We start from the raw sequence: 288,358 nt of genomic DNA, 5'->3' as shown, positions 1-288,358 counted from the left end.
CAAGTATGGACCGAATGGTTGCATGATATAGCTGTAGTGCTGACAAAGGGTCAGCACCCCATGCACGTTTCGTTACCGTTCGTAAAATGGTGATATAACGATCAGATTTCCTAATCAGGTGTCGAATATGAGGTTGCCATGTGAGTTTTTGATCGAAATATATTCCTAAATATAAGTGTTGTGAAACCAAGGGAATGCTATAGGTATCAAAGTTAATAGGGGTTTTATTAAAGGTCCGTTTATGTGTAAAGATCATTGCTGCACATTTAGGTATAGAAAGGGAAAGTCCATGGGCCGTTAGCTACTGAAAGACTAAACTTAGAACCTGAGATATTTTGTCTCTACAAAAGTCAATGTGGGAGTCAGCACAATAAATAACATAATCATCCGCGTAAGCTAGAATACGGGCGTGTGGTAGCACAAGAGATTCGAGCTCTTTCATGTAAAGGGCAAACAAAATTCCACTGAGTATTGATCCCTGTGGTAAACCTTGTGATGTGTAACGGCTATCAATGGTGTGTTGGGGAGATTTAATAGTTAACCGGCGGTTAGTAAATAGTTGATTTAAAATAGAAATGAATTGGAAGGGGATTCCAGCACTAAATAATTTCTCCCAGAGGATATGCAGTAATACAGCATCATAGGCACCTTTAATATCCAAAAACACTGCTACGAGAGATTGCTTCCGCCAATTTGCTAGTAAGATGTCGAGTAAGAAAATAATGATAGGGTCTTGTGTACTAATACCCCGTCTAAAGGCAAACTGGTACTTGGGTAATAACGAGTGATGTTCCAATACCCACGCCATGCGTTTCATAAGGATTTTACAAAAAACTTTGCGTATACACGATCCCAGAACTATGCCTCGGAAATTATCAGGTTCGGTAGGTCGTTTTGTTGGTTTCAGGATGGGGGTGATGAAGAACTCGTTCCAAGATGCTGGTACATGTAATGTCTCTAAAATGCTATTATAATATTTGAGTAAGTAAATTTGAACATGGGGGGGTAAGGCCTTGAGCATTTGATAAGTAATTGCATCAGGTCCTGGTGATGAGCTATTGACGGTACATAATACAGAGCGTAATTCATTATATGTAATTGGATTCAAAAGGGAAAGAAAAGAACAAGAGTTATTCTGTGAGGTGGGTAGAAAGAGGGGATTTACAGTAACAGGGGCAAGGGTGTATAAAAAATCTTCTAGTACTTGTCGCGGATAAGCAGAAGAAGTTTGGTATTGGAAAGTTCTCGTGATCATGCGGATCGCGTTCCAAAATTTCGTGGCTGGTAGCTGTGGAGTTAATTGAGAAATAAAAGATTGCCAAGCTTTTCGCTTTTTTGCATTAAAGACGAGTTTTGTTTTCGCGATATGGTTTCGCAATTGAAAATAATGCTGCTGCGTCATCGATTGGCGATAATGTTTGAATAATTGTTGGCGCTTATGAATAAGATCATGACATTCTTTATCCCACCATTTTAGTTCGTATTGCTGTGGATGGGTCGTCACTTTTAATGGTCGACACGGATGAAACATGTTTAAATATTGGGTTAAATAAGGGAGTAAAAGGGAAAAGGAAAGAGGGGACTTATGTTTCTGCTGCAAGATATAATTGAGGTATGATTGGTAAGTAGAGACATTGAAGTTTTTATAAGATCGGACGTTACTTATACAGGAGGGAGGAAGAAATTGGGAATGTGGTGTGTGAACACCATATGTGATGATAATGGGGAAATGGTCACTAGTGTACGTATCAGATAATGTATGCCAGGTGGTAACAGGGGCCATAGTGGTGCGGCAGAAAGTAAGGTCTACTGCGCTAGGTGGAGATCCAGGCGGAGTTAAACGGGTCGGGGAGCCGTCATTTAAGAGAAACAAATTCTGATGAGTTGAAATAGTAAGTAAGTTGGAACCTTTGATTGTATCTGTACCGGGCGGTACACCTCCACGCCGCTTATTTAAAATGTGCGCCAATTGAAACTCCTCTGCTGGAGGAAGTCTGAACTTTATTTACTCTATTAATTCTCTACATTCTCAGAAGATGTCACCACGTGGAAAACTTTGAGTTTTTGAACTGTGTCATTTTTGATGTGTTTTTGTTTCGCTTGAAGTAAGAAGTGTGAACTTTCTCTTCTAGAGGACACTACTGAAGATCAACAATAGTGCGACCTAGTGCGGAGTCAAAGAACTATTTTGTTGGAGAAATTTTTATTTCAAATGTTTGTTTCATGTTAAATTTCTTTCTGGTATTGTTTAAGTTGGCTGTATACCCCTCTTTTTCCCCTTGTTTTTGATTTATCCAATCCCGAATTTCTTTGAGTAATTTCCGACCAATCTCGTGTATCTTCCCCCTACTTGAATCTGTTGCTGGGTCCTACCCAATAAAGTATTTGCGGGCGGGTGTTTTCATTCCCCTAACGCCTAGAACCTTCCACGAGAGGATATAAACTGCTGATTTTTGGGTCTCTGAGCCACTTCTGTTCCATCTTTCAGTGTATTAAGTACATAGCAGGAGGCGGGAAGCGCCTCTTTCTCCGGCAGCGGTCAACAACAAGGTAATGGCCGATTAATAAATTCTTTCTTTGCTAGCTCAGCAGTTTAACTTTCGGGGCAGGTTCGAAGCGTTCCACGATGTAACCTTTTCCTAAGATGTAACTACTCCTTTCATCTATTCTCTTGTAAAGCTACATTCTGGGATAGAGAGTGCTAACCCTCTCGAGCTCCCACTCATATTGCTTCGAGGTGAACTTATTTTTCTCAACCTATTCTTCGTTAATGGAAAACTAATTGTTCTCTTCTTAAGTCACCTCTTTAGTATGGGATTAGCCCTTGTATTAACGGCCTAGCGCCAAGTAGGTCTTAATCAAAGTGTATTAGGAGCGCAAGTGCGCCTCCTCGCAAATTGTTATTTTTGAGGTCATGTAATCATCCTTCCTTTTATTTAACAGACCTCAGTAGGTTGGGTATTTTACCCCTGTATATATATATATATTCCTAGAGGACGGTTTGAAGGTAGAGTTTGGTGTAGCCTTTGAGAGGCTTAAATTTTGAGAGCGTGTGGCTCTTTTGAAAATCGAGTGTCATATGCCTCGTGGAGGCTTTTCAGTGTAATTTGGAGCCAGGGGCTCCTAGGTATGAATGGGGTTTTCTGCCCCTCTGTTAAAACTTGTGTTTAGGGTAAAACTGAGCTGATTGCTGAAGTCAGGGCGCGAAGCCCAAAACCTGTAAATATTGTAACTACCCTTTTTGCAACTTTGTACCTGCCATGTTTGTTATTGTTTTGTTTTGAAAAGAAAATATAACCTTGTTAAATTTTAAATTAATTTTACATTGCACTATAATTTCGTAGATTGAAACCCATTCACACCCGCACCTTCTTTCACCTCTACCTACCACGGATAACTCCGTAACAGTATCTACCATACATCCCCATTCAGTATGGTGGCAATTAAAATCTCCGAGAAGAAAAAGATGTGGAAATGTGTCAAATTGTTGAATAAAATGCGTCCATTGGTTCTGAGTAATGTAAATGTGGGGAGGGCAATAGATGTTGATGAAACAGGTGTTATGGTGTACGATTCCTACAGCATAAGTGTGCGGGATGATGTATTGTAAAGATAATTGTGTAACTGATAAGGAAATATGTACACATGTGGCAACTCCATCAAAGCCGTTACCATCATGTCGGAAAACTTGATAACCTCGTAAACGAAAAGGGATATGCGGTTGAAACCACGTTTCTTGTAAACAGATAAAATGAGCTCGTGTTTCATTCAACAAAATTTGTAACTCATGTCTTTTAGAGGCGGCACTTCGACAATTCCATTGGAGTAAAGGAATCATGCTAGGATATTGATGATAGAGTCTCGTAGCTTGTATAAGACATGGTGAAGTTGAGGCTCGTGACCCATACTTTGAATTAACATTACCAGCAATTGCTGGATTTCTTGTTGTAAGCGTTCCTTGGAAGGAGGATAGTGTGTATCTTGAGGGGTTGCAGAGGGTGGCTGCCTAGCAGATGAGGGCGCACTGGAGGGATATGCTATTGACAGGGGTTGTTGCATGGCACTCGTGGATGGAATCGAATGTACTGGAACTGACGGTTCGTTTCGCAGAATGGTCATGTATCCTTGACGATCGAAACCGGGTTCAGGTGTAGGAGGGGGAGATTGCATGATTACTTGGGTGAACTTGCGCTTACGCGGATTGGGAGTCGAAGGGGATGGGGTATTTGACGGTAGAGGAGGAAACTGAAGGTCTTGTTGCTCAGAATGATAAATGGGGAGAGCAATTCGGGCTTTGGCTTCGGGAAAGGATATGTGCTCAGTACTCATTAGTGGTGACCTGATATTTATGTTCTGGACAAATTGATGAACCTGTGACATGATTATTTTACAGTACGCACATTGCGTAAATTGCTCCGTACATGCTTGGGTTTCATGTTGTTGAGCACATTTCCCACAACGAGCAGTTTTCGCTTGACATTGTCGAATGGTATGGCCGTATCGCTGACATTTGCGGCAGCGAATGGGTGAAAAGATGTAGGGTTCTACTTCCATGTACACCTTATATAAGGCGACATGGGAGGGTAATGCTTGTGATCTGAAAACAATTTTTACTGAACCCGTAGGCAGGTATTGGGTTTCCCCATCTTGGACGGCACGGCGATTAAGTCGTTGCACACTTTTCACGGGTGCCTCGGATTCCAAGTACTGCAATATGTCGTCATTCGATAAACCCTTTTCAACGCCGCGAATAATGCCAACTCTTAACACTTGTGAGGATGGGATGTACGCTATAATTTTGAGGGTTTCAAGCATGGGATTACTCAGAAATGCGTTTGCTTGAGAAGCCGTATGAAAGGTAACTTGTAGTCGATTACGTCCTTTACGTTGAATCGACTTGACATTGAGTTTGGTTTCATAAAAACGGCGACCAAGTGCCATAGGATACAAATTGCCAATGTTTTGCTCGTTTAGGGATTCAACAAAGACAAAGAAAGGTCCATGATGAAATCGATTACAATATTCCGGGGTAGGAGCCACTTGGGGCGTCTCGGATTGGTTGTTAGATTGTTCAGAATTAGACCGGTCTACCACGTCGGTATTACTTCCCTGAACGTCAGACGCAGTGGACTGAGAATCTTGCTGTCTTGTCGTATTACTGGATGAATTGGTTATGGGTTCTTCTTCCATAGGTACTACCATTTCACGCTCCACTCGTAAGGAATTCCCATTTACCACCGACGTTCCTCCACTGTCGGTCTCCATTGCTTGGCACTCCCGCACCACACGCGAACGAACACACAAGTGATTACCACTACCGCGCACCTCTAACTTGCACAAGTAGAGTAGTGTACCGTACCACTGTCACTGCGTGACTGAGAACGTTCATGAGTCCAACAGCTTAAAAGCCCCTTTCACACACTGTCACTAGGCGCGACACAGTCTCAACTCCGCTACACGCTCTGGCGGAGACCGCTGAACCACAAGATAAGTTCCTAGCTACTCTCACAGATGGCGTAGGCGACCATGTATCGTTCCACTATGTAATATTACCAAGCACAAAACAGTGTTCCAAAAGGTCACAATAGCTACGTTTATACAGGAAATATGACCAATATTCCAATAGTTCACAGCGCTCATGTTTTAAAATCACCAAGTCTACCAGACTCAAGGTTTTAGTCTTTCCATAGAGTAGAATAATAGTTCCATATGAACGGGAAAATCACGGCTCAGTACAGTACTTAGCCCGTGAACATAATGTCCGTAGAGGAATTAGTTAATTTACCAGTTCCGATGAGAGACACCATATAAAAGTATGTCGCGTAGACAGTAGATAGTTCACACATTCTCTACCCTAGGTTAGCGATGTGTTGTTGTCTGTCAAAAAGTACGTGGCTGTCAAAAAACACGTGGCTTTGTTTACCTCGCGCTAGTTAGGTTAAGTTGGTACCACTGAGGTTTAGGCCCGTCGAGATGGCAGCAGTGAGGTTAGCGATGCGTTGTTGTCGATGACAGCTGTCAAAAAGCACGTGGCTTTGTTTACCAATTCAAATTTCCCGCGGGAGGCGGAGGAGGCCTCTGGGAAGGCCCCTCGGGAGGCGGATTCGGAGGAGGCCTCTGGGAGGGCCTCCCGTGAGGCGGAGGCGGACGGGCCCCTGGGAGCCCTGAGGCGGAGGCGGCGCCCGAACTGTCCTATTATACTACTTGTATTCACCATGTGAGGGTGCAGATAATTATGAAGTTGACAAGTTTTATGAAGTATTGAGTGACATCGTGGTCAGGGTCAACAGCAAGGATAGAATAGTGCTAATGGGCGATTTCAATGCGAGAGTTGGGAATAGAACTGAAGGATACGAAAAAAGGGTGATTGGTAAATGTGGTGAAGATAAGGAAGCTAATGGGAATGGGAAGCGTTTGCTGAACTTCTGTGCTAGTATGGGTTTAGCTGTTACGAATACATTCTTCAAGCATAAGGCTATTCACCGCTACACATGGGAGGCTAGGGGTACCAGATCCATAATATACTATATCTTAACTGACTTCGAATTCACGAAATCTGTTAGGAATCTACGAGTTTTCTGCGGATTTTTCGATGATACATATCACTATGTGATCTGTAGTGAACTAAGTATCTCTAGTCCTAGGGTAGAGAAGGTGAAATCTGTCCGCAAACGAATAAAGGTAGAAAATCTCCAGGACGAGGAAATTAGACAGAAGTACAGGGATATGATTAGTGAGAAGTTCCGAACAGTAGACAGTAAGCAGTTTCAGGATACACAAAGAGAATGGATGGCATACAGGGATGCTGTAATAGAAACAGCAAGGGAATGCCTAGGAACAACTGTGTGTAAAGATGGGAAAAGGCGAACATCTTGGTGGAATGATGAAGTGCGAGCAGCTTGTAAACGTAAAAAGAAGGCTTATCAGAAATGGCTCCAAACAAGGGCCGAGGCAGACAGGGATTTGTACGTAGATGAAAGAAACGGAGCGAAACAAATAGTTGTTGAATCCAAAAAGAAGTCATTGGAAGATTTTGGTAACAACCTGGAGAGGCTAGGTCAAGCAGCAGGGAAACCTTTCTGGACAGTAATAAAGAATCTTAGGAAAGGAGGGAAAAGGGAAATTAACAGTGTTTTGAGTAATTCAGGTGAACTCATAATAGATCCCAGGGAATCACTGGAGAGGTGGAGGGAATATTTTGAACATCTTCTCAAGGTAAAAGAAAATCATCCTGGTGGTGTTGCGAACAGCCAAGCTCATGGGAGGAGAAAAATGGTGTTGGTGAAATTATGCTTGAGGAAGTGGAAAGGATGGTAAATAAACTCAATTGTCATAAAGCAGCAGGAATAGCTGAAATTAGACCTGAAATGGTGAAGTATAGTGGGAAGGAAGGGATGAAATGGCTTCATACAGTAGTAAAATTAGCATGGAGTGTTGGTAAGGTACCTTCTGATTGGACAAAAGCAGTAATTGCATCTATCTATAAACAAGGGAACGGGAAGAATTGCAACAACTATCGAGGTATCTCATTTATTAGTATAGCAGGCAAAGTATTCACTGGCATTTTGGAAGGGAGGGTGCGATCAGTCGTTGAGAGGAAGTTGGATGAAACCCAGTGTGCTTTCAGACCACAGAGAGGCTGTCAGTATCAGATTTTCAGTATGCGCCGGGTAATTGAAAAATGCTACGAGAGGAATAGGCAGTTGTGTTTATGTTTCATAGATCTAGAGAAAGCATATGACAGGTGTAGGAACAGCAATGAAACAACCCGTTTCACTCCTTTCCGTATATTTAGAGATTCAGCCAATTTCACATCAATCACACAGTACAACAAAAGGATCATTCTTCTTTGTTTTTTAAAACTTAACTTACAAGTTCACCGCCTTCTTGATTCACAATGACATTGCTTGTCCAGACGCAACATCCTCCCACCTTTGATATTACACTGTCAAATCAAATTAATTTACACGTTAACAAGATATACCGGTACTAAACAAAATTTCAAACACAGTTTAAGTGTAGTGTTGAATGTTATCAATGGAATCGAGATCTGGCACTCCCGCCCTTTTGATATCTTGAATTTACATGGTTAGGTTGTACGAGCCCTCTTTGCATTCGTCCCATCCTAGTGAGCCCACAACGTCCGCTCCTCAATTGCTGGCTGTCCGTTTCCGACATAAGTTATTTTGATTCCTCGTTGCAAGCAAGCCGTAGACGAGAGTCGAGATATGGGCTGGTCTAGTACCACAACGTTGCTAGCGTATTTTCTTTCCAAGCTTTCTAAGCAGATGCTGTAACATCGGTGCTCCGTTTTCTTGGTTGAGCTCCCACCAAATAGGACGTGTTTTACCATCTCAGTATTTACATGTCGACACCTCATTTCTTCTGCAACCTTCTTCAGGATATACGATCGTTGTGAACCTGAGTCAATTAGTACCCTTACTTTTCGCTTTCTGCCATTTGCAACGAGATTTACCGTGAGTGTTTGAAGAAATACCTCTGAGGTACACTGACTAGATAAACACGTTTTGTCGTCTTCGTCATTTTTATCTTCTACAGATAAATTTTTCTGTGCATTTTCTAGATTTGGACACATGACTGTATAATGCCTTTTGGAGCAGATTATGCAACTTACTCTCTGCTTGCAGTCCTTTGCTCGATGACCTTGTTTTGAAGATGCGTAACAATATTTCCCTTTTCTCACCAAGTCTTACTTTTGGTTAAGGGATAATTTTTGGGAATGGAAACAATCCTTACTGTCATGAGTTTTATCACAGGACAGACACACAACAGGACTCTTCTTCTTCTTCCTCTCACCAGAAAATAAATCTGATGCAGTAGTCATAACATCATTGTCGTCAACTTCTTCTCCGTTGTTCTCCTGTTGCTTAATATCTCCACGAACTTTGAAACCAGCTTTTGCTAGTGCTATTCGTTCTTCACCCTCGGCTTCACACCGCAAGAATGCTAAAAGACGTTTCAATCGGTCTTCATAGATTCTACCTTCTTCGTTATCTTGTTCGACTGCAACAGGGTTCTTTAACCAGACGCGAAGTAGATCTTCTGGAATACAGGATTCCACAAGTGGAAATAGCATCGCTGCGTATTTATCTGATTTCATCCCGATTGATTCCAATGCTCTCAGGTGTGCTTCTAACTTATTGAAGAGATGAGCTATTTCAAGCCTGGTTTGGGACTCTGTTACATTTTTTATCACGAGTCCTAGTAGCTCTCTCACGTAATATTCGATCAACAATTCTTCCCTACCGAATCTATTTTTTAAGCTTTCAATCGCTTTTTTATAATTTTCAGCAGATGCGGGGAAACTCTCTACAATCTCTCTGGCTCGTGAACCTTCTACTGTAGCCTGAAGCAAATACTGACATTTATCTGCATCGTCCACATCCCTCTCCTCGTCAATTCTTTTAAACTGATTCAAAAAACCAAAATGCCTCTTATATTTCCACTAAATTGTTTCAGCTCTATAGTTTCAGTTTCCTCCTACTTGAGATTAGGGATGAACTAACCGACTGGGCATCATTGACTGGTCCTACTTGAGCGCATTTTGTAACAAAAGTTTCCATTTTCACCTTAACACGATCCATTTATTCTTTATATGCTTCTGCAGTGTTATATTCTGTTTCAAAGTCAGCATTTTCATCATCGAACAGCAAAGTGGCCATTCTATCGTCTAGTTCATTAAGATCGCGACATAACCTATCTAAAGTAGAAAACTTTGATTTCACTATTTCCTCATTCGGATTCTCAGAATCTATTTCTTGTGTAAAACTGTCATAAGTTTTAGTAAAACATGCTCTCACCACTTTACGTTACGATAATAGATCTATAATAACCAGATTGAGACTCACCAGTATCTGCGTTATTACAACACATCGGGGTAGGAACAGCAATGAAACAACCCGTTTCACTCCTTCCCGTATATTTAGAGATTCAGCCAATTTCACATCAATCACATAGTACAACAAAAGGATCATTCTTCTTTGTTTTTTAAAATTTAACTTACAAGTTCACCGCCTTCTTGATTCACAATAACATTGCTTGTCCAGACGCAACAACAGGGTACCGAGGGAAAAGATGTTCGCCGTACTGGGGGACTATGGAATTAAAGGTAGATTATTAAAATCAATCAAAGGTGTTTATGCTGACAATTGGGCTTCAGTGAGAATTGATGGTAGAATTAGTTCTTGGTTCAGGGTACTTACAGGGGTTAGACAAGGCTGTAATCTTTCACCTTTGCTGTTCGTACTTTACATGGATCATCTGCTGAAAGGTCTAAAATGGCAGGGAGGGATTCAGTTAGGTGAAAATGTTATAAGCAGTCTGGCCTATGCTGACGACTTGGTTTTAATGGCAGATTGTGTCGAAAGCCTGCAGTGTAATATCTTGGACGAAACTATCTTTACATCGGTCTGTTTTCAGACCATTTTTGCTTTACGCGAGCGAAAGCTGGGTGGACTCAGGATATCTTATTCATAAGTTAGAAGTAACAGACATGAAAGTAGCAAGAATGATTGCTGGTACAAACAGGTGGGAACAATGGCCGAATGGTACTCGGAATGAGGAGATAAAGGCTAATTTAGGAATGAACTCGACGGATGAAGCTGTACGCATAAACCGGCTTTAATCTTGCTTTCATTTAGTAGTAAGTAATGTTGACCTGGCAACACCTCAAGTAGCTAGTTATGATCCTGCCCTTTCTCCTTTATGTTTTGAGCCCTCCACGCTGTATATTTAATGCTGCTGCTCAATGGTAAGTTGTTTGATTCTTGTACTCATCTGGTGATATTTATGGGTTTTATTATCATTCCTGTTTATATCTTTGTCGGGTTTCAAATACCATGGACACTTCTCTATGCTAACGATGTCATTTTTGCTGCAGAGAATAATTTTGATCTGCAGCGCCAAACAGAAGACTGGTACAATCGACTAGCATTATATGTCCCGCGCCTCAACAAAAAAAGAAGACAGAATACATGATATTTCATCGTCGAGAAGTTGGAAGCATGCATGTCGACGGTGAAGATATAGCACGAGTAGTGAAATTTAATTATCTTGGCTCCCCAATCTCTGATGACGGACGACTTGCCGATGAAGTCAATTTAAGATTGTACAAAGCCTGGCTGATGTGGAGAATGATCGTCGGATGAAGAAAAATCTGAAATCAACTGTTATCTGTCGTGTCGTCTTCCACAGCTACAAAGCAGGTAGGAAGACATAACGAGAGTGGAACATATTGTAAGCAGTAAGAGGCGCAAGGAACGAACAAGACAGCGAACGACAGATACAGTGCACAGCGACCCGATTTAACTGGAGACAGGACTAACACTAAAGAAGCAGACTAAGAAAGAGCAGATCGACGAATATTCTATCGTAATCTGAATTATATTTATTGTCTCACTGTTTACAAATATCTTAACAACCATTGGAATGGTTTTAGCTTCAATCCTATCTAAAAAACTATTAATAATCTAGAAAAAATCCCCTTTTGAATGCGGACTTGACCCTAAAAGTTGAGCACGACTCCCCTTCACTGTACGATTTTTCTTAATCACTGTAATCTTTCTCATCTGTAATGTAGAAATTGTCCTACTTCTCCCACTTATTATTACTATATACTGATCAAATATTGTATCATGGTCAATTGTTAGTACATACTTTTTATTTATTTTATTACTAGGATTATATCATGAATGAAATGAAGGTGCCTTAGAATGAGCATACTCGGGTTATGTTTAATTATAACATTGGATTTGCATTCAAGAAATATTGATCCTCTATCTACCTTAATCAACAGAGCACCCTGCTGCCCTCTTTAGCTGAAATGTGGTGGCGGGTAATTTGAAAAATTCTTTTGACAGCGGTCATCTTTAAACAATGGCGACTATACATAGGCTGTTAAGGCCTTATCATTCTCCTCTTCCTCCTTGTTTACCTCCTCCTCCTCCTCCGCCTCTTATGTCAAGGCATAGCTTTATATCGAACAAGTTTAAACCTGCATCGCGAAGGTAAGCGTGTGCAGCGATAACATTATTGTGCATGTTTAGACTTTCGAAACATAAGAAGAGTAGAATCAAACGCTGTACTCGATACAACATGTGATCAGAACATTGATCGATGTGTTCAGAACACAAAATAAGTGATCAAGACTAGAATCGAACACTGTACTCAATACAACATGTGTTTAGACCATGTCAGGGGAAACCCTTGTTCTAAGAAGATCAGATTGAAACATAACAAGACTAGAATAGAACACTGTAATCGATGTTGTTAACTTCAAACATGTGATCAGAACATTGATTGATGTGTTCAGAACACAAAATAAGTGATCATGACTAGAATCGAACACTGTACTCGATACAACATGTGATCAGAACATTGATCGATGTGTTCAGAACACAAAAGAAGTGATCAAGACCAGAATCGAACACTGTACTCAATACAACATGTGTTTAGAACATGTTAGGGGGTACCCTTGTTCTAAGAAGATCAGAATGAAACATAACAAGACTAGAATCGAACACTGTATTCGATGATAACTTCAACATATGATCAGAACATTGTTTGATGTGTTCAGAGCAAAAGTACAATTTTGATGATTTGCTTAGTGTAAAATCAAAAACTACGGAAACACACTGTGCACATATCGCGTAGCTAACTCGCTCAGTAAGCAATATTGCAAAACTAAAACTTCAATGATTTGCCTAGTGTAAAAAAAACACTGTACACATACTGCGAAGCTAACTCGCTCGGTAAACATATAGCAAAACTATAACTTCAAATTATTTACCTTCCATCATTCGTCTTGTGTGAAAATCAGTCGACCAAGTTATCGCATAAACATGTAACATGAAATATCAGTCAATCTGTTGACATGGGATACAGGCATGTAGCTTATGCGGGAAGTAAAATTAAACAGAACGCGTGTGCTATAAGAAATACTCTGCTTACATTTAAGTCCCTAGCTGTTGAACAAGTTACTACATAAATATGTAACATGAAATATCGGTTCGGGAACATATTGTTTCAATCTGTTGACATAGATTACAAGCATGTAATTTGTGCAGGCGAGGTCTACTATGCAAAATGCTAAGCCGAAAAAAATCGTGATAGGGTATGGAACCCAGGGGTTACATCTTATCAGAAGGGCAAAAACGATGAAAGGACTCTTCCTCCTCCTTACCGCACATTCCTTGTAGGGTTAATTGGCTAAAGGGCAAAAGGGCTAATATGCAAAAGGGCTAATGGGCTAAAGGAGCAACAACCTCATCGATCGCTATCAGCAAGAACGCTTGTAATTTGTTAAGTGTAGAAAATTAATCTTTATTGGTAAATGGTTTTATGTTCAGAACAGGAATGGAACCTAGGGGTTACGTCTTACCTAATAAAATCCCGGAGGTGCGATGAGTTACGTTTTTTAATTAGTGTTTGGAACACTGAACTTTTCAAGATGGCACGAGTGAGGTTAGCAATGTTCTGTTGTTGGATTTTAAATTCTACGCTATAACATGCATAAGGTGGCAGCCTTGAGGTTTACCACCGTAAAGATGGCAGCAGTGAGGTTAGCGACGCTCTATTGTCCTCCAAAGTGAGGTTAGGGTTCGTCAAGGAGACAGCTGTCAAAAAAGCACGTAGCTATGTTTACCAAACAAGAGCACGTGGCTGTGACGTCACGGTCACGAAGTATGCTGCTTCAGCATGCAAAGTTCAATGTCTACACCTACGTAGTTAACACTCTGCTATGTTCACAAGATTTTTACACATAACTATTCTTTATGTTTGAAGTTCGTGCACATAGGTTATGTTAAGATAGCAGCACACGTACAAGCGATGGTCGCACGCTCGCGTAGAAGTTGTTTAGTGCGATATTTGATGTATGCATTATCAAAAGGTGATATGTACACGCTTTTAAACCTTGCTATTCTTACTGCTACTATGTTCGCAAGATTTTTAAACATCGCTATTCTTTGTGCTTTAAGTTCGTGCGCATAGGTCATGCTAAAGTGGCAGCACAAACACATGTGAACGTTGTACATTCTAGCGGAATGTGTTTAGTATAATAGCTGATGCATGCAATATCGATAGGTGATGTGTACACGCTTTGAAACTTAACTATTCTTAGTGCTTTATGTTCGTGCACATAGGTTATGCTATGATAGCAGCACACTCTAGCGGGAGAAGTTTAGTACTCTAGTTGATGCACGTATAATCGATAGGCAATGCGTACACGCTTTTAAAACATTGCTATTCTTACTGCTGCTGCTATGTTCACAAGATTTTTATACATCGCTATTCTTTATGCTTTAGGTTCATGCGTATAAGTTATACCAAGTTAGCAGCATAGTTATAAGGTTGTCGCAAGCTCTAGCGGAAGAAGTTTAATACGAAAGTCGATGCATGCAAAATCGATAGGTGATGTGTATACGCTTTGAACTTGGCTATTCTTTGTGCTTTAAGTTCGTGCACATAGGTTATGTTAAAATTGCAGCACACACAAGCGATGAATGCACGCTGTTGTAGAAGAAGTTTAATACGAAAGTCGATGCATGCAAAATCGATAGGTGATGATTACACGCTTTAGAACATAGCTCTTCCTTGTGCTTTAAGTTCGTGCACATGGGTTAGGGATACACAAAAGCAATTGCTACATGCTCTAGCGGAAGAAGCCTAGTACGATAGTCGGCGCATGCATCATCGATACGTGATGTGTACGCGCTATTCTTTATGCTTTAAATTCATGCACATAGGTAGCAGCACACAATTGTGATCGTTGTACACTCTAGCGGGAGAAGTTTAACTTTGTACACATACGTTAGTAATACACATATGCGATCGTTGTACGAAAGTCGATGCATGCAAAATCGATAGTTGATGTGTACACGCTTTGAAACATGACTATTCTTGGTACGTTAAGTTCACGCGTATAGGTTAGCTAAGATAGTGGTACAATCTAGCGGAAAGAGTGTGGTACGAGAGTCGGTGTATGCAAAATCGATAGATAATGTGTACACGCTTTGAAACATGGCTATTCTTTGTACTTTAAATTTATGGGTATAGGTTATGCTAAGATAGTGGTACAACCTAGCGGAAGAAGTGTGGTACGAGAGTCGGTGTATGCAAAATCGATAATGTGTACACGCTTTGAAACATGGCTATTCTTGGTACGTTAAGTTCATACGTATAGGTTATGCTAAGATAGCAGTACAATCTAGTGAAAAAAGTTTAGTATGACATTCGATTCTTGCAAAATCAATAGATAATGCGTACACGCTTTGAGACATGGCTATTTTTTGTACTTTAAATTTATGGGTATAGGTTATGCTAAGATAGTGGTACAACCTAGCGGAAGAAGTGTGGTACGAGAGTCGGTGTATGCAAAATCGATAGATAATGTGTACACGCTTTGAAACATGGCTATTCTTGGTACGTTAAGTTCATGCGTATAGGTTAGCTAAGATAGTGGTACAATCTAGCGGAAGAAGTGTGGTACGAGAGTCGGTGTATGCAAAATCGATAGATAATGTGTACACGCTTTGAAACATGGCTATTCTTTGTACTTTAAATTTATGGGTATAGGTTATGCTAAGATAGTGGTACAACCTAGCGGAAGAAGTGTGGTACGAGAGTCGGTGTATGCAAAATCGATAGATAATGTGTACACGCTTTGAAACATGGCTATTCTTGGTACGTTAAGTTCATGCGTATAGGTTAGCTAAGATAGTGGTACAATCTAGCGGAAGAAGTTTAGTACGATAGTCGATGCATGTAAAATCGGTAGGTGATGTGTACACGCTTTAAAACATGCCTATTCATACTGCTGCTCTGTTCCCAAGTTTTATAAACATAGCTAATCCTAACGCTGCTCTTAACGACGTAGAGTTAAGGATTGATTACGTGACCGTGACGTCACAGCCACGTGCTCTTGTTTGGTAAACATAGCTACGTGCTTTTTTGACAGCTGTCTCCTTGACGAACCCTAACCTCACTTTGGAGGACAATAGAGCGTCGCTAACCTCACTGCTGCCATCTTTACGGCGGTAAACCTCAAGGCTGCCACCTTATGCATGTTATAGCGTAGAATTTAAAATCCAAAAACAAAACATTGCTAACCTCACTCGTGCCATCTTGAAAAGTTCAGTGTTCCAAACACTAGTGAGAAAAACGTAACTCATCGAACCTCCGGGATTTTATTAGGTAACACGTAACCCCTAGGTTCCATTCCTTGTTCTGAACATAAAACCATTTACCAATAAAGATTAATTTTCTAAACTTAACAAATTACAAGCGTTCTTGCTGATAGCGATCGATGAGGTTGTTGCTCCTTTAGCCCTTTTGCCTATTAGCCCTTTAGCCCATTAGAGCTTTTGCCCATTAGCCCTTTAGCCAATTAGCCCTACAAGGTATGTGCGGTAAGGAGGAGGAAGAGTCCTTTCATCCTTGATAGGTTCCATACCCTATCACGATTTTTTTTCCGGCTTAGCATTTTGCATAGTAGCCCTCGCCTGCACAAGCTACACGCTTGTAATCTATGTCAACAGATTGAAACAATATGTTCCCGAACCGGTATTTCACGTTACATATTTATGTAATAACTTGTTCAACAGCTAGGGACTTAAATGTAAGCAGAGTATTTCTTATAGCACTAGCGTTGTGTTTAATTTTACTTCCCGCATAAGCTACATGCTTGTAACCCATGCCAACAGATTGACTGATATTTCATGTTACATGTTTATTCGACTGATTTTTACACAAGACGAATGATGGAAAGTAAATAATTTGAAGTTATACTTTTGCTATATGTTTACCGAGCGAGTTAGCTACGCGATATGTGCACAGTGTGTTTTTGATTTTTACACTAGGCAAATCATTGAAGTTGAAGTTTTGCAATATTGCTTACTGAGCGAGTTAGCTACGCGATATGTGCACAGTGTGTTTCCATAGTTTTTGATTTTACACTAAGCAAATCATCAAAATTGTACTTTTGCTGTAAACACATCAAGCAATGTTCTGATCATATGTTGAAGTTAACAACATCGATTATAGTGTTCGATTCTAGTCTTGTTATGTTTCATTCTGATCTTCTTAGAACAAGGGTACCCCCTAACATGTTCTAAACACATGTTGTATTGAGTACAGTGTTCGATTCTAGTCTTGATCACTTATTTTGTGTTCTGAACACATCGACCAATGTTCTGATCACATGTTGTATCGAGTACAGTGTTTGATTCTACTCTTCTTATGTTTCGAAAGTCTAAACATGCACAATAATTTTATCGCTGCACACGCTTTCCTTCGCGATGTAGGTTTAAACTTGTTCGATATAAAGCTATGCCTTGACATAAGAGGCGGAGGAGGAGGTAGAGAAGGAGGAGGAGGAGAATGATAAGGCCTTAACAGCCTATGTATAGTCGCCATTGTTTAAAGATGACAGCTGTCAAAAGAATTTTTCAAATTATCCCCCACCACATTTCAGCTAAAGAGGGCAGCAGGGTGCTCTGTTGATTAAGCACATAGAACTTCAAATTGCCCTCCACCGCATGCATAACAGCAGCTGTTACCTTGCGCAGTAGCATCTAAGCTAGCTTTCTTCATATGAGTAGCCGCCATCCTGTGCGAGCACCCCTAGGCTGTCTCATAAGGAGTTATGTATAATCACCATTTTGTGTCCGCCATCTTGCGTAAGCATCCCTAGGACGTCTCAAGCCATCTTGTGTCCCATAAGAGCAGCCACCATCTTGTAGAAATAGATAGCTGCCAATGCCAAAGGGCTTAAGTAGGAATCGAACCGTTGATCTCATCATTGGACTGTTTTTCTCTTGTTCCTGATACTACGAAACTACGTATTAGGCATAAAAATTTGTCCGTTTCGCTCTACGATGCACCGTTTTCGAGATATTTAACATTTTGCATTTAAGCCTCCAAATTTAATGAATCGAACCAGCACGGTACGTTATACTCTCTACCATAGCTAGACGTGATCATGTTACGAAGACTCGCTTCAATGCAAGCTAAAACAGAGCAAATGCCAAAGGGCATAAGTAGGAACCGAACCGTTGATCCCATCATTAGACTATGGTTTTCTTGTTCCTAATACCGCGAACCTACGTATTAGGCGGACATATTTTGTCCGTTTTGCTGTACGGTGCACCGTTTCCGAGATATTTAACATTTTGCATTTAAGCCCTAAATTTAATGAATCGAACTAGCACGACACGTTAGCCTCTAAGCTAGCTTTCTTCATAAGAGTGGCAGCGATCTTGCGCAAGCACCCTTAAAGCGTCTCATAAGGAGTTGTGTATAGCCGCCATCTTGTGTCTGCCATCTTGCGCAAGCATCCTTAGGGTGTCTCAAGCCATCTTGTGCAAGGACCCTTAAGCCGTCCTATAAGAGCAGCCACTATCTTGAGCAAGCATCCCTAGGGCATCTCATAAGGAGTCATGTAGAACTGCCACCTTGTGCAAGCATCCCAAGGGAGTCTCATAAGAACCTATGTATAGAAGCCATCTTGCGTAAGCACACTTAAGGAGTCATGAATAGCCACCATCTTATGCAATTAGCGTCGAGAGATGGCTGCTGTAGATTTTTCTTTTTAAATTATCCACCACCACATTTCAAAAGTATCTAGCTAAAGATGACAGCACGGTGCTCTCTTGATTAAAGATGGCGGATGACAGCTAACAGAACTTCTCAAATTGCCCGCTACTACAGAGGGCAGCACGGTGCTTTGTAGATTAAAGATGGCGTATGACAACTGACGAAATTACCCGCATGATAGCAGCACAGTGCTCTGTTGATTAAAGATGGCAGACGACAACTTTCAATAAAGCACATGGCTTTGTTTCCAAGCAAGAGCACGTGGAATTTGCCGCCACCACATTTCAAATGTATCTAACTAAAGAGGGCAGCACTATGCTCTGTTGATTAAAGATGGCGGATGACAGCTGACGAAATTGCCCGCATGATAGCAGCACAGTGCTCTATTCATTAAAGATGGTGGATGACAGCTGCCAAAAAAGCACGTGGCTTTGTTTCCAAACAAGAGCACGTGGAATTTGCCGTCACCACATTTCAAAGGTATCTAGCTAAAGAGGGCAGCACTATGCTCTGTTGATTAAAGATGGCGGATGGTAGCTGTCAAAAAAGCACGTGAGTTTGTTTCCAAAAAAGAGCACGTGGAATTTTTCAATTTGCCGCCACCACATTTCAAAGGTATCTAGCTCAAGATGGCAGCACGGTGCTCTCTTGATTAAAGATGGCGGATGATAGCTAACAGAACTTTGCAAATTGCCCGCTACTACGTGCTTAAGGTAGTAGCCATAAAGAGGGCAGCACGGTGTTCAGTGGATTAGAGATGGCGGATGACAGCTGTCAAAGAAGCACGTGGCTTTGTTTCCAAACAAGAGCACGTGGAATTTTTCAATTTGCCGCCACCACATTTCAAAGGTTTCTAGCTAAAGAGGGCAGCACTGTGCTCTGTTGATTAAAGATGGCGGATGACAGCTGTCAGAAAAAAGCACGAGAGTTTGTAAAGCACGTGGAATTTAGCACCGCCACAAAGAGGGCAGCACGTTGCTCTCTTGATTAAAGATGGCTGCTGACGCGTGGAATTGCCTGCCACCACAGGTATCTATCTGAAGAGGGCAGCACGGTGCTCTCTGGATGAAAGATGGCTGCTGTCAAAAAGCATTTTTCAAATTATCCGCCACCACATTTAAAAGCTAAGTAGCTAAAGAGGGCAGCACTTTGTTCTATAGATTAAAGATGGCGGATGACAGCTGTCAAGAAAGCACGTGGATTTGTTTATCTCGCGCTAGTGAGGTTAAGTTGGTAGCACTAAGGTTTAGGCCCGCCAAGATGGCAGCACTGCCGATGACAGGTGACGAATTTGCATCTACTACGATAAAGAGGGCAGCACGGTGCTCTCTGGATGAAAGATGGCGGATGACAGCTGCACGTGGCTTTGTTTACCGATTCAAATCCCGCGCTAGTCAGGTTAAGTTGGTAGCACTAATGTTTAGCCCCGTCAAGATGGCAGTACTGAGGTTTGCGATACGTTGTTGTCTGTCAAAAAGCACGTGGCTGTCAAAAAACACGTGGATTTGTTTATCTCGCGCTTGTGAGGTTAAGTTGGTACTACTGAGGTTTAGGCCCGTCAAGATGGCAGTACTGAGGTTAGCGATGCGTTGTTGTCTGTCAAAAAGCACGTGGCTGTCAAAACACACGTGGATTTGTTTACCTCGCGCTAGTTAGGTTAAGTTGGTACTACTGAGGTTTAGGCTCGTCAAGATGGCAGCAGTGAGGTTAGCGATGCGTTGTTGTCGATGACAGCTGTCAAAAAGCACGTGGCTTTGTTTACAAATTCAAATTTCCCGCGGGTGGTGGAGCGGGCCTCTGGGAAGGCCTCTGGCTGTGGTGGTGGTGGAGGAGGCCTCTGGGAGCCGGAGGAGGTGGTGGCGGCAGAACCATCCAATTATACTACTGCCGTGGTTCCGGGATTGGAGAATCAGCAACCGCTCGATGTGAGCACTGCACGTGGAACTATCAACAAAAATAGTAGAGCATCTCAACCGTGCTCCAGCATGAGTCAGAAGAGACGAGGGGATATCGAGTACAGAATGCCGTCAATATGGTGCCTGAGTTGAAGCCAGCGGACACGCGCGACCGCCATATTGTGTGTATCAAAGCATCGGAGGTTGTAAACAAATACAGGGTAATTTATAGAAACGGCCCCATTTCCGTCACATAACAGAGAGGAAGATGCGATTGCTTTCTTAATGTGAAGAAACTCTGCGAGATTCAGTTACCAATATTTAAAATCAATGCGCACCTTGTTAGGCGGCAATTGTTTCTTGCCTTTTGTTTGTACATTAATTGAAGATCCAGTGCACAAGACATCGGCACGTGTTCTTTGTGAAAAGTTATTGGATTACCAAGTCCATTGTATCCACGCAAAGGGCGTTCAGGAAAGAGACACGAAACTGGCTAAAGTGACAAAGTTGGAGGCTGGCAAGCATCACACATCTGATTTGGCAGGGAATGTTCACTCCTTTGCTTCCGTTTGCTACGAAATCATTACGACGTTTGTTTCAGGAGGCGGCATATTGGTATTCGAATTGTCAAAGAGGGACCGAGGTACAGGAACTGCGTCTATACACGATGACTCCATTCAAGAGTTGCAGGAACCTGATAAGTATGAGAGAGCCCGTTACTGCACCTAGTTCTTGCACGGCTACTGGAAATTCTGAACATCAAAAGTTTCACAGGTGACTCCTGGTTACCTGAACTATCCCATTCAATTTTTACCCTTCATCATTGCGCCTGTATAAACGACAGTAAGTTAAGAATTCACATAACAAACTGCAAAAGCTATATGACAATAAAATGAGATCATTAGCTGTTTATATTAATTTCCATTCTCCAAAGAAATACCAGTAGGGCCTATTCATTTGTGACAAACACTTTCGACAGTTTTATTTCGTTCTATTAGAAATTAACCAGTAAGATCATTAATTTATTTAATAACAGTTTCGTGTAGGTGCAACGCCTGAAAGCAGACCTTCCGTTTAGGGTGGGCGTTGTCTGCCATGTATAGGATACTGCGTGCAGGGGGTTGTGAGTCAGGGATGTTCAGTGGTGGTGGCCATGGTGATGATTGTTTTAAGAGGAAGTACAACTACGCAACCATCCTCATTATACACTAATCAGAGAGAAAAAAATGGAAGCAATCTGACATTTTTAAAAATGAATGTATTGGCCAAAGGAAGATGAGGGCGATGAAGGGCATGAAAATGAAAGACTCCCTATGACTCTAGTGCTCTAATACCGTCGGGGTTGGAAAAGAACAAGAGTTATCCAAGGGAGGTCAGATGTGATAGATGAAGGTGAGGAACCTTGCACAAGTGGAAGCAATGCCGTGAATCAGCTAAGGGCCCCGTGGTCGCCAACCCACGCTCCAAAGCACAGAGCCCTGGGGCCCCTTTTAGTTACCTCTTACAACAGGTAGGGAAAACCGTGGGTGTCATTCTACTGCCCCCACCAACAGGGGAAGCAGGGATGTTGAGTATAGCATAATATCGTTCCGTGAAGCAAGGAAATCAAACGTTAACCTCGACGCGGCCAGGATTCCATCCTGGAGCCCCAAGGACTGAAGGACAACCATTCAACCATGGGCCTGGGCAATGTGCTGATGTCTAAATATCTCCCGATTTTATATTTACTTGGAATATGCTTACAAGTTTCATAATAGTTATGTAGGGTTAGTGCGGTTATTTATTTATTTATTGACTTTAGCAGTGGCGAAGTTAGGTCTTGTGGCCCCCTCTTACACTTAACCACATAATTAATCTACAGATAATACATATAAAAATGAAATGTACTATTCTATCATAAAATCAAAGATAAGCTAAAAATTACAGATTTGGACAACATATAATGAGGAAAGAAGGCATAGTTCAACATATAAAATAGAATAAAATTCGGAGCATATAGATAATAAGAAAGAGACAAAGTCATAATGAGAAAGTAAGATACAAACTGGAAAAAATAAGCAATGCATAAAGAGAACACAATAAGTAATAAAGTAAATGGAAATATAAGTACTGCCATTAAAGTGATCTATGTACATGAGTAAGAAGCTAAATATTATGTACTTTACACTATAATAAAATAGTGATAATAATAACAATCACACAACACAACACAACACATGAAACAATCAGCGATATTCAACAGGTAATCTCTACATGCAGTCTTAAATTTCGATATTGAAATTGAGTTCCTGAGAGCAGCTGGGAGTGAATTCCAAAGTCGTGACCCAGCCACAATGAAGGATCTGTTATATTTGAAGAGTGGTTGACCGGGAAAGTAAGGGAAGGGCCAGATCTAGTGTTACAATTACATTGGCCATGTAATTTTCTTATTTATAAATAGTCCTATCATGTGTATTTTTGTTGTCTGTTATAATATATGTATACTAATATCAATATGTTCACAATGTGATTCTGTATGGCTTTGTGAATTTATTATGTTATTTTTAACTCTCTCAAGTGCGTATCTTTACAAATAAGTTGCCCTTCTATTCCGTCACTTTTGCAAAAACAACACTGAATTGGATGATCTTGTAGGAATTAAATGGCACTGGTGATCTCCCCAGTATGGCCACTCGCACAAAACTCAGCTTTGAAGTAAACATTGCCATTATATATTATTTATGTATGCGCTGCAATTGCAAAATCTTACAGGTACAATGAGGGATTTTCATTCAACATTTGTCTTTATCTAATAATAGTAATGGTGTATGGCTTTTAGTGCCGGTAGTATCCGAGGACAATTTCGGCTAGCTAGATGCAGGTCTTCTTGATTTGACCTGCATGTCATTATCTGGTAACCAGTGATAATTGAGTGGCTAAGATTTAATTTCTAAGCATTATTTTATGACTACCAATGCAGTTTCCTACATAATAAAAATATTATGAATGCAATGGTTGATATTTTGATTCAGCTGCAAGATGCCTTAAATAAAGATTATCTAGCCATAGGCTTACTCACAAAAACCTTGATACAGTGAACCAGGAGTTGCTAATGCCATAATTAATCAAAATTGGTATATGTGGAACACCTGTAAGATGGTTTTTAAAACATAGGGCACAATATGTACATCTATCAAACCTATAAAGCTAGGAGTGTCCCAGGAATCTCTTCTGGACCTATACTAATTTTATAGGATAATTTCATACCTGAAAAATAGTGCGGTATTTACAGAATATCATGGATGGTTTTGGGATTTTTCTTCTTCTATCCCTCCATCCTTCACTCCTGAGCTCACCTAGGGTCGGTTCATCCAACGCCATGGATTATTGTAATAATAATAGGCCCACTGTTTCTTAGAACTATTAGTTATCAAATTTCTGGAAACCAATCATTACATCTGGTATGAGGTGGTAGTGATTGTTGATGTAAGTGGAAGTACAACTAGGCAACCATCCTATATATAACACTAATCAGAGGGGAAATGTGGAAGGTATCCAACATAACAAAAACCAAGACATCAGCCAATGAAAGGCAAGGGCCATGAAGGGCATGAAAATGAAAGAATTCATAGGCCTCGAGTGCTCTAATATGTCAAACTTGTAGACGAACAAGAATTGACCAAGGGAGGTCGGATAAGATAAATGAAAGTGAGGAGCCTGGCACAAGTGAGTGGAAGCAATGCCAGGACTCAGATCAGGACACATGCTCCCAAGTTTAGAGCATCTGGGCCCCTTTTAATCGCTTTTTACAACAGGCAGGAGATATCGTGGGTGTTATTCTATCGCCCAATCGCACAGAGGTATGAAATCTGGTAATAAAATCCCTTCAAAGCTTGTGACTGAACAAAAGAAACAACGGTTTGTCAAAATATAGCCTAAGGATGTGCAATTACTTGCACTTGTATAAACAAGGGTGGTGGTGAACTGTGCCTGTCGTACAAGACCACTAAAAGGGTAGTTAGCTTGTGGCAGCTTTCCTACCCAACCTTCACTATGTTCGCCGAGATGTCAGTATTTTGTCCCACAGAGGATCCTTTCTCTCTGACGTATGGGACTGGTGGTGGGAGTACTGATCAACCACTTCTAAGAATGAAGATGTCGGCAAAACACCCTAGGTTTCACAAACCGGACACTGTGAGTAGGTTGCAGTCTCAGCTAACGGAAACGTGGTCGCTACCCACAATGCCTTCCAATGATGGTTGTGGACTCCTGGTATGTGATAACCCCTTTGCAACAGGACTTGTTTTACCTTCCGAGTAAGGCACCGCTGCGAAGTTAATCGTTGCCAGGCACAACGATCTCGTGAAAATTCAGTTCACTTCCACTCACGTGACCTTCATGAGAACCTACGAGCACTGAAATTGAACTTCAAATTTGCATTCAGAACAAGTCGACAGACAATATTCTCGTACAAAAGCCGAAGGCGAAGGTACAGTTTTCAGCTACTGGTCTACTTATAATTAACGGAACACACTAGTGAAATATACTAAGGGGGAGCACAGGTGTGTTAAGTCCTCAGCAACAATTTATTATGACTTAATTCAGCACTTATTTATTCCCTTGAATTGTTTATTCTAACGTTTAAATATCTTTCTACTGCGCTCCTAGTCTTATACCACTGACATTCAACTTTGTCGTATGATTCCTCTGTGTACATCCGGCTTACATTTTACCTTCGCATCTAGACGGCTGCTCAATGAGTGTTACTGACCACACTTCTACTGATGTCTGGAAGCAGAAAAGGGGTCGTCCCGGGCTGAGAAGAAGTGGATGTACATGATCTAGGATTGATCAGGAGAAAACTCAAGAAATGTCCTTTGCACTTTTCACAACACGGACCTCGCTTTTTTCTGTCTGAAGATTCTACCTCAGAGAAAATGCCTCATAGGGACCATTCTCAGCTGTACATCATGAGGTGTGACGAGAAGTTGCTGCTCTGTCTGAAAAAAGATATACTTCTACGCTGTGTGGGATCGCATGTACCTGGCTACATCTCCAGAATTTGAGGTCTTGTGGAATCAAAACCCTCGTATAGTAGTTAGTGGGATATAAAAGAAATATAACATTATTACATCGCGTGCGGCTTCAGCCTGGCATGGCGTGACGGTCGTGCGCACCGATAGCGTGGTGCTGCGGACAAACGATTTGCCACCAAACACGCAGCAGTGCGGCGTCCCTCCAGTGTGGTTCATACGTGCATGGTTAAGTTACATGATGTTCTGAACATTTTGTCACATTACTGAGCCCTCGTTTACCATCACGCGCATGTGCGTTCGGTAGTACTCTGTTAGACTAACTTTCTAGCTTTAGATTTGCCACAGATATTTCTGCAGTATGGCATCTCTTCTGCATGTGTTTCGAGAGTAGAATTCGCCCGCAGAAGTGCTTACTACAGATAATACAACACTGAGGGTAATTACCCGTGTGAGTCCACAAGTGAATTGCTAGGACGCCTTTCTTGTTGAAGGATTTGCCACAAATGTTGCATTATAGCAGCTTCGCGCCTGTGTGAATCCGCCTATGAACTTTGAGACTGACTGTATGGCTGAAGGATTTTCCACAGATATGGCAGATGTATTGCTTCGCTCCTGTGTGATTAAGCATGTGAACTGTAAGATGGCATTTTTCCCGAAGGACTTGCCACAGACGTTACACCATAGCGGCTTCTCGTCTGTGTGGTTGCGTGTATGAACTGAAAGACTGCCTGTACGGCTGAAGGATTTTCCACAGACATGGCACCTGTATGGCTTCTCTGCTGTGTGAATACGCATGTGAACTGTAAGACTGCCTTTTTGCCCGAAGGATTCGCCACAGACGTTGCATTATAAATGGTTAACGCCTGTGTGAATCAGCCTATGATATTTAAGACTGCCTGTATGGCTGAAGGATTTCCCACAGAGATCGCAGCCGTACGGCTTCTCTCCTGTGTGAGTGCGCATGTGAACAGTAAGACTGCCATTTAACCCAAAGGATTTGCCACAGACGTTGCACCATAGCGGCTTTACGCCAGTGTGAATCCGCATGTGAATTGTAAGACTGCGTGTACAGCTGAAAGACTTGCGACATACATTGCAAGAGTGTGCAATCTCGCCTGTGTGAGTAACCATGTGACCTTTAAGTGAGAGTCTATGTTTGTAAAGTTTTCCACAAACATTGCACCAGAATGGCTTAAAATCCGTGTGTGTACGCATGTGAACACCAAGATTGACTTTTTCGCTGAAGAATTTGCCACACTCAATGCAACAATATGGCTTCTCTCCCGTGTGAGTACGTATGTGAACACCAAGCTTGAATTTTTGACTGAAGGATTTGCCACATACATTGCAACAAAATGGCTTCTCGCCCGTGTGAGCACGCATGTGGCGTGCTAGACTGCCTTTCTCGCTGAAGTATTTGGCACAGACATCGCATCTGAAACAAGGTGCTCCGCCATCTGGAGGTCGATGATCCACGTAGCTCACGCCTGGTCTCGATCTACAGTAACAAATTAAAACGATGTAACCAATAGTTCAACTCCACTACAACTGTCACAGACTGGAAATGATACTGAACATTCCACTAACAGATATCCCATGCACAAAGCTCATTACACATCAACGTACTCATGGCCGTAAACAACACCTCATGTCAAATTCAGTGTAGTCATACATTTGAAATGCTGTCACTTGTTACGTGGATGTTGTCCTTTCCCACTGATCACGATATCACGTGCTAGAAACTGCTCACGATTTAGGAACGTGCGAGCTCACAGATAACTTCATTTAAATAATGCATGAGAAGTGGTCCAACCTAAAAGTTGAAATACAAGCTATTTAATCCGGCAAACATCTATTAAAACCTTATAGGTCTGTTCTGTTACGTAAAGGACGGCATATGATTTGGAGATCTGATCTTGTTCAACCACTCTGCAGTTTCTGTTAGACGAGTAATATTCTTTGTAAAAGCCCATGTTGTTGAGGTTGTTTTGAGAGAATCTCAGTGTAGTAGATATTAATAAAGTTGAGAACATTGCTTCCCGACAGTCAGCGAGATATGCTGAACAATGGGAACTCGTTTATAAAAATTCAATACAGTCTCGCAAACATACGTATTGTATTTGTAATTTGTTATCATTTCAGTGTGGAATTCTATTACGTCACAGTTTGGTTATTTGTAATTTCGTACGGTAGGTTCATACAAGGAAGTTGATCCATACTACCATGTAATATATCAGTCTACGTCTTAACTGCTGCGTTTAACAGAGGCCGTATGCAACACAGAAGCCACTAATCCTGATTATACCTTCGAAAAGCTGAAAGAGAGCATACAGATGACGGCACTTTCCATAACATAGACGCATTCATTTCACCTCCACATACTGATGTCATAGACATTATGATGGCGACAATAATATGGCTTGGTTTGAATCATGCTTATCGCATGTTCCAAGATTTGTCATTTAATTATGCAAATGTTTTCCTTCAGGTTTGTCTTTCAATGTTTACATGTGTCAGTCTAATGATGTCCAGTAAGGAACAGCACACGCTATGCTTTTATCTGTGAGGTCGTTCCTTTTGCTGGAGAGATAATTTTTACTCTGTGGAGTTCTTCTGTTCTACGTGTGGCGGATACTAACAATGGCTGCTGCTATGTTTGGTGTGGCATTTTTATGCTTTAAATATTCATTCAATGTGTTCAAGCCTGGACCTTTCACGCTAACTGCTATTCGATTTTACCATTGATAATCACAGGTATGTGATAGTTCGGTTTATACTTGGATTTGGTGACGAGTTATTCCCGTATGTTACGGTCCATGGCATACATCTTTCCGCTCCGTCGTACGATGTGCTTTGAATGAATGTGTTTGTGGTCTTGTTGTGATAATTGAAAAAGGGTCTCTCTGGTTATGATTTGGTGCACTGCGTGCTTTAATACTGCGTGATCCTCATGATGTGCCCCTTGTCTCGACCGCAGGAGAAACCAATCCAGGTTGTACAAGGCGCAACATGCCAGTGATGTGAATAAAGTAATGTTCAGTTCTGACCTTATGTGTAATTGCACGCCGCACGCAAACATTTGAGTACGTGAGACCCGCTGATAATGACCGTGGAGTCAAAATTTATGGTTTGTATTTCACTACGAAATCTGAACGGCCGTTCGTGTTTTATTTTCCTGATACCCTCAATGTGTGTGCGTGAATGTGGTATGCATGTGACTTTGGATGTGTGGGGGAGAAAAGAACAAGGTATGTCCACGAGTATTACGATTATATTTATTTTGTGTGATTTGCCTCTCTTGGTTTAAATTTTTTCTCTCATATTTATTTTATAAATCCCTGGTTTAAGCCATTTCTTTTATTTCAAATAGATGTAGTCTTGCCCTTGTTACCTGATTACAAAGGGGGTTTTCAGCTCAGGGTTATGTATGTGCCTTGCCCAGTCGACACGATTCGGGCCTCAAATATTGTTCCCCATGAATACTTCACTAAGGTATTGCTTGGATCACTGATTTATGTAGTGATAGATCGGGTGGGTGTGCCTCAGTAAATGGTTGCAGAAGCGTGCTCGACTGGGATACCTCCTCTGAAAGGAAATCGGACGAGGTAGAGCTGGAAACCCATTCGAAGTCAGACCTGGTCGCTTTAATTTAATCTCATGATGCAGTTAATCTCTGGCCCTAATTTTAAGTGTAATCTATAATTTATGTGCATTGCTGAATTCATATCCATTGTTGTTATATTATGTATGTCTCTCGTGTTCAATACCTTTGAAACTTGGGTTGCGATATGGATAATCGGAAGGCTGTAGAAATAAATGATCGTAACGATAGTGTTACTAGCGACATGCCTAACCCGGAAAGCGAAATGGAGCAAGGGACAAATGAACTCCATGCTTCGTCCGCGGGAAGCAACCGCTGCAATTCATGCCCTGATGATAACAATGTCATTACCTTTCGTAGTCGTATTCCTGACGAAAATCGTAAGCGATTAACTTCCCCTTCTCCTAGGCCCAGTTCAGACGGTTAGAAAATGGAGGTTAAATTTCTCTGGTGAAGGGAAAACCTCCAGTGTAATTGAATTTTTGGAGCGAGTTGAGGACATAGCTGAGTGTAGCTCGTTACCTCTCGATTTTTTTGTGCCCGTCATCCCTGGAATGCTAGAGGGGCCGGCTCTAAAATGGTATAGGCTTATTAAAGGGAGTATCATAACGTGGAGTGAATTCGCCAGCAGCATAAAGGAGCGATTCGGGGTATCTGATATGGACTACTGTCTGAAGCAGGAAATCTTTCGTAGAACGCAAGGAGTAGGTGAAAGCATCGACGACTATGCCACTGGAATTTTGACGTTATTTTACCGCATGAATGTTAAGGTGCCCGAAGACGAGATTTTCAACCAATTCTATAGAAATCTTGCCCCTGACTACAAGCTACATAATAAACGGTTTCTAGTTCAGAGCGTCGACGACATCATTAACCTGGGTCGCGAATTCGAGGGCGTAGTTAACCAAAACAAACAATGCCGTCCGCCTCCCATTCCATCCGAGTGCTCTTTTCCTGACGTCGCTTGTCGTACGCCCTTCAAATCTGTTAGTTTTGGTACCTCCCCTCCTCCATCTCGTCTCGTCCGTAACGCCAAACGCAGGTCCAGCCTTCAAACTCCGCCCCCGCTTTATGTCAATGCAACCCAACCATCCAACACGGCTTCTGTAAAGGGTGGTAGAGTCAAGTCGTGCTGGAATTGTGGTAAATCAGGTCACGTCTCAAAGAACTGTTGGTCCAGGCCCCCTGCAAAGTGTTCTCAGTGTGGTCTTGTTGGTGTCACAGCGCGCGTATGTCCTCGTTGTAACCCTCAGCAGGGAAACTAGAGGCGCACCGGCGTGATGGCCCGCCGTTGGCGCCTAAGGTCGGTCTCAATAAAAGGATCTGGGGCCTTCCGTCATCTACCCCATGGGCCAAAGTTTATATTGGGTCTCGTGTATTGTATGGCTCGTTGGATACCGGCTCGTGTATTTCTCTTGTAGACAAATCCCTGGTGCTTTCTATGAAATTAGAGTATCTCCCTGAAAGTGAGAGCCCGAGAAAGTACGTGTCTATCGATGGTCGTGAGGTGTGTCCCACTGGCAGAACCAAGTGCCATATCAAGATACATGGTTTGTCGTGGGATTGGACGTTTCATGTTGTGCCCAACCTGTCCGCGCCGATCATACTAGGCACCGACTTTATGTTGGCTACCGGCTTGTCCCTCGATTTCATTAATCGATCCTTTGCCTTTCGCTTTAAATCTGATGTCAGTTACCCTTTGAGACACCATTTCAGTGTCCCACTGTGTCCGCCCTGACGGAACCTCTTCTTGTCAGTGCCTCATGTGAGCTCAGCGAAAACCACAATCTCATGTTGAAATGCCTGTTAGAGGAGTTTTCCGACGTCTTGACCGATAAGCTTGGGTGTGCCAAGAATTTCTCTTACGCCATCGAACTCAAAGATGACACTCCTGTGAGGTCTCCTCCGTTCAGTTGTTCGCCCCCGAAGTTGTCCGCTATGGGGGAATATGTCAACTATCTGCTAGATAAGAAGGTCATCATTCACTCCAAGTCCCCTTTTAGTAGTCCCGCCTTCCTAATCCCTAAAAAGGACGGCAAACTGAGATCCGTGATAGACTACAGAAAGGTCAACAAGAACATTGTCTTCGACAGCTTCCCATTACCCACCATCGAAAGAGCCTTCCAGCATTTTCATGGCGCCAAGTACTTCACTGTATTTGACTTCAATTCCGCATATTTTGAGATCACCTTGGACCTTAAAAGTCGTCCCTGTACTGCCTTCGCCACTCCATTTGGATTGTTCGAATTTAATAAAGTCCCGATGGGCATATCTGTAGGAGGACAAGCGCTTAGCCGCGTGATGGACTGAATTTTCGGTGACCTCAAATTTTCCTGTGGATTTAATTTTTTGGACGATCTTCTGATCTTTTCGCCCAGCTTTGACGAGCACCTGGCCCATCTTCGCGAAGTTCTCAGTCGGTTGCGCAAGCACGTCTCTCTTTGTACCAAACGGCTAAATTTTCTAGGTCACGTTGTATCTGACTCCGGCATCGCTGTAAACCCTGACGGGTTAAGTGCATCAAAGATTTCCCCCTGCCCAAAAACGTTCGCGGTGTGCGAAGATCTCTTGGTATGGTACGATTTTACAGCCGGTTCATCAAAAATTTCTCTCAGATTTCGGCCCCTTTAAACCTGCTAAAAAGAAAAGGTTGTCGCTTTGTCTGGAACCATGATCAAACCCAGGCCTTTGAACAATTGAAACAGGCACTGCGAAGCCCCTGTATTGCATAGTCCGGATTTTTCCCCAGATATCATCTTGCAATGCGACTCCAGCGAGCTCGCTGTTTCCGCGGTGCTCAATCAAGCTGATGAGCAGGGTAAGCTAGTCCCCGTTGCGTACTTTAGTAAACTACTACATGGAGCTGAACTGAGGTATTTCATTTACGAAAAAGAATGCCTAGCAGTAGTTTTGGGCGTAGACAAGTTTCGCTCGTATCTTGAGCACCGCCATTTTTACATCCACACGGACAATCAAGCTCTCTCGTGGATGAGCGCTAATGTGAAAAGACTAGATCGAACCGCCAGATGGATTCTCCGATTATCTGCGTACAAATTTACTGTCGTACATGTCCGTGGAAAGGACAATCTGGTAGCCGACTGCTTGTCGCACATGTTCGAGGGAGTGAAGGAGAGTGAGGTCGAACCTGAGGAAGACCGTGTCCCAACCGAAGAAGATAACACCATTAATATTTTGCAAAATTTCCCATGGTCCTTCACGGATATCTCCGAACACCAGAAGGACGACTCCGAGTGTCGTGAGTTGTTGAAACGGATCGCGGATGGCTCTCTTGAAGACGAGTCGTATAGTGTTAAGAGAGGATTGTTGTCCCGTCGAAGTCGGAAAAATAGTAGTGACAAAATTTACATACCCTTGAAATTGAGGCCCATGCTACTCCAGTTTTATCACGACTCCTATCTGCGCGCGCATTTAGGTCAATATAAGACTTTAAATCAAATCTCTCGCGACTACTTCTGGCCTAACTTGAAATGAGATGTTTTGGAGTATGTAAGAAGTTGGGATGTTTGCCAAAGGGCTAAACCCGCACAGTCTTCTCTCGTTGGACCACATTCTGCTGACATAGCGACATGCCCCGGGGAAAGGTTATTCGTCGACTATTTTGGCCCCTTACCAAGTCTAAGAGTGGCAACTTTAGGATCTTGTCCGTCGTTGACGCATTTTCAAAATTTGTTTGGCTATTTCCCGTGCGCAAGATAAATTCGAACTACGTTGTGCACTTCCTATCCCGGCACATTTTTGGAATTTACGGACCCCCTAAGACGAAAGTGACCGACAATGCGTCCACCTTTAACTGTCGTAAGCTCCGACACTTATGCTTTGGGTGGGGAATCAAGCATGTGTTTTTAAGCCCTCACTATCCCAAACCCTCGCACGTTGAAAGGTTCCATCGAAATCTCGAAGCTTGTTTGACGGCCCTCCACAGCGCTGACCAGCGCAGCTGGAACTGTAATCTTGATTTCTTTGTTTTAGCATTCAACAGCAGTGTACATGAGTCGCACCGGCAAGCCCCGGCTGCTCTATTTCTAGGCGGGGATCTCGTCGACCCACTGCAATTGAAGTGGAATATTGGGTATCTGTCCAAACCTTCCCGGACAATGGACGTAGAGGCCAAATGGAAGGAAGCAGTGACACAGTTAACCAGGGCTCGAGACCGTGTGGCCAAGAGGTACAATCGAAACAGAAAGAAAGTAAAGCTGGAAGTTGGAGACTTGGTCGTAGTGAAAGTTTTTCCATTGAGCTCAGCGGCAAAAAGTCACGGCCAAATTATGTTATAAGTGGTCTCAGCCTAAAAAGGTAACCAGATTCCTGGGACCTGTGACAGTAGAACTGGAAGACGTAGTAAGTAAGAGGGTGAGCAAGGCTCACGTCTCGATGGTAAAGGCTTACCATCAACGTATCTGTAGTGGTGTATATTAACCTTCTTCTTAATGAATTCCCAATTTTCTAACATGCCTTTTCTTTCGGTAAAAATTGTGTTTCAAGAATGAGAACATATATGAAGGAAGGGAAAGAAAGGAAATAGAAAGAAAAGGGAAGTGGTTCGAATTGCTGGAGTTGAACTGAATTCACATCTAGATCCCTGAGTGCATGATAATATTATACCCAACCGCCTTGACTTTTTGAATGCCTAGATTTCAACCTGAGTGCGCGAATGAAACAGTGTAATAATGGACTGATGTAAGTCAGCAGCAGTATAATGGGAGAGTTCGGCGGCCACCTCCACCTCAGGCTCCCAGTGGCCACCTCCACCTCCACCTCAGCCAGTGGCCTCCCAGTGGCCACCTCCACCTCCACCTCAGCCAGTGGCCTCCCAGTGGCCTCCTCCACCTCAGCCAGAGGCCTCTTCCAGTGCTGCCAACTTAACCTAACTAGCGCGAGATAAACAAAGCCACGTGCTTTTTGACAGACAACAACGCACCGCTAACCTCAGTACTGCCATCTTGACGGGCCTAAACCTCAGTAGTGCCAACTTAACCTCACAAGCGCGAGGTAAACAAAGCCACGTGCTTTTTGACAGCCACGTGCTTTTTGACAGATTTGTAAACAAAGCCACGTGCTTTTTGACAGCTGTCATCGACAACAACGCATCGCAAACCTCAGTACTACCATCTCGACGGGCCTAAACCTCAGTAGTGCCAACTTAAACTAACTAGCATGAGGTAAACAAAGCCACGTGTTTTTTGACAGCCACGTGCTTTTTGACAGATTTGTAAACAAAGCCACGTGCTTTTTGACAGACAACAACGCATCGCTAACCTCAGTACTGCCATCTTGACGGGAATAAACCTCGGTGGTACCAACTTAACCTAACTAGCTCGAGATAAACAAAGCCACGTGCTTTTTGACAGCCACGTGCTTTTTGACAGCTGTCATCCGCCATCTTTAAACTGCAGAGCGCTGTGCTGCCCTCTTTCGTCACCTGTCATCGGCAGTGCTACCATCTTGGCGGGCCTAAACCTTAGTGCTACCAACTTAACCTCACTAGCTCGAGATAAACAAATCCACGTGCTTTTTGACAGCCACGTGCTTTTTTGACAGCTGTCATCCGCCATCTTTAATCCATAGAGCACAGTGCTGCCCTCTTTAGCTACTTACCTTTGAAATGTGGTGGCGGATAATTTGAAAAATGCTTTTTGACAGCAGCCATCTTGCATCGCAAACCTCAGTGCTGCCCTCTTTAGCTAGATACCTGTGGTAGCAGACAATTCCACGTGACAGCAGCCATCTTTAATCAAGAGAGCACCGTGCTGCCCTCTATGTGGTGGCGGCAAATTGAAAAATTCCACGTGCTCTTGTTTGGAAACAAACTCACGTGCTTTTTTGACAGCTACCATCCACCATCTTTAATCAACAGAGCACAGTGCTGTACTCTTTAGCTAGATACCTTTGAAATGTGGTGGCGGCAACTTGAAAAATTCTATGTGCTCTTGTTGGGAAACAAAGCCACGTGCTTTTTAGACAGCTGTCATCCGCTATCTTTAATCAATAGAGCACCGTGCTGCTATCATGCGGGCAATTTCGTCACCTATCACCCGCCATCTTTAATCTACAGAACACCGTGCTGCCCTCTTTATGGCTACTACCTTAAGCATGTAGTAGCGGGCAATTTGAAAAGTTCTGTTAGCTATCATCCGCCATCTTTAATCAAGAGAGCACCGTGCTGCCATCTTTAGCTAGATACCTTTGAAATGTGGTGGCGGCAAATTGGAAAATTCCACATGCTCTTGTTTGGAAACAAACTCACGTGCTTTTTGACAGCTACCATCCGCCATCTTTAATCAACAGAGCATAGTGCTGCCCTCTTTAGTTTGAAATGTGGTGGCGGCAAATTCCACATGGTCTTGTTTGGTAAACATAGCCACGTGCAGCTATCATCCGCCATCTTTAATCCAGAGAGCACCGTGCTGCCCTCTTTATCGCAGTAGATGTAAATTCGTCGCCTGTCATACGCAGTGCTGCTATCTTTAGCTAGATACCTTTGAAATGTGGTGGTGGATAATTTAAAAAGAAAAATTCTACAGCAGTCCCCTCTCGACGCTAATTGCATAAGATGGCGGCTATACATGACTCCTTAAGGGTGCTTACGCAAGACGGCTGCTATACAAAGGTTTTTATGAGACGCCCTTGGGATGCTTGCGCAAGATGGTGGTTATACAAGGCTCCTTATGAGACACCCTAGTGATGCTTGCGCAAGATGGCGGTTGCTCTTATGAGGCGGCTTAAGGGTCCTTGCACAAGATGGCTAGAGACGCCCTAAGGATGCTTGCGCAAGATGGCGGACACAAGATGGCGGCTATACACGTCTCCTTATGAGACGCCTTAAGGGCGTGGCGGTTGCTCTTATGAGGCGGCTTAAGGGTCCTTGCACAAGATGGCTAGAGACGCCCTAAGGATGCTTGCGCAAGATGGCGGACACAAGATGGCGGCTATACACATCTCCTTATGAGACGCCTTAAGGGTGCTTGCGCAAGATGGCTGCTGCTCTTAGCTTAGAGGCTAACGTGTCGTGCTAGTTCGATTCATTAAATTTAGGGCTTAAATGCAAAATGTTAAATATCTCGAAAGCAGTGCACCGTAGAGCAAAACGGACAAAATTTTTCTGCCTAATACCTAGGTTCGCAGTATGAGGAACAAGAAAATCATAGTCTAATGATGGGATCAACGGTTCGGTTCCTACTTAGGCCCTTTGGCATTTGCTCTGTTTTAGCTTGTATTGAAGCGAGTCTTCGTAACATGATCAGGTTTAGCTATGGTAGAGAGTATAACGTGCCGTGCAGGTTCGATTCATTAAATTTGGAGGCTTAAATGCAAAATGTTAAATATCTCGAAAACGATGCATCGTAGAGCAAAACGGACAAAATTTTTCCGCCTAATACGTAGGTTCGTAGTATCAGGAACAATAAAAAACATAGTCTAATGATGAGATCAACGGTTCGATTCCTACTTAAGCCCTTTGCCATTCGCAGCTATCTATTTCTACAAGATGGTGGCTGCTCTTATGAGAAACAAGATGCCTTGAGACGTCCTAGGGATGCTTACGCAAGATGGCAGACACAAAATGGTGACTATACATAGCTCCTTATGAGACGGCCTAGGGGTGCTCGCACAAGATGGCGGCTACTCTTATGAAGAAAGCTAGCTTAGAGGCTACTGCGCAAGATAACAGCTGCTGTTATGCATGTGGTGGAGGGCAATTTGAAATTCTATGTGCTTAAACAACAGAGCACCCTGCTGCCCTCTTTAGCTGAAATGTGGTGGTGGATAATTTGAAAAATTATTTTGACAGCTATCATCTTTAAACAATGGCGACTATACATAGGCTGTTAAGGCCTTATCATTCTCCTCCTCCTCCTCCTCCTCCTCCCCTCCTCCTTCTCTACCTCCTCCTCCGCCTCTTATGTCAAGGCATAGCTTTATATCGAACAAGTTTAAACCTGCATCGCGAAGGCAAGCGTGTGCAGCGATAACATTATTGTGCATGTTTAGAATTTCGAAACATAAGAAGAGTAGAATCAAACGCTGTACTCGATACGACATGTGATCAGAACATTGATTGATGCGTTCAGAAAACAAAATAAGTGATCAAGACTAGAATCGAACGATGTACTCAATACATCATGTGTTTAGAATATGTCAGGGGATACGCTTGTTCTAAGAAGATCAGATTGAAACATAACAAGACTAGAATCGAACACTGTAATCGATGTTGTTAACTTCAACATGTGATCAGAACATTGATTGATGTGTTCAGAACACAAAATAAGTGATCATGACTAGAATCGAACACTGTACTCGGTACAACATGTGCTCAGAACATTGATCGATGTGTTCAGAACACGAAATAAGTGATCAAGACTAGAATCGAACACTGTACTCAATACAACATGTGTTTAGAACATGTTAGGGGGTACCCTTGTTCTAAGAAGATCAGAATGAAACATAACAAGACTAGAATCGAACACTGTAATCGATGTTGTTAACCTCAACATATGATCAGAACATTTGTTTGATGTGTTCAGAGCAAAAGTACAATTTTGATGATTTGCGCAGCTAACTCGCTCGGTAAACGATGTGGCCAAAGTATAACTTCAAATTATTTACCTTCCATCATTCGTCTTGTGTGTAAAAATCAGTCGAACAAGCTATCGCATAAACATAGCTGAAAAAAAATCGTGATAGGGTATGGAACCCAGGGGTTACATCTTGTCAGAAGAGCAAAAAGGATGAAAGGACTCTTCCTCCTCCTTACCGCACATTCCTTGGCTAAAGGGCTAATGGGCTAAAGGGCTAATGGGCTAAAGGGCTAAAGGTGCAACAACCTCGTCGATCGCTATCAGCAAGAACGCTTGTACTTTGTAGAAAATTAATCTTTATTTGTAAATGGTTTCATGTTCAGAACAAGGAATGGAACCTAGGGGTTACGTCTTAACGTAATAAAATCCCCGAGGTGCGATGAGTTACGTTTTTCGAACTAGTGTTTGGAACACTGAACTTTTCAAGATGATAGCAGAGAGTTTAGCAATGTTCTGTTGTTGGATTTTAAATTCCGCGCTACAGCATGCATAAGGTGGCAGCCTTGAGGTTTACCGCCGTAAAGATGGCAAGAGTGAGGTTAACAATGTTCTGTTGTTGGATTTTAAATTCCGCGCTATAACATGCATAAGGTGGCAGCCTTGAGGTTTACCGCCGTAAAGATGGCAGCAGTGAGGTTAGCGACGCTCTATTGTCCTTCAAAGTGAGGTTAGGGTTCGTCAAGAAGACAGCTGTCAAAAAAGCACGTGGCTATGTTTACCAAAGAAGAGCACGTGGCTGTGACGTCACGGTCACGTAATCAATCCTTAGCTCGACGTCGTTAAGAGCAGTATTAGGGTTAGCTATGCTTAAAAGTCTTGGGAACAGAGCAGCAGTATGAATTGCTATGTTTCAAAGCGTGTACACATGACCTATCGATTTTACATGCATCGACCATCGAACTAAACTTCACCCGCTAGATCGTGCTGCTATCTTAGCATAACCTATACCCATTAAATTAAAGTACAATGAATAGCCATGTTTCAAAGCGTGTACACATCACCTATCGATTTTGCACACATCGACTCTTGTACTAAACTTCTTCCGCTAGATTGTGCTGCTATCTTAGCATAACCTATACGCGTGACCTTAAGGTACAAAGAATAGCCATGTTTCAAAGCGTGTACACATTACCTATCGACTTTGCATGCAACAAATGTCGTACTAAACTTCTTCCGCTAGGTTGTGCTGCTATCTTAGCGTAACTTATACACATGAACTTAAAGTACAAAGAATAGCCATGTTTCAAAGCGGGTACACATTACTTATTGATTTTGCATGCATCAAATATCGTACTAAATTTCTTCCGCTAGATTGTGCTGCTATCTTAGCATAACCTATACCCATGAACTTAAAGTACAATGAATAGTCATGTTTCAAAGCGTGTACACATGAACTATCGAATTTGCATGTATCGACTCTCGTACTAAACTTCTGCAGGTAGATTGTGCTGCTATCTCAGCATAACTAAGACGCATGAACTTAAAGAACAAAGAATAGCTATGTCTCAAAACGTGTACACATTACCTATCGATTTTGCAAGCATCGACTCTCGTACTAAACTTCTTCCGCTAGATTGTGCTGCTATCTTAGCGTAACTTATACGCATGACCTTAAGGTACAAAGAATAGCCATGTTTCAAAGCGTGTACACATTACCTATCGACTTTGCATGCAACAAATATCGTACTAAACTTCTTCCGCTAGGTTGTGCTGCTATCTTAGCATAACTTATACACATGAACTTAAAGTATAAAGAATAGCCATGTTTCAAAGCGTGTACACATTACTTATTGATTTTGCATTCATCGAATCTTGTACTAAATTTCTTCCGCTAGATTGTGCTGCTATCTTAGCATAACCTATAACCATGAACTTAAAGTACAATGAATAGTCATGTTTCAAAGCGTGTACGCATCAACTATCGATTTTGCATGTATCGAATCTCGTGCAAAACTTCTTCAGATAGATTGTGCTGCTATCTTAGCATAACTAAGACGCATGAACTTAAAGTACAAAGAATAGCCTTGTTTCAAAGCGTGTACACATTACCTATCGATAATGTATGTATCGAATACCATACTAAACTTCTTCCGCTAGATTGTGCTGCTATCTTAGCATAACCTATACGCATGACTTTAAAGTAAAAAGAATAGCCATGTTTCAAAGTGTGTACACATTACCTATCGACTTTACATGTATCGACTCTCGTACAAAACTTCTTCCGCTAGATCGTGCTGCTATCTTAGCATAACTCATACACATGAACTTAAAGTACAAAGAATAGCTATGTTTCAAAGTGTGTACACATCACCTATCGATTTTGCATGCATCGAATCTCGTACTAAACTTCTTCCGCTAGATTGTGCTGGTATCTTAGCATAACTTATACCCATGAACTTAAAGTACGAAGAATAGCCATGCTTCAAAGCGTGTACACGTCACCTATCGATTTTGCATATCTCGTACTAAACTTCTTGCGCTAGATTGTGCTGCTATCTTAGCATAACCTGTACGCATGAACTTAAAGTACGAAGAATAGCCTTGTTTCAAAGCGTTTACACATTACCTAATGATTTTGCACGAAACGACTATCATACTAAACTTTTTCCACTAGATTGTGCTAAAATCATGTAAGTGTGCTGCTATCTTAGCATAACCTATCGATTTTACATGCATCGACTATCGTACTAGACTTCTTCCGCTAGAACATATAGCAATCGCTTTTGTGTATCCCAAACCCATGTGCACGAACTTAAAGCATAAAGATGAGCTATGTTCTAAAGCGTGTACACATCACCTATCGATAATGTATGCATCGACTGTCGTACTAAACTTCTCCTGCCACAGCGTACGACTATCGCTTGTGTGTGCACGAACTTAAAGCATAAAGAATAGCAATGTATAAAAATCTTGTAAACAAAGCAGCAGCATTACGTATAGTCAAGTTTAAATGCGTACACACATCATGTATCCATGATGCACATAGTACTAAACTTATTCCATTAGAATGTACAAAGTTCGCATGTGTTTGTGCTGCTATCTTAGCATAGCCTATGTGAATGAACTTAAAGCATAAAGAATAGTTATGTGTAAAAAATCTTGTGAACATAGCAGAATGTTTACTACGTAGTTGTAGACATTAAACTTTGCATGCTGAGGCGGTATACTACGTGACCGTGACGTCACAGCCACGTGCTCTTGTTTGGTAAACATAGCCACGTGCTTTTTTGACAGCTGTCTTCTTGACGAACCCTAACCTCACTTTGAAGGACAATAGAGCGTCGCTAACCTCACTGCTGCCATCTTTACGGCGGTAAACCTCAAGGCTGCCACCTTATGCATGTTATAGCGCGGAATTTAAAATCCAACAACAGAACATTGTTAACCTCACTCTTGCCATCTTTACGGCGGTAAACCTCAAGGCTGCCACCTTATGCATGCTGTAGCGCGGAATTTAAAATCCAACAACAGAACATTGCTAAACTCTCTGCTATCATCTTGAAAAGTTCAGTGTTCCAAACACTAGTTCGAAAAACGTAACTCATCGCACCTCGGGGATTTTATTACGTTAAGACGTAACCCCTAGGTTCCATTCCTTGTTCTGAACATGAAACCATTTACAAATAAAGATTAATTTTGTACAAAGTACAAGCGTTCTTGCTGATAGCGATCGACGAGGTTGTTGCACCTTTAGCCCTTCAGCCCTTTAGCCCATTAGCCCTTTAGCCCATTAGCCCATTAGCCCTTTAGCCAAGGAATGTGCGGTAAGGAGGAGGAAGAGTCCTTTCATCCTTTTTGCTCTTCTGACAAGATGTAACCCCTGGGTTCCATACCCTATCACGATTTTTTTTCAGCTATGTTTATGCGATAGCTTGTTCGACTGATTTTTACACACAAGACGAATGATGGAAGGTAAATAATTTGAAGTTATACTTTGGCCACATCGTTTACCGAGCGAGTTAGCTGCGCAAATCATCAAAATTGTACTTTTGCTCTGAACACATCAAACAATGTTCTGATCATATGTTGAGGTTAACAACATCGATTACAGTGTTCGATTCTAGTCTTGTTATGTTTCATTCTGATCTTCTTAGAACAAGGGTACCCCCTAACATGTTCTAAACACATGTTGTATTGAGTACAGTGTTCGATTCTAGTCTTGATCACTTATTTCGTGTTCTGAACACATCGATCAATGTTCTGATCACATGTTGTACCGAGTACAGTGTTCGATTCTAGTCATGATCACTTATTTTGTGTTCTGAACACATCAATCAATGTTCTGATCACATGTTGAAGTTAACAACATCGATTACAGTGTTCTATTCTAGTCTTGTTATGTTTCAATCTGATCTTCTTAGAACAAGCGTATCCCCTGACATATTCTAAACACATGATGTATTGAGTACATCGTTCGATTCTAGTCTTGATCACTTATTTTGTTTTCTGAACGCATCAATCAATGTTCTGATCACATGTCGTATCGAGTACAGCGTTTGATTCTACTCTTCTTATGTTTCGAAAGTCTAAACATGCACAATAATGTTATCGCTGCACACGCTTGCCTTCGCGATGCAGGTTTAAACTTGTTCGATATAAAGCTATGCCTTGACATAAGAGGCGGAGGAGGAGGTAGAGAAGGAGGAGGAGGAGGGGAGGAGGAGGAGGAGGAGAATGATAAGGCCTTAACAGCCTATGTATAGTCGCCATTGTTTAAAGATGATAGCTGTCAAAATAATTTTTCAAATTATCCACCACCACATTTCAGCTAAAGAGGGCAGCAGGGTGCTCTGTTGTTTAAGCACATAGAATTTCAAATTGCCCTCCACCACATGCATAACAGCAGCTGTTATCTTGCGCAGTAGCCTCTAAGCTAGCTTTCTTCATAAGAGTAGCCGCCATCTTGTGCGAGCACCCCTAGGCCGTCTCATAAGGAGCTATGTATAGTCACCATTTTGTGTCTGCCATCTTGCGTAAGCATCCCTAGGACGTCTCAAGGCATCTTGTTTCTCATAAGAGCAGCCACCATCTTGTAGAAATAGATAGCTGCGAATGGCAAAGGGCTTAAGTAGGAATCGAACCGTTGATCTCATCATTAGACTATGTTTTTTATTGTTCCTGATACTACGAACCTACGTATTAGGCGGAAAAATTTTGTCCGTTTTGCTCTACGATGCATCGTTTTCGAGATATTTAACATTTTGCATTTAAGCCTCCAAATTTAATGAATCGAACCTGCACGGCACGTTATACTCTCTACCATAGCTAAACCTGATCATGTTACGAAGACTCGCTTCAATACAAGCTAAAACAGAGCAAATGCCAAAGGGCCTAAGTAGGAACCGAACCGTTGATCCCATCATTAGACTATGATTTTCTTGTTCCTCATACTGCGAACCTAGGTATTAGGCAGAAAAATTTTGTCCGTTTTGCTCTACGGTGCACTGCTTTCGAGATATTTAACATTTTGCATTTAAGCCCTAAATTTAATGAATCGAACTAGCACGACACGTTAGCCTCTAAGCTAAGAGCAGCAGCCATCTTGCGCAAGCACCCTTAAGGCGTCTCATAAGGAGATGTGTATAGCCGCCATCTTGTGTCCGCCATCTTGCGCAAGCATCCTTAGGGCGTCTCAGCCATCTTGTGCAAGGACCCTTAAGCCGCCTCATAAGAGCAACCGCCACGCCCTTAAGGCGTCTCATAAGGAGACGTGTATAGCCGCCATCTTGTGTCCGCCATCTTGCGCAAGCATCCTTAGGGCGTCTCTAGCCATCTTGTGCAAAGACCCTTAAGCCGCCTCATAAGAGCAACCGCCATCTTGCGCAAGCATCACTAGGGTGTCTCATAAGGAGCCTTGTATAACCACCATCTTGCGCAAGCATCCCAAGGGCGTCTCATAAGAACCTTTGTATAGCAGCCGTCTTGCGTAAGCACCCTTAAGGAGTCATGTATAGCCGCCATCTTATGCAATTAGCGTCGAGAGAGGACTGCTGTAGAATTTTTCTTTTTAAATTATCCACCACCACATTTCAAAGGTATCTAGCTAAAGATAGCAGCACTGCGTATGACAGGTGACGAATTTACATCTACTGCGATAAAGAGGGCAGCACGGTGCTCTCTGGATTAAAGATGGCGGATGATAGCTGCACGTGGCTATGTTTACCAAACAAGACCATGTGGAATTTGCCGCCACCACATTTCAAACTAAAGAGGGCAGCACTATGCTCTGTTGATTAAAGATGGCGGATGGTAGCTGTCAAAAAGCACGTGAGTTTGTTTCCAAACAAGAGCATGTGGAATTTTCCAATTTGCCGCCACCACATTTCAAAGGTATCTAGCTAAAGATGGCAGCACGGTGCTCTCTTGATTAAAGATGGCGGATGATAGCTAACAGAACTTTTCAAATTGCCCGCTACTACATGCTTAAGGTAGTAGCCATAAAGAGGGCAGCACGGTGTTCTGTAGATTAAAGATGGCGGGTGATAGGTGACGAAATTGCCCGCATGATAGCAGCACGGTGCTCTATTGATTAAAGATAGCGGATGACAGCTGTCAAAAAAGCACGTGGCTTTGTTTCCCAACAAGAGCACATAGAATTTTTCAAATTGCCGCCACCACATTTCAAAGGTATCTAGCTAAAGAGTACAGCACTGTGCTCTGTTGATTAAAGATGGTGGATGGTAGCTGTCAAAAAAGCACGTGAGTTTGTTTCCAAACAAGAGCACGTGGAATTTTTCAATTTGCCGCCACCACATAGAGGGCAGCACGGTGCTCTCTTGATTAAAGATGGCTGCTGTCACGTGGAATTGTCTGCTACCACAGGTATCTAGCTAAAGAGGGCAGCACTGAGGTTTGCGATGCAAGATGGCTGCTGTCAAAAAGCATTTTTCAAATTATCCGCCACCACATTTCAAAGGTAAGTAGCTAAAGAGGGCAGCACTGTGCTCTATGGATTAAAGATGGCGGATGACAGCTGTCAAAAAAGCACGTGGCTGTCAAAAAGCACGTGGATTTGTTTATCTCGAGCTAGTGAGGTTAAGTTGGTAGCACTAAGGTTTAGGCCCGCCAAGATGGCAGCACTGCCGATGACAGGTGACGAAAGAGGGCAGCACAGCGCTCTGCAGTTTAAAGATGGCGGATGACAGCTGTCAAAAAGCACGTGGCTGTCAAAAAGCACGTGGCTTTGTTTATCTCGAGCTAGTTAGGTTAAGTTGGTACCACCGAGGTTTATTCCCGTCAAGATGGCAGTACTGAGGTTAGCGATGCGTTGTTGTCTGTCAAAAAGCACGTGGCTTTGTTTACAAATCTGTCAAAAAGCACGTGGCTGTCAAAAAACACGTGGCTTTGTTTACCTCATGCTAGTTAGGTTAAGTTGGCACTACTGGGGTTTAGGCCCGTCAAGATGGTAGTACTGAGGTTTGCGATGCGTTGTTGTCGATGACAGCTGTCAAAAAGCACGTAGCTTTGTTTACAAATCTGTCAAAAAGCACGTGGCTGTCAAAAAGCACGTGGCTTTGTTTACCTCGCGCTTGTGAGGTTAAGTTGGCACTACTGAGGTTTAGGCCCGTCAAGATGGCAGTACTGAGGTTAGCGGTGCGTTGTTGTCTGTCAAAAAGCACGTGGCTTTGTTTATCTCGCGCTAGTTAGGTTAAGTTGGCAGCACTGGAAGAGGCCTCTGGCTGAGGTGGAGGAGGCCACTGGGAGGCCACTGGCTGAGGTGGAGGTGGAGGTGGCCACTGGGAGGCCACTGGCTGAGGTGGAGGTGGCCACTGGGAGCCTGAGGTGGAGGTGGCCGCCGAACTCTCCCATTATACTACTGTCAGCGTCGCACGTGACAAGCTAATACGGCCCTCCCGTGAGGCAAAGTGTCTTATTTAAAATGTATAATGTGGTGAGTGTTCTTGTAAATTTCATGTGTCTGTAAATAATTGTAGATATAAGTAGTTCATAAGTACCTAGGTTAAGTGGGCGCGCGCTCGTAGTTTTAAGTCATGGACCTCTTTTAAAATGCGTCCACTCGTCGGATCAACGAGTTTCGGAGCATTTTAAAAGGCGGTGCCGCTGGATATTTGAATCATGTTAATCGCATATTCCACGATTTGTCATTTAATTATGCAAATGGCCTCCTTTAGCTTTGTCTTTCAATCTTTGCATGTGTCAGTCTAATGACGTCCAGTAGGGAGCAGCACACGCTATGTTTTTATCTGTGAGGTCGTTCGTTTCGCTGGAGCGATAATTTGTACTCTGTGGAGTTCTTCTTCTGTTCTACGTGTGGCGGATACTAGCAATGGCTGCCGCTATGTTTGGTGTGGCATTTTTATGCTTTAAATATTCATTCAATGTGTTCAAGCCTGGACCTTTCACGCTAACTGCTATCCGATTTTACCACTGATAATCACAGGTACGTGATAGTTCGGTTTATATTTGGATTTGGTGACGAGTTATTCCCGTATGTTACGGTCGATGGCATACATCTTTCCGCTCCGTCGTACGATGTGCTTTGAATGAATGTGTTTGTGGTCTTGTTGTGATAATTGAGAAAGGGTCTCTGTGGTTATGATTTGGTGCACTGCGTGCTTTAATACTGCGTGATCCTCATGATGTGCCCCTTGTCTCGACCGCAGGAGATACCAATCCAGGTTGTACAAGGCGCAACATGCCAGTGATGTGAATAAAGTGATGTTCAGTTCTGACCTTATGTGTAATTGCACGCCGCACGCAAACATTTGAGTACATGAGACCCGCTGATAATGACCGTGGAGTCATAATTTATGGTTTGTATTTGACTACCAAATCTGAACGGCCGTTCGTGTTTTATTTTCCCGATACCGTCATTGTGTGTGCGTGAATGTGGTATGCATGTGACTTTGGATGTGAGGGGGAGAAAAGGATGATATGTCGATCGACCTGCTGTATTTATCCTTCTAATTCTGCGCCTTGTTTGTTCTCAGCGCACAGCTATATATTTTATTTATTATTCATGGCTGATGCTCAGCTTGAGTACCCGCCATGTTGGTTTTTTATATTTGCGCATGGGCGTACCTATTGTATTCTTTGATCTGTCTTGGCTTTGATTGGTCCATGGAGGCTGTGCTCAGTCTCATCTGTCGTTATTCTTATCTGCCTTTTGTTCTCCGGCGCGGCTTATTGTCGTGCTAACGTTTCACATTGTTAGTTGCCTGAGGTAATATGTGGTGCAGTGCCTTGGATATGTGAATCCTGGTAAAACGGGCGACCTGGTTGAATAGTTTATGATGAAAGGAAGCTGCTGGTAATGTAATAGCGATGTGTCGAGGGGCAGTGAGCATTTTAAATTACGTATCAAGGTATGTCCATGAGTATTACGATTAATTTCCTTATTTATTTTGTGTGATTTGCTTCTCTTGGTTTAAATTTTTTCTCTCATATTTATTTAATAAATACCCTGGTTTAAACCATTTCTTTTTTATTTAAAATAGATGTAGTCTTGTCCTTGTTACCTGATTACAAGGGGGGTTTTCAGCTCAGGGTTATGTATGTGCCTTGCCCAGTCGACACGATCCGGGCCTCAAATATTATTCCCCATGAATATTTCACTAAGGTATTGCTTGGATCACTGATTTATGTAGTGATAGATGGGGTGGGTGTGACTCAGGTTGTAATGTTTCATTACTATGTTTTGAAAACCTGCAATATCTGAACCCAAATGCAAGCTATCACGTTCTTGAATATTCGTACAAGTGTTCCTTTAACACTACAGCTAAAAGGACCATGAAAATCAAAGCTTGAGCGAAAATTCAACATAACAGGAGATTCAAACGCACTGTAGCGGAGTTTGCTGCTATATGAAGGAAGAAATGAGATAACGTTTATTACGAAACTTCAAGGAGCATGTGATATTGTTTAGGGATATGATAGCATTGTTGGATATCATCGAAGTCTGTGCCTGTCGTCCCACCGCAAAGTGATTCTAGATACTAGGAAAGTCGACCGAGAAATACAAATTTCATGGTTAAAGGTGAGATTCGCTTGCAATAGCAACATCCGAAAACTCGATCAAGTAGGGCAAAATACATCATAATATGATGTAATTTCCTATCGACGCTGTATGCACTGAATACACATGGCCCGGTGGAATGCATGACTTCCTCACAATTAAAGTAGTGGGTGGTTCGACACCGTGTTGTTACTGCACTCTTGGCACTAAATGAGTGGATAAAAAACGGAGATATTGATTCGAGATACGACAGGCTAGACCACTTGATCACCACACAAGATATTGATATTGCCACCACAAAACAACAGACGGCAGAAAATAGGACACTTGCTTGTATACCATCCGTTTCGTGGCATAATATGCTAAGCAAAGTTGCATTAGACTGTTGCAATTCTTCTTTATGGTATTACGTGATTTCTGTTAGAAGTGACTTAGCAGGTTCTCAATTAGTTTTCCAGTAAAATGGTATTTCGTTTTGTATTGATGAATATTCTCCAAGAACCAGGTACACTGCCGTAGTACGTGGCGTGTCCCAGGTGATGGATACGGGGTCCCCACCGCCGTGCCAGCAGACTTGAGCCGAATATAACTCTTGCGGACCAAACACGGCAACTTGGCGGAGATGGAGACGTCCGGTATGGAACAGTTGGTCTACCTTTCTGGAAGTTAATGCAGAAAAGAGCGTATCGTTCCTTCTCCAGAGGAGCGGTTACCAAATTCGTCTCTTCTCCGTGTCCGGAGCGTTGTAACTACCTGTTGTCACGAGCCCAGGCCGGCCGTAAAAGAACACCGTCACATACTTATGGAAATATGTGTCAAGGAATCGGAACCAACGTTACGGCATCCTCTTGAAGGGAAGTGCGTTGGCAGGGTCCAGTCAGCATCAACAGTATGCAAGCGTTACCGTCACACGAGGTTAGACGGCTAAGCAAACAAGTACCCCCATTCTCTATCGCATCACTGAAATACGTCTGGACGAAGTAGCGAAATAGGCATAGCACAGGAGAGAAAGCACATAGGTATCTGTAAGGTGCAGGAAAAAATGCGAGTGGAGAAAATCAGCCGTACTGGGGTGCGGATACTAACTGAAATACTGCGGAAACCTATGAAAAACTAAGTGCGTTGGCATTGTTATATCAGCAAAATTTTGACCGTTGAGTCTCCGAGGTGCAAATGAATGACAATCACTTGATGTAACTTAGTAGTAGGGCTAGGTGCGCTCTAAATACGCTGAGTCAGAATTTTTGCTGCGTCAGCAACTGAGGTCATTGACCCCAGTCACCTGACCGTGACGTCACGACCACGTGCTTTTGTTTGTAAACAAAGCCACGTGGTTTCTTGACAGCCACGTGCTTCTTGACAGCTGTCAGTGGCCATCTTTAAACAACACAGCATTGCTAACCTTAGTGATGCCATCTTTACTGCACTAAACCTCATAGTTGCCATAGTGGCAGGTCAATTTGAAATTCCACATGAATTTTGACAGCTGTCAGCTGTTGTAAACAAAGACACATGCATTTTGACAGCAGACGACTGCCATATTTAAGCAACAGAGCATCGTTAACCTCAGTGCTGCCATCTTTACCACACTAAACCTCATAGTTGCCTCCTAAGCTACGTGGTGGCGGGCAATTTGAAATCCCACATTGATTTTTGACGGCTGTCAGCGGCTATCTTTAAACAAGAGAGCATCATGCTGCTATAATGACCGGGCTAAATCCTCATGGGTGTCACCTTAGGCACATGGTGGCGGGCAATTTGAAACTGTACGTGCTCTTGTTTGTAAACAAAGCCAAGTGCTTTTTTACAGTTGCCATCTTTAAACAAGACTGTACCGTGCTGCTATCTTTACGCCACTAAACATCTACGTTAACATGTGCTTTATGACAGCGGTCAGCGACCATCGTTAAAGAAGACACGATGTTCACATGGCCTACTGCTATCTTAGTAAACTTTATAGCGCGGAATTTAACGGGACAAGCAAGCAAGCTGCAACTTGTAGACACTCCGCCATCTTACAGCAAGGTGTCCTTCTCAACATACTATTATCTCAGAGAACGACCGGATACCCTTCCTGACGGTCCCCATCCGACGGAAAAATTTCTGACCTAGTAGGGATTCGAACTCACAGTAAAAGTACGCACCGCACACGACGGGGGAGGCAAGCAGAAAACTAAACCTCTACAGCGACTGCTATTCTAGACTACTCGTATACTGGAACTCGAGGTGTCTGGGACAAGAAACAAACAACAAGTAGACACGCTTTAACTCAAAATATTCTTTCCTTCTTGTGCGGCAACTGTAAGGACGCATTTTTGGTCTGCAAACTTTCTGACCTGGTAAGGAAACAAACTCAGGAGTCAAAGCATGCACCCTAAACGACGGGAGATGCAAGTAAAAACTAAACTTCTACAGCCTTATACTTACATGTAAAAAGGAGTGGAGGAAAAAGAATAAATCATAATCATTTGCATGTAGTCCGCTACTAGTACTGCGAGTTTCTGCTACTGCTTGTGAAAACGTGAACGGAAGTACAATATCAAGTGAGCAAAATACACATTACTTTGTTCACACACACTCAAGTAAGACACTGGATACTGCGATTCCCAATCCAGTGACTTAATGTCCTGTTACTTGATTGACTTTAGGAAGGGCATCCGGCCGTAAACCAGATTCTTATGTTTCTAGTAATTACATCTTAGCGGTAAAACAGTATCTTTGATTTTGTTTTACGCTGCACCGACACAGATAGGTCTTACGGCGACGATAGGGCTAGGAGCGGGATGGAAGCCTTAATTAAGGTAGAGTCCCTGGAGCAGGAAAGGTCTAGGAGCGGGAAGGACAGCTCCAGCATTTGCCAGGTGTAAAATAGGAAACTGACGACAGTGTAGTTCGAACCAGCTATCTCCCGAATATTAGCCGCAGGTACAAACTAAAAGACTACTGTACGCTTCTCCTAGGCTAATATAAGAGAGCTTGTTGTTGATAGGAAAACTATCCAATGGTAAAACAGCATCTTTGGTGACTATGATCGTTAAGGCGCTGAAGTCTGACACCAAGGTTAGCCGGTTCGAGTCCCGCTAAATTTTCACCATCAGAATGTTAGCTGGCACGGTAGGCGAGGTGGAAGTATACAATTTCTAAAAGTGTGCATTAAATTCCAAACCTCTTCGCAGTGCTTGAGGCATGCGGATGTTAACGGTTTCGAGTCCCGTTTGGTCGTTCCAATCATCCCTGCACTGCTCGAGGGCATTTTACGCTACTGATTCATCGGATGGGGACGTCATGCTTTGAGCAGACCCCTTGATGCTGAAGTAGGCTACGTGCCGGACCGGGTGTTATCCTCAGAGTCCCGGGGATCCTCAGGCAGGAAATACTGTCGGTGTAGACCACCCACTTACAGGAGATGTGTGAGTCCCGGGGACCCTCAGGCAGGAAATACTGTCGGTGTAGACCACCCACTTACAGGAGATGTGTGAGTCCCGGGGACCCTCAGGCAGGAAATACTGTCGGTGTTATTCTACACCACCCACTTACAGGGGACGTGTGAGTCCCGGGGATCCTCAGGCAGGAAATACTGTCGGTGTAGACCACCCACTTACAGGAGATGTGTGAGTCCCGGGGACCCTCAGGCAGGAAATACTGTCGGTGTTATTCTACACCACCCACTTACAGGGGATGTGTGAGTCCCGGGGGATCCTCAGGCAGGAAATACTGTCGGTGTTATTCTACACCACCCACTTACAGGGGACGTGTGAGTCCCGGGGGATCCTCAGGCAGGAAATACTGTCGGTGTTATTCTACACCAGACACTTACAGGGGATGTGTGAGTCCCGGGGATCCTCAGGCAGGAAATACTGTCGGTGTTATTCTACACCAGACACTTACAGGGGACGTGTGAGTCCCGGGGGATCCTCAGGCAGGAAATACTGTCGGTGTTATTCTGCACCACCCACTTACAGGGGATGTGTGAGTCCCGGGGACCCTCAGGCAGGAAATACTGTCGGTGTAGACCACCCACTTACAGGGGATGTGTGAGTCCCGGGGGATCCTCAGGCAGGAAATACTGTCGGTGTTATTCTACACCAGACACTTACAGGGGACGTGTGAGTCCCGGGGGATCCTCAGGCAGGAAATACTGTCGGTGTTATTCTGCACCACCCACTTACAGGGGACGTGTGAGTCCCGCGGACCCTCAGGCAGGAAATACTGTCGGTGTAGACCACCCACTTACAGGAGATGTGTGAGTCCCGGGGATCCTCAGGCAGGAAATACTGTCGGTGTTATTCTACACCAGACACTTACAGGGGATGTGTGAGTCCCGGGGGATCCTCAGGCAGGAAATACTGTCGGTGTAGACCACCCACTTACAGGGGATGTGTGAGTCCCGGGGATCCTCAGGCAGGAAATACTGTCGGTGTTATTCTACACCAGACACTTACAGGGGATGTGTGAGTCCCGGGGACCCTCAGGCAGGAAATACTGTCGGTGTTATTCTGCACCACCCACTTACAGGGGACGTGTGAGTCCCGGGGACCCTCAGGCAGGAAATACTGTCGGTGTAGACCACCCACTTACAGGGGATGTGTGAGTCCCGGGGACCCTCAGGCAGGAAATACTGTCGGTGTTATTCTACACCAGACACTTACAGGAGATGTGTGAGTCCCGGGGGATCCTCAGGCAGGAAATACTGTCGGTGTTATTCTACACCACCCACTTACAGGGGATGTGTGAGTCCCGGGACGTGTTTGTAATCTCTCCCCTAGTTCGACAAAAACGTTGTTGGAGACGAAGTTAGCGAATATTTTTTAAAGCGAGCTTCAGGCAAACACAAGTTGCTGAAGTTGTGTGTGTATGCTCTAGCGAGAGTACATCCGCTTATCAATTGGAATGTCGCCATCAGCAACTTTCGAAGTGCATTTGCAAACTGTATCATAAGAAAAAACACAACAGTAGCTCAATCAGCTGTAACAAGTTCAGTCTAGTAATACGACAGCCCCGTATACTTGCTAACACAGAGCCCAAGAGATACATGGTAAGCGCCTAGGTCATAGCCCTAAAGTCGCTCCCAAGTTAACAGGCTACAGGACTTAGCATCCAAGCTCAAGGCCCGAGGGTCGCTCCTAAGTTAACAGGTTACAGGACTAAGCGATCAGCTCAAGGCCCGAAGGTCGCTCCCTACTTAACAGGCTACAGGACTAAGCGCTCAGCTCAAGGCCCCAGGGCCACTCATATGTTAACAGGGTATGGGACTAAGCGCTCAGCTCAAAGGCCCCGAGGGTCGCTCCCAAGTTAACAGGCAGGCAAAACCATAAGTGTTGTTAAGAGCCCCAAATCTTAAGTTCAGAACAGACCTGGGGACTCTAGGCAGGGGGATACCGTCAACCGCCTCTAAGCGCCTAGTTCAAGGCCCCAAGTGTCCATCCCAAGTTAACGGGCAGGGAACACGGTAGGCGTTGTTATACATGCTCTCTTAGAAGCCTCGTTTGATTCTACAAACCTAAGCGCTCAGCTCAAGGCCCCGAGGGTCGCTCCCAAGTTAACAGTGAGGTGTAGGCGTGGTTAAGAGACCCCAGATCCTCTATTATACCAGGCTGGGTGATACCGACACGGGAAGCTGTAGAAAGTAGTAGTAGTAGTAGTAGTAGTAGTAGTAGTAGTAGTAGTAGTAAAAAACCAAGGAAAAAATCAAGAACTTCAAACTATACACTGCGAGCACTGCAACACTAATGTACCATCTTCACATTTGCAGGGTCACTTACGGAGTAATGCGCATAAAAATATTGCCTGTAGAAGTGCTAGTAATAAAAACATCGAGAAAATTGATACTGCATTTAAAACTAGGATTTTTAGTTGCAGAATTCGTGCTAGTCAGAAGTTTCAAAGTAATGAAAACTTTGTAAATTGGGTTCAACCGGATGTGCAACAGCTTCTTTGTCTAATCTTAATTTATTTAAAGTTAATTTAGAACTTTTTGCTTTGCATATTAAGAGCACAGATCTATCCGAAATAACTGAAATTAAATCATTTAATACAAAGACTAATTTTGGTGATGTATTTAGGGATGTCTCGAACATTATTTCAACTAAGAGCGAGGAATTTCAAGAAAAGGAATCAGGATGGGCTTTAGTTGAATTTTTGTATCTAGAAGTTAACATCAATAAGTACAATCCCTTGCAAGGTTCATCGTACATTGAGCTGCCGACATGGATTCAGCGAAAAGAAGCTGTTGTAAACATCCAAAACTATGACGAGGCTGTTTTGCATGGGCTGTGGTGTCGGCTTTAAATCCTACGGAATCGAATGTAGCGAATAGAACATCATCGTATCCCCACTATTCAACACAACTAAATTTAGATAGTATAGAATTTCCTATGCATAAAGGACATTAAGCGCTTTGAACAACTACATAATATTAGCATTAATGTGTATGGTGTAGACAAAAATTCTGTATTAGGTCCTCGGATGTAATAAGAAGAGTAGTCAGGTTAACTTACTCTATATCGAAAACAGTGAGAATAAACACTGTTGTTGGATTAAAAATTTGAGTAGACTTGTTGGTAGTCAGTTGTCAAAACATGATGGTAAAAAGTGGCTATATGATGGATGCTTGCAATATTTTAGAACTGAAGATGAGTTAACAAACCATTCCCAGAATGACTGCAATCATGTATGTACAGAGATACCTACTACAGGCAATGACAAGCAGCTGTGGGTGCCTTTCATCATTTACGCAGACTTTGAAGCTAAAGTTTTCGATCATGATCATTTAACTGGCTTGTACAGATGTCCTGCTCATAATAGCTGTAATCTTAAGTATAGAGTTCAAAAATTTATTCCTGTAATTTTTCATAACATATCTGGTTACGACTCGCATTTCATCGTTTCACAATTTGGAGCATCAAATGAAAAAGTAGATATAATCCCTCAGAACAAAGAGCGGTACATTGCATTTACAAACTGCGTAAAAGTAGATCAGAAGCATACTATAAAACTGAGATTTCTTGACTCGTTTCGCTTTATGGCGAGTAGCCCTGATAAACTTTCTAGTAATTTGCAGCCAGAACAATTTACAGAAATTCGACGTGTTTTTCCTGAAGAAGCGCAGTTTAATTTACTTCAGCGTAAGGGTGTCTTTTGTTATGAATAATTTGACTGCTTAGAATGCCTCGAAGAACGTGCCTTACCATCAAAACAATCATTTTACAGCTCGCTGAATTCAGCGGATATTAGTGATGATGACTATTTACATGCGCAACATATCTGGGAGCAGTTCCACATTCAAACGCTAGGTGAATACTCTGACTTGTATTTAAAGACGGATGTACTTTTGTTAGCTGATGTTTTCGAAAATTATCGCTGTGTTTGCAACAAAACCTACAGCCTTGATCCATGTCAGTATTTTACAGCACCTGGGTTAAGTTGGGATGCCATGTTAAAATACACGCGGGTGAATTTGGAACTGCTAACCGATATTGATATGTTGCACTTTATAAAATCGCATATTCGAGGTGGACTAAGTCAGCGTAGCGGGCAGTATTCTACGGCAAATAATAAGTACATGCCGAGTTTTGACTCTAGTCAGGAATCTCAGTATATTGCCTATCTCGATGCTAACAATCAGTATGGATAGGCGATGAGTCAGCATCTACCAGTAAGTAGTTTCCACTGGCTAACGCAGTGCAAAATTGATGATTTACAACTGCACGCCCTAGACGATGAAGCTAATAAAGGCTATTTCCTCGAAGTTGACTTACAGTATCCTAAAGAGTTACACACTTCTCATAATGACTTACCGTTCTGCCCTGAAAATATGAAGACCCCGTACATCACATCAACAACAAAAATGCTAATTGCTAATCTGTGTGACAAATCTAAGTATGTCATTCATCATTGAAATTTAAAACAGTGTTTGCAGCATGGTTTGAAGTTAACCAAAATTCATCGCGTACTAGAAAATAATCAGTCACCGTGGCTAAAGCCATATATCGATCTCAACAATAATTTAAGAACAAATACAGTTAACGAGTTTGAGAAAGATTTCTACAAGCTCATGAATAACAGTGTGTTTGGTAAGACTATGGAAAATGTTGACAAACTTGTTAATGTAAAATTGATTACAAACTGGGAAAATATTAAGAAAAGGTATGGTGCTAACCATTTAATAAGTAAACCATATTTCCATAGCTGTTCTATCATACATGAAAATTTAATTATACAGATGAATCGTGTTAAGGTTAAGTACGACATACCTACCTACATCGTCTTTGTAGTACTCGAATTAGCTAAAACACTCATGTATGAATGCCATTACGATTATATGATGAAGAAGTACGCTCATAATGCGCAATTGCTCTACACAGATACCAATTTGTTTATTTACCAAATCAAAACTGATGACTATTACAATGATATAAAGCCAGACTTGGGTAGGATTGATACTAGTAAGTATCCCGAAAAGAATCAATATCATCGACCGCTAGTGAACAAAAAGGTTCTAGGTAAAATGAAAGACGAATGTGGTGGAAATATTATCGATTCATTTGTAGGTACTAAATCCAAGTCATATTGCATAATGCTCTTAAATCAACTACAAATAAAGAAATTGAAAGGGATTAAAAAGATTGTAGTTCAGTATCAGTTAAGTTTAGAAAATTATAAAAATTGTATTAAGAGTAATCCACCTATTTTACATACGCAAATGTCTGTTATTAGAAGCAAGAAGCATCAGTTGTACACTCATGTAATTAGTAAGGTAGCCCTTAATAATGATGACTGGGAACGGTTTGTCATCCCAAATTCCACCAACACTCTAGCCTGGGGGCATAGTAGAATTGATAGGTACTACTTCACATAAAGCAAATATGTGTGTGTGTAAACATTATGCTAGAGGTGTGTACTTGGTAATATATACGTTAAGCTGTCTTACATCACAATTTACTTTACATATTGTTTAAAGATAGAGTAGAAGGGAGAGATATGCTGCGAGCGTAGTACAGCAAATGATTCAAGTTTGAACTTGTAAGATAAAGCATCTACATACAAGAACTCTGTTGTGAAGGGAGAAGTACGCAAACATCACAACGGTAAAATAATTCGAAATAAAACTTGTACATACAAGATGTAAATAATGTAGAATTGGCATATTCTTTTATTTTAGATAAGGTATTACCTTCCCCCCTCCCACTCCCTTCTCTTGAAGATAAAGACGAGTAAGTATGTCAAGAAAGAAGGTGTTTAGCAGATTCGTACGTATGTTATCGTCTAGCTCAGTAAGTATGTTGATAAGAGATTTTTTTCTAAGCAGTGCTTGATTCTGGTCTTGCAATGCAGTGTTCTACAACATCGAACTATAGTACGTATATGTTTTTAAATGGTAGTATGTGTTCAAGTCTAATCATGCACACTCCTGCTTTTGCAATGCATATTCGAAAGAGATGTGCCTTGACAGAGAAGAGAGAGCAGCTTAGTAAGTATGTTGAGAAGGATTTTTTCATTCTAAACAGTGTTTGATTCTAGTCTTGCAATGCAGTGTTCTACACCATTGAACTATAGTATGCGATTCTAGTTGTAATAGGTTTTAACAGCAATATGTGTTCGAGTCTAAACATGCATCACTGCAGCTACGCGATATGTGCACTGCCTTATGAATAAAATCGCGTTGTATGTTCGATAAAGCTATGCCTTGGCAGAGTAAGTAAAGGTAAAGGAAGTTATAAGAGTTGCACAAGCTGTTCAGAATTCTAGTCTTATTTTTTCTCTTAGAACAAAGGTATACGCCATATATGTTGTTCTAATCACATGTTGTTTCGAGTACAGTGTTCAATTATATTCTTAATCTCTTCTTTTGTAATATAATCTTAGAACTAAGGTATTCCTTGAAATATTATTTTAAATTGTCCGCCACTACGATAAAGATAGCAGCACGGTGCTCTCTTCATTAAAGATAGCTGCTGTCAAAAGGGCACATTACTTACTACCACATGTCAAAGAAAAAAGTTTAGTGTCATAAAGATGGCAGCACAATGATCTGTTGATTAAAGATGGCAGATGACAGCTGACGAAATTGCTCGCAAGATAGCAGCACGGTGCTCTCTTGATTAAAGATGGCAGCTCGTCAAATGGAATGTTTCTAATTTTCCGCCACCACATTTCAAAGGTATGTAGGTAAAGAGGCCAGCACGGTGCTCTTTAGATTAAAGATAGCAGCTTGTCAAAAAGCATTTCTTAAATTGCCCAGAAGATAGCAGCACGGTGCTCTCTTGATTAAAGATGGCTGCTGTAGAATTTTTTCAAATTGTCTGCCACCACATTTCAAAGGTAAGTAGCTAAAGAGGGCAGCACTGAGGTTAGCGATGCAAGATGGCAGATGACAGCTGTGACGTAGAAATCGCCTACTAATACGATAAACATACCAACACGGTGCTCTCTTGATTAAAGATGGCGGATGACAGCTGTCAAAAAAGCACGTGGATTTACTTCCAAAGAAGAGCACGTAGAATTTTTCAAATTATCCGCCACCACATTTCAAAGGTATGTAGGTAAAGAGTGCAGCACGGTGCTCTCTTGATTAAAGATGGCTGCTGTAAAGAAATTTTCAAATTGTCCGCCACCACATTTCAAAGGTAAGTAGCCAAAGAGTGCAGCACTGAGGTTAGCGAAGCAAGATGGCTGATAAAAAAATCACGTGGCTTTGTTTACTGATTGAGCTACTAGCTAAAGAGTGCAGCACTGAGGTTTGTGATGCAAGATGGCGGATGACAGCTGTCAAAAAAGCACTTCGAATTTGCCGTCACCACATTTCCAAGGTAAGTACCTAAAGAGTCCAGCACTGTGCTCTTTTGATTAAAGATGGCGGATAACAGCTAACGGAACTTTTCAAATTGCTCGCTACTACGTGCTCAAGATAGTAGCCATAAAGTGGGCAGCTCAGTGTTCTGTTGATTAACCCTCTCGTGCGCACAAACCTCATATGAGGTCCCAAAATTATGTTTCGTTTAGTGCGCCGTTCATTTAATATTGTTATGAATTTGTGGAAAATTATGACTCTGTTCTTCACTTTAGACCTCATGTGAGGTGTGATATTACTTACAACTATATCTATGAGATAACAGCACTTCCTAGCAGCTGCAAATTTGTAGGCTGTTGTGGCACTCTTGTTATTTGTGTGTTTCATACGGAGACTAAATCATTGAAATTGATACGTCCTTTACAAACATATGCAACTGATAAGTAAAAATGTTTTATATAGCAGAAAAGCATGCTCTTTCCTATGGTATTAGTATTTTTATTGTACATGCAATTTACTACCATTATTTTGCGTAACAATATAGGGGCCTCATATGAGGTCTAAATGTACGAGATGTTATGGTTCACTGTCATAACCTCAATTAGAACTACACCATATTGTAGTGTTTTGGTGGAATATTTTATACAAACCAAAACAGACTACTGATGTTTCATGGCACATTTGTCATATATTCTCATTTCCATGCATTTAGAACAAAATGGATGAAGAACCAGGGCCGTCTGTAGAAAATGTAGTCTTCACAACAAATGTCACAATATACTCTGTGCTCTGTCAGTAATACCTGACAATATGATATACAATCGCTTTTGCATGATACGGAAGTATTTGCACTTCATTGACAATCAGAACATTCCAGCAGAGATCAATGATCGGCTTATACATTTACGTCCTATGATTGACCATTTCAAGCATATCTTTAGAAGTTCTTCCCAGCCAGAAGAATTTTCATCAGTTGATGAGGCCGATCAAAGCTGAAACAATGTATGAAGAGTAAACCCTAAAAATAGGGCTTAAAAATTTGGGTCTTAATCAGTTTCTCAGGATACATCCATAGTTTTGAGATCTATCGAGGAAAAGTTCAAAATGATCAAGGTCATTCTGAATTTGGAAGAGTTGGTGATGATGTTCTTAGGCTGCGTGAAGACGTGAAGTTCAAAAGCCATAAGCTTTTGATAATCTGTTTACGTCGATTAATCTTCTCTAGAAACTTTTTGAAGATGGCATTTATGCTTCCAGGACTATCAGAACTAACAGGCTTTGTGCTGCTGATCTCAAGCTGCGGTCTGTGCAAACCATGAAGAAGAAACCGAGAGGGTTGTACTCTGTTATGTCGCAGTCCAACATCACAATAACCTGCTGGCATGATAAATCATTTTTACACGTAGCATCTACATTTGCTGGAGCAGAACCTGTAGGTGTTGCTAAGAGATGGAGTCGAAAACTGCGTGCAATCATTGAAATTCCACGACCATATTCCATCAGCATTTACAATTCCCACATGGGTGGCGTACATCTAATTGACTCGCTCGTAGGTCTATATCGGCACACCATAAGGCATAAAAGGGAGTACTTCAGAGTTTTCCATTATCTACTGAATGCGACCATTGTAAACTGTTGGATCCTCTGGAGAATGAACCCAGATTGTGAGGAGCTGGATCTGTTAGCATTCAAGTCCTCAGTAATTACTTCTGTCATTTACATGGAAAGCAATCGTCAAACCAAGAAAGGAAGGCCCACTTCACAGATGCCATAAGAAACAAAAAAATGGTTGAAAGTGAAGGCTAACTATAAGCTGAGAAAGGATAGAAGTGCCACCTTCACGGTTGTTCAAGGAAAACCAGGCATGTCTGCCTTCGCTGCCAATATGCCCTTTGTTCACAGTGTTTTGAGGAATTCCATAGCAGGAAATAACAGCAGCCACTCCTTTTAATGCAAAATTTAGTTTGGTAAAACGTGCTTCTACAACTGACATCCAGCGCACAGTATCCCCCAAGAAAATTATTCCTCAGTTCAGTTGTGTTGTGGTGTGTGTGGACTCCCTTCATGCACATAGGCCTCATATGAGGTCCGTGAAATTTTCAAAGAAAATGAACTACTATTTCTTTTTATTTAACATGATTGTATTTTGTAACCTTCCAATAAATAAAAAAAATCAAGACAATATTTTTTTTCACTTCAAATTGAAAATGCATGTACGAAAGGGTTAAAGATGGCAGATGACAGCTGTCAAAAAGCACGTAGCTTTGTTTACTGATTCAAATCTCGCGCTAGTGAGGTTAAGTTGGCAGCAGTGAGGTTTAGGCCCGTTAAGAAGGCAGCACTGAGGTTAGCGATGCGTTGTTGTCGATGATAGCTGTCAAAAAGCACGTGGCTTTGTTTACCAATTCAAATTTCCCGCGGGAGGAGGAGAGGGCCCCTGGGAAAGCCCCCCGTGCGGAGGAGGCAGAACTGTCCATTATATCTAATCATTCTGAATGCCTAGAAAGCAGCCAGTAGTAAAGTGAAAGGGGTCAGTGCTATAACAAAACCAAACAGCTATGCAGCTCTACTATACATGAAACTTGAAATGGCGCAAACAGGAGCAGGATATTTAACGGCTTGTCAAATCGGGGCATTGCTACATGGAAGAAAGCCAACGTATTTACGGCATCAATGAGGAAACACGATTTGCTACTCGACTGGTGAGAAGCGCGAAAGCGCAGGCGGAACTGCTTTGACAATTTCAATCTTGGAATTTCCGTATCTACCGGTCCCTATCCCCTGCGCAGTGGTCCCGTTCCATGGCTAAATGGTTGGCGTGCTGGACTTTCGTCACAGGGGTCCTGGGTTCGATTCCTGGCAGGGTCTGGAATTTTAACCATAATTGGTTAATTTCGCTGGCATGAGGGTTGGGTGTACGTGTTCTCTTCATCATCATTTCATTCTCATCATGATGTGCAGGTCACCTACGGGAGTCAAATAAAAAAGACCTGCATCTGATGAACCGAACTTGTCCTTGGACACTCCTGGCACTAAAACCCATTACCTTCGTTGTTGAAGGTCTGACGGCACTGAAGTCCAGGCTCTGCTGAAGGAAATAAAACCAGGGAAAGCCATCGGTCCCGATGATTTCCAGCAAAGTTTTGTTTTGTGGAATGCACGAGTTGCGGCTAAAACAAGCTTTTCAAGCAGATCTGAAAGAAGGCCAAAAACCAACAGATTGCCAAGGGTATCCATTAAAAAATAAAAAATAAGGGAAGACCTGCCGATTTTTATAATTACCGCCCGATTAGAATTTTGAGGTATATGTTAATATTCGAGCAAATCCTCGAAAACAGGACGAGCGATTTAGCCAAACATACAACAAAGCTGGATTTGTGTAAAATTGAGGCACAACAGGAGCAATCCTCGCTGCATGGCTGTTAGTTAAGAGACACTGAAAAGAATAAGAGGCTTCATCTCAGACTTTCTGGACCTTGAGAAAGCCTACCACGTGACCTTATCTGGCCAGAGCAACTTGCTGAGGGGGTAAAATAGCTCTACGTAGAACCAAGGAGTCCTGTTCAACCTGCGGCAGGAGCGCCTGATGACTTTCACATAACTGTAGGAGTCCACCAAGGCCCTGCTGTTCATTTTTGTGTTGGACACCATTACATCAGACCTGCACATCTGACGACATTTTAGCTTCAAAGATCTGCACAATCTCTGATGATCTGCAGCGCCAAACAGAAAATTGGAACAATCGACTAGCGCAATATTCCCGGGCCTCAATGGAAAGAAGACAGAATGCATGACATTACATCGTTGAGAATTTGGAACCATGCATGTTGATGGTATGATATAGCATGAGTAGAGAAATTTAGGTATCTTGGTTCCACAATCTCTGGTGGTGGCCGACTTTCTGAAGATATCATTTTAAGGATATACAAAACCTGGCTGAAGTGGAGAATGACAAGGAGTGCCATTGCGATCGTCCAATGATGGACTATCCCAAATGTAAGATACCGAAATATTATTCATCCTGTAGTTTTCTACCTCAACGAATGCTGGCCAGCTACAGGTAAGGTAAAACACCAACTAAGCATCATGGATACGAAGATGCTTAGGTGGAAGGCTGGCATAACTAGACTGGATCACATTTCAAATTATGTTATTAGGAAATATTTAGGCGGTGCGACATTTCCAGAAAAAATTCAGGAAAGCCATGCTGGTTTGGGAAAATCTTGCGTGTAGAGGGCAATATATTGTGAAAGTCAGCGTATGCACAGGAAGTCAGAAGAAAGAGGCACAACGGACGAACAATACAGCAAAGGGCAGATACAGAGCAAACCGACACGAAGGCTGTGAGACTACATACAGACATGGCCAGAGACCAATATAACTGGAGACAACGTACCACAACACTGGACACTGCCACCAGGCAGAACTAACACTAAAGAAGCAGATTGATGAACATTCTACTGTAAAAATGAGGTAAAATTAATGTTTTACACATCCTAGCATTCAACTCAGTACGTTCGAATTCTCTTCCCTAAAGCCTACGTCCAAAATCTATGCATGAATTATTTTCATAAAATAATGTTTGAATGCCAGGACGCTTCTGGATTACGTGTTTAATTGACTGCATTAAATGTATTATATAGAAATATATATAACTCAATAAAAGAACAATTTCTGGATTATCTTTGTTATATATCATAGAAAAGGAAAGGAAACATCCATCTAACCAATACAAATTTTATTGTAACTCTTAGAACGACAGTACCGGTTTCGACTCTTTACGAAGTCATCCTCAGGTATACTACACCCTTACATTAGTTAGAGTTTGGTGTTATGCCTTGTTGAGTGATAATGTGTGACAAACGTTGACATATTACAAAGTGGCTAGTTATATGCTGCTAGTCTTGAGTATGTCTGATGACCTATAACTCGTGTTGAACACATATCATCATCGTATCCCCACTATTCAACACAACTAAATTTAGATAGTATAGAAGTTCCTATGCAGTTAAAAAACATTAAGCACTTTGAACAACTAAATAATATTAGCATTAATGTGTATGGTGTAGACAAAAAGTCTGTACTAGGTCCTCTGTATTATACATGTAATAAGAAGAGTAGTCATGTTAACTTACTCTATATCGAAAACAGTGAGAATAAACATTTTTGTTGGATTAAAAATTTGAGTAGACTTGTTGGTAGTCAGTTGTCAAAACATGATGGTAAAAAGTGGCTATATGATGGATGCTTGCAATATTTTAGAACTGAAGATCAGTTAACAAACCATTCCCAGAATGACTGCAATCATGTATGTACAGAGATACCTACTACAGGCAATGACGAGCAGCTGTGGGTGCCTTTCATCATTTACGCTATCCTCAAACCATGCAGCACATGCACGCCTAATCCTAACAAGTCTTTCACTAATACTACACACATGATGTCCCGTATAGCTTCGCGTATTATATCAAGTGTAGTTATGATAGTACGCTTAACAAGTTAGAGCTGTATCGAGGACGTGAAGCTGCTAAAGTATTTTTAGAAAGACTTGAAAGTGATGCAGTACGTCTTAGCAGTATTCTAAATACTAATATTCCTATGAAACCACTCACCGAAATTCAGTTACAAGAACATGAACGTGCTACAAAATGTAGTATTTGTGATGGGGAATTTTCCAAAAATGACCCTACAGTTTTCGATCATGATCATTTAACTGGCTTGTACAGATGTCCTGCTCATAATAGCTGTAATCTTAAGTATAGAGTTCAAAAATTTATTCCTGTAATTTTTCATAACATATCTGGTTACGACTCGCATTTCATCGTTTCACAATTTGGAGCATCAAATGAAAAAGTAGATATAATACCTCAGAACAAAGAGCGGTACATTGCATTTACAAACTGCGTAAAAGTAGATGAGGAGCATACTATAAAACTGAGATTTCTTGACTCGTTTCGCTTTATGGCGAGTAGCCCTGATAAACTTTCTAGTAATTTGCAGCCAGAACAATTTACAGAAATTCGACGTGTTTTTCCTGAAGAAGCGCAGTTTAATTTACTTCAGCGTAAGGGTGTCTTTTGTTATGAATAATTTGACTGCTTAGAATGCCTCGAAGAACGTGCCTTACCATCAAAACAATCATTTTACTGCTCGCTGAATTCAGCGCATATTAGTGATGATGACTATTTACATGCGCAACATATCTGGGAGCATTTCCACATTCAAACGCTAGGTGAATACTCTGACTTGTATTTAAAGACGGATGTACTTTTGTTAGCTGATGTTTTCGAAAATTATCGCTGTGTTTGCAGGAAAACCTACAGCCTTGATCCATGTCAGTATTTTACAGCACCTGGGTTAAGTTGCAATGCCATGTTAAAATACACGCGGGTGAATTTGGAACTGCTAACCGATATTGATATGTTGCACTTTATAAAATCGCATATTCGAGGTGGACTAAGTCAGCGTAGCGGGCAGTATTCTACGGCAAATAATAAGTACATGCCGAGTTTTGACTCTAGTCAGGAATCTCAGTATATTGCCTATCTCGATGCTAACAATCAGTATGGATAGGCGATGAGTCAGCATCTACCAGTAAGTAGTTTCCACTGGCTAACGCAGTGCAAAATTGATGATTTACAACTGCACGCCCTAGACGATGAAGCTAATAAAGCTAATAAAGGCTAGTATCCTAAAGAGTTACACACTTCTCATAATGACTTACCATTCTGCCCTGAAAATATGAAGTCCCCGTACATCACATCAACAACAAAAATGCTAATTGCTAATCTCTGTGACAAATCTAAGTATGTCATTCATCATTGAAATTTAAAAAAGTGTTTGCAGCATGGTTTGAAGTTAACCAAAATTCATCGCGTACTAGAAAATAATCAGTTACCGTGGCTAAAACCATATATCGATCTCAACAATAATTTAAGAACAAATACAGTTAACGAGTTTGAGAAAGATTTCTACAAGCTCATGAATAACAGTGTGTTTGGTAAGACTATGGAAAATGTTGACAAACGTGTTAATGTAAAATTGATTACAAACTGGGAAAATATTAAGAAAAGGTATGGTGCTAACCATTTAATAATTAAACCAAATTTCCATAGCTGTACTATCATACATGAAAATTTAGTTATTATACAGATGAATAGTGTTAAGGTTAAGTACAACATACCTACCTACGTCGTCTTTGTAGTACTCGAATTAGCTAAAACACTCATGTATGAATGCCATTACGATTATATGATGAAGAAGTACGCTCATAATGCGCAATTGCTCTACACAGATACCAATTTGTTTATTTACCAAATCAAAACTGATGACTATTACAATGATATAAAGCCAGACTTGGGTAGGATTGATACTAGTAAGTATCCCGAAAAGAATCAATATCATCGACCGCTAGTGAACAAAAAGGTTCTAGGTAAAATGAAAGATGAATGTGGTGGAAATATTATCGATTCATTTGTAGGTACTAAATCCAAGTCATATTGCATAATGCTCTTAAATCAACTACAAATAAAGAAATTGAAAGGGATTAAAAAGATTGTAGTTCAGTATCAGTTAAGTTTAGAAAATTATAAAAATTGTATTAAGAGTAATCCACCTATTTTACATACGCAAATGTCTGTTATTAGAAGCAAGAAGCATCAGTTGTACACTCATTTAATTAGTAAGGTAGCCCTTAATAATGATGACTGGGAACGGTTTGTCATCCCAAATTCCACCAACACTCTAGCCTGGGGGCATAGTAGAATTGATAGGTACTACTTCACATAAAGCAGATATGTGTGTGTGTAAACATTATGCTAGAGGTGTGTACTTGGTAATATATACGTTAAGCTGTCTTACATCACAATTTACTTTACATATTGTTTAAAGATAGAGTAGAAGGGAGAGATATGCTGCGAGCGTAGTACAGCAAATGATTCAAGTTTGAACTTGTAAGATAAAGCATCTACATACAAGAACTCTGTTGAGAAGGGAGAAGTACGCAAACATCACAACGGTAAAATGATTCCAGATAAAACTTGTACATACAAGATGTAAATAATGTAGAATTGGCATATTCTTTTATTTTAGATAAGGTATTACCTTCCCCCCTCCCCCTCCTTTCTCTTGAAGATAAAGACGAGTAAGTATGTCAAGAAAGAAGGTGTTTAGCAGATTCGTACGTATGTTATCGTCTAGCTCAGTAAGTATGTTGATAAGAGATTTTTTTCTAAGCAGTGCTTGATTCTGGTCTTGCAATGCAGTGTTCTACAACATCGAACTATAGTACGTATATGTTTTTAAATGGTAGTATGTGTTTGAGTCTAATCATGCACACTCTTGCTTTTGAAATGCATATTCAAAAGAGATGTGCCTTGAAAGAGAAGAGAGAGCAGCTTAGTAAGTATGTTGAGAAGGATTTTTTCTTTCTAAACAGTGTTTGATTCTAGTCTTGCAATGCAGTGTTCTACACCATTGAACTATAGTATGCAATTCTAGTTGTAATAGGTTTTAACAGCAATATGTGTTTGAGTCTAAACATGCATCACTGCAGCTACGCGATATGTGCACTGCCTTATGAATAAAATCGCGTTGTATGTTCGATAAAGCTATGCCTTGGCAGGGTAAGTAAAGGTAATGCTCTGTTGATTAAAGATGGCGGATGACAGCTGACGAAATTGCTCGCAAGATAGCAGCACGGTGCTCTCTTGATTAAAGATGGCAGCTCGTCAAATGGAATGTTTCTAATTTTCCGCCACCACATTTCAAAGGTATGTGGGTAAAGAGGCCAGCACAGTGCTCTTTAGATTAAAGATAGCAGCTTGTCAAAAAGCATTTCTTAAATTGCCCAGAAGATAGCAGCACGGTGCTCTCATGATTAAAGATGGCTGCTGTAAAATTTTTTCAAATTGTCTGCCACCACATTTCAAAGGTAAGTAGCTAAAGAGGGCAGCACTGAGGTTAGCGATGCAAGATGGCAGATGACAGCTGTGATGTAGAAATCGCCTACTAATACGATAAAGATACCAACACGGTGCTCTCTTGATTAAAGATGGCGGATGACAGCTGTCAAAAAAGCACGTGGATTTGCTTCCAAACAAGAGCACGTAGAATTTTTCAAATTATCCGCCACCACATTTCAAAGGTATGTAGGTAAAGAGTGCAGCACGGTGCTCTCTTGATTAAAGATGGCTGCTGTAAAGAAATTTTCAAATTGTCCGCCACCACATTTCAAAGGTAAGTAGCCAAAGAGTGCAGCACTGAGGTTAGCGAAGCAAGATGGCTGATAAAAAAATCACGTGGCTTTGTTTACTGATTGAGCTACTAGCTAAAGAGTGCAGCACTGAGGTTTGTGATGCAAGATGGCGGATGACAGCTGTCAAAGAAAGCACTTCGAATTTGCCGCCACCATATTTCCAAGGTAAGTAGCTAAAGAGTCCAGCACTGTGCTCTTTTGATTAAAGATGGCGGATAACAGCTAACGGAACTTTTCAAATTGCTCGCTACTACGTGCTTAAGATAGTAGCCATAAAGTGGGCAGCTCGGTGTTCTGTTGATTAACCCTCTCGTGCGCACAAACCTCATATGAGGTCCCAAAATTATGTTTCGTTTAGTGCGCCGTTCATTTAATATTGTTATGAATTTGTGGAAAATTATGACTCTGTTCTTCACTTTAGACCTCATGTGAGGTGTGATATTAGTTACAACTATATCTATGAGGTAACAGCACTTCCTAGCAGCTGCAAAGTTGTAGGCTGTTGTGGCACTCCTGTTATTTGTGTGTTTCATATGGAGACTAAATTATTGAAATTGATACGTCCTTTACAAACATATGCAAATGATAAGTAAAAATGTTTTATATAGCAGAAAAGCATGCTCTTTCCTATGGTATTAGTATTTTTATTGTACATGCAATTTACTACCATTATTTTGCGTAACAATATAGGGGCCTCATATGAGGTCTAAATGTACGAGAGGTTATGGTTCACTGTCATAACCTCAATTAGAACTACACCATATTGTAGTGTTTTGGTGGAATATTTTATACAAACCAAAACAGACTACTGATGTTTCATGGCACATTTGTCATATATTCTCATTTCTATGCATTTAGAACAAAATAGATGAAGAACCACAATATACTCTGTGCTCTGTCAGTAATACCTGACAATATGATATACAATCGCTTTTGCATGATACGGAAGTATTTGCACTTCATTGACAATCAGAACATTCCAGCAGACATCAATGATCGGCTTATACATTTATGTCCTATGATTGACCATTTCAAGCACATCTTTAGATGTTCTTCCCAGCCAGAAGAATTTTCATCAGTTGATGAGGCCGATCAAAGCTGAAACAATGTATGAAGAGTAAACCCTAAAAATAGGGCTTAAAAATTTGGGTCTTAATCAGTTTCTCAGGATACATCCATAGTTTTGAGATCTATCGAGGAAAAGTTCAAAATGATCAAGGTCATTCTGAATTTGGAGCAGTTGGTGATGATGTTCTTAGGCTGCGTGAAGACGTGAAGTTCAAAAGCCATAAGCTTTTGATAATCTGTTTACGTCGATTAATCTTCTCTAGAAACTTTTTGAAGATGGCATTTATGCTTCCAGGACTATCAGAACTAACAGGCATTGTGCTGCTGATCTCAAGCTGCGGTCTGTGCAAACCATGAAGAAGGAACCGAGAGGGTTGTACTCTGTTATGTCGCAGTCCAACATCACAATAACCTGCTGGCATGATAAATCATTTTTACACGTAGCATCTACATTTGCTGGAGCAGAACCTGTAGGTGTTGCTAAGAGATGGAGTTGAAAACTGCGCGCAATCATTGAAATTCCACGACCATATTCCATCAGCATTTACAATTCCCATATGGGTGGCGTACATCTAATTGACTCGCTCGTAGGTCCATATCGGCACACCATAAGGCATAAAAGGGAGTACTTCAGAGTTTTCCATTATCTACTGAATGCGACCATTGTAAACTGTTGGATCCTCTGGAGAATGAACCCAGATTGTGAGGAGCTGCATCTGTTAGCATTCAAGTCCTTAGTAACTACTTCTGTCATTTACATGGAAAGCAATCATCAACCCAAGAAAGGAAGACCCACTTCACAGATGCCATAAGAAACAAAAAAATGGTTGAAAGTGAAGGCTAACTATAAGCTGAGAAAGGATAGAAGTGCCACCTTCACGGTTGTTCAAGGAAAACCAGGCATGTCTGCCTTCGCTGCCAATATGCCCTTTGTTCACAGTGTTTTGAGGAATTCCATAGCAGGAAATAACAGCAGCCACTCCTTTTAATGCAAAATTTAGTTTGGTAAAACGTGCTTCTACAACTGACATCCAGCGCACAGTATCCCCCAAGAAAATTATTCCTCAGTTCAGTTGTGTTGTGGTGTGTGTGGACTCCCTTCATCCACATAGGCCTCATATGAGGTCCGTGGAATTTTCAAAGAAAATGAACTACTATTTCTTTTTATTTAACATGATTGTATTTTGTAACCTTCCAATAAATAAAAAAATCAAGACAATATTTTTTTTCACTTCAAATTGAAAATGCATGTACGAAAGGGTTAAAGATGGCAGATGACAGCTGTCAAAAAGCACGTAGCTTTGTTTACTGATTCAAATCTCGCGCTAGTGAGGTTAAGTTGGCAGCAGTGAGGTTTAGGCCCGTTAAGAAGGCAGCACTGAGGTTAGCGATGCGTTGTTGTCGATGATAGCTGTCAAAAAGCACGTGGCTTTGTTTACCAATTCAAATTTCCCGCGGGAGGAGGAGCGGGCCCCTGGGAAAGCCCCCCGTGCGGAGGAGGCAGAATTGTCCATTATATCTACTCATTGGAATGCCTAGAAAGCAGCCAGTAGTAAAGTGAAAGGGGTCAGTGTCAAACAGCTATGCAGCTCTACTATACATGAAACTTGAAATGGCGCAAACAGGAGCAGGATATTTAACGGCTTGTCAAATCGGGGCATTGCTACATGGAAGAAAGCCAACGTATTTACGGCATCAATGAGGAAACACGATTTGCTACTCGACTGGTGAGAAGCGCGAAAGCGCAGGCGGAACTGCTATGATAATTTCAATCTTGGAATTTCCGTATCTACCGGTCCCTATCCCCTGCGCAGTGGTCCCGTTCCATGGCTAAATGGTTGGCGTGCTGGACTTTCGTCACAGGGGTCCTGGGTTCGATTCCTGGCAGGGTCTGGAATTTTAACCATAATTGGTTAATTTCGCTGGCATGAGGGTTGGGTGTACGTGTTCTCTTCATCATCATTTCATTCTCATCATGATGTGCAGGTCACCTACGGGAGTCAAATAAAAAAGACCTGCATCTGATGAACCGAACTTGTCCTTGGACACTCCCGGCACTAAAACCCATTACCTTCGTTGTTGAAGGTCTGACGGCACTGAAGTCCAGGCTCTGCTGAAGGAAATAAAACCAGGGAAAGCCATCGGTCCCGATGATTTCCAGCAAAGTTTTGTTTTGTGGAATGCACGAGTTGCGGCTAAAACAAGCTTTTCAAGCAGATCTGAAAGAAGGCCAAAAACCAACAGATTGCCAAGGGTATCCATTAAAAAATAAAAAATAAGGGAAGACCTGCCGATTTTTATAATTACCGCCCGATTAGAATTTTGAGGTATATGTTAATATTCGAGCAAATCCTCGCAAACAGGACGAGCGATTTAGCCAAACATACAACAAAGCTGGATTTGTGTAAAATTGAGGCACAACAGGAGCAATCCTCGCTGCATGGCTGTTAGTTAAGAGACACTGAAAAGAATAAGAGGCTTCATCTCAGACTTTCTGGACCTTGAGAAAGCCTACCACGTGACCTCATCTGGCCAGAGCAACTTGCTGAGGGGGTAAAATTGCTCTACGTAGAACCAAGGAGTCATGTTCAAGCTACGGCCGGAGCGCCTGATGACTTTCACATAACTGTAGGAGTCCACCAAGGCCCTGCTGTTCATTTTTGTGTTGGACACCATTACATCAGACCTGCACATCTGACGACATTTTAGCTTCAAAGATCTGCACAATCTCTGATGATCTGCAGCGCCAAACAGAAAATTGAAACAATCGACTAGCGCAATATTCCCGGGCCTCAATGGAAAGAAGACAGAATGCATGACATTACATCGTTGAGAATTTGGAACCATGCAATGTCGTATGTGTAGGGGCGGAGTTGGGCGTGTCAGTCATCTACTCAAAAACACACACTTCTTACTCACAGAAACAGAAGCGACGAACCACACGATAATGAACCCCCAACTACTGACTGCAAAAGCTCTTCCGAAAATACATAAAGACAACACAACGATGAGACCTATAGTAAATTATAGGACAAGCCCCACATAGAAGCTTTCACAATTTATTCAAAAATTTCTTTAAAAATATTACTTTTTTCAAGCTTACGTAATTCAACAGACTTCTGTAATAAGACTAAAGAACTGCAGATAGAACAATACCATTCCATAGCTCCATATCATATAACTAATATGTATCCGAACATTCCCACTAGAAAGAACATAGACATAATTCTATCCAATCTATAAACTTACAGTAAATCAAGCAACTTAAAGATTGAAGAATTCATAGCATTACTTGAATTCGCCATTAATAATAATTTCTTCAGGTTCCATGATACAATTTACCAACAAAAAGGCCTACCAATGGGCTCCCCTGCTCCCGGTATACTAGCTGAAATATACATAGCCACCTCGAGTATACGTCGGTCAGTAAATTAGACTGAATATTTTTTTTGTGTGTAGATTTGTCGATGACATTTTTTTCATCATTGAAAACAGACAAACTAACGACAACACCATTATGGACAGAATAAACACCATAGACCCACACATACAGTTTACAAAAGAATCTGAGAATAATTGCAAATTCAATTATCTCGATCTGACTATTACCAGGTATGAAAATCATTTGACCTCCAAAATTTATCGTAAAGCCCCTCATACATTAAATACGATAAAAACAGACTCCATCTGCCCCAGTACCCATAAAAAAGCAGCATACCACAGTATGATCTACAGGGCCTTCAATATATGACTATCAAAAACCAACTTTAATGAAGAAATACGTTTGATTCAAGAAATAGCCAGGAAAAAACGGCTACAAGAAATAAATAATCAATTCAATCATGCATAAGATCAAGTCTCGACCAAAAACTAAACTGATGAAAATTTACAAACCCAAGAAGGACTATGCAACTTTCACCTTCAACAACACACACATATACCTTTTGACTAATATTTTCAAAAAGCAAAATCTTGAAATAGCCTTCAGGACCACGCATAATAGCAGCAGTATCTTTCATAATACCTAGACAATCAACAATACTAAAAAATACCATTGCTTTTTAAGTATACCGAATCAGCTGCAATAATTGCTCAACAAGTTATGTAGGACGTACCGGTAGGAATTTTGCTATCAGGTAGAATGAACACATTAATGCCGTAAAACACAACCATTTTTCTGCAATAGGTCTACATATGGACGAATACAAACATAATTTTACGAATATAGATAACGATATGAAAATACTAAGCACAAACCCCAAAGGCCCCTTGCTCAATATAACAGAAGAATTATAAATAACACTGGATCAATACACTAACCCTAATTACAATATTAATGAAATAACAAAAAAAACCAATATCATATTTAATAAAGTTATACCCATTGCAAAAAATTACTATCTGAAAATAGTCAACAAACAACGTCGGACGCAAACCACAGTGCAGATGACTGGCACGCCCAACTCCGCCCCTACACATACGACATTCCCCTTACAGCAACAGATACTAACACCAGTAGAACACGGTACAGTACACGTCAGGCAGCCAGGTTGTGCACATCTCATTCACTCAGCATCGGTAAGTAACTATTATGATACAAACACACAAGCAGGCACTTTCAGAATAATATTTTTAAAACTTCTAATTTTAATTTTACCTTTTGCTTTTTGGATATAATTATCAATAGTCATAGACAGGGAAAGAGCCACCACCAACAACTGATTTTACACACTAAAGTGAACTGCATTTTACGCTTTCAAGACCATCAAAAACTTTGGCAGGACATGTCACCTTCAAACGCACACGTATTTAACAATATTAGAATATTTGTAAGCTGATAAGTGGTTAAATTTCATACAAAGTATAATAGTACAAAAGTACCCCGTACAAACTCAAGCATAGCTCATGCTGGACGATTCAACAAACAACGCAAGATGACAAATTCATTCAAGAACGTGTTTTTGCCCGTTATCTTGGACTGTAACAATACATATTTATTTTAAAATGTTTTGATTATGTGTTGTGAGCATTTTAATGTGTTATATGATTAATATTTTAACAAGGTGTTCAACATGAGTTTTTGGTCATCAGACATACACAAGACTAGCTTATAACTAGCCACTTTGTAATATGTCAATGCCTGTCACACATTATCACTGAACAAGGCATAACACCAAACTCTAACTAATGTAAGGGTATAGAACAGCTGAGGATGACTTCATAAAGAGTTGAAACCGGTACTGTCATTCTAAGAGTTACAATAAAATTTGTACTGATTAGGTGGATCTTTTCTTTCCTTTTCTATGATATATAATAACTATCAATACGGAACATAATGAAACTAATAAATCAAGATTATCTTTGTTAATCAGGAGTGACAGTTGGAATATCCAGTGAAATTCTGTGGGTACTAACAAGTCAGTGTATTCTAGGCTGAATGGAATTTCACAATTCATATTCTGGCTTACATCCATCATAGGTAGCAGATCAGATCAATGAATTTATTTTTAGCCCGATCAAGTCTATGAATATGAAGACCATGGAGGAGTGGCACAAAGTAGTCAGCTCTGGGCCATGTGACACTCGACACTCTACAAGTGGAAGGAAAATGCAGCACTTAGTGGTTAGTTCAGGACCATGTGTCTCTACACAAACGGAAGTTAACCTCACCACTAATTGTTTAGCTCAGCAATACGTGTCTTTCCAAAAGTCAGCAATTAGGATATTTTATGAATCTTAAAACCTGTCCTTATGTCTTTCAGGACCAAATTGACACGGCATATCTCTTAGACATTTTGAAAGAAGTCATTTAAGTTGCTACAAGATATTTGTAGACGGCTGAATTGAGAGTCAGGATAACACAGCGCCAGATGTGGGGTAAAGTGGGAAGCAGTAGATACAGTAAGATCCGGTCAACTGAATCCTTCAGAAGCATCTAAAACCTCTGATATACAACGGACTAAGCTACATACACAATGGACTGTCCCCTGCCTTCTATACCCAGACAAAAGAATACACACAAAAGGCTTGTCACTTTGCTAGCTTGAGAGCACCTCTGCACATGATACGTTTAGGGAGAATAAAGCTAAATTAAACTCCAACCAAAAATAGTTATATGCATTTTGTGTTTGAAAAGTATTCAAAGAAACATTTTTATTGGTGGTCATATTATGTACCATTCTATTTAACCGCGAGAATGGATATTAAACGCGTTAAAAATTTTTCAGTAGGACGCCGCTTGTGAGGGCGTGATGCTATATGGAGCGCGGGAATCGAGAAGGTGGTTTCCCGAGGCAAGGCGTGGTCATGTGTGATGAAGAAAGAATATGTGAGGAAGAGAGAAAGAGAGATGGGATTTTGTCTGGGGGAGAGACCTGCCATCTTAACAGAGATTTTTAGCGGGAGCAGACAGGCCCACCACATTACAGAAATTGAGTCGTAATTCCCGTAATTGAAGGTTTCTCAGGAAAATAAAAAGATGGAAATGATTGCCAGAATTTCACAAAGCTATAGATACCTCTAGGTTTATTAACATAGAATTAGATCAATAAATATGTAGCAAGCAGAACCACCGTGGGAAGCTCTGTAGTGGCCACATTCCAGACTCAAGTTGTTTCTCGGGGCTTTCCCTGGCGTCCTTTGGTGTGTTGCCTCATATAAAAGCTGAGCGATATGGGGGGAGATCATCCAGTCGACGATCATATTGCTGCCAGTACGCGTCGCACGTCTGCCTAAATTGCGCCAGAAACCTTTTGTTCAGAACAAAGACAGTGTGTAATTATTGCTGTGCGATAACTTTGATCCAGTGGATCGGTGACTTACAGAGTTACAGGTGGTGGATTTATAGGTGGCGCGATGTTCAGATACCTATCAATGAGATCGCGTGTGGTTAATTGTATCAGCAACAAAAGAACGCCGTACTTATAGAATCTGATAAATAGCAGTAGGGCCGAAGCTCCCGAGGTGCCGAGGAAGTGTGGACAATAGGCTAAGGAGGTCTATATTTATCCTCTGATAGACTGTTGAATCCAAATTAAGCGGGCATAAAAACACAATAACCGAGTGGATAGTCTCTAGAGCAGAAAATAGTTTGTGGCATAGTGCACAAGTTAGCAAGTATGCAGTTATACGAGAATGGAGGACGAGGAATGTATATTGCAAAGTGTTAGCGCTGTGTGCTAGCTCAACCTAAATGAAGTCCAGAATGTTGTGTTGTGTTTAAAGTGAATATTTCATTGTAGTAAGAAGTCGAGATATTCCGAGGGAAGTGAGGTGCAAGAACTTCAGAACGTGGCATCCCTCAAGAAGAAGACAGCTCCATGGACCAGCGGGGCAGGAAGACCGGACTCCAAGAATCGACCCTGGCTGAGACCTCTACCGTGATGGGCTAAATCATGATAGCCTACCCGGAGGTAGAGAGGAGGAGATCATCATAATGAGATAAGTGGACCATGAGATACTAGACATGTGGTAGACTTAGGGTGTCACGCAGAGATAGTAGAATTAAACTTGTAAATATTAACATAGGATTTGATTGAGGCCCATCAGGCTGCATATTCAGATAGTTTGGATATATCTAAAGGGTAAGTGTAGATAGGTTTTCTTTTCTTTATGTAAAGCAGACAATGATGTAATTTTGTTAACGCGGCAAGAGGTAGTGTGCCTAGTTGATACATATTGTTTGAGTACGATAGACCGGACATTTTTCTTTTGGGTTGGTCAGTTGTATACATGTCCCTTGTAGGATTAGGATCACTATGTGTAATTCCCATTATATCCCTGGGGGAAGGGCAGACATACCTGTGTAATGTAAGGCATGCATGCTGATGGTATTTATTTAGTTAAGTGGCTCTATTTACGTGCCTTAGACGGGCGTAAACTATAGCGGAGGCGCAGGTTTTAACGCAATTCGACTCTGTGCTACTCTGCCAAACGTTGGGTCTGAACCTCTGACCCCCAAGGTTACTGTTGACGCGCCGCATATTGACGGTGATGGTTTGATGTGATAGTATGGTAGAACACTTTATGTGATTCAACTGCGACCCGTGTGGGTAGTTAACTGAAGTCAGGTGCGTAATGTGAGATGTGTCTTTCCTCACTTATTTTGTGGCCATTTGCTGCTATGAGCTTGAAAGTCCCTTTGTGAAAGAATGAAGGGTAAGACGTCTAGCGGTAGTTTGTTTACAAGTTTTTTTTTATGTAGGGGGAGGCTCCAGACCAGACTGTGAGTCAATGTTCGCCTGCTCTGTGTTGGGGTGAGCTCGGCCATTTTTAAATCGCCCTGGAGGTAGGTCATTCTCCTTTGGCAGAGAAGCATTTTGCAAACACAGTGCGTCATTTATTTTAACCATTTTACCACCTTTTCCTTTCTTGTTCGATTCGCATTCTTAGGGTTGCATATTTTACTAATGTGATCTTGGCACTATGCTACTGTTATGATTGCCCTGTTGACGCAAGGTTCTGCCTGGTGGACGTGGGTTCACGTCCGTGTAAATATGTCATTGAGAGCGCTAGAGTAGGTTATCTGAGATTATTTTTATCACTTATTGTGCTGCTATTTTCGTGTATATAAATATCCCGATATGGGAGGAAACTTTCATAATAGAGGTAATCTCTGCGGGTATCCTTAATTCTAACATCATATCATTTTATGTCGCAGGCATAGTGATGCTGTTTTCCATGTTGGGGACACATCCGTTTCGTTTCCTGGTTCACAGATCGAAAAACTTCAGCACAACGTCATAACCCAGATTATGTTTTCTTTTAAACTGTACACGTGAGCCTTTGGGGCATTTATTTTGGCACAACAGGTGCAATCCTTGTAAATAACTTGTGTTATGAATACAAACTTATGCTCAAAAATTCTGATCACAGCGAAAGTGTTCCTCATTTCGTAGTTTAATGTAATTGTACTAGCCCCCATGATCCTCTCGTCACAAGAACCCAACTATCGACTCTTTCTGCCGACTGCAGCTGAGCTGGTGCCCGTATGCAAGAACAGATAAGCAGGTAGGTATGATCCTGCAGTGTAGGGTACAATTACAAGATTGATCTCTATCGTAGCCTATTGTGTCCTGTTACATAAGAATTACAAAGAAACAACAAAATTTGAACCTTGAAGAGTTGATGTATTTGGGTGTTCTTCTGTTGTGTGCATGGTCCTACTCTGACTAATGAGAGAGTGTAAGCTGGTGCAGGCAGTTCTGAGGACTTAAATGAATATTTCTTCCCACTAGTTGTGAATATACAGTAGGAACAAGTCAATGTGTCACATAACAGATGAGAAGACTCTAACCACCCACAAAATCAAATAAACCATTCATAATTCGCCATTTCCATCAATAATCAGGTTTGAAGTCAATCCTTAGGCTATGAATAGCCATTGCAGAACCTTCCGATAAAAGGGCACGCTAAGAGCACAATGCCGAGCTTATACAATCATTTCCCAGGGACTATCAATGATCGTTCCACACAGTAACCAACAAAGGTGTGAAAGCAAAATATTAATTAGCAATTAATTCAAAAACACTACTGCTTTAAAAGTTTGAAAACAGGATACATCCTTGTATTACTCTGTTATGTCACAGATAAGAAGAACAATTCGGAAATGATATTCTAACATTACATCATTATTTACCTACTCCTATGAGATAATAAATTCACCTAATTGAAAAATTCTGGAAATTTTAAAGCAACCTGCACAAATTTTAAACTGATCTGATAGCTGCCATTTGATTAGTTTATAATTGTGTAAATGTGTTTGCAAACAACAAAGTACAAGCACTTGACTGACAATGAGCACTAAATTAAAAAGTAGGAAAAGGCAACAATCAGCAAGTGTGACCACAACACTGGAACAAGCATAAATTCAATACCATGATATGTTTATATGCTTATAACAATGTGGAAGTTTTATTTGAAAACTATGATATCTAAGATGTAGCACTAATGAACCGAACGTTTGCTTTCCATGACTCATTATCTGCTTTGGCGTTCACAAATAGAAAAATTCGACTTAACGCAATATAGGACTGCGGACCCAGTGGTTGCTTATAGTACTGTAAACAAATACACTTCAGAAATATGTAGATCTACCGGAGATTTTTTTTGTAGATATATATTCAATAAAACTACAAGAAGGAACAATGAATCTGATCTTAAAGTTTGTGAATATTTTATGTAATTTTAACCAATAGAAATTTAAAATATTAGTGTTTAAATGTAACCTTGTAAAGAAAGAATTAAACTGATAAAAACGGTCAGTTTCAGATGTAAAACAACCACTACTGAACACAACTGTATACAGGTACAAAATATTCCATATTGTACAGGCTTCGCAGTGTACATACTTTGTTTCTTCCTTGATGTATGCCAGCAGCTGATCATCAGTATGTTGTTCTATGAATATTTCCTTCTTATTGTCTTTGGAAGGCTGTAAGCAAGAAATAAGAGAAGTAGAATAGAGAAGTAAAGGAATAAAAATATTAGTATATTGACCTAAACAAGAAACAGCTGAGAAAATGAATTTCATATTGCCACAATAAGAGTATAATTATTTATCTCCCAATTTATAAAAGCAAACTTTTAACAATTGATAGTAACAATCAAATCAAACAGAATCAAATCAAAATCACTTTATTTACAAAAGAGGTGTCTACCTCGGTGGCAAATGGTACACAAAAATACATTATTATCAAGCACTAAATTTTAAATTGACAAGAGAAGAAGACATTTTGCTAAAATAGAGTGTTATACAATTTACACTAACAATTTAATCACACAGCCCATCCTTAATGAATTTAAATTATTTACAAAATTCTACTCATAACATCTTGTGTACTTACAAACATAATCAACTCATATACAGTGTGTGGAATGACTTTAAATAATTCCACACAAGTGCTACAAGATTAAACTTTACATTACATGTAAATTTTAGCATTGCATTTAAATTGCATTTATTTTCTTTTCTAACCCTTTTTGTAACCTAAGAATCATAACGACATGCTGCATATTAACCAGAGCCCTTTTGCCACCATTTTTCAGAGAGTGATAAGAGAGACAAGAACATGAAAGGATACATACAATAGGATGGCAGTAGACAAGGAAGTGATAGAAAAGGAGGAACATGAAAGGACAAATACTATCTCCAAATCCTCACCCAATACTATTCCTTGCTTCTCTTTCTCTATCTGTTGATCCCTATTTCCACACTGAATAGCTATTTTCCTTATCCTCTTTATTTCACATTCCCCTGTTCCCATCCTTCTATACATCACTTGAGTTCTTATCTCTTTGTTAAATTCCATGTTCCTATTGTCCCCTTCAAATTTGGCCCATACAATGCATTTTATTGTGTGTTCTTAACAGCTGATTACTTTCTTTCATTGGGAGAGCAGTCTAAAGTTTTATTCATGAATGGCTGTGTTCTCTCGCTCGGAGCCCAGTAATTTCTAGAAGAATTACAGCCCATCGCGGAACGCCAGTGCCACACGTCCACAACTGAGGGAATATAAGCTCGGAAAACGAATGAAATCTCTCTTTAACTCTGATTCCGTATTGCCACAGATTTTTGCGAGCTTCGCAGTTAAGTTTGTTCATCGAGCTATTTATTCGACGTGGTCATACTTGATAAATTTTCTAAAGCTGTCTACGTCCGTTTCAGCCACCATCGGAACTTCAAGAAAGAAGAGGACCTTTACAATTCACAATAACCAGCTACACCAGGATGCCTCGCCTATCCTCAAGAGGAGCTAATCATTCACATATGGAAATGGACTTTGCTGTCAGCATGCCATGCTAAATGTAGGCACATTCTAACATGAGTGAGAAAACGACCAGGACGACCTGCGACATGTGAGCAGATTCAACCACCTGGGAAGGGATCGAGTCTCATCGCAAATTTAAGTAAACTTTTGTAACATAGTTACTGTCCTTCTATGTGGAAGTAGTATGTGCCTCTTTATTTGCATTACTATTTCTATTAGCTCAGTGCAATTTTTCAATAATTTCATACTTCATTCTTCTGGTGTCATAGTAGTGTTGGTAGAGTGAGTGCGAACAGTGCGGACAGTGGGGATTATAAGCTAACTTTTCTGTAGGCCCTTGTGATGGATGTTATTTCAGGCAATTTTTTTCGCAAAGGGTTCATTGTTGGATGCGCTTGAGAACGGTTGGCTGTTGAGAGAGCTCTTGCATTATTGTAGTGATAAAGTAGTGAAAACCTATTGAAATAGCTTAATTTTGTGTATATCTGATTCATTTAGTGCTGTTTATATAGTGGTGTTTAGTGCTTGTTGGTAGAAATTGGGAGTAGTAATAATTTAAATTTTGTAACAAGTAATTCAGTTGGTCTTCAGTAAATTACGTTTTCTAGGTTAAGTAGGCTAGCTAGGTGCACCTTGTTTCGAATTTAGGAATAGTACCGTAACTTCTGCAGCAACTTCTCCGGTATTTCGTATAGATATACGCTCAAACTATCACAAAGGTAATAATTTACTACATTAAAAAACACGATACGCCTGTAAACTTCCATTTAAAAAGAAGTTAAAGAGATTACACTGTAATAGTTAACAGTCGTATTGTTATTGATTATTGTCGCTCGTCATATTCAAATATTGCACTGTTGGCTACAGTCGTGAACAAAGGGTGTAGTGTAGTCAAGTAAATATAAATAAAAATCAGCTGACCTTGTATTCCATTCATTTGTACTTCTGAGTAGGTAATTAGTATCTGTAATTTATATTTCGCTCCCTCGATCTTTCAGTATTTATGAGCGGTTAGCTAATAATAAAGTTCATAATATCCCAGTAATTGCAGTTCAAGTCCCTGGAGTAGTAGTAGTAGTAGTTTTGATAGAAATATTTGAGAAATTATTGTAGACAACCTCGTATTTTTCAGTAGGCCTAATTAAGAACACTTTTTTTTCTCCGTCCTGTGGAGTAGGGAAAATAATAGTAATCCATCAGCTGTAATAATCACATAACCACATTTCAGCAGAATTGTAGTGAAGATAAGGTATAATATATTAGATAGTATCTTGCCAGTCATATTCGTGTTTTTCTTCGTGTACGGCAATCCTTTTGATACTTAAGCATTTAACCAAACGCAGTGTAGTGTAGTGTAGATACATTGTAGTAGATATACAGTACATTTAGATAGTGCCGTATCTTGCCTGCTATATTCGTGTGTTATCTTTCGTGTGTATCTATTAGACCGTAATACTAATAATAATTTGTCTAAGCATTTAGGTTCGTTGGTAATCTTTGAGTACAGTAGTTCTTGCAAATTTCATTTCTGTTGTGCTTAGTAGTGACATACGGTACAGTACCGGTATCGTAATTAGGATACGTCTGAAAGTAGTTTAAAAATTACTGTAGTGTACTGTACAGTAGTATACGAGTAATATCCTATTAGAATTTAGTGTGCTTATTTTATTATTGTAAAATATTGTGTAGTACTGGTGTAGTAGAGGTATCCATAGAAACTCTTACTAAAATATTGGTGAAATTAGGATAGGCTTAATTGCAGTTTGGAATTGTGTAGTTCTTGTGTATTACTTTCGATATTCAGTAAATAACAGCAGCTTTTATCCTGTTAGGGGTTGTAGGATAAAAAAATAGAGCACGACTAAGTAGTATTGTAGTGTAGTCGTATATTAATTACCTTATTGTTGTGTACTATCCCAGACAATATATACCTCCGTTCATTTATTTATTTATTTATTTTGCAAATAAGTTATTTTATTTTTTAAATTTAAAAAATGTTCCCCCGTAAAGAATGGCTAAGGAGCGCGAGTGTACTTATTGTGGGTGTGGTGAGGCACTGAGGGGTATGAGGGAGGAGTTGGAAAGTTTGAGGGAGATAATTAGGATTCTCACAGAAGACAGGAAGGCAGATAGGACTCCCTCAAACAATGTACAGGTTACAGTAGGTGTACAAGAGGGAGGGGAAGGAAAGGGAGGAGTTGTAGAAGACAGGTTGTCTAATGTTCTAAGGGGAAGGAGATAGCAGGCCAAGGGCTCTATTCAGGATCAGAATTCAGGACAGGTGTCTGTGCGAAATCGGTACGAGTCACTCCAGGTAGAACAGAGGGAAGATGAGGGACAGGGAACTGTTGCCGAGATGCGTGGAAGTAGGAGGAAGGGAAAAGGTAGGAAAGGGAAATGTAGAGTAGAGGATAGGAAAAGACAGGTGGAACAGGGTCATGGGAAGGAGAAAAGGGAGGAGGAAGTAGCTTCTGCAGCTATCAGGAAAGATAGGGCTGACCAGGAGGGGAGGGGATTAAATGAGGTGGGTAGGGTTGAGGCTCTGGTCATGGGGGATTCCATCGTTAGACACGTGGGGAAGTGTGTGGAGGAAAGGGAACCAGGGTAGAATGTTATCCAGGAATTAGGTTGAGGCAGATGTTGAGGAAAGTAGAAGAGAGGGAGGAGGGGAAGGAGAAGGTGGTAGTGTTTCACGTTGGTACCAACAACGTAAGGCAAGCTGATATAAGTACCAACATAGTTGGAGATGTGTGGGATCTGGTAAATGCAGCACAGGTGAAGTTTAAGAAAGCGGAGATTGTTATTAGTGGAATACTGTGTAGGAGGGATACTGATTGGAGGGTGATTGGGGATTTAAATGAGAACATGGAGTGGGTATGTTGGAAACTGGGAGTGAAATTTCTAGATCCTAATGGGTGGGTAGGAGATAGGGATCTGCGCTCGGATGGCCTTCATTTAAACCGCAGTGGTACGTATAAGTTAGGAAATTTGTTTGGAAGGGTAATAGGGAGGTACATTCAGGGAAACGGGATGGCCTAGGGAGCGGTGATAAGGGAACAGGGAACTGGAAATCAAGTAGGGATGACATAAAATTGTTAGTGTTGAACTGTAGAAGTATTGTAAAGAAAGGAATAGAATTAAGTAATTTAATAGATATATATTTATCAGATATTGTAATAGGAGTTGAATCATGGCTGAGAAATGATATAATGGATGCAGAAATTTTCTCACGGCACTGGAGTATGTATCGTAGAGATAGGATAGGAAAGGTGGGAGGGGGAGTTTTCATTCTGGTGAAAGAAGAATTTGTAAGCTATGAAAAAGTTAAAGATGAGACACATGAAATTCTAGGTGTAAGGCTCATTTCTAAAGATAATAGGCAACTTGATATATTTGGAGTGTACAGATCGGGAAAGGGTAGCACTGATGCGGATTCGGAAATATTTGATAGGATAGTCAGCTATGTGGGAAACGACATGGAAAGAAATGTGATTGTAGCGGGAGATCTGAATTTGCCAGATGTCAATTGGGAAGGAAATGCGAACGACAGGAAGCATGACCAACAAATGGCAAATAAGTTAATATGGGAAGGACAGCTGATTCAGAAAGTGATGGAACCAACCAGAGGGGAAAATATTTTGGATGTGGTGCTGATAAAACCAGATGAGCTCTATAGGGAAACTGAAGTAATAGATGGTATTAGTGATCATGAAGCTGTTTTTGTGGTAGTTAAAAATAAATGTGATAGAAAGGAAGGTCTTAAAAGTAGGACTGTTAGGCAGTACCATATGGCTGATAAAGCAGGTATGAGGCAGTTTCTAAAAAGTAACTATGATCGGTGGAAAACGGTAAATAAAAATGTAAACAGACTCTGGGATGGGTTTAAAGAAATTGTTGAGGAATGCGAAAACAGGTTTGTACCTTTAAGGGTGGTAAGGAATGGTAAAGACCCACCTTATTATAACAGAGAAATAAAGAGACTAAGAAGGAGGTGCAGACTGGAAAGAAATAGAGTTAGAAATGGCTGTGGAAGTAAGGAGAAATTGAAGGAACTTATTAGAAAATTGAATCTAGCAAAGAAGGCAGCTAAGGATAACATGATGGCAAGCATTATTGGCAGTCATACAAATTTTAGTGAAAAATGGAAGGGCATGTATAGGTATTTTAAGGCAGAAACAGGTTCCAAGAAGGACATTCCAGGAATAATTAATGAACAAGGGGAGTGTGTATGTGAGGATCTTCAAAAGGCAGAAGTATTCAGTCAGCAGTATGTAAAGATTGTTGGTTACAAGGATAATGTCGAGATAGAGGAAGAGACTAAGGCCAAAGAAGTAATAAAATTTACATATGATAACAATGACATTTACAATAAGATACAAAAGTTGAAAACTAGAAAAGCGGCTGGAATTGATCAGATTTCTGGGGATATACTAAAGACAATGGGTTGGGATATAGTACCATATCTGAAGTACTTATTTGATTATTGTTTGGCCGAAGGAGCTATACCAGATGAATGGAGAGTTGCTATAGTAGCCCCTGTGTATAAAGGAAAGGGTGATAGACATAAAGCTGAAAATTACAGGCCAGTAAATTTGACATGCATTGTATGTAAGCTTTGGGAAGGCATTCTTTCTGATTATATTAGACATGTTTGTGAAATTAATAACTGGTTCGATAGAAGGCAATTCGGTTTTAGGAAAGGTTATTCCACTGAAGCTCAACTTGTAGGATTCCAGCAAGATATAGCAGATATCTTGGATTCAGGAGGTCAAATGGACTGTATCGCGATTGACCTGTCTAAAGCATTTGATAGGGTGGATCATGGGAGACTACTGGCAAAAATGAGTGCAATTGGACTAGACAAAAGAGTGACTGAATGGGTTGCTATATTTCTAGAAAATAGATCTCAGAGAGTCAGAGAAGGTGAAGCTTTGTCTGACCTGGTAATAGTTGAGAGGGGAGTTCTTCAGGGCAGTGTTATCGGACCTTTATGTTTTCTTATATATATAAATGATATGAGTAAAGGAGTGGAATCGGAGGTAAGGCTTTTTGCGGATGATGTTATTCTCTATAGAATGATAAATAAGTTACAGGATTGTGAGCAACTGCAACGTGACCTCGAAAATATTGTGGGATGGACAGCAGGCAATGGTATGTTGATAAACGGGGCTAAAAGTCAGGTTGTGAGTTTCACAAATAGGAAAAGTCCTCTCGGTTTTAATTACTGCGTTGATGGGGTGAAAGTTCGTTTTGGGGATCATTGTAAGTATCTAGGTGTTAATATAAGGAAAGATCTTCACTGGGGTAATCACATAAATGGGATTGTAAATAAAGGGTACCGATCTCTGCACATGGTTATGAGGGTGTTTAGGGGTTGTAGTAAGGATGTAAAGGAGAGTGCATATAAGTCTCTGGTAAGACCCCAACTAGAGTATGGTTCCAGTGTATGGGACCCTCACCAGGATTACCTGATTCAAGAACTGGAAAAAATCCAAAGGAAAGCAGCTCAATTTGTTCTGGGTGATTTCCGACAAAAGAGTAGCGTTACTAAAATGTTGCAATGTTTTGGTTGGGAAGAATTGAGAGAAAGAAGAAGAGCTGCTCGACTAAGTGGTATGTTCCGAGCTGTCAGCGGAGAGATGGCATGGATTGACATTAGTAGACGAATAGGTTTGAATGGCGTCTATAAAAGTAGGAAAGATCACAATATGAAGATAAAGTTGGAATTCAAGAGGACAAACTTGGGCAAATATTCATTTATAGGAAGGGGAGTTAGGGATTGGAATAACTCACCAAGGGAGATGTTCAATAAATTTCCAATTTCTTTGAAATCATTTCGGAAAAGGCAAGGAAAGCAACAGATAGGGAATCTGCCACCTGGGCGACTGCCCTAAATGCAGATCAGTATTGATTGATTGAATGTTATTTGGATTCTATTAGTGTAGTTGCCATTTAATGACTTCCGAGATTATTTCTAATTCCCTTCAAATCCTTAAACTTAATATTTAAAAGTAATGGAGCTCCCAGATAAAATATAATTTAATTAAACAATTCCAGATTTATGAACTTGTGTGCAAATAATTTTCGTTGTGCCTTATATGATAAATTTCATTGTGCATTTCATATTACGCATTTCTGTGGATTTGTGCAGGATAGTGTCATCGAATTCAGTATTATGTAGAATTAACAATCACCACTAATAATATTAATGATAATAGTCATAAATTTTAAGGCCGGGTTAAAATAAAGATTAATGGTCATGAGTGATAAATATTTGCTGGTCTTGTGAGATATTTGATGTGTGCTCTGTTGATGAATTATGAGCCTGGAATACGGAGATCCTGTGGGATTAATTCGTGGATTATTTGGAGAAGTGTGTGTCTTGCATTAAAATGCGTTCTGCGAATTTTGAGCATTTGTTAAGCGATATTTATGAGATTAAAAAATGAATAGGCCTGTACTATTTTAACCTCACCCGAACAAAGTTTTTAATAATATAATAACTTCATGTGGCTATTTCTAGCTGAGTACAGCCCTTGCGAGGCAGACCCTCCGATGAGGGTGGGCGGCATCTGCCATGTGTAGGTAACTGCATGTTATTGTGGTGGAGGATAGTGTTATATGTGGTGTGTGAGTTGCAGGGATGTTCGGGACAGCACAAACACCCAGTCCCCAGGCCATTGGAATTAACCAATGAAGGTTAAAATCCCCGACCCGGCCGGGAATCGAACCCGGGACCCTCTGAACCGAAGGCCAGTACGCTGACCATTCAGCCAATGAGTCGGACGTTTCTAATAATCATTTATCATGACTCAATGACCACATGTCCGGTGACATTGATGTTTAAGCTTAATAATGTGCATGATAATTGTTGTTCATTTTATTCTGACTATAAATTTGCTGAATATCTGTGATCGACGTCGTATTAATCCTGCTATTATCTCTTTAAATGTGATTACCAATATTCAATCACGTGCCACTGATTGTCGGACGTAATGGTTTACCAGGAACTGTCGTCTGACTATTCTATTTATAGGATTATGATAATCAGAATCTAAAATTAAATTCTAGAATTCGTTTGTAAATAATATAAATGAAATTTGTGTATCATATGTGTGAATGTGGAGAGAATTAATTAGTTAGGAATATTTTCTCTCGTGATTCATTAAAATGTGGTTTTGACCTGACCGCGTGTTCACCACGGTGGGCTCAGGTAATTCCGGCGTTGTTTGTGCTCATTTATCTTGTTGAAATAATTATGTTTAGTGAATCTCATTTTGTACTTGAGTAATGTTCTACAATGACGTGCCATTAAAAATGAATAGGCCCGTACTATTTTAACCTCGCCCGAACAAAGTTTATAAAATTTTAGATATTGTAAAAAGTCATAAATTAATTTCAATCACATTTTGAAGGATTTTCAGGAAAAGAATGCTTCTCTAAGGTCATAATAATGCTTGTGAAGTCTTAAATCAATATAATTATTTGAAATTATATTAATTAAAATAATTCTCGAGAATGCAATTTATTCAAGTTTTGGTCAGAAATTATTTCAATATCAGTGGAGTTTATCCATAATTAAGATAAAATTATGATGTAAAAATTCTCAGTGTTATTTTTGAGATTTTCATGACGCTATTATCATTTATTATTTTATTAATATAAAGTTTCTTCTTTTTCTAAGTTGAAAACATACTGTCGCGATAGCCAGTTTCTGATAAGTTCAAGGTTCAAAGAAGTTAAGAAGATTTTCACCCTCAACAATTTTGTTTTCTTCAAGCCAGATGAGGCTAATTTTTATTTACATTTCAGTGTAATTCAGGCTTCAATGAGGAAGGACCAGAGAGTCAGAATTGTATAAAACTGTCCTATGAGGCATAACTACCTCAAGATTTTGTTGTTAAATTATGTTTAATTTTTGTTTAAAAGAGTGCTATTAACAATAAATGTCAAACCTTCATTCCCAAAACACTTCACTGTAATATCAAGCAATCCTACATTATTCCTACCTTTTTACCAACAATTGGACAATACTTAAATCATAACTACAGAAATATCCATCATCCTTCTCTGTACATCACATTAAGACCAAAAATTCACTCAATGTTTCAATCAATCACCCATAAAACGCATCAACACCCACTGGTGAGCACTTTGATTGTTTATCAGATGTTTATGTAGAAAAAGATGGTGGAAATTTATGAAACAACTCACTTGGTAAATTATGTCTTCCTGTAAGTAAACATAGCCAAAATTTGTCCCCTTGAATTCCAACTTATCTTTCCTACATATAAAGATGATGACTTAAATTTATTCATCAACTAATGTCATTCCAAGCCATCCCTCGATGACATTTGAGAATATACTGCTTAGTCGAACAGCTTCTCATTTCTCCAAGCCTTTCCAGCCCAAACTTTGCAACATCTCTGTAACACAACTCTTTTGTCAGAAATCACCCACAAGAAATGGAGCTGTTTCTGTAGATTATTTCCTGTTCTCTAATCAAGTAATCCTGGTGACGTACCAATACTTTAATTGTGGCCTTGCTGGAGATTTACGTGCCCTCTCCTCTACAACCCCTCAATAACCTCAAAATCATATTAAGAGATATGTAAATTTTATTTTCAATCCTGTTTATCTGATTACCACAATGAAGATCTATCCTTATTATGAATGCCTAGGTACTCAGAGAGGAATTTTCACCCCTTCAACAGAATAATAAAACAGAGAAGACTATTTGTGAAACACACAACCTCACAATATTGTCAAGGTCTTTCTGCAGTCACACACAATTCATATCTCTGATTCCAGTTAATTATTCATATTGTGTACATATGAAAATAAAGGTCCCATCATACTACCCTATGGGACCCAATCCCATAGTTTTGTTTTAACTTGTGTTTGGAGTATTCACATCAAACATTTTAATCATGATATCAAAAATAACTTCTAATATCACAACATCTCATTCCAATTTTATATGACTAATAGTTGTAAACAGTCTTATTTGTAATTATTTGTTTTAAGGTTATTCATTGTGCTGATGATGCCCATTAAGAAGGGCGAAACATGTTCACGATCTGTCTAATTTTTTATAATTATTTAACCACAAAATGTGGTATTGTAAGTATTGACTAGGTTGACATTAAACGAATATTCTGGAAATTGTATGTATTCACTGCAGAAGATCTCGAGAAGCTGCTGAATGGTATGGACAAAGTCTTGGGTAAGGAGTACAAGATGAAAATAAATAAGTCCAAAACAAAAGTAATGGAGTGCAGTCGAACGAAGGCAGGTGATGCAGGAAATATTAGATTAGGAAATGAAGTCTTAAAGGAAGTAGATGAATATTGTTACTTGGGTAGTAAAATTACAAACGATGGCAGAAGTAAGGAGGACATAAAATGCAGACTAAAACAAGCAAGGAAGAGCTTTCTTAAGAGATTTGCTCACTTCAAACATTGATATAGAAATTAGAAAGATGTTTTTGAAGACTTTCGTATGGAGTGTGGCATTGTATGGAAGTGAAACATGGACGATGGTGTTACAGAAGAATGCTGAAGGTGAGATGGATAGATCGAATCACAAATGAAGAGATACTGAATCGAATTGGTGAGAGGAGATCGATTTAGGTAAATTTGACAAGAAGAAGAGATAGAATGATAGGACACATCTTAAGACACCCGGGACTTGTCCAGTTGGTTTTTGAAGGAAGTGTAGGTGGTAAGAACAGTAGGGGTAGACCAAGGTTTAAATATGACAAGCAGATTAGAGCAGATGTAGGATGCAATAGTTACATAGAAATGAAAAGGTTAGCACATGATAGGGTGACATGGAGGGCTACATCAAACCAGTCTATGGACTGATGACTCACACACATATCATTTCAAATTCCTGGAACAGTCTGGGCGTTTATAGGGAAACAAAATGGTGCTTTTACTTTGCCACAATATATACAAGACCAACCTGACCAGAAATTGAACAAACATGATGAAAATCCATTTCTAAAACATTTTCTTCTTGGACATTTTTTGGCAGGATGATTAATAAGTGAGATATCATGAACAGTCGCTTTTGCAGGCTAAGTTCAGTGGACAAAACCCAAAAGGCGTTGTACATGGAGCAGATTCCTCATATATATATAAATAAATCTGTAATGACCGTGTATCTGTACATTTACTATTTTGGTGATATTTCTGTACAGTTATCTATTCAAGGTGTAACAATAACCATCTACATATTTTTTAGCTTTGGTGTCTGTCTATAACTTAAAACTACTAGATATATTTCTACCAAATTTCATATTTAGTATCCACCTGTCCTTGAGTAGGTTTTAGGACCAATATTGTTTCTAAATCCCTGATTTGACTGGGGATTTCTATGAAACTGAAACCATAATTTTGCACCCTCACAAAATACACACAGCCTAACTGAAAATCTACCTGCCTTAATGGAAATCAATTTCTAAACCTTTTTTCTCATGTGCATTATTTCGATATGAGGATTATTAAGGCAGATATCATTAAAGGACTGTTTTTCGGTACAAGTCACACCGGACTTAACTCAAGAGTGGGTGCGTGTAAAGCGTTACTTCTTTGAAGTTGAAAACTTCTGCACATATTTCAAATATACTTTATATTTACCATCCACCTGTTCAATGTTCGGTTTTGACATCCGTACTATTTCAAATGACTGGAAAAGATTGGGGGTTTATAGGGAACCGAGACAGTGATTTTACTCCCACAATTTTTACAAGACCAGCCTGACTGGAAATTGAAAAACCTGGATGGAAATCCAATTATAAAATTTTCCTCATGTGCATTCTTTCAACAGGAGGATTACTAAATATCATGAACTGTTGGTTTTGCAGGCTAAGTCCAGCGGACAAAGCCCAAAAGGAGTTGTAGTATCAGGATCCCTAGTATTTCGGGTGGAAAAGGAAACAAGTAATGTCTGGGCAACGATTTTGGCCAACCCTGGGGATGAAGGAGAAATATCCCAGGCAACATCACATGTGTTCGTCTTCCAGGAGGTGGGGCTTGTGACATTGCACACCCAGAGGTCACTCTCAACTCCATGATTTTTGGTAACTGATTAAGATAAAGGAAAACTATTAATTAACTGTAATTTAATTGCAATGAACTGTTCCTGATGTAATCCCACCCCAACACATGGCATTTAATTGTTTGATAAGCGCTGAACGATTTTCCAAATGCCCTTGTGTCTCTGATAATCATAATTATTTAATACCAAGGTTATACTTACTTTGGTTTTTGAGGAAAACAATGATTATTATTATGATTATTATCATTATTATTATTAGTAGTAGTAGCAATAGTATTTGACAGGGCCCATATTGACAAAAATAAGGTCATTCCTTCTTGCAGTGGTTGAGCATGAAGCCATTTGATAATGAAGTCATAGTCGAGAACGCTTAAATTTCAGCCAGACTTCCTACACAAGAATTAAAAAGAAACTGGAGAATTTGACCCTCAATGAGTTGACATACACATCATGTCTGTTGCTTTGAAGGAGCCATGTGGTTCCTCTCCTCATCCCCTCTGCCTTCATTGTCGAGCGTGTGTTTCGTTCATACAAGATACCCTCATACTTCGTTTCCTCCACCTCCCCTCACTCTTCAGATGTGTGCATGTGTTAACGCATCTAGTGGATATGACCAATGAGAGAGAGAGTGTAAGAAGGTACCGGGTGGTTCTCAAGGCTGTACTGATTTCTTACCTGAAATGAATATTTCTGGCCATGAGATACTAAAGAATTTGAGTTTACGTACAGCAGATTCATTTACATAGAAATAAAATCATAATGACAGTGTGTCTGTACATTGACTATTTTGGCAAAATTTTCATACAGTTTCCATTTCAGGTGTAATAATAACTTTCTGCAAAATTATAGCTACAGTTTCCTGAAAGTCCCAAATATTACCCCCTCGGCCACAATCAAGACTGTGGCACAATATTCTAGATGAGCTAGAAAATTGAAATTAGGTGATATTATACATTTCAGCCCGTAACTGATGGAAAACTTCAAAGATCTTGAAACTTTTGACTTTTTATTACCAAAGAATATCGAAATATGGAGGCAATTTTAACAACGGAGTAGACAATCGTTTTGAGCCATTTCACGGCTAAACGGTAAGTTGTATCACCAAACGGTTGGCATAATCTCTGATCTATTTGGAGTGATCTACAACTTCGGTCCTATGATGTTTCATCGTTTCTCTATTCCTTATATGTTACAATTTTATGTATTTCTCGAATATACCTATATTTTCCTCTTTGTGCACGTAGTTTGAATGACTTAAACGAAAGATAAAATCACATAATTCAACACAAACATTGGCCCACCCAGTATCCACAACTGAGCCAATTTCTATATTTGTAGCTGTCACATTAGTACCCAAAGATGAGAAAACCTTATTAAATTTCACCTTATTCCATGTATCTAACTCAAATTTACAACTAAATAGATGAGACAGAAGAAAATGTCTTAAGACTACCATTTTGACCACTAAATGAGGCATCTTATTGTACAATCCCTTTGTCGATATGATGTATTGTATAGCAGCAGTTAATCTGTAAATGAAAGTTTGCAATATTGTTAACATGCAATCGATGTGTATACCGTATTTCACGGCATAATCGTCGCCACCGCGTAATCGTCGCATCCTTTATTTTCAATACAAAAATCGGACTTTAAACCTTTAATTACATAATCGTCGCAGTCCAAATTTTGTTCACTAATCTGGTTAAAAGGTAAATGGAACTGCAAAGTAAGTTGGACATGAATGCGCAATTTAAATACGTGTATGGTTTATGGGCAATTTGGCAACACAGTCACGTTTGCGACATGTTGCACAACATATAAATAAATAATACCGGTATATGTACGACGCATGGCTTAGCAGTTGGCTATCGGCAGTTTGACAACGTGGTCGCGAGACAGTGTACTATTTACTCACCACATACATATTATGAGTTTTAATTTGAAATACGTAAGGCTGTAAGTTATCGCTTATCGGCAACGTCGCCAGGAAATACCGGGTAGGTAGGTTGAGTGGACCTCGAACCAGCCCTCAGATACAGGTAAAATTCCCTGACCCGGCCGTGAATTGAACACGAGGCCTCCGTGTAAGAGGAAAGCACGCTACCCCTACACCATGGGGCCAGCTCCTGCGTTATTGCGCACGAAGTGAAATCCAAGACGATAACGCAGATTTCCACGGAATTATTCAGCTCACGGTCAGCTGAATTATTTATGATGTGTCAGTTGTCATCGCTAGACTCTTATCTTACTACTACGTCATAAGTGTCCGGGCATGGGATGAAAACTTTTATCCAAGCAGTCAAGACAAATATTATCCAATGATATTAAAGTTTTATTTTATAAACTTGTCAGTACTGTAATGTAAAATCATCAATAACTGGGAAGAAATATTAACCTAATTACCGTATGTTTAAAAGAAATTGAAAAAAATGAATGTTTGTTACTGACGTCTCGGAATACAGTCAAGTATACAGTAGAACTACACCGCGCTAGCTAGAGCTCCGGTTTGCGAGCTTTGCGCAAGCGCAGTAGTGTGTCGCAACCAGTGAGCTAAACTGGTAAATTGCTGCATGCTTCCTTGCTGCCTAACAGTATTGGCTGCTCTGGAATGGACAGATCACAGATGCATTTATTTGTTTCAGATTTACGTGATTACTGTAGACATGTGTGCGTGAGAATTTAAGTTTTTAATTTGTGTTTGGGGTGTTTGCAGAAACAATTTGTTTTAATAGTGAACAATTACGGAAAGTCATTTATATCGCAAAACATTAACGTGTGAAGCATTTATAAGCGATTATGGGTAAATATAGAAACTATTCCGTGGGCTTCAAGCTAAGCGTAATTGCCTTCGCTGAACAGCACGGGAACAGAGCTGCAGGAAGAAAATTTTCAGCAAGTGAAAAGTTGGTGCGTGACTGGCGGAAATTAAAAAACAAGCTAAAAAGCACAAACCCTTCTAGACGCGCGTTTAGAGGTCCTAAAACAGGGAAGTTTCCTATAATTGACGAAGAAGTGTTTAGGTACGTCAGTGAAATACGTAACAATGGCTGCAGTGTATCATATGAAATGTTACAAATTAAGGGACAGGAGGTAGCGAGCAAACACAACATACCGCTAACTCAGTTTAAGGCGACTCGTGGGTGGATTAAGGGGTTCATGCAACGACACAATCTGTCAGTGCGAAGGAGAACAACACTAAGCCAAAAGTTGCCTGCTGATTACACGGACAAGATTGTAAATTTTCACCGATTTGTCATACGTTTGCGCAAGGAAACTTCGTACTTGCTTTCTCAAATCGGTAATGCCGATCAGACTCCAATCTTTTTTGATATGCCTCGCAACAGCACTAATGCGCTAAAAGGATCACGGAGTGTATTAATGAAAACCAGCGGTAGTGAGAAGTTGCGATGCACGGCAATGCTAGCCATTACAGCTGACGGGAGAAAGTTGCCACCTTACATCATTTTCAAGAGGAAAACGATGCCTAAGAATATACAGTTTCCCCGTGGAATTCATGTACGAGTGCAACCAAAGGGTTGGATGGACGTAGAACTCATGCTGGACTGGGTTAAAACTGTGTGGAATAGAAGACCTGGTGCACTACTAAAACAACCAGCTCTGCTTGTTTTAGATAGTTTCCAAGGTCACCTCGTGAACGAAGTGAAGCAAATTCTCACTACAAATAAGACACGGCAGATAGTCATTCCTGGTGGCCTAACATCTGCTTTGCAGCCACTAGACGTATGTGTTAATAAACCTTTTATAGACCACTTACGTCGATTTTACAACGAGTGGATGATGAGCGGCGATCAGCAATTGACGCCCGCCGGAAATATCAGGCGTCCACACTTGGACTTGTTATGCTCATGGGTGAAGAAGAGTTGGGATCTTATACCACCTGAACTAGTCTCCAAGAGCTTCAAAAGGACTGGGATTTCCAATGCACTAGACGGATCCGAAGATGACGCAGTATGGCAGGGAGACGAAGAATCTGATACTGGTATTAACAGAGGCGAGGATGGCGCATCAGATAGCGAAACCTGCGATAGCGACACCAAAGATTTGGAATAAATTGCGTACCGGTAAGTCCGCATTTCACAACAAAGCGATAACTTTTTGCAAGTGTAATATTTTAACTTTAATACTCAAATTAATGACAATTAACTTAATACATTCATTTTTATATTCAGATTGGAAAAACGTTAGCCGAATTGTTGCGAAAAATTATGAATTTTGTTTTAGACTATTTTAATTATTTTTATGTATAAACGCGAGTATTACGTGCATCTTAAATTTGTATCAAATACAATTTAGTTATAAATACATTTTTTTGAGTAATACAAATACTGGTATTAAATATACATTGTATAATGGTCGCACCCTAAAATTTTTTCGAAAATTTTGGTATAAAAAGTGCGACGATTATGCCGTGAAATACGATATTCATTAACATCTGTTTTTACGGATGTAGAAAGGGTGTCTGTCATAATTAATTAATAGTAGCATCTGCTACTGTAATCATTACTCTCCATATAGACTTTAAATGGCAGTAGGAATGGAATCCTTTCCAACCCCTGTGTAACTGGCATTAGTAAGTAGGAACTACCATTCTAATGAATAATTCCCTTTTTTATTTGACTGGCAGAAGTCCAGGGACCATTCAATTTTGGTAAAAACTCCCTTAATTGATTGTGTTTGGGAGTAGGCAAGTGTGTCTGCCATTATAAAAAAATTTACCCATCTAAAATGGGACTGGCATTAGGCATAGTGGCCTTGCTATTACAAAGGAAATTCACAAACTCAGTGTGACTTTCATTAAGAAAAGGGTGCTGTCATTATGATAACAGTGCAACTCAATTCTGACAAGCAGTATGGAAGGTGCCTGCTATTATAATAAAAACTCCTCAAATGTAATGTGCCTGGAAGTAGGAACGGGCACCTGCCATTGTAATGAGAACTCATCAAATCTATTGTGACCACGCAGTACGTAGAGGTGCCAGCCTTCGAAGTGGATAATCATTAATCACTCTCTTCAGAAAATGTTTAAGTCCAAAGCATGTCCTCCATTCTCGATAATAATACCCCACATCTTCCTTCCCGATGCAACCTATTCTTAAGTATATCACATTACACAATAACGTTTGCACACTAACTGCTAATTCAATGATAAAACATTCTTTGTAACCTGTTTCGCATCCGGCAGATGATTTTCAGTGTAGTTATTCTTGAAACATCCTTCCCCGTGATGACATTTTCGTCTCTTAACCATAAACAATTCCAGTGTATATGTGCTTAATGTGGCCCTCAATTCTGTAAATACATTACTTAAGGATTTGTACCGGAAAACAGCAGATAAACTCCCCCATTAGCACAATGAATTTGACAATGCTTAAGACCGAATAAATACTGTTGCCAACTTGCAAACAATGAAACAAGGGGCATTTACATTGGAAACAATATATGGGAACCTCACCCTGCTGCTTCTGGATAAGCTGAGAGACATGCAATTTCTAAAACTCTTATTCACTGCACGTACAGTAATTTACTTCAATATCCGTATACAATGTAGAATGCCTTAGAGAGGCATGGGTACATTTGCTGATGATGATGATGCTTGTTGTTTTAAGGGGCCTAAAATCGAAGGTCATCGGCCCTGGTACATTTGCTAGTAATGAATGTAATCAATAATATAACAAGTTTATTTTTATATCACTTGCCAAAAAATAGTAAAATTTCCAGTAACAGCAACAAAAGAATGAATCTTATATCAACTCTGTGCTCAAAAACACTTACAAAGTCAAAAGAATTAGTAGGAATGACACCAGCACCCCAATGATATAACATAAAGGTCTTTGCACCAATCGTAACTGCTACACAATACTTCTACTTGAAAGAAAAGTGAAAATTAGGTACGTAAACAGGCAATCTCAGAAAAAAGTACATTTTCCATAGGACTATCAATCGTATGCATTGAAATGAAGGGTCAACCACTGATGTCTGTTCAGCCATTTTCTAACTGTTTTCATTACGTGATGATGGCTTATAAAATTATGTACATTACCTCAAGAGAGTTTTCCTGTGTTGACTCTGGTTCTGTTAACTCTGACTTGGCTTCTTTTTTCAGAGCTATCACTTCTGATACACGTTCAATATTTTCCTGAGGAAAATAATATATATTAGGTATGCACATAACACACATCTACAAATATAGTCGAAAACAAATTACCTGCCAGTATTACAGTTACTTATAAAATGTCCCTAATGTTTATGGAAGATTTCTACCGCAGACGATTCGGAAAACCACAGGCTCTACTAAGAAAGGTGCTATTATCCTTGCTTACTCCTTATATCAGAGAAAGGATGAGACTGAGAACCAAATACAAAATGAGAAACATTTTCTAGCCATATCAGAAGATATCCTACCAGGAATGGAATTGAGGCCATCTTGCCCAGAATTTGAAAGGAAGCTGTCATAGACATAAACACTGAATCTTATGAACTGTTTCATATGTCCAAACATATCAATCAAATCTTAGAGGTTGTTTGACCGATTTGAAGTGTTGAAACTGTTCTAAATCTTTTTTTATTCTCAGCATAGAGTTTGTTTACAGACATTAAAATACCTTGAAATATTTTGATCACATTCTCTACTCTGGTTTTGCCGAGCTCACAGGGACTACATACTGCATTGAGACAGTACTGTTTCAGGTAGCATATTTCAATGCTTCCAGATGTAAATATTAAAAACTATCATGAAAGAAGCAGGCTCATCACAGTCAGTTACCAGGGAAAGATGAGATGTAGTCCAAACCCAAAGCAACTACTGTACAAATGAGAATGTTTTACCACTACAAAGATGTTATGTAGTGTTCTGTAAAGAACTGTGGGGATAAGAACACCATCAGTGGAGAGTTGGAGTGTACATCCACAGTTTCAGAAGCTCTTTCATGATCTACTACAAGACCATCAAATTTCTCACTTAGATTCATAAAATCTTGTTGGCACTGAAGATGTGGGGGAGGGACTGTGATCAAAAGCTTACATTCTAATATAAGTTCATTTACTAATAAAAGTGAATTGAAGTATAAAAGTCTAGAATATACTGACGTGACCCATTCAATACAGAAGAAAGAGAACAGTAGCCATACAAAGGAAAGGATGAAAAAAGATGCACAAAACACAGAAGGAAATAATGATAAATAGGAATGAAAAATTTGTCTTTAACGTGCCTTAAGTTCCCAAGGTATCAGAGCCCACTAAGAAGGGGCAGATTTTCACAGAAATAATGAATTCTAGAGTCCTTAGACATGGTTCTCTATGTAACATAGACACTGACATGTATCTGAGGAATAAAATGAGCTTACCACAAATCTGCCTTTCTAAATGAATTCAACGTCTGAGCAAAATACTAATTTTGAGAAAAATTACATTTGAATTTTGAGCTATTTGATCTCTCATATGCCACACATCTCACACATCTCCCAGCAGATTGTGGATGTGAGAGTAACCCTGAGTAATCAATTTGTAAAATAATAGATAATTGATTTATTTAAGGATTTCCACTAAATGACAAGTAAATGTTAAATTTAGACAAGAAGAAATAGTTATTCTTTCAGATGTAAATAAGGACATAAATTAACATATAGCGATTAATTTAATAGATTACATTAGTTAGGAAATTTCCAGTAAAATCTGCAACAAATGACATAGTAAATAGGAAAGGTGAAACTAAGAGAAATTGTTCTAACAATTTTCAAAATTCATAGATACTTGTTATATTATACCATTGTACCACAGTCCAAGGATCAATTAATGTTTGGCACCGCTGAAGAAGAAACATGTACGGTAATTAAATAAAATAAAATGTATAAGTATTGACAAGGCGGTGAAAATATTTCACAGAAATTTGAGTACGCTCACATCTCGGATATGTTCAGAAACCGTTCTCTTCTGTAGCACCTGTAACTTAGAACTCAACAAGCACACATTAAGTCTGAGAATAGTGTGCATTTATTGCAGAATTTTAGCTTTAAGCAACTCTTGGGCAATATCTCATTCATAAATTAGCATTTCATACTATTTGCAATAGATTATTACTGTCAAGTCACAGTTATTCATTGAACATCCCTCTACCAACTTTCAAGTTTTTTAAAGATTCTCAGGTGCCATACTGAAGTGCAGGAATTCACGTTCATGCTGGTATCACTACAAATATATGCTGGGATAATTCATAATTCGCCGGTGTGAAATTAGCATGTCACCAGTTTACCCTCTGAGCTATCAAAAGGTCACTGAACTGAAAGATACACACTCAGAGGATTGCAACGGACTGTGTATACAGAATTTTATTACATGCTCACCCAACATTACTAACATTGTAAAAAAGTTTAAATGATGCAAATCATACCTGGAATTTCTTTCTGAGGAAAAATATATTGAGACCTATTGTCCATAACCTAAATCAATTTAGCACCCACCATTTTCTACCACCTCAGTAATTACTAGCACTGCATTTGGCTAACATATGATAGGAAATTATGTCAATCACACAAGGATTCCATTACCAAACCATGCAGAATAAATTCATAACCACGCAGCCTCCAGAAATCCATTTCAATAACCAACAGAGGTAATCAATTAAAAACAGCCAGTCAGTCAATCGGTACTTAATACAGGAAATGCCCTGAAGCCTCGAACTTGAGACACTGCCTTCACAACTTAGTCACAAGCTGGACCTAACCAAAGCTCCATCACTATCAAGCCCACAACATAATTTCAGCTTTTTGCCACTACAAAACATAGAATGCACTGCCATCTCCCTAGCAAAGGCTACAGGCCAATTGTCCACTAAGCGGCCCTTATCTGGGGGTTTATGCCATCAGAACCTCTTTCCTATTACCATGAACAATGCTCTATCACTAGCTGGACCCATAGATGTACATCAATAGTGTCGTTTATAGTTCCTAGCAGTTGGCAGCTTTGTTTAGCACAGTGTGGCATATGCACAGACAAAGAAACAAAAGACAAACCACGCCTAGAAGCCAATGCAGCAAATGGTGACTGCTGGTGTTAATATTGGGATAGCCCACAGTAAATTTTGCCCCTGCCAAACTTATTCAGCTACTAAGGATTAAATTCTGATCTCTATAAAGTTCACTGGATCAGACTTACAAGCGATGCATTTGTTGTTTCTTCAAGCCAGGCTGGTTCCTCCTTGATGTTCACTTCCAGGTCCATTTCACACTGCAACCAAAGTAGTTAGAAGGTACTGGAGTTGTTGGTTACTCCCGAAGTCTTTACACTGAAACACACGCGAGAAATATATATTACCTTATTGCAGTCATTGCTACTTAGGTTATTTGTCAATAGACTAAACAAGCTTGTAATTTAACATGACTGTCAATATTATGATAAGACAGAAAAGACAACAGAAATGGAAACCAAGGAGGCATAGTAAGATGACAAAGTAATATGGAGAGAAGGTGAAATAGAAGTACAAAAACTATTTACTGTATGGAATCAGGAAATAGAGGAATATGGAAACAAAATAAGTGTGCAAAAAAAGTCTACGATAACAGTGGGGCGCTGCAAGAGTACCGAAATGAGCACACACAAGTAATAACACAGAATGATAACAATAACAGAAATAAAACACCAGGCCAAAAAAAAAAAAAAAAACAAGGAAGGAAACTTAGCCTAAAACCCAGAGAGAGACCTGGAAGGAGTGGATCAGGATACATACCTATACGGTACCAGTCTAATACCCATTAAAACAAAAACACCTCTTAAAACTGAACAACTAAATTTAATTTAGGAAAAAGTAAGCTTTTAAACTGAATTAGCAAAGAGCAAAACTACGGTTTAAAATTAAATTAACAGAAACCAAAGTTTAAGGTCACCTTCAATTAAAATACCAAAAAGGTATAAACAATAACAAGTTTTAAATGAGAACAAGATTAACAACTAGGAGACTAACCCTACTTGAAACATGATCGGCCAATGCAAAAGGAAAGTAGCTGAAAGGAAATGGACATAGCTGAAATGGAAATCACATAACTTGTTAGCAAGCTTAAGTTTTAGATTTTAAATTACACCAGAAATAAATTTAAGAAAATATCTTCAAAGATTCGCAATATAGATGTAATATTCACAAGCTCTGCGACCTAGTTCAAAATGATGACAACGAGAAGCTGCCTTGGTCCAAAAGGATTTTTTAATTCATTGCCAAAACACACCAATATTTAATTCAAGGTATTACTTACAGCATATGGGTCAGCCATACCATGATACGCAAATCACTTCCACAAGATACAGACATGCAGGCGTGCATTCCCGCAAACACAAATTAATAGAAACATAAATTCAAATAAATTCAGGTACACTCTTATTTTCTTTCTTTTAACAAATTCTCAGCCTTAGTTAAGTTCTGCTGGTTTCTAGACATCCTACTGAGTTTCCGTAAGGAACATCACTAAAATAAACCACTAGTTTGAGTTTATATCAGTTACATTAAAATGTAAATAAAACAGAAACATATCTCCATGAAGAAGCAAAAGAAAGAGGGCAAGCATCACTTGGAGTTGAGTTAAATACACCACTAACACCGTGTATAACCACAGACAAAACTGCCACGCCGGCTGCCATCACCACAGCAACGACCAAACAAGGAGACAGAACAAAGAACCCCAAAACACTGCGCAACAATGGGAAGCACACACGATATGAAACAAAAGGAATAAGTTAGATAACATAACTCAAAGAATTACATGTTAATATAAAATTATAAAAGGCGAAAAGAAAATTAGTATTAAAAATGGGATCAGATGATAATTTAAAATTCTTGCAGAAACTCACATGGTAGTTAAACTGCCTTTAACATAAATATGACATGAATAATGCATTACATAATATTTTAAAAGGAGATTGCTTGTGATAATGATAATAATAATAATAATAATAATAATAATAATAATAATAATAATAATAATAATCATAATAATAATAATAATACGTGAACAAGCCTTCTCAGAGAGAATGAAAGCCCATTGGAAGAACAAGAAGAACCCAAAGAAAGCTTGATTGAGTTGTTTGCTTAACGTCTTCCATTATTGGGAGAATACGCTAATAATAATAATAATAATAATAATAATAGTTCAACTTCACATGAGTGAGACAGTTTAACTCGACCCGAATGGAAAACACATAACTTGTTACCAGGCTTAAATTTTAAATTTTAAGTTACACCAGAATTCACAAGCTCCGCGACATAGTTCAAAATCATGACAGTGAGAAGCTGGAGTCTTTTTCCAGAAGGATTTTTAATTCAATGCCGAAACACACTAATATTTAATACTAGGCACTACTTGCAGTTAATGGGACAGCCGTACCATAAAACGTAAATCACTCCCACAAGATACAGACATGCAGGCGTGCATTCCCAGAAACACAAATTTCCACTGCGGAATGCCATATCTAAAAATGTTAATGAAGGGAACAACAGTGTAACCTCTGTTACAGCGGTGACAAGATGTAATAGAGAAGGAAGAGGGAATATTGAAGTAAATGGAAGAAAATTTGAAGTTGTGGAAAGCTTCAAGTATTAGGGGAGAATAATTGCAGAAGATGGGAAAATAAAGTAAGAAAGTGGAAAGAAAATTGAACAAGCCAATGGGTTTTACCAATGTGATATAAGTATAGTCTGGAACTGGGACATCCCACAGGAATACAAGAAAATATTGCACCCACTGCATTTCACAACCATTATGACATATGCAGCGGGCACATGGACAACAACAAAACATGATGAAAGCCGAATCCAAGAGGGAAAGATAAAATTCCCTAGAGGAATAATAGGGAAGATATGAAGGGATAAAATCAGGAACATAGAAATGAGGTACAGAATTGGATTCCCTAAACTGCAAGACAGTATAGAGATCAGTAAGCTGAAATGGTATGGACACATGATGAGAATGGAAGAGGATAGAGTTTCAAAGTGAGTATTTACAGAGAAACTGATAAGAGAAAGATATCAGGGAATGCCCAGGAAGAGGTGGATGGATATGGTGTAGGAGAGTACAGAGAAGATGGGAGTATGTATAGAAAATACACTGGAAGAAGGAAGGGCGTGGTGGAGAGATGGAAAACTGAGGAGGTCCTTGAATCACAACTGTACCCAGAAGACTGGAATTGGAAAACGAAGAAGAAAAATCTGTTGAACTGGAGGCTAAAATCTATACAACACTGCCATTAGCCCATTTCATTGAATAAATGCCACCAAGCTTTATTTAAGTGTCCTATCTTTATTTGTCTGTGCATGTCATGACTAATGGCACAACCAAGGATTGCTTACCAGAGCGCAGCTTGAATGGAGTACCGTGTCAAACAATTGGTTTAACCCTACACTGCATAGTGTTAGTGTAGCGTTTTCCCTACATAATATTCTTCTTCTTGTAGTTCAGTAATGTGATAAAAGATGGCAAACCTAGCTATGTATTTAATATCTTTGAAATCTCTGCTTCCAGAAATTATGCTACAGAGGGCTAAGGGCAATGATTTTTTCCATCTGTGTGCTATGTTGTCTTAGCCTGAGACAGCTGGACATGTGTCATGGCGGCTGTACATGCATGAGTAGCACTGAAGTGTAATTCTAGGTGATTCACTGACGATTGAAGTTAAACAAAAATACTGCACTATCCACAATATACTTATCTTTTAGCATAAATGTCTAATAATGTTTAATTTACAATATTTGTTACTAAAAAGTCATGAAATATGATTGTAGCATTTTTGCTACATCATGCAGCTAAGGCATTTATTTTCAGATGCATGTTTTAAAATTATGGGCAGCAACGACTTGAAGTACTTATTGATAGTGTTCTATTTAATGATTATTTCATTAATGCTCCAAGAAATAAGTCCAAATAATAATAATAATAATAATAATAATAATAATAATAATAATAATAATAATAATAATAATAATAATTATAATGTATAATAATTTATATTGTGTTTTCTCAACATGGATTTGTTTACCTTTATCAAATATATTTGTAATTCCTTTTGACATAAATGTCTTATATCTGGGGATCAACTGAAAATATGCATTACGGAAGTTAGCTTGACAAAAGTGTAACACTAGCAACTCTGCAGGCTGTGGTATAAGGTATGATTGGATGACCAGACAGTGTCACCTAGCAACCGTGCAGGCTGTGATGTAAATTATAGATGGCTGGCCAGACATTGTTACCTAGCAACCGTGCAGGCTGTGAGGTGAAGTATGGATGGATGACCGAGCAATGTTACCCAACAACCATGCAATCTATGTCTAATGGCTGGTGGTCATCTGAAATTAGCAGCCGTTGATGGATGGCCATGACTGAGGAGCAGTGTGTTTGAAAAAGAAAGCAGATTGTTTCAAAGGCTATCACAACCGTTGAACTGCAGACATGACCTACCCATTTGAGCAAGCTATTATTTCCAATTCCTTCATTTATTTGTAATAAATCTCTTTTAATTGTTTAAAAATCATTTAATTAGTTTTCTATGTTATTATAAGTAATAAACAACAATTCTGCTCGTATACTGTACTGGGTAACATTTGTACATAAGTAGCCTTCAATGCATGATGTAGTGCTTTTGCACATTCCTGAATTTTTCCCTTTCTGCTCACCAGTATGATCAAATACATCAAAAATATATTGTTAATGTGATATTACATATCTAATCTCCTTCTAATAATATTTTCACGTCAGATTTGTGGGTGTAAATAAATTCATGCAGTGTAGGGTTAAATGTTTAGCAGTTTTTATTGTCCCCCAGGTGGTACGGAACTTGTGTTGAATACTATGAGTGGTGCCTCACTGAATTCATTTCATGGGGGCCGATGACCTTCGATGTTAGACCCCTTTAAACAACAAGCAAGCAAGAATTCATTTCAGCCAAGAGCAGTGTTTGTTAGTCACTTTGTGTTATTCTACTGTAAAAGTAAACTTACTGCACTAACAGTGAATACTACAATTTCTTACACGTGTAATACGAGCTTCGTTCCTGTGACCAATTGCATCGATTCTTACTCATTGCCAGGAAACAGATTACTAATTAAAAAGATATCTATTCAGGAAACTATGGTTAATTGTATTTTGTATATTTCAACATAGGGTACACTACTTAAGTGTTCTACGTTTACTTGTTCTGGCCATCACTTGTTAATCTATTGATATAGTATTGGTTTTACTTTCAAGTAACTGTATTTTACACTTTCCAGAGCCAGAATGCATTCTTGAAGACATTTCTTCCTTTGTTGCTAATAGTTTAATATCGCACTAACACTTCAAAGGGAAAGGGCTAGGATTACGAAGATTAAGATAAATTAATGAGAAAATGGGGTAACCACAGTAACGATTTGCAGGGCTGCCGATCGCGGAATTCGAACCTACGCCAACTCACCGCCAGTCGCCCCAAAAGAAGATCTTTGACACAAAATAATTATCAGGAAATATGGGAACAAGGCCAGAATTCGCCGGCACAGCTATGACGACATACGTGACCTCCTGGGTAGGAGGGGTTTCGGGTGGGGAGAACTTAAAAGATACTGAAGAACTTTCACCTTGTATTTCCTCTCCCTTCACTTTCTTTCAGCCCCCGCCTGTATTTCACCGGCATCCATTTAACCTATTTTATACGTAGTTATTTCACTTATATATTCGCATACTAATCTAATTTTACTTACGTGATATAAATTCCTGGCGACAGACCGTCTTGAACCAGCGATCTTCAACTCCGTAGTCCATCAGCTTATCCACTCAGCTAACATGTTACTTGATAATTTGAAGCGTAAACGATGTATATATAGCTACATATAGTACATATACCAGTAATAGAGATGGCATTGCAATGTAATTAATATTTACCCCAAAAGATGACTCTGTCGTCTCTCTCTGAACTGTCGCCAACTTAACTTTTACGAGGAACAAAAATACATCAAACTCAAATCACGGGTTTCATTACCAGCAGTGTGATTATTGTTTGAAGAGGGAGTACAACTAGACGAAAACAAACCAGTCGTGTGTCCAGCTATGTTATAGTCTTGATTGCTATCTTAAGAGGAAGTAGGCCTACAACTAGACGAAAACAATCGAGTTGTGTGTCCAGCTCTGTCATAGTCGTGATTATAGTTTTAAGAGGAAGTATAACTAGAGATAAACAGTCGAGTCGTATGTTCAGTTCTGTGATAGTCGTGATGATTGTTTTAAGACGAAGTACAACTAGCCAAAACAATTATAACTCCCGTTCAGTGCTGCATCCATACTGGTAATTATTATTTTAAGAGGGAGTACATTTACGCAAACACAAGAAGTCCATCTTCTGTCTACTCCTGTGCCAACTTTTTGTGAGTACTCATAAATTCATATCCTGTCTCAGTGGTTGCAATATACTCGTGTGTATAGTGTTGCTTTCCTATTGGTGATGTCATCACCAAAAGTGTACTTCCAACAACAGTCGCTCAATTAGCAATGCTGTCGCACCTAACCTAACGTGTCACTACCAGTGGTTTTCGGTGGATCACAACCTAACCTGTCACTAACAGTGGTTTTCGGTGGATCACAACCTAACCTGACACTACCAGTGGTTTTCGGTGGATCACCCCGCTAAATTAGTAATGCTGTCGCACCTAACCAAACCTAACCTAACGTGTCACTATCAGTGGTTTTCGGTGGATCACCCCACTAAATTAGTAATGCTGTCGCACCTAATCAAACCAAACCTAACCTGTCACTAGCTTTGGTTTTCGGTGGATCACAACCTAACCTGACACTACCAGTGGTTTTCAGTGGATCACCCCGCTAATTTAGTAATGGTGTCGCACCTAACCAAACCTAACCTAACACTAGCTTTGGTTTTCAGTGGATCACAACCTAACCTGTCACTATCAGTGGTTTTCGGTGGATCACCCCGCTAAATTATTAATGCTGTCATACCTAACCAAACCTAACCTAACGTGTCACTACCAGTGCTTTTCGGTGGATCACAACCTAACCTGTCACTATCAGTGGTTTTCGGTGGATCACAACCTAACCTGTCATTATCACTGGTTTTCGGCGGATCGCAACCTAACCTGTCACTATCAGTGGATTTCGGTGGATCACAACCTAACCTGTCACTATCAGTTTTTTCGGTGGGTCACAACCTAACCTGTCACTATCAGTGGTTTTCGGTGGATCACCCCGCTAAATTAGTAATGCTGTCGCACCTAACCAAAACTAACCTAACGTGTCACTACCAGTGGTTTTCGGTGCATCACAACCTAACCTGTCACTATCAGTGGTTTTCGGTGGATCGCAACCTAACCTGTCACTATCAGTGGTTTTCGGTGGATCACCCCGCTAAATTAGTAATGCTGTCGCACCTAACCAAACCTAACCTAACCTGTCACTATCAGTGGTTTTCGGTGGATCACAACCTAACCTGTCACTGTCAGTGGTTTTCGGTGGATCACAACCTAACCTGTCACTATCAGTGGATTTCGGTGGATCACCGCGCTAAATTAGTAATGCTGTCGCACCTAACCAAACCTAACCTAACGTGTCACTACCAGTGGTTTTCGGTGGATCACAACCTAACCTGTCACTGTCAGTGGTTTTCGGTGGATCACCGCGCTAAATTAGTAATGCTGTCGGCAGCCCTGAAGATGGTTTTCCGTGGTTTCCCATTTTCACACCAGGCAAATGCTGGGGCTGTACCTTAATTAAGGCCACGGCCACTTCCTTCCCATTCCCACCTATCTGTGTCAGTGCGACGTAAAGCAACTAGCAAATAAAAGTGGTTTTCGGTGAATCACAATTGCTTTCGTAAAGGATGCTAGAGGCTGTTGGCCGCGCCCACCGACCCCCTTTTGCTTGTCTCTAGACCAATGGTTTTGCCACTAGCCGGACTTAACCAAACCAGATCAGTGCTTTTCCTACTTGCCGGACGTACTTAATATTCGTAAAGTTTTCGCGAAATCAAGTCAGCCCCATCATATCGCGCCGTTAATATCTATTTCACGATCCAACTAGTCAATTTTTAACCCAATCTAGTGCCAATCTAGTGGCTGTGAATTGTGTTACGCAGTCTCAAACAGCTAAATACACCAGACCATTAATTCATACATTTAGCGGCTGCTACACGTTGCTTCGAATTATCCGCTATGTTTGCAAACATCAACTCGCTAAACACGTCATACATGACGTCATATAGACGCACGAGCAGCAGCCGCGGAGCCCGTGCTCGCCCGTGCCGGCGGATTCTGGACTTATACCGAAATATGTTACAAAAGAGAGGCAGCCTACTGTGAAGTAAAACATGAGGACTAAATACTGGATATAGCTGTTGTGGCGTAATGATGCGATACAGAAGAACCTCCATAACCACTGATATACCAAGAATTCTACATATTCAGATAATATTACAGATATTCTACACGGAACAACTCTCAACATTTCGAATCCTTCTTTTGCAGCCTACAGTGTAGAGAAAAACTCAACATTCACAGCATCACTTTCAATTCGCACTCACATATAAATAACATATCAACACAATAATTACAATTATACACTACATTTTGTAACTTCTTTCTGAAACTACCATCTAAAAATAAAATTTGAGACAATTAAAAATATTAAATATAAAAATATGTAGGCCAACTGAGAAATCTTCGTGTTAACTTTTACAGTTCCCAATTGAGATCTATAAGTTTGGCAAAAGTAAATTATTGAAACTTGAACATTACCGACAATATGCTAGAGGTTGTGAACACACTGTAAAATGATAAAAATCACAATTCCTCAATGAAGAAAATCTGTAACACATCAACGGTTAAGCTGTACAACTGGCTAAAACGCGCCTTGTATAACAACATACCTGCCACTTCGAAACAAAATCAGATATTTTAATGTAGTTTAATCACTTAAAAACAAACGCTTGAAGAACAAATTTGAATAGTATCATTCCGTAGTACAGGCTAAATTTAGAAAATGATTTATTACCACTTCTTCTTCTCTTCTTCTTTTGTGTTGTTGGGCGCTGCACACACGCAATTTACCCAGTCACCAAATGTACACTCGCTTGAACACTGTAGTCCAACGAGCTAGAATAACATAGAGGGGCTGTATGCCTGTCATCAGCGCTCCCTGCTTGAAGCAAGTAATTGACGAGGGGCAGCCATGTTAACGGTTGTCAAAACAAAGCGAATTGGCGCGAGAGCATATGTTGAGGTGACAGGGAGATCGTGCATGCCAATTTAATTCCCTAAGTTTTAAGAAGTGAAAACATAGATTCTCGCTTTCAAGAATGCCAGCCGTACAATGTGAGGGTAAACAGATTAAGAAAGGAACACAGTACTCATGAGGATGCAATAATTTTAAAAATATGAACAGAATGAGGTTGTAACCTATTGTAGATCCCTATGATTTTAAGGCTTCCTGTCATAAATATTTATGTCCATCGTTTTTATTCTAATTTACGTTTAACCACAACAGCCATGCAGGGTAACGCTCTTGTTCCAATTTCGAGGCCTATTCGTATGTCACTGTGCGATGATTTCGAACTACCCTACAATCAACTGATCGTGCTGTTGGCCTCGTGCCGCAATATGATGAAGTGGCGGTATTCGCTTTAATGCTTCAAGCTTTCGGCAACGGTCTTTAATTCTCCCCCAGTGATTCTAAAGTGCGTATTTTCTACACTTTTCGTCATTTAAAACCCATGCCCCCTTGCTTGTGTGACAACAGGAAACATGGCGGACTTTCGTTCTATTAGCTTCACCCAGGCAGCGCTTCCGCCTCTCTATGTTATTCTAGCTCGTTGCAAGAGACACATGTGGGAAAGGCAACCTGTTGTTCTAATAATCGTTGAAAGAGAATGTTTCGTTGTGAGTTAAATATTTTCATTGGAGAATAATGTGATTAGCATCCCCGATAGCGTTACCACAATTACATAGCGGTGAGTCATTTAACTGAAATCGAAATTTATAGGCTGGTGTGAGTGCATGGTTAAAACGTAGGCGAATGATAGTGGTAACATGCCAACGTGTGTATTTCCCTTTAGCAAACCATGGCCGTAAACAGATAGAAGGTTGCACATTAAAATAAAAACCACCCTTTAAAGTCGCAGATTCTTTCCAAGCGTCCTGCCACATCATTAGTCCAGCCCGGGGGCCACTCACGCGTAGCGACTGTCGTTTGTTTCCTCGCTCGCTGCCTACTCAGAAAGATGTTCTCTAGCAGTGGTCAGTGCTGCCAACCTCCGTACTTAGGAACTGTGCTTGCTTCGATACCTGGTGGTGGTGGTGGTGATTATTAGTTATATTCTTGCCGTGGACAAGACCATTGGTCTGGATAGTTAGGATTCTTGCCGTGGAGAAAACCATTGGTCTGGATAGTTAGGATTCTTGCCGTGGACAAGACCAGTGGTCTGGACGGTTAGAAGCCGCGAAGCGGCGTTAGGCCCCTAGTTTCGTGAGGAAAGACGATTGGTCTGGACAGTTAGGATTCTTGCCGTGGACAAGACTATTGGTCTGGACGGTTAGAAGCCGCGAAGCGGCGTTAGGCCCCTAGTTTCCAGGGGAAAGACGATTGGTCTGGACACGAATTCCTCAAGGCGGCAGCAACCCTCTACCCTCCTCTACATTAAGGTAAGTTTCACGTATCTTTGTTGCTGTTCTGTATAGTACATTGTTTTCTTCACATGTTACATTTACTTGCGCTTTTATTGTGCTGCGGTTGGTAACGCATTATGATGAAGTTCCTTCTCGCGGAGGAGATCACGTGACTCTTTACATTGCCCAATAGGAATACAAGAAGCTACTTGAGAAATGAATATGGCGTGAAATAATCTTCAATAGGTTATAAAAATAAATATACTTCTTGGGGCGGGACATCGCAATGAACACATCTCTCCTCTCAGATGCTCTCCAAGTAAGATTGCATTAATTTACACTCACTTATAACATTACGAATATAGTGGATTAATACCCCTGCCATTCTTGACAAAGTGCATGTTTTATGAGAGGTTGCATATCGGTAGCGGGAATAGCGATGTTACAGTTGAACCCATTTCCTAAAGCAGCGTCTTTGGCAAGTAAATCAGCTTTAAGATTGCCATTGATATTAGAATGGCCTGGAATCCAGACCAACGTTATATCCTGATGGTTTTGGTCTAGGTTAAATAATAGTTTTTTAATATTGAGGACATACCACGAACTTGGACTTTGAGTTGATTGAATGCATTTTAGAACACTCTGTGAATCAGAAAATATGGTGGCTTTGGGTATAGCATGAATTTTGACATATAATAGGGCCTGCCAAATGGCGAATGCTTCAGCAGTGAAGATAGAAGCATGTTTTGGTAGTGTGAATTTACCGGAGGTTTTAGATGAAGGTATATAGTAGGCTGCTCCGACACCTTGGTCATTTCGAGAACCATCCGTGTAAATACTTAATGTATCCTGATGAGGAGATGGGCATACTGGGAATGGAAAATAAATAATATGAGAAGATTGTATGCTTTGTTTGGTATTGAATCTGAATTGGGATATAATAAGTTGTGGTTTATACAATGATACAGAGTATGGGAAGGAATAATGAGGTAGAGAGGGACATTTAATGACTCGATTGTTATAATCTCTAATGTTTTCAAAGGCTGTTAAGAGGTCAGGCGGTTTTAATTTAGTATTAGGGTATTTTCGAAAATATTCCGAGAGAAGTTGTAATTTAGGAAATAACAAATAGGAGGTAAGCGAGATTTTTCTTAGTAAGAACTTGTTTGCTAGAAACTTTCTCCGTAAGAACAACGGCATTTCTCCAGTTTCAACCAGCAACGCATTAGTGGGGGTAGATTTCAATGCACCAATGCATAGTCGTATCGCTTTGTATTGAATAACGTCTAATTTATGGACAAGGGTGGCAGATGCCATGTTAAAAAAGAAGCATCCGTAATCTAACCGTGATCGTATGGTATTCTTATAGATTGTCAACGCCATGACTGGGTCCGCCCCTCAGTTCCTCCTTACGATAGCTTTGAGAATATTTGAAAAGTTATTTGTTTTATAGTGTAGGGATTCAAAATGATATTTCAAGGTTAACTTATTATCTAAATATATACCTAAATATTTATAGGTTGTACGAATCGGAATGACTAAAGTACTACTTTGTATTGGTGATTGATCATAACTTCGTTTATTGGTGAATACCATTGCAGCACACTTATTCTGCGAAACTTCGAATCCATGGTCTTTGAACCAATTATTTGCGTTGTCTAGTACTTGCGAGATGGTTTGCCTGGCTTCCAATACTGTACTTTTAGTAACGTATATTAGGACATCATCCGCGTACGTAATTATGCGAGCATCACGAGTAATGAGTGTTTCGGGATCCTTGAGGTACAATGCAAATAATGTACCACTTAGTACGTCACCTTGGGGTAAGCCCTTGGAACTATAACGAATGTTATGAGGCTGCCATGATGATTTAATGTGTAGGCATCGATAGTATAAAAGTTGCCGTATGATACTTATAAAATTGGGAGGAAATTGCATATCCGTTAATTTTTGGAGTAATACATGAATATTAATATTATCATATGCCTGTTTGATGTCGATGAAAATGGCAAGAGTATCTTGTTTTCGAAATCTAGCTAAAGTGAGATCCGTTAAGAAAATGTTTACAGCGTCAAAAGTACTTCTTCCTTTGATAAAAGCAAATTGGTATTTTGGCAATAAATTATAATATTCCAAGCACCATAGTAGGCGACTGACCAGTATACGTAGATAAACCTTCCTAATACAGGATCCCAAGATTATGCCTCGGTACCGTCGATATACATGTCCTTCAGTTGGTGGTTTCTCTAATGGCACGAGGAGAAATTGATTCCAATCCTGTGGAGTTGTGGCGGACGTTAAAACCGAATTGAAGTACGTGATTAAAATTTTTTGAGCTCTGTGTGGAAGATGTTGAATCATTTTGTAAGTAATGTAATCCGGACCCGGGGAAGTGGAAGTCTTACCTTCAACAGCGGTGAGGAATTCTATTAGTTCAATGGGTTGCATAAGTGTGTCAAATTGAACATTATGTACGGAAGAAGACAGCGGAAATTGGGGTGTCACGAAATCTGGAGTTAGTTCATTATAAAATGTCTGTAGATTATCAGGATGAATGGTAACAGTATTGTGTCGTCGTTGAATGCGACCTAGGGATCGAATAGCAGACCAAATAATTTGTGGATTAGTATTTCTATGAATAGTAGAGATGAATTTTTTCCAGGATTCCTTTCGTTTATGATTAAAAGTGCGTTTCATAAGTGCAGTATACTTCTGGTAAAGGATATAGTGTTAATATGTGAAGTTAGTTCGAAGTTGTCGAAAAAGAATTTTGCGGCGTTTGACCTTTGCATCACATTGTTTATCCCACCATCTTATTACAATTTGTTCAGGCTTGGACGTGAATGTTTTGGGATGAATAGGATGATACATATTGAGATATTCGGTAATTGCAGTAAGAAATGATGAATATTACATGATAGGGGAAGAACTGAGTTTGAGCTTGGCATGTAAATAGCTATGAAACATATCAAAATCAAAATCATGGAGTGACCTGTCGAGCCGGTGTTGGTTATTTGTAGAAGATTCGAAATTTATAGAGCCGATATTCCCACTAAGTGAGAGAAATATGGGGAAATGGTCACTGAGATGGGTACCTTTAATTGTTTGCCAAAAACTACGGTGACCCAATGAGATACTACAAATAGAAAGATCGACAGCGCTTTTAGCTTGCCCCGGTGCTGTGAGTCGTGTAGGAGATCCATCTTTTAATATTACTAGGTCTAGGGTCTGCGTTACATGTAGAATTTTCCTACCCTTAGCAGAAATGTGCTGAGATCCCCATGCGGTGTGATGGGCATTCATATCCCCGGAAATTATAAAATGAGGATAAGGAGTAAACTGAGAGAAAAAATTATACCACTGTGTAGCTGTACCCTGTATACGAGGGGGACAATAAAGATTCACAATCACCAGTTCATTAATTTTCACTGCTACAAGAAAGGTGCCTGTTATATGATGGGCAACCTCCAACCGATGATATGTTATTCCAGTGGCAATAAGCATTAGTACGCCGCCATATCCACCACCATCCATTCGTTCCGTTTTATAACCCGCAAGTCGAAAAGTATACATGGGTTTCAACCTGGATTCTTGAATTAATATTATACGGGGATGATATTCATTAATAAGTTTAACTAACTCATGTCTCTTACCTAGTATGCTTTTACAATTCCACTGGAGAATCGAAATTGCAATGTCCGATGAGACTATTGACTTTGTCATTTATACTCTTAACCAAATGACTCCATTGTGGGTTACCCCCTAATAATTCCATGAGTATTAAAAACTCAGCACGTAGTGCCGATTGTAGTTTACTTGGGTTAAAGGATAATGAATTATCCTTCTGGAAACTACTTCCTGGTTCATTATTAGAGGATGACACTGTAGACCGAATCCCTGAACCACACGGCGCGTGGGTAGTATTAGTTATGGGAGATGAAAGATGTTCTGTTCTGGTGGGTCCAAGTATTTGAAGGTAACCGTCCCTATCATAACCAGGGGGAGGTGTGACCCGAGGTTCACGATAGATAACTTCCGTAAATTTTCTTTTTTTAGGAAGCTCGACTGTTTGGTTTGATTCGGAAGAGTGTAGTGGGGGAAATTGCTGCGTTACTGAAAGTGGGTTATATGCCTGTGGCTGTACTTGATTTTGTGCCTCTTCAGAAGATATATTTTGAATGCACATAATTTTTTAATAGTAACTTGTTTGTTATGAACTTCGCATAAATGTGATCCCACTGAATGATTAAGATTGCAGTGTAGACATTTTAACATTGTTTGCTGACATTCCCGTGTTGAATGGGATAGAGAAAATCTCCCACAACGAGAATTGCTGGCCCTACAATTTTTAGCAATGTGTTCATATCGCTGACAATTTTGACATATAATAGGATTATAAATAAATACTTCAACCTCTAGGAGCACATTAAAAATAGATACATGATCCGGTAGGTTTTGAGATCTGAAGGTTACTTTCGTGGAACCAGTAGGCACGTAATCTATTTTATCACCAACACTAATCCTTCTGTTCATACGCTGCACTTGTTTAATGGGTTCGGTAGAGTCAATGAATTGCATTATGTCTTCGTTGGATCAATTTTTATCCACACCACGAATAATTCCGATACGATAAATACTGGATGATGGAATGTAGGCTTTTAGATTCTTTTCTGGTAAGATTGGATGGTGCAAAAAACTATTGGCGTGTTGACCAGACTTAAATACAATTTGAATCCGGCGAGCACCTTTGCGACTAACAGTTTTTATGCCACTGATTTTATTGTCATAAAAAAGTCGACCTAAGGCCATAGGATGCAAATTGCCTGTATTATTATTACCCACAGGTTCAACATTAATCAAATAAGGTACCCTATGAGTACGAGGATACAATTCTGTAGGTGATGAGCTATTGTCCCTTTTTGAGAGATTTTTGTCAGCTGGATGCCTTTCATCGTTAGAGTTCACTGCTACTTGTTCATTCTGTGCGGGAATTTCTTCTTCGTGGTCGACCTCCAAATCCATGTCCAGATTCGGGGGACGGTTGGTGCCACCGCCTCCAACTGCTTTCTCCATTTAACACACTCACTCCCTACTAACTATACTACACTGAAGCACACGTCAGCTGAGGAACGCAGGTACTGACAGTTATGATTTATTACCACTGACAACTCCGAAGTATACGACACTTATTGAAAAGAGCACTCTGTGCAATGTGGCGCTATGCCTGGCCGTTGCCTACGAGATATACAAGGCCGTGACATAGCTACTAATTTGTTGCTGAAAAAGCGGCCCGACCGTGTTCACGGTTTGGCCCCTAGATGTCAAGTTTCCGTTCTGTTCTTGGCGGACTTCAACATTGTGATATGCGGAGTAATTGTGATGCTATGTTGATTTTGTGCAATTTATTGTGGATATTGTTTCTGACGGTGAGTGTCTCTGAGGTTGAGAAGAAGGTGCACTGTTGTGTACCTCTCTGTATTTCGGATGACACTAAAAAGCATGAAAATTGACGTTCCATAGTTTCTCTTCCGAGTGCGTTTTAAGGGAGAAATGGATGGAAACTATGTTTAGGCAAAGTGATATAGTAGGATCTCTTTAGGTACCTAGCAATTCTTCTCATAAAACAGATTTCAGTTTAAGCACATCAATCAAATTCCTTCTGGTTTCAAACAGGAAAATGTCACACGCAGCAAGAGTCCAGCTCCCAAATATGATGTATTGCCATCAAAGTTTAGTAAAAGTTCCGATTCGGATAACGATAAATATACCATATCTTCATACGTCAGCCACAAACGAAAAAGGAGTACAAGTCTCGTTTCTATATCAAGGAAATTCTACGAGTATCTCTGTTAAATCTAAAAAGTATACGGATGAGAAAATTAAATACCAGATTACATAAAACAATCTGTAAATTGAGAAGTAGGATACGGGTAATGAAATCAGAAAATAAGTTTTACGGTATCTGAACTTGACCAAAAAGCAAACCAAATTGAAAAGCATGTTAAAATTGTTCATTTAGGAGCTTTATTCCTGTTAGAACGAATTTAATTTTATTCTTCTTTCTTCATCCCTTTACCCTCCAGGTTCGGTTCCTCCCTCGGACTCAGCGATGGATCCCACCTCTACCGCCTCAAGAGTAGTGTCCTGGAGCTTCAGATTCTGGGTCTGGGATACAACTGGGGAGGATGTCCAGTACCTCGCCCAGGCAGCCTCACCTGCTATGCTGAACAGGGGCTTTGTGGAGGGATGGGAAGATTGGAAAGGACAGGCAGGGAAGAGGGAAGGAAGCGGACGTGGCCTTAAATTAGGTACCATCCCGGCATTTGACTGGAGGAGAAGTGGGAAACCACGGAAAACCACTTAGAGGATGGCTGAGGTGGGAATCGAATCCACCTCTACTCAGTTGACCTCCCGAGGCTGAGTGGACCCCGTTCCAGCCCATCGTACCACTTTTCAAAATTCGTGGCAGGGCCGGGAATCGAACCCGGACATCCGAGGGTGACAGCTAATCACACTAACCACTACACCACAGAGGCGAATACAAATTTAATTTTACGGGAAGAAAAAAGATGAATACTGTGAAACGACGCTAAATATTTGCGTAACGGGCATAACATCGCTCACCAAACAGCGGCTTCAATACAAATGTCAAAATATCAGATGTGCGGAGGAAAAGATTGGATCGCTGATAATTGGTGAAAGGGCGATTAAACCCAAAGTTATTTATGACCGCAATCTCGATCCGCTTATCGGATACTCTGAGGCACAATTAAAGGAATCGGTAAGAAGTGACAAACTGGCTATCACATTTCTCTGCTTCTTTCGTGAATTACTTATTTTGTTTAAGCATATTGTAAAAAATACGTTGTAGAAAATAAGTCAAAGAATTGTTCTTGGTCTATCTTTGATCTCATATCTGTTTGCTGCCTTCTGAAATTACTAGTTTTAATGAATTTTTATAGTTTTTCATATTCGAACGTGTTGCAATGAGCGGGCGAGACAGATCAGTAAAGAGAACTCTAGCGGCACTTCCCGGAAATATCTCGAGGATGAGTCTAGTGTGCTGTATTTCCCGGCCTTGTGTATCTCGTAGGCAACGGCCTGGCCCAAGGATCATGTAAGAGAAATAGAGCCGTCACTCCTGTATAATAAAATACGTTGATAAAACAGGTCATGGAAGCTATAGTGGCCCCTCTTTCTCTGCCAACGTATGGAAATAAATACCACTATGGTACCTCGCAATAAACTTGATAATGATAGCTGTTACTTCGTTAAATTTTTAATTGTGATATGGATAATGATTGCATTTCCGTAGGAAAGTTGTATCACAAGCTTTTATCGTGTCTATTATTTGAAAAGTAAATTGCTACTACCTTATTTGTTATGTTGGCAATCCTTTTATTACGCTGGCTTGTATCGCTTGTTCACCGTTCGCATTTCAATGTAAATTTACATCTATTCAATAATAAATGCAACATTCATTACTGAAAATGTTAATGCAATTCATATAAAACTCCAAAACGCCCATACTACCTAAATCACGACCTAACATAACCTCATTCTTTGCTCTTTCCTTGAACCCTTCCCACGACTTTTGTGTATGGAAATGGAAAAGAGGAGAAGGAAAGGAAGAAGTAAAACACAGCATAATGCACACTGTATATATTTTGAGTTCATTTACACTGACTGACAGAGCAAATGCGACACCAAGAAGGAGTGGTCAGAACTTTATGCCAATTGCAGGGTAGACTGATGTCACTGAGGTATGCTCATGATGTGAAATGCGCCGCTGTGCTGCGCACGTAACGAACGATAAATGGGACACGGCGTTGGCGAATGGCCCGCTTCGTACCGTGATTTCTCAGCCTACAGTCATTGTAGAATGTGTTGTCGTGTGCCACAGGACACGTGTATAGCTAAGAATGCCAGGCCGCCGTCAACGGAGGCATTTCCAGCAGACAGACGACTTTACGAGGGGTATGGTGATCGGGCTGAGAAGGGCAGGTTGGTCGCTTCGTCAAATCGCAGCCGATACCCATAGGGATGTGTCCACGGTGCAGCGCCTGTGGCGAAGATGGTTGGCGCAGGGACATGTGGCACGTGCGAGGGGTCCAGGCGCAGCCCGAGTGACGTCAGCACGCGAGGATCGGCGCATTCGCCGCCAAGCGGTGGCAGCCCCGCACGCCACGTCAACCGCCATTCTTCAGCATGTGCAAGACACCCTGGCTGTTCCAATATCGACCAGAACAATTTCCCGTCGATTGGTTGAAGGAGGCCTGCACTCCCGGCGTCCGCTCAGAAGACTACCATTGACTCCACAGCATAGACGTGCACGCCTGGCATGGTGCCGGGCTAGAGCGACTTGGATAAGGGAATGGCGGAACGTCGTGTTCTCCGATGAGTCACGCTTCTGTTCTGTCAGTGATAGTCACCGCAGACGAGTGTGGCGTCGGCGTGGAGAAAGGTCAAATCCGGCAGTAACTGTGGAGCGCCCTACCGCTAGACAACGCGGCATCATGGTTTGGGGCGCTATTGCGTATGATTCCACGTCACCTCTAGTGCGTATTCAAGGCACGTTAAATGCCCACCGCTACGCGCAACATGTGCTGCGGCCGGTGGCACTCCCGTACCTTCAGGGGCTGCCCAATGCTCTGTTTCAGCAGGATAATGCCCGCCCACACACTGCTCGCATCTCCCAACAGGCTCTACGAGGTGTACAGATGCTTCCGTGGCCAGCGTACTCTCCGGATCTCTCACCAATCGAACACGTGTGGGATCTCATTGGACGCCGTTTGCAAACTCTGCCCCAGCCTCGTACGGACGACCAGGCTGTGGCAAATGGTTGACAGAGAATGGAGAACCATCCCTCAGGACACCATCCGCACTCTTATTGACTCTGTACCTCGACGTGTTTCTGCGTGCATCGCCGCTCGCGGTGGTCCTACATCCTACTGAGTCGATGCCGTGCGCATTGTGTAACCTGCATATCGGTTTGAAATAAACATCAATTATTCGTCCGTGCCGTCTCTGTTTTTTCCCCAACTTTCATCCCTTTCGAACCACTCCTTTTTGGTGTTGCATTTGCTCTGTCAGTCAGTGTATTCCAAACAACAGGTAAGAAGCTCACACACATATTTACTCGCAACAGCTAGGTAGTTCAATGTGAGGTAAGTTCATGATCATAATATTTCTTCACAATAAGAACGCGTATGGTTCTAATTTCACTCCATACTCTCAAAAAACAAGTAAAACTTGAAGAACTAAACCTGGAATGAAACAAATTCGTCTTGCACAAGCAGGCTACTCACATCACAGAAAATCACAAAAATAACTCAAAATATATATAACAGCACCAATAGCAAATGTTTGCACTCTACGAACAAAGTAGAAGGCACAACAAACGGGATCAATGAAATGATACTTCAAAACTGAAAGTATACAGTACCTAACCTCCATCGAGTTGCCAAATACTGGAACACACGCTAAGACCTGAATTTTTCGTGGAATGTTATATGGTATTTTAAGTATTGTGTGGAAGTATGTGACATAATTCATAAACATCACGTCAGCAAAGCGAAAGTTTTCTGTTGAGAAGACCATCTCCTTCCACTTGACTGTCGTGAAAAATTCTGGAGCTCGCCCTGCATCAATAACCACACTCCAGGTGACACACGACTAATCAACAACATCTTCATACGGCAAGCACACAACTACAACACTGATCCTCGAGCTATTTATCTTTCTTCTCTTCAAAATTTTAAAAGCTTTTAAAACATACAGTAACAACTCCTCCACACGAACTTACGTCTGGTAACGATTCCTAGATGGTTTCCTGGAGATATTTAATCTTCTCTTCAAGATTATAGAAACTTTTAAAACACAGTGCCACAGTCACATATGTTATACTGCTCGACCTGGTGAAACATATATACATTATTGGTTATTTATCTGTGCGTTGTTGTTTCTGTTTTAAGTGATGGGCTGATTATGACCCGGTACCGTTTATGATCAACTAGTGATGTAACCTTACATTACTAAGCTTACATGTATTGAAAAGCTGGAACCATTACATAATTTATTCATATTAATTCTGCAGCACTGGCGAGACCTTTTTCCGCTTCATCCGTTCTCTTGACTTTATCATCTGTAATGGAAACCAAGGTATAAGAATTAATGTTGAGTGTACCAACCAAAAAGAAAAGGGTTTAATAAAAAAGATATGCATTCATTTCGTAGTCATAAAGTGAGCCTAGAAATGTAAGTGCATGGATGATCCTTTGGTTATTCTGTTTAGAATGTTTTGATGATATACACACCACTATCTGACCTGTAGTGACCTAAGCATCTAGACACCTAGGACAGCCATATTATAGAGAAAGTGACCTCTGGTCTGGAGACAAATAAGAGCACAGAATCTCCCTGTCAACAAAGTTATACAGAAGAACACGGATATAATTAAGGAACGTTCCAAGCAATAGACAGTAAGAAGGTTTAGGATCATTATACCCAGTAAGATTTTCACTGGCATTTTGGAAGCGAAGGTGCAATCAATGGTTGAGAGTAAGTTAGATAAACTGGCTTCGGTGATGGGGTCATGTGAGGCGAATGGAGGATAGGTTACACAGGAGAATAATGTTCTCTGGCGTGGAGAGTACAGGAAGTAGAGGAAGATCAAGACGATTATTGTTACAGTCAGCTTTTTTGTTTTGCTAGCTGCTTTACGTCGCACCGACACAGATAGGTCTCTTGGCGACGATAAGTATAGGGAAGGCCTGAGATTTGGTAGGAATCAGCCGTGGCCTTAATTCGGGTACAGCCCCAGTATTTGCCTGGTGTGAAAATGGGAAAACACGGAAAACTATATTCAGGGTTGCCGACAGTGGGATACGAACCCACTGTCTTCCAGATGCAAGTTCACAGCTGCACGCCTCTAACCCCATGGCCAATTCGCCCGGTGCAGTCAGTTTGTAATGATCTAAAGATAAGATGCATGGCAGTAAACAAGACCACAAATAGAGGATTGTGAAGATGTTTTAAATTAACTGAGGCTTGCAGGATGAGCACTGAAAGGCATAACAGTCCTTTCTTTGCTAGTGGCTTTACGTCACACCGACACAGATAGGTCTTATGGCGACGATTTGATACGAAAGGACTTGTGGTTGGAAGGAAGCGGCTTTAATTAAGGTACAGCCCCAGCATTTGCCTGATGTGAAAATGGGAAACCACGGACAACCATCTTCAGGGCTGCCGACAGTGGGATTTGAACCCACTATCTCCGGGATGCATAGGTCAATAATGAAGATGAATGTAAGTATGAGTTACAGTATTTCTCTCATCGTTGGCTCCTTCCTTCATGACAACTGTCCTTGAATCTTGGTTACGGTACACAAGCGGAACATCGCCAGTTCACTTGTAGGCACCGTCAAATCCTATTAAGACTTATTCATTAGGGTACAAGGAGGGAGTAGATGTGCGAAAACACTAGAAATGTAACATTATAACAGAGAAATAAATAGCCTTGTTCATCCAGATGTCCAATGCAGCTTCCCTTCCTTCTCCCCATAGCCAGTATTGGACAGCATATGTATAAAGCTTCGCAACTTAATGGGATTTTTCTATTTCTAACATGAAATTCGTGTTAATTAGCCCAGAGAGTAGGCGTAATATTAATTTAAGAGTAGGGTATTGGCATAATGATAGTGATGTCACACTGTCTTCCCACTGTACCGTTTTTCACTCAGGGTGTTAACTGACAGTGGTTCAACATGGTTGGCAGTATTACCAAGTGCAAAGAGCGCTAACCATGGTGTAGTCAAATATTACTGTTAGTCACAAGGTCTTTTAGGTGGCCGTAGGTCTCCCACGGTAACTGGTAGTGACAGGAGAGATTCCGGTTCATCGGAAATCATTTAATGAGAGTGTTTGTTTAGGTCGTGCAGCAATGTACCCTACTCATTAATGTTAGTATCAAAATTACTGATAGGGAGTGTTGGATTAATTAATGAGAAAATTACTGTGAGTGCCGGGTTACATTGAAGCACTACAGTCTGGAGCAACTTATGGGTCACACAGGGAGTATCATCAATTGTTGGCAGGGCATATGTTCAGTTAATGTGGCCTTTGTTTCAGCGCAGTGCCAAATTTTGAACTTGAGAACCGATCGAACAGTAGCGCATTCATTGCTGAACACCGGTGTGAAGGTGAATTCATTTATCATTGGTCTGGATTGGTTAGGTCTGGCTAGCGACAAAACTACTGGTCTGGATTGGTTGGGCTACTGTTGGCGACAAAACCATTGGTCTGTGATGTAGCGAACAGGGTGTCAGGCCTCTATCATTCCATAGGGTTTTAGCAGCACATTCTATGTTGGACAGTGGTGAAAAGCTGACACTGACATTTTAAAGCACAGCATGAATTCCATTACGAGATTTGGCAGACAGAAAGCGCACTTTGCAGGGTACTTGGCGGAATTCCTCTTCAAGACATCCTTCCCTGCTAGCAGGCTGTGAGTGTGCTGTATCCTCCGCTACTGTACATTGTTTCGTTACAGTTTGTTTATATTGTGCGTGGGTTGGTAATGGAATGTACTTCACTTGACTGAATTGAATGATGCCATATCCTGTTGTACCTCAGCCAATGGAAATGGTACTGTGTGCTTGAGCTATGGAGAATGGCGCATGGTAAATTACAATAGGTTATAAGAGTAAATGTACTTAAGGGGGTTGGCAGGTTGCAGTAAAGGCATCTCTCCTCTACAAGGTATTCAACATAAAGTCTGCACTACGTCCCTGGCTCTTGCAGTAAACACATCTCTCCTCTACAAGGTATTCAACATAAAATCTGCACTACGTCCCTGGCTCTTGCAGTAAATACATCTCTCCTCTACAAGGTATTCAACATAAAATCTGCACTACGTCCCTGGCTGTTGCAGTAAAGACATCTCTCCTCTACAGGATATTCAACATAAAATCTGCACTACGTCCATGGCTGTTGCAGTAAACACATCTCTCCTCTACAAGGTATTCCATATTGCACTTCGTATTTCAAATACATTATAAAACTTAGACCACACTTATTTCTACCATCGGCAGCCATAACAGCACTCTGTGCCATAGGATACAGAGTGGTTACTGCACCAGTTACCGAGAGCAGTTCCAATAGCACCAAGATCATGACGGGTCATTGAGTGTTATATTCGAAAGAGCTCAAGAAGCATCATATGAAATACTTGAGTCATAAAGATGTTCTCTTACAAGTTACAAGACTGTCTACTTGACTTTCAATACCTAGACCTGTACCCTATCCTTTAAATTGAGAACCTCTTCAAGAACAGGTCCTTAAACTGATGCAAATGAAAGGAAAACATTCATGTTGATTAATTACTTTGCAAATGGACTAATTCATGTATGAAAAACTTGCTATGCCAGAATCCACAGATTTGGGATATTATAATAATGTTATTGTTTTTACGTCCCACTGTGGTGTCAGAATTTTGTCCCACAGGAGTTCTTTTACATGCTAGTGACACAAGGCTGACATATTTTAGCACCTTTAAATACCACCAAACTGAGCCAGGATCGAACCTGCCAAGTTGGGCTCAGAAGGCCAGCACTCTACTGTCTGAGACACTGAGCCCGGCAAGGATATTATATTTTTGCCCTCCAGGTAAGACTATATAAGTTATAGAACAATTGCCCATTAAGTATTTGAAACCCAGGATTCAATTTTCCTCTTCTGACACAAGAAGTTACTCTTAAATACTCCAATGGACCACTGGATGCTGAATTCAATGTTTGAAGTTAATGCAAAGAACTGAGTGGAGAGAAGCCTATTGCTGCCTCCCTGACAGTTCATTTGAATCAAAAATACATTCAGGAATGAGAAAGCAGCAACACAAGCGTCAATAACCCACTAGTCATTCCAACATTTTTAGACAAGGCTACATTAAATGCTCACACCCTCAACAAAATGTTGTCCCTTGAAGTTAATACAGGATATCACAGTACGGATAACAATCAAATGACCATAGTTCCTGCTTCTGATGTACATTGAAACTTACTCTCAGTGGAAGATAGCTGGGAATCTTCTCTCTGTGTGAAACTGGCATCGAGGACAGCAAACCCAGTAAGATGTTAGGCAGATAGATGTCCTGTATAAAATACAGATAACATCACATCAAACGAACTTCAATACAAACACAAAAAATCCAGATGTAATTACCCTGCTGAATCATACATACCCTGCAGCCTTTTCTGCTTGTCAGAGAGTCCTGGAGTCAATGAAACCACTTCAATCAATGATTTCTCCTCACATTCAGAAGAAAGTTGAAGATGGCAATGTTCTCGTCTACTTTCCACAGAGATATCTCATGTCATAAAGCTTCTTCACAGGGAGCTGCAATAATCGCCTATTTCCACAATTTTGGACTCATTGGCAGCACCTAAGAAAACTAGACTTCAAGATAGTAAATATTGTCTTCAGACAACTTATCAGAATTACTTTCAATTCAATGTACGAAATAACTGGCCCCCTGAATATTGTAATAGGATGCAAAATTCTTCTTAAATTGTATCTTAAGTAAAACTCGCTTACCTAGCAGTGTCCTTCGGAAACCTAAAAATTGATGTATTTTTAACCTGTCAGCGTATTCCTGACATCCTGGCGCAACACACCGTTTATGATGTGGCATACTGGATCAAAAATCTCGTTCAATGCGAAAGAATCTCAACAAATTTTCGTCTAACCAGCACTATTACTTGCCGTACGACCAAGTTCCCTTCGCGCGCAACGTTTAACGGTGTTATGAATTTGCTGTACCGCGCACAATTGCATGTTTAATGCCACCCAAAGGGAATTTTAGTTTTCACTAGTTGGCGGATATTGAGGGGCCCATCTCGGAACTGCTTGGGACGCTCCCTATGAAGTGTCACACCCCTGGTCTGGCCCAAAGTGGATACATAAGAGAGAAGGAACGTCTGCCTATGTGGTTTCCCCGATCCTTAATACCACATCTTAACCAGGGGGTTAAGAATACAGCGAGATACCTCGGGGCTCTGAGACTGAAGCCCAATGACAGTGGTCTACACAGGGGGCGTGGTCGTAAATAGGCGCGACAACGCATGCTATTTCTTTATAGTCAAATATCTCACAGCTCAAGGAAGTGAATACGGTGGACGCAAATTGTAATTGCGGGAATTTTCAGGTGCAAACACTGTAAGACACGCTAAAACGTAAAAAATGTACTAATATTTAGTTAATGTTGTTGTAGCTCTTACAATGTCGTGTTGTGCATATGGTTGCACGAATCGGAAATCGAAAAATATTCCTGGAATAACATTTCACGGGTAATATTCTAAGTACCTATGGCTTGTAGTATGTAGTACAGTATATTGTATTACCGTACCTCCATTGTTATTGTGCTAGTATTTCGGAGTCCACATTTCGTAAGAATTTTTAGGTTAGCCATGTTGTTTATCGTCATTTATTCCTGTGGTTTCCTGTTCATGAAGAAAGGAGAACAGAGTGGATTAAGGCCATTAGAAGGAAATTTGGATACCTTCTCCTTACACCAGAATATGTTTAGCACATTTAAAACCCGAATTGTTGATCGGTCCATGAATAAATTTGTTTTGGAGGAGAATGCAGTACCTACTATTTTCGAAGCATTCCCTTCTTACCTACAGAATTAGAACACTCGGGGCCTGGAGAGTTTTCATTTTCACGCCCTTCGTGGCCCTTGTCTTCCTTATCATAACGAAATCGAGGTAGAGTTCCACGAACCCAAATAAATATGAAAGCTAAAAAAGTTAATTAAAAAAATAAACTGATAAAACATCTCCCCCGAAAAAAAATATACAAAATAACATTCTTATAAAAAAATTCTAGTATATTCAGCTAAAAAATTAAAGCAAACCATCCTCTTCTATATTCAACATTAAATCCTGAAACCAATTCTGACTCTCCTTCCGCAAAATGGAAAGGATTCCGATTAGTTTCAGCTAAACATGATGCAAATCACGCTAATATGAGGGGGAAAGTTAAAAACATAAATCATACATACCCTTGAAAATTCATAAATCTTATAAGACAATAATTATCAACCAAAAAATAAATCTCAATAAAATTAATGCTAATCTCACCTCATAAGAAATCGTTTGAGCAACAGCCCGTAAATCCCCTAATAATGCATAATTAGAATTAGAAGATCATCCCGCAATTATAACAGTGTTAACTCCCAAACTCGTGCATAGTAAAAAAGTAAACAAAGTGGTCATAAATTATCCAAGTTATCAAAGCTAATACAAGAACAGGAGAAAAATAAATAATTTGACGCTACAGGATATGTCCCCTCCTTAGAAAATAATTTAATTGCATCAGCAAAGGGTTGAGGTAATCCAATAAATCCTACTTTATTGGGCCCTTTACGAATTTGAATATACCCTAATACCTTACGCTCCAATAAAGTAAGAAAGGCCACTCCAATCAATACACAAATAATTAATATAACAACTCATAATATTCTTATTAAAACCTCTTTTAACAATACTGCCTGTAATACCCTCACATTTTTTAATTCTAAATCCAATGCACTTCTCTGTCAAAGTATTTATCACTATAAACAAAGATTATTTTGAATATTTGGTCCTTCCGTACTAAAATATTCATCTTCTATAAAGATAGAAACCGACCTGGCTTACGCCGGTCTGAACTCAGATCATGTAAGGATTTAAAAGTCGAACAGATTTATTAATTAAACTTCTACACCTTAATCCAACATCGAGGTCGCAATCTTTCTTTTCGATATGAACTCTCAAACAGAATTACGCTGTTATCCCTAAGGTAACTTTATCTTATAAACGTCATTAACGGATCAAATATCCATAAATCAATGTTTAAATTACAAAGAGTTACATTTATCTTTGTGTCACCCCAACAAAATACGATAATATATCTATTAACAATCTCTAAAGGACATGTTTATTATAAACAGGCGAACATTAAGATTTTGCCTAGTTCCTTTATATAAATTAACATTCAACAAATATCTTACATTTTTTATATACTAATTTTATCATTATTACAGTTAAACTTATATTATTTAACTCACCCCAATATCCAATTTAAAATTATTATAAAATTATATTAAATTAAAATACCTTACAACATTATTCAACTGATGGCTAATTTAAAGCCTACAATTCTTTACAATTCTTATAATAATTATAATTCTATTCTAAAGCTTATCCCTTAAAATATTACATTCAACTAACAGTTTATACACCATATAAAAACTACTATTAAATACTGAATTAAAATCTTTTCTTGGAAAACCAGATATCTTAAAAACCAACTAATATTTCATTACAACCTTGTTATTTTTATAATAATATTACGCTAACCAACATAACAAATTGGCCCTTTTTTTCAATTTTTCTTCACAGTACTACTTCACTATAAATAAATAAATTTGTTCTATTCCTATACTAAAACATAATAATTAATGTTATTTCAATTAAATAAATTTCTTCCTATCCACTTATTCTAAATTGATACTTTCAAAATAATTAGAATCGCACGAACATCCTTTCAGTGTAAATGAAACGCTTCACTTTAAGCTTTATTTTGCATTCTAGATACACTTTCCAGTACATCTACTATGTTACGACTTATCTCACCTTATAATGAAAGCGACGGGCGATGTGTGCATGTCTTAGACCTAAAATCACTTTATTATAGTATAACAATATTACTTTCAAATCCACCTTCAAATGCACCAATTTTTCAATGCAAGATCCATTTAAATTTTTTTATTGTAATTCATCTCCTACTTAGTTATAAGCTGCACCTTGACCTGAAATTCACTCTAATAAGAGTTACAGAAAATTATCCCTCTAAAAAAATAATCTACGACGGCGGTATACAAACTGAAAACAAAACAAAGTCGAATATAACGTGTACTATCGATTACAGGACAGATTCCTCTGAAAAGACTAAAACACCGCCAAATTCTTTGAGTTTCAAGAACATAACTATTACTACTCAAGTAGAATCTTTACAATTGGAATAATAGGGTATCTAAACCTAGTTTATAATCCAATTTTCAAAGCTTCATATATCTTCCCAAGCTTTACATAAATTCAAAATTCTACCTTTAAACTTGTAAATACTTATTAACTTCTATACTAATAATGTTTACTCTAACACCACGTATAACCGCGGCAGTAGTATAATTGTATGGTTCTGTGGCCTCCTCCCGCGGGAAATTTGAATTCTGGCGGGAAATTTGAATTTTGGGGGGAAAATTTGAATTTTGGCGGGAGATTTGAATTTGTAAACAAAGCCACGTGCTTTTTGACAGCTGTCATCGACAACAACGCATCGCTAACCTCACTGCTGCCATCTTGACGGGCCTAAACCTCAGTGGTACCAACTTAACCTAACTAGCGCGAGGTAAACAAAGCCACGTGTTTTTGACAGCCACGTGCTTTTTGACAGACAACAACGCATCGCTAACCTCAGTACTGACATCATGACGGGCCTAAACCTCAGTGGTACCAACTTAACCTAACTAGCGCGAGATAAACAAAGCCACGTGTTTTTTGACAGCCACGTGCTTTTTGACAGACAACAACGCATCGCTAACCTCAGTACTGCCATCTTGACGGACTTAAACCTCAGTGGTACCAACATAACCTAACTAGCGCGAGATAAACAAAGCCACGTGCTTTTTGACAGTCACGTGCTTTTTTGACAGCTGTCATCCGCCATCTTTAAACTACAGAGCACCGTGCTGCCCTCTTTATCGCTGTAGCTGCAAATTCGTCACCTGTCATCGGCAGTGCTGCCATCTTGATGGGAATAAACCTTAGTGCTACCAACTTAACCTCACTAGCGCGAGATAAACAAATCCACGTGCTTTTTTGACAGCTGTCGAATTTGTAAACAAATCCACGTGCTTTTTTGACAGCTGTCATCCGCCATCTTTAAACTACAGAGCACCGTGCTGCCCTCTTTATCGCAGTAGCTGTAAATTCGCCACCTGTCATCCGCAGTGCTGCCATCTTGGCGGACCTAAACCTTAGTGCCACCAACTTAACCTCACTAGCGCGAGATAAACAAATCCACGTGCTTTTTTGACAGCTGTCATCCGCCATCCTTAATCTATAGAACACAGTGCTGCCCTCTTTAGCTACTTACCTTTGAAATGTGGTGGCGGATAATTTGAAAAATGCTTTTTGACAGCAGCCATCTTTGAGCACCGTGCTGCCCTCTTTAGCTAGATACCTGTGGTGGCAGACAATTCTACGTGACAGCAGCCATCTTTGAGCACAGTGCTGCCCTCTTCGTGGTGGCGGGAAATTCCACGTGCTCTTGTTTGGAAACAAACACTCGTGCTTTTTTCTGACAGCTGTCATCCGCCATCTTGCGTCACAAACCTCAGTGCTGCACTCTTTAGCTAGATACCTTTGAAATGTGGTGGCGGCAATTTGAAAAATTCTATGTGCTCTTGTTTGGAAACAAAGCCACGTGCTTTTTGGACAGTTGTCATCCGCCATCTTCAATCAATAGAGCACTGTGCTGCTATCATGCGGGCAATTTCGTCAGCAGTCATCCGCCATCTTTAATCCACAGAGCACCGTGCTGCCCTCTTTATGACATGTAGCAGCGGGCAATTTGAAAAGTTCTGTTAGCTGTCATTCGCCATCTTTAATCAAGAGAGCACCTTGCTGCCATCTTTAGCTAGATACCTTTGAAATGTGGTGGCGGCAAATTGAAAAATTCCACGTGCTCTTGTTTAGTAAACAAACTCACGCGCTTTCTGTCAGCTGTCATCCGCCATCTTACATCGCAAACCTCAGTGCTACACTCTTTAGGTACATACCTTTGAAATATGGTGGCGGATAATTTAAAAAGAAAAGTTCTACGGTAGCCATCTCTCGACGCTAATTGCACAAGATGGTGGCTATACATGACTCCTTAAGGGTGCTTACGCAAGATGGCCGCTATACATAGGTTCTTATGAGACTCCCTTGGGATGGTTGCGCAAGATGGCGGTTGCTCTTATGAGGTGGCTTAAGGGTCCTTGCACAAGATGACTAGAGACGCCCTAAGGATGCTTGCGCAAGATGGCGGACGCAAGATGGCGGCTATACACGACTCCTTATGAGACACGTTAAGGGTGCTTGCGCAAGATGGCTGCTGCTCTTATGAAGAAAGCTAGCTTAGAGGCTAACGTGTCATGCTAGTTCGATTCATTAAATTTGGGGGCTTAAATGCAAAATGTTAAATATCTCGAAAACGGTGCATCGTACAGCAAAACGGACAAAAAATTTTCTGCCCAACACCTCGGTTCGCAGTACGAGGAACAAGAAAAACATAGTCTAATGATGAGATCAACGGTTCGGTTCCTACTTAGGCCCTTTGGCATTCGCTCTGTTTTAGTTTGTATTGAAGCAAGTCTTCGTAACATGATCAGGTCTAGCTATGGTAGAGAATATAACGTGCCGTGCAGGTTCGATTCATTAAATTTGGGGCTTAAATGCAAAATGTTAAATATCTCGAAAACGGTGCATCGTAGAGCAAAACGGATAAAATTTTTCCACCTGATACCTAGGTTTGCAGTATCAGGAACAAGAAAAACATAGTGTAATGATGAGATCGACGGTTCGATCCCTACTTAGGCCCTTTGGCATTGGCAGCTATCTAATTCTACAAGATGACGGGTATACATAGCTTCTTATGAGACAGCTTAAGAGCGCTTGCACAAGATGGGTGCTTGCGCAAGGTAGCAGCGACAAGACGGCGACTATACACAGCTCCTTATGATACGGCCTAGAGGTGCTCACACAAGATGGTGGCTGCTCTGATGAAGAAAGCTAGCTTTGCATCGTGCAGGTATCTTTACAGCACTAAACCTCATACCTTTGAAATGTGGTGGCGGGTAATTTGAAAAATTCTACGTGCTTTTTCTTAACAGCAGCTATCTTTAAACAATAGCGGCTATACATAAGCTGTTCAGGCCTCCTCTTATGTCGAGGCATAGCTCTATCGAACAAGTTTAAACCTCATCGCGATAGCTAGAGTAAGCACGTGCTGCAGTGATGACGTCATTATGCATGTTTAGACTTGCAAATCACTAAAGAAACATAACAAGAATAGAATCGTACACTGCACTCTATGGCGTTAACTTTACCATGTGATCGGAACATTGATTGAAGTGCTTAGAACACTAAATAAGTGATCAAGACTAAAATAGAACACTGTACTCGATACAACATGTGTTTAGAACATGTCAGGGGATACCTTTGTTCTAAGAAGATTAGATTACCGCACATTCCTTGTAGGACTAATAGGCTAAAGGGCTAATGGGCAAAAGGGCTAATGGGCTAATGGGCAAAAAGGGCTAAAGGGCTAAAGGGCTAATGGGCTAAAGGGCTAAAGGGCTAGGGTGCCTCTCCTCTCTTTATCCGGGCTTGAGACCGGCTCTACAACTAGAGGCGGAGTTAACACCCTAAGGAAGGGAGAATGTTGGGAAATAATCTATACGAATATAGCTACTCGATCGACTATATACTACAGATGGATGACTTAGGTGAGGGTAAGCGCTTACTTAATAATACCTACACGACGTAATTCATGCTCTATTTCAAAAATATCTTCTTTGTACTGTGTGTAACCAGCATCATGATAGGCTCTTAGCAGCTGTAAACGTTTTACCAGTACGTTGTGGTCTTTACAGTAGCTTATATCTACATAGGGTAACAGAGGCTCGTTGTGAACTTTGAGTCTATATGCAGACAGTTGATGTGTAGGGACTTGTTTTGATGTAATACGTGCTTCAGCAGTAGCGTTTCTAGGTACAAACTTAACTTGTTTCGATAGCGATGAAGCGTTGAAATTCCCTTCTTCTTTACCATGCATCTCTTCTTGAGATGTTTGCACTGCGACAGAACGTGTAGTAGGCTTAGGAAATGAAGTAAAATCATCAAGCTGTAATGGCAATGAAACATTAAGATTTTCTTCTTCTCCTACTTTCCCTTTACTACTGTTTTGATCAACATCATTATCCTTATAATCATAATCATGATATTTGTCTTGAAGTTTGTGCTTAGTAACAGAACTTGCAGCAGGCCTAGACAACAAGGGAGAATTAAACATCTCTCGCAGAGGTGTACTTTTTAAACATAAATCAGTGTTCGCTGGAATATGGTTGAGCTCTTTGTATTTTGTTCCCGATGAAGCTACATTACACGCGGCTTCATGACGTTCAGCGTTGTATGCGTTCTTGAACTCTCTTCTACAATGTTTGCATTGAAAAATTGTCCTACATGATATCTCATGACGTCTCCTGTGATAGCTTCGGGAAAATGCTTTTCCACACTCTTCGCAAATATACCTAGAAATAGGTTTTTCCATGACGGACTTTTATCTTCTGCTAACAGATTCTTCTTTGAATCTACTTGACATTTGTTACTCTCTACTTCGATGATGCGAACAGCTTAGCGATTAACAGTAAACTAACACAAAAGCGTATAACCAAGGTAGCAACAGTAAGGTTAAGCCCATCAAGATGGCAAGAGTGAGGTTAGCGACGTTCTATTGTTGGATTTTAAATTCCGCGCTATAACATGCATAAGGTGGCAGCCTTGAGGTTTACCGCCGTAAAGATGGCAGCAGTGAGGTTAGTGACGCTCTATTGTCCTTCAATGTGAGGTTAGGGTCCGTCAAGAAGACAGCTGTCAAAAAAGCACGTGGCTTTGTTTACTAAAGAAGAGCATGTGGCTGTGACGTCACGGTCACTTAGTATGCTGCTTCAGCGTGCAAAGTTCAATGTCTACACCTACGTAGACTCTGCTATGTTCACAAATTTTTACACATAACTATTCTTTATGTTTTAAGTTCGTGCACATAGGTTATGTTAAGATAGCAGCACACGTGCAAGCGATGGTCATTGCCATTACAGCTTGATGATTTTACTAAGCCTACTACACGTTCTGTCGCAGTGCAAACATCTCAAGAAGAGATGCAAGGTAAAGAAGAAGGAAATTTCAACGCTTCATCGCTATCGAAACAAGTTAAGTTTGTACCTAGAAACGCTACTGCTGAAGCACGTATTACATCAAAACAAGTCCCTACACATCAACTGTCTGCATATAGACTCAAAGTTCACAACGAGCCTCTGTTACCCTATGTAGATATAAGCTACTGTAAAGACCCCAACGTACTGGTAAAACGTTTGCAGCTGCTAAGAGCCTATCATGATGCTGGTTACACACAGTACAAAGAAGATATTTTTGAAATAGAGCATGAATTACGTCGTGTAGGTATTATTAAGTAAGCGCTTACCCTCACCTAAGTCATCCATCTGTAGTATATAGTCGATCGAGTAGCTATGTTCGTATAGATTATTTCCCAACATTCTCCCTTCCTTAGGGTGTTAACTCCGCCTCTAGTTGTAGAGCCGGTCTCAAGCCCGGATAAAGAGAGGAGAGGCACCCTAGCCCTTTAGCCCTTTAGCCCATAAGCCCTTTAGCCCTTTTTGCCCATTAGCCCTTTTGCCCATTAGCCCTTTAGTCTATTAGCCCTACAAGGAATGTGCGGTAATCTAATCTTCTTAGAACAAAGGTATCCCCTGACATGTTCTAAACACATGTTGTATCGAGTACAGTGTTCTATTTTAGTCTTGATCACTTATTTAGTGTTCTAAACACTTCAATCAATGTTCCGATCACATGATAAAGTTAACGGTATAGAGTGCAGTGTTCGGTTCTAGTCTTGTTATGTTTCTTTAGTGATTTGCAAGTCTAAACATGCATAATGACGTCATCACTGCAGCACGTGCCTACTCTAGCTATCCCGATGCAGGTTTAAAATTGTTCGATAGAGCTATGCCTTGACATAAGAGGAGGCCTTAACAGCTTATGTATAGCCGCTATTGTTTAAAGATAGCTGCTGTTAAGAAAAAGCACGTAGAATTTTTCAAATTACCCGCCACCACATTTCAAAGGTATGAGGTTTAGTGCTGTAAAGATACCTGCACGATGCAAAGCTAGCTTTCTTCATCAGAACAGCCACCATCTTGTGTGAGCACCTCTAGGCCGTATCATAAGGAGCTGTGTATAGTCGCCGTCTTGTCGCTGCTACCTTGCGCAAGCACCCCTAGGGAGTCTCATAAGAGCAGCAGCCATCTTGTGCAAGCGCTCTTAAGCTGTCTCATAAGAAGCTATGTATACCCGTCATCTTGTAGAATTAGATAGCTGCCAATGCCAAAGGGCCTAAGTAGGGATCGAACCGTCGATCTCATCATTACAGTATGTTTTTCTTGTTCCTGATACTGCAAACCTAGGTATCAGGTGGAAAAATTTTATCCGTTTTACTCTACGATGCACCGTTTTCGAGATATTGACATTTTGCATTTAAGCCCCAAATTTAATGAATCGAACCTGCACGGCACGTTATACTCTCTACCATAGCTAGACCTGATCATGTTACGAAGACTTGCTTCAATACAAACTAAAACAGAGCGAATGCCAAAGGGCCTAAGTAGGAACCGAACCGTTGATCTCATCATTAGACTATGTTTTTCTTGTTCCTCGTACTGCGAACCGAGGTATTGGGCAGAAACGGTTTTGTCCGTTTTGCTCTACGATGCACCGTTTTCGAGATATTTAACATTTTGCATTTAAGCCCCCAAATTTAATGAATCGAACTAGCATGACACGTTAGCCTCTAAGCTAGCTTTCTTCATAAGAGCAGCAGCCATCTTGCGCAAGAACCCTTAAGGAGTCTCATAACGAGCCGTGTATAGCCGCCATCTTGCGTCCGCCATCTTGCGCAAGCATCCTTAGGGCGTCTCTAGTCATCTTGTGCAAGGACCCTTAAGCCACCTCATAAGAGCAACCGCCATCTTGCGCAACCAACCCAAGGGCGTCTCATAAGAACCTATGTATAGCGGCCATCTTGCGTAAGCACCCTTAAAGAGTCATGTATAGCCACCATCTTGTGCAATTAGCGTCGAGAGGTGGCTACCGTAGAATTTTTCTTTTTAAATTATCCGCCACCATATTTCAAAGGTATGTACCTAAAGAGTGTAGCACTGAGGTTTGCGATGTAAGATGGTGGATGACAGCTGACAAAAAGCGCGTGAGTTTGTTTACTAAACAAGAGCACGTGGAATTTTTCAATTTGCCGCCACCACATTTCAAAGGTATCTAGCTAAAGATGGCAGCACGGTGCTCTCTTGATTAAAGATGGCGAATGACAGCTAACAGAACTTTTCAAATTGCCCGCTGCTACATGTCATAAAGAGGGCAGCACGGTGCTCTGTGGATTAAAGATGGCGGATGACAGCTGACGAAATTGCCCGCATGATAGCAGCACAGTGCTCTATTGATTAAAGATGGCGGATGACAACTGTCCAAAAAGCACGTGGCTTTGTTTCCAAACAAGAGCACATATTATTTTTCAAATTGCCGCCACCACATTTCAAAGGTATCTAGCTAAAGAGTGCAGCACTGAGGTTTGTGACGCAAGATGGCGGATGACAGCTGTCAGAAAAAAGCACGAGAGTTTGTTTCCAAACAAGAGCACGTGGAATTTCCCGCCACCACGAAGAGGGCAGCACTGTGCTCAAAGATGGCTGCTGTCACGTAGAATTGTCTGCCACCACAGGTATCTAGCTAAAGAGGGCAGCACGGTGCTCAAAGATGGCTGCTGTCAAAAAGCATTTTTCAAATTATCCGCCACCACATTTCAAAGGTAAGTAGCTAAAGAGGGCACCACTGTGTTCTATAGATTAAAGATGGCGGATGACAGCTGTCAAAAAAGCACGTGGATTTGTTTATCTCGCGCTAGTGAGGTTAAGTTGGTAGCACTAAGGTTTAGGTCCGCCAAGATGGCAGCACTGCGGATGACAGGTGGCGAATTTACAGCTACTGCGATAAAGAGGGCAGCACATTGCTCTGTAGTTTAAAGATGGCGGATGACAGCTGTCAAAAAAGCACGTGGATTTGTTTACAAATTCGACAGCTGTCAAAAAAGCACGTGGATTTGTTTATCTCGCGCTAGTGAGGTTAAGTTGGTAGCACTAAGGTTTAGGCCCGCCAAGATGGCAGCACTGCCGATGACAGGTGACGAATTTGCAGCTACTGCGATAAAGAGGGCAGCACGGTGCTCTGTAGTTTAAAGATGGCGGATGACAGCTGTCAAAATAGCACGTGGCTGTCAAAAAGCACGTGGCTTTGTTTATCTCGCGCTAGTTAGGTTAAGTTGGTACCACTGAGGTTTAAGCCCGTCAAGATGGCAGTACTGAGGTTAGCGATGCGTTGTTGTCTGTCAAAAAGCACGTGGCTGTCAAAAAACACGTGGCTTTGTTTATCTCGCGCTAGTTGGGTTAAGTTGGTACCACTGAGGTTTAGGCCCGTCAAGATGGCAGTACTGAGGTTAGCGATGCTTTGTTGTCTGTCAAAAAGCACGTGGCTGTCAAAAAACACGTGGCTTTGTTTACCTCGCGCTAGTTATGTTAAGTTGGTACCACTGAGGTTTAGGCCCGTCAAGATGGCAGCAGTGAGGTTAGCGATGCGTTGTTGTCGATGACAGCTGTCAAAAAGCACGTGGCTTTGTTTACAAATTCAAATCTCCCGCCAAAATTTAAATCTCCCGCCAAAAATTCAAATTTCCCGCCAGAATTCAAATTTCCCGCGTAAGGAGGCCGCAGAACCATGCAATTATACTACTCGCGGCGGCTCTCATGACTTTAGCCGGCTACATATTATATTACTAATTCCAAGTCACCTTGATAAATACTATTAAATACTGCAAATACATTCTACTATATAAATATTATAAATCTATTTAATCAAAAATTCACATGTAAAACATACAAAAAGTAAACAACTAAGCATGAATAAAACTTTTAAAACCCATAATTAAACAATGGGTCAAAAAATATTATTACTAATAAAAATAACATCAGATAATTAATTAGATACAACATAATGAACCCGTTTTGAGTATTTCCTGGCGTAGGATTTTCATCGCGTATTTTCGCCCCTTACACGAGAAAATATTCACTTACTCACATAATAACATATGGAGCACATTTACTATACACTAAAAATTTCACTTTTAAATAGAAATTAAAAAAGCAAGCCTTCGGGAGAGCGTAATAAATATTTAATTAAATAACAAATCATAGTACATTTTTATATATAATTCTTGAAATATATACTTAAATGGGTATATTTAATATAAATGCATAAATAATAATAAATACTTTAATATATTGTTAAAAACTAAATAGATAATGAATATAGGTTATTATATATTTATCCCAATATCTCAGATATATATTATTTAAACATTTATTAATATATACATTTATATATAATGTATATGTAGACATATACCCCCTACAATGATAGAAATATCTATAAGATCCTCTTTTTGTCTCTCAAGTATATTTGTTTTTAACATTATCGGGGGTTTGTATATTAATAAATTTTTATTAATTTATATACCGTTTCTATATGTAATTAATATTATATTTATATGTATATTTAATTATTGGACTTGACCAAAAAATGTTACTAAAATTATCAACCAATCTAAAATAAATCTCAACTACGTCCTTTATTCAAACATTTTTAAATTTCAGGTAATTTTAAAAAAGTTACCAATTTCTATGGTCTATACCTATTTCAATCATTTTTTTATAATTTCAAATTTTCCAAAATCTGCTGCTAACCAAAAATTCAAAAATGTGCACCTTTTTTCAAAACATTCTACCCCCTTGAAGGCCAATCCTTTTTACTGAACCATTATAACACTAATAACTACCTTGCACCAGTCCATATCGTTTATACATACAAGTTTTTACAATGAAGTGCCTGATAAAAAGGATTACTGTGATAGAGTAAATCATGTAATTATTTACCTTCATTACATCTAATAGATTTAAACTATTCCCTAAAGTATCAAAAACTTTCGTGCTTCATACACCTAGATATACCAATAATCCTTACAAAAAGGTAAGCTGAATATAAGCTAATAGGTTCGTACTCCGTAAATAGGATCGTACTCCTTTTTAATCTTCACCACTCCTGCGAAGCTCTTATTTTCCACAACTTTAATATTAGGAACACTTATTGCTACTACATCCACTTCGTGATTAGAGGTTTGAATGGGATTGGAAATCAATCTTTTATCTTTCATTCCCTTAATAACTGATACAAAAATCTTATATCAGCAGAAGCCTCCTTAAAGTACTTTTTAGTACAAACCCTGGCTTCCGCTGCATTATTTTTTCCATTATCTTAATATTTGCATTTTCTCACAACCGTTTTATTATAAGTTCCGAAATATTTTCAACCCTAATATGTTCAGCATTGTTACTAAAAATGGGAGCCGCCCCCATCCATTTTTTGTTTCCAGCAATAATAGAAGGATTAAGATGAAGGAATTGCTTTATCTTAATAACTTGGCAAAAAATTGCCCCTTTAATACTTATCCTTCATTATCGAAATATATATTTTCGTTAGAATAATTATTCTCTCTTCAGTCTTAATTGGATCTTTAGGGGGATTAAATCAAAACTCTTTACGAAAATTAATAGCTTATTCTTCCATTAACCATATTGGTTGAATAATTGCTACTATAGTAGTAGGAGAAAACTTATGAGAACTATATTTCACTGTTTATCCATTTCTTAGTTTATCTATCATTCTAGTATTTAACACACATCGTATTTACCATTTCAACCAAAACTTACTGACAATAAACAGCGACTGAATTGTAAAATCCTGTTTATTTCTCCTTTTATTGTCTCTCGGTAGGTTACCTCCTTTTCTAGGATTCTTTCCTAAATGACTGATTATTCAAACCTTAACTGGTTTAAATTATCAATTTATTGTAATCACGATGGTAATCATAACTCTCGTTACACTATTTTATTACTCCGACTGACCTTCCTCGCATTTCTATTCTCCTATACTGAATTATAGCTAACTTTAATTAACTCTTTTAATCGCAGTTTTTTCCCAATTGTACTCACCCTGACCAGAATCTCAAAGTTAGGTTTACCTTTTAGATCCATCATCTATTTTATGCTTTAAGGCTTTAAGTTGATAAAACTAATAGCCTTCAAAGCTATAAATAAAGACAAAATGTTTAAGCCTACTCCTTTAGAATGCAGTCTAATGTCATTACAGCCTGGTAGGGGAGAATATTCTCCTAAATAAATTTACAGTTTACCGCCTATAATCTCAGCCACCCTTGACTTTTTCAATTAATCGTAAGGATATTGGAACATTATACTTCATTTTTGGCGCTTGAGCAGGAATAGGAGGTACATCTCTCAGCTTATTGATTCGAGCAGACAACCCGGTTACTTAATTGGTGATGACCAGATTTATAATGTAACCGTCACTGCTCACGCATTTGTAATAATTTTCTTTATGGTAATGCCTATTAAACTTGGGGATTTCGGAAATTGATTAGTTCCACTAATGTTAGGAGCTCCTGATATATAAGGTTTTGATTACTACCACCCTCATTAACCTTATTACATAGAAGAAGTTTAGTGGAAAGCGGTGCACGTACTGGTTGGAACGTGTACCCTCCTCTCTCTTCAGGAATTGCCCATGCTGTTGATTTAGCAATTTTCTCTCTTCATTTAGCAGGAGCTGTTAAGGGTATACGGAAAGCAATTTTGGAGGGAAAAATCAAAAAAAAGGTTTTTTGGTTGTTATTAAACTTTGGAATTTCCTCTTTAAAATGACATATAAATCTTGAACAAATAATGTATAGAAGCATTTTAAATGATTTTTTAAAAATTTATTGTCTTACGCACGGCGAGTATTCTGCCATGGCATGGCGGATGACTTATTGTCAACATTTTGACGTTTCATTATTTTTGTGCATATCGTGCTGATCTAGGAATTATTTCTTTGTTTGAAAGTAGCGTTGTCTTAGATTATTGTATGTTAGTCATATTGTAACAGCTTACATTATTGATAGTCCTTTGTTTGCTGTTTAGCAACAGGTTGGGCCACGTTTTTTCGCAAGATCTTTCTGTGAGTTTATGTAAAGTTTGTGGAAGTTATGCCACGATTTTCGAACAAAATGTTCAGGAAACGTGTGGCGAAAGATGAAATGTCCTTCTTCAACTCTGCCAAAACCCATTGTTTAGAACCTCCACGATGTGAAGCAGGGCCGAATACACCTAACCTAATAAACGTGAGTGAAAATATTTCTGAAACCCCGTCTGATAAGACGGATGCTGGGACTGAGCGCTCATCTAATAGAAAACTGAATGGTGTCCAACAGAAATACGATAACTTTCGTACTGGACGTCAAATTAACGAAGTGATAGATATATCGATTTTATCTGATATATTAAAGCATAAATTATGTTGCAAAGAGTGTGGAAAGTATGGAATTTCCTTGAAAACAGAGAGACATATTGGCCTTGCTACTGACTTAGAACTTTTCTGTGCTTGTTGTTAATACAGTGTCAAGTTTTTCAATTCCTCAGCTGTAAATAGTTTACAACAAGACAAGAGCCTTTACACTATAAATATTAGATTAGTTTATGGCACTCGGTCATTAGGGAATGGCAGAGCAGCAGGTGGGCTCCCGAACAGCAAATATTATGTATTCTATAGACATGGAGAGACTAAGATCATCTGAAAATGCTACCAAGTACATCAGGAACTGTGTAAGAAACAGGAGAGCAACCAAGAAGAAGCTTCTTGATGAATTGCAAGAGGATACTGATTATCTCAGCCATGCACCAGGCATGCATTGATGTTGAAACTTTGGAAGCGATTTCCCACAAAGTTACTTTTTTCCTGCAAAAGGAACATTATCTCAAAAACTATTACAGATATCACTATGAAATTTTCAGTACTCCTTTGTAAGAGTATGCCATATATTCTGAAGCAATATAAACAAACATATTGCAAAATTTCTGAGGTAGGCTGGAAAAAATTCAGGAGAAAATTAGCAAAAAATTTTGCATTATTAAAAATATATATTTTTTCCAAAAAATGATCTTTATTTTAATGATCTTAGCATCAGTACACAGCTAATATGCCTGTTTATAATATATAAAATTTTCAAGAGTCTGCGTCAAACAGTTTCTGAGAAAATGTTCCTTAAAGGTGACGTAAATTAACATTGTGAAGATAGGGCTTTCCGTATACCCTTAACTTTATCACTACAACCGTTAATATACGAGCCCTGGAATATCACTAGATCAAACACCTTTATTCGTATGAGCCGTAGCTATTACCGCCCTTCTTCTTCTTCTCTCTTTACCAGTATTGGCAGGTGCCATCACCACACTACTTACTGACCGAAACTTAAATACCTCAATTTTTGACCCTGCAGGAGGGGAGATCTTATTCTCTATCAACACCTGTTTTGATTCTTTGGGCACCCTGAAGTATATATTTTTATTCTTCCAAGATTTGGGATGGTCTCACACATTATTAGTCAGGAAAGAGGAAAGAAAGGAGCCTTCGGAACTTTAGGTATAATTTATGCAATAATAGCAATTGGTCTTTTAGGTTTTGTTCTATGAGCACATCATATATTTACTGTAGGAATAGACGTAGATACACAAGCTTATTTTACTTCTGCCACTATGATTATTGCTGTCCCTACAGGAATTAAAATTTTCAGTTGACTTGCCACCCTACATGGGACCCAACTAACCTACAGACCAGCCTTACTTTGAGTATTAGGGTTTGTTTTCCTCTTCACCGTTGGAGGATTAACAGGAGTTGTATTAGCCAACTCCTCAATCGATATTATGTTACAAGATACATATTATGTTGTTGCCCACTTGCATTATGTTTTATCTTTAGGAGCAGTATTTGCAATCATAGCTGGAATTATCCAATGATATCCTTTATTTACAGGATTAACATTAAATCCTAAATGATTAAAAATTCAATTTACAACTATATTTGTGGGGGTAAACTTAACTTTCTTCCCCCAACACTTTTCAGGATCAGCGGGTATACCACGTCGCTACTCTGATTACCCAGATATGTTGTTTCAAGATTAGGATCGACTATTTCATTTATTGGTATTTTCATTATCTGAGAAAGTATAATTTTAAACCGACATTTTTCCTCCTAATTAGTTTTAATACCACCCGTACCGTATGTGCACACTGTCTACTTGAAAAATAAATTACTTTAAAAATATTATGTGCAATGAAATACAGTGCATTGAAAAAGACGTCAGCCAAAGAATAGGAATGTATTCAACTCTGCTCACAACCAGGTAACTCCACGCAGGGTGGCTGCGATCACAGCTCAGCGAGAATTTCTACCACAAAGCAGGAACTCTGCCTTTTGCACATGCGTGCCCAACTTTTCCAATAGGCTGTGGACCCAGACCGCGAAGACATCACTTGACAGCAATTCTTCGTTCGACCACAGAGAGGCAGCACTAGTCACACTTGAGAACGTGGCAGGTGGCGCCCTCTTGACTCAGCGGTGGTAATTAAGAGGGGATCGCTCAAAGCAAACTGTAGAGCTGCTCCCGCCAGGTCTTGTAACACCAACTTGCCTATTCCATAACCACCTTTGTAAATCGATGAACTAAAAAAATTGTACTTTTTATGTTGTCTAAATAAGGACATGATATTGTGATTTTCTTTAATAAGAATGTCTAGTTTATAAATGTCACTATAAAAACATAACATGTAATTTTGCATTACGACGTTGCTGGTTTTATTTCAATGACTAGCTGCAGTACCCGGCGTTAGTTATGTGGCCTTTGAACTGTTGATTGATATTTTACCATCTATTACGTAGTTTTAGAGTTTTATTTCAAGTTTTAGATTATTTTCCTTGTGGAAGCTCGAATTGACTGGGAAGTATTTGATCCTTTAAAAAAGAAAGTAGTGATAACTATATGCATTTACCCGTCGCGCTACCGATATCACGTACACAGTGACCTTGAAAACAATGTGTTCGTGACTTAACAGAGTGTGACAGTTCAACTCAGTGACCTCGTAAACAATTAAACAATGTATTCGTGACTTAACAGAGTGTGACAGTTCAACACAGTGACCTCGTAAACAATGTATTCGTGACTTAACAGAGTGTGACAGTTCAACACAGTGACCTCGTAAACAATGTATTCGTGACTTAACAGAGTGTGACAGTTCAACACAGTGACCTCGTAAACAATGTATTCGTGACTTAACAGAGTGTGACAGTTCAACACAGTGACCTCGTAAACAATGTATTCGTGACTTAACAGAGTGTGACAGTTCAGCACAGTGACCTTGTAAACAATGTATTGGTACTTAACAGAGTGTGACAGTTCAACTCAGCGACCTCGTAAACAATGTATTCGTGACTTAACAGAGTGTGACAATTCAACTCGGCGACCTCGTAAACAATGTATTCGTGACTTAACAGAGTGTGATAGTTCAACTCAGCGACCTCGTAAACAATGTATTGGTGACTTAACAGAGTGTGACAATTCAACACAGTGACCTGCCGGAGTGTCACTATTCATCTCAACGATCTCGAAATGTATGTATTCGACACTATTTTCGATTATATTGATATAATACTCCCCCCTTGCCCCTATCCCAAAGGAGACAGAACATGGACTTAACAAAAATTTCGGAATGTCACTATTCATCTCAGCCACCCCAAAAATATGGATTCGGCATTAGTTTCGATTCCTTTTATATACCACATCCCCCTTCGCCACCACCCCAAAGGGGGCTGAACGTGGACTTTAAAAATTTCCGGAGTGTCACTATTCACCTCAGCGACCCTGAAAAGTATGGATTCGACACTATTTTCCATTATATTCATATATTACTCCCCCCTCGCCTCCTCTCCGAAGGGGCTGAACTTGGACTTAAAAATACCGGAGTGTCACTATTCATCTCAACGACCACTAAAAGTATGGATTCGGCACTATTTTGGAATATTTTGTATGTCACCTCGCTCGCCCCGCCCCTATGGGTACATGGGGTGTCTTGGCCCCACGCGGTTTGTCAAAGGAAATCCGCAGTGCCACTATTCATCTCAGTGACCCCGAAAAGCATGGATTGGACAGCATTTTCGGTTATTTTGATATATCACACCCACATCGCCCCCACCCCAAAAAGGGATGAGCTTGGGCTTTAAAAATTTCCAGTGTCACTATTCATCTCCGTGACCACGAAAAGTATGGATTCGACACTATTTTTGAACACTATATGTCGACCCCGCACCCCGCCGCAACGGGTGCATGGGGTGTCTAACCCCCAAGCGGTTTTTCAAAAGAAATCCGGAGTGTCACTATTCATCTCAGCGACCCCGTAAAGGATGAAATCGACACTATTTTCTAATATTTTGGTCTATCACTCCCTCCTCGCCCCAACCCAAAAAGGGGCCGAATTTGGACTTTAAAAAATCCGAACAATCACTATTCATCAGCGCATCCGAAAAGTATGGATTCGACATTATTTTCGAATTTTTTATTTGTCACCCCCTCGCCCCCCGCCCCTAACGGTACTCGGGGTGTCTTACCCCCACGCCGCTTGTCTCCTGATACTAAGTCGTAAGTGTGCCAAGTTTGGTTGAAATCGCTGCAGTGGTTTAGGAGGAGATGTAATACATACACACATACACTAGCTGTAGTACCCGGCGTTGCTCGGATATTTACCAGTTAGTTATGTGCGAAGTGAGTTCCTTTGAAATGTTGATTGATATTTTACGATCTATTTAGAGTTATTTAGATGTGTTTTATTTGCAGTTTTAGATTATATAATTATTGAGTAAAACGTTGTCCTTGTGGAAGCTCGAATTGACTGGGAGGTATTTGATCCTTTCAAAAAGAAAATAGCGATAGCTATAGTTCAGTTATTATCAGTTTCGACTTGACGTTTGAGCGCTGCCTTTTGGCGGAGGGTAAGTGAATTAATCAACAGCCAATCATAGACAGCCGATCGCTCCGATAGAGTGCGTTAGACTCCGTTGCGTTTAGCAGTGTTGTCGATTTGTTGTTTACTGTAACCACGTGCTATCAGCTGTGTGTGTATTGTGCTCAGTTCTTTTCGCGATCTTAGTGTGTCTTTGTGCTAAGTTGTTGTTCGTTTATATTTCGCAGTGTAGAGTTTATAAATGTATTGTTTAGTATTTTTAATAGTATAGCGCGTTATATTGTAGTAAATAGTGTGTTAGAGGTGATCTAGTTTATATAGTAGCTTAGTTTAACATTTCGTTCGGTAGTTATATAGTAGGTTAATTTTAGGCCCGTGTGTGAATTTGATGTTCTGTCGTATCGACGCCTACGTCTAAGTATGAAGCTCCCAAGAGAAGAAAGCCCTTCGGACGCGGTACTCCACTAAGGAGCCGGGCCCGGAAAATTGTTTGTAATGTTAGAGAGTCATTCTTGACAAAGCACCAACAATGGCGGCTAGAAAGAATGAGTTGATTAAGTGGTTGAAGGAGCACAATATTTCGGTTCACGATGACATGGGGAAGGTGGATCTTATGCATCTCTTGAAACAAGACAAGCCCCAGTACTCAGTTTATGTGGTGGATAGCCAGAAGGAACGGGCATAAATTAGTTCAGACGATTATGCTGAAGACTTGATTATCTCTTTAGGGTCAAGCGAGAGTGAAACCTCAACAGACGATCACAATACCGATAGTGACTGAGAAATGAGTGGTATATTCGTTTTGTAGGATTATTTCCTTCGTTACGGGAAACTGAATCTAAGAGCAACGCGAGCTCTTCTACATGGTGAATAGAAATTTAATTTAATTTTCTCACGGTTTATCTGATCGAGCATTGACATATTTTTATCTTGTAGACTTATCCTAAATGTGTTTTGCATCATTGATCTTACGTGAATCATGTATGTTGCTACAAAGAATAACCGATTATGGACATATATTCCAGTATTTACATTTCTGTTCGTGTTGTGTGTCTTAAATCAGCTGTTTGTATTCGTGGCAGTTTGGCACCACCGGCTGACTTCCGGCTAACTGCCAAGTCGAAACTCATAAAAACGGAACTATATATGCATTTACCCGTCGCGCTACAGATATCATGTACACTGTCACCAACCAGGCTTGCGACCCCAAAAGCAATAATCTCTGTCATTTTAGACTAATTTCTTTCAAGCCCCTCTCACAATGGAGGCTAGTAGTATAATGGTAGAGTTCGGCGGCCTCCTCCCGCGTGTAATTTGAATTTTGGCAGGAAATTTGAATTCCGGCGGGAAATTTTAATTCTGGCGGGAAATTTGAATTTTGGCGGGAAATTTGAATTTGTAAACAAAACCACGTGCATTTTGACAGCCGTCATCGACAACAACGCATCGCTAACCTCACTGCTGCCATCTAGACGGGCCTAAACCTCAGTGGTACCAACTTAAGCTAACTAGCGCGAGGTAAACAAAGCCACGTGTTTTTTGACAGCCACGTGCTTTTTGACAGACAACAACGCATCGCTAACCTCAGTACTGCCATCTTGACGGGCCTAAACCTCAGTAGTGCCAACTTAACCTAACCAGCGCGAGGTAAACAAAGCCACGTGTTTTTTGACAGCCACGTGCTTTTTGACAGACAACAACGCATCGCTAACCTCAGTACTGCCATCTTGACGGGCCTAAAGCTTAGTGGTACCAACTTAACCTAACTAGCGTGTGGTGAACAAAGCCACGTGCTTTTTTGACAGCTGTCATCCGCCATCTTAAAACCACAGAGCACTGTGCTGCCCTCTTTATCGTAGTAGATGTAAAATTCGTCACCTGTCATCGGCAGTGCTGCCATCTTGGCGGGCCTAAACCTTAGTGCTACCAACTTAACCTCACTAGCGTGAGATAAACAAATCCACGTGCAGCTGTCATCCGCCATCTTTAATCCATAGAGCACAGTGCTACCCTCTTTGTGGTAGCGGATAATTTGAAAAATGCTTTTTGACAGCAACCATCTTTGAGCACCGTGCTGCCCTCTTTAGCTACTTACCTTTGAAATGTGGTGGCGGTAAATTCCACGTGCTTTACAAACCTATATGCTTTTCTGACAGCTGTCATCCGCCATCTTTAATCCAGAGAGAACAGTGCTGCAATCTTTAGTTTGAAATGCGGTGGCGGCAAATTCCACGTGCTCTTGTTTGGAAACAAATCAACATGCTTTGTTGACAGCTGTCATCCGCCATCGTTAATCACCGTGCTGCCCTCTTTAGCTACTTACCTTTGAAATGTGGTGGCGGTAAATTCCACGTGCTTTACAAACCTATATGCTTTTCTGACAGCTGTCATCCGCCATCTTTAATCCAGAGAGAACAGTGCTGCAATCTTTAGTTTGAAATGCGGTGGCGGCAAATTCCACGTGCTCTTGTTTGGAAACAAAGCCATGTGCTTTTTTGACAGCTGTCATCCGCCATCTTTAATCAACAGAGCACCATGCTGCTATCATGCGGGCAATTTCGTCAGCTGTCATCCGCCATCTTTAATCCAAGAACACCGTGCTGTCCTCTTTATGGCTACTACCTTAAGCGCGTAGTAGCGGGCAATTTGAAAAGTTCTGTTAGCTATCATCCGCCATCTTTAATCAAGAGAGCACCGTGCTGCCCTCTTTAGCATCTTTAATCCAGAGAGAACAGTGCTTCAATCTTTAGTTTGAAAAGTGGTGGCAGCAAATTCCACGTGCTCTTGTTTGGAAACAAAGCTATGTGCTTTTCTGACAGCTGTCATCCGCCATCTTTAATCAACAGAGCACCATGCTGCTATCATGCGGGCAATTTCGTCAGCTGTCATCCACCATATTTAATCCACAGAACACCGTGCTGCCCTCTTAATAGCTACTACATTATGCACGTAGTAGCGGGCAATTTGAAAAGTTCTGTTAGCTATCATCCGCCATCTTTAATCAAGAGAGCACCGTGCTGCCCTCTTTAGCTAGATAACTTTGAAATGTGGTGGTGGCAAATTGAAAAATTTCACGCGCTCTTGTTTGGAAAAAAACTCACGTGCTTTTTTGACAGCCATCATCCGCCATCTTTAAGCAACAGAGTACAGTGCTGCCCTCCTTGTTGTGGCGGTAAATTCCATGTGCTCTTGTTTGGAAACAAAGCCATGTGCTTTTTTTTTGACAGGTGTCATCTGCCATCTTTAACCAACAGAGCACTATGCTGCTATCATGCGGGCAATTTCGTTAGCTGTCATCCGCCATCTTTTAAAGAACAGAGCACCGTGCTGCCCTATGCGGGGCAATTTCGTCAGCTGTCATCCGCTCGCTCTACAGCAGCCATCTCTCGACGCTAATTGCACAAGATGGTGGCTATACATGACTCCTTAAAGGTGCTTATGCGAGATGATCGCTATACATAGTTTTTATGAGACGCCCTTGGGATGCTTGCGCAAGATGGCGGTTATACAAGGCTCCTTATGAGACACCCTAGGGATGCTTGCGCAAGATGGTGGTTGCTCTTATGAGGCGGCTTAAGGATCCTTGCATAAGATGGCTAGAGACACCCTGAGGATGCTTGCGCAAGATGGCGGACGCAAGATGGCGGTTATACATAGCTCCTTATGAGAAAGCCAGTACTCGATACAACATGTGATCAGAACATTGATTGATGTGTTCAGAACACAAAATAAGTGATCAAGACTAGAATCGAACACTGTACTCGATGTCGTTAACTTCAACATGTGATTAAAACATTGTTCGGTGTGTTCAGAACACTACATAAGTAGAATCGAACGCTGTACAACATGTTAGGGGGTACCTTTGTTCTAAGAAGATCAGATTGAAACATAACAAGACTTGAATTGAACACTGCACTCGATGTCGTTAACCTTAACATGTGAACAGAACATTGATTGATGTGTTCAGATCACTAAACAAGTATAACCGAACACTGTACAACATGTTAGGGGATACCTTTGTTCTAAGAAAATTAGATTGAAACATAACAAGACTAGAATCGAACACTACACTCGATGTCGTTAACCTTAACATGTGATCAGAACATTGATTTTTGTGTTCAGATCACTAAACAAGTAGAACCGAACACTGTACGACATGTTAGGGGATACCTTTGTTCTAAGAAGATCAGATTGAAACATAACAAGACTAGAATTGAACACAGCACTCGATATCGTTAACCTTAACATGTGATCAGAACATTGATTGATGTGTTCAGATCACTAAACAAGTAGAACCGAACATTGTACAACATGTTAGGGGATACCTTTGTTCTAAGAAGATCAGATTGAAACATAACAAGACTAGAATTGAACACTGCACTCGATGCAACATGTGATCAGAACATTGATTGATGTGTTCAGATCACTAAACAAGTAGAACCGAACTCTGTACAACAGGTTAGGGGATACCTTTGTTCTAAGAAAATTAGATTGAAACATAACAAAACTAGAATCGAACACTGCACTCGATGTCGTTAACCTTAATATGTGATCCGATACAACATGTTAGGGGATACCTTTGTTCTAAGAAAATTAGATTGAAGCATAGCAAGACTAGAATCGAACACAGTAAGAACATTGTATGATGTGTTCAGAGCAAAAGTACAACTTCAATGATTTACCTAGTGTAAAACACACACTGTGCACATATCGCATGGCTATCTCGCCTATCACTTGCCTAGTATGAAAATAAAAACCACACTGTGCACATTTCGCATAGCTAACTCGGCAACACTTCAAATGATTTGCTTAGTACGAAAATAAAAAAAATCTATACCGCGTAGCTAACACGTTCATCGCACTGCTAAGACGCTTAGTAATTGCAAATACACTGATATATGTCATACGAAAATCAAGAAAGCACACTGCGTAGCCAACTCGCCCGGGTTACTCGCTTAGTAATTGCAACACGACTAGAACACTGATACACACACGGATAAGAAAGTTGCGAGATACTACATACTTACATGTTAAAAAAATATTGGGAGTGAAAGATCATAAATTATATGTACACATGTTGTCTCCTCCAAGTTGTAAGACGAAATAGACGCAGTACTGCGAGTTTCCGCTATAGCTGGCGAACGGAAGTAGCATGATATCTCAGCAAACAAAAAAAAAAAAATACGCGTGAGCTTGCAAGTCAGACACAATGATGGATACCGCGATTCAAATCCTGGCAACTTATGCCGTCAGAAAGGGCATCCGGCGAGCATCTAGCTGTAAATCCCCGATTCTCATGTTAGAGAGAACAACTTGTTGTAAAACATTCTTAATCCCAGTTCTTTAACGTCAGGAAGGGCAACCGGTCGAAAACAACAGTGTATGATGTAAGAGGCTAGATACTGCTAGTTTTGCGTCAGGAAGGGCAACTAGTCTTAAAACAAATTCTTGCGATTTAAAATCTTAGTTTTGCGCCAGGTAGAGTATCCGGCTGTAAAACCATAGTTCGTGATACAGCGATTTAAAATCTAAGAAGTGCATCTAGCTGTAAAACCCCGATTTTCGTGTTAGAAGTTGTAAAAGAGATTCTTAATCCGAGTTCTTTGACGTCATTAAGGGCAACCGGTCGAAAACAATAGTGTATGATGTAAGAGGCTAGATACTGCCAGTTTTGCGTCAGGAAGGGCAACTAGTCTTAAAACAAATTCTTGCGATTTAAAATCTTAGTTTTGCGTCAGGTAGGGCATCCGGCTGTAGCGCGAGGTAAACAAAGCCACGTGTTTTTTGACAGCCACGTGCTTTTTCACAGACAACAACGCATCGCTAACCTCACTGCTGCCATCTTGACGGGCCTAAACCTCAGTGGTACCAACTTTACCTCACAAGCGCGAGATTTGCATTCGTAAACAAATCCACGTGCTTTTTGATAGCCACGTGCTTTTTGACAGACAACAACGTATCGCAAACCTCAGTACTGCCATCTTGACGGGCCTAAACCTTAGTGCTACCAACTTCACCTCACTAGCGCGAGATTTGAATCGGTAAACAAATCCACGTGCTTTTTTGACAGGGTAAACAAATCCATGTGCTTTTCGACAGCCACGTGCTTTTTGACAGACAACAACGTATCGCAAACCTCAGTACTGCCATCTTGACGGGCCTAAACCTTAGTGCTACCAACTTCACCTCACTAGCGCGAGATTTGAATCGGTAAACAAAGCCACGTGCAGCTGTCATCCGCCATCTTTAATCAAGAGAGCACCGTGCTGCCCTCTTTATCGCAGTAGCTGCAAATTCGTCACCTGTCATCCGCAGTGCTGCCATCTGAACGGGTCTAAACCTTATTGCTACCAACTTAACCTCACCAGCGCGAGATTTGAATCGGTAAACAAATCCACGTGCTTTTTTGACAGCTGTCATCCGCCATCTTTAATCCATAGAGCACAGTGCTGCACTCTTTAGCTACTTACCTTTGAAATGTGGTGGCGGATAATTTGAAAAATCCTTTTTGACAGCAGCCATCTTTGATCACCGTGCTGCCCTCTTTAGCTAGATACCTTTGAAATGTGGTGGCAGGCAATTCCACGTGACAGCAGCCATCTTTAATCAAGAGAGCATCGTGCTGCCCTCTTTGTGGCGGTGGCAAATTCCACCTGCTCTTGTTTGGAAACAAAACCACGTGCAGTCATCCAACATCTTGCATCACAAACCTCAATGCTGCACTCTTTAGCTAGATACCTTTGAAATGTGGTGGCAGGAATTCCACGTGACAGCAGCCATCTTTAATCAAGAGAGCATCGTGCTGCCCTCTATGTGGTGGCGGCAAATTCCACGTGCTCTTGTTGGGAAACAAAGCCACGTGCTTTTTTGACAGCTGTCATCCGCCATCTTACATCAACAGAGCACCGTGCTGCTATCATGCGGGCAATTTCGTCAGCTGTTATCCGCCATCTTTAATCCACAGAACACCGTGCTGCCCTCTTTACGACATGTAGTAGCGGGCAATTTGAAAAGTTCTGTTAGCTGTCATCCGAAATCTTTAGTCAAGAGAGCACCGTGCTGCCATCTTTAGCTAGATAAATTTGAAATGTGGTATCGGCAAATTGAAAAATTTCACATGCTCTTGTTTAGTAAACAAACTCACGCGCTTTTCGTCAGCTGTCATCCGCCATCTTACATCGCAAACCTCAGTGCTACACTCGTTAGTTGAAAAATGGTGGCGGATAATTTAAAAAGAAAAATCTACAGCAGCCACCTCTCGACGCTAATTGCACAAGGTGGTGGCTATACATGACTCCTTAAAGGTGCTTATGCATCATGGCTGCTATACATAGGTTTTTATGAGACGCCCTTGGGATGCTTGCGCAAGATGGCGGTTATACAAGGCTCCTTATAAGACTCCCTAGGGATTCTTGCGCAAGATGGCGGTTGCTCTTATGAAGAAAACTAGCTTAGAGGCTAACGTGTCGTGGTAGTTCGATTCATTAAATTTAGGTCTTAAATGCAAAATATCTCGAAAACGGTCTACCGAAGAGCAAATCGGACAAAATTTTTCTACCCAATACCCAATCTCGCAGTATAAGGAACAAGTAAAACATAGTCTAATGATGGGATCAACGGTTCGGTTCCTACTTAGGCCCTTTGGTATTTGCTCTGTTTTAGCTTGTATTGAAGCGAGACTTCGTCAACATGATCAGGTCTAGCTATGGTAGAGAGTATAACGTTCCGTGCTGGTTCCATTCATTAAATTTGGGGCTTAAATGCAAAATGTTAAATATCTCGAAAACGGTGCATCGTAGAGCAAAACGGATAAAATTTTTCCTTCTAATACTTAGATTCGCAGTATCGGCAACAAGAAAAACATAGTCCAATGATGAGATCAACGGTTCGATTCCTACTTAAGCCCTTTGGCATTGGCAGCTATCTAATTCTACAAGATGGTGGCTGCTCTTATGAGACACAAGATGACTTGAGACGTTCTAGGGATGCTTACGCAAATTGGCGGACACAAAATGGTGACTATACATAGCTCCTTATGAGACAGCCTAGGGGTGCTCGCACAAGATGGCGGCTACTCTTATGAAGAAAACTAGCTTAGAGGCTACTGCGCAAGATAACAGCTGCTGTTATGCATGCGGTGGAGGGTAATTTGAAATTCTATGTGCTTAATCAACAGTGTTCGATTCTAGTCTTGTTATGTTTCAATCTGATCTTCTTAGAACTGACATGTTCTAAACACATGATGTATTGAGTACAGTGTTCGATTCTAGTCTTGATCACTTATTTTGTGTTATGAACACATCAAACAATGTTCTGATCACATGTTGTATTGAGTACAGCGTTTGATTCTACTCTTCTTATATTTCGCAAGTCTAAACATGCACAATAATGTTATCGCTGCACACGCTTGCCTTCGCGATGCAGGTTTAAACTTGTTCGATATAAAGCTATGCCTTGATATAAGAGGCGGAGGAGGAGAAGAATGATAAGGCCTTAACAGCCTATGTATAGTCGCCATTGTTTAAAGATGACAGCTGTCAAAATAATTTTTCAAATTATCCTCCACCACATTTCAGCTAAAGAGGCCAGCAGGGTGCTCTGTTGATTAAGCACATAGAATTTCAAATTGCTCTCCACCGCATGCATAACAGCAGCTGTTATCTTGCGCAGTAGCCTCTAAGCTAGCTGTCTTCATAAGAGTAGCCGCCATCTTGTGCGAGCACCCCTAGGCTGTCTCATAAGGGGCTATGAATAGCCACCATTTTGTGTCCGCCATCTTGCGTAAGCATCCCTAGGACGTCTAAGCCATCTTGTGTCTCATAAGAGCAGCCACCATCTTGTAGAATTAGATAGCTGCCAATGCCAAAGGGCTTAAGTAGGAATCGAACCGTTGATTTCATCATTAGACTATGTTTTTCTTGTTCCCAATTCTGCGAACGTAAGTATTAGGCGGAAAAATTTTATCCGTTTTGCTCTACGATGCACCGTTTTCGAGATATTTAACATTTTGCATTTAAGCCCCAAATTTAATGAATCGAACCAGCACGGAACGTTATGCTCTCTACCATAGCTAGACCTGATCATGTTGACGAAGTCTCGCTTCAATACAAGCTAAAACAGAGCAAATGCCAAAGGGCCTAAGTAGGAACCGAACCGTTGATCTCATCATTAGACCATGCTTTTCTTGTTCCTTATACTGCGAGCCTGGGTATTGGATAGAAAAATTTTGTCCGTTTTGCTCTACGGTGCACCGTTTTCGAGATATTTAACATTTTGCATTTAAGCCCTAAATTTAATGAATCGAACTAGCAAGACACATTAGCCTCTAAGCTAGCTTTCTTCATAAGAGCGGCAGCCATCTTGCGCAAGCACCCTTAAAGCGTCTCATAAGGAATCGTGTATAGCCGCCATCTTGCGTCCGCCATCTTGCGCAAGCATCCTTAGGGCGTCTGTAGCCATCTTGTGCAAGGACCCTTAAGCCGCCTCATAAGAGCAACCGCCATCTTGCGCAAGCATCCCTAGGGAGTCTCATAAGGAGCCTTGTGTAACCGCCGTCTTGCGCAAGCATCCCAAGGGAGTCTCATAATAACCTATGTATAGAAGCCATCTTGCATAACCACCTTTAAGGAGTCATGTATAGCCACCACCTTGTGCAATTAGCGTCGGGAGATGGCTGCTGTAGATTTTTCTTTTTAAATTATCCGCCACCATATTTCAAAGGTATGTACCTAAAGAGTGTAGCACTGAGGTTTGCGATGTAAGATGGCGGATGACAGCTGACGAAAAGCGCGTGAGTTTGTTTACTAAACAAGAGCATGTGAAATTTTTCAATTTGCCGCCACCACATTTCAAAGGTATCTAGTTAAAGATGGCAGAACGGTGCTCTCTTGATTAAAGATGGCGGATGACAGCTAACAGAACTTTTCAAATTGCCCGCTACTACATGTTGTAAAGAGGGCAGCACGGTGTTCTGTGGATTAAAGATGGCGGATAACAGCTGACGAAATTGCCCGCATGATAACAGCACGGTGCTCTGTTGATTAAAGATGGCGGATGACAGCTGTCGAAAAAGCACGTGGCTTTGTTTCCCAACAAGAGCACGTGGAATTTGCCACCACCACATTTCAAAGGTATCCAGGTAAAGAGTGCAGCACTGAGGTTTGTGATGCAAGATGGCGGATGACAGCTGTCAGAAAAAAGCACGTGAGTTTGTTTCCAAACAAGAGCACGTGGAATTTGCCACCGCCACAAAGAGGGCAGCACGATGCTCTCTTGATTAAAGATGGCTGCTATCACGTGGAATTGCCTGCCACCACATTTCAAAGGTATCTAGCTAAAGACGGCAGCACGGTGATCAAAGATGGCTGCTGTCAAAAAGCATTTTTCAAATTATCCGCCACCACATTTCAAAGGTATGTAGCTAAAGAGGGCAGCACTGTGCTCTATGGATTAAAGATGGCGGATGACAGCTGTCAAAAAAGCACGTGGATTTGTTTACCGATTCAAATCTCGCGCTAGTGAGGTTAAGTTGGTAGCACTAAGGTTTAGGCCCGTCAAGTTGGCAGTACTGAGGTTTGCGATAAGTTGTTGTCTGTCAAAAAGCACATGGCTGTCAAAAAGCACATGGATTTGTTTACCCTGTCAAAAAAGCACGTGGATTTGTTTTCCGATTCAAATCTCGCGCTAGTTAGGTTAAGTTGGCAGCACTAAGGTTTAGGCCCGTCAAGATGGTAGTACTGAGGTTAGCGATACGTTGTTGTCTGTCAAAAAGCACGTGGCTGTCAAAAAGCACGTGGATTTGTTTACAAATTCAAATCTCGCGCTTGTGAGGTTAAGTTGGTACCACTGAGGTTTAGGACCGTCAAGATGGCAGCAGTGAGGTTAGCGATGCGTTGTTTTCTGTGAAAAAGCACGTGGCTGTCGAAAAACACGTGCCTTTGTTTACCAATTCAAATCTCGCGCTTGTGAGGTTTAGTTGGTACCACTGAGGTTTAGGCCCGTTAAGATGGCAGCAGTGAGGTTAGCGATGCGTTGTTGTCGATGACAGCTGTCAAAAAGCACGTGGCTTTGTTTACAAATTCAAATTTCCCGCGGGAGGAGGAGGCACCTAGGAAGGCTCCCGGGAGGAGGAGGTGGAGGAGGCCCCTGGGAAGGCCCCTCGGGTGGAGGAGGTGGAGGAGGCCTCTGGGAGCCAGAGGGGGAGGTGGCGGCCGAATCCGCCTATTATACTACTGTATGGCTCCGACCGCTTTTCCGATTATTTCTAGAACTTATTCCTCCCTCACCCCCCACCAAGGTGGTTGAACTTGGACTTTAAAAAATCCGGATTTATCAATCTTCATCAAAGCGACCACGAAAACTATGGATTCGACACTATTTTCGATTATTTTCTATTAAAAAATCCGGATTTTCACTATTCATCTCAGCGTCCCCGAATAGTATGTATTCGACCCCATTTAAAATTATTTTTATATTTCCTTCCACCGTTGCCCCCTCCTGGAGATGGCTCAACTTAGACTATAAAAATGCGGATTATTAATACATATCTCATCGACCAAGAAATCCGGATTGTCAATATATATATATATGCGACCCCGAAGCGTATGGTCTCGACAGTATTTTCAATTATTTTATATATCACCCCCACCCAAATGGACTGAACTTGGGCTTTAAAAATGCCCACCAAAAGACGACTGAACTTGGACTTAAAACAAAAATCCGGAGTGACACTATTCAACTCAGGGACCCCGGAAAGTATGGATTCGACACTATTTTCGATTTTTAAATATTACACCCCCACCCCACCCTCAAAGGGAGCTGAACTTGGACTTTTAAACAACCCGGAGTGTCACTTTTCATCTCAGCGACCCTGAAAAGGATGGATTCAACACTATTTTCGATTATTTTGATATATCACTCCCCCTCGCCCCCCACCCAAAGGGGGCTGAACTTGGACTTAAAAAAATTCTGGAGTGTCACTATTCATCTCAGCGACCACGAAAGTATGGATACGACACTCTTATCGAATATTTTATATGTCACCCCCTCGCCCCTCACGCCACTATGGCTACATGGGGGTGTCCTACCCCACGCTGTTTGTCAAAGGAAAGCCGGAGTGTCACTACTCATCCTAGCGACCCCGAAAAGGATGGATTCGACACGATTTTCGATAAATTTTGATATCTCACCCCCCTTCGCTCCCGTCGCAAAAGGGGGCTATATTTGGACTTTAAAAACTTGCGGAGTGTCGGTATTCATCTCAGCGACCCCGAAAACTATCTATTGGACACTATTTTCGATTAATTTTTTATAACACTCCCCCCGCCTCCACCGCAAGATGGTTGAACATTGACTTAAAAAATATTCTGATTGTCACTATTCATCTCAGCGACCACGAAAAGTATGGAATCGACACTTTTTCCTATTATTTTGATATATCACACCCACCCAAAAAAGGGCTGAATTTGGACTTGGAAAAATTCCGGAGTATCACTATTCATCTCAGCGAATTCGAAAACGATGGATTCGACACTATTTTCGTATATTTGTATATGTGACACCCCTCGCCCCCCAGCCGCTAAGGGTACTTGGGGTGTCTTACCCCCACGCGGTTTGTCTCTTGATACTAAGTCGTAAGTGTACTAAGTTTGGTGAAAATCGCTCCAGTGGTTTAGGAGGAGATGTAATACATACATACATATATACTATGACATCTTATAAATAATGTGGTAGGGGCTCCGCTGTCAGTAATTCCTTTTGTTTTGCCAAATATTCAAATATTTATCCGTTTTAGGTCAACTCAAGACCGAATCGGTGGCTTTTACTTTTCGTGTCTATTTTAAAAAGATCTTATTTACTGCATGTACAGTATTTACTTCAATATTCGTATATAATGCAGAATACCGTAGCGAAGCACGAGTACATTTGCTAGTTTATATATATACTAGTTGTAGTAACCGGCGTTGTCCGGGTAGCTTTTGAATGTTTACCTTCAGTATTTGTATCACCAGTTAGTTAAGTGTGAAGTGGATGCTTAATGATTTATTTTTGAGGTTTGATTTTACGACCTATTATGTAGTTTTAGAGTTATTTAGATGTATCTGATTTCAAATTTAATATGATCCTTGTGGGAGGTAGAATTGAGTGGGATGTATTTGATTCTTTCCAAAAAATAAAAGTAATAATTATATGTATTTACCAGTCGCACCGTCATTGAGACTGTCACAATCAGCCTAGTGACCCCCAAACAGTGTATTCAACATTAATCTCGGTCATTTTATACTCTATACTTTTAAGCCCTTCTCAGCTCCTGTCTCAATGGATACAGAACGTGGACTTAAACGGTATCAAGAGCGTCACAGTTCGTATCAGAGACACATAAACAATGGATTTCGACATTTATATAGGTTATTTTGCATCATTTTTACACGTCAGCCCCTCTCATTCCCCACCCCAAGCGGAGGTTGTGATCCTTCATCTCCATAGTATTTTTTCTAAGATGGTAAGTCATATGTGTACCAAGTGTCGTTGAGAGCAATTCTGGAACATACCCACATACAGCACATCCATAATATCCGTTATATTTACATTCATTTTCACCCTCTCTCAAGTGATTGCAGTTGAAGTATGACTTAACCATCCAGAGTGACATCGTAAAAACGTATTCGATATTAATATCAGTAAAAAATCGTATATTTCTATATTTCACCATTTCCCGTAGGTGTGCTAGAGGTGTTTTACCCCAACAGTATTTTTTTTTCAGATAGCAAGTCATACGTGTACCAATTTTATATGAGGGCTATGCTGGATGAAAAGTACATCCGTATTTTTGGTCATTTTGAACATCTTCCTTTCCACCCCTTCTAATATCCATGCTGAACAACGACAACCGGAGTGCGATTATTCATCTCAGCGACGTGAAAAAGTATGGCTGTACCTTAATTAAGGCCACGGCCGCTTCCTTCCAATTCCTAGGCCTTTCCTATCCCATCGTCGCCGTAAGACATATCTGTGTCGGTACGACGTAAAACAAATTAGCAAAAAATAGAAACGTATGGGTTCGACACAATTTTCGATTATTTTTATATATCATTTCCCCATCGTTCCCCCACCCCGAAGGAGGCTAAAATTGGACATTAAAAGTTTCCGGCGTCTCACTATTCATCCCATCGACAGCGAAAATAATGGATTCAACACTACTTTTGATGATTTTTGTATCTCACCCCCTCGCCGCCTAGCCCTAAAGGTAGGTGGGGTGTCTAACTCTCACGTGGTTTGTCCCCTGATACTAAAAATTCAGAGTGCCGCTATTCATCTCAGTGACCCCGAAAAATATGGATTCGACATTATTTTCGACAATTTTTTATGTATCACTCTGCCCCACCCCACGGGAGCTGAATTTGGACTTATAAAAAATCCCGAGTCTCACTATTCATCTCAACAACCACGAAAAGTATGGATTCGAGACTATTTTCGGCCATTTGTATATATCACTCACCCTTCGCCCCCCACCAAAGAGGGGGCTGAACTTGGATTTTAAAAATTCCGGAGTGCCAATATTCACCTTGGCGACCCCGAAAACTATGTATTCGACACTATTTTCGATTAATTTTCTATAACACTCGCCCCGCCTCCACCCCAAAGATGGTTGAACATGGACTTAAAAAATCCTCTAATTGTAACTGTTCATCTCAGCGACCACGAAAAGTATGGATTCGACACTATTTTGGAATATTTTATATATCACCCCCTCGCTCCCGGTCCCCAATGAGTACATGGGGCATCCTATCCCCAAGTGGTTAGTCAAAACAAACCCGGAGTGTAACCATTCACCTAAGCGACCTAGAAAGGGGTGTATTCGACGGTATTTTCGGTCAATTTGATACATCACTCCACCCTCGCCCCACACCAAAGGGGGCTGAACATGCACTTTAAATAATCCGCAGTGACACTATTAATCTTGGCGACTCCAAAAAGTACGGATTGACACTATATTCGATAATTTTCTTATATCACTCCCCCTCTCGCCCCCACCCCAAAGGGTGATAAACTTGGACTTTAAAATCTTCCAGAGTGTCACTATTCATCTCTGCGACCACGAAAAGTATGGATTCGACAGTTTTTCAAATATTTTATATGTCCCCCTTTCACCCCTCCCCGGCCGCCTCAAAGGGTACGTGGTGGTGTCTTACCTCCACGCGGTTTGTCAAAAGAAATCCGGAGTGTCAATATTCATTTCAGGGACCCCGTGAAGGATAGATTCGACCCCAGTTTCGGTTATTTAGATTTATCACTCCCCCTCGTCCCCCACCACAAAGGGGGCAGAACTTCGACATTAAAATTTTCCAGAATATCACTATTCACCTCAGTGACCGAAAAAATTACTGATTCGACACTATTTTCGAATATTTTATATGTCACCCGCCTTGCGCCCCCCGTCCCTATGGGTCCATGGGGTGACTTACCCCTATGCGGTTTGTAAAAATAAATCCGGAGTGTCGCTATTCATCTCAGCGACCGCGAAAAGGATGGATTCGACACTTTTTTCGATTATTATGATATCTCACTCCACTTTGCCCCCCACCACAAAAGGGGCTGATCTTTGCCTTTAAAAAATTGTGGAGTGTCAGTATTCATCTCAGCAACCCCGAAAAGTTAGGATGGGATACTATTTTCGAATATTTTTAAACGTCACCCCCTCGCCTCCCCCACCGACCCTAAGGGTACTTCGGGTGTCTTGCCCCAACGCGGTTTGTCAAAAAAATCCGGAGTGACACTATTCATCTCAGCGACCCCGAAAAGAATGGATTCGACATTATTTTCTATAATCTTGATATATCATCCCCCACCCCCACCCAACAGGGGGCTGAATTTGGACTTTGGAAAATTCCCGAGTATCACGATCCATCTCAGCGAATCCGAAAACGATGGATTCGGCACTATTTTCGTATATTTTTATATGTGACCTCCTCGCCCCCCTCCTAAGGGTACATGGGGTGTCTTTACCCCACGCGGTTTGTCTCTTGATACTAAGTCGTAAATGTCCCAAGTTTGGTGCAAATCGCTCCAGTGGTTTAGGAGGAGATGTAATACATACATACATACATACATACATACATTTATATATATAGTAGCTGTAGTACCCGGCGTTGTCCGGGTAACTTTTGAATGCTTACCTTTAGTATTTGTATCACCAGTTAGTTAAGTGTGAAATGAATGCTTAATGATTTATTTTTGAGATATTGATTTTACGACCTATTATGTAGTTTTAGAGTTATTTAGATGTATCTGATTTCAAGTTTTAGATGATTTAATTTTCGAGTAAAACCTTGTCCTTCCAATTCCTAGGCCTTTCCCATCCCATCGTCGCCGTAAGACACATCTATGTCGATACGACGTAAAACAAATTAGCGAAAAATAGAAATGTATGGGTTCGACACAATTTTCGATTATTTTTATATATCATTCCCCCATCGTTCCCCCACCCCGAAAGAGGCTAAAATTGGACAAAAAAATTCCGGCGTCTCACTATTCATCTCAGCGACAGCGAAAATAATGGATTCAACACTACTTTTGATGATTTTTGTATCTCACCCCCTCGCCCCCTGCCCCTAATCGTAGGTGGGGTGTCTAACTCTCACGTGGTTTGTCTCCTGATACTAAAATTCGGAGTGCTGCTATTCATCTCAGTGACCCCGAAAAATGGTGGATTCGACATTATTTTCGACAATTTTTATGTATCATTATCCCCTCTGCCCCTCCACAGGGGAGCTGAATTTGGACTTATAAAAAATCCGGAGTCTCACTATTCATCTCAACAACCACGAAAAGTCTGGATTCGACTCTTATTTTCGGTCATTTGTATATATCACTCCGCCCTCGCCGTCCACCCCACAAGGCGCTGAACATGGATTTTAAAAAATTCCGGAGTGCCAAAATTCACCTTGGCGACCCCGAAAACGATGTATTCGACACTATTTTCGATTAATTTTATATAAAAATCCCCACCCCCACCCCAAAGGTGGTTGAACATGGACTTTAAAAATATTCAGATTGTCACTATTCATCTCAGCGACCACGAAACGTATGGATTCGACACTATTTTGGAATATTTTATATATCACCCCCTCGCTCCCGCTCCCAATGAGTACATGGGGCGTCCTACCCCCAAGTGGTTAGTCAAAACAAATCCGGAGTGTAACCATTCACCTAAGCGACCACGAAAAGGGTGTATTCGACGGTATTTTCGGTCAATTTGATATATCACTCCACCCTCGCCCCACCCCAAAGGGGGCTTGAACATGTACTTTAAAAAATCCGCAGTGACACTATTAATCTTGGCGACCCCAAAAAGTATGCATTGACACGATATTCGATAATTTTCTCGTATCACTCCCCCCCTCGCCCCCACCCATAAAGGGTGATAAACTTGGACTTTAAAATCTTCCAGAGTGTCACTATTCATCTCAGCGACCACGAAAAGTATGGATTCTACACTTTCCCAAATATTTTATATGTCTCCCCCTCGCCCCCCCCCCGCCAAATGGGTTCATGGTGGTGTTTTACCCCTACGCGGATTGTCAATATTCATCTCAGCGACCCCGTAAAGGATGGATTCGACCCCATTTTCGGTTATTTTGATTTATCACTGCCCCCTCGCCCCCCCACAAAGGGGGCAGAACTTTGACTTTACAAGTTCCGGAATGTCCCTATTCATCTCAGTGACCGTAAAAAGTATGGATTCGACACTATTTTCGAATATTTTATATGTCACCCCCTTGGCCCCCACCCCTATGGGTACATGGTGTGCCCCCACGCGTTTTGTCAAAAGAAGTCCGGAGCGTCGCTATTCATCTCAGCGACCCCGAAAAGGATGGATTCGATTCTATTTCCTATATCTTTGATGTATCTCTGCCCCTTGCCCCCACCCAAAAGGGGGCTGAATTTGTACTTCGAAAAACTCCGGAGTATCACTATTCATCTCAGCGAATCAGAAAACGATGTATTCGACACTATTTTCGTATATTTTTATATGTGACCCCCTCGCCCCCCCCACCCCGCCACTATTTCCTATTACTTTGATATATCACTCCCCCCTCGCCCCCACCCAAAAAGCGGCCGAATTTGGACGTGGAAAAATTCCGGAGTATCACTATTGATCTCAGCGACCACGAAAAGTATGGATTGGACACTATTGTCGAATATTTTATGTCACCCCCTCCCTCCCCCACGCCCTTATGGGTACGTGGCGTGTCATACCCCACGCGGTTTGTCAAAAGAAATCCGGAGTGTTACTATTCGTCTCAGCGACCCCGAAAAGGATGGATTCGACACTATTTTCGATTATTATGATATCTCACTCCACTTTTCCCCCCCACCACAAAAGGGGTTAAACTTGGCCTTTAAAAAATTGTGGAGTGTCAGTATTCATCTCAGCAACCCCGAAAAGTAAGGATTGGACACTGCACCGCTCCCGCGTCCAGGTGGGGATACATTAGTTTCCTGACTAGCTCTGAAGTGTAAACGGTCTGGCCTCTGTAACAATTCGGGTGTGAGTTCCGCTTGAGAAAGTGTGCCGACGGGTTAAAGTTCAAATCAACCCAGGCTGAAGATCGTCTCCTACACGCTCTCAGTTGAATTTCTAAGTACCTTTTTTGTTGCCGAAATAATCGCAAATGAATATTGCCAATGTAGTACCATGATTGGTTCTTACAAGTCGCTATCGCATTCGCAAGTAGAATAAAAAGCTTAAAATATTCTTACATCTAGCTCTTATGCTAAGTAGACATAGAAAAAATTGTTAATTTTTTTATTTATTAAATAATTACTCTGAATAATAAATGAATTAATTCGCCATGATCACATTGGGATGTTCCACATTGTCTTGTTGGCATTATATAACCATATGGGTTCCTCCCCTCGCCATTGAAATGAAAGTAAAGAAAATAAAAGTATTCCTCTTAAGAACTTGCCAATAATGACAAAATCCTGGCCATGAATGTCCATATTAGTGCTTTGGCCTCGTTGGTAATTCAATTAATATTAAGTAAAATTAAAATAATTGGTTGAAATGAGTAGAAATGTTAATAAAGAAAAAATATAAATTCACTAGAGTTAAAGGTATTAGATGCATCTAATCGATTATGAATAAAAGTAGAATTACATTTACTATCATACAGTGTCACATCATATCAGATTGAAAAACGCAAAGTGTGTTCAGATAAATATTTGATTAAGTTTTGGAATCTCTTTCTCTGTAGCTATAATGCTTCCTTAAAATAATTCAAAGTCCAATGCTTTAATTACAAGCTCAAATGTGACTAATGAAATGAACGTCACCTTGTCCTAAATTTAGTATCTGTGTCAGTATACACAGTGAAAATGTGGGAAACGATTTACCTCACTCAGAAAAACAACTTATTCAATAAGATTAAAAGGTGTTCTCATTATCAATTACAATTTCATTTTACTTTGTCCTTCAGATCTTCATGTTTCATCTTACTTGGTCTCAAAACAAGCAACATTAAGTCCGCTGTATGTCGTAATGGTTTATATCATAACATTCGTATGGCTAATACGGATAATATGAAAAATTAGCATCTCAGTATTAGGTTAAAGATTCAATTTAAGTGTGCTTCTGGCTGAATATTACGTTTCCATATGTATTTCATCCAATTTTTAACAAATTTATCCATAGGCAGAAAAATCTCTATGTTAGAAGACTCTACCCTCACTTAGAAACTCAAATATGAATGACTAATTCACCAGTGGTATACCAATTTGTTCTTATAAATTCGGCAATTAACTTATTATGTGCGAGAATTCTCTAATGTGTTTAAATATATTTCATTGAAGGCCTATTTATTAGCATAACTAGCTTCATGGCACTTTAGATGACCTTAAGTACTCCAAAACCAGGTTATACTGATGGCTTCGAGATCGTATCCTAAGCTACTCTACATATCAATGGGATAAAAAAAATCATTTGAAAACGGTACGCTTCATATATACCGCATAATGCATATCCAACACATAATAACATCGCACAGAAGACTATTATGACCAATCTTTTAAATAAAATAATCATCATCATCATTTACTAACACGTGCCTGTCATTACTACTATTCAACTATTAACCTTCTATATTTCGTGTAGCAATCGTATCAAAACTCATTAGGCACTCCATTTCCATAAATACATAGCATATCTACCATAACCTTCTCATCTTTGCAGTCTTTCCTTCTGTCATAGTATTAAATCATAATATATCGCAATCCTAAGCTGTGCTATTTCATATCTTGTCATATACATTCCCTACATATGATCTCTTTATCTGATATTATGAATAAAGCCATCACACATAATATAAACATTACTACTCGCACCTTAGCACTTCACTGATAACAAAATAAACATGCTTATTGCCTTTTAAACACCGCATTGGATAATATTGCGAACGAGTTTCACTGGTGAGTTGCGCCTACATATGGAATTAACACTGATTACAGATGAATACCTGTGTCCACATAACCATATTTCATTACGTTAACACGCACGCACTTGCTTATTTGGACTCTTCCTGTTGTTCTCCCTCGTCATCGGAACTAGTAGGTCTGGCTCCTCGGTTTTGTTTAGGTCAACGGGTCCATGTGTTCCTCTCTCAGCTGACTTTCATCCGTATTGGGTCGTCACAGCATAGCTCCGCCAAGTCTAAGTAGTCGTGCCTCTCAGCTGCTCACACCATCATGGTAACGTGTTGAACTCTCGGAAAAGAAAATTGCAATACAGGGTTTAGTGTCGTCATCTTATGGTTAGGGTTTTATCTCTATAATACTTGCAATATTAAAAATGATTCTGTTTGGAATAATCAGTTTTAGTATCGTTTCAAAACTGCTAACTGTTGAGGATAATAAATTTGGTAATCGGGTAAATACGTTTTTCTGGTTCCCTTATCGAAGAATGCGTAGTAACTACAGAACAAGCAGTATCGTGCAAAATATCCGTCCGCTGAGTCGAGTCGTCACGTAATTGCTATTACACTCTTCTGGTGTTTCCTTATTGCTTCAATTAGTAAAGCGACGTATATTACTTGGTATTTCGAACTCTATAGCCAACAAATATGTTGCTTTCGAAATAAAAAGCTGCTTCTTTCTTCTCTTGCTCGTGCCAGTTAAGTTTAGTAATGTAGATTGACGAAATTTTTTTTTAATGGAGGTTCCTCTTTTCATTAATAATAGACTTGAATAATCTGCATTTGTCATTCTTTTCTTACCGCCTTCTAAACGTGGTTCTTTCGGTAATTGCCTGTTGAAAAGATATATCATTTCGGTATATCGGCGTTATTCCTTTCTAGATCGACGTTTTACTAGCTTGAACTCCATTTTTGTTCCTATTTATGCAGATACAGAAAGTGAAATGTCACAACACTATTTTCGAATATTTTTAAATGTCACCCCCTCGCCCCCGCCCGACCCTAAGGGTACTTCGGGTGCCTTGCCCCAACGCGGTTTGTCAAAAAAATCAGGAGTGTCACTATTCATCTCAGCGACCCCAAAAAGGATGGATTCGACAATATTTTCGATTATTTTGATATATAACTACCCTCGCCCCCACCCCAAAGGGGGCTGAATTTGGACTTTGAAATATTCTGGTGTGTCACTATTCATCCCAATGACCCTGAAAATTGTGGATTCGACACCATTTTCGAATATTTTTAAATGTGACTCCCTCGCCTTCCCCCCGGCCATAAGGGAACTTCGGGTGTCTTACCCCAACGCGGTTTGTCAAAAAAATCCAGAGTGTCACTATTCACCTCAGCGACCCCGAAAAGGATGGATTCGACACTATTTTCGATTATTTTGATATATCACTCCCCCTCGCCCCCCTCCCCAATGGGGGCTGAATTTGGACTTCGAAAAATTCCGGAGTGGCACTATTCATCGCAGTGACCCCAAAAGTATGTATTCGACACCATTTTCGAATATTTTTAGATGAGACCCCCTCGCCCCCCACCCGCCCCTAAGGGTACTTGGAGTGTTTTACTCCCAGGCGGTTTGTCTCCTGATACTAAGTCTTAAGTGTACCAAGTTTGGTGTAAATCGCTTCAGTGGTTTAGGAGGAGATGTAATACATACATACATACATACATACATACATACATACATACATACATACATACATACATACATACAAGAATACAATGACATTTATATACATATAGATATAGATATATAATTTCCTTGAACCCAATGCACATTAAATCACGCAGTTTGAAAAATAGGTTAGATTCCACACGTGTAGTTACTTTGGTAATGATCGAACATAACCAGTGGTTATTTGATAAGTTTCACCATTAACCAATGAGTTCCTGTAGTTCACATAACATATCTGCCCTTAACAACAAACATATTCTTCATATACTTGCAAAACTTTATCCAAGATAATTAATTTAATTTCTCCCTACCTTCTGATTCTTGATCAAATCGGTCTCTTGTAAAATAGTAAATTACAATCTTAGCTTTAGTCGTAAGTATTTTGTTTTCAACGGTGAAGTAGTTCAAATTCATGCTTTACCCCAAACATCAAATTAACATGACCGAAAAGAAATAACGCAAGGCGGCAAAGGAGAACAAGGAAGTCACGAAATAGGCAAATGAGCAACAACATGACATCAATTACAATAAATTAGTTTTAACATAACTTTACGCAGTAATCAATTGACAATCAATCGACTCATCGCCACAACACTCACTCACAGAACTAAGAAACACTTAGGAAATCATGCACAGAGTCAAGGTAAAGGTAAGGCATCCCCAAAATCTTCATTTAACAACTTCAAACAGAAATGATACAATAGAGCAAATCATTCAGGAACAGTTCACATAAGCAGGAAAATACTCTCCATACATTAGAATGCTCATTCACAGCACAGTGATACACTAGCTTAACAGGTAAGGAGAAGAACCCAAATTATAGTACACGAACACCAAATACAAGTACACCTAGCATAGAACAAGTGAGCACTGCAAAATAGATTAAAACACATAATATTAACATAGTTTCAAGAAACCAGAATTACAGTGAAAAGTCTAGATCGTTAGAGGTGAAGAACTACAAAACAGTGATCTTAATACTTATCAAAATCACAAGCTTTGCGACCATAAGCATTTAATAAATTCCAGTTTAGTTCTGGTCCCCCATCTCATGTACACCATACACAACCAGACTGGACAAGAATGAAAATTAGGAAAAGATTATACTAAATAATCAGTGATGCAACAAATTACGGTTTAGGAAAATGATCAAATAGGGGCGAAGGTAATGTATTGCCCCTTTATTCCCGGAAGGCTCAATGCTGTCTGGCTTTGCTTGCTTTTAAAAGGCAGGAACGATACAAGGACTGACGACAATCACAAAAACAACAGGCTTGATATTTATTTATAAACTAGCACTCCAAACACAAATTTTAACAAAATTTAACAATCAAATCTTGATGGCTTTTACTCGAAAATTCTTCTGTGCAAGTTGCCTGAGATATAACACCATCGTACTCCAAATCTTTCGAAGCTGAATTTTATCTGAAAAGTATAAAAACATTGTTATTAGCCTACATGTGGCTTGAATAAAGGAAATAAATTATGTTGTGAGGATCTCCTCTTTATAATGGTGAACTTATTTACAAGTTGTAAGGGAATTAAATGTCAGTGAGATTTCATGGCTCGCAAACGATCCTATGCCACCCTAGGCTATCCTAGATTATTTTATACTTTCATGATAAGATCTACACTCACATGAAAAAATACACATTCTCTCAAGAAATTAATTAGTTATGTCGTCATTGATATCACAAAATCTGTCAGAAATATTTTAACAAAGTCGTCTTTCTCGTGGATAGTTTCCATTTACATTATTGCCACTATTTAGTGTGAGTTCCACTGAACTATGCTTCGAAAATATGTATTATAAAAATTTTAATTAAAGCATGTCAATTTCAGATTTATCACTATTAAATTACATTCTCATAATTATTATTTCCACGAAACTCCTACAATATTTCACTGAATACCACATGATAATAATTAATTCTTTTTATCTGACGCCTTAAAAATGAACCTTACAATACTTACATGTATGGGAATCTTTACCCTCACTTGTGAAATAACGAACACTTATGCATTTGTGCCTGGTACCTTAATGTTGCCCCAAGGTAACATTCAAATACAATTCAATAAATGTTTAAATTCACACAACTTAAGTCATCCTAAACAACGCTGACAATAACCAGGGCCCAACATGGTGAACATGTGGGCAGGTCAGAACCACATTTCAATAAATCACAGAACAATGTTAATCACTACAACACTCACTCCACACTCACACAAATGACACACGAATATTATTCATATATATTACAAGCGGATTCTAGAATTTGAATATTATGTTTTGATTATTATTATTATCTAATCACGGAATCTTAAGATGACGGTACCGGTCAAATAAGCAACTTACGACCCTCAATGAAATGTGATAAAATATATGCGATCACTTATTCAGAGGTAATAAAGTTCTCACAACGTTGGTCATAAGAATATCAGCGGTTTGATATTTAGAAGAATTGTCGACTACAAACACGCACATAATACAGGTCAAACATCAACACCTCGAACCCGTGGTTCATGAGTCACGGTAAAATTATTATTACTTTAAATCTTACCCACACCATTTAACACGTTTTCCAACATTTGAAGAAGTCATGGTTCACCCAACATATACTTCCCAAATAAATTCAATAATTGATCCCTCAGGATTCCGCCGTATTTCAGGCTCATATTCCACTTAATTGAGCACATATCAATATTTCACAATAAGAACACGTAACATTTAAACTCGTGACCCTTAAACTTTAGTTTAACCCGAGTTAGTAGTAGTAGTAGTAGTACGGGATATTATTTCCACATAAATCTGAGTTTGACAATAGATCAGATGATACTAACTCGCATAAAATCCAACGAAATAGGTGAGATGAAATTTACACTGAAATTCAACATATTAAATATGCCGTAAATTTGTCCCACACGAGCTCAACATTTGAAAATTTTCTCAAAAATAATTATCATTTATCGGTGAGGTCAATGACTTTTAATTAGCACACTAAGCTGTTGGTTGGGACATTTAGAACAATATTGGAAGACACACACAGTCTAACTAGTCTAATAGAATCCAATATCTCATACACTCACCTGGTTGGATCTTATCAGTCTTCTATGATTTATTAAAAAAGCGTGAATTCCCCCTTGAGTGGAAAGTAGCCAAGCTAGTGCTGTTATTGAAGGCAGGGAAACTATCATTAGATCCATCAGCGTACAGGCCACTTTGCTTATTAAACACCTTGAGCAAACTTTACGAAGGATTGATTAAAACTAGACTGGAGAAAGAACTTGAACAACAGGGAGGACTTTCTTCGAACCAGTTTGGATTTAGAAAGGGTAGAACCACAACCCAAGCTATTGAGAGGGTGATTCAAATACAGGCAGAAAGCAGTGATAAATGGACTGCCTTGATAACGCTAGATAACAACAATGCTTTTAACACTGCTTCTTGGAGCATTATTTTGTGAGAACTTCGTAGGATGAACATTTCTCAGTATCTACAACAAATAATCGTTAAGTACTTCAAAGGACGAAGAATACGATTTCATGATTTATAAGATCTTGAAATGAGTGCTGGCGTTCCACAGGGATCTGTCCTAGGACCCACCTTGTGGAACATTCTATATGATGGTGTCTTACGCCTGCAGCTGACAAAAGGGACAACATCTATTGGTTATCCAGATGACCTTGCAATAGTGGTAATAGCAGAGAATGTAGAAGAACTGACCTTCCGAGTAAATGAATCACTGAGAAGAGTTAACCTTTGGATGGTAAATAATAAGTTGAGATTGGCTCCACATAAGACTGAGGCTGTAATTTTGAAAGGTTCCAGGAATTGAAAAAATGTCCGTTTCTTATTAAATGATACAGTGATTATCCCAGGAAAGTCTGTACGATACCTTGGGGTTATTATTGACAGGAATTGCACATTTGGTGCACATGTGAAGGCAGTAACCCAAAAGTCAGAGAAGAAGGCATCGGCATTAGCCAGACTTATGCCTAACATCGGGGGACCAAGAACAGTTAAGGGACAGATTATGTGCTCTGCAGTATATTCCATTTTACTTTATGCTGCACCTATCTGGCACAATGCACTCAGGAGGAAGATTCACCGAAGAGCTATGGAAAGAGTACAGAGGAAAATGCTGCTCAGAGTTACCTGTGCATATCGAACTGTTTCGACAGCAGCTTTACAAGTTGTAGCTGCCAGTATTCCCATTGACCTCCTCGTTGTAGGGAGAAAACTTTGGCATGAAAGGGGTGCAACTATATCTGCTGAAGAAAAGAAAGCCTCGAGGAACCAACTCTTACTAGACTGGCAAGACCGATGGGATGGCACAACCGATGTTGGCCAATGGACAAACAAGCTAATACCCAACATAGGAAACTGGCTTAAATTTAGACATCGGCAGGTAGATTACTATATGTCGCAGATCCTGACAGGACATGGAAGATTCGGCGTATACGCCATGAAGATGGGAAAGACGCAGGGAGATGGTTGTCAGTACTGTTCAGAAAGGGATACAGTAGAACACACTTTTTTCTACTGTGTTCGATGGGAAGAAGAACGAAGGAAAGCCTGCCAACAACTTGGCCGACGACTCACGCCAGGGTATCTGGTTCAGATTATGTTAGAGAGCCCGTTTGCCTGGAACACAGTAAAGGCAATGGCGACAAGCATTATGGGGATGAAGGAGAAAGAAGAGAAAGGAAGAACTTAATAATATACATCACTCCATTCTGATGTCATGCCGACAAGCAGTTCCAGAATGGTCTGAGTGAAGAGGGCAGGGGTCTTTAGTTGGTGGAAATCCAACTCCCACACAGAGTGGTGTCTTTAAAAGATTTTCCCCTGCCATAACAAAATAAACCACTCACAACGTAACAACTCTACCATTACCCTTGTGCAATAAGGATGGAAATATAATCAAAATTTACAAATCTAAGAGAAATAATGCCACTAATGAATAAGTGAGTATTATTTCTACAAAGATGAACAGGAAAATATTATAAATTGGTACTTAAATGTCCGATGGACGTGGATCTTCGTCGATGTTCTGGAACTGCTCGATCACATGTTGTAGGTGATCTGCTCCAATCGCTACCTCCCCATGTTAGAGAGTGCCTACATTTTAATTCATCATGATGACAGCCAAGTCCAGATCAGAAATCCTTCAGATGGTGGTTGAAACATCCTGGCGAAGTTTACAGAACATGTTACGGTCCTCTTCTGTCTTGGAGAGGTGAAAGCTGAAACTAACAAAAAAATTTAGTCTGTGTACCACACACACAACCACGTTGAATTTATTGAAGAACAGTACGTAACTTAGCCCTCAAATCTGCTTTCACTCGTCGAATACTAAAATGTCGGAGAATATCAGAATTAGAATATCGTATAATCAAAGTATCTGCGTATTAAAGTGTACAAATATCAGAGTATAACAGAGCGTTGCTTCGTATAACACGAGTATGTAAGCATTTACCAGGTGGGTGTGTCATTATATCGTCTAGTAATTGGAGGTCGTTCTTACACCTGATAGCTTACTACCATTCTCGATATCACATTGATTTGATTATTGTTGATCTTGCCTCTAATCAGTTCAGTGTTACCGTTTCATATTTTCATTCCTCATCTTCTAGGTTATGTGTGTGGCATTGTAATCCTGGATAGTTACAATGGTTTCTGTAGTGTATTTGGTAAGTTGGCCATTGGCTGGCTCAAACATTGGTAGTTCTGTGGCATTTTATCAAAAATTTTGTCTATAACCTGATCAACACCCTTCCGCTCGTGCGAACATGTACCTTCCTTCTAGACACGTAGTTGAACTCTCTTATGTGAGTAATTGGCGTCCATTCCTAAGGTGTTTGTGCGTAGCCGAACTACATTTGTACTAGTGGGCCCCTTCGTTTCTCATTAATTAATTGGTGTAAATATTTATTTCTTTAATTTTCTGTGTTTCCCATGTGTTATTGGAAAGCTTGATCTTGTATTGCTGTATGGTGGTGTGCATGTGAAATCTCTATTTCTTGTAATATTGGAGCATAATTTTGAAAAGGGAAAATTTTCTGTTAGGTAAAGTTCCATCCCTTATCTTTAATTTATTTATTCTACTGCTCTTGGGCACTTCCCTGTGTAGCTCCTTTCTACCTCGTGTAATTGATGTTCTTCGGGTGTTACGTTCTGTCTTATTGATTCTGTTAAATGTTTGCTTCGTCTTGTTTTGGACGCTTGCATCTTCTCCTCTTGGTATTTTTTAAGCCAATGGTAAACTCTAGTGCCAACCTTATTAAAGATGTGAGGTGTATATTTTTGGATTTTATTATTTAAGTAGTTATCACTCACTAATTTTTCATTTTTCCTTCCCCCTAAACGCGCTTGAGGCCCATTTGGCTGCAAAGAAACAATCTTGATGGTGCGTTTCTTTATTAACAACCCGATGATTAGTAAAAATTTTACAGGTTGGAAATGTATTGTAAGAAGAGTTAGGTGGTCAATCCTGAACTGTAGTGGACTTAAACAACTGATCTTAAATGGTCATATGAACTGTCTTATATCCGAGAGTGTGTTAGGTGATTGAAGTCAGCAAGCGAAAAACATTTCTTCACGTTATGTGAAAAATTTAAAATACTTTCAAACTCCAGATGAACTCGGGGACTGGTAAAGGTAATGTGTTCTACTACGAAACTGTATGTAAAAAGTAAATTTAAAGCGAACTTAGTGTAAAACATGTAGGAAAATTGAAACCTCAAATGTTTCTGAAAAGTGGATTTCAAAAATAATCAGTGTAGCGGCACAGTGTAAGTTTAAAGGTAACTGTTAACTTCGGGACCTTGAACTGTGTTCTATTGATTGGTGGCGAGTTAGGAACATTGCCTTCACTTCTGCATACAACGGGTATCCGAAGTTGGAATCGGTACCAGTGATTGTTATTTGTTGTGGACTGGAACACCAAAAAATTAGCTTAATTTTAAACACTGGACTACCTCAAAGGGGTGACGTATGGAAATATGAAAAGCTAAAGGGGGGGAGGCTGAAAACCGAGCTTTTGTATTAGTCTCCCCTCCACCTACGTTTTCGCATGGGCTGTTACGGCGTAGAAATTTGTGTCAATTATTCTACAACCTAAACTGTGTTCTCACAATTATTTCTTGTTCTTCGCTAAGTTATGTTTTCTTCTTCGAGCTCTTATAAGTCCTGGTTGTTACTGCCACCTTACGGCAGTAGTGGCAACTATCTGGTGCTCTCCCCTTTCGTCTTGCTCTGGCCAATCAACGCTTTGTGTCGGCCAGGCAGGAAGGGAAGCGAAGTCTCGCACTCGCCGAGGTCCCATCATGGACAGAAGACGCTTGTGTATTTGTCGCCGTGTTATGTAGCGGCATGGACTACGGATAACAGTATAAGAGGTGGAGGGTTGTGCTCCACACCTTCAGGAGTTCCTTTTCTCATCCTCGTTTGTTGTTTTCCTGCAATTTGTGATCTTCGTCTGGTAAGCTAGCATGGCTAGGCCATGTCTGAAACTTTTCTACTGCTGGAGCAACCAAACTGTAAGTTTACATTGCTATTTTTATCCGCGGTGAAATACTTCAGTGACTTCTTCGAAGAAACCCTTTAAATCATCAAAAAGGTGGTGCGTGGCGTAAAATTATGACAAACATTCTTGTGAAAATTTAATGAACATATTGTAATACTATTATCGGGTTAAAATGTATTAGCTTGGCTTATTTAAACACGTAGTGTTTAAAACGATCACATTATGGAATTTAAAAAGTTTTTTGGGCAAAATGGTAAAGAAAAGAAGGAAAGTAGGAAAATATTATTGTTATTATTACCAGCTTTTGCTGTTCTTCTGGTTCGAAATAATCTTTGTTAAAAAACTGGGTTAATACATGGGAGTTCCAGTAAGGATAATCATGGTGGGATTCCTTTCGTACTAAGTTTGTTTCTTGTTCCTTAAATTTCTTATTTTTTAAAATTTCTTATTTGGGTTGTGGCGTGTGTTTCGGTTATGTCCTCTTGTTTTTGCCTCCATTTTCCCTACCATTGTTGGCCCCCCTGCGGGATTGGTTCTCGCCATGTATAACAATTAGTTATCGTATCCTTGGTGATGATCATGATTTAAAATGGTGGACAACCCCTTGTGATATTGCTCCGTGGTTTCTGATGTAACCCGTGTTGGGTGTTTGGATCTCATTTCCTTTCGTTTCCCCTGTTGGTGTTGTGGGGGTTTTCCTTTCCCTTTGGGTATTTTACTACAAAGAATCTGATATCCTGTGCTGGACCTCCCAGTGCATCTTGCCACTTGTCCCTACACTTAACAAAGTATAGGTTATGCTAAGATAGCAGCATGATCTAGCGGATGAAGTTTAGTTCGATGGTCGATGCATGTAAAATCGATAGGTGATGTGTACACACTTTGAAACATGGCAATTCATACTGCTGCTCTGTTCCCAAGACTTTTAAGCATAGCTAATCCTAATGCTGCTCTTAACGACGTCGAGCTAAGGATTGATTACGTGACCGTGACGTCACAGCCACGTGCTCTTGTTTAGTAAACCAAGCCACGTGCTTTTTTGACAGCTGTCTTCTTGACGGACCCTAACCTCACATTGGAGGACAATAGAGCGTCGCTAACCTCACTGCTGCCATCTTTACGGCGGTAAACTTCAAGGCTGCCACCTTATGCATGTTATAGCGCGGAATTTAAAATCCAACAACAGAACGTCGCTAACCTCACTCTTGCCATCTTGATGGGCTTAAACCTTACTGTTGCTACCTTGGTTATACGCTTTTGTGTTAGTTTACTGTTAATCGCTAAGCTGTTCGCATCATCGAAGTAGAGAATAACAAATGTCAAGTAGATTTAAAGAAGAATCTGTTAGCAGAAGGTAAAAGTCCGTCATGGGAAAACCTATTTCTAGGTATATTTGCGAAGAGTGTGGAAAAGCATTTTCCCGAAGCTATCACAGGAGACGTCATGAGATATCATGTAGGACAATTTTTCAATGCAAACATTGTAGAAGAGAGTTCAAGAACGCATACAACGCTCAACGTCATGAAGCCGCGTGTAATGTAGCTTCATCGGGAACAAAATACAAAGAGCTCAACCATATTCCAGCGAACACTGATTTATGTTTAAAAAGTACACCTCAGCGAGAGATTTTTAATTCTCCCTTGTTGTCTAGACCTGCTGCGAGTTCTGTTACTAAGCACAAACTTCAAGATAAAGAGAGGCAAGATCATGATTATGATAATAAGGATAATGATGTTGATCATAACAGTAGTAAAGGGAAAGTAGAAGATGAAAATCTGAATGTTTCGTTGCCATTACAGCTTGATGATTTTACTTCATTTCCTAAGCCTACTACACGTTCTGTCGCAGTGCAAACATCTCAAGAAGAGATGCAAGGTAAAGAAGAAGGAAATTTCAACGCTTCATCGCTATCGAAACAAGTTAAGTTTGTACCTAGAAACGCTACTGCTGAAGCACGTATTACATCAAAACAAGTCCCTACACATCAACTGTCTGCATATAGACTCAAAGTTCACAACGAGCCTCTGTTACCCTATGTAGATATAAGCTACTGTAAAGACCCCAACGTACTGGTAAAACGTTTACAACTGCTAAGAGCCTATCATGATGCTGGTTACACACAGTACAAAGAAGATATTTTTGAAATAGAGCATGAATTACGTCGTGTAGGTATTATTAAGTAAGCGCTTACCCTCACCTAAGTCAACCATCTGTAGTATATAGTCGATCGAGTAGCTATATTCGTATATATTATTTCCCAACATTCTCCCTTCCTTAGGGTGTTAACTCCGCCTCTAGTTGTAGAGCCGGTCTGAAGCCCGGATAAAGAGAGGAGAGGCACCCTAGCCCTTTAGCCCTTTAGCCCATTAGCCCATTAGCCCTTTAGCCTATTAGCCCTACAAGGAATGTGTGGTAATCTAATCTTCTTAGAACAAAGGTATCCCCTGACATGTTCTAAACATACGTTGTATCGAGTACAGTGTTCTATTTTAGTCTTGATCACTTATTTAGTGTTCTAAACACTTCAATCAATGTTCCGATCACATGATCACGGTATAGAGTGCAGTGTTCGATTCTAGTCTTGTTATGTTTCTTTAGTAATTTGCAAGTCCAAACATGCATAATGACGTCATCACTGCAGCACGTGCTCACTCTAGCTATCCCGATGCAGGTTTAAACTTGTTCGATGGAGCTATGCCTTGACATAAGAGGAGGCCTTAACAGCTTATGTATAGCCGCTATTGTTTAAAGATAGCTGCTGTTAAGAAAAAGCACGTCGAATTTTTCAAATTACCTGCCAAAACATTTCAAAGGTATGAGGTTTAGTGCTGTAAAGATACCTGCACGATGCAAAGCTAGCTTTCTTCATCAGAGCAGCCACTATCTTGTGTGAGCACCTCTAGGCCGTATCATAAAGAGCTGTGTATAGTCGCCGTCTTGTCGCTGCTACCTTGCGCAAGCACCCCTAGGGCGTCTCATAAGAGCAGCAGCCATCTTGTGCAAACGCTCTTAAGCTGCCACATAAGAAGCTATGTATAGCCGCCATCTTGTAGAATTAGATAGCTGCCAATGCCAAAGGGCCTAAGTAGGGATCGAACCGTCGATCTCATCATTAGACTATGTTTTTTCTTGTTCCTGATACTGCAAACCTAGGTATCAGGTGGAAAACTTTTATCCGTTTTGCTCTACGGTGCACCGTTTTCGAGATATTTATCATTTTGCATTTAAGCCCCAAATTTAATGAATCGAACTGGCACGACACGTTAGCCTCTAAGCTAGCTTTCTTCATAAGAGCAGCAGCCATCTTGCGCAAGCACCCTTAAGGCGTCTCATAAGGAGTCGTGTATAGCCGCCATCTTGCGTCCGCCATCTTGCGCAAGCATCCTTAGGGCATCTCTAGCCATCTTGTGCAAGGACCCTTAAGCCGCCTCATAAGAGCAACCGCCATCTTGCGCAAGCATCTCTAGGGCGTCTCATAAGAACCTGTGTATAGCAGCCATCTTGCGTAAGCACCCCTAAGGAGTCATGTATAGCCACCACCTTATGCAATTAGCGTCGGGAGATGGCTGCTGTAGAATTTTTCTTTTTAAATTATCCGCCACCATATTTCAAAGGTATGTACCTAAAGAGTGTAGCACTGAGGTTTGCGAAGTAAGATGGCGGATGACAGCTGACAAAAAGTGCGTGAGTTTGTTTGCTAAACAAGAGCACGTGGAATTTTTCAATTTGCCGCCCCCACATTTCAAAGGTATCTAGCTAAAGATGGCAGCACGGGGCTCTCTTGATTAAAGATGGCGGATGACAGCTAACAGAACTATTCAAATTGCCCGCTACTACATGTCATAAAGAGGGCAGCACGGTGTTCTGTGGATGAAAGATTGCGGATGACAGCTGACGAAATTGCCCGCATGATAGCAGCACAGTGCTCTATTAATTAAAGATGGCGGATAACAGTTGTCAAAAAAGCACGTGGCTTTGTTTGCAAGCAAGAGCACATAGAATTTTTCAAATTGCCGCCACGACATTTCAAAGGTATCTAGCTAAAGACTGCAGCACTGAGGTTTGTGATGCAAGATGGCGGATGACAGCTATCAGAAAAAAGCATGTGAGCTTGTTTCCAAACAAGAGGACGTGGAATTTGTTTCCAAACAAGAGCACGTGGAATTTGCCGCCACCACATTTCAAAGGTAAGTAGCTAAAGAGGTCAGCACGGTGCTCTCAGGATTAAAGATGGCGGATGATAGCTCTCAAAAAAGCGCATGGGTTTGTTTCCAAACATGAGAATGTAGAATTTTTCAAATTGCCGCCACCACATTTCAAAAGTATCTAGCTAAAGAGTGCAGCACTGAGGTTTGTGATGCAAGATGGCGGATGATAGCTGTCAGAAAAAAGCACGTGAGTTTGTTTAAGAGGGCAGCACGGTGCTCTCTAGATTAAAGATTGCTGCTGTCAAAAAGCATTTTTCAAATTATCCGCCACCACATTTCAAAGGTAAGTAGCTAAAGAGGGCAGCACTGTGCTCTATAGATTAAAGATGGCGGATGACAGCTGTCAAAAAATCACGTGGATTTGTTTATCTCGCGCTAGTGAGGTTAAGTTGGTAGCACTAAGGTTTAGGCCCGTTAAGATGGCAGCACTGCCGATGACAGGTGACGAATTTACATCTACTACGATAAAGAGGGCAGCACAGTGCTCTGTGGTTTAAAGATATCGGATGACAGCTGTCAAAAAGCACGTGGATTTGTTTACCTATTCAAATCTCGCGCTAGTTAGGTTATGTTGGTACTACTGAGGTTTAGGCCCGTCAAGATGGCAGTACTGAGGTTGGCGATGCGTTGTTGTCTGTCAAAAAGCACGTGGCTTTGTTTACCTCGCGCTAGTTAGGTTAAGTTGGTACTACTGAGGTTTAGGCCCGTCAAGATGGCAGTACTGAGGTTAGCGATGCGTTGTTGTCGATGACAGCTGTCAAAAAGCACGTGGCTTTGTTTACATTTTCAAATTTCCCGCGGGTGGTGGAGGAGACCTCTGGGAGGCCTCTGGCTGTGGTGGTGGTGGAGGAGGCCTCTAGGAAGCCTCTGGCTGTGGTGGTGGTGGAGGAGGCATCTGGGAGGCCTCTGGCTGTGGTGGTGGTGGAGGTGGCCTCTGGGAGCCGGTGGCGGTGGCGGCGCCAGAAACATCCAATTATACTACTGCTGCTCTAGAATTTTTCTTTTTAAATTATCGGCCTACATATTTCAAAGGTATGTACCTAAAGAGTGTAGCACTGAGGTTTGCGATGTAGGATGGCGGATGACAGCTGACAAAAAGCGCGTGAATTTGTTTACTAAATAAGAGCACGTGGAATTTTTCAATTTGCCGCCACCACATTTCAAAGGCATCTAGCTAAAGATGGCAGCACGGTGCTCTCTTGATTAAGGATGGCGGATGACAGCTAACAGAACTTTTCAAATTGCCCGCTACTACATGTCATAAAGGGGGCTTCACAGTGTTCTGTGGATTAAAGATGGCGGATAACAGCTGTCAAGAAGCACGTGGAGTTGTTTACCGATTCAAATCTCGCGCTAGTGGGGTTAAGTTGGTAGCACTAAGGTTTGGGCCCGTCAGGATGGCTGCACTGAGGTTTGCGATACGTTGTTGTCTGTCAAAAAGCACGTGGCTGTCAAAAAGCACGTGGAATTGTTTACCGATTCAAATCTCGCACTAGTTTGCTTAAGTTGGTACCACTGAGGTTTAGGCCCGTTAAGATGGTAGTACTGATGTTAGCGATGCGTTGTTGTCGATGATAGCTGTCAAAAAGCACGTGGCTTTGTTTACCAATTCAAATTTCCCGCGGGAAGAGAAGCATGCCCCTGGGAAGGCCCTCAGGAGGAGGAGGAGGAGGAGGAGGAGGAGGAGGAGGAGGAGGAGGAGTGGGCCCCTGGGAAGGCCCTCAGGAGGAGGCACCGGCCCCTGGGAAGGCCCTCAGGAGGAGGAGGAGGAGGAGTGGGCCCCTGGGAAGGCCCCTCGGGAGGAGGAGGAAGAGGCCGCAGAATCCCTGTATTATACTACTCACGACTGCCCCTTTCATAGTAGCGGGAGAGGTGTATCTGAGGGTTCTTGGGTGATCCGGGGGACATCACCTGGGTATCGGCAGCGGCGGCTGCACTTGCGGTCAGATTTGAACTGTGTCTGTCAAACTTCTACGACTGCAAGAAGGCTTCAAACTAGTTTTACAAGTTATTTTTCTAAAAATGGACCTTCAGGGAGTAATTTCTGATCTGTGAAATTCCGACATTCCTTCCTTTCAAAGTTCTGCTGTTTTACAGCTGGGAATAACCTTATGAGGAAGTCTGTACCGGGAGGTCCGCCCTCTACACCGCACATTTAAAAGAAGCGCCTTAAAGAACGCTATCTACCGAACAAAACGTGAAACTGCTAATGCCAAGAAAATGTTACTACTGAAAAACTGAGTAATAGGTTATTGTAAAGTTTCTTAAACTGATTGGATTTATTTGTCTTGATTTAGTGTACATCAAGAAGTTTGAACTTTTCTCCATAGATGTCTCTATAAAAACTGAGGTCATGCAATCTGGTTCAAGGTGGATGAATTAGTGATTTAAAGATGTTTTGTGTTTATAGGTTTTCTCAACTAAATTAACTTTCATTTATTTTGGTACTTCCAGGTTTGCAACAATTCCTTCCCATCCCGCCAGCTTATGAGTCTGGCCATTAAAAATTATCTGTAATTATTTTTCAGCCAATCGTAAGCTTCTTGTAGCTTCTTGTTCAGCCAATAAAAATGAGAGAGTGTGTCCGGATTTAATCCAGAGCCTCTGCGAACCCTCGTCTCGTGAATATAAGCTGCGGCTTTTCATGTTACCTTGTCTTATTGATCTTCGAATATCTGAGTGTGTGTGTGTTAAGACAGGAGGCGGGGTGCCTCATTCTTCGGCAGGCAGAACATCAGCCCAGGTAATGGCCAACAATTTTCTATCTCTGTAGCTATCTCTGCAAATTGCCCCGAGGGGAAGGTTCTAATTTTTAACTATGTAACCTTCTGGTTCCTAAAATGTAACCTTTTTCTTGCTAATGTAACATTTAATAAAGGGTTGAACTGTAAAACTGGGATAGAGAGTGCGTTACCCTCTCGAGTTCCCCTTCAATTTAACTTGAGGCGACTACGATTTTGTAACTGTTTCTCTTCCTGTAAAGCATTAATTAACCTTTCTTTCTAGTCACCTCAGTAATGTGGGATTAGCCTCGGCATGATCGGGCCACAAGCTGTACTTAGCGCAATTAATTACATAATTACCCCAAGTGACAGCACAAATGCTCTGACCATACATGAAAAATATAAATACAGATCAGAGTTGTGGAAACGTGTGAGTCCAAACAAATATCAGATAAGGGAAATTAACAAATACTCACCATTAAGTAAACCGATGACACAAGAGGGGCGATAAAATGGAGAATTGGTCATCATTTTAAAATGTTTACTCACTTTCAAAAACAACAACCACTTACTTGGAAACAAAGACAGATTTAATAATAGACTTTAAGAAGCTTACAATTTTAATAAAATAATCCTCACTGGAAATATACCAAAAAATCTTAGTGCTCAAAGATTTAAAAAACTACGATCGACCGTTTCATTAGAAAATAATTTAATTAATTAACAAAGACTACACGAAATTCTGTAATATCTCCTCAACCTTTAAATATTCTTTAAATACCAATAGATTTCATGGCAAGGTTCATACCACCATCATATACCTTATCAGACCTAGAAACAATTTTCACTTAATTGCTTTTTTTTTTCTGAAATGTTATTTGGAGTATATTCCAAGGAGCTTCTACCAGAAGGGTGGAATATCGCGATGAAGTTTCAAGAAAAGTTTACCCCAAAATGATAATAACCAGGTCCGCGACACGGGTAGGAAAACGTGCCATCAGGGAGAGGAAAAATGCCAAATTGAATTAAAAGAAAAGCAGGTTAAACCAGCCACAGTACTAAATTACATCAACAATCAGCATCACCGCCAATCAACATTAGCATTCCCATGGCCACTCGGTCAGTCAAGGGAAAGAGCCAATCAACAATACGCAAATACAAAACAAAACAGAACGCCGAATTACCACGAAAACACTAAGCACATAAATTTTCAAATATAATTAAGAAGAAGGAAATGAACTTAAAATTGAAATGGAATACGAACGTAAACCCCACACCCTTGTGGCAACTCGCTTGGTTAGTAACCTTGCCAAAACATTGTGTTAACCCTTACCTATTAGGCCTAGCAGGCCACAACCAAGCATTAAGTATTAAATATACAATTTCCAAGAAAAAGAATTAATATTAATTTACAGTAAACAAAGGTGGTTTACATATTCCTCTTTTTATAACCGGAAAAATGTTCGAAAACCACATTACTAAAGACAAAGCTACATTATGTCTGGGTACGCACTTCACCTTTCGAAACATTCAGTTCACCACACGGAATCAGTAAAAGGAGAGTTGGAAAAAGACTTACAGTGTACCATCTTGCCGTAGTCGAGAAGTAGCTTCAGCTTCATATCCTTACTTACGTATGCTAGAGGAAATCCTTAGAAGGCAGTCAACATTTCCAGGCGATGAAGATGAAATTATAATTAAAATTTAAAGAAAACTTTCGAAGTTCACGAGGGCATAAGCCCTGTCAAACAAATTCACCCTGGGTCCATGATAATTACACTATCCATCCCGCCAAGCAGAGAAGCACGCCGCCCTTCCATCTCGCCTCACTCTCAGAACGATAATGGCGACTACCCAGAAGCCTGCAAGACAATCCACAACCGCAATGATCACGTGCGCATACATGCCCAGTGGAGGGGAGCGAGTGGCGAGGTAGTTCATACGGACGAAACTAGAGTGCAGGAGAATACTGGAAAAAGGCACCGTCTGGACATACGCCACAGACGGGCACATTAATTGCCATTAAAGCCGGCGGAAATTCATGTTTATGAGTACTGAAAACCATGGTATCTGAGACCATGAATCACTTGACGAATAACGTAGCGGCAAACCAATTTAAGGACACAAATTTCAATAGCCATGCAGCCAGTACTAAAGTATTTACGGAGAGGGTATAAATTATTACGTCGGTAATAAGCCCAAGTAGCGTTTTAAATCTTGGTTTTCCAGGAGCGCAAGTGTCGCATCCATACATTTTTGAGTTTGGGCCAGTAATTTAACCTGTTCTTCATTTTCACGAAGGCCCGGTAGCATGGGTACTAGATACGCCTGTGTTAACTAAATTGTCTCGCGCTAGTGAAGTTTAGTTGCCAGCAGTGTGGTTTAGGCCCGTCAAGATGGACACAGTGAGGTTAGCGATGCGTTGTTGTCGATGACAGCTGTCAAGAAGCACGTGGCTTTGTTTACAAATTCAAAACTCGCGCCAAAATTCAAATTTCCCACGGGAGGAGGAGTCATCTTCCGAGAGCGTGTGGAGGTGGCGGAGGAGGCCTTTCCCGAGGGCCTGAGGAGGAGGGCCTCTCCCAAGGGCCTGAGGAGGAGGAGGGTTCAGAACGCCCACTCTTCCTCTACTACTGTACGTAGAAACGCCGGTGAGCAGCGCGGTCGTTTTTACCAATTCCTCCACAGTCCACAGCGGATTCTAATCTTGTACGCTACTGTAAGCGTTCATAACAATTTGTTTAGACTTCCTCCTTATTACCCCCCTCTTTTTATTAGCTTTAAAGTATTTAACTCGCGACTAAAGCGCCACAGCTTCACCCATGTGTTGCTCACGGCGGGCAGCCATTATGAATATTGAGTATGCGATTGCAGCCAGTACTGCCAACAGCTCTCTTGGATCCACGTTCAACGCCGTATAAATTATGCGAACTATACAGCAATGGAATGAACTAGAGCAAAGCTTAAAAGTACACATTGCAATATGATATCAAACTCATGTTAAATAATTATTTATTTTGTTACATACACTATCGAGAAAAATAACTATTCACAGCCATCTACCTATGAAATATAAGAGCTGCTAACGAACCCGAATAACATACAACTTGTGAAATACGTTTTATATATTTAAAGCGCACATTTTTAATTGGTCAAGTCAGTTCACCAGAATATCTAACCACATTGAGGGAAGCTTCTGACTGCAGCAACAAGCAACAAACATACGAACGATTTACCGTTGCGGAAACTTCTTCACCGACCAGAAGTCTGGCTAATATCAAAGGAAGACCGCTTAGGTCTTGAGTAGACTCTCAGTATAGCCCAGGACGTCATCAGATAGCGGCGCACACTACGGTTCTGCGTAGTCTTTCATATAAGGACATCCATAATTAAATGTGCTCAACACTGCGTTTCTTCAACATTCTTTGTAATCACTAGGAAAAATAAAGGTTGCCATGAAGTATGAAGTAAAAAATAAAAGGCTTTTTCGAGGGCCTTTAGCATACTGAAGTCTCCTATGAACACAGTTATGACGCAGAACTAACCCAAGTACTTTGCAGCTTCTATATCGTTTCTATAGCAAAACGTCATGATTGTATAAACTCAAACAAAGGAAAATTGAATACGATAAATGTAGGATCTCCGCAAGTAACCGTGTTGACACAAAAGTACACAAATACAGAGATACGCTAAATGTAGGATCTCCGCAAGTAACCGTGTTGACACAAACACAGAGATACGCTAACAAATTACTGTTTCAATCCTGATGACATGGCCTATGTTCCAACCAAAACAGGCAAGCACGTAAGCACATCGTCCTACTTCTTTCCTATGGCTACTACCACAGCCATTGGTTCATGCAGTATGACGTAAGAGCCAGGAAAAACAGAGTCAGATATAGTTACCAAATACCGCAGAAAAAATCTAAACAATCTGGGCCAGTGGCTAAAGAGGAGGAGGGGGCAGCACCGCTAAACATCCGTCTGTGGGTGGGGGCGATAGAGTAGCACCCAGCGCACCCCCTTCATGACGTAAGAGAGTGGGTTGGCAACCACAGGGCCCTCACGTGAATTCTGGCATCGCTTCCCCTTGTACCAGGTTCTTCACTTTCATCTACCCTACCCGACCTCACTTCGTCAACTCTTGTTCTTTCCCGACCCGGACAGTATTAGGTATCGAGACCTAGGGAGTCTTTCACTTTTACGCCCTTCGTGGCTCTTGTTTTTCTTTAGCCGATACCTTCATCTTTCCAAAAGTCAGATCTCCTCTATTATACCCTCAGATTAATGTAAATGGAGGATGGTTGTATTTAAACTTAAAACAACTAACACAACCACGATCTGCTAAACAGACCAATGGTTTTCTGTCCCTAGTCAAGCTGTGCGCAGACCAATAAATAAAGGCCGTGGTTCCGGGATTGGAGAATCAGCAACCGCTCGATGTGAGCACTGCACGTGGAACTATCAGCATCTCAACCGTGCTCCAGCATGAGTCGGAAGTGACGAGGGGATATCGAGTACAGAATGCCGTCAATATGGTGCCTGAGTTGAAGCCAGCGGACATATTGTGTGCATCAAAGCATCGGAGGTTGTAAACAAATACAGGGTAATTTATAGAAACGGCCTCATTTCCGTCAGATAACAGAGAGGAAGATGCGATTGCTTTCTGTGAGATTCAGTTACCAATATTTAAAATCAATGCGCACCTTGTTAGGCGGCTTGCCTGTTGTTTGTACATTAATTGAAGATCCAGTGCACAAGGCATCGGCACGTGTTCTTAGTGAAAAGTTATTGGATTACCAAGTCCATTGTATCCACGCAAAGGGCGATCAGGAAAGAGACACGAAACTGGCTAAAGTGACAAAGATGGAGGCTGGCAAGCATCGCTCATCTGATTTGGCAGGGAATGTTCACTCCTTTGCTTCCGTTTCCTAGGAAATCATTACGACGTTTGTTTCAGGAGGTGGCATATTGGTATTCGAATTGTCAAAGAGGGACCGAGGTAAAGGAACTGCGTCTATACACGATGAATCCATTCAAGAGTTGCAGGAACCTGATAAGTATGAGAGAGCCCGTTACTGCACCTAGTTCTTGCACGACTACTGGGAATTCTGAACATCAGAAGTTTCACACGTGACTCCTGGTTACCTCAACTAACCCATTCAATTTTTACCCTTCATCATTGCGCCTGTATAAACGACAGTAAGTTAAGAATTCACATAACAAACTGCAAAAGCTATATGACAATAAGTTGAGATCATTAGCTGTTTATATTAATTTCCTTTCTCCAAAGAAATACCAGTAGGGCCTATTCATTTGTGACATACACATTCGACAGTTTCATTTCATTCTATTAGAAATTAACCAGTAAGATCATTAATTTATTTAATAACAGTTTCGTGTAGGTGCAACGCTTGAAAGCAGACCTTCCATTTAGGGTGGGCGTTGTCTGCCATGTATAGGATACTGCGTGCAGGGATGTTCAGTGGTGGTGGCCATGGTGATGATTGTTTTAAGGGGAAGTACAACTAGGCAACCATCCTCATTATACACTATTCAGAGAGAAAAAAATGGAAGAGATCTGACATTTCGAAAAATGAATGTATTGGCCAAAGGAAGATGAGGGCGATGAAGGGCATGAAAATGAAAGACACCCTATGACTCTAGTGCTCTAATACCGTCGGGGTCGGAAAAGAACAAGAGTTATCCAAGGGAGGTCAGATGTGATAGATGAAGGTGAGGAGCCTTGCACAAGTGGAAGCAATGCCGTGAATCAGCTAAGGGACCCGTCGTCGCCAACCCACGCTCCAAAGCACAGAGCCCTGGGGCCCATTTTAGTTACCTCTTACAACAGGTAGGGAAAACCGTGGGTGTCATTCTACTGCCCCCACCCACAGGGGAAGCAGGGATGTTGAGTATAGCATAATATCAGAGTCCCTGAAGCAAGGAAATTATACGTTAGCCTCGACGCGGCCAGGATTCCATCCTGGAGCCCCAAGGACTGAAGGACAACCATTCAACCATGGGCCTGGGCAATGTGCTGATGTCTAAATATCTCCCGATTTTATATTTACTTGGAATATGCTTACAAGTTTCATAATAATTAGGTAGGGTTAGTGCGGTTATTTATTTATTTATTTATTTATTGACTTTAGCAGTGGCGAAGTTAGGGCTCGTGGCTCTCTCTTACACTTAATCACATAATTAATCTACAGATAATACATATAAAAATGAAATGTACTATTCTATCATAAAATCAAAGATAAGCTAAAAATTACAGATTTGGACAGCATATAATGAAGAAAGAAAGCATAGTTCAACAAATAGAATAGAATAAAATTTGGAGCATATAGATAATAAGAAAGAGACAAAGTCATAATGAGAAAGTAAGATACAAACTGGAAAAAATAAGCAAAGCATAAAGAGAACACAATAAGTAATAAAGTAAATGGAAATATAAGTACTGCCATTAAAGTGAACTATGTACATGAGTAAGAAGCTAAATATTATGTACTTTACACTATAATAAAATAGTGATAATAATAACAATCACACAACCTATCATACGTCATCATACACAGGAAACAATCAGAGATATTCAACAGGTAATCTCTACATGCAGTCTTAAATTTTGATATTGAAATTGAGTTTCTGAGTGCAGCTGGGAGTGAATTCCAAAGTCGTGACCCAGCCACAACAAAGGATCTGTTATATTTGAAGAGTGGTTGATGGGAAAAGCAAGGGAAGGGCCAGATCTAGTGTTACAATTACATTGGCCATGTAATTTTCTTACTTATAAGTAGTCCTATCATGTGTATTTTTGTTGTCTGTTATAATATATGTATACTAACATCAATTATATGTATACTAAAATCAATATGTTCACAATGTGGTTCTGTATGGCTTTGTGAATTTATTATGTTATTTTTAACTCTCTCAAGTGCGTATCTTTACAATTAAGATGCCCTTCTATTCTGTCACTTTTGTGAAAACAACACTGAAATGGATGATCTTGTAGGAAGTAAATGGCACTGGTGATCTTCCCAGTATGGCCACTCGCACAAAACTCAGCTTTGGAGTAATCATCGCCATTATACATGATTTATGTATGCGCTGCAATTGCAAAATCTAACAGGTACAATGAGGGTTTTTCATTCAACATTTGTCTTTATCTAATAATAGTAATGGTGTATGGCTTTTAGTGCCGGTAGTATCCGAGGACAAGTTCAGCTAGCCAGATGCAGGTCCTTTTGATTTGACCTGCATGTCATTATCTGGTAACCAGTGATCATTGAGTGGCTAAAATTTAATTTCTAAGCATTATTTTATGACTACCAATGCGGTTTCCTATATAATAAAAATATTATGAATGCAATGGTTGATATTTTGATTCAGCTGCAAGATGCCTTAAATAAAGATTATCTAGCCATAGGCTTACTCACAAAAAGCTTGATACAGTGAACCAGGAGTTGCTAAAGGCATAACTAATCAAAATTGGTATATGTGGAACACCTGTAAGATGGTTTTTAAAACATAGGGCACAATATGTACATCTATAAAAACTATAAAGCTAGGAGTGTCCCAGGAATCTCTTCTGGACCTATACTAATTCTATAGGATAATTAGATCCAGGATGTAAGATGACACTAACCTCTTTCATACCTGAAAAACAGTGAGGTATTTACGGAACGATATCATGGATGGTTTTGGGATTTTTCTTCTTCTATCCCTCTATCCTTCACTCCTGAGCTCACCTAGGGTCGGTTCGTCCAACGCCATGGATTATTGTAATAATAATAGGCCCACTGTTTCTTAGAACTAATACTTATCAAATTTCTGGAAACCAATCTTTACATCTGGTATGAGGTGGTGGTGATTGTTGATTTAAGTGGAAGTACAACTACGCAACCATCCTATATATAACACTAATCAGAGGGGAAATGTGGAAGGTATCCAACATAACAAAAACAAAGACATCGGCCAATGAAAGGCAAGGGTCAAGAAGGGCATGAAAATGAAAGAATTCATAGGCCTCGAGTGCTCTAATACGTCACGCTTGTAGAATAACAAGAATTGACCAAGGGAGGTCGGATAAGATAAATGAAAGTGAGGAGCCTGGCACAAGTGAGTGGAAGCAATACCAGGACTCAAATCAGGATCCTGTGTCTGCCAACCCATGCTCCCAAGTTTCGAGCATCTGGGCCCCTTTAATCGCTTTTATACAACAGGCAGGGGATACCGTTGGTGTTATTCTATCGCCCATTCGCACAGAGGTATGAAATCTGGTAATAAAATCCACACAAAATTCATAGCTTGTGACTGAACAAAAGAAATAACGGTATGTCAAAATATAGCCTAAGGATGTGCAATTACTTGCACTCTTATCAAGAAGGGTGGTGGTGAACTGTGCCTGTCGTACAAGACCACTAAAAGGGTAGTTAGCTTGTGGCAGCTTTCCTACCCAACCTTCACTATGTTCGCCGAGATGTCGGGATTTTGTCCCACAGAGGATCCTTTCTCTCTGACGTATGGGACTGGTGGTGGGGGTAAAGGTCAACCACTTCCAAGAATGAAGATGTCGGCAAAACACCCGAGGTTTCACAAACCGGACACTGTGAGTAGGTTGCAGTCTCAGCTAACGGAAACGTGGTCGCTACCCACAAAGTCTTCCAATGATGGTTGTGGACTCCTGGTACGTGTAACCCCTTTGCAACAGGACTTGTTTTATCTTCCGAGTAAGGCACCGCTGCGAAGTTAATCGTTGCCAGACACAACGATCTCGTGAAAATTCAGTTCACTTCCAGTGACGTGACCTTCATGAGAACCTACGAGCACTGAAATTGAACTTCAAATTTGCATTCAGAACAAGTCGACAGACACAATATTCTCGTACAAGAGCCGGAGGCGAAGGTACAGTTTTGAGGTACTGGTCTACTTATAATTAAAGGAACACACTAGTGAAATGTACTAAGGGGGAGCACAGGTGTGTTAAGTCTTCAGCAACAATTTATTATGACTTAATTCGGCACTTACTTATTCGCTTGAATTGTTTATTTTTCTACTGCGCTTCTAGTCTTGTACCACTTACATTCATCTTTGTCGTATGATTTCTCTGTGTACATCCGGCTTACATTTTACCCTCGCATCTAGACGGCTCCTCAATGAGTGTTACTGACCAAACTTCTACTGATGTCTGGCAGCAGAAAAGGGGTCGTCCTAGGCTGAGAAGAAGTGGATGTACATGATCTGGGATTGATCCGGAGAAAACTCAACAAATGTCCTTTGCACTTTTCACAACACGGACCACGCTTTTTTTCTGTCTGAAGATTCTACCTCAGAGAAAATGCCTCATAGGGACCGTTCTAAGGTGTACATCATGAGGTGTGACGAGAAGTTGCTGCTCTGGCTGAAAAACGAAATACTACTATGCTGTGTGCGATCGCATGTACCTGGCTACATCTCCAGAATTTGAGGTCTTGTGGGACTCGAAACCCTCGTATAGTAGTTAGTGGGATATAAAAGAAAAGTAACATTATTACATCGCGTGCGGCTTCAGCCTGGCATGACGTGACGGTTGTGCGCACCGACAGGGAGGTGCTGCGGTCAAACGATTTGTCACCAAACACGCAGCAGTGCGGCATCCCTCCATTGTGGTTCATACGTGCATGGTTATGTTACATGATGTTTTGAACATTTTGCCATGTTACTGAGCCCTCGTTTACCATCACACGCATGTGCGTTCGGTAGTGCTCTGTTAGACTAACTATCTAGCTTTAGATTTGCCACAGATATGTCAGCAGTATGGCATCTCTTCTGCATGTGTTTCGAGAGTAGAATTCTCCCGCAGAAGTGCTTACTACAGATAATTACCCATGTGAGTCCACATTTGACCTGCTAGGAAGCCTTTCTTGATGAAGGATTTGCCACAGACAATGCACAGTGCTGCTTGCCGCACGTGTGATTCCGTACGTGGCGTACTAAGTGCGATTTTGTGCTGGCTTCTCGCCTTTGTGAGTGCGCAAGTGATCTCCCAGTGTCCTCTCCAGCTGAAGTTTCTCGCCTGTGTGAATCCGCCTATGTACTTTAAGAAAGCCTGTACGGCTGAAGGATTTCCCACAGACGTGGCAGCTGTATGGCTTCTCTCCAGTGTGAGTACGCATGTGAACTTTAAGATGGCATTTTTGGCCGAAGGATTTGCCGCAATCGTTGCACAATAGCGGATTCTCACCTGTGTGAATCCGCCTATGTACTTTAAGAATGCTTGTACAGCTGAAGGATTTCCCACAGACATGGCAGCTGTTTGGCTTCTCTCCTGTGTGAGTAAGCATGTGAACTGAAAGATCGCCTTTTAGCCGGAAGGATTTGCCACAGACGCTGCACAATAGTGGCTCCACGCCTGTGTGAATCCGCCTATGAACTTTAAGATTGCCTGTATGGCTGAAGGATTTCCCACAGACATGGCAGATGAATGGCTTCTCTTCTGTGTGAGTAAGCATGTGAACTTGAAGATTGCCTTTGTGGCTGTAGGATTTCCCACAGACATGGCACCTGTATGGGTTTTCTCCTGTGTGAGTAAACATGTGAACTGTAAGATTGCCTTTTTTCCCGAAGGATTTGCGACAGACATGGCAGCCGTATGGCTTCTCGCCTGTGTGGGCCCGCATGTGAACTGTCAGACGGCATTTTTGGCCGAAGGATTTGCGACAGACATCGCAACAGTATGGCGTCACGCCATTGTGGGTAAGCATATGTTCTGTAAGATGGCATTTCCGCCTAAACGACTTGCCACACACATTGCAACAGTATGGCGTCACCCCTGTGTGAATATGCATATGAATTGTAAGATGGCTTTTATAGCTGAAGAATTTGCCACACACAATGCAACAATACGGCTTCTCGCCCGTGTGAGTACGCATGTGGCGTCCTAGATTGCCTTTCTGGCTGAAGTATTTGGCACAGACATCGCATCTGAAACAAGGTGCTCCGCCATCTGGAGGTCGATGATCCACGTAGCTCACGCCTGGTCTCGATCTACAGTAACAAATTAAAACGATGTAACCAATAGTTCAACATTCAACTCCACTATTACTGTCACAGACTGGAAATGAAACTGAACATTCCACTAACAGATATCCCATGCACAAAGCTCATTACACATCAACGTACTGATGGGCGTAAAGAAGACCTCATGTCAAATTCAGTGTAGTCATACATTTGAAAAGCTGTCACTTGTTACGTGGATGTTGCCCTTTCCCACTGATCACGATATCACGTGCTAGAAACCTCTGACGATTTAGGAACGTGCGAGCTCACAGATAACTTCATTTAAATAATGCATGAGAAGTGGTCCAACCTAAAAGTTGAAATACAGGCTATTTAATCCGGCAAACATCTATTAAAACCTTATAGGTCTGTTCTCCTACGTCAAGGACGGCATATGATTTGGAGATCTGATCTTGTTCAACCACTCTCCAGTTTCAGGCAGACGAGTAATATTCTTTGTAAAAGCCCATGTTGTTGAGGTTGTTCTGAGAGAATCTCAGTCTAGTAGATATTAATAAAGTTGAGAACATTGCTTCCCGACAGTCAGCGAGATATGCTGAACAATGGGAACTCGTTTATAAATATTCAATACAGTCGCACAAACATACGTATTGTATTTGTAATTTGTTATCATTTCAGTGTGGAATTCTATTACGTCACAGTTTGGTTATTTATAATTTCGTACCTTTGATGTGGAATAAAACAGAGCCGACCTATATATAGGACGGTAGGTTCATACAAGGAAGTTGATCCATACTACCATGTAATACATCAGTCTACGTCTTATTTGCTGTGTTTAACAGAGGCCGTATGCAACACAGAAGCCACTAATCCTGATCATACCTTCGAAAAGCTAAAAGAGAGCATACAGATGACGGCACTTTCCATATCATAGACGCATTCATTTCACCTCCAAATACTGATGTCATAGACATTATGATGGCGACAAATAATATGGCTTGTTTTGAATCATGCTTATCGCATGTTTCACGATTTGTCATTTAATTATGCAAATGTCTTCCTTCAGCTTTGACTTTCAATGTTTACATGTGTCAGTCTAATGACGTCCAGTACGGAGCAGCACACGCTATGTTTTTATCTGTGAGGTCGATCGTTTTGCTGGAGAGATAATTTTTACTCTGTGGAGTTCTTCTTCTGTTCTACGCGTGGCGGATACTAACAATGGCTGCCGCTATGTTTGGTGTGGCATTTTTATGCTTTAAATATTCATTCAATGTGTTCAAGCCTGGACCTTTCACGCTAACTGCTATTCGATTTTACCATTGATTATCACAGGTATGTGATAGTTCGGTTTATATTTGGATTTGGTGACGAGTTATTCCCGTATGTTACGGTCGACGGCATACATCTTTCCGCTCCGTCGTACGATGTGGTTTGAATGAATGTGTTTGTGGTCTTGTTGTGATAATTGAAAAAGGGTCTCTCTGGTTATGATTTGGTGCACTGCGTGCTTTAATACTGCGTGATCCTCATGATGTGCCCCTTGCCTCGACCGCAGAAGATACCAATCCAGGTTGTACAAGGCGCAACATGCCAGTGATGTGAATAAAGTGATGTTCAGTTCTGACCTTATGTGTAATTGCATGCCGCACGCGAACATTTGAGTACGTGAGACCCGCTGATAATGACCGTGGAGTCATAATTTATGGTTTGTATTTGACTACGAAATCTGAACGGCCGTTCTTGTTTTATTTTCCCGATACCCTCAATGTGTGAGCGTGAATGTGGTATGCATGTGACTTTGTATGTGTGGGGGAGAAAAGGATGATATGTCGATCGACCTGTTGTATTTATCTTTCTAATTCTGCGCCTTGTTTGTTCTCAGCGCAGAGCTATATATTTTATTTATTATTCATGGCTAATGCTCAGCTTGAGTACCCGCCATGTTGGTTTCATATTTGGGCATGGGCGTACCTATTGTATTCTTTGATCTGTCTTGGCTTTGATTTGTCCATGGAGGCTGTGCTCAGTCTCATCTGTCGTTATTCTTATCTGCTTTTTGTTCTTCAGCGCGGCTTATTGTTGTGCTAACGTTTCACATTGTTAGTTGCCTGAGGTAATATGTGGTGCAGTGCCTTGGATATGTGAATCCTGGTAAAACGGGCGACGTGGTTGAATAGTTTATGATGAAAGGAAGCTGCTGGTAATGTTATAGCGATGTGTCGAGGGGCAGTGAGCATTTTAAATTATGTATCAAGGTATGTCCATGAGTATTACGATTGATTTCCTTATTTATTTTGTGTGATTTGCTTCTCTTGGTTTAAATTTTTCTCTCATATTTATTTAATAAATACCCTGGTTTAAACCATTTCTTCTTTTATTTCAAATAGATGTAGTCTTGCCCTTGTTACCTGATTACAAGGGGGGTTTTCAGCTCAGGGTTATGTATGTGCCTTGCCCAGTCGACACGATCCGGGCCTCAAATATTATTCCCCATGAATATATCACTAAGGTATTGCTTGGATCACTGATTTATGTAGTGATAGATGGGGTGGGTGTGGTTCAGGTTGTAATGTTTCATTACTATGTTTTGAAAACCTGAAATATCTGAACCGAAATGCAAGCTATCACGTTCTTGAATATTCGTACAAGTGTTCCTTTAACACTACAGCAAAAGGGAGCATGAAAATCAAAGCTTGAGCGAAAATTCAACATAACAGGAGATTCAAACGCACTGTAGCGGACTTTGCTGCTATATGAAGGAAGAAATGAGATAACGTTTATTACAAAACTTCAAGGAGCATGTGATAATGTTTAGGGATATGATAACATTGTTGGATATCATTGAAGTCTGTGCCTGTCGTCCCACCGCAAGGTGATTCTAGATACTAGGAAAGACGACTGAGAAATACAAATTTCATGGTTAAAGGTGAGATTCGCTTGCAATAGGAGCATCGGAAAACTCGATCAAGTAGGGAAAAATACATCATAATATGATGTGGTAATTGCCTATCGATGCTGTATGCACTGAATACACATGGCCCGGTGGAATGCATGACTTCCTCACAATTGAAGTAGTGGGTGGCTCGACACCGTGTTGTTAGTGCACTCTTGGCACTAAATGAGTGGATAAAAAACGGAGATATTGATTCGAGATACGACAGGCTAGACCACTTGATCACCAAATAAGATATTGATATTGCCACCACAAAACAACAGACAGCAGAAAATAGGACACTTGCTTGTATACCATACGTTTCGTGGCATATCATGCTAAGCAAAGTTGCATTAGACTGTGGCAATTCTTCTTTATGTTATTATGTGATTTCTGTTAGAAGTGATTTAGCAGGTTCTCACTTAGTTTTCCAGTAAAATGGTATTTCGTTTTGTATTGATGAATATTCTCCAAGAACCAGTTACACTGCCGTAGTACGTGGCGTGTCCCAGGTGATGGATACGGGGTCCCCACCGCCGTGCCAGCAGACTTGAGCGGAATATAATAACTCTTGCGGACCAAACACGGCAACTTGGCGGAGATGGAGACGTCCGGTGAGACCTATCATCAACTACAGATCTAGTCCCACCTACAAACTGTCAAAATTCATACAAAAATTTCTAAAAAAACATTATGTTTTTCAGGCAAATAAAACCATAAAAAACTCTATAGAATTTTGCAACACTACTAAAAACATGAGAATAGAACAATACTACAAACTAGCAACATATGACATAACAAACATGTATCCTAACATACCTACACAGAAAACTATAACTATCATAGAATCAAACCTCTACAAATACAGCAAGCTAAGCAAATTGGAAATAAATGAATTTATAAAACTATTACACTTCGCCATTAATAACAATTACTTTAGGTTCCATGACACCATCTACCAACAGAAAGGATTACCCATGGGATCACCAATATCAGGCATAATAGCTGATATATATATGGACCATTTAGAACATCAAGAAATCCAAAAAATAGAAAATATCATTCTTTGGTGCAGGTTTGTCGATGATGTATTCATAATCATGGACAATAGACACACAAATGAAAATACAATCTAGCAGTATCTAGCCTCTTACATCATACACTCTTGTTTTACGGTCGGTTGCCCTTCCTGACGTCAAAGAACTGGGATTAAGAATCTGTTTTACAACTAGTTGCTCCTTCTAACACGAGAATCGGGGTTTTACAGCTAGATGCTCAAAGCAGTATCTAGCCTCTTACATGATACACTATTGTTTCACGGTATGGCCGGTTGCCCTTCCTGACGCGAGATTTTAAATCACAAGAATCTGTTTTACTACTGGTTGCCCTTCCTGACCCAAAACTGGCACTATCTAGCCTCTTACATCATACACTATTGTTTTCGACCGGTTGCCCTTCCTGACGTCAAAGAACTGGGATTAAGAATCTGTTTTACAACTAGTTGCCCTTTCTAACACGAGAATCGCGGTTTTACAGCTAGATGCTCAAAGCAGTATCTAGCCTCTTACATCATACACTATTGCTTCACGGTATGGCCGGTTGCCCTTCCTGACGCTGAAAGACCAGGATTTAGCCAGTTACCCTTCCTGTTGTAACAAGACTAGGATTTATTTTTTAGACTGCACTTAGCTAGAAATAGCCACACGAAATTATTATATAGAAAGAGAATTGCTGGGCGGATGACAGCTGACGCAAGAGTGCGGCACGGTGCTCTGTAGTTTAAAGATGGCGGATGACAGCTGACGCAAGAGGGCAGCACGGTGTTCTGTGGTTTAAAGTTGGTGGATGACAGCGCATAGGTTTGTTTCCAAACAAGAGAATGTAGAATTTTTCAAATTGCCGCCGCCACATTTCAAAGGTATCTAGCTAAAGACTGCAGCACTGAGGTTTGTGATGCAAGATGGCGGATGATAGCTGTCAGAAAAAAGCACGTGAGTTTGTAGAGTACGTAGAATTTACCGCCACCACAAAGAGGGCAGCACTGTGCTCAAAGATGACTGCTGTCACGTGGAATTGTCTACCACCACATTTCAAAGGTATCTAGCTAAAGAGGGCAGCACGGTGTTCTGTGGATTAAAGATGGCGGATGACAGCTGACGAAATTGCCCGCATGATAGCAGCACGGTGCTCTGTTGATTAAAGATGATGGATGACAGCTGTCAAAAAAGCACATGGCTTTGTTTCCAAACAAGGGCACGTGGAATTTGCCGCCACCACATTTCAAATGTATCTAGCTAAAGAGGGCAGCACTGTGCTCTGTTGATTGAAGATGGCGGATGACGGCTGTCAAAAAAGCGCGTGAGTTTGTTTCCAAACAAGAGCATGTAGAATTTGCCGCCACCACATAGAGGGCAGCACGGTGCTCTCTTGATTAAAGATGGCTGCTGTCACGTGGAATTGTCTGCCACCACATTTCAAAGGTATCTAGCTAAAGAGGGCAGCACGGTGCTCAAAGATGGCTGCTGTCAAAAAGCATTTTTCAAACTATCCGCCACCACATTTCAAAGGTAAGTAGCTAAAGAGGGCAGCACTGTGCTCTATAGATTAAAGATGGTGGATGTCAGCTGCACGTGGATTTGTTTATCTCGCGCTAGTGGGGTTAAGCTGGTAGCACTAAGTTTTAGGCCCGCAAAGATGGCTGCACTGCCGATGACAGGTGACGAATTTGCAGCTACTGCGATAAAGAGGGCAGCACAGTGCTCTGTAGTTTAAAGATGGTGGATGACAGCTGTCAAAAAAGCACGTGGCTTTGTTTATCTCGCGCTAGTTAGGTTAAGTTGGTACTACTGAGGTTTAGGCCCGTCAAGATGGCAGTACTGAGGTTAGCGATGCGTTGTTGTCTGTCAAAAAGCACGTGGCTGTCAAAAAACACGTGGCTTTGTTTACCTCGCGCTAGTTAGGTTAAGTTGGCACTACTGAGGTTTAGGCCCGTCAAGATGGCAGTACTGAGGTTAGCGATACGTTGTTGTCGATGACAGCTGCCAAAAAGCACGTGGCTTTGTTTACAAATTCAAATTTCCCGCGGGTGGTGGAGGAGACCTCTGGGAGGTCTCTGGCTGCGGTGGCGGTGGAGGAGGCCCCCCAGTGCGGTGGCGGTGGAGGTGGCCTCTGGGAGCCCGCGGTGGCGGTGGCGCCAGAACCATCCAATTATACTACTTCCATATTTTCTCTTCCGAGGGCGTTTTAAGGGAGAAATTGATGCAAACTATGTTTAGGCAAGGTGATATAGTAGGATCTCTTTAGGTACCTAGCAATTCTTCTCATAAAACAGATTTCAGTTTAAGCACATCAATCAAATTCCTTCTGGTTTCAAACAGGAAAATGTCACACGCAGGAAGCGTCCAGCTCCCAAATATGATGTATTGCCATCAAAGTTCCGATTCGGATAACGATAAACGTACCATATCTTCATACGTCAGCCACAAACGAAAAAGGAGTACAAGTCTCGTTTCTATATCAGGGAAATTCTACGAGTATCTCTGTTAAATCTAAAAAGTATACGGATGAGGAAATTAAATACCAGATTACAGAAAACAATCTGTAAATTGAGAAGTAGGATACGGGTAATGAAATCAGAAAATAAGTTTTACGGTATCTGAACTTGACCAAAAAGCAAACCAAATTGAAAAGCATGTTAAAATTGTTCATTTAGGAGCTTTATTCCTGTTAGAACGAAATTTTCTTCTTCTTTCTTCATCCCTTTACCCTCCCGGTTCGGTTTCTCCCTCGGACTCAGCGATGGATCCCACCTCTACCGCCTCAAGGGTAGTGTCGTGGAGCTTCAGATTCTGGGTCTTGGATACAACTGGGGAGGATGACCAGTACCTCGCCCAGGCAGCCTCACCTGCTTTGCTGAACAGGGGCCTTGTGGAGGGATGGGAAGATTGGAAAGGACAGGCAGGGAAGAGGGAAGGAAGCGGACGTGGCCTTAAGTTAGGTACCATCCCGGCATTTGACTGGAGGAGAAGTGGGAAACCACGGAAAACCACTTAGAGGATGGCTGAGGTGGGAATCGAATCAACCTCTTCTCAGTTGACCTCCCGAGGCTGAGTGGACCCCGTTCCAGCCCATCGTACCACTTTTCAAAATTCGTGGCAGGGCTGGGAATCGAACACGGACCTCCGAGGGTGACAGCTAATCACACTAACCACTACACCACAGAGGCGAACACTAACTGAATTTTACGGGAAGAAAAAAGATAAATACGGTGAAACGACGCTAAATATTTGCGTAACGGGCATAACATCGCTCACCAAACACCGGCTTCAATACAAATGTCAAAATATCAGATGTGCGGAGGAAAATATTGGATCGCTGATAATTGGTGAAAGAGCGATTAAACCCAAAGTTATTTATGACCGCAATCTCGATCCGCTTATCGGATACTCTGAGGCACAATTAAAGGAATCGGTAAGAAGTGACAAACTCGCTATCACATTTCTCTGCTTCTTTCGTGAGTTACTTATTTTGTTTAAGCATATTGTAAAAAATACGTTGTAGAAAATAAGTCAAACAATTGCTCTTGGTCTTTTATCTCATATCTGTTTGCTGCCTTCTGAAATTACTAGTTTTAATGAATTTTTATAGTTTTTCATATTCGAACGTGTTGCAATGAGCGGGCGAGACAGATCAGTAAAGAGAACTCTAGCGGCACTTCCCGGAAGTATCTCGAGGATGAGTCTAGTGTGCTGTATTTCCCGGCCTTGTGTATCTCGTAGGCAACGGCCTGGCCCAAGAATCATGTAAGAGAAATAGACCCGTCACTCCTGTATAATAAAATACGTTGAGAAAATAGGTCATGGAAGCTATAGTGGCCCCTCTTTCTCCGCCAACGTATGGAAATAAATACCACTATGGTACCTCGCAATAAACTTGATAATGATAGCTGTTACTTCGTTAAATTTTTAATTGTGATATGGATAATGATTGCATATCCGTAGGATAGTTGTATCACAAGGTTTTATCGTGTCTATTACTTGAAAAGTAAATTGCTACTACCTTATTTTTTATGTTGGCAATCCTTTTATTACGCTAGCTTTTATCGCTGGTTCACCGTTCGCATTTCAATGTAAATTTACATCTATTCAATAATAAATGCAACATTCATTACTGAAAATGTTAATGCAATTCATATAAAACCCCAAAACGCCCATACTACCTAAAACTCGCAACAGCTAGGTAGTTCAATGTGAGGTAAGTTCATGATCATAATATTTCTTCACAATAAGAACGCGTATGATTCTAATTTCACTCCATACTCTCAAAAAACAAGTAAAACTTGAAGAACTAAACCTGGAATGAAAGAAATTCGTCTTGCACAAGCAGGCTACTCACATCACATAAAATCACAAAAATAACTCAAAATATATATAACAGCACCAATAGCAAATGTTTGCACTCTACGAACAAATTAGAAGGCACAACAAACGGGATCAATGAAATGATACTTCAAAACTGAAAGTATACAGTACCTAACCTCCATCGAGTTGCCAAATACTGGAACACACGCTAAGACCTGAATTTTTCGTGGAATGTTATATGGTGTTTTAAGTAGTGTGTGGAAGTATGTGACATAATTCATAAACATCATGTCAGCAAATCGAAAATTTTCTGTTGAGAAGACCATCTCCTTCCACTTGACTGTCGTGAAAAATTCTGGAGCTCGCCCTGTATCAATAACCACACTCCAGGTGACACACGACTAATCAACAACATCTTCATACGGCAAGCACACAACTACAACACTGATCCTCGAGCTATTTATCTTTCTTCTCTTCAAAATTTTAAAAGCTTTTAAAACATACAGTCACAACTCCTCCACACGAACTTACGTCTGGTAACGATTCCCAGATTGTTTCCTGGAGATATTTAATCTTCTCTTCAAGATTATAGAAACTTTTAAAACACAGTGCCACAGTCACATATGTTATACTGCTCCACCTGAACTTACCTCTGGTGAAACATATATACATTATTGGTTATTTACCTGTGCGTTGTTGTTTCTGTTTTAAGTGATGGGCTGATTATGACCCGAAATTTGGGTCGAAAGAGGTACCGTTTATGATCAACTAGTGATGTAACCTTACATTACTAAGCTTACATGTATTGAAAAGCTGGAACCATTACATAATTGTATTCATATTAATTCTGCAGCACTGGCGAGACCTTTTTCCGCTTCATCCGTTCTCTTGACTTTATCATCTGTAATGGAAACCAAGGTATAAGAATTAATGTTGAGTGTACCAACCCAAAAGAAAAGTGCTCAATAAAAAAAATACATGCATTCATTTCGTAGTCATAAAGTGAGCCTAGAAATGTTAGTTCATGGATGATCCTTTGGTTATTCTGCTTAGAATTTTTTGATGATATACACACCACTATCTGACCTGTAGTGACCTAAGCATCTGGACACCTAGGACAGCCATATTATAGAGAAAGTGACCTCTGGTCTGGAGAAAAATAAGAGCACAGAATCTCCCTGTCAACAAAGTAAAACAGATGAACTCGGATATAATTAAGAAACTTTCCAAGCAATAGACAGTAAGAAGGTTTAGGATCATTACACCCAGTAAGATTTTCACTGGCATTTTGGAAGCGAAGGTGCAATCAATGGTTGAGAGTAAGTTAGATAAACTGGCTTCGGTGATGGAGTCATGTGAGGCGAATGGAGGATAGGTTACACAAAAGAATAATTTTCTTTGGCGTGGAGAGTACAGGAAATAGAGGAAGAACAAGACGATTATTGTTACAGTCAGCTTTTTTTGCTAGCTGCTTTACGTCGCACCGACACAGATAGGTCTCTTGGCGACGATTAGGATAGGAAAGGCCTGAGATTTGGAAGGGATCAGCCGTGGCATTAATTCGGGTACAGCCCCAGTATTTGCCTGGTGTGAAAATGGGAAAACACGGAAAACTATATTCAGGGTTGCCGACAGTGGGATTCGAACCCACTGTCTTCCAGATGCAAGTTCACAGCTGCACGCCTCTAACCCCATGGCCAATTCGCCTGGTGCAGTCAGTTTGTAATGATCTAAAGATAAGATGCATGGCAGTAAACAAGACCACAAATAGAGGATTGTGGAGATGTTTTAAATTAACTAAGGCTTGCAGGATGAGCACTGAAAGGCATAACAGTCCTTTTTTGTTAGTGGCTTTACGTCACACCGACACAGATAGGTCTTATGGCGACGATTTGATACGAAAGGAAGGAAGCGGCTTTAATTAAGGTACAGCCCAGCATTTGCCTTATGTTAAAATGGGAAACCACGGAGAACCATCTTCAGGGCTGCCGACAGTGGGATGTGAACCCACTATCTCCCGAATGCATAGGTCAATAATGAAGATGAATGTAAGTATGAGTTACAGTATTTCTCTCATCGTTGGCCTCCTTCCTTCATGACAACTGTCCTTGAATCTTGGTTACGGTACACAAGCCGAACATCGCCAGTTCACTTGTAGGCACCGTCAAATCCTATTAAGACTTATTCATTAGGGTACAAGGAGGGAATAGATGTGCGAAAACACTAGAAATGTAACATTATAACAGAGAAATAAATAGCCTTGTTCATCCAGATGTCCAATGCAGCTTCGCTTCCTTCTCCCCATAGCCAGTATTGCACAGCATATATATAAAGCTTCGAAACTTAATAGAATTTTTCTATTTCTAACACGAAATTCATGTTAATTAGCCCAGATAGTTTGCGTAATATTAATTTAAGAGTAGGGTATTGTCATAATGATAGTGATGTCACACTGTCTTCCCACTGTACCGTTTTTCACTCAGGGTGTTAACTGACAGTGGTTCAACATGGTTGGCAGTATAACCAAGTGCAAAGAGCGCTAACCATGGTGTAGTCAAATATTACTGTTATGCACAAGGTCTTCTAGGTGGCCGTAGGTCTCCCACGGTAACTGGTTGTGACAGGAGAGATTCCGGTTCATCGGAAATCACTTAATGACTGTGTTTGTTTAGGTCGTGCAGCAATGTACCCTACTCAATAATGTCAGTATCAAAATTACTGATAGGGAGGGTTGGATTAATTAATGACAAAATTGCTGTGAGTGCCGGGTTACATTAAAGCACTACAGTCTGGAGCAACTTATGGGTCACACAGGGAGTATCATCAATTGTTGGCAGGGCATATGTTCAGTTAATGTGGCCTTTGTTTCAGCGCAGTGCCAAATTTTGAACTTGAGAACCGATCGTACAGTAGCGCATTCATTTCATCAATTGTTGGCAGGGCATATGTTCAGTTAATGTGGCCTTTGTTTCAGCGCAGTGCCAAATTTTGAACTTGAGAACCGATCGTACAGTAGCGCATTCATTGCTGAACACCGGTGAGAAGGTGAATTCATTTATCATTGGTCTGGATTGGTTAGGTCTGGCTAGCGACAAAACTACTGGTCTGGATTGGTTGGGCTACTGTTGGCGACAAAACCATTGGTCTGTGATGTAGCAAACAGGGTGTCAGGCCTCTATCATTCCATAGTACATTCTATGTTGGACAGTGGTGAAAAGCTGACACTGACATTTTAAAGCACAGCATGTATTCCATTAAGAGATTTGGCAGGAAGAAAGCGGAATTTAAAATCCAACAGCAGAACGTCGCTAACCTCACTCTTGCCATCTTGATGGGCTTACACCTTACTGTTGCTACCTTGGTTATACGCTTTTGTGTTAGTTTACTGTTAATCGCTAAGCTGTTCGCATCATCGAAGTAGAGAGTAACTAATGTCGAGTAGATTTAAAGAAGAATCTGTTAGCAGAAGATAAAAGTCCGTCATGGAAAAACCTATTTCTAGGTATATTTGCGAAGAGTGTGGAAAAGCATTTTCCCGAAGCTATCACAGGAGACGTCATGAGATATCATGTAGGACGATTTTTCAATGCAAACATTGTAGAAAAGAGTTCAAGAACGCATACAACGCTCAACGTCATGAAGCCGCGTGTAATGTAGCTTCATCGGGAACAAAATACAAAGAGCTCAACCATATTCCAGCGAACACTGATTTATGTTTAAAAAGTACACCTCTGCGAGAGATTTTTAATTCTCCCTTGTTGTCTAGGCCTGCTGCAAGTTCTGTTACTGAGCACAAACTTCAAGATAAAGAGAGGCAAGATCATGATTATGATAATAAGGATAATGATGTTGATCAAAACAGTAGTAAAGGGAAAGTAGAAGAAGAAAATCTTAATGTTTCATTGCCATTACAGCTTGATGATTTTACTTCATTTCCTAAGCCTACTACACGTTCTGTCGAAGTGCAAACATCTCAGGAAGAGATGCAAGGTAAAGAAGAAGGAAATTTTACGCTTCATCGCTATCGAAACAAGTTATGTTTGTACCTAGAAACGCTACTGCTGAAGCACGTATTACATCAAAACAAGTCCCTGCACATCAACTGTCTGCATATAGACTCAAAGTTCACAACAAGCCTCTGTTACCCTATGTAGATATAAGCTACTGTAAAGACCCCAACGTACTCGTAAAACGTTTACAACTGCTAAGAGCCTATCATGATGCTGGTTACACACAGTACAAACAAGATATTTTTGAAATAGAGTATGAATTACGTCGTGTAGGTATTATTAAGTAAGCGCTTACCCTCACCTAAGTCATCCATCTGTAGTATATAGTCGATCGAGTAGCTATATTCGTATAGATTATTTCCCAACATTCTCCCTTCCTTAGGGTGTTAACTCCGCCTCTAGTTGTAGAGCCGGTCTCAAGCCCGGATAAAGAGAGGAGAGGCGCCCTAGCCCTTTAGCCCATTAGCCCATTAGCCCATTAGCCCTTTAGCTCTTTAGCCCTTTAGACCATTAGCCCTTTAGCCCATTAGCCCTTTAGCCTATTAACCCTACAAGGAATGTGCGGTAATCTAATCTTCTTAGAACAAAGGTATCCCCTGACATGTTCTAAACACATGTTGTATCGAGTACAGTGTTCTATTATAGTCTTGATCACTTATTTAGTGTTCTAAACACTTCAATCAATGTTCCGATCACATGATAAAGTTAACGGCATAGAGTGCGGTGTTCGATTCTAGTCTTGTTATGTTTCTTTAGTGATATGCAAGTCTAAACATGCATAATGACGTCTTCACTGCAGCGCGTGCTTACTCTAGCTATCCCGATGCAGGTTTAAACTTGTTCGATAGAGCTATGCCTTGACATAAGAGGAGGCCTTAACAGCTTATGTATAGCCGCTATCGTTTAAAGATAGCTGCTGTGAAGAAAAAGCACGTCGAATTTTTCAAATTGCCCGCCACCACATTTCAAAGGTATGAGGTTTAGTGCTGTAAAGATACCTGCACGATGCAAAGCTAGCTTTCTTCAACAGAGCAGCCACCATCTTGTGTAAGCACCTCTAGGCCGTATCATAAGGAGCTGTGTATAGTCACCGTCTTGTCGCTGCTACCTCCCGCAAGCACCCCTAGGGCGTCTCATAAGAGCAGCAGCCATCTTGTGCAAGCGCTCTTAAGCTGTCTCATAAGAAGCTATGTATAGCCACCATCTTGTAGAAATAGATAGCTGCCAATGCCAAAGGGCCTAAGTAGGAATCGAACCGTCGATCTCATCATTAGACTATGTTTTTCTTATGCTATCATCTTCCTGATACTGCAAACCTAGGTATCAGGTAGAAAAATTTTGTCCGTTTTCGAGATATATAACATTTTACATTTAAGCCCCAAATTTAATGAATCGAACCTGCACGGCACGTTATACTCTCTACCATAGCTAAACCTGATCATGTTACGAAGACCTGCTTCAATACAAGCTAAAACAGAGCGAATGCTAAAGGGCCTAAGTAGGAACCGAACCGTTGATCTCATCATTAGACTATGTTTTTCTTGTTCCTCGTACTGCGAACCGAGGTACTGGGCAGAAAATGTTTTGTCCGTTTTGCTCTACGATGCATCGCTTTCGAGATATCTAACATTTTGCATTTAAGCCCCAAATTTAATGAATCGAACTAGCACGGCGCGTTAGCCTCTAAGCCAAGAGCAGCAGCCATCTTGCGCAAGCACCCTTAAGGCGTCTCATAAGGAGACATGTATAGCCGCCATCTTGCGTCCGCCATCTTGCGCAAGCATCCTTAGGGCGTCTCTAGCCTTCTTGTGCAAGGATCCTTAAGCCGCCTCATAAGAGCAACCACCATCTTGCGCAAGCATCACTAGGGCGACTCATAAGGAGCATTGTATAACCGCCATCTTGCGCAAGCATCCCAAGGGCGTCTCATAAGGACCTGTGTATAGCAGCCATCTTGCGTAAGCACCCTTAAGGAGTCATGTATAGCCGCCATCTTATGCAATTAGCGTCGAGAGAGGACTGCTGTAGAATTTTTCTTTTTAAATTATCCACCACCACATTTCAAAGGTATCTAGCTAAAGATAGCAGCACTGCGTATGACAGGTGAGGAATTTACATCTACTACGATAAAGAGGGCAGCACGGTGCTCTCTGGATTAAAGATGGCGGGAGACAGCTGTCAAAAAAGCACGTGGCTATGTTTACCAAACAAGAGCACGTGGAAATTGCCACCACCACATTTCAAACTAAAGAGGGCAGCACTATGCTCTGTTGATTAAAGATGGCGGATGGTAGCTGTCAAAAAAGCACGTGAGTTTGTTTCCAAACAAGAGCACGTGGAATTTTTCAATTTACCGCCACCACATTTCAAAGGTATCTAGCTAAAGATGGCAGCACGGTGCTCTCTTGATTAAAGATGGTGGATGATAGCTAACAGAACTTTTCAAATTGCCCGCTACTACGTGCTTAAGGTAGTAGCCATAAAGAGGGCAGCACGGTGTTCTGTGGATTAAAGATGGCGGATGACAGGTGATGAAATAGCCCGCATGATAGCAGCACGGTGCTCTGTTGATTAAAGATGGCGGATGACAGCTGTCAAAAAAGCACATGGCTTTGTTTCCAAACAAGAGCTCGTGGAATTTGCCGCCACCACATAGAGGGCAGCACTGTGCTCTATAGATTAAAGATGGCAGATGACAGCTCTCAAAAAAGCACGTGAGTTTGTTTCCAAACAAGAGCACGTGGAATTTTTCAATTTGCCGCCACCACATAGAGGGCAGCACGGTGCTCTCTTGATTAAAGATGGCTGCTGTCATGTGGAATTGCCTGCCACCACATTTCAAAGGTAAGTAGCTAAAGAGGGCAGCACGGTGCTCAAAGATGGCTGCTGTCAAAAAGCATTTTTCAAATTATCCGCCACCACATTTCAAAGGTAAGTAGCTAAAGAGGGCAGCACTGTGCTCTATAGATTAAAGATGGCGGATGACAGCTGCACGTAGATTTGTTTATCTCACGCTAGTGAGGTTAAGTTGGTAGCACTAAGGTTTAGGCCCGCCAAGATGGCAGCACTGCCGATGACAGGTGACGAATTTTACATCTACTACGATAAAGAGGGCAGCACAGTGCTCTGTAGTTTAAAGATGGCGGATGACAGCTGTCAAAAAGCACGTGGCTGTCAAAAAAGCACGTGGCTTTGTTTACCACGCGCTAGTTAGGTTAAGTTGGCACTACTGAGGTTTAGGCCTGTCAAGATGGCAGTACTGAGGTTAGCGATGCGTTGTTGTCGATGACAGCTGTCAAAAAGCACGTGGCTGTCAAAAAACACGTGTCTTTCTTTACCTCATGCTAGTTAGGTTAAGTTGGCACTACTAAGGTTTAGGCCCGTCAAGATGGCAGTACTGAGGTTAGCGATGCGCTGTTGTCTGTCAAAAAGCACGTGGCTGTCAAAAAACACGTGGCTTTGTTTACCTCATGCTAGTTAGGTTAAGTTGGCACTACTGAGGTTTAGGCCCGTCAAGATGGCAGCAGTGAGGTTAGTGATGCGTTGTTGTCGATGACAGCTGTCAAAAAGCACGTTGCTTTGTTTACAAATTCAAATCTCGCGCCAAAATTCAAATTTCCCGCCAGAATTCAAATTTCCCGCGCCGCGTGAGGAGGAGGAGGCCGCAGAACTGTCCCATTATACTACTCAGAATAACCAGCTGTTCATCTGTTTTTGTTGTCATTGTTGTGTTTCTGGAATCGCATGTTCCTAGTTTTGTGAACAAATGATTCAAAAAATGTTTCTTTTGTTTAGTGAATTGTTTTTTTATATTCTTAGTGATATGTCTGAAAATTCAGAAGCGGGTTCGAATCCCACTGTCGGCAGCCCTGAAGATGGTTTTCCGTGGTTTCCCATTTTCACACCAGGCTGTAACTTAATTAAGGCCACGGACGCTTCCTTCCAACTCCTAGGCCTTTCCTATGCCGTCGTCGCCATAAGACCTATCTGTGTCGGTGCGACGTAAAGCCACCAGCAAAAAAAAAAAAAAAATTCAGAAGACGAACCTGTATCTAAAAAGGAAACGAGGAGTGGTAGACAAACAAACTCACACGCGTAATATTATTCGGAATGCAAGGGTAAAAGGAGAAGGTTACATTTTCTACTCAGGCAAGGAAGTACCTGGTCTGAGCCCTACATTATTCTTTGTTACTGTTTGTTTTAGGTGCCCACCAATATCAAGAAGGTACGTGAATTAAATGCCTTAAAGCCTTACCTGATGGAATATGAACACTTTTATGACAACATTTTACAATGGCCTAATACAGAGACAGAATGTGCTGTGGAGTTTGTTTATGAGGACTGATTACCTCTTGTCATGATGAGCAGGCATTGCTGATTTCATCCTTTTGTATCAGCAATACAACCTATTAAAATATGTTTCTTTTTAAAAAATATGGGGTTTATGACAAAATCCCTTCAAAACTCAAGAATTATCCCATAAAAATATGTTTGCAACACTCGTTTATTTCAGCGACCAGTTCAGTGGAAATATTTTCCGGTTTTTATAGCAAAGTTAATAAGCACAAAATATTTTCCTTAGATAGAAATTATTAAGAGATATAATACTTTCGTTTAAAATATTAAAACCCCTACCATTACATTTTGTCTGATGCTAGACAGCTTTTTTCATTTTCCAAAAAATAACAGACTTGGCGCTTGACTGGTTTCTGAAATAATCGATTCAATTAAGGTACAGCCCCAGCATTTGCCTGGTGTGAAATGGGAAACCACGGAAAACCATTTTCAGGGCTGCCGACAATGGGGTGGTGATTATTGTATTCATCTGGACGCATATACTTGACAGATATCAATCAGTTTGCACTACATTGTACTTGTGTGCTCATCATATGACTCAGGTGGTGGTGGTGATTATTGTTTTAAGAGAAATGTACAACTAGCCAACCATCATCTATTAACACTAATCAGAGAGAGAAAATTGAAGGAATCCGACACTTCGAAAAATGAAGATATCGATCAAAGGAAGACAAGGGCCACGAAGGGCGCGAAAATGAAGAACTCCCTAGCCCTCGCATACCCAATAGCGTGGGGGTCGGAAGAGAACAAGAGTAGACCAAAGGGAGGTCGGATAGGATAGATGAACGTGAGGAGCCTGGCACAAGTAAGTGGAAGCAATGCCAGGACTCAGCTAAGGGCCCCGTGGTCGCTAGCCAACGCTCCAAAGTACAGAGCCACTGGGCCCCCTATTAGTCGCCTCTTACGACAGGCAGGGGATACCGTGGGTGTTGTTCTACTACCCCCACCCACAGGGGGCGACAGTGGGGTTCGAACCTACTACCTCCCGAATACTGGATACTGGCCGCACTTAAGCGACTGGAGCTATCGAGCTCGGTTCATCTCCTTTCAGAAGATCGGCTACCATAATAGAGATTCTTGCTTTGGATGTTGCTCAGTAGTGGAACAGTTCAACCAAGTTTTCAAATTATCAATCCAAGGAATGCGCCTTCTTCCTGGTCTTCTTTTACCTTGTGTCTTCCCTTGAATAACCAGCTGCAGTAGACGATATTCTCTTCTCTCATCTATCCTATCCGACCACATTTAGTCAACTCTTGTTCTTTTCCGACCCCGACGGTATTACGTAAGGAGGCCTATGGAGTCTTTCATTTTCACGCCCTTCGTGGCCCTTGTCTTTCCTAGGCCGATACCTTCATTTTTCGAGGTGTAGGATCCCTTCCATTTTTTCTCTCTGATTAGAGTTATATAGCGGATGGTTGCCTAGTTGTACTTCCTCTTAAAACAATAATCGCGACGTAAAGCCCCTAGCAAAAACCAAACAATAATCACCACCACCGCACTGCAACTGAAAAACGGTTATATTCTTGTAATTGTTTCATTCAACAACGGTTGTGTTCCCGAAACGGTTGCGTTCTATCTGTCCCAGTTGTAGTGGGTATTATAAACAGTGACACATGCACGGAGCCTCAAGGAGGGTTGTTATGCAGAAACAGGGGAGGTCCGCCTGCAAGCCTCGTATCGAGAGCAAGGGAAGCAGTGCAGCGGTGAGGTTCCGTGCACACTAGTAACAAACGTAGATTTAAACCCATATCCACTGGCGATTCTAGCCCTGGCGGGGCTGGGGGCTCGGTTTTAGTGAATTAATTATTTTAAAATTCCTTGATTAATAAAGAAATTTATAATTTACAGATATAACGTATTTGAAATAAACATGTTAATGGTTGTGCTAATGTTGCCCATTGCATTTTCATAAACATGGTTACTTTTCTTTTGAATTCCGTTACCAAGACTTTCAATTCCAAACAGCCCCCCGCCCATTTAATTTTTTTTGCTAGTCGCTTTACGTCGCACCGACACAGACAGGTCTTATGGCGACGATGGGAGAGGGAAGGGCTAGGAGTGGGAAGGAAGCGGCCGTGGCCTTAATTAAGGTACAGCCCCGGCATTTGCCTGGTGTGAAAATAGGAAACCACAGAAAACCATCTTCAGGGCTGCCGACAGTGGGGTTCGAACCTACTATTTCCCGAATACTGAATACTGGCCGCACTTAAGCGACTGCAGCTATCGAGCTCGGTTTTTAAGTATCTAGAACCGCCACTGCCCATATTGTAATAGGCTACAACTGAAAGAGGAACAACATATATTTATAGCAATTTATTCTTATTCAGTATGAGGGTTCTCAACCATTACTGCATCTCTTTCTGTAACGTTACGCCATTCAGCCATTCTTTTAGTAAGATATGTTGTAGCTTATTCGAACTGACGATTCACCTCCGACCTACACTTACCAATAAAAATAAGTTAATTGTCTTGTTTTGAATAGTAAGCATCATTGCGTCACTAATATAACAAAGACAATTCATTAAAGTCAGGTAACATCTACCTCAGATAAGGCAGCTGTCTTAAGTTCATTCGCAATTTCATGGTGTTCTTCACCAACATATTTGTCATATTCTTCGGCGTGTTTTAAAGAATAATGTCGATGAATGTTAATATTTTTTGCTAGTGGTTTTACGTCGCACCGACACAGATAGGCCTTATGGCGACGATGGGATAGGAAAGGCCTAGGAGTTGGAAGGAAGCGGCCGCGGCCTTAATTAAGGTACAGCCACAACATTTGTGCACCATCCCGCGTCCAGGTTGACTACACGAGTTTCCAGACTAGCTCTTGATAATACTTTCATCTGCCGAATATTCCTGGGTTGTGAGTTCCGCGTGAGAAAGAAACACCGACGGCCTACGGTAAATACCAACCTACGTAGATGAACGTCTTCAACACGCTATTAGTCGGTTACCGTATATTTTTGATACCAAAATTTATCGCAAAAATCAAATTATCGTGGTTTGCCAAGAACACCATACATGATATCATCATGATCGCAATGAAAATTAATCATTCCAAGCTTATATCTAGTACTTATTCTAAGCAGACATTGAAAGAATTCAATATTACTCTACTCAGCTTTTATTCATAAATTGATTTATGGATGAATTGGAATAAACGTTGATTACCTTGAAAAAAATCATTTATACAGTATAGCAGGTTTCCTATTCAATCAGTTTCTCAATAATATAAATTGATGTTGTCTTGAAGAAATAGGTTTGGGAAAACCTCTGATAAATAAACAAATAAATGAACTTAGGCCTTATTCATCTGACTCATAATCTTAGCCTATCGAAAAATTGTAATATAACTAAGTAGTTACCAAGGGACTCAAATGAAAAGAAAAATAATTAAATTATATAATAAGTAAAATTACTCATCACAATTGTAAAAGTTGGATAATTGCAATAACTATAATTATTATAATGTTTGTAATGAAAGAATTATTTGGATGCATCCGAAAGTTCTAAGTAAAATAAATTATATTCCTACTATATACAATTCAAATTAAAGTTCAAGTGGAAAATGGGGAAAACGCAAGGAAAATGGCCAATAATTAATCACTCAATTAATTAATTAATTAATTAAGATCTGGAATCTCTGAGTATTTAGCTAAGTTGCTTCTCGAAATCATCAAGATTCAATTGCCTGAATTAAATTCACATACAATTAGAGAAATGTATATCACTCGGTTGAAAACAGTTCATCTCAATGTCCACGCACAATAGAAAAATCGTGTGAAAAGATTACTGTCTGATCCTTAGGTATTTACTCTATTTGAAGTTTCAATTTGTTCAATGTTTCATATTTTGTATCAACTAGCCTCCATATAAGCAAAACTAAGTCCACTTTAAGTCGTAAGCATTTTCAAATTACTTCCATCGTAAGGATTACATTGCTAAATTATTCAATTATTCCTTTAATTCATGGTGAAATTTCAGTTAAAGTGCGTATATGACTTACCATAACATTTCCAAGTACATTACGATTACTATTCCAACGAAATACCATGTGTGGAAAAACTGACACATAGGAAGACTCTATCCTCATCTAAAATCCACATATGAAAGTCTAAGTTACCAGTGACATCTAATATTGCTCCAAAAGAAATAAATAAATCGTAAGCTGACTTGTCGTAAGTGAGAATATATGAAAACATTCGTAGTTATGTCAGTGAAGGTCTAAATGTTTACGTAAGTGATCTCTCGGCTCTTCGAAGATCCTACTTATTCAATTAATTCTTTAGTGATGGCATTAAGATCGTATCCTAAACCGTATCATATATATATTAGGGAAATAAATAGCAATCAGAAACAGTACATTTCACTACCGACACCTTAGCATGTGCAACCCACACATACTACCATTTCTCGAAGAAATACTATGACCGACACCTTAAATAACAGTAACTATCACCATCAAATACACTAGCAACTCATATGCTAACTATATTCATTATTTAACACTTCCATTATCGCGTAGCATTTATAATTGAAGCACTCATTCCATCAAAACACAACATATGTACTATCACCTGCACATATATATATTCATTACCATTACTGTCATAGTATCAAATAAATAGTACACTGTAACCTTAAAATTGTGCCATCAAATTTCCTTGTAATATTCCCTAAATACGATCTTTACGCTTGCTCTTAGTCAAAACCATCATGCATATAAATATTAGGTTCCTCATAATACTCTAATATTTCACTGACAACAAATTATAAAAAATATCAATCACTTCTCCACTATCATATTGACAAATTTACGAACGGCATTTCACTGGTACTTTAACGCCTATGTTTGGAATTTACGGTAACTTTGGATGAATACCTATTTCCTTGTGAACACACCCACGTATATTAATTACGCACACAAAATGTTACTACATATATTATACATTAACCCAAAGAATAAGGTTTTCTACTTATGATACGACTTAAATGGGGACTTATCTTTGCTTATTGGATCTGGCTTCCACCTCGCTGTTGATCGACATGGGATGGTAGGTCTTGCTCCCTGGTTCGGCTTAAGTAACAAGGAATCATCTCGTCATCACAGCTGACTACTATCCTCCTGGATCATTCATCTCGTCAAGCGTTACCATAGCCAGAGTAGTCCTCGCCTCAGCTTCTTAGAACATCATGACGGCCTCCATTGCATCAAGGACAGAATAATACAAGGCATTAGTGGATTTATACATGGTAATCTGCTTAGTAATGCTAATGTGGTCAGTATACTTGTTTCTGGTCCGATTAAATTGCCTAAAGACTCTAAATATCGTCTTGTTTCAAATTGCCTTGCTCGCCGAAACGTTATGAATATTACGTGCTTTAAAGATTGCACTCTGTTCGGTTTACTTCAGCTCTCTTGATGTTATGCAGTATCGGGCAAATAAAATGTTCCGAGCCCAATCGTGACGTAGTAAAGCTCCAACTTGACGTTTCTTATCAGCTGGTCTTTTATCTCACGTATATGTCAAATACAGCTGGTGTTCGTCGGGTTATCGTGGACTTGATCTTATCTCTAACAGTAGACTAAAATCTCCAATTATTACTGGGTTTCTTTACGCGATTCCGTCTTTCTTGGTGTAGTGCTCAATTAAGAATCCTTTCTCTAATGGAAGACTTTTTTTTCAATAATCGATTTAAATAATCCACTCTCGTCATTCTTTCGCACTGCCTTCTAAAAAAAAAATTCCTTCTGTGATTGCCGGTTGAATTTATCATCTCTTCAGTTCATACAGCTGTTAATTGTTTTTATTCTGACCCGCTAATAGCCGAAGCGCCATTTTTGTTCCAAATATAGTAACTATAGAACGGTGAAATGGCACATTTACTCCTCCCACGTTGACTTAAATATATGGCTTGCTATATATTTATCCTATATATTTCTAAGATCATAAATGGGACTTTTCACTGTTCATAGTTAATATTTTGAGAGCATTACTGTAAGTTTTTTTTTAAATTGGATTAGTTCGTTCTTCTCATAAGCCATTCCACTTCTCATTCCTTATTTAACTACGTCATTTGATGGATCCTAATTCCTTTGTTCCTTGTAATATAACTTAATATTTGCCGCATTGTGTATTCCTTTACTTCTACCATTCAGATCGTGAACTTCATAAGCGTTGTTTCCAAATGACCGATGTATAACAAATGGTCCATCGAATAAATGTATGAACTTTGCAAATATTTTAGTGGATACGTTTGAGATTGCTGGCTTCTTTACTAATATAAGGTCGCCTTTCCTCAATTCAGGATGGAACTTCTTGTGTTGTATCCTCCTCAGTCTCCTTTGGGATTGTTTATATAACCTCTCTCGAACTAGTTGGTCCAGCTTATCTTGGTCTAAGCTTGGTTCGGTAGGTAACTGGATTATTTTGTCCCATGGTCTCTCAGGTTTAATGTTGTAATGAATAACCTTTGGAATTTGGCCGCTGGATTCGTGGACAGTGTTATTAATACTTTCTTCAATTTTCTCAAGGACATCTATCCACTTCCAGTGTTGCTTGGAACAGTATATCCGGCAAAATTTGGTTATTTCTTTCATATATCTTTCGACTGGGTTGGATGCTGGATGTCTTATTGAACATAGAACATGTTTAATTCCCATCTCTTCCATAGCCTCTTTAAATTTAAGTGATGTAAATTGAGTTCCTCTGTCGGACAACAGTCTCTCGGGTTTTCCCATGTTAGGCAAGATATGTTTAACTAGACGTCGTATTACTTGTTTCGAATTAGCACGCTGTATTGGTTGAAGTGATACATACTTTGAGAAAACGTCCATAACTACCACGATGAATTTATTTCCTTTCTTAGCGGTAGGAAGCTTGCCAAATATGTCGATAGCATATAGCTCTCTGGCTTTGTGTGGTATTATGGCCCTTGGTTCATGCCTTATCAGACAATTACCTTGTTTCACTTTCTGGCAAATATCACAAGTTCTTACAATACTCCTTATAGTTCTTCTATTTCCTTTCCAAGTAAATTTTTCTAAGATGACTTGAGTCACTTTCTCCGTACCGCCATGTCCTGTGATTCGATGTACGTGCCAGATCACTTCTCTATATAATACTGAAGGTAATACGATGCGTACTTTCTCTTGATCTTTGCCTGTTTTAGCCATGAGCATACCCTGTTCGATGCTGTATACTCTTGATATTTTCGACCTTGCCTCAGAATCGCAATCTCTACTTTCTAACTTATCTATGATATCCTTCAACTTCTCATCCTGACGTTGCAACTGTACAATATTCCGTAATTTTTCTAGAATATCTTCATCTTCCGGAATTAGCTCTATTTTATGGACTTCCTCCATGTTGTCCATGGGATTTCGACTCAAAGCATCGGCTAGGATATTTTCCTTTCCACTGCAGTATTCTATCTTTATTTGGAACTGTTGAGTGAACAACATCCATCTTGTTATTCTTTCGTTTGTCATTGCTGCTTTAAGTCCGAAAGTCAACGCTTTGTGATCAGACCTGACAGTTATCGGATATCCATAGATAGTTTTCTTCCACTGCTGTAAAGCATAGACTATTGCTAGTAGCTCTTGTTCCGTGGTGGTGTAATGAATTTCATGACTCCTCAACTTTCGACTGGTGAAAGCTAAATATATTCTTTTAGGGGGTGTTCCCTCTTCTTCTTGGTATAAACATGCGCCTATACCGACATTTGAGGCATCTGACTGAATAACAAATTCCTTTTCGTAATTAGGATAGCCTAGCTTTATACTTTTGGTCAGCAAAGTTTTTAATTCTTGGAATGCCCTTTCTGCTTTTTCATCCCACTTCCATCTGTTATTTGTTTTCAAAAGATCCTGTAGAGGTGCTGCAGTTTGAGTGTAACCTTTACAGTGGTTAGAAAAGAACTGGGCCATCCCGAGGAATTGTCGTACATGTTTAATGCGTTTTGGTCGCGGAAAGTCGCATATCGCCTGGATTTTTACCGGGTTTGGTCGTACCCCTGTGCCATCTATCATGTGACCGACAAATAATACTTCTTCCTGACAGAACTTGGATTTGGCTATGTTGATTTTGAATCCAGCGGTCCTTAGATTCTGAAATAACTTCTCTAGCTTATCACAATGATCCTCGAATGTCTTGGTTGCCAAGATGAGGTCGTCTACATAACAAGTTAGAAATTCCTTCACCTCTGGAGTTAAGTTCCTATCCAGGGCTCTCACCAAAACGGCACAACTGTTTTTCAGTCCGAAAGGCAATCGACAGTAGCAATAAGTCTGACTGTCAAACATGAATCCCGTTAGCAGTCGAGATTTTTCTTCAAGGACAATATGATGGTAGGAAGACGTGAAGTCCATCGTCGAAAAATACCTCATGTCTCGGAATTTTTGTACAATGTCCTTAATCTTCGGTACAGTATTATATTCAGGAATTAATCGGGTATTTAAGGATCTCGCATCTAGGCAAATTCTCAGTTTCCCGTTGCTTTTCACAACTATTACTAACGGGTTCAAATATGGACTAGATGTTTTCATGATAATTCCATCATCCTCCATGCCTTTTATAATTTCCTTTACTTCTGAGAAATATTTCTCTGGTACCCCATACAATTTTCCTTTAAAAGGTGTCCAATCATTTACCAACAACTTATATCTAAAATTAGGAATCTGTCCTGGCTTGTTCCTGAATAAATCTGAATATTCCTGCAAGATTCCGTGAAGTCTGGATTTTTCGAGTGATGAAATTTTAGCATTTGCAACCGCCTCTGAGATGTTTGGTGTATTTTCTTCTTCCACTGTAATCATGACCTTCTCAATAATTTCTAGCATATTCTCACATGGTATTGATATTTCATTCCCGTCTATTTGCAATTTCGAATCCCTTTCTGAGTGTAAGTCCTCTCCTTCTTCCTCGACTTTCACATTATTGACTACACCGTCGTCCTTATTGATCTTAATTCTTTCCTGTTTTTCTTCGGTATTCCCATCGCAAATAGGAAATCTTATCTCTTGTTTCTCCATGTCAATGGTCATTCCTGTGACTGTCATAAAATCTATTCCTAGTATGACGTTATACTTGATCCGGTTCATGACTACAAATGGGTGTTCAAAATTTCTGTTTCCTATATTAATCTCCAAATATGTTTGTATATCACACTCCACTGTCTTGTCAGGTACAATACCCCGTATCTTAATTTTTGACACTGGGATCGTAAGCAGTTTCATTCTTTTATTCATGTCTTGGAAAAGCTCTTTGGATAACACACTGATACTGGCTCCAGAATCCACAAGGCAATGTACTTTAAGTTCTCCTATTCTTGCGACTATAATAGGTAAATTATATCTTTTCTTGATGTGATGCTGTGTTAAGTCCTTAACCAATTCTTCAGAATCAATCTCCCACGAATCTACCTGCGTTACAAAATAACTATTACTTTTGAAATTCCCCGCGTTTTCTACATTTTCAATTTCACCTTCTAATTCGAAATCGGCGTTTTTTTTTTGCTTGTTGGCCTTTCACTCTCTCCCCTATATTCAAATTCTTTTGTGTTGGGATTGAGCGCCTGTTCTTCTTGTCTTCGCTTCTTGAATCTTTGTAATTCAAGACTCTCAGCTCCTTCCACGTCAGTATTTACGTCCTGATCTCTGATAGCCTTTTCCCATTTAATTTTATCATTTCGGGCCTCATTCAGTTCTTGGATGTATCTTCGGTTGTAACTTTGCTTTTCTTGAGTATCCCTAACATTCCTCCTTTCATATCGGGGTCTCTCTCTGAAATTATTTCTTCCTCTGCCATCTCGATACTGGTTCCTCGGTCGCATATTGGGCTTATACCTTCTATTTCCCATATATGTCCCTTGACCATAGGTTCCTCTCCTGCAATGACATTTTTCTTCTTCCTTTCTTCCATTTTCTGGATTGCCCCATTGTCTTTTTCTATTTATATTTCTGTGTTCCTCTAGGGTATTTCTACTTGTGTCATCTTGCGTAAGTATGTTAACAGTTTCTTCACTGTAACCATTCTTAGCTATCCTGTGAGGATGTGGTACCGTAGTCATGTCAATCTGTCTTAGTGTTGTCTCCATTTGTACAGCTGTTACCGGGTTAGCAGTAGCTAGTAACCGTTGAACATCTAACGGAAATTGACGTTGTATAATTTTAATTGCTTCGAGTTCGCTGGGTGGTGAATCCAGGTCCTGAAAACGATAAAATTGGTGGGCAAAGAAATCGCTGAACCCTGTTTGACCATTTGAAGCATATTTACGAGAATAGAGTTCTAAGCGTAAGTTGTGCTGAATGTCTGGATTCCAGAAGCGTTGCAAGAATGCTGTTTTAAAATCGCTGTACTCGTGGAAAGTATATTTGAATGCTTGGAACCACAAACTAGGATTTGCGTCCAAGTGTTTTTCTACTATTTTTAGTTTCTTCTCCTCTGGGATACCATGCTCTCTAAAATAATCATCCATCTCCCGAAGGAAACGTTTCGGTGACATACTCGTGGTGTTATTAAAATGTTTAGGCCTATCATCAAATGTCTTTATTACATTTATTATAGTAGGGCTCCCACTACTTCCACTCTCTGTATTCCTTTCCGCAATACTATGATTCGAACGTGTAACCGGTATACCTGCATTTTCCCTCTCATTCATCTGAAATTCCACATTCTTACGACCTTCGTCATTGGATGATGGAACGGTCCTCCCATGTTCTTCATCCCTGATCTCTTGTATTTGAGCTTGTATCAGCCGAAATCCTTCCTCAGATTTACTTATTCTCTGATTTAGCTCTTCTTTGTTGTGCTCGATCTCGTCTTTTATTTCCGCTATTTTATTTCCGATCTGATCTGCAGCTTGTTCGTATTTCCTTTCCAAATCAGCATTCGTTGTCTGTATTTCGCTGCTTAATTCCCCAATCTTCTCCTCACATTGTTTCCATTTCTCTTGGGAATCTATCTGCAATTTCTCTATGTTGTCTGTTATGCTCTTTATCTCATTCTCCTTCAAAGATTGTAAATAGTTATTGTTCCCTATCATCTCTTTCTTGATGTCATTTATTTCATCTTGTATTTTCTGGTTTTTCTCTTCCACTTTTCCACTGATCTCTGCTTTCCATTCCTCCATGTGGCTCTTGATCTTGCCCATTTCTGATCCTATTTTTAAGATCTCTTCTTTCATTTCCGTCATTATTATTTCGCGTCTTTCTTCTTGCTACCTAGTTACCTCTTCCATCTTCTTCTGATATTTGATCAATTCTTCCTTCTGTTCTTGATGACCTTTCTTCATCTCTTCCTTCATCTCCTCCTTCATCCGCTTCATCTCCTCCATCATCTGCTTCTGCTTCTCTTCTTGCTTCTTCTCCTTTTCTTCCTGTTTATTAATAATTTCTTCCATCATTTGTTTATGTTTTTCTTCTTGCTTCCTCTCCTTCTCTTCCTGTTCCTCCTTCTGTTTTCTCTCCTTCTCTTCCTGTTCCTCCTTCTGTTTTCTCTCCTTCTCTTCCTGCCTCTTCTCCTTTTCTTCCTGTTCCTCCTTCTGTTTTCTCTCCTTCCTGTTCCTCCTTCTGTTTTCTCTCCTTCTCTTCCTGTTCCTCCTTCTGTTTTCTCTCCTTCTCTTCCTGTTCCTCCTTATCGCGCTTTCGGTTTTCTTCCATCATTCGCTGTTGCTTTTCCATCATTCCTCTTAAGATTTCGAACATTCCCTGTTGTTCTTCTTTCTGTCTCCTCTCCTTCTCTTCCTGTCTCTTCTCCTTTTCTTCCTGTCTCTTCTCCTTTTCTTCCTGTCTCTTCTCCTTTTCTTCCTGTTCCTCCTTCTGTATTCTCTGGTATTCTTCAAATTGTGCTTTTAATTGACTCAATGTTGACATCTTTACTTTTACGTATTATCTCCGAATTCTCTATTATTTCAGAAAATACTCTAATTCTGCCCTAATTCCTCTATAGTTCAATATTCACAAATATTCTTATCCTTACTCACTCAACTGTACTGATACAATGCTTAAATATAGGCTTAACTACTCTGACTAGGCTTTGCTTACGAGGATGACCCAATTACTCCACAAAATATGAAACATTTACCTTAATGACTAAGATTCCAAATCCTAATTATGGCCTAAATAATTAAAAAGGTTCAAATAACTCAACTTATCATCTACTTCCTATATCTAAGTTATTTCATAATAAATGGTGACCAACATGTTAGTAACATCCCTTACATTCACTTACAATGTTTTATATTTACAATTATAAAGTCCTCATATTCTACTTCAGCTTCCTCTGGACAGAAATTCGATTATTTCCAGCCATCCTGAAATATTTTCTTCCTCTCATCCATCCGTTTCTCTCCCCTTTTACTTCTGATTATTATTATTACTGGGCATCTATTCGATTTCACAGTCCACTGTTCTGCTGTGCTTTCTTCGATCCCAATATAATACCTGGTCAAACGACAATTTTTTTTATCAGATATGACTAAATTTTGCATGATACCTCCATTTTCACTCCATCATCTGGTCCATACATTCAAAATCTTCTGTGAATCAACTCCTAAAATATACCTTTCCTTCTCATCAAGGCTCTTTCAGTAAAATTTGAAACTGCCACATGTTTGTGTAATTCTACAATACTCAACAACTCCACTTCTTGACCTTAATATCTTTCTCTTCATTCTGAATATGACGTAACATCATATGAATATAGTTTGATAACCAACATCTCTCTCCCACGGTGTTTTTCTCTTGAATAATTCCACTATTGCGGCATCAATTACTACATGTTTTAGCAACATTTTGCTCCACAGTGTCCTCCTATATTTGCCACAGATTACTCCCACGGTGTCTTTCTCTATTTGCTACACATATGGGCGACAATTTAACTACAATTGGCGACCATTCGTGTACACCTTTTCCTCATTTCGCATGGCACCAATTTAACTACAAGTTTTGGCGACCCTTTACTGCCACGGTGTCTTTCTCTTGAATTGCCCCGCAGTTGGGCAGCCAATTAACTACATGTTTTTGGCGACCAACGGTTCTTGACCATGGTGTTTTTCTCGAATTGCCCCACGTATGGGCGACAAATAACTACATGCACCATCCCGCGTCCAGGTTGACTACACGAGTTTCCAGACTAGCTCTTGATAATACTTTCATCTGCCGAATATTCCTGGGTTGTGAGTTCCGCGTGAGAAAGAAACACCGACGGCCTACGGTAAATACCAACCTACGTAGATGAACGTCTTCAACACGCTATTAGTCGGTTACCGTATATTTTTGATACCAAAATTTATCGCAAAAATCAAATTATCGTGGTTTGCCAAGAACACCGTACATGATATCATCATGATCGCAATGAAAATTAATCATTCCAAGCTTATATCTAGTACTTATTCTAAGCAGACATTGAAAGAATTCAATATTACTCTACTCAGCTTTTATTCATAAATTGATTTATGGATGAATTGGAATAAACGTTGATTACCTTGAAAAAAATCATTTATACAGTATAGCAGGTTTCCTATTCAATCAGTTTCTCAATAATATAAATTGATGTTGTCTTGAAGAAATAGGTTTGGGAAAACCTCTGATAAATAAACAAATAAATGAACTTAGGCCTTATTCATCTGACTCATAATCTTAGCCTATCGAAAAATTGTAATATAACTAAGTAGTTACCAAGGGACTCAAATGAAAAGAAAAATAATTAAATTATATAATAAGTAAAATTACTCATCACAATTGTAAAAGTTGGATAATTGCAATAACTATAATTATTATAATGTTTGTAATGAAAGAATTATTTGGATGCATCCGAAAGTTCTAAGTAAAATAAATTATATTCCTACTATATACAATTCAAATTAAAGTTCAATTGGAAAATGGGGAAAACGCAAGGAAAATGGCCAATAATTAATCACTCAATTAATTAATTAATTAATTAAGATCTGGAATCTCTGAGTATTTAGCTAAGTTGCTTCTCGAAATCATCAAGATTCAATTGCCTGAATTAAATTCACATACAATTAGAGAAATGTATATCACTCGGTTGAAAACAGTTCATCTCAATGTCCACGCACAATAGAAAAATCGTGTGAAAAGATTACTGTCTGATCCTTAGGTATTTACTCTATTTGAAGTTTCAATTTGTTCAATGTTTCATATTTTGTATCAACTAGCCTCCATATAAGCAAAACTAAGTCCACTTTAAGTCGTAAGCATTTTCAAATTACTTCCATCGTAAGGATTACATTGCTAAATTATTCAATTATTCCTTTAATTCATGGTGAAATTTCAGTTAAAGTGCGTATATGACTTACCATAACATTTCCAAGTACATTACGATTACTATTCCAACGAAATACCATGTGTGGAAAAACTGACACATAGGAAGACTCTATCCTCATCTAAAATCCACATATGAAAGTCTAAGTTACCAGTGACATCTAATATTGCTCCAAAAGAAATAAATAAATCGTAAGCTGACTTGTCGTAAGTGAGAATATATGAAAACATTCGTAGTTATGTCAGTGAAGGTCTAAATGTTTACGTAAGTGATCTCTCGGCTCTTCGAAGATCCTACTTATTCAATTAATTCTTTAGTGATGGCATTAAGATCGTATCCTAAACCGTATCATATATATATTAGGGAAATAAATAGCAATCAGAAACAGTACATTTCACTACCGACACCTTAGCATGTGCAACCCACACATACTACCATTTCTCGAAGAAATACTATGACCGACACCTTAAATAACAGTAACTATCACCATCAAATACACTAGCAACTCATATGCTAACTATATTCATTATTTAACACTTCCATTATCGCGTAGCATTTATAATTGAAGCACTCATTCCATCAAAACACAACATATGTACTATCACCTGCACATATATATATTCATTACCATTACTGTCATAGTATCAAATAAATAGTACACTGTAACCTTAAAATTGTGCCATCAAATTTCCTTGTAATATTCCCTAAATACGATCTTTACGCTTGCTCTTAGTCAAAACCATCATGCATATAAATATTAGGTTCCTCATAATACTCTAATATTTCACTGACAACAAATTATAAAAAATATCAATCACTTCTCCACTATCATATTGACAAATTTACGAACGGCATTTCACTGGTACTTTAACGCCTATGTTTGGAATTTACGGTAACTTTGGATGAATACCTATTTCCTTGTGAACACACCCACGTATATTAATTACGCACACAAAATGTTACTACATATATTATACATTAACCCAAAGAATAAGGTTTTCTACTTACGATACGACTTAAATGGGGACTTATCTTTGCTTATTGGATCTGGCTTCCACCTCGCTGTTGATCGACATGGGATGGTAGGTCTTGCTCCCTGGTTCGGCTTAAGTAACAAGGAATCATCTCGTCATCACAGCTGACTACTATCCTCCTGGATCATTCATCTCGTCAAGCGTTACCATAGCCAGAGTAGTCCTCGCCTCAGCTTCTTAGAACATCATGACGGCCTCCATTGCATCAAGGACAGAATAATACAAGGCATTAGTGGATTTATACATGGTAATCTGCTTAGTAATGCTAATGTGGTCAGTATACTTGTTTCTGGTCCGATTAAATTGCCTAAAGACTCTAAATATCGTCTTGTTTCAAATTGCCTTGCTCGCCGAAACGTTATGAATATTACGTGCTTTAAAGATTGCACTCTGTTCGGTTTACTTCAGCTCTCTTGATGTTATGCAGTATCGGGCAAATAAAATGTTCCGAGCCCAATCGTGACGTAGTAAAGCTCCAACTTGACGTTTCTTATCAGCTGGTCTTTTATCTCACGTATATGTCAAATACAGCTGGTGTTCGTCGGGTTATCGTGGACTTGATCTTATCTCTAACAGTAGACTAAAATCTCCAATTATTACTGGGTTTCTTTACGCGATTCCGTCTTTCTTGGTGTAGTGCTCAATTAAGAATCCTTTCTCTAATGGAAGACTTTTTTTTCAATAATCGATTTAAATAATCCACTCTCGTCATTCTTTCGCACTGCCTTCTAAAAAAAAATTCCTTCTGTGATTGCCGGTTGAATTTATCATCTCTTCAGTTCATACAGCTGTTAATTGTTTTTATTCTGACCCGCTAATAGCCGAAGCGCCATTTTTGTTCCAAATATAGTAACTATAGAACGGTGAAATGGCACATTTACTCCTCCCACGTTGACTTAAATATATGGCTTGCTATATATTTATCCTATATATTTCTAAGATCATAAATGGGACTTTTCACTGTTCATAGTTAATATTTTGAGAGCATTACTGTAAGTGTTTTTTTTTAAATTGGATTAGTTCGTTCTTCTCATAAGCCATTCCACTTCTCATTCCTTATTTAACTACGTCATTTGATGGATCCTAATTCCTTTGTTCCTTGTAATATAACTTAATATTTGCCGCATTGTGTATTCCTTTACTTCTACCATTCAGATCGTGAACTTCATAAGCGTTGTTTCCAAATGACCGATGTATAACAAATGGTCCATCGAATAAATGTATGAACTTTACAAATATTTTAGTGGATACGTTTGAGATTGCTGGCTTCTTTACTAATATAAGGTCGCCTTTCCTCAATTCAGGATGGAACTTCTTGTGTTGTATCCTCCTCAGTCTCCTTTGGGATTGTTTATATAACCTCTCTCGAACTAGTTGGTCCAGCTTATCTTGGTCTAAGCTTGGTTCGGTAGGTAACTGGATTATTTTGTCCCATGGTCTCTCAGGTTTAATGTTGTAATGAATAACCTTTGGAATTTGGCCGCTGGATTCGTGGACAGTGTTATTAATACTTTCTTCAATTTTCTCAAGGACATCTATCCACTTCCAGTGTTGCTTGGAACAGTATATCCGGCAAAATTTGGTTATTTCTTTCATATATCTTTCGACTGGGTTGGATGCTGGATGTCTTATTGAACATAGAACATGTTTAATTCCCATCTCTTCCATAGCCTCTTTAAATTTAAGTGATGTAAATTGAGTTCCTCTGTCGGACAACAGTCTCTCGGGTTTTCCCATGTTAGGCAAGATATGTTTAACTAGACGTCGTATTACTTGTTTCGAATTAGCACGCTGTATTGGTTGAAGTGATACATACTTTGAGAAAACGTCCATAACTACCACGATGAATTTATTTCCTTTCTTAGCGGTAGGAAGCTTGCCAAATATGTCGATAGCATATAGCTCTCTGGCTTTGTGTGGTATTATGGCCCTTGGTTCATGCCTTATCAGACAATTACCTTGTTTCACTTTCTGGCAAATATCACAAGTTCTTACAATACTCCTTATAGTTCTTCTATTTCCTTTCCAAGTAAATTTTTCTAAGATGACTTGAGTCACTTTCTCCGTACCGCCATGTCCTGTGATTCGATGTACGTGCCAGATCACTTCTCTATATAATACTGAAGGTAATACGATGCGTACTTTCTCTTGATCTTTGCCTGTTTTAGCCATGAGCATACCCTGTTCGATGCTGTATACTCTTGATATTTTCGACCTTGCCTCAGAATCGCAATCTCTACTTTCTAACTTATCTATGATATCCTTCAACTTCTCATCCTGACGTTGCAACTGTACAATATTCCGTAATTTTTCTAGAATATCTTCATCTTCCGGAATTAGCTCTATTTTATGGACTTCCTCCATGTTGTCCATGGGATTTCGACTCAAAGCATCGGCTAGGATATTTTCCTTTCCACTGCAGTATTCTATCTTTATTTGGAACTGTTGAGTGAACAACATCCATCTTGTTATTCTTTCGTTTGTCATTGCTGCTTTAAGTCCGAAAGTCAACGCTTTGTGATCAGACCTGACAGTTATCGGATATCCATAGATAGTTTTCTTCCACTGCTGTAAAGCATAGACTATTGCTAGTAGCTCTTGTTCCGTGGTGGTGTAATGAATTTCATGACTCCTCAACTTTCGACTGGTGAAAGCTAAATATATTCTTTTAGGGGGTGTTCCCTCTTCTTCTTGGTATAAACATGCGCCTATACCGACATTTGAGGCATCTGACTGAATAACAAATTCCTTTTCGTAATTAGGATAGCCTAGCTTTATACTTTTGGTCAGCAAAGTTTTTAATTCTTGGAATGCCCTTTCTGCTTTTTCATCCCACTTCCATCTGTTATTTGTTTTCAAAAGATCCTGTAGAGGTGCTGCAGTTTGAGTGTAACCTTTACAGTGGTTAGAAAAGAACTGGGCCATCCCGAGGAATTGTCGTACATGTTTAATGCGTTTTGGTCGCGGAAAGTCGCATATCGCCTGGATTTTTACCGGGTTTGGTCGTACCCCTGTGCCATCTATCATGTGACCGACAAATAATACTTCTTCCTGACAGAACTTGGATTTGGCTATGTTGATTTTGAATCCAGCGGTCCTTAGATTCTGAAATAACTTCTCTAGCTTATCACAATGATCCTCGAATGTCTTGGTTGCCAAGATGAGGTCGTCTACATAACAAGTTAGAAATTCCTTCACCTCTGGAGTTAAGTTCCTATCCAGGGCTCTCACCAAAACGGCACAACTGTTTTTCAGTCCGAAAGGCAATCGACAGTAGCAATAAGTCTGACTGTCAAACATGAATCCCGTTAGCAGTCGAGATTTTTCTTCAAGGACAATATGATGGTAGGAAGACGTGAAGTCCATCGTCGAAAAATACCTCATGTCTCGGAATTTTTGTACAATGTCCTTAATCTTCGGTACAGTATTATATTCAGGAATTAATCGGGTATTTAAGGATCTCGCATCTAGGCAAATTCTCAGTTTCCCGTTGCTTTTCACAACTATTACTAACGGGTTCAAATATGGACTAGATGTTTTCATGATAATTCCATCATCCTCCATGCCTTTTATAATTTCCTTTACTTCTGAGAAATATTTCTCTGGTACCCCATACAATTTTCCTTTAAAAGGTGTCCAATCATTTACCAACAACTTATATCTAAAATTAGGAATCTGTCCTGGCTTGTTCCTGAATAAATCTGAATATTCCTGCAAGATTCCGTGAAGTCTGGATTTTTCGAGTGATGAAATTTTAGCATTTGCAACCGCCTCTGAGATGTTTGGTGTATTTTCTTCTTCCACTGTAATCATGACCTTCTCAATAATTTCTAGCATATTCTCACATGGTATTGATATTTCATTCCCGTCTATTTGCAATTTCGAATCCCTTTCTGAGTGTAAGTCCTCTCCTTCTTCCTCGACTTTCACATTATTGACTACACCGTCGTCCTTATTGATCTTAATTCTTTCCTGTTTTTCTTCGGTATTCCCATCGCAAATAGGAAATCTTATCTCTTGTTTCTCCATGTCAATGGTCATTCCTGTGACTGTCATAAAATCTATTCCTAGTATGACGTTATACTTGATCCGGTTCATGACTACAAATGGGTGTTCAAAATTTCTGTTTCCTATATTAATCTCCAAATATGTTTGTATATCACACTCCACTGTCTTGTCAGGTACAATACCCCGTATCTTAATTTTTGACACTGGGATCGTAAGCAGTTTCATTCTTTTATTCATGTCTTGGAAAAGCTCTTTGGATAACACACTGATACTGGCTCCAGAATCCACAAGGCAATGTACTTTAAGTTCTCCTATTCTTGCGACTATAATAGGTAAATTATATCTTTTCTTGATGTGATGCTGTGTTAAGTCCTTAACCAATTCTTCAGAATCAATCTCCCACGAATCTACCTGCGTTACAAAATAACTATTACTTTTGAAATTCCCCGCGTTTTCTACATTTTCAATTTCACCTTCTAATTCGAAATCGGCGTTTTTTTTTTGCTTGTTGGCCTTTCACTCTCTCCCCTATATTCAAATTCTTTTGTGTTGGGATTGAGCGCCTGTTCTTCTTGTCTTCGCTTCTTGAATCTTTGTAATTCAAGACTCTCAGCTCCTTCCACGTCAGTATTTACGTCCTGATCTCTGATAGCCTTTTCCCATTTAATTTTATCATTTCGGGCCTCATTCAGTTCTTGGATGTATCTTCGGTTGTAACTTTGCTTTTCTTGAGTATCCCTAACATTCCTCCTTTCATATCGGGGTCTCTCTCTGAAATTATTTCTTCCTCTGCCATCTCGATACTGGTTCCTCGGTCGCATATTGGGCTTATACCTTCTATTTCCCATATATGTCCCTTGACCATAGGTTCCTCTCCTGCAATGACATTTTTCTTCTTCCTTTCTTCCATTTTCTGGATTGCCCCATTGTCTTTTTCTATTTATATTTCTGTGTTCCTCTAGGGTATTTCTACTTGTGTCATCTTGCGTAAGTATGTTAACAGTTTCTTCACTGTAACCATTCTTAGCTATCCTGTGAGGATGTGGTACCGTAGTCATGTCAATCTGTCTTAGTGTTGTCTCCATTTGTACAGCTGTTACCGGGTTAGCAGTAGCTAGTAACCGTTGAACATCTAACGGAAATTGACGTTGTATAATTTTAATTGCTTCGAGTTCGCTGGGTGGTGAATCCAGGTCCTGAAAACGATAAAATTGGTGGGCAAAGAAATCGCTGAACCCTGTTTGACCATTTGAAGCATATTTACGAGAATAGAGTTCTAAGCGTAAGTTGTGCTGAATGTCTGGATTCCAGAAGCGTTGCAAGAATGCTGTTTTAAAATCGCTGTACTCGTGGAAAGTATATTTGAATGCTTGGAACCACAAACTAGGATTTGCGTCCAAGTGTTTTTCTACTATTTTTAGTTTCTTCTCCTCTGGGATACCATGCTCTCTAAAATAATCATCCATCTCCCGAAGGAAACGTTTCGGTGACATACTCGTGGTGTTATTAAAATGTTTAGGCCTATCATCAAATGTCTTTATTACATTTATTATAGTAGGGCTCCCACTACTTCCACTCTCTGTATTCCTTTCCGCAATACTATGATTCGAACGTGTAACCGGTATACCTGCATTTTCCCTCTCATTCATCTGAAATTCCACATTCTTACGACCTTCGTCATTGGATGATGGAACGGTCCTCCCATGTTCTTCATCCCTGATCTCTTGTATTTGAGCTTGTATCAGCCGAAATCCTTCCTCAGATTTACTTATTCTCTGATTTAGCTCTTCTTTGTTGTGCTCGATCTCGTCTTTTATTTCCGCTATTTTATTTCCGATCTGATCTGCAGCTTGTTCGTATTTCCTTTCCAAATCAGCATTCGTTGTCTGTATTTCGCTGCTTAATTCCCCAATCTTCTCCTCACATTGTTTCCATTTCTCTTGGGAATCTATCTGCAATTTCTCTATGTTGTCTGTTATGCTCTTTATCTCATTCTCCTTCAAAGATTGTAAATAGTTATTGTTCCCTATCATCTCTTTCTTGATGTCATTTATTTCATCTTGTATTTTCTGGTTTTTCTCTTCCACTTTTCCACTGATCTCTGCTTTCCATTCCTCCATGTGGCTCTTGATCTTGCCCATTTCTGATCCTATTTTTAAGATCTCTTCTTTCATTTCCGTCATTATTATTTCGCGTCTTTCTTCTTGCTACCTAGTTACCTCTTCCATCTTCTTCTGATATTTGATCAATTCTTCCTTCTGTTCTTGATGACCTTTCTTCATCTCTTCCTTCATCTCCTCCTTCATCCGCTTCATCTCCTCCATCATCTGCTTCTGCTTCTCTTCTTGCTTCTTCTCCTTTTCTTCCTGTTTATTAATAATTTCTTCCATCATTTGTTTATGTTTTTCTTCTTGCTTCCTCTCCTTCTCTTCCTGTTCCTCCTTCTGTTTTCTCTCCTTCTCTTCCTGTTCCTCCTTCTGTTTTCTCTCCTTCTCTTCCTGCCTCTTCTCCTTTTCTTCCTGTTCCTCCTTCTGTTTTCTCTCCTTCCTGTTCCTCCTTCTGTTTTCTCTCCTTCTCTTCCTGTTCCTCCTTCTGTTTTCTCTCCTTCTCTTCCTGTTCCTCCTTATCGCGCTTTCGGTTTTCTTCCATCATTCGCTGTTGCTTTTCCATCATTCCTCTTAAGATTTCGAACATTCCCTGTTGTTCTTCTTTCTGTCTCCTCTCCTTCTCTTCCTGTCTCTTCTCCTTTTCTTCCTGTCTCTTCTCCTTTTCTTCCTGTCTCTTCTCCTTTTCTTCCTGTTCCTCCTTCTGTATTCTCTGGTATTCTTCAAATTGTGCTTTTAATTGACTCAATGTTGACATCTTTACTTTTACGTATTATCTCCGAATTCTCTATTATTTCAGAAAATACTCTAATTCTGCCCTAATTCCTCTATAGTTCAATATTCACAAATATTCTTATCCTTACTCACTCAACTGTACTGATACAATGCTTAAATATAGGCTTAACTACTCTGACTAGGCTTTGCTTACGAGGATGACCCAATTACTCCACAAAATATGAAACATTTACCTTAATGACTAAGATTCCAAATCCTAATTATGGCCTAAATAATTAAAAAGGTTCAAATAACTCAACTTATCATCTACTTCCTATATCTAAGTTATTTCATAATAAATGGTGACCAACATGTTAGTAACATCCCTTACATTCACTTACAATGTTTTATATTTACAATTATAAAGTCCTCATATTCTACTTCAGCTTCCTCTGGACAGAAATTCGATTATTTCCAGCCATCCTGAAATATTTTCTTCCTCTCATCCATCCGTTTCTCTCCCCTTTTACTTCTGATTATTATTATTACTGGGCATCTATTCGATTTCACAGTCCACTGTTCTGCTGTGCTTTCTTCGATCCCAATATAATACCTGGTCAAACGACAATTTTTTTTATCAGATATGACTAAATTTTGCATGATACCTCCATTTTCACTCCATCATCTGGTCCATACATTCAAAATCTTCTGTGAATCAACTCCTAAAATATACCTTTCCTTCTCATCAAGGCTCTTTCAGTAAAATTTGAAACTGCCACATGTTTGTGTAATTCTACAATACTCAACAACTCCACTTCTTGACCTTAATATCTTTCTCTTCATTCTGAATATGACGTAACATCATATGAATATAGTTTGATAACCAACATCTCTCTCCCACGGTGTTTTTCTCTTGAATAATTCCACTATTGCGGCATCAATTACTACATGTTTTAGCAACATTTTGCTCCACAGTGTCCTCCTATATTTGCCACAGATTACTCCCACGGTGTCTTTCTCTATTTGCTACACATATGGGCGACAATTTAACTACAATTGGCGACCATTCGTGTACACCTTTTCCTCATTTCGCATGGCACCAATTTAACTACAAGTTTTGGCGACCCTTTACTGCCACGGTGTCTTTCTCTTGAATTGCCCCGCAGTTGGGCAGCCAATTAACTACATGTTTTTGGCGACCAACGGTTCTTGACCATGGTGTTTTTCTCGAATTGCCCCACGTATGGGCGACAAATAACTACATGCACCATCCCGCGTCCAGGTTGACTACACGAGTTTCCAGACTAGCTCTTGATAATACTTTCATCTGCCGAATATTCCTGGGTTGTGAGTTCCGCGTGAGAAAGAAACACCGACGGCCTACGGTAAATACCAACCTACGTAGATGAACGTCTTCAACACGCTATTAGTCGGTTACCGTATATTTTTGATACCAAAATTTATCGCAAAAATCAAATTATCGTGGTTTGCCAAGAACACCGTACATGATATCATCATGATCGCAATGAAAATTAATCATTCCAAGCTTATATCTAGTACTTATTCTAAGCAGACATTGAAAGAATTCAATATTACTCTACTCAGCTTTTATTCATAAATTGATTTATGGATGAATTGGAATAAACGTTGATTACCTTGAAAAAAATCATTTATACAGTATAGCAGGTTTCCTATTCAATCAGTTTCTCAATAATATAAATTGATGTTGTCTTGAAGAAATAGGTTTGGGAAAACCTCTGATAAATAAACAAATAAATGAACTTAGGCCTTATTCATCTGACTCATAATCTTAGCCTATCGAAAAATTGTAATATAACTAAGTAGTTACCAAGGGACTCAAATGAAAAGAAAAATAATTAAATTATATAATAAGTAAAATTACTCATCACAATTGTAAAAGTTGGATAATTGCAATAACTATAATTATTATAATGTTTGTAATGAAAGAATTATTTGGATGCATCCGAAAGTTCTAAGTAAAATAAATTATATTCCTACTATATACAATTCAAATTAAAGTTCAATTGGAAAATGGGGAAAACGCAAGGAAAATGGCCAATAATTAATCACTCAATTAATTAATTAATTAATTAAGATCTGGAATCTCTGAGTATTTAGCTAAGTTGCTTCTCGAAATCATCAAGATTCAATTGCCTGAATTAAATTCACATACAATTAGAGAAATGTATATCACTCGGTTGAAAACAGTTCATCTCAATGTCCACGCACAATAGAAAAATCGTGTGAAAAGATTACTGTCTGATCCTTAGGTATTTACTCTATTTGAAGTTTCAATTTGTTCAATGTTTCATATTTTGTATCAACTAGCCTCCATATAAGCAAAACTAAGTCCACTTTAAGTCGTAAGCATTTTCAAATTACTTCCATCGTAAGGATTACATTGCTAAATTATTCAATTATTCCTTTAATTCATGGTGAAATTTCAGTTAAAGTGCGTATATGACTTACCATAACATTTCCAAGTACATTACGATTACTATTCCAACGAAATACCATGTGTGGAAAAACTGACACATAGGAAGACTCTATCCTCATCTAAAATCCACATATGAAAGTCTAAGTTACCAGTGACATCTAATATTGCTCCAAAAGAAATAAATAAATCGTAAGCTGACTTGTCGTAAGTGAGAATATATGAAAACATTCGTAGTTATGTCAGTGAAGGTCTAAATGTTTACGTAAGTGATCTCTCGGCTCTTCGAAGATCCTACTTATTCAATTAATTCTTTAGTGATGGCATTAAGATCGTATCCTAAACCGTATCATATATATATTAGGGAAATAAATAGCAATCAGAAACAGTACATTTCACTACCGACACCTTAGCATGTGCAACCCACACATACTACCATTTCTCGAAGAAATACTATGACCGACACCTTAAATAACAGTAACTATCACCATCAAATACACTAGCAACTCATATGCTAACTATATTCATTATTTAACACTTCCATTATCGCGTAGCATTTATAATTGAAGCACTCATTCCATCAAAACACAACATATGTACTATCACCTGCACATATATATATTCATTACCATTACTGTCATAGTATCAAATAAATAGTACACTGTAACCTTAAAATTGTGCCATCAAATTTCCTTGTAATATTCCCTAAATACGATCTTTACGCTTGCTCTTAGTCAAAACCATCATGCATATAAATATTAGGTTCCTCATAATACTCTAATATTTCACTGACAACAAATTATAAAAAATATCAATCACTTCTCCACTATCATATTGACAAATTTACGAACGGCATTTCACTGGTACTTTAACGCCTATGTTTGGAATTTACGGTAACTTTGGATGAATACCTATTTCCTTGTGAACACACCCACGTATATTAATTACGCACACAAAATGTTACTACATATATTATACATTAACCCAAAGAATAAGGTTTTCTACTTACGATACGACTTAAATGGGGACTTATCTTTGCTTATTGGATCTGGCTTCCACCTCGCTGTTGATCGACATGGGATGGTAGGTCTTGCTCCCTGGTTCGGCTTAAGTAACAAGGAATCATCTCGTCATCACAGCTGACTACTATCCTCCTGGATCATTCATCTCGTCAAGCGTTACCATAGCCAGAGTAGTCCTCGCCTCAGCTTCTTAGAACATCATGACGGCCTCCATTGCATCAAGGACAGAATAATACAAGGCATTAGTGGATTTATACATGGTAATCTGCTTAGTAATGCTAATGTGGTCAGTATACTTGTTTCTGGTCCGATTAAATTGCCTAAAGACTCTAAATATCGTCTTGTTTCAAATTGCCTTGCTCGCCGAAACGTTATGAATATTACGTGCTTTAAAGATTGCACTCTGTTCGGTTTACTTCAGCTCTCTTGATGTTATGCAGTATCGGGCAAATAAAATGTTCCGAGCCCAATCGTGACGTAGTAAAGCTCCAACTTGACGTTTCTTATCAGCTGGTCTTTTATCTCACGTATATGTCAAATACAGCTGGTGTTCGTCGGGTTATCGTGGACTTGATCTTATCTCTAACAGTAGACTAAAATCTCCAATTATTACTGGGTTTCTTTACGCGATTCCGTCTTTCTTGGTGTAGTGCTCAATTAAGAATCCTTTCTCTAATGGAAGACTTTTTTTTCAATAATCGATTTAAATAATCCACTCTCGTCATTCTTTCGCACTGCCTTCTAAAAAAAAATTCCTTCTGTGATTGCCGGTTGAATTTATCATCTCTTCAGTTCATACAGCTGTTAATTGTTTTTATTCTGACCCGCTAATAGCCGAAGCGCCATTTTTGTTCCAAATATAGTAACTATAGAACGGTGAAATGGCACATTTACTCCTCCCACGTTGACTTAAATATATGGCTTGCTATATATTTATCCTATATATTTCTAAGATCATAAATGGGACTTTTCACTGTTCATAGTTAATATTTTGAGAGCATTACTGTAAGTGTTTTTTTTTAAATTGGATTAGTTCGTTCTTCTCATAAGCCATTCCACTTCTCATTCCTTATTTAACTACGTCATTTGATGGATCCTAATTCCTTTGTTCCTTGTAATATAACTTAATATTTGCCGCATTGTGTATTCCTTTACTTCTACCATTCAGATCGTGAACTTCATAAGCGTTGTTTCCAAATGACCGATGTATAACAAATGGTCCATCGAATAAATGTATGAACTTTGCAAATATTTTAGTGGATACGTTTGAGATTGCTGGCTTCTTTACTAATATAAGGTCGCCTTTCCTCAATTCAGGATGGAACTTCTTGTGTTGTATCCTCCTCAGTCTCCTTTGGGATTGTTTATATAACCTCTCTCGAACTAGTTGGTCCAGCTTATCTTGGTCTAAGCTTGGTTCGGTAGGTAACTGGATTATTTTGTCCCATGGTCTCTCAGGTTTAATGTTGTAATGAATAACCTTTGGAATTTGGCCGCTGGATTCGTGGACAGTGTTATTAATACTTTCTTCAATTTTCTCAAGGACATCTATCCACTTCCAGTGTTGCTTGGAACAGTATATCCGGCAAAATTTGGTTATTTCTTTCATATATCTTTCGACTGGGTTGGATGCTGGATGTCTTATTGAACATAGAACATGTTTAATTCCCATCTCTTCCATAGCCTCTTTAAATTTAAGTGATGTAAATTGAGTTCCTCTGTCGGACAACAGTCTCTCGGGTTTTCCCATGTTAGGCAAGATATGTTTAACTAGACGTCGTATTACTTGTTTCGAATTAGCACGCTGTATTGGTTGAAGTGATACATACTTTGAGAAAACGTCCATAACTACCACGATGAATTTATTTCCTTTCTTAGCGGTAGGAAGCTTGCCAAATATGTCGATAGCATATAGCTCTCTGGCTTTGTGTGGTATTATGGCCCTTGGTTCATGCCTTATCAGACAATTACCTTGTTTCACTTTCTGGCAAATATCACAAGTTCTTACAATACTCCTTATAGTTCTTCTATTTCCTTTCCAAGTAAATTTTTCTAAGATGACTTGAGTCACTTTCTCCGTACCGCCATGTCCTGTGATTCGATGTACGTGCCAGATCACTTCTCTATATAATACTGAAGGTAATACGATGCGTACTTTCTCTTGATCTTTGCCTGTTTTAGCCATGAGCATACCCTGTTCGATGCTGTATACTCTTGATATTTTCGACCTTGCCTCAGAATCGCAATCTCTACTTTCTAACTTATCTATGATATCCTTCAACTTCTCATCCTGACGTTGCAACTGTACAATATTCCGTAATTTTTCTAGAATATCTTCATCTTCCGGAATTAGCTCTATTTTATGGACTTCCTCCATGTTGTCCATGGGATTTCGACTCAAAGCATCGGCTAGGATATTTTCCTTTCCACTGCAGTATTCTATCTTTATTTGGAACTGTTGAGTGAACAACATCCATCTTGTTATTCTTTCGTTTGTCATTGCTGCTTTAAGTCCGAAAGTCAACGCTTTGTGATCAGACCTGACAGTTATCGGATATCCATAGATAGTTTTCTTCCACTGCTGTAAAGCATAGACTATTGCTAGTAGCTCTTGTTCCGTGGTGGTGTAATGAATTTCATGACTCCTCAACTTTCGACTGGTGAAAGCTAAATATATTCTTTTAGGGGGTGTTCCCTCTTCTTCTTGGTATAAACATGCGCCTATACCGACATTTGAGGCATCTGACTGAATAACAAATTCCTTTTCGTAATTAGGATAGCCTAGCTTTATACTTTTGGTCAGCAAAGTTTTTAATTCTTGGAATGCCCTTTCTGCTTTTTCATCCCACTTCCATCTGTTATTTGTTTTCAAAAGATCCTGTAGAGGTGCTGCAGTTTGAGTGTAACCTTTACAGTGGTTAGAAAAGAACTGGGCCATCCCGAGGAATTGTCGTACATGTTTAATGCGTTTTGGTCGCGGAAAGTCGCATATCGCCTGGATTTTTACCGGGTTTGGTCGTACCCCTGTGCCATCTATCATGTGACCGACAAATAATACTTCTTCCTGACAGAACTTGGATTTGGCTATGTTGATTTTGAATCCAGCGGTCCTTAGATTCTGAAATAACTTCTCTAGCTTATCACAATGATCCTCGAATGTCTTGGTTGCCAAGATGAGGTCGTCTACATAACAAGTTAGAAATTCCTTCACCTCTGGAGTTAAGTTCCTATCCAGGGCTCTCACCAAAACGGCACAACTGTTTTTCAGTCCGAAAGGCAATCGACAGTAGCAATAAGTCTGACTGTCAAACATGAATCCCGTTAGCAGTCGAGATTTTTCTTCAAGGACAATATGATGGTAGGAAGACGTGAAGTCCATCGTCGAAAAATACCTCATGTCTCGGAATTTTTGTACAATGTCCTTAATCTTCGGTACAGTATTATATTCAGGAATTAATCGGGTATTTAAGGATCTCGCATCTAGGCAAATTCTCAGTTTCCCGTTGCTTTTCACAACTATTACTAACGGGTTCAAATATGGACTAGATGTTTTCATGATAATTCCATCATCCTCCATGCCTTTTATAATTTCCTTTACTTCTGAGAAATATTTCTCTGGTACCCCATACAATTTTCCTTTAAAAGGTGTCCAATCATTTACCAACAACTTATATCTAAAATTAGGAATCTGTCCTGGCTTGTTCCTGAATAAATCTGAATATTCCTGCAAGATTCCGTGAAGTCTGGATTTTTCGAGTGATGAAATTTTAGCATTTGCAACCGCCTCTGAGATGTTTGGTGTATTTTCTTCTTCCACTGTAATCATGACCTTCTCAATAATTTCTAGCATATTCTCACATGGTATTGATATTTCATTCCCGTCTATTTGCAATTTCGAATCCCTTTCTGAGTGTAAGTCCTCTCCTTCTTCCTCGACTTTCACATTATTGACTACACCGTCGTCCTTATTGATCTTAATTCTTTCCTGTTTTTCTTCGGTATTCCCATCGCAAATAGGAAATCTTATCTCTTGTTTCTCCATGTCAATGGTCATTCCTGTGACTGTCATAAAATCTATTCCTAGTATGACGTTATACTTGATCCGGTTCATGACTACAAATGGGTGTTCAAAATTTCTGTTTCCTATATTAATCTCCAAATATGTTTGTATATCACACTCCACTGTCTTGTCAGGTACAATACCCCGTATCTTAATTTTTGACACTGGGATCGTAAGCAGTTTCATTCTTTTATTCATGTCTTGGAAAAGCTCTTTGGATAACACACTGATACTGGCTCCAGAATCCACAAGGCAATGTACTTTAAGTTCTCCTATTCTTGCGACTATAATAGGTAAATTATATCTTTTCTTGATGTGATGCTGTGTTAAGTCCTTAACCAATTCTTCAGAATCAATCTCCCACGAATCTACCTGCGTTACAAAATAACTATTACTTTTGAAATTCCCCGCGTTTTCTACATTTTCAATTTCACCTTCTAATTCGAAATCGGCGTTTTTTTTTTTGCTTGTTGGCCTTTCACTCTCTCCCCTATATTCAAATTCTTTTGTGTTGGGATTGAGCGCCTGTTCTTCTTGTCTTCGCTTCTTGAATCTTTGTAATTCAAGACTCTCAGCTCCTTCCACGTCAGTATTTACGTCCTGATCTCTGATAGCCTTTTCCCATTTAATTTTATCATTTCGGGCCTCATTCAGTTCTTGGATGTATCTTCGGTTGTGCTGCCCGGTGACGGCAAATTCCACGTGCTCTTGTTTGGAAACAAAGCCATGTGCTTTTTTGACAGCTGTCATCCGCCATCTTGCATCACAAACCTCGGTGCTACACTCTATGTGGTGGCGGCAAATTCTAAATGCTTCACAAACCCATGTGCTTTTCTGACAGCTGTCATCCGCCATCTTTAATCACCGTGCTGCCGGGTGGCGGTAAATTCCACGTGCTCTTGTTTGAAAACAAAGCTTTTAATCCAGAGAGAACAATGCTGCCCCGGTGGCGGCAAATTCTACGTGCTTTACAAACCTATATACTTTTCTGACAGCTGTCATCCACCATCTTTAAGCTGTAAATCCCCGATTCTCATGTTAGAAGTTGTAAAACAGATTCTTAATCCGAGTTCTTTGACGTCAGGAAGGGCAACCGGTCGAAAACCATAGTGTATGAGGCTAGATACTGCCAGTTCTGCATCAGGAAGGGCGACTAGTCTTAAAACAAATTCTTGCGATTTAAAATCTTAGTTTTGCGTCAGGAAGGGCATCCGGCCGTAAAACAATAGTTCGTGATTTAAAATCTAAGAAGTGGATCTAGCTGTAAATCCCCGATTCCCCGTGTTAGACGTTGTAAAACAGATTCTTAATCCGAGTTGTCAGGAAGGGCAACCGGTCGTAAAACTATGGTGTATGAGGTTAGATACTGCTAGTTTTGCATCAGGAAGGACAACTCAACACATTCATGTGATTTAAACACATTTTTATCCCCAAGAGAATCGAACCCGAGACTACCGGGTGAGAGACATGCATACTGTAGGCTATAGATTTGTTCTACAGTCCTCGAAGTATCGGCACAGTCATTCTGAGCGAGTTGTGTGGAATGCGTGTGTTAGCTGAAATTGTACACGTATCTTCCGGCTCGACCTTGAACGAGGACACGGCATGCTGATCAGCGGCTTGTAACTCGCGAACGTCTTCTTAGCCGAGTAGCATGTAAGCTCTTAAAACACAGTACTAATTAAGGTTGTAAAATATTCTGAAATAGTCCTCCTCTGTAGTGCAGTAGTTAGTGTGATTAGCTGCTACCCTCGGAGGTCCGAGTTCGATTCCTGGCTCTGCCACGGAATGTGTAGCATTTAGCCTATGTAAGTTCCTAACGTAAAATATCATGATTGTACGGAGAGGTTAAAACACATCAACAGCCCTTACTTATTGCTAGCTTTCTTGCACACCCCGCCTCACATCATAGTTTTACGACCGGCTGCCCTTCCTGACTAGGATTTTAAATCGCAGTATACGCGATAAATTTGTTGTAGCGGGTTTTATAACTAGATATCCCAGTACCAACACATAGCCTACTCCCGCTGAAGAAGCCTGCACAAGGCTTATTGCCTCCATCCGACAAATGAATCGCCGTCAAGTCTTGTACTCAAAAAATCATTTTCGAAGGAGTCTGCACAAGGTTTAACGCTGCTAGCTTTCTCGCACACCCCGCCTCACACCATAGTTTTACGACCGGCTGCCCTTCCTGACTAGGATTTTAAATCGCAGTATACGTGATAAATTTGTTGTAGCGGGTTTTATAACTAGATATCCCGGTACCGACACATAGCCTACTCCCGCTGAAGAAGCCTGCACAAGGCTTATTGCCTCCATCCGACAAATGAATCACTGTCAAGTCTTGTACTCAAAAAATCATTTTCGAAGGAGTCTGCACAAGGTTTAACGTCCCCATCAACAACCCTTACTTAATGCTGGCTTTCTTGCACACCCCGCCTCACACCATAGTTTTACGACCGGCTGCCCTTCCTGACTAGGATTTTAAATCGCAGTATACGTGATAAATTTGTTGTAGCGGGTTTTATAACTAGATATCCCGGTACCGACACATAGCCTACTCCCGCTGAAGAAGCCTGCACAAGGCTTATTGCCTCCATCCGACAAATGAATCACTGTCAAGTCTTGTACTCAAAAAATCATTTTCGAAGGAGTCTGCACAAGGTTTAACGTCCCCATCAACAGCCCTTACTTATAGCTAGCTTTTTTGCACACCCCGCCTCACACCATAGTTTTACGACCGGCTGCCCTTCCTGACTAGGATTTTAAATCGATATCCCGACATAGCCTACTCCCGCTGAAGAAGCCAGCTTAACAACTCCATCCAACAAATGAATCACCCTCAAACACTCTTCAATCATTCTCACTACTTCGGAAGATAGCGGGTTCGAACTAGAAGCCGTAAATGCTAGGCGAGGGACCTGCGCGATCATCATTACATGATCTAGCTTTAGCTCAATACCTACAGGTAAGGAATACCGCGGATGTACCCTCGAGAATTCGAGGATCACACGCTAACTTTCCAAGGATCGAACTCTTAAATTCTAACACCTCGGCATCAACAGGAGGTTCGAATACATCAGCCTGCGGGACTATAGGTGGGAGCTCTTGTTGCATTCGTTCCGACTGTACTCGCAGTTTGTCAGCGATTTTTTCACATCCGGTTGGTAACAAGCAGAATATTTAACCGCTGCAGTCTGCGCGAAGCGCTCACAGTTCTCTGTATGCGTTTATTACGTACGTACACACATCTCCCGTCTGCTGTGAATATTATTCTTCAGCCTTTATCTTAAGGTAAGGTAGAACTGTTAGTTACTGTCTGCAAAGCAACTTCTACGCTGGACATCTACATTCATATATGTTTGTTCTTTTTTAGGTACCGTTCGAAAGTACGCAATTTTATTCATCCCAGTAACAGCCTGCAGCACGTGCATTTTTTTAAAGGTATGTTTTCGAACTTTGAGTTGTAAAGATAATTAGGTTAGATGATGTACCCTACACTACATTCATATATGTTTCTTCTTTTTTTAGGTACGACCAGAATATTATCATTCGAGTTTCAGGCTTGAACGCACGCATTTTATACATCCGAGTAATAGTTTGCAGCGCGAAGATTTTAAGGTATGTCTGACCTCTATTCGTTGAAACTTGGTTTCTTCTAAAACATCGTAACTTTAGTCTATTGATAAATAGTTGTTCTCTTTAATCCTCACGCTATAGACGAGGTGCGTACATAGCTATGTCTGCCCTCAACAGGCTGAAACTTGGTTTCTTCCGTAACTTTAAGCTATTCATAAATAATTGTTCTCTTCAACCTACATACTATAGACGTGGTATAATTTCAAACACGCACACATAGCTATGTCCGTCCTCAACAGGCTTAAACTTGGTTTCTTCCGAACATCGTAACTTTAGTCTATTAATAAATAGTTGTTCTCTTTAATCAACATACTATAGACGTGGTATAATTTCAAACACGTACACATAGCTATGTCTGCCCTCAACAGGTTGAAACTTGGTTTCTTCCGAACATCGTAACTTTAAGCTAATCATAAATAGTTGTTCTCTTTAATCCTCACGCTATAGACGTGGTATAATTTCAAACACGCACACATAGCTATGTCTGACCTCAACGGGTTGAAACTTGGTTTCTTCCGAACATCGTAACTTTAGTCTATTGACAAATAGTTATTTTCTTTAATCTGCATGTCATAGAAGAGGTTAATCTTATAATTTCAAACACGCACGCATAGCTGTGTCTGACCTCAGCAGGCTGAAACTTGGTTTCTTCTAAAACATCGTAACTTCAGTCTATTGACAAATAGTTATTTTCTTTAATCTGCATGTCATAGAAGAGGTTAATCTTATAATTTCAAACACGCACGCATAGCTATGTCTGACCTCAGCAGGCTGAAACTTGGTTTCTTCTAAAACATCGTAACTTTAGTCTATTGATAAATAGTTGTTCTCTTTAATCCTCACGCTATAGACGAGGTGCGTACATAGCTATGTCTGCCCTCAACAGGCTGAAACTTGGTTTCTTCCGTAACTTTAAGCTATTCATAAATAGTTGTTCTCTTCAACCTACATACTATAGACGTGGTATAATTTCAAACACGCACACATAGCTATGTCCGTCCTCAACAGGCTTAAACTTGGTTTCTTCCGAACATCGTATTTTTAGTCTATTGATAAATAGTTGTTCTCTTTAATCAACATACTATAGACGTAGTATAATTTCAAACACGCACACATAGCTATGTCTGCCCTCAACAGGTTGAAAGTTGGTTTCTTCCGAACATCGTAACTTTAAGCTAATCATAAATAGTTGTTCCCTTTAATCAACATACTATAGACGTGGTATGATTTCAAACACGTACACATAGCTATGTCTGCCCTCAACGGGCTGAAACTTGGTTTCTTCTGTAACTTTAAGCTAATCATAAATAGTTGTTCTCTTTAATCTACATACTATAGACGTGGTATAATTTCAAACACGCACACATAGCTATGTCCGTCCTCAACAGGCTTAAACTTGGTTTCTTCTGTAACTTTAAGCTAATCATAAATAGTTGTTCTCTTTAATCTACATACTATAGACGAGGTATAATTTCAAACACGCACACATAGCTATGTCTGCCCTCAACAGGTTGAAAGTTGGTTTCTTCCGAACATCGTAACTTTAAGCTAATCATAAATAGTTGTTCTCTTTAATCCTCATACTATAGACGTGGTATAATTTCAAACACGCACACGTAGCTATGTCTGTCCTCAACGGGCTGAAACTTGGTTTCTTCCGAACATCGTAACTTTAGTCGTTCTCTTCAATCCTCATGCTATAGGCCTAACTCACAGTCATGTCCAACCTCTATACGTTGAAACTTGGTTTCTTCCGTAACTTTCACCTAATCTCTATCGGTCGTTCTCTTTTCAGATGTTCCCCTGCTGCGAGGAATGTAATGTAACGTTTGCAAGGCGTGATAACTTCATGCGCCATATGAAATCAAAACACCCTAGCATAACATCTGCTTTATGTAAAGTTTGTAGTGTGTATTTCGCTAACGTAGACCGATATGAGGATCACTTAGCAGAGGAACATCAAATATCTACTCGCCCTCAGGTAGTAGTAGGGAAAACGCGTGCAGCTACTGATGTAGCCGTAGAAAGTACTAGTAGTAAAAAACCTAGAAAAAATCATGAACAGATGTTCCCCTGCTGCGAGGAATGTAATGTAACGTTTTCAAGGCGTGATAACTTCATGCGCCATATGAAATCAAAACACCCTAGCATAACATCAGCTTTATGTAAAGATTGTAGTGTGTATTTCGCTAACGTAGAGCGATATGAGGATCACTTAGCAGAGGTACATCAAATATCTACTTGCCCTCAGGTAGAAGTAGGGGGAAAGCGTGCAGCTACTGATGTAGCTGTAGAAAGTACTAGTAGTAAAAAACCTAGAAAAAATCATGAACTTCAAACTATTCACTGCGAGCACTGTAACACTGATGTACCATCTTCACATTTTCAGGGACACTTACGGAGTAATGCGCATAAAAATAATGCGTGTAGAAGTGGTAGTAACGCAAACATCGAGGAAATTAATACAGCATTTAAAAGTAGGATTGCTAGTTACCGAATTCGCACCAGTCAAAAGTTTCAGAGCACTTCAAACTTTTTAAATTGCGTTCAACCGGATGTACAACAGCTTCTTGCTAAATCTTTGTCCAATCATAATTTATTTAAAGTTAATTTTGAACTTTTCGCCTTGTACATTAAAAGCACGGATGAATCCGAAATAACGGACATTAAATCATTTAATACGAAGAATTTTATCATAAGTCAGTCGACTAATTTTGGTGATGTACTTAGGGATGTCTCTAACATTATTTCAACTAAGAGCGAGGAATTTCAGGAAAAGGAATCAGGGTGGGCTTTAGTTGAAATAATGTATCTAGAAGTTAACATCAATAAGTAAAATCCTATGCGTGGATCTTCGCACATTGAGCTGCCGACATGGATTCAGCGAAAAGAAGCTGTTGTAAACATCCAAAACAATGACGAAGCATGTTTTGCTTGGGCGGTGATGTCAGTTTTAAATCCTGCTAAATCGAATGTAGCGTATAGAACATCATCGTATCCACACTATTCAACGCAGCTAAATTTCGATAGTATAGAATTTCCTGTGCAGATAAAGGATATTAAGCGCTTTGAGGAACTAAATAACATTAGTATTAATGTGTATGGTGTAGAGAAAAAGTCTGTAGTAGGTCCTCTGTATTATACATGTCATAAGAAGAGTACTCACGTTAATTTACTCTATATTGAAAACAGTGTGAATAGCCACTTTTGCTGGATTAAAAATCTGAGTAGACTTGTTGGCAGTCAGTTGTCAAAACATGATGGTAAAAAGTGGCTATGTGATGGATGCTTGCAGTATTTCAGAAATGAAGATCAGTTAACGAAGCATTCCAAGAATGACTGCAATCATGTACGTACAGAGATACCTACTACAGGCAATAATGTTTTAAAATTTACAAATTTTCACAAGCAGATGTGGGTACCGTTCGTGATTTATGCAGACTTTGAAGCCATGCAACACATGCTCACCTAATCCTGACAACTCTTTCACTAATACTACGCACATGCATGTCCCGTATAGCTTCGCGTATTACATCAAGTGTAGTTACGATAGTACGCTTAACAAGTTAGAGCTGTATCGAGGACATGATGCTGCTAAAGTATTTTTAGAAAGACTTGAAAGTGATGCAGTTCGTCTCGGTCGTATTCTGAATAGTAATATTCCTATGAAGCCACTCACCGAAATTCAGTTAAATGATCATGAACGTGCTACAAAGTGTAGCATTTGTGATGGGGAATTTTCCGAAAATGACCCTAAAGTTTTTGATCATGATCATTTAACTGGTTTCTACAGATGTGCCGCTCATTATAGCTGTAATCTTAAGTATAGAGTTCCTAAATTTATCCCTGTAATTTTTCATAACTTATCTGGTTACGACTCTCATTTCATCATTTCACAATTTGGAGCTTCGGATGCAAAAGTAGATATAATCCCTCAGAATAAAGAGCGGTACATTGCGTTTGCAAAGTCTGTAAAAGTAGATGCTGAGCATTCTATAAAACTGAGATTCCTTGACTCGTTTCGCTTTATGGCGAGTAGCCTCGATAAACTTTCTAGTCATTTACAGCCTGAACAATTTACAGAAATTCGACGCGTTTTCCCTGAAGAAGCGCAGTTTAATTTACTTCGGCGTAAGGGTGTTTTTTTTTTACGAATATCTCGACTGCTTAGACCGCCTCGAAGAACGTGCCTTACCATCGAAACAATCCTTTTACAGCTCGCTGAATTCAGCAGATATTAGTGATGATGACTATTTACATGCACAACATATCTGCGAGCAGTTCCACATTCAAACGCTGGGTGAATACCCCGATTTATATTTAAAGACAGATGTACTTTTGTTAGCTGATGTTTTTGAAAATTTTCGCTGTGTTTGCATGAACACCTACAGCCTTGACCCATGTCAGTATTTTACTGCACCTGGGTTAAGTTGGGACGCGATGTTGAAACATACGCGTGTGAATTTGGAGCTGCTAACTGATATTGATATGGTGCACTTTATAAAAGCATCCATTCGAGGCGGTCTGAGTCAGTGCAGCGGCCGGTATTCGAGGGCTAATAATAAGTACATGCCGAGTTTCGATTCTAGTCAGGAATCTCGGTATATCGTTTACCTCGATGCTAATAATCAGTATGGGTGGGCGATGAGTCAGCATCTACCGGTGAGTGGTTTCCGCTGGCTGACGCAGTGCGAAATTGATGCTTTACAGCTACACACCCTAGGTGATGAAGCTGATAAAGGTTATTTCCTCGAAGTTGACTTACAGTATCCTAAAGAGTTACACACTTCTCATAATGACCTACCGTTCTGCCCTGAAAATATGAAGCCCCCGTACATTGCATCAACGACGAAAATGCTCATTGCTAATTTATGCGATAAATCTAAGTATATCATTCATTACCGAAATTTAAAACAGTGTTTGCAGCATGGTTTGAAGTTATCCAAAATTCATCGCGTACTAGAATTTAATCAGTCACCGTGGCTAAAGCCATATATCGATCTGAACAATAATTTAAGAACGAATGCGGTTAACGAGTTTGAAAAAGATTTCTACAAGCTCATGAATAACAGTGTGTTTGGTAAGACTATGGAGAATGTTGACAAACGCGTTGATGTAAAATTGATTACAAACTGGGATAATATTAAGAAAAGGTATGGTGCTAACTATTTAATAAGTAAACCAAATTTCCACAGCTGCACCATCATACACGAGAATTTAGTTATTATACAGATGATTCGTGTCAAGGTTAAGTATGACAAACCTACCTACGTCGGCTTCACAGTACTTGAATTGGCTAAAACACTCATGTATGAATTCCATTACGATTATATGATGAAGAAGTACGCGCATAATGCGCAATTGCTCTACACAGATACCGATTCGTTTATTTATCAAATCAAAACTGATGACTATTACAATGATATAAAGCCAGACTTGGGTAGGTTTGATACGAGTAACTATCCTGCAGATAATCAATATCATCTACCGCTAGTGAACAAAAAGTTTCTAGGTAAAATGAAAGATGAATGTGCTGGGAATATTATCGATTCATTTGTAGGTACTAAATCTAAGTCATATTGCATAAAACTCTTAAATGAATTACAAATAAAGAGATTGAAGGGGGTTAAAAAGAATGTCGTTCAGAATCAGCTAAGTTTTGAAAACTATAACAATTGCACTAAAAGTAATCCACCTGTTTTGCATAAGCAAATGTCTGTCATTAGAAGCAAGAAGCACCAGTTGTACACTCATTTAATTAGTAAGGTAGCCCTTAATAGCGATGATTGTAAACGGTTTGTCATTCCAAATTCTACCAACACGCTAGCCTGGGGGCATAGTAGTATTGATAGATACTACTTTACATAAACATTATGCTAGAGGTGTGTGTACTTACGTTACGCTGTCTTACATCACAATTCGGGAGAGGTACGCTGAGAGTGTAGTACGGCAAGTTTAAACTTGTACATTCAAGAATTGCATCGAGAAGTATGCAAAACATCACTAGGGTAAAATGATTCAAGATAAAACTTGTACATACAAGATGTAAATAAATAATGTAGAATTAGCATATTCTTTTATTTTAGGTTAGGTATTACCTTCCTCCCGCTCCTTATTTGCAAGATAGAGTTTTTGTTTATTACTCATAGAAGAAGAAAGAAGGTGATGAGCAGTTTCGTAAGTATAGTTCGGTAAGTATCTCGAGAGCAGAATTTTTTTTTTGTCAAAAAAGCATATGGGTTTGTAAAGCACGTAGAATTTGCCGCCACCGGGGCAGCATTGTTCTCTCTGGATTAAAAGCTTTGTTTCCAAACAAGAGCACGTGGAATTTACCGCCACCCGGCAGCACGGTGATTAAAGATGGCGGATGACAGCTGTCAGAAAAGCACATGGGTTTGTGAAGCATTTAGAATTTGCCGCCACCACATAGAGTGTAGCACCGAGGTTTGTGATGCAAGATGGCGGATGACAGCTGTCAAAAAAGCACATGGCTTTGTTTCCAAACAAGAGCACGTGGAATTTGCCGTCACCGGGCAGCACGGTGATTAAAGATGGCGGATGACAGCTACACATGGCTTTGTTTCCACGTGGAATTTGCCGTCACCACATAGAGGGCGGCACTGTGATTAAAGATGGCGGATGACAGCTGTCAGAAAAGCATATAGGTTTGTAAAGCACGTGGAATTTACCGCCACCACATAGAGTGCAGCACTGTTCTCTAAGTTGGCGGATGACAGCTGACAAAATTACCCGCAGCATAGTGCTCTGTTGGTTAAAGATGGCGGATGACAGCTGTCAAAAAAGCACGTGGCTTTGTTTCCCAACAAGAGCACGTGGAATTTGCCACCACCACATAGAGTGCAGCACTGTGATTAAAGATGGCGGATGACGGCTGTCAAAAAAGCGCGTGAGTTTGTTTCCAAACAAGAGCACGTGGAATTTACCACCACATAGGGGGTAGCACTGTTCTCTCCGGATTAAAGATGGCGGATGACAGCTGTCAGAAAAACATATAGGTTTGTAAAGCACGTGGAATTTACCGCCACCACATAGATTGCAGCACTGTTCTCTCTGGATTAAAGATGGCGGATGACAGCTGTCAAAGGTAAGTAGCTAAAGAGGGCAGCACTGCGCTCAAAGATGGCGGATGACAGCTGTCAAAGGTAAGTAGCTAAAGAGGGCAGCACTGTGCTCTCTGGATTAAAGATGGCGAATGACAGCTGTCAAAAATCACGTGGCTTTGTTTACCTCATGCTAGTTAGGTTAAGTTGGTACCACTAAGGTTTAGGCCCGTCAAGATGGCAGTACTGAGGTTAGCGATGCGTTGTTGCCTGTCAAAAAGCACGTGGCTTTGTTTACAAATCTCTCAAAAGCACGTGGCTGTCAAAAAGCACGTGGCTTTGTTTACCTCGCGCTAGTGAGGTTAAGTTGGTACCACTAAGGTTTAGGCCCGTCAAGATGGCAGTACTGAGGTTAGCGATGCGTTGTTGTCTGTCAAAAAGCACGTGGCTTTGTTTACAAATCTGTCAAAAGCACGTGGCTGTCAAAAAACACGTGGATTTGTTTACCTCGCGCTAGTGAGGTTAAGTTGGTACCACTAAGGTTTAGGTCCGTCAAGATGGCAGTACTGAGGTTAGCGATGCGTTGTTGTCTGTCAAAAAGCACGTGGCTTTGTTTACAAATCTGTCAAAAGCACGTGGCTGTCAAAAAACACGTGGATTTGTTTACCTCGCGCTAGTGAGGTTAAGTTGGCACTACTGAAGTTTAGGTCCGTCAAGATGGCAGTACTGAGGTTAGCGATGCGTTGTTGTCTGTCAAAAAGCACGTGGCTGTCAAAAAGCACGTGGCTTTGTTTACCTCATTCTACTTAGGTTAAGTTGGCACTAGTGAGGTTTAGGCCCGTCAAGATGGCAGCAGTGAGGTTAGCGATGCGTTGTTGTTGTTGATGACAGCTGTCAAAAAGCACGTGGCTTTGTTTACAAATTCAAATCTCCCGCCAAAATTCAATTTTCCCGCCAAAATTCAAATTTCCCGCGGGCGGCGGCGGCGGTGGAGGAGGCGGCGGGAGGAGGAGGAGGCGGCCGAACTGTCCAATTATACTACTAACACATACTGCTGTTCATAGTTCGATGTTGTAGAACACTGCATTGCAAGACTAGAATCAAACACTTTTGAGGAAAAAAATTCTGTTCCCGACATACTTACCGAACTAGACGATACTATACTTACGAATCTGCTCAACACCTTCTTTCTTGCTTTTCTTCTATGAGTAATAAACAAAAACTCTATCTTGCAAATAAGGAGCGGGAGGAAGGTAATACCTAATCTAAAATAAAAGAATATGCTAATTCTACATTATTTATTTACATCTTGTATGTACAAATTTATCTCGAATCGTTTTACGGTAGTGATGTTTGCGTACTTCCCCCTTCTCAACACAATTCTCATATGTACAAGTTTAAAATTGAATTATTTGCTGCTCTATACTCTCAGCGTACTTCTTATTATCTTTATACAATATGTACAGTGAATTGTGATGTAAGGCAGCTTAACGTATATATTTTACAAAGTACACACCTCTAGCATAATGTTTACACACACACACACACACACACAAACACACACACACATGCATCTGCTTTATGTAAAGTAGTACCGATCAACACTACTATGCCCCCAGGCTAGAGTGTTGGTAGAATTTGGAATGACAAACCGTTTGCAATCATCGCTATTAAGGGCTACCTTACTAATTAAATGAGTGTACAACTGGTGCTTCTTGCTTCTAATGACAGACATTTGCTTATGCAAAACAGGTGGATTACTTTTAATGCAATTGTTATAGTTTTCAAAACTTAGCTGATTCTGAACGACATTCTTTTTAACCCCCTTCAATCTCTTTATTTGTAATTCATTTAAGAGTTTTATGCAATATGACTTGGACTTAGTACCTACAAATGAATCGATAATATTCCCAGCACATTCATCTTTCATTTTACCTAGAATCTTTTTGTTCGCTAGCGGTAGATGATATTGATTATTTGCAGGATAGTTACTTGTATCAAACCTACCCAAGTCTGGCTTATCATTGTAATAGCCATCAGTTTTGATTTGATAAATAAACGAATCGGTATCTGTGTAGAGCAATTGCGCATTATGCGCGTACTTCTTCATCATATAATCGTAATGGAATTCATACATGAATGTTTTAGCCAATTCAAGTACTGCAAAGCCGACGTAGGTAAGTTTGTCATACTTAACCTTAACACGATTCATCTGTATAATAACTAAATTCTCATATATGATGGTGCAGCTGTGGAAATTTGGTTTACTTATTAAATAGTTAGCACCATACCTTTTCTTAATATTTTCCAAGTTTGTAATCAATTTTACATCAACGCGTTTGTCAACATTTTCCATAGTCTTACCAAACACACTGTTATTCATGAGCTTGTAGAAATCTTTTTCAAATTCGTTAACCGCATTCGTTCTTAAATTATTGTTCAGATCGATATATGGCTTTAGCCACGGTGACTGATTAAATTCTAGTACGCGATGAATTTTGGATAACTTCAAACCATGCTGCAAACACTGTTTTAAATTTCGGTAATGAATGATATACTTAGATTTATCACACAAATTTGAAATTAGCATTTTCGTCGTTGATGCGATGTACGGGGACTTCACATTTTTAGGGCAGAAAGGTAAGTCATTATGAGAAGTGTGTAACTCTTTAGGATACTGTAAGTCAACTTCGAGGAAATAGCCTTTATCAGCTTCATCGCCTAGGGCGTGCAGCTGTAAAGCATCAATTTCGCACTGCGTTAGCCAGCGGAAACCACTCACCGGTAGATGCTGACTCATCGCCCACCCATACTGATTATTAGCATCGAGATAAACGATATACTGAGATTCCTGACTAGAATCGAAACTCGGCATGTACTTATTATTTGCCTTGGAATACCGTCCGCTGCACTGACTTAGACCGCCTCGAATAGATGATTTTATAAAGTGCACAATATCAATATCAGTTAGCAGTTCCAAATTCACCTGCGTGTATTTTAACATCGCATCCCAACTTAACCCAGGCGCAGTAAAATACTGACATGGGTCAAGGCTGTAGGTTTTCTTGCAAACACAGCGAAAATTTTCAAAAACATCAGCTAACAAAAGTACATCCGTTTTTAAATATAAATCGGAGTATTCACCCAGCGTTTGAATGTGGAACTGCTCCCAGATATGTTGTGCATGTAAATATTCATCATCACTAATATCTGCTGAATTCAGCGAGCTGTAAAAGGATTGTTTCGATGGTAAGGCACGTTCTTCGAGGCGTTCTAAGCAATCAAGATATTCATAACAAAAAACACCCTTACGCCGAAGTAAATTAAACTGCGCTTCTTCGGGAGAAACCCGTCGAATTTCCGTAAATTGTTCTGGCTGTAAATAACTAGAAAGTTTATCGTGGCTACTCGCCATAAAGCGAAACGAGTCAAGGAATCTCAGTTTTATAGAATGCTCAGCATCTACTTTTACAGACTTTGCAAACGCAATGTACCGCTCTTTATTCTGAGGGATTATATCTACTTTTTCATCTGAAGTTCCAAATTGTGAAATGATGAAATGAGAGTCGTAACCAGATAAGTTATGAAAAATTACAGGGATAAATTTAGGAACTCTATACTTAAGATTACAGCTATAATGAGCGGCACATCTGTAGAAACCAGTTAAATGATCATGATCAAAAACTTTAGGGTCATTTTCGGAAAATTCCCCATCACAAATGCTACACTTTGTAGCACGTTCATGATCATTTAACTGAATTTCGGTGAGTGGCTTCATAGGAATATTACTATTTAGAATACGACCAAGACGAACTGCATCACTTTCAAGTCTTTCTAAAAATACTTTAGCAGCATCATGTCCTCGATACAGCTCTAACTTGTTAAGCGTACTATCAAAACTACACTTGATGTAATACGCGAAGCTATACGGGACATGCATGTGCGTAGTATTAGTGAAAGAGTTGTCAGGATTAGGTAAGCATGTGTTGCATGGCGTGAGGATGGCTTCAAAGTCTGCATAAATCACGAACGGTACCCAAATCTGCTTGTGAAAATTTGTAAATTTCAAAACATTATTGCCCGTAGTAGGTATCTCTGTACGTACATGATTGCAGTCATTCTTGGAATGCTTCGTTAACTGATCTTCAGTTCTAAAATACTGCAAGCATCCACCACATAGCCACTTTTTGTTACACCTGTTTCACAACTGACTACCAACAAGTCTATTCAGATTTTTAATCCAGCAAAAGTGGCTATTTTCGCTGTTTTCGATATAGAGTAAGTTAACATGAGTACTCTTCTTATGACATGTATAATACAGAGGACCTACTACAGACTTTTCTCTACACTATACACATTAATGCTAATGTTATTTAGTTCCTCAAAGCGCTTAATATCCTTTATCTGCACAGGAAGATTCTATACCATCTAAATTTAGTTGTGTTGAATAGTGTGGATACGATGATGTTCTATTCGCTACATTCCGTTTCACAGGATTTAAAGCCGACATCACCGCCCATGCAAAACATGCCTCGTCATTGTTTTGGATGTTTACAACAGCTTCTTTTCGCTGAATCCATGTCGGCAGCTCGATGTACGATGAACCTCGCATGGGATTGTACTTATTGATGTTAACTTCTAGATACATTATTTCAACAAAAGCCCACCCTGATTCCTTTCCCTGAAATTCCTCGCTCTTAGTTGAAATAATGTTAGAGACATCCCTAAGTACATCACCAAAATTAGTCGACTCACTTATGACAAAATTCTTCGGATTAAATGATTCAATGTCCGTTATTTCCGATTCATCCGTGCTTTTAATGTACAAGGCGAAAAGTTCAAAATTAACTTTAAATAAATTATGATTGGACAAAGATTTAGCAAGAAGATGTTGTACATCCGGTTGAACACAATTTAAAAAGTTTGAAGTGCTCTGAAACTTTTGACTGGTGCGAATTCTATAACTAGCAATCCTACTTTTAAATGCAGTATTAATTTCCTCGATATTTGCGTTACTACCAATTCTACACGCATTAATTTTATGTGCATTACTCCGTAAGTGTCCCTGAAAATGCGAAGATGGTACATCAGTGTTACAGTGCTCGCAGTGAATAGTTTGAAGTTCATTTTTCCTAGGTTTTTTACTACTAGTACTTTCTACAGCTACATTAGTAGCTGCACGCTTTTTCCCTACTACCTGAGGGCAACTAGATATTTGATGTACCTCTGATAAGTGAGCCTGATATTGCTCTACATTAGCGAAATACAGCCCGCAAACATCACATAAAGCGGATGTTATGCTAGGGTGTTTTGATTTAACATGACGCGTAAGGGTATCTACCCTCGTAAACGTCGCCTCACACTGCTCGCAGGAGAACGTATCAGACGCCTCACGATGTTTCGATTTTACATGACGCGTAAGGGCATCTCGTCTTGTAAAAGTTACATCGCACTGCGAGCAGAGAAACATCTGGAAAGAGAACAACCAATAGAGATTAGCCTAAAGTTGCGATGTTCAACCTATAGAGGTCGGACATGACTGTGAGTTTGAAATTATACGATTAACCTCGTCTATAGCATGAGGATTGAAGAGAACGACTATTTATCAATAGACTAAAGTTACGATGTTTTAGAAGAAACCAAGTTTCAGCCTGTTGTTGTCGGACATGACTGTAAGTTTGAAATTATAAGATTAACCTCGTCTATAGCATGAGGATTGAAGAGAACGACTATTTATCAATAGACTAAGGTTACGATGTTCGGAAGAAACCAAGTTTCAGCCTGTTGAGGTCAGACATAGCTATGTGTGTGTTTGAAATTATAAAATTAACCTCGTCTATAGCATGAGGATTGAAGAGAACGACTATTTATCAATAGACTAAAGTTATGATGTTTTAGAAGAAACCAAGTTTCAGCCTGTTGAAGTCAGACACAGCTATGTGTGTGAGTTTGAAATTATAAAATTAACCTCGTCTATAGCATGAGGATTGAAGAGAACGACTATTTATCAATAGACTAAAGTTACGATGTTTTAGAAGAAACCAAGTTTCAGCCCGTTGAGGTCAGACATAGATATGTGTGTTTGATTTTATAAAATTAACCTCGTCTATAGCATGAGGATTGAAGAGAACAACTATTTATGATTAGCTTAAAGTTCCGATGTTTTAGAAGAAACCAAGTTTCAGCCTGTTGAGGTCAGACATACTTTAAAATCTTCGCGCTGCAAACTGTTACTCCGATGAATAAAATGCCTGCGTTCAAGCCTGAAACTCGAATGATAGTATTCTTGTCGTACCTAAAAAAGAAGAAACATATATTAATGTAGTGTAGGGTACATCAGCTAGCCTAGCTATCTTTACAACTCAAAGTTCGAAAACATACCTTAAAAATGCACGTGCTGCAGACTGTTACTCGGATGAATAAAATGCATACTTTCAAGCCTGTAACTCGAATGATAATATTCTAGTTGTACCTAAAAAGAAAAGAACAAACATATATGAATGTAGATGTCTATTACCTAGCGTAGAAGTTGCTTTGCAAACAGTAACTAACAGTTCTGGCTTACCTTAAGATAAAGGCTGAAGAATAATATTCACAGCAGACAGTACTTAGACGGGAGATGTGTACGTAATAAACGCATACAGAGAACTGTGAGCGCTTCACGCAGACTGCAGTGAGTAAATATGCTCCTTGTTACCAAGCGGGTATCTAGAATTGCAGACGTTTGCGGTACAGTCGGAACGAAATGTTTTGCAACAAGAGCTCTTCTGAGGGTCTTACGCTGAGATCCGCAGGCTGATATATTTAAGCCGGTATCGAACCTGCTGTTCATGCCGAGGTGTCAGAATTTAAGAGTTCTGCAGCGGATCGAGCCTTGGAAAATTAGCGCGCGATTGCAATGTTTAGGGGAAAAACTAAGTTTCAACATATAGAGATCAGTCATAGTTGTAATTTTGAAATTATAAGATTGACATCTTCGATAGCATGAGGATTGAAGAGAACAACTATTCATCAATAGACTAAAGTTGCAATGTTCGGAAGAAACCAAGTTTCGACCTACAGAGGTCAGACATTGCCATGCGTTTTACTCAGCTAAGCCTACATTCATAGTACACCCCCCTACCTGTTAGCAACTACACGAAACGCTGAGGTACCGAAATATACAAGTTCTACAAGCAGGCGTATTTGTACTATGATTAAACGGGAAGGTTTGAGCTCAGCTCGAGAAGCTGCTAATAATTTTAATGCGAACTGTACGCATGCAGCAGACTTTACACTTTGCTGAGGCAAACGCATTCCAGGTAGGAGCTGGCTAGCCCGATGCAGCTTGCGTGCGCGCGTGTGTGTAGGCATGCTTCAAAAACACATCCCAGATATTTTTTCTCGTTCTAGAGTCTGCTTATTCTAAATCCGGTGCTAGTACATAGCTACTCGTAAGGCATAACACCTGAAATGCACTAGGAAGCAGCTAGCCGCTGCTCTCCTCCTGTTTTTACATGAGATTTTAAATTGTAAGAACCTATTTTACGGACAGATGCCCTTCCTGACGCGAGAATCTGTTTTACAGCCGGTTGCCCTTCCTGACGCTGAAAGACCAGGATTTAGCCAGTAACCTTTCCTGATGTAACAAGACTAGGATTTATTTTTTAGACTGCACTTGGCTAGAAATAGCCACACGAAATTATTATATAGAAAGAGAATTACCGGCTTCTACAGTTTGGTTTAGTGTGCTTGCCTCTCACCCGACAGTCTCGGGTTCGATTCTCTTAGGATTTAAAATATGTTTTACAGCCGAGTGCCCTCCCCTCCTGACACAAGAGTTTAAATCGCAAGAATCTGTTTTACGGCCGGTTGCCCTTCCTGACGCTGAAAGACCAGGATTTAGCCAGTTACCCTTCCTGATACAACAACTCTAGGATTTATTTTTAGACTGCACTTGACTAGAAATAGCCACACGAAATTATTATATAGAAAGACAATTGCCGGCTCCTACGGTTTGGTTTAGTGTGCTTACCTCTCACCCAGCAGTCTCGGGTTCTATTCTCTTGGGATTAAAAATATGTTTTACAGCCGAGTGCCCCCTCCTGACTCAAGAATTTAAATCGCAAGAATCTGTGTCAAAAAAGCATGTTGATTTGTTTCCAAACAAGAGCACGTAGAATTTGCCGCCACCACATTTCAAACTAAAGATTGATGCACTGTTCTCTCTAGATTAAAGATGGCGGATGATAGCTGTCAGAAAAGCATATAGGTTTGTAAAGCACGTGGAATTTACCACCACCACATTTCAAAGGTAAGTAGCTAAAGAGGGCAGCACGGTGATTAAAGATGGCGGATGACAGCTGTCAAAAAAGCATGTTGATTTGCTTCCAAACAAGAGCACGTGGAATTTGCCGCCACCACATTTCAAACTAAAGATTGCAGCACTGTTCTCTCTAGATTAAAGATGGCGGATGACAGCTGTCAGAAAAGCATATAGGTTTGTAAAGCACGTGGAATTAACCGCCACTAAAGAGGACAGCACTGCGCTCTATAGATTAAAAATGGCTGGTAACAGCTGCACGTGGCTTTGTTTATCTCACGCTAGTGAGGTTAAGTTTGTAGCACTAAGGTTTAGGCCCGTTAAGATGGCAGCACTGTGGATGACAGGTGAGGAATTTGCAGCTACTGCCCACATGTCAAAGAATAAAGATACCAGCACGATGCTCTCTTGGCAGCTTTTCAAATTGTCCGCCACCACAGAGTGCAGCGCGGCGCTCTGTAGATTAAAGATGGCGAATGTGGAATTTGTCACCACCACATAGAGTGCGGCACTGCGCTCTCTTGATTAAAGATGGCGGATGACAGCTGACGGAATTGCCCGCAAGAGTGCGGTACGGTGCTCTGTAGTTTAAAGATGGCGGATGACAGCTGACGCAAGAGTGCGGCACGGTGCTCTGTAGTTTAAAGATGGCGGATGACAGGTGACGCAAGAGGGCAGCACGGTGTTCTGTGGTTTAAAGATGGTGGATGACAGCGCATAGGTTTGTTTCCAAACAAGAGAGTGTAGAATTTTTCAAACTGCCGCCACCACATTTCAAAGGTATCTAGCTAAAGAGTGCAGCACTGAGGTTTGTGATGCAAGATGGCGGATGACAGCTGTCAGAAAAAAGGCACGTGAGTTTGTAGAGTACGTGGAATTTGCCGCCACTACAAAGAGGGCAGCACTGTGCTCAAATGTGGCTGCTGTCACGTGGAATTGTCTACCACCACATTTCAAAGGTATCTAGATAATGAGGGCAGCACTGAGGTTTGCGATGCAAGATGGCTGCTGTCAAAAAGCATTTTTCAAATTATCCGCCACCACATTTCAAAGGTAAGTAGCTAAAGAGGGCAGCACTGTGTTCTATAGATTAAAGATGGCGGATGACAGCTGCACGTGGATTTGTTTATCTCACGCTAGTGAGGTTAAGTTGGTAGCACTAAGGTTTAGGCCCGTCATGATGGCAGCACTGCCGATGACAGGTGACGAATTTGCAGCTACTGCGATAAAGAGGGCAGCACAGTGCTCTGTGGTTTAAGGATGGCGGATGACAGCTGTCAAAAAAGCACGTGGCTGTCAAAAAACACGTGGATTTGTTTATCTCACGCTAGTTAGGTTAAGTTGGTACTACTGAGGTTTAGGCCCGTCAAGATGGCAGTACTGAGGTTAGCGATGCGTTGTTGTCTGTCAAAAAGCACGTGGCTGTCAAAAAGCACGTGGATTTGTTTACCAATTCAAATCTCGCGCTAGTTAGGTTAAGTTTGTACCACTGAGGTTTAGGCCCGTCAAGATGGCAGTACTGAGGTTAGCGATGCGTTGTTGTCGATGACAGCTGTCAAAAAGCACGGGGCTTTGTTTACCAATTCAAATTTCCCGCGGGTGGTGGAGGAGACCTCTGGGAGGCCTCTGGCTGCGGTGGCGGTGGAGGAGGCCCCTGGGAGGCCCCTCAGTGCGGTGGCGGTGGAGGTGGCCTCTGGGAGCCCGCGGTGGCGATGGCGCCCGAACCATCCAATTATACTACTTAGCTGGAATTATGCAATGATATCCTTTATTTACAGGATTAACATTAAATCCTAAATGATTAAAAATTCAATTTACAACTATATTTGTGGGGATAAACTTAACTTTCTTCCCGCAACACTTTTTAGGATTAGCGGGTATGCCACGTCGCTACTCTGATTACCCAGATATGTTGTTTCAAGATTAGGATCGACTATTTCATTTATTGGTATTTTCGTTATCTGAGAAAGTATAATTTCAAACCGACATTTTTCGGAGGGTCGTATCCCTTCAATGTTTCCTCCTAATTAGTTTTAATACAGGAGGGTTGCCCTCTTAAAACAAAAATCACTACCACCCGTACCGTATCTGCACACTGTCTACTTGAAAAATAAATTACTTTTAAAATATTATCTGCAATGAAATACAGTGCATTGAAAAAGACGTCAGCCAAAGAATAGGAATGTATTCAACTCTCGTGTGCTCTACGCGATCACAGCTCAGCGAGAATTTCTAAGCTATTTGCCAGAAAGCAGGAACTCTGCCTTTTGCGCATGCGTGCCCAACTTTTCCGATAGGCTGTGGACCCAGACCGCGAAGACATCACTTGACAGCAATTCTTCGTTCGACCACAGAGAGGCAGCACCAGTCACACTTGAGAACGTGGCACGTGGCGCGCTCTTGACTCAGCGGTAGTATTTAAGAGGGGATCGCTCAAAGCAAACTGTAGAGCTGCTCCCGCCAGGTCTTTTAACACCAACTTGCCTATTCCATAACCACCTTTGTAAATCGATGAAGTAAAACAATTGTACTTGTTATGTTGTCTAAATAAGGACATGATATTGTGATTTTCTTTAATAAGAATGTCTAGTTTATAAATGTCACTATAAAAACGTAACATGTAATTTTGCATTACGACGTTGCTGGTTTTATTTCAATGACCAGCTGCAGTACCCGGCGTTAGTTATGTGGCCTTTGAACTGTTGATTGATATTTTACCATCTATTGCGTAGTATTAGAGTTTTATTTCAAGTTTTAGATTATTTAATTTTTAAGTAAAACTTTTTCCTTGTAGAAGCACGAATAAACTGGGAAGTATTCGATCCTTTCAAAAGGAAAGTAGTAATAACTATATGCATTTACCCGTCGCGCTACAGATGTCACGTACACGATTCCAACTGTCACCAATCAGCCTTGCGACCCCAAAAGCACTGACCTTGGTCATTTTAGACTATTTTCTTTCAAGCCCCTCTCTCAATGGAGGCCAATCGTGGACCTGGACGGTATCCAGAGCATCAAAATTCTTATCAGCGGCACATAAACAATTTATTCGACGTAAATATCGGTTATTTTCCATTTCTTACACGTCATACCCTCCCATTTCCCACCCCCAGCGTGGGCTGTGAAGTTTCATACGCATAGTATTACTTTTTCAGATGGTCAGACATAATGTGTAGGCCAACCGAGAATCGTTGAGAGCTATTCTCGAACATTCCCACATCCATCCAAAATCTTGGTTATTTTTACATTCATTTCCACCCCTTCTCAACCTCCATACTGATAGTAGTATAATGGGAGAGTTCGCCCGCCTCCTCCCGCGGGAAATTTGAATTCTGGCGGGAGATTTGAATTTGTAAACAAAGCCACATGCTTTTTGACACTTGTCATCGACAACAACGCATCGCTAACCTCACTGCTGCCATCTTGACGGGCCTAAACCTCAGTGGTACCAACTTAAAATTACTAGCGTGAGGTAAACAAAGCCACGTGTTTTTTGACAGCCACGTGCTTTTTGACAGCTGTCATCGACAACAACGCATCGCTAATCTCAGTACTGCCATCTTGACGGGCCTATACCTCAGTAGTACCAACTTAACCTAACTAGCGCGAGGTAAACAAAGCCACGTGCTTTTTGACAGCCACGTGCTTTTTTGACAGATGTCATCCGCCATCTTTAAACCACAGAGCACTGTGATGCCCTCTTTATCGTGGTAGATGTAAAATTCGTCACCTGTCATCGGCAGTGCTGCCATCTTCGCGGGCCTAAACCTTAGTGCTACCAACTTAACCTCACTAGCGTGAGATAAACAAATCCACGTGCAGGTGTCATACGCCATCTTGCATCGCAAACCTCAGTGCTGCACTCTTTAGTTTGAAATGTAGTGGCGGCAAATTCCACGTGCCCTTGTTTGGAAACAAAGCCACGTGCAGCTGTCATCCGCCATCTTTAATCCAGAGAGCACCGTGCTGCCCTCTTTAGCTACTTACCTTTGAAATGTGGTACGTCACAGCTGTCATCCGCCATCTTCCATCGCAAACCTCAGTGCTGCACTCTTTAGTTTGAAATGTAGTGGCGGCAAATTCCACGTGCTCTTGTTTGGAAACAAACCTATGCGCTTTTTTGTCAGCTGTCATCCGCCATCTTTAATCTAGAGAGCACCGTGCTGCCCTCTTTATGCCGGTGGCAAATTCTACGTGCTTTTTGACAGCTGTCATCCGCAAGAGAGCACCGTGCTGCCATCTTTAGCTAGATACCTTTGAAATGTGGTGGCGGCAAATTCGACGTGCTCTTGTTTAGTAAACATAGCCACGTGCTTTTTTGACAGCTGTCGTCCGCCATCTTTAATCAATAGAGCACTGTGCTGCGGGTAATTTCGTCAGCTGTCATCCGCCATCTATGATCTACAGAACACCGTGCTGCTCTCTGTAGTAGCGGGCAATTTGAAAAGTTCTGTTAGCTATCATCCGCCATCTTTAATCAAGAGAGCACCGTGCTGCCCTCTTTAGCTAGATACCTTTGAAATGTGCTGGCGGCAAATTCCACGTGCTCTTGTTTAGTAAACAAAGCCACGTGCTTTTTTGACAGCTGTCATCCGCCATCTTTAATCAACAGAGCACCGTGCTGCTATCATGCGGGCAATTTCGTCAGCTGTCATCCGCCATCTTTAATCTACAGAACACCGTGCTGCCCTCTTTATGGCTACTACCTTAAGCACGTAGTAGCGGGCAATTTGAAAAGTTCTGTTAGCTATCATCCGCCATCTTTAATCAAGAGAGCACCGTGCTGCCCTATTTAGCTAGATACCTTTGAAATGTGGTGGCGGCAAATTGAAAAATTCCACGCGCTCTTGTTTGCAAACAAACTCACGTGATTTTTTGACAGCTACCATCCGCCCTGCTCTCTGTAGTAGCGGGTAATTTGAAAAGTTCTGTTAGCTGTCATACGCCATCTTTAATCAAGAGAGCACCGTGCTGCCATCTATGTGGTGGCGGCAAATTCCACGTGCTCTTGTTTAGTAAAGAAACTCACGCGCTTTTTGTCAGCTGTCATCCGCCATCTTACATCGCTAACCTCAGTGCTACACTCTTTATTTGAAAAATGGTGGTGGATAATTTAAAAAGAAAAATTCTACAGCAGCCATCTCTCGACGCTAATTGCACAACATGGTGGCTATACATGACTCCTTAAAGGTGCTTATGCAAGATGATCGCTATACATAGTTTCTTATGAGACGCCCTTGGGATGCTTGCGCAAGATGGCGGTTATACAAGGCTCCTTATGAGACGCCCTAGGGATGCTTGCGCGAGATGGTGGTTGCTCTTATGAGGCGGCTTAAGGATCCTTGCACAAGATGGCTAGAGACGCCCTAAGAATGCTTGCGCAAGATGGCGGATGCAAGATGGCGGCTATACATAGCTCCTTATGAGACAGCCAGTACTCGATACAACATGTGATCAGAACATTGATTGATGTGTTCAGAACACAAAATAAGTAGAATCGAACACTGTACTCGATGTCGTTAACTTCAACATGTGATTAAAACATTGTCTGGTGTGTTCAGAACACTACATAAGTAGAATCGAACGCTGTACAACATGTTAGGGGATACCTTTGTTCTAAGAAGATCAGATTGAAACATAACAAGACTAGAATTGAACACTGCACTCGATGTCGTTACATGTGATCAGAACAATGATTGATGTGTTCAGATCACTAAACAAGTAGAACCGAACACTGTACAACATGTTAGGGGATACCTTTGTTCTAAGAAGATCAGATTGAAACATAACAAGACTAGAATTGAACACTGCACTCGATACAACATGTAATCAGAACATTGATTGATGTGTTCAGATCACTAAACAAGTAGAACCGAACACTGTACAACATGTTAGGGGATACCTTTGTTCTAAGAAAATTAGATTGAAACTAACAAGACTAGAATCGAACACTGCACTCGATGTCGTTAACCTTAACATGTGATCCGATACAACATGTTAGGGGATACCTTTGTCCTAAGAACCGAACACTGTACAACATGTTAGGGGATACCTTTGTTCTAAGAAGATCAGATTGAAACATAACAAGACTAGAATCGAACACTGCACTCGATGTCGTTAACCTTAACATGTGATCCGATACAACATGTTAGGGGATACCTTTGTTCTAAGAAAATTAGATTGAAACATAGCAAGACTAGAATCGAACACTGTAAGAACATTGTTTGATGTGTTCAGTACAAGTTCAATGATTTACCTAGTGTAAAACACACACTGTGCACATATCGCATAGCTATCTCGCCTATCAGTTGCCTAGTATGAAAATCAAAAAACACACTGTGCACATATCGCATAGCTAACACTTCAAATGATTTGCTTAGTACGAAAATAAAAAAATCTATACCGCGTAGCTAACTCGTTCATCGCACTGGTAAGACGCTTAGTAATTGCGAATACACTGATATATCTCATACGAAAATCAAGAAAGCACACTGCGTAGCCAACTCGCTCGGGTGACTCGCTTAGTAACTGCAACACGACTAGAACACTGATACACACACGTATAAGAATGTTGCGAGATACTACATACTTACATGTTAAAAAAAATATTGGGGGTGAAAGATCATAAATTATATGTACACATGTTGTCTCCTCCAAGTTATAAGATGAAATAGACGCAGTACTGCGAGTTGCGGCTCTAGCTAGCGAACGGAAGTAGCATGATATCTCAGCAAAAAAAAAATACGCGTGAGCTTGCAAGTCAGACACAATGATGGATACCGCGATTCAAATCCTGGCAACTTATGCCGTCAGGAAGGGCATCCGGCGAGCATCTAGCTGTAAATCCCCGATTCTCATGTTAGAAAGGGTCGATTTAAAATCTTAGTTTTGCGTCAGGAAGGGCATCCGGCTGTAAAACAATAGTTCATGATACAGTGTTTTAAAATCTAAGAAGAGCATCTATCTGTAAAACCCCGATTCTCGTGTTAGAAGTTGTAAAACAGATTCTTAATCCGAGTTCTTTGACGTCAGAAAGTGCAACCGGTCGAAAACAATAGTGTATGATGTAAGAGGTTAGATACTGCGAGTTTTGCGTCAGGAAGGGCAACTAGTCTTAAAACAAATTCTTGCGATTTAAAATCTTAGTTTTGCGTCAGGAAGGGCATCCGGCTGTAAAACAATAGTTCATGATACAGTGATTTAAAATCTAAGAAGAGCATCTATCTGTAAAATCCCGATTCGCGTGTTAGAAGTTGTAAAACAGATTCTTAATCCCAGTTCTTTGACGTCAGGAAGGGCAACCGGTCGAAAACAATAGTGTATGATGTAAGAGGTTAGATACTGCGAGTTTTGCGTCAGGAAGGGCAACTAGTCTTAAAACAAATTCTTGCGATTTAAAATCTTAGTTTTGCGTCAGGAAGGGCATCCGGCTGTAAAAGAATAGTTCGTGATACAGCGATTTAAAACCTAAGAAGAGCATCTAGCTGTAAAACCCGTGTTGAGGGTGATTCATTTGTCGGATGGGGGTGATCCTACTGTTGCATATTACATTCTCAGGTAGTTTCTAGGGCGTGCAAAGAGCCGGCCAGCATTAAGTAAGGGCTGTTGATGGGGACGTTAAACCTTGTGCAGACACCTTCGAAAATGATTGTGAGTACAAGATCATGATAGTGATTCATCTGTCGAAAGGAGGTGATAAGCTGTGTGCAGGCTGAGGGCGTGCAAAAAGCCAGCATTAAGTAAGGGCTGTTGATGGGGGGCGTTAAACCTTGTGCAGACTCCTTCGAAAATGATTATGAGTATAAGATGTTGATGGCGATTCATCTGTCGGATGGAGGCGTTAAGCTGTGTGTAGGCTTCTTCGGTAGGAGTAGGCTATGTGCCGGCACTGGGTTTTACCCTGTCCCTACGGTAGTATATTACAATCTTAGGCAGTTTCGAGGGCGTGCAAAAAAGCCAGCATTAAGTAAGGGTTGTTGATGGCAGGTGTTAAACCTTGTACAGGCTCCTTCAACAGGAGTAGCCTATATGCCTGCACCGTGCAGGCTCTTTCGATGGAGGTAGGCTATATGCTGGTACTGTGTTTTAACCTCTCCGTACAACCATAATATTTTATGTTAGGAGCTTACACCAGCTGAATGCTACAAACAGCTAAGAAGACGTTCTGTGAGTTACAAGTGACTTATCAGCACGCAGTGTCCCCGTTCAAGGTTAGTGCAGCCGGAAGATGCGTGTACAATTTCAGTCAACACATGCATTCCGCACCTCGCTCTGAATGACTGCGCCGATACAACTTCAAAGATATGGTTCTATGCGGTAGAATAAAAAATGTAACCCATAGCATGCTACTAAAGCTTAACACTGTAAATGTTTGGAGCTCCTGTTTTACAGCTAGATGTAGTTCCTAACGTAACAGGACCGGGTTAAAAAATATGTTTTACAGCCGAGTACCCCCTTCCATAACATGAGATTTAAATCGTAAGTATCTGTTTTACGTCCGGTTACCCTTCCTGACGCGAGATTTTAAATCACAAGAATCTCTTTTACAACAGGATGCCCTTCTAGGATTTTAAATATCAGTATCTAGCCTCTTACATCATACGCTATTGTTTTCGACCGGTTGCCCTTCCTGACGTCAAAGACCTGGGATTAAGAATCTGTTTTACAACTTCTAACACGAGAATCGGGGATTTACAGCTAGATGCTCTACTTAGATTTTAAATCGCTGTATCACGAACTATTGTTTTACAGCCGGATGCCCTTCCTGACGCAAAACTAAGATTTTAAATCACAAGAATTTGTTTTAAGATTAGTTGCCCTTCCTGACGCAAAACTCGCAGTATCTATCCTCTTACATCATACACTATTGTTTTCGACCGGTTGCCCTTCCTGACGTCAAAGAACTCGGATTAAGAATCTGTTTTACAACTTCTAACACGAGAATCGGGGATTTACAGCTAGATGCTCTTCTTAGATTTTAAATCGCTGTATCACGAACTATTGTTTTACAGCCGGATGCCCTTCCTGACACAAAACGAAGATTTTTAATCGCCAGAATTTCTTTAAAACTAGTTGCCCTTCCTGACGCAAAACTAGCAGTATCTAGCCTCTTACATCATACACTATTGTTTTCGACCGGTTGCCCTTCCTGACGTCAAAGAACTCGGATTAAGAATCTGTTTTACAACTTCTAACACGAGAATCAGGGATTTACAGATAGATGCTCTTCTTAGATTTTAAATCGCTGTATCGCGAACTATTGTTTTACAGCCGGATGCCCTTCCTGACGCAAAACTAAGATTTTAAATCGACCCTTTCTAACATGAGAATCGAGGATTTACAGCTAGATGCTCGCCGGATGCCCTTCCTGACGGCATAAGTTGCCAGGATTTGAATCGCGGTATCCATCATTGTGTCTGACTTGCAAGCTCACGAGTATTTTTTTTGCTGAGATATCATGCTACTTCCGTTCGCTAGCTAGAGCGGAAACTCGCAGTACTGCGTCTATTTCATCCTACAACTTGGAGGAGACAACATGTGTACATATAATTTATGATCTTTCACCCCCAATATTTCTTTTAACATGTAAGTATGTAGTATCTCGCAACATACTTATCCGTGTGTGTATCAGTGTTCTAGTCGTGTTGCAATTACTAAGCGAGTGACCCGAGCGAGTTGGCTACGCGGTGTGCTTTCTTCATTTCCGTATGAGGTATATCAGTGTATTCGCAATTACTAAGCGTCTTACCAGTGCGATGAACGAGTTAGCTACGCGGTATAGATTTTTTTTCGTACTAAGCAAATCACTTGAAGTATTAGCTATGCGATATGTGCACAGTGTGTTTTTTTACATTTTCATACTAGGCAACTGATAGGCGAGATAGCTATGCGATATGTGCACAGTGTGTGTTTTACACTAGGCAAATCATTGAAGTTGTACTGAACACATCAAACAATGTCCTTACAGTGTTCGATTCTAGTCTTGCTATGTTTCAATTTATTTTCTTAGAACAAATGTATCCCCTAACATGTTGTATCGGATCACATGTTAAGGTTAACGACATCGAGTGCAGTGTTCGATTCTAGTCTTGTTATGTTTCAATCTGATCTTCTTAGAACAAAGGTATCCCCTAACATGTTGTACAGTGTTCGGTTCTTACGACAAAGGTATCCCCTAACATGTTGTATCGGATCACATGTTAAGGTACCGGGCGAGTTGGCCGTGCGCGTAGAGGCGCGCGGCTGTGAGCTTGCATCCGGGAGATAGTAGGTTCGAATCCCACTATCGGCAGCCCTGAAAATGGTTTTCCGTGGTTTCCCATTTTCACACCAGGCAAATGCTGGGGCTGTACCTTAATTAAGGCCACGGCCGCTTCCTTCCAACTCCCAAGCTTTTCCTATCCCATCGTCGCCATAAGACCTATCTGTGTCGGTGCGACGTAAAGCCCCTAGCAAAAAAAATGTTAAGGTTAACGACATCGAGTGCAGTGTTCGATTCTAGTCTTGTTAGTTTCAATTTAATTTTCTTAGAACAAAGGGATCCCCTAACATGTTGTACAGTGTTCGGTTCTACTTGTTTAGTGATCTGAACACATCATTCAATGTTCTGATTACATGTTGTATCGAGTGCAGTGTTCAACTCTAGTCTTGTTATGTTTCAATCTGATCTTCTCAGAACAAAGGTATCCCCTAACATGTTGTACAGTGTTCGGTTCTACTTGTTCAGTGATCTGAACACATCAATCAATGTTCTGATTACATGTTGTATCGAGTGCTGTGTTCAATTCTAGTCTTGTTATGTTTCAATCTGATCTTCTTAGAACAAAGGTATCCCCTAACATGTTGTACAGTGTTCGGTTCTACTTGTTTAGTGATCTGAACACATCAATCATTGTTCTGATCACATGTAACGACATCGAGTGCAGTGTTCTATTCTAGTCTTGTTATGTTTCAATCTGATCTTCTTAGAACAAAGGTATCCCCTAACATGTTGTACAGCGTTCGATTCTACTTATGTAGTGTTCTGAACACACCAGACAATGTTTTAATCACATGTTGAAGTTAACGACATCGAGTACAGTGTTCGATTCTACTTATTTTGTGTTCTGAACACATCAATCAATGTTCTGATCACATGTTGTATCGAGTACTGGCTGTCTCATAAGGAGCTATGTATAGCCGCCATCTTGCATCCACCATCTTGCGCAAGCATCCTTAGGGCGTCTCTAGCCATCTTGTGCAAGGATCCTTAAGCCGCCTCATAAGAGCAACCACCATCTCGCGCAAGCATCCCTAGGGTGTCTCATAAGGAGCCTTGTATAACCGCCATCTTGCGCAAGCATCCCAAGGGAGTCTCATAAGAAACTATGTATAGCGATCATCTTGCATAAGCACCTTTAAGGAGTCATGTATAGCCACCATGTTGTGCAATTAGCGTCGAGAGATGGCTGCTGTAGAATTTTTCTTTTTAAATTATCCACCACCATTTTTCAAATAAAGAGTGTAGCACTGAGGTTAGCGATGTAAGATGGCGGATGACAGCTGACAAAAAGCGCGTGAGTTTCTTTACTAAACAAGAGCACGTGGAATTTGCCGCCACCACATAGATGGCAGCACGGTGCTCTCTTGATTAAAGATGGCGTATGACAGCTAACAGAACTCTTCAAATTATCCGCTACTACAGAGAGCAGGGCGGATGGCAGCTGTCAAAAAAGCACGTGAGTTTGTTTCCAAACAAGAGCGCGTGGAATTTTTCAATTTGCCGCCACCACATTTCAAAGGTATCTAGCTAAAGAGGGCAGCACGGTGCTCTCTTGATTAAAGATGGCGGATGATAGCTAACAGAACTTTTCAAATTGCCCGCTACTACGTGCTTAAGGTAGTAGCCATAAAGAGGGCAGCACGGTGTTCTGTAGATTAAAGATGGCGGATGACAGCTGACGAAATTGCCCGCATGATAGCAGCATGGTGCTCTGTTGATTAAAGATGGCGGATGACAGCTGTCAAAAAAGCACGTGGCTTTGCTTACTAAACAAGAGCACGTGGAATTTGCCGCCACCACAGTTCAAAGGTATCTAGCTAAAGAGGGCAGCACGGTGCTCCCTTGATTAAAGATGGCGGATGATAGCTAACAGAACTTTTCAAATTGCCCGCTACTACAGAGAGCAGCACGGTGTTCTGTAGATCATAGATGGCGGATGACAGCTGACGAAATTACCCGCAGCACAGTGCTCTATTGATTAAAGATGGCGGACGACAGCTGTCAAAAAAGCACGTGGCTTTGTTTACTAAACAAGAGCACGTGGAATTTGCTGCCACCATATTTCAAAGGTATCTAGCTAAAGATGGCAGCACGGTGCTCTCTTGCGGATGACAGCTGTCAAAAAGCACGTAGAATTTGCCACCGGCATAAAGAGGGCAGCACGGTGCTCTCTGGCGGTTGACAGCTGTCAGAAAAGCACATGGGTTTGTTCCCAAACAAGAGCGTGTAGAATTTACCACCACCACATAGAGGGCAGCACGGTGCTCTCTAGATTAAAGATGGCGGATGATAGCTGACAAAAAAGCGCATAGGTTTGTTTCCAAACAAGAGCACGTGGAATTTGCCGCCACTACATTTCAAACTAAAGAGTGCAGCACTGAGGTTTGCGATGCAAGATGGCGGATGACAGCTGTGACGTACCACATTTCAAAGGTAAGTAGCTAAAGAGGGCAGCACGGTGCTCTCTGGATTGAAGATGGCGGATGACACCTGCACGTGGATTTGTTTATCTCACGCTAGTGAGGTTAAGTTGGTAGCACTAAGGTTTAGGCCCGCGAAGATGGCAGCACTGCCGATGACAGGTGACGAATTTTACATCTACCACGATAAAGAGGGCTTCACAGTGCTCTGTGGTTTAAAGATGGCGGATGACATCTGTCAAAAAAGCACGTGGCTGTCAAAAAGCACGTGGCTTTGTTTACCTCGCGCTAGTTAGGTTAAGTTGGTACTACTGAGGTTTAGGCCCGTCAAGATGGCAGTACTGAGGTTAGCGATGCGTTGTTGTCTGTCAAAAAGCACGTGGCTGTCAAAAAACACGTGGCTTTGTTTACCTCACGCTAGTTAGGTTAAGTTGGTACCACTGAGGTTTAGGCCCGTCAAGATGGCAGCAGTGAGGTTAGCGATGCGGTGTTGTCGATGACAGCTGTCAAAAAGCACGTGGCTTTGTTTACGAAATCAAATCTCCCGCCAAAATTCAAATTTCCCGCCAAAAATTCAAATTTCCCGCCAGAATTCAAATTTCCCGCGGGAGGAGGCGGCCGGACTCTCCCATTATACTACTACTGATTGCGGCTTAAGTATGACTTAACCATGCATAATGTGACAGTTCAACTCAGCGACCTCGTAAACAATGTATTCGTGACTTAACAGAGTGTCACAGTTCAACACAGTGACCTTGTAAACAATGTATTCGTGACTTAACAGAGTGTGACAGTTCAACACAGTGACCTTGTAAACAATGTATTCGTGACTTAACAGAGTGTGACAGTTCAACTCAGTGACCTTGTAAACAATGTATTCGTGACTTAACAGAGTGTGACAGTTCAACTCAGCGACCTTGTAAACAATGTATTCGTGACTTAACAGAGTGTGACAGTTGAACACAGTGACCTTGTAAACAATGTATTCGTGACTTAACAGAGTGTGACAGTTGAACACAGTGACCTTGTAAACAATGTATTCGTGACTTCACAGAGTGTGACAGTTCAACACAGTGACCTTGTAAACAATATATTCGTGACTTAACAGAGTGTGACAGTTCAACACAGTGACCTTGTAAACAATGTATTCGTGACTTAACAGAGTGTGACAGTTCTACTCAGTGACCTCGCAAACAATGTATTCGTGACTTAACAGAGTGTGACAGTTCAACTCAGCGATCTCGTAAACAATGTATTCGTGACTTAACAGAGTGTGACAGTTCAACACAGTGACCTTGTAAACAATGTATTCGTGACTTAACAGAGTGTGACAGTTCAACACAGTGACCTTGTAAACAATGTATTGGTACTTAACAGAGTGTGACAGTTCAACACAGTGACCTTGTAAACAATGTATTCGTGACTTAACAGAGTGTGACAGTTCAACACAGTGACCTTGTAAACAATGTATTCGTGACTTAACAGAGTGTGACAGTTCAACACAGTGACCTTGTAAACAATGTATTCGTGACTTAACAGAGTGTGACAGTTCAACACAGTGACCTTGTAAACAATGTATTCGTGACTTAACAGAGTGTGACAGTTCAACACAGTGACCTTGTAAACAATGTATTCGTGACTTAACAGAGTGTGACAGTTCAACACAGTGACCTCGTAAACAATGTGTTCGTGACTTAACAGAGTGTGACAGTTCAACTCAGCGACCTTGTAAACAATGTATTCGTGACTTAACTGATGTGACGGTTCAAACGAGTGACCTTCTAAACAATGTATTCGTGACTTAACAGAGTGTGACAGTTCAACTCAGCGACCTTCTAAACAATGTATTCGTGACTTAACAGAGTGTGACAGTTCAACTCAGTGACCTTGTAAACAATTAAATAATGTATTCGTGACTTAACAGAGTGTGACAGTTCAACTCAGCGACCTCGTAAACAATGTATTCGTGACTTAACAGAGTGTGATAGTTCAACACAGTGACCTTGTAAACAATGTATTCGTGACTTAACAGAGTGTGATAGTTCAACTCAGTGACCTTGTAAACAATGTATTCGTGACTTAACTGATGTGACGGTTCAAACGAGTGACCTTCTAAACAATGTATTCGTGACTTAACAGAGTGTGATAGTTCAACACAGTGACCTTGTAAACAATGTATTCGTGACTTAACAGAGTGTGACAGTTCAACACAGTGACCTTGTAAACAATGTATTCGTGACTTAACAGAGGTCACAGTTCAACTCAGCGACCTCGTAAACAATGTATTCGTGACTTAACAGAGTGTGATAGTTCAACACAGTGACCTTGTAAACAATGTATTCGTGACTTAACAGAGTGTGACAGTTCAACTCAGCGATCTCGTAAACAATGTATTCGTGACTTAACAGAGCGTGACAGTTCAACACAGTGACCTTGTAAACAATTAAATAATGTGTTCGTGACTTAACAGAGTGTGACAGTTCAACACAGTGACCTTGTAAACAATATATTGGTACTTAACAGAGTGTGACAGTTCAACTCAGTGACCTTGTAAACAATTAAATAATGTGTTCGTGACTTAACAGAGTGTGACAGTTCAACTCAGCGACCGCGTAAACAATGTATTCGTGACTTAACAGAGTGTGACAGTTCAACACAGTGACCTTGTAAACAATGTATTCGTGACTTAACAGAGTGTGACAGTTCAACGCAGCGACCTTGTAAACAATGTATTCGTGACTTAACAGAGTGTGACAGTTCAACTCAGCGACCTCGTAAACAATGTATTCGTGACGTAACAGAGTGTGACAGTTCAACACAGTGACCTTGTAAACAATGTATTCGTGACTTAACAGAGTGTGATAGTTCAACACAGTGACCTTGTAAACAATGTATTCGTGACTTAACAGAGTGTGACAGTTCAACACAGTGACCTTGTAAACAATGTATTCGTGACTTAACAGAGTGTGACAGTTCAACACAGTGACCTTGTAAACAATGTATTCGTGACTTAACAGAGTGTGACAGTTCAACACAGTGACCTTGTAAACAATGTATTCGTGACTTAACAGAGTGTGACAGTTCAACACAGTGACCTTGTAAACAATTAAATAATGTGTTCGTGACTTAACAGAGTGTGACAGTTCAACACAGTGACCTTGTAAACAATATATTCGTGACTTAACAGAGTGTGACAGTTCAACACAGTGACCTTGTAAACAATGTATTCGTGACTTAACAGAGTGTGACAGTTCAACTCAGTGACCTCGTAAACAATGTATTCGTGACTTAACAGAGTGTGACAGTTCAACACAGTGACCTTGTAAACAATGTGTTCGTGACTTAACAGATTGTGACAGTTCAACACAGTGACCTCGTAAACAATGTATTCGTGACTTAACAGAGTGTGACAGTTCAACACAGTGACCTTGTAAACAATTAAACAATGTATTCGTGACTTAACAGAGTGTGACAGTTCAACACAGTGACCTTGTAAACAATTAAATAATGTGTTCGTGACTTAACTGAGTGTGACAGTTCAGCACAGTGACCTTGTAAACAATGTATTCGTGACTTAACAGAGTGTGATAGTTCAACACAGTGACCTTGTAAACAATGTATTCGTGACTTAACAGAGTGTGACAGTTCAACACAGTGACCTCGTAAACAATGTATTCGTGACTTAACAGAGTGTGACAGTTCAACACAGTGACCTTGTAAACAATTAAACAATGTATTCGTGACTTAACAGAGTGTGACAGTTCAACACAGTGACCTTGTAAACAATGTATTGGTACTTAACAGAGTGTCACAGTTCAACACAGTGACCTTGTAAACAATTAAACAATGTATTCGTGACTTAACAGAGTGTGACAGTTCAACTCAGTGACCTTGTAAACAATGTATTGGTACTTAACAGAGTGTGACAGTTCAACTCAGTGACCTTGTAAACAATGTATTCGTGACTTAACAGAGTGTCACAGTTCAACACAGTGACCTCGTAAACAATGTATTCGTGACTTAACAGAGTGTCACAGTTCAACACAGTGACCTTGTAAACAATGTATTCGTGACTTAACAGAGTGTCACAGTTCAACACAGTGACCTCGTAAACAATGTATTCGTGACTTAACAGAGTGTGACAGTTCAACACAGTGACCTTGTAAACAATGTATTCGTGACTTAACAGAGTCTGACAGTTCAACACAGTGACCTTGTAAACAATGTATTCGTGACTTAACAGAGTGTCACAGTTCTACTCAGTGACCTTGTAAACAATGTATTGGTACTTAACAGAGTGTGACAGTTCAACTCAGTGACCTTGTAAACAATGTATTCGTGACTTAACAGAGTGTGACAGTTCAACACAGTGACCTTGTAAACAATGTATTCGTGACTTAACAGAGTGTGACAGTTCAACTCAGTGACCTTGTAAACAATGTATTGGTACTTAACAGAGTGTGACAGTTCAACACAGTGACCTCGTAAACAATGTATTCGTGACTTAACAGAGTGTGACAGTTCAACACAGTGACCTTGTAAACAATGTATTCGTGACTTAACAGCCTGTGACAGTTCAACACAGTGACCTTGTAAACAATTAAATAATGTGTTCGTGACTTAACAGAGTGTGACAGTTCAACACAGTGACCTTGTAAACAATTAAACAATGTATTGGTACTTAACAGAGTGTGACAGTTCAACACAGTGACCTCGTAAACAATGTATTCGTGACTTAACAGAGTGTGACAGTTCAATACAGTGACCTCGTAAACAATGTATTGGTACTTAACAGAGTGTGACAGTTCAACTCAGTGACCTTGTAAACAATGTATTCGTGACTTAACAGAGTGTGACAGTTCAACTCAGTGACCTCGTAAACAATGTATTGGTACTTAACAGAGTGTGACAGTTCAACTCAGTGACCTTGTAAACAATGTGTTCGTGACTTAACAGAGTGTGACAGTTCAACACAGTGACCTTGTAAACAATGTATTCGTGACTTAACAGAGTGTGACAGTTCAACACAGTGACCTGCCGGAGTGTCACTATTCATCTCAACGATCTCGAAATGTATGTATTCGACACTATTTTCGATTATATTGATATAATACTCCCCCCTTGCCCCTATCCCAAAGGAGACAGAACATGGACTTAACAAAAATTTAGTTATGTCACTATTCATCTCAGCCACCCCAAAAATATGGATTCAGCATTAGTTACGATTCCTTTTATATAGCACATCCCCCTTCGCCGCGACCCCAAAGGGGGCTGAACGTGGACTTTAAAAATTTCCGGAGTGTCACTATTCACCTCAGCGACCCTGAAAAGTATGGATTCGACACTATTTTTTATTATATTCATATATTACTCCCCTCCTCTCCGAAGGGGGCTGAACTTGGACTTAAAATACCGGATTGTCACTATTCATCTCAACGACCACGAAAAGTATGGACTCGGCACTATTTTCGAATTTTTTATTTGTCACCCCCTCGCCCCCCGCCCCTAACGGTACTTGGGGTGTCTTACCCCCACGCTGCTTGTCTCCTGATACTAAGTCGTAAGTGTGCCAAGTTTGGTTGAAATCGCTGCAGTGGTTTAGGAGGAGATGTAATACATACACACATACACTAGCTGTAGTACCCGGCGTTAGTTATGTGGGAAGTGGGTTCCTTTGAAATGTTGATTGATATTTTACGATCTATTATGTAGTTTTAGAGTTATTTAGATTTGTTTTATTTGAAGTTTTAGATCATATAATTATTGAGTAAAACTTTGTCCTTGTGGAAGCTCGAATTGACTGGGAGGTATTTGATCCTTTCAAAAAGAAAATAGCGATAGCTATAGTTCAGTTATTATGAGTTTCGACTTGACGTTTGAGCGCTGCCTTTTGGCGGAGGGTAAGTGAATTAATCAACAGCCAATCATAGACAGCCGATCGCTCCGATAGGGTGCGTTAGACTCCAGTTGCGTTTAGCAGTGTTGTCGATTTGTTGTTTACTGTAACCACGTGCTATCAGCTGTGTGTTGTATTGTGCTCAGCTTTTTTCGCGATCTTAGTATGTCTTTGTGCTAAGTTGTTGTTCGTTTATATTTCGCAGTGTAGAGTTTATAAATGTATTGTTTAGTATTTTTAATAGTATAGCGCGTTATATTGTAGTAAATAGTGTGTTACAGGTGATCTAGTTTATATAGTAGCTTAGTTTAACATTTCGTTCGGTAGTTATATAGTAGGTTAATTTTAGGCCCGTGTGTGAATTTGATGTTCTGTCATGTCGACGCCTACGTTTAAGAATGAAGCTCCCAAGAGAAGAACGCGGTACTCCACTAAGGAGCCGGGCCCGGGAAATTGTTTGTAATGTTAGAGAGTCATTCTTGACAAAGCACCAACAATGGCGGCTAGAAAGAATGAGTTGATTAAGTGGTTGAAGGAGCACAATATTTCGGTTCGCGATGACATGGGGAAGGGAGATCTTATGCATCTCTTGAAACAAGACAAGCCCCAGTACCCAGTTTATGTGGTGGATAGCCAGAAGGAACGGGCATGAAGTAGTTCAGACGATTATGCTGAAGACTTTATTATCTCTTTAGGGTCAAGCGAGAGTGAAACCTCAACAGACGATCACAATACCGATAGTGACTGAGAAATGAGTGGTATATTCGTTTTGTAGGATTATTTCCTTCGTTACGGGAAACTGAATCTAAGAGCAACGCGAGCTCTTCTACATGGTGAGGAGAAATTTAATTTAATTTTCTCACGGTTTATCTGTTCGAGCATTGACATATTTTTATCTTGTAGCCTTATCCTAAATGTGTTGTGCATTATTGATCTTACGTGAATCATGTATGTTGCTACAAAGAATAACCGATTATGGACTTATATTCCAGTATTTACATTTCTGTTCGTGTTGTGTGTCTTAAATCACTGTTTGTATTCGTGGCAGTTTGGCACCACCGGCTGACTTCCGGCTAACTGTCAAGTCGAAACTCATAAAAACGGAACTATATATGCATTTACCAGTCGCGCTACAGATATCATGTACACTGTCACCAACCAGGCTTGCGACCCCAAAAGCACTGATCTCTGTTTTTTTAGACCATTTTCTTTCAAGCCCCTCTCTCAATGGAGGCTGAACGTGGACCTAGACGGTATCCAGAGCATCAACAATGGATTCGACGTAAATATTGGTTATTTTCCATTATTTTTGCATATCAACCCCGCCGATTTCCTACCACCAGCGGGGACTTAACCAAAATCCGGAGTGTCACTATTCATCTCAGCGACCATGAAAAGTATGAATTCGACACTATTTTCGAATATTTTGATATATCACTCCCCCTCGCCTCCCACCCCAAAGTCGGCTGAATTTGGAATTTAAATAATTCCGGAGTGTTATTACTAATCTCAGCGAATCAGAAAAGTATAGATTCGACACTACTTTCGAATACTTTTATACGTCACCCCCCACGCGGTTCGTCTCCTGTTACTAAGTCGTAAGTATACCAAGTTTGGTAAATCACTCCAGGAGGAAGTGTAATACATACGTACATACCCACGTACAATGACATTTATGTATATATAGACACCCCCATGCCTCCCACCCCATAGGTGACTGAACTTAGAATTTAAAAATTCTGTTATTCTACATTGTATACGGATTTCTATGTCAATTACTGTACACGCATAGAATAAGATTTTTAAAATTGTATGTCTCTTAGCGTTGTCCGAGAAGCACACGGGGAGGTCCACACACGTTGTTTCCTATGTAATGTGCGAGTTGCGGAGTTGTGATGATAATGACAGGTCCCCTTTCTAACTGCAATTCGCAATCCCGTTGGGAGATTTTACTATAACGGCAGGCTTACTTGCCGACTGGCATTCATATTGAGTTAGGGAGTTTTGATTACAATGGCAGGCCCCCTTGCCTACTACCAGTTGGGACGATTTCATTATAATGGCAGACACCTTGCGTATTCTAATCCACAATCAGGTTTTCATTATAATGGTAGCGCTTGCTTACTGCCAATCACAATCGAATTGAGGAACTCTCATTATAATGGTAGACACATTTTCCTACTGCCAGTTGAATAGAGTTGGCGAGTTATTATTCTAATGGCAGGCGCCATGTTTACTGCCGGTCACTGTCGACTTGGGGAGTTTTCATTATAGTGGCAGGTCCCCTTGCCTACTGCCAGTCACAATCGAAGTAGAAAGTTTACATTATAATGGCAGGTCCCCTTGCCTACTGCCATTCACAATCGTTTTGGGGAGTTTTAATTATGGTGGCAGGCCCCTGGCCTACCGCCAGTCACAGTTCAATTGGTAAGTTTTCATTATGTTGGTAGGCCCCTGTGCATACTAACGGTCACTGCCAATTAGGGGAGTTTTCATTACTGTGGCAGGTCCCTTTGCCTACTGCCAGTCACAATCGAAGTAGAAAGTTTACATTATAATAGCAGGCCCCCTTGCCTACTGCCAGTCATAGTCGAGTCGGGGAGTTTTTATTCAAATGACAGGACCCCTTGCCTACTGCCAGTCACAATCGATTTGGGGAGTTTTCATTATAATGGCACGTCCCCTTGCCTACTGCCAGTCACTGTCGATTTGGGAAGTTTTCATTATAATGGCAGGCTCCATGCCTACTGCCAGTCACTGTCGATTTGGGAAGTTTTCATTATAATGGCAGGTCCCCTTGCCTACTGCCAGTCACAATCGATTTGGAGATGTTTTATTATAATGGCAGCCCCCCATGCGTACTGCCGGTGACTGTCGATCTGGGGAGTTTTCATTAAGGGGGCAGCCCCCTGGCCTACCGCCAGTGACAATTGTTTTGGGGAGTTTTCGTTGTAAAGGCAGACCCCCTTGCTTACTGCCACTCACAGTTAAAGAAGGAGTTTTCATTGTAATGGCATGCCTCCCTTGCCTACTGCCTGTCGCAGTTGAATTGGGGAGTTTTCGTTTTGATAGTAGGACCCCATGCCTAGTGCCAGTCACTGTCGATTTGGGGAGTATTCTTTATAGTGGCAGCTCCCCTTGCCTAGTGCCAGTCGCAATCGAGGTAGAAAGTTTTCATTATAATGGCAGGCCGACTTCCGAACTGACAGTCACAATCGAGTCGTAGATTTTTTACTCCAATGAGAGGCCCCTTGCCTACTGCCAGTCTAATCAATATGGGGAGTTTCATTATGGTGTCAGGCTCCGTTGGCTACTGCTATTGACAATAGTTTAGGTAGTTTTCATTGCTGTGGCAGGCCCCCTGGCCTACCGCCAGTCACAATCGATTTGGGGAGTTTTCATTATAATGGAAGGCTCCCACGCCACCTGGCGTTCACTGTCGATTTTGGGAGTTTTCATTATGATGGCAGGCCCTCCTGCCTTCTGCCAGTCACGACTGAGTTAGGGAGTCATCAGTATAATGGCAGGGCCCCTTACCTACTCCCAGTCACATTCGAGTTGGGGCTGATTCCATTGACAGGCCCCCTTGCTAACTGCCAGTCACAGTTGAGTTGCGTAGGTTTCATTATACGGGCAGGCTCCGATACCTACTGCCAGTGAAAATGGAGTTTCATTTAAGTGCAGTACAACTGAGTTCAAGGCTGCAATGACAGACTATTCCAATGCTTGTTTGTAAACAATATTTTTGTCTCTACTCCTGGTGCTAGGATAAAGAGGTGCTTGGGTGAGACAATCCTGGAACATGCAACATAAAGCTGTCCGTGGGAAAAACAGGGGGATTCTAGGTTTATTCCACACCACTTGACTGATTGTCCTTGGGCCTTGTTAATTTTGATGACAAAAGCAAGTCTGACAGGAAATTGCAATCGCTTGAAACTGAATGGTAAATCTGTTGGGATTAAAGGTATTTGAGGAATGAAAACGTCTTGACCTTTGTCTTTCCCTGTTAATACTGTAGCTTCCATGATGTTAGCTGACAGTCTTTTCACACTGAGCCTGGTACCGTTGCAAAGTTTTCGTGGGTATAAATTACGTACAGGCATAATGACAGAGCCGATTTTAAGCTGAAGTTGATGTGGTGGCATTCCAGGAGGGTTTAGTGAGTTCAAGAATTCACTACATTACCGTTGTTCACTACTGTGTCTATAGATTTATACTCAGTAATGGAGCCTGGTATCATATCATGTCATGCACAACATCGTTTCTGGCTCTTTCACATAACCATTCGTGTTTTTTGTAATTTTCGGCCATGCGTGGATAAATTTTGTTGATCAGTTCTTGAACCGTTACAACCTGAGTGTAGAAATCATCTGGAGAGGCAAGCATTGAGCTCATCCGCCGGAGTCGATTTTGGTATGACTGGGAGTCACCAGCAACAATCAGCAGAGAACCTCCCATCAAGTGAGCAGGTCCCGGAGTGTCCTAACAAGGGCTTCCTATGAGCCATTGTGCATTCATCCCACACAATAATTTTGCACGTTTGTAGCACTATTGCCTGGCCACTTGTTTTGCTAATACTGCAAACGGGATATTCATCCACATTTATTTTTAGAGGCAACTTCAGTGCCGAATGCGCGGTCCATCCACCATCCATGAGAAGAGCCGCTATCCCAGAGGAAGCCATTGCAAGTGCTATATTACTTTTTGATCGAATTTCGGCTAGTATCAAATTGATTAGAAAGGTTTTTCCAGTTCCTCCCGGAGCGTCTAGAAAGAGTATACCCCCTTTTTCTCTGTTTAGGCATTGCATGATATATTCATAAGCCTTCCTTTCATCATCCATCAACAATGGTTTATTAAATTCAACAAATTTTACCAACTCTGTTGTATTGTAATTGTTTTCGCGAAGAAGGTCTGCATTATATCCGGAGCCTGAAGCCCCAACTGTTACATTTGTCTTCTAGTATAATGAGAACTTCGTTAAATACTTCTGTCATATCATCATTGATGTTGTTTCGCCGAAATCTGGCAAGGATACCTTCACTCATACTTTCACGGAATTTATTGCATAAAATACTGCGATTGGATGGATTACATGTAGTCAGTATAACAGCAAATAAATTCCGTATTTGCTGAGGAACTGATGTTAACGTTGCTTCGGACATTGTTTTGTCCCAGTGTTCGTCATCTTCCAGTAAACCAAGTTTTTGACAGGCTTCCCTGAAGGTGTTACACATATTACCATTTACAGTTTTAAGCATTTCGTAAGATGTTGGTCCTTTGATTGTATGAAGCAAAATTCTTAGGAAAAAGCATTCGGCATTATTCGGATGAACGGTGTAAACACGTCCTATAACCTCACTAGCTACATCATCACTGCCCTAAACAATTACTCCTTTTTTCTTTTCGAAAAAACGTTCCTTCCTGAATCCCAGGTGTAGTAGCGAGGAACTTCCGAATATAACAATGTCCTTGCAAATGGATCATGTTGACATAAGTGAAAGAAGGCTCAGCGGCAACTGCTTGTGCATTTCCTCTCGTGAAATGGACTCTTTGGCCGTTCTCTAAAGGGTGCCTCTCATGAATGGGGAACCTTAGTACTCGCCAAACTAATGTGATACCTCATCATGCTCATTTCCCTTCGCTAAACCGAAAACAGCCATATCACTACCCTTGTTGAATATACACTTTATTGATTTGCAGTATTCGACATTTATATGAGCTTGGAACATTTTAGAAAGGAGAGGGGAATATGTTGACGATCTCAATTTCCTCACCTCGAATACTTCATTTTGCTGTGTATCCACCATCTTGTGGACACCTTCTCCTATACTTCGGGTATCCACCATCTCCTGTTTGCGTTTCCTTAATCATTTGTCTAAGATATTTCTTGCTACATCTGCCGTCTTTCATGCAAGGTGCGTTCAGGTTAATGTTTCCACATGGTCCATGCATCATGTTTTTTTCCAGCATATCGGAAAGAACTTGGTCCACTTCAGGATTTGGTAACTCTGCAGAAATAACATCGTATATTTGGGTCGGATGCATTTTATGTTTCAGCCAGATTAAGTTATGAGAATGCGGAAGACCTGTTTTCTGCCATTCAATAGAATATATCCAACAGCTGGTTTCTCCAAATACGTGGGTCTTGGTCAATACATTGATTATTTTTTTGTTTTTGTCGAAAAACCCTGGCTAATAAATCATGACGATCAATAGATGTCTGCCCATGAGTTGCCTAAGCTGGATTACTCGTTTTTGAATGACAATGTCCCTTCGGTGACAGTCACTCTCTGCTATGATTATTGTCACCTCATTTATTTGGGGACTGTTGAAGCGTCCCTCATGCTCCCCTACTGGTCTTTTATCGGCACGGATGACTAATTTGCACTCATCCGAAGGCATATCCTCTAAAGCTGTCTTAAATAGTTTCATAAGGTGATTATTTTGTTGAAGATTAAATACAATTCCACGTCTCATTCCTGTTATGTTGCTACACCGTTGATCCACTTCCAGTTCTTTGTCTCCCATGAAATACATTTGTAAAAACTTTGCGTTTTCACTTGAAAGTGGGAGACGTGAGCCTGCTCTATGGTATATTTGACCGTGCATCTTGAAGGTGGTTTCAAATCGACTTTGTTGAAGATCGCATGAGGTCCAGAATGAAGTCACCTGAAAACCAGAATTGTATCTCCTGATACTTTTAAGGAAATGTTTTGACTCGAAGTAGTCCCAGACATGTAAGACACTAATGGCTCTGGTGGCGTTTCCAGTGCTTTCCCGTTGCAGCAGCACATGCCCGGACGTTCGCCTTTATATTTTTTGGCAAAACAGTACTTACATAATTGGTCCATTCCTCCAATTAACACACTCTTTTGTTTGCTGTAGTCTTTCCTAGGATCGTAATGAAAACCTTCAAGAAATGAGCTGGAATGCCATTCAGCCACACGCAATGCGGTTGTTTTCTCCCGCATTTCGTGAAGACGACGTTCACGTTGGTCTTGGGATTCAGCCGCTCGCAATGTTGTGGCACGTTCCCGCATAGCCTGAAGCCGTTTTTGTTGTTGAACATATGTTTCGTCTGCTCGCAAAATCTTTGCTTTCTTTGCACTGTGTTGAATTTGGCCGATTAACGTACGTTTCCTTTTAGGCATTGTTAGATCAGTACGGTAAAGTTTATACACTTCTCAAGGATATTTGTGTCCAAACTACCACTAAACACTATGATCTAAATTCACTCACTGTGAAAGAAATGTGTTGTACGGTTTCTATCTGAAATTATGCACTTTCAACTGAGGTTTATACTTCGTTCTTCGATGTTAACATATGCTCCTGTGTACTTGAATGAGCTGCCATGTGTGTTTACACACGTTGATGAATGCTTGTCTAGATGTAAGAGGACGATAAAGATAGTAATAAGAACAAATGCCAGGCCTTGGATATCTTACTTTTAAGAAGAATCAACGGCAAATTCACGGCCGACTTGATACATCGCTCTAGCCAGCTGGATTACAGCCATGAACGGTATGGCAGATGCGTGACACGTTAGATCACTGCCTGCTCGATATGCATCAAATGGCTGCTTCGGATACACATCGAGCATGTAGTGGACTGCACAGTCATAGTAGAGAGCGATGTTAATATACAGTTCCATTGGCAGACGAACATGAGCGGCCACACCAAGGACGAACAAAGACGGGCAAATTGAGTACGTATTTATATTGCAGCGGTAGATGGTTATCGTGGTTTGCGAGGAGATGTGGAGTATGTGTCGCGCTATAGATGTGATGTACCCGATTCCAACTGTTCACATTCTCACCTTCATGCTGTGTGTCAATATACATGTCAGTGACCGCAAAAAGTATGTATTCGACATTAATATTAATATCTCTTTCACTCCTTCTCACCACGACTTGAACAACATGCCAGCTATCCCGAAAAATACGGTTTGTATATTAATATCGGACATTGTCTATTATTTTTTTGTTTCCGCTAGGATTGTTAAGAGTGCCGTAATATCTGCAGAATATACTTTGGGCTCAATTTATTTGTGCAGGAAGTTTTATTCAGATCTATCCTAGAACATAGACACAGTCATCCATAATCTCGGTCGTTTACATTTCATCCCTACCCCAGGGGTGTATGGGTCTCTTACCCCCCACAGTACTTTTTTCCAAATGGTAAGTCATACTTTTATCAATTTTGATTGATAGGTACATTGGAACACACATACATTCATAATCTATCTCATTAGGGGCATTTTATTTTTTCACCATTTCTCTCCTCTATGCCAAAGGGGGCATCCGGAGTGTCACCATTCATCTCAGCAACCCCCAAAACTTTGGATCTACACTATTTTCGATTATTTTTGTTTCTCCCTCTGCCCTCACCCCTAAACCAAAGGGGCTGAACTGGGAATTAAAAAAATTCTGGATTGTCACTATTCACCTCAGCAACCAGGGAAACTATCGATTCGACACTAATTTTCGATTTTTTATCACACCCTCACCCACCATCCCAAAGGGATAAAAATCCGGAGTGTCAGCGACCCCGAAAAGTATGGATTCAACACTATTTATATGTCAATGCTCCGTCGCCCCCATCCCAGAGAGCGCAGTGTCACCATTCACCTCATAAACTATGGATTCGACTCTATTCTCGATTACTGGCGTATGTCACCGCCCCTGGCCCCCCACCCCAAAAGGGAACTAAACTTGGACTTTTAAAAATCCGGAATATCACCATTTATATCAGCGACCCCGGACACAATGAATTCGACACTATTTTCGATAATTTTTCTTGGACTTCAAAAATTCCGCAATGTCACTATCCATCTCAGAGACCCCGAAATGTATGGCTCCGACCGCTTTTTCGATTATTTCTACATCTCATTCCTCCCTCACCCCCCCCCAAGGTGGTTGAACTGGGACTTTAAAAAAATCCGGATTTATCACACTTCATCAAAGCGACCACCAAAAATATGGATTTGACACTATTTCCGAATATTTTTAAATGTCAACCCCCTCGCTCCCCCGCCCCTATGGGTACTTCGGGTGTCTTACCCGAACGCGGTTTGTCAAAAAAATCCGGAGTGTCACTATTCATGTCAGCGACCCCGAAAACTATGGATTCGACACTATTTTCGTATATTTGTATATGTGACACCCATCGCTCCCCCCGCTGCTAAGGGTACTTGGGGTGTCTTACCTCCACGCGGTTTCTCTCTTGATACTATGTCGTAAGTGTACTAAGTTTGGTGTAAATCGCTCCAGTGGTTTAGGAGATGTAATACATACATACATGTATACTGTGACATCGTATAAATAAAGTTGTAGGGGCTCCGCTGTCAGTAATTACTTTTGTTTTGCCAAATATTCAAATATTTATCCGTTTTAGGTCAACTCAAGACCGAATCGGTGGTTTTTACTTTTCGTGTCTGTCTGTTCCACCATCACGTCGAAACGTCTGGATAGATCTCAACCAAACTTCATATTTAGAGTATACTCATCCTGGGGAAGGTTTCGATATGCATATCATTTTAAAATCTTTGAAAAGACGTTGGTTTCATAGGAAAATCACAAAGGGTTTTCCTCCATTTTCTCTTATATTATTGATTTTCTGTAAACTCTGTGGACCGTATGTAAAAGGTCTCTTCAGTATAAACAACTTTCGTTATGTTCGTAATTTACCTTACTCTTCAAATGACGGAGAAATTTACTATTTTCTGCCGACACCATCCTCTGCATTGAGTGATCGACAGACCGACAACGAATATATGGGTTACCATGGCAACGTCTCTGACTGCTTGCCAGCAGGGAAGTAACATATTGCCATTTTCCTCATCATTCCTTTAAATTCGTGGTTGTTCCTTGGGTAGAAAGCAAGAGAGTCGTCAATCGGCCATTCTGCGGGATATTGGCGGAATATCATTGGAGGTTATAACCGTCCTCGAATAGCTTAAGTAATAACACAAATATTCATCTTCTTATGTGATTACCTAAGAATCCCTGCCTCTAAATTTCTCTCCGATTACCGCTTTCTTATATCAATAACTCGCACCGGCATAATTTATTGAGGAGCATTTGATTTTCCAATACATTCACTTTGTATTTACATGTTTGTCGTCATCCGGATGTCCTCAGTTATAATCCATTTCCTATTAATTTCAACTTGCTAAACTGTATTATTTTCTTCCTTAATTACCACATATGTATGCGAGTGCTAATCCCGAATGCTGGACACTCTTTTCTTTGAGGAAATATTCTAAGCTATGCAAATGTATAACTTTTGGCCCAGGAAAATTCCGAAATATGGATGCAATTCTAACGACGGTGCAGACCTTCGTTTCGGGGTAATTGGTGGCTAATCAGTAAGTCGTATCACAAGTCAGAAAGCAAATAGCGTTTCCTTTTGGAGAGATCTACAACTATTGTCCTATGACTTTTCGTCGTATTTCTATCCCTAATACGTTAAATACAGCTGTATTTCTCGATTTCAAGTTGATTTTGTACTTTTACACGTATATGTTATCATTTGTCACACTTATAGGAAAGGTAGAATCATGACATTCGGCACGCACATTGAGATGACCATTGGCCATGTTATAGCCAAATTTTATGATTCTAGCTGTCACATGAGTA

The sequence above is a fragment of the Anabrus simplex genome, chromosome 13 (assembly GCF_040414725.1).
Source record: "Anabrus simplex isolate iqAnaSimp1 chromosome 13, ASM4041472v1, whole genome shotgun sequence".
In the NCBI taxonomy this organism is placed as follows: Eukaryota; Metazoa; Arthropoda; class Insecta; order Orthoptera; family Tettigoniidae; genus Anabrus; species Anabrus simplex.
Note: the sequence above shows the minus strand (reverse complement) of the source record.